This window comes from Halichoeres trimaculatus, unplaced genomic scaffold (assembly GCF_033239565.1).
Source record: "Halichoeres trimaculatus isolate MK-OKI-2021-1 unplaced genomic scaffold, fHalTri1.1 fHalTri1_scaffold_5, whole genome shotgun sequence".
NCBI classification, from domain to species: Eukaryota; Metazoa; Chordata; class Actinopteri; order Labriformes; family Labridae; genus Halichoeres; species Halichoeres trimaculatus.
In genome coordinates, this window is record NW_027437183.1 from 24,883,947 (window position 1) to 25,125,217 (window position 241,271).

The following is a 241,271-nucleotide window of genomic DNA, read 5'->3' on the forward strand; positions in this document are numbered from 1 at the left end:
TTGGCTGTTTACAGCTAAAAACAGAGCAGTCCTCTCTCTAGCAGTGGGGAAAAGAGTGGGTGGGGAGGAGGTTTGGGGATATCTGCTCAGGTGGACCAATCAGGTCAGACTTGCTCCTGATTGGTCAAAAAAGGGAATCGCTGACATCAGCAAATCCCCTAAATCCAAACAGCTCGTTTAAGGTCAGGACTTCACATTCACAAGCAATAGGAAGTACAGGTTTTGTCATTAAATATCACATTTTGTGGGCTGGGAGGAAAGCCAAAGACCCACAAATTTCACTAAAAGACTTAATAGAGTGATTTTTGCACAATATGGGACCTTAAAAGAAAGGACATCAGTGTCTGTAATCCTCATGGCTTTGCGGCAACGTTTTCCTCATACTGGGTGAGTCTGGTGCTGGAACAGGACATGGAAACACTGAAACGTCTGTCACTAGTTTGTGTAAGTGTGTGGGTGTTATAGCAGCATGTGTGTGTGTGTGCCTATCACTTATAAAACTCTGGCTGAATGTACAAAGTGACAGGTGAGCAGCACAACTGAACAACCTGGAGTTTTAAAAATGCTCCTGACTGTTTTTGTGCATGATGTAAAAAACATTAGACACAACATAAAAAAGATTCATGACAGTGAAAACAAAGTGCTACTTTATTAAAGCTGCTATAAGGGTCATTCATTGAAACGTCCATGGAAATCGCCTCCTCGTCGTAGCACGTTAGACACTGGAAGGCGGTGCCACCGAGCCCCCGCCTGTATGGGAATCTCTATTATTTCCAGCTGTGGATGGAAACTATTACTGAGTGCCTTCTCCCTGATGAGAGTGGGAGTGCACACACACTCACACACACATGCATAACACACGCCTACAGAGCAGCAGTCAAACATTCAGACCCACGCTGAATCATTGAGCAGAGATAAAAGACACCCTGTTGGTCTGAGACACAGAGAGAGAGAGGAGATCAGCAGAGGATCCCTCCTTCTCTTCATTCACTTCCTCCCTCCTTCTCCAGAGGATCACCTCACGGCTCAGACTGTAAGTACTACACAACTTCTGCTGCTTCAAACTCAGACGTTCGTTCTCTCCAATCAGAAGGCATTTCTGTGTCTATCCTGTTATCATTTCATTCTTCTTGTGCTTCTCCTCTACACTATCTGGTTTCATGTTTTCCTCCATCTCTCAGTTTATCTCCAGAAACCACACAGACAAACAAGACAGCGTGTTTATCACTGCTCTGTCATTGTTGTGACACGTTCTGTCGTTTGTCTCAGCACATGTTGAGCCACAGTTGAGCGGTTGTATGGAAAAGGGCGGTCTTTATCACAACAGATGCCAATCATTTTCAGAGGATGGTTGTGATCAAACCTCTGTCAGCGAGCAGACTCCTGTTTTGGCTTTGAGCCGTTGTTTTGGTCTGAAGTATCTGTTTGGAAATACATTTTATTTGTGTCTCTGTTTGTGTTCTTCATCAGACCTCTCAAAATAAGCGTCCTCGGGGGTCCAGTGATGGTTATGATGTGAGATGTTTGTTCTCAAGTTCAAACTCAGAACTCAGAAAAAACTTTGTTTACAGCTAAAATAAACTGATGTATTTGTGTTTGTCTCAGAGGAATTCCTACCTCAGAGCTAAACCTCCACCATGAATGACATATAAGGACTGTATAATGTCCAGAGCTCCTCGTATCTCCTCCTCTCTTAGAGCTCACCTGTGAAGTGATATATCTGCATTTGATTTATCGTGATTGTGCCATGTTTGAGACATGCTGTCTTGTATCCTGAGAAAGCCTGGGGCTGTAGTCATGAAATTATAGATTATATAACAGCTTTATGTCAGCGATTGTTCATTCACTGGAATCTTTGGCGGTTAGGATTTCAATGAGCCTCTGTACAGACATGCTAAAGGACAACAGTGTCACAAAGAAAGCTGTTTTTTCATCAGGGCTGTCAAAGGATTAACTTTCTCAAACTGTGATTGATTGCTGAGTTTTAATGCTAAATCATGATTTATTATGGAACAATTCTAACCAGTGTCTTGATGTGAAGAAATTTTGACTTTTAGTTTCATTATTTTCAATATTATGAGTGTTCTAGGTCAGCGGTTCTCATCTGGTCTTGCTTCAGGACCCACCATCCTTTAATGACATCAGTGACCTAAAATCTACATCTCATGTAGGCATTGACATACTGTCATTAGCACATAAAACAAACTTTGCAGCTCTTCTTCCACTCTAGAAAATTCCAGGTGGCAATAAGCATTATAAGGCATTAAGGCTCCTACTTTTAAAGATGGAGAATATATGGCACTCTACTGCAAAAAAGTACCTTTCAAAATAAAAGCAAGGATTTAAAAAAAAAACTTTTATTTATTTATTTATTTATTTATTTATTTATTTATTTACGCAGTTAGTTGCTGAGTTAGTCAGTTAGTTATTTTATGCAAAAGCCCACGACCCACTGGTCGAGAATCACTGTTCTAGGTCACTGTCGTCTGAAATGTCTGAAACCACAAACTCAGCATAAGAGACACTTTCAAAAAGCGTCCTCTTTGAATTTTAGAGTTCATTCATAGTTTTTGTCTAAGGAGGGAAGTGTCCAATGTGGAAAGAATTTTGATCACTTTGTCCCGTCCAGTCATCCCTGGTTAATGGGACAGCGTTTGCACTCTTCAGGAGTTCCACTTAAGTTGCCTCATCTGTTACAAACACGTCCTGCAGAGGTAAAATTATTGTCCTATTTGACTGGTCACAACATACCAACATACCAACGTAGGGATGTCCCTTAGATCAGAGTCTTAGACACAAATGATGGTCCAGTAGTCAGCTGCTATTCATTGAGCAAGTGCTGTTAACTCTGATTCAGCTTCATCCACAGGTCTGTGTGGATTCACACATTACAAATAATACTGCTGCTACTCTATCAGTTACCAAAGAAAAACATGCTGATAGTCAGTGGGTACTCTGTATTTTACTCTGTCTTGTTAAGCTGTTAAAGGTTATCCAAGATACAATTGAGGATATCGACTGGGTTTATTTACTTTATTTGGTTGGTATCTAAAATTGTTTTAACCTTGTCTTGATGCCAAGTGTTGAGTTCCATTAGAATTTTTGTAACAGTGCAATTTGTGGATGTTGAAAAAAAAAATAACATGATGAATATCAGGATTTGACCCAAAACAAGTACATGGGGCACCCACTCTACCAAATGAGCTCAAACAAGGCTCTAAAAGTGATCATCTGGATAGGAGACTGTCATTACAGGTGAATAAAATGCTCATTTAGACTTGAAGACCTGAATCAAAGAAAGTTTTGGTGCAATCCAGTCTGGCTATTATGTGTAAAAACAGCTTCCTATAAAGTTATACCTAAATAACGTAGTAAACTATGTCTGTCTCAAAGGTAGTGAGGTAGTGACGTCTTCTCAGCTCTAACAATGTTTCCTCTGACGCTGCCACTTGTGCAGCCTTGTGTTTGTTTTAGCTGAGATACCGACACAAACTGAACAAGGATACAGTGTGTAAAGAGGTGTCACATCTCGGGCCAAAACCTCACATCGCCTCTTGCGTGATTACCTCATTACACTGCAGAGTGACAGGGTGTCAGATAAGCTCACAGCGGGGTGAAAGTCTGCTGTTGGCAGGACACAGATAATGAAGGGTGCCTTTCTGCTCTGCCCTGCAGCTTTCTCTGCTCTGCCCTGCCTGGCCTGAAGGCCTCTGAAGGTTTAGCAGCTCAACTCTTTGGCAAAAACAGGCTTGCTAGGAGAGCGGGGCTCAGTAAACGGATCTCTGCACCCAGCTCTGCTTTGCCAAGCCAGACCACTGAATTATTAAGAAAGAGCTGAGTCCTTGGGTTTCAAGCCAGAACTGGCCTCACACAAACACACAGGCACGACCCTGTGCGACGCTTTTCTTTGCTCTGTGAAAGTTTATTGCCTTAGCCCAAAGTACGTATCAGTTTAACAGGTGACTGCATCTGTTAGCAGGTGACTTGCTCTACCTCTCACCTGCTTTGTGGACCTTGTCTCTTGGTTTATCTTTCTTTCTCACATTTATCTATTCAATTCTCAAACACAGGACGCAGAAGTCTAACATGCTGCTGAAAAAATAATAATAGATGGACATTTCAAGCTTGGTAGCCATCTGACTGGAGAGTAGAAAGTCATTTTCACATGATAAAACTGAGTTTATTCTAATGAAATTACACAAGTGTTGCAAACTTGTGATTGAAATTGTATTAAATTTATTAAAAATCTTTTATCTTACAAAGCCAGATACCTTATTTGATGACTTTAATCTTTTGTTTAAAAGGAATGAAAAATCTGCAGATGCTAATTTCTTTGAGTTAAAGCCAACATTTTCATGACAGCAAAGTTTTTTGTCTTTTATTATAATTATCTCATTTACATGCTGTAGACTCAAAGAGCACAAACCAGCCTCTTATCACGTTACATATTTCATGTTCAGAACTGTTTGTCTCTTTTGGCGAGACCTGCGGTCAGACTGGAAATCCTTGTTTTATTTGCTCTGGTATTTAATGAGGAAAAACAGAGCAGTGAACTTGAAAAATAGGCTTCATTCCTTTGTAAATGCTCATTTCTGTGGTTTGTACAACCATTAAAGAGGAATTTGAATGCTGTTGAAGTTATCTGAGGGCTCACAGCATCACCTGATTTGACTAGTTTGAACAGCGCTCAGTTTTCCTGCCATTATCTATGACGTATTACAGTAAAGCTAATCTTTATATGCTGTATGTGTGTGTTTTTGTGTTTGTCTTTATACACTTGTAAGGACCAAACGTTTTTTTTTAACAATATTTGCAAAGTCTAAGAAAAAAAAAAAAAACTGAGCTACTTTTTATTCTGAAGTAATACTTTAACAATCTAATCTTTCTGAGCCATTAAAGCCACGCTGGAAATGGTCGTCCCCACAAAGACCTTAAAAAGATGTTGTCCTCACAACATACTGAATACGTGTATGTGTGTGTGTGGGATCCTGTCAGACGTGGGCTACACAGAGCAGAGTAATGACTCTGAAACACTTCCAGAGCTACTGGAACAGAAACAGCTCCTTGTCGCTCTTCGTGCCTTTGGTGAGCCAGAGACCTGGCCTTTGCTCTCACACACACACACAGATATAAACACACACAAAAGCAGAGGGGGAGGCGTGGGTGAGATAAAGTTAAGGAGAGTTTGAAGGAGGGTGGGTGTCACAGAGTGACTGTTAAGGGTCTGGGAGGTGGAGGTGATGAACTATTTGTGGTTAACCCTGCGCTGTGAAATATCACCTTATCACAACAATGGGTCCGGCGAGCCAAGAGCAGGGTGCCTTTTGAAACAGGGGGCCGAATGAAGTGAGGGTTGTCATGGCGATGCCTGTCAACCGGGAAGTCCTCCTCAGTTAGAGGCAGGGCAGAGAGGGAGAGGAGGAGAGGGAAGGACAGAGAGCCCTGGCTGGCATTAGAGTGAGAGCGAGATCAGGGAGGGTGTGCAGTGTTGTTGACGTGCAGGCTAACAGAGCAGAGGTGTGAGTTCACTTGTGGGTGCTACTTTTTAAGGTGAGTACACTCTTCTTTCCCATGGGAGCACAGATTTAAATCACAGGGTGTGATCTTAAACATGGAGGGACTTAAGTCGTTCTTCTTCTTCTAAAGGTTGAGTAACCTGTCTGACAGCTCAGGCCTCCAGAGGATTAGTGCTGCAGAATTACCCAAGAGCAGCGTCTTAAAACAGTGATGCGTGCGTGGATCACCTGTAAACAAGTTGACCAATGTGGTGTGTGTAGTTTGGACACCTGTGGGAATAAAGACTGAGCTTTGGGGCATGAGAACGACAGAGAGGGAGAGGGAGGGAGGGAAGGAGGGCACAGTGGGTAGTGTTTTCCAACATGTCATGCCTCGTTGCTCTGCCCGGTGTGTTCACTGACACTCCAGAGAGTCAGAGGAAATCATTCCCACTGTCAGACCATCCCTTTTCAGCTTCCAAAAGCTGTAACAGTCTGAAATCAGGACGGTGCAGTCATCACTGGTGGCTCCCCTTACTGTCAGGGTGATTTCCACAGCCGGCTCTGATTCCCTTTGTGATATAACTGAGGGGTCCTGCTGCCAGACCTCATATCCACAGGCTGCTCTCAGCTTTGAAGATGTAGGGTGACAGGCGTGGGGTTGTGGGATATTTCTCTGCAGTTTGTGCGAGTGTTTTCTCATGCTTTGTCTCACAGTTTAACCTTTAAAAGTCAGTGAAAATAAGAGTTTGGAGGAATATGTGTTCCTTGTTGGAGTACATCTGATAAAACTCTTGGCCACAGAGAGAGAGAGGGGGTCCTTGATTTATCACCCTGCTGTTCCTCCTGGGAATGTATCCTCATTGACAAGAAGCACTCAGGCCAGAGGAGCACCATACAAGGAGGTGAAACACTTCCCTCCCTGATAAATGTGTGTATCCCCCAATAACCGCATATCATAAACTCACGGCTGCAGGACCTTGTATGGGCTGCTTCTGCACATCTGCTAAGATGCAAAAGGCCACATAGCTGCAGAGTGACTCATTTTTAATGTGTTTACAGAAAAAAATGCCTGCTTTATTTATTCACTAAACGTGCTTGTAATTTCCGTCAGTCAGACAACTTTTTTCAAGGCGGCATTTCTTTGGTTTTACGAGCCGATTATGTAACTTGTTGGTCAGCTGTAACACTGTGTACGTGAGACTGGATGATAAGACTTGTATCTTTTGTCTGTCATGTTGTTCTGACTGAATAAGGCATGGTTGTAAAAAGTAATCTGACTGGATGAGAGGTAATGGATTGGATCAAAAATGTGTCATGATAAAAAATAAAGTTAAAAATCAGATCAGTTCAGGTAATGTAATCTTTTTTTTTTTTTTTTTTTTTTTTACTAAAATAAAACCTCCAGTTTGTGTTGTTTAAAATAACTGGTTCAAAAAATATCTGAATTATCACCACCCCAGTTGAGAGGTTTCAACCTAGATTACAGGAATACAGGATGGGGTAAAATTGGAAGGGAATTCAAAACATTTTCAAAGCATTTTTGGTTCACTCTTGATTTGCTGAACCACTACCATGTGACACGGCCTAAACCAATAAAAAAGAAGTATTAATCTCAAAACATTCAATATTTTATCAGTTCACCCCAAGATCTTCCTTTGTGTTTGGGTTACGATGCCCCCTGTGGACAAAGTATAGACAGCTCATTTGAAGCGTTGGTAACCTTTCAAAGTGTACACCTGAGAAGAGTTAATCCACTTCTGATTCTGAGAAGTTAGCACAACTTTCTAGCTGTGGACAGCAAAAGTGTTGACTCCAATATTTGGATCATTGTGATCAAGATAAAACCTTTGAACAAAAGGGCCTCTGCACTGCATGAGATGATGAAAATCTCTGTAATCTTGGGGCTAGCATAGCAGTTGAGGTCACGCCCCATGAGGTTCAGGGGGGGCGTGGCCTCTTTCCTGTGTGTCATACCCCACTTTCACTATGTCTTTCTCTAACCGCAATCCTGTCCTCTGATTTAAGGCAGAAAATCTTTAAAAATGAATAAAAATTTAAAAATGATTAAATAAAAATCAGTGTTAGCTTGTTAAAGAATGTACAATAAGAAGGTTTTCGATCAACTATATTCAAGTTAACAGTAAATTCAAGCTAAAGTTCCACGGTTTGCAAATTTTGAACTTTCATTTTGATGGCTTGTTAGAGCCTAAAATGTAACAATGATCCTAAATTTAATTAAAAATTGGAATGAAGCCTGAAATGTAGAAACTGATCAATAATTTAACAAAGTTGCTGAGCCCGAAATGTTATAAAAAATATTGTCAAGTTGTCACATTTTTGACAAAAAGTCATTACATTTTGGATTGTGTTACATTTTTTGTGTAATATTTCAGGTCGTTGGTCCATTATGTGTTGTTGTTACATTTCAGGCTCTAACAAGGCTTTCCTGGTAATGTCTGTAAACAGGATTTAGATCCGTGCATGAAGCAAACCGTGTGCTGAAGTTCCCACCTTAAGGAGTCAATGATTAACTTTCCACTCGGCAGCGTCTGCACAGAGAACAACACTCGTGCTAATGAATGAAGATCCATTCACTTCTGACGCCTTTATTTGTTTTATGTAAAGTCGGGAGCGCTCGTCATTGTCCCTGACACATCCTCCATCTTCACTTGTTGTATAGACAAAGTGACCACAAATCACTGGGTCACTGATGGTGCACTCACACACCACAGAAGTTCATGGGTCACCGCTGGGACAGTTGTTCATTAGGCTGTGTGTGTATGTGTGTGTGTGTGTGTGTGTGTGTGTGTGTGTGTGTGTGTGTGTGTGTGTGTGGTCACCTTGACAGCCTTGTATTAAGGTGAACAATGCAAGAAACTCTGCATGAGGTGGAGGAGGAGGTCACCAGAGGTCAAGGGATTCTCAGAAAGACCTGGGTGAATCTTTTTTTGGAAGAATGTTAGATGCAGGAAATTTGATGTATAATGAGTGAGCAATACTGACCTCACAGGAAATTCACTTATGAAGCTCGCCTTGCCTAAATAAGAGCTGTGATGTGAATGACTGAGTCTTTTTTTCTCTTTCTGTAGTACTCTCACTATTGTGTTACTCTTGTGTTGGCCAGCTGCGGAAACCTCCCATAGTATTTGACAGGAATCACAGGGGTGTGGTGAGTTCACTGACCTCATATCTGCTGAGCAGGTCTGCTCTGCCTCAGCAGCTTCAGATAAAAGTCTGGTTCCTCATCCGCTCCTTGAGTGTCAGAAAAAAAAGGAAACGAGAGGAGATAAACCTTGGTGCTTTGCAAATGTAGCTTGTTTTTTCATCCCAAAGATGTCAGTGGAAATGTTTGACTTCTGTTTTGAGTATCAGTTTACAGAGTCTAATAACATCTGGTCTGATGCGTCCAGAGACCGGATAAGTTTCCTGGGGGCAGAGGAAGAAATTTCCATACTCAAATCCCCCGACTCTCATTTCGAATGTCCTCAGTTAGCCTGCAACTAAATAAATGTGAGCATGGGTCAAAAGCCTCGAGAGATACTCTGCAATTTCCCTAAACTGAAAGTTAAAATATTGATGATTTGAAAGTCTAAAACAAGACATGAGGTCAGCTTCAGCTGAGCTGCACATGGGCCTTTTACGGGCTGTGTTTTTCCTGATCCTGTGGAGATAATGAACCTTTCACCTGGCAGGGGTTTAACTTGTAAAAATGTGGACTGTTGAGTTCATACATTTTAAACAGACAGCATAATAAGGCACTCACACACTACCAGGCTCCGTGTGCAGCTAACGTCTGCCTCCTCTGCAGGGTCTCAGTCATTTTGTAAGAATGCACAGAGAGGGAACCCAGAGAGAGCCAGACCTCTGCACAGGGATTTTCTTCAACAGATATCAACACTCGTTCTTCCTTTTTAGGAAGGATCGTGTTTGCTGCTCTCAAAGAGGGAATGCATGCAACTCTGGGGAATTTCTCTGTCGGGTTGAACTCCCTAAGAGAAATGAGACACACAGGCTCTGTTATGACATGAGCTTACTCATCAGGATGCTGGATGGATGAGGCTTTTTCAGTATGAGGATGTCTGAGAGCAGAGAACATGAGCTTTGTTAAAAAAAATAAAACATAGTCAAAACAAAGGGTAAGGCTTGAGATTGAACATCTAAAGATGAATCAGAATTATATCACTATATTTACACAGAAGCAACAGTTCAGTCCAACAAAGATGGCTTTAAATTGTCCCTCTGGTACCCCTGTAGTAGCTTTAGATGATTTCCGTCTGAATGTTTTTGTTTTGGTTGCGGTCTTTTTAAGGCTCCTTACTCCACAAACCCTCTGGCCTCTGATTGGCCAGCTCTCTGGAGGCCTGTCAAGGGCAGACTTATGTGCAGACCTTGGTGTTTGAGGCCTGCCCCCCCAAAGTGTCATGAAACAGTATCAGACTCTAATGCAATGGCTTTGTCTTGTGAAGATCTTGTGCAATTGTTTTAAGAAATGACTGCTTTAAACAGTTTACAGACAGATTTAGTTTTTTTTTTTTAAATAAAATACAAATATATAATGATTCAAGAATCACAAAAAGTATTTATTTATATTCATGTTGAAAAAATATGGCAAAAAATAATACCCCCTCTTTAAAGTTTGAACTCACCTTGGGTTATAATTCAATTAAAGAAAAACTATACTTTTTTACCTACAGAATGCCTTCCTGAAATTTTCTTGAAAATTTCAGGAGCTTTGACCCACGGACATGTGATGAGCACGACACAGATCTGTGGAGTCATCTATGTTGTAAATGGGCAGAGGGGAGCTGAGTCTCTTTGGTAGGGCAAGAAATTGGGAGCATGCTGCTGGAGTCCCACTGCGATGCTTGAAATGTGACGACAGATGAGGAATGTAGACTGACGTTGTGATGATAGTTTCCCCTGTATGTACAAATGATATGTGTGAACAAATGGGTGTACATCTTTCGATGTCCGCTATGTTCTCTCTCTTGGAAATATGTTTTCCTTCTTCAACCTCACGGTCAATTTTCAGGGATACTTCCTGCTGAGTTCTTCTGACAACTGCTCACAACAAGTCCATGGAGTTTTGTGCAAATCTGATCACAATTTTAGATACAGACTGCAGAGCAAAATGGGCCTAAAAGATCTGCTATTTTATATTTATATATATATATATATATATATATATATATATATATATATATATATATATATATATATATATATATATATATAAAAATATATATATATATATATATATATATATATATATATATATATATATATAGAGAGAGAGAGAGAGAGAGAGAGAGAGAGAGAGAGAGAGAGATACAAACACACAAGTATTACACCATAGCAGGATTATTGTTGTATACAATAAGACATGATGACACTAGAGCTTTGTTATTGCTCTGTCAAGGGCTAAAGCCTGTGAAAAGGGTCTGAGGTCTTTGGTATTTATGAGAGATGATGAAAGCTTAGTTAAACTTGATATGTTTTTCCATCCTGACATGGCATTTAATCAATGAAATCTTCAAAGCTATGTTGTAACTATTGTTAAACACATGACAACATGTTGTGGCGAGCCAGCAACTCCAAGTCACAGCTGGTTTCCAGGTGTAAGAACAGATAGGCTCATGTTGTCTGCTGGAGATAGCTAGTAGTAGCATCTGTGGCTCAAGCTCCACCTTGTTTATGTCTGTGAGTGAGGCTCTCTGAAGCACTCATGTAGGTCTGACACTATTGCTCTCCCTACTCCACAGAACAATAACTGAGCCTGGTAAATAAGTTCACATATACAGCTATCGTTAAGGAGGCAGGGAGTCGGATTCAAATAGATTCTCTTGAGATGCATTATGGGAAAAATAGGATCCAGTGCTTGGTCTCATGTCCCAAAAGTAATCAAATAATGAAGTCAGATTTCTGTGGCTTCAACTTTTCTTTCAACATGTCTGATATGAGTCTGTCAACTTTCTGGGCGTCTCCTGTCTCAGTTTAAATCCTAGTTTTATAAGGACATTTATTTTTAGGGGAGACCGGGATAGTTGTAGCATTTTTGACATTTCTGTCTCTAACTTTGAGCTCTTTCAACCTAGTGTCTCACCAATGGGGGTATGGCACTCCTGGGGTGCAAGCTTCATGGGCCCACTGATGACATGTCATCACTAAACCCATTTTTTTGAATATTACAACATACTCCGAGCAAGTTTGATACACTTGTCCCTTTATGCATTAGCGATGAGCTAGCTTGGCTTACAACTAATAGCTAAAACATGACCACAATCTATCTGAAAGAAGCCAAAAAGACACATGATCAACATGATGTGTGTTTGATGAGTTCAGCTGGGTGATCACAAAAGTAATGTGAGGGGGGAAAAAACAACCTTATTACCTCAAAATGATGTTTTCCCTCACAAATTTATCTTCAGGGTACTACTTCTTCACATATGGACTAAGGACTAAAAATGTGCTTGTTCAGAGTGCATCAGGTGAATACTTACTTGTTCCTGATTGGAGCAATTGTTCCAACTGTCCTGTCTTCCCTAGTCTTAAAGAAACCAAACCAATGTTGAAGTATGTTAGGACACTGAGGTGGACTGAAGTAATCGATACCTGATTGGACGCCATGTCTCCTTGTCCAGATGTCTGCACCCTGATGTGTTAATTGTAATAGTTTGAATGCCAAAGCTCTACTCTTCCAGTTACCTCATCATGAGTGTAATAGGACCTCCAAAGTGAATGGCAGCCTGCTGAGAGAAGATCTGGTGTAAAGACGACCCAGCCTGTCAAACACATTGTAAAAAGGATTACTTTAAGCTGGTGTTTGTGAGCGTACCTTGTTTGCAGTGTTTCCTCATGTCAGACGGATAATGAACTGGCTGTGATTGCTCGGGGCTGTAATAGGTCATCCATCATGCCTGAGCTGTAATGGTATTGTTGATGACACAATCCCATATTTTTCCTCTTATGTAATGCAGTTTATTAGAGGACGGTGACTCAGATTGAGTGTCATCATTGTCTGGAAGCAGGAACACTGATTCTATCACTGCTTTCTGTTCACCCAGTGCACATAGTGAGTTCAGTTTCCTCGGTCCTCACCACAATGATTAGAGACTCTAATGTTTAGCTGAAAATGCCAGACGGAAAACTCATCAGGACGATTGTGTTGGACATCTCCGCCTGTAGTAACCTGGTCCGTTATTACTTTCTTACCAAGCTGTAGAGCCACAGTCCAAACCACAACAGAAATGATAACCTAATCCTAAATCTTCCTGATTGTTTTGCAGGCATGTTTTTCTTAGCTAAAACAACACACATTGTGGCCCAAGTCTTTCAAACTCAGAATGGAGGCAGGGTCTAACGCTTCAAGATGCAGGGCTCCAACAGCAGCTGTGGTTTCCATGCTAACTCAGTCATTATAAGCCATTTAGCCACTGTAAATGAGAGCTGCCTGCCTCATACAGGAGCGGAAACAGTCCCCCTCCTCTTCCTCCCCATGTCTTTGATGTCAAACAGCAGGCCTAATCTGTCTTCTGAGGTGCAATTGATTAGTGGCTGGTCTTCACTTTCAGTCGCAGACCTCCTCCATCATACACACCCATTAAAGCTTGGACCATTGCAGAACTGTATCACTGGTAAAGGTGGAGGGGGCATGTGAGTCACACTTGTTGTTTTGGGTGGGTTTTTCCTCCTTGGAAACAAGTGAGTGACACTGACTTTCCCTCTTTTAATGGGATGGGATCATGCAGCTGCTGTCAAGTCTGCTGCGGATGTAAAATGTGATTTATGGCCTGTGTGGGACCCCACACGACAAATCCCGAAAAGTTTGAATTAAAAGATTTAGACTGGAGAATAAGAGACAGAATTGTGCATAGTGCTGATTGTTTAGCCACAGTTAGACACATTTGTTCTGTTTCACATGGAGGATTTCAGACTTTGGGTCTGTGCTCTACATCCTGGTTTGAAGCTCTATTTATGGCTCTGTCGGAAAAAAAGGTGATGTCATGTTTTCAGCCCTTTCTGCGGTTCCAGTTGTGGGATTATTACCAACACAGAGGCAAAAGTAGAGGCTGGATTTTTGAGTTTGAATCTTAATACTGTTATTTTTGGATTTACTTTTAGAAAGTGACAAGGGCAGCAGGTTTACTTTCATATGAAAATGTCTCTACAGATACTTTTGATGCTGGGAACACAAATCTGACGTCTGCGACACCAGGACTACAGCAGACCACATGCAGTCTCAGGTAAAGTCATTTACAATCATATTAAAGATCCTATTAGCAGTTTTTGGTCTTTCATGAAATGACAACTGATGCTTCCTCATGACCAACAAAAGCTGAGAAAAAAAAATGTTTGCATTCAAGTTTTAATGCCAGAAAAATTCTGCTTACACACATGTAGGATGAATTAACAGAGATAACAGCTGACACAAACCAAACGTTCACAGAAGCAAAAATCAGACAGATGAGTTAAATCCAGAGATAACTGTTTAGCATTAGCACTTAGCACAGGGTCTTTCCCATGACCCCTGGCTTCCACATTAAGGGGACCTAAGCACCTGATTCACACACAGAAGAGCTGGACTCGCAATCCTGGGTAGGGGGGAGTAAAAAAGATCACCATGGAGACCACAAGACCACTGCTAACCCTGTTGGACTTTGAGGTCGACATCCTTGGCCCCTTCCCCACCTCTTGGCCCCAGCTCCGCCCCCCCTGGCTGCAGAACAGGCAGACCGGCTGAATGGGGAGTTAATGGGCTCATAATGGTCCTCTCCTGTTTCAGAGCCCCCTCCATGCACCTTGAATGAGGCCTTTCTGCAGTTGTGGCAAGAGAGATGATGAAGTGGGAGGAAAATCACATCCCACTGCTCCTGCTTTAAATAAATTAGGGGCCTTTTCATCAGAGACCCCCTCCCTACTGAGGCCAGTTATTCTCTGGAGAATAGCAGGGCAGCTAACAAGTTCACATGACCTCCCCCTAGAGAGCAGTGTTTACGCAGGCCGACAGGACGACATGACGGGAGCAAAGTGCACACATTGTTTTTGTTCATCCATATTTCTCATTTCCTCCGTGTTCAGCACCGCACGGAACAGGTCGGGGATCAAAATGGCTCGGGGATTATCCTCTCCAGGGAGCCTGAAGTTTCCTCTGATCAGCAGCAGATCCTGACGTCTCCAGAGTTGACCCATGAAGTGGTCATCTCACCTGGGCTGCCCACACCTCCTCTCAGCCCTTTTCGCTCTACAGGGCTGCCATACACAGAGATGAAGGTATGCACAGTGACAGCCAGCAGGCTGGGTTTGTTACAGGGCTGAGGCAGAGGAGGAGTTTAGAAAACAAGTGCTCCTCCTTGTGGAAGAATGAGGAATCACAGGCTTTAAAGAGGTGTTTGGAAGTATCTGTTTCAGGTGATGATGTATGATTGTTCTTTTCTCAAGGTGACTGACGTGAATGGAAGTGGACCAACACCTCTGAGCTTTGGATCTTACTATGGCCCCTCTCAAACTCCAGGTAAGTTCACAGTCGTTTTATAATTAAATCTTAAAAAGATTCAATTTTTTTTAATTAATTGCTCTTCTTCGTGCCTTTTAATCGTGTTTTAATTATGTTTTTTTTTTTTTTAATCTTTTTTTTGTTGAATTTTACATGGAGTGTTTCTTGTGTCTCATGCTGGTCATGTAATTCATTTTAATTTGATTATTTAATTTCTCTGTACAGAACTTTGTGCGAGTGTATGCTTTTTAAGGGCTTAACAAATAAATTTGGATTAGATTGGATTGGATTGGATAAAAATGAAACAACAATGAAAAAGGTGCAAAAAGACAAAGAAAGACAAAGAAAAAAGAGAGGGAGCAAAGAACAACAACAAAAAAAATCCCCCTGAAAAGGTAAAATTGAAGTCAGAGAAGTAGTTAAAAGCTGAAGCAGTCTTCAAAAGTTGTCTCTGTAAATGTGTTTTATTGGGTAAGTGCCAGAAGATTAAATAAAAGTGTGAAAAATCTTTGAAATCGAAGCATTTGAATGAATGCATGTGGTGAACTGAAGAGAATGACAACGTTTAATGAAATAAACAAAAATCAGCTCATGCATGTAATTTATGAGGCTTCAGCTCATGTATGAGCATCTGTGTTAAAGGTTTAGGGGAGCTAATAATTATTATAGCAAGAATCCCCCAGATGTGTCTCTGTTCCCCTCCGCTCCATCAAGGCACCAGATCAGTCAGGTTTCCAGTCCAGTCAATAGCTGTGTCTCAAGTCACTCACTCCCATAAGTAAACTTACATGAAGCACACTGCGTTTAATCTTCAATTATCAATTATCACCCTGGTAGGTTGGAGCTTATACTCGACAATCCTACTTTTGATGGATACCAGAGCTGTGATGCATAAATTCACAATTAGGGCAGATCGAGCAGGACAGGAAGTCGTGCATGGAAACTGCCAAAAAACACAAACTGAGATTCAGAAGAAAACACAAGTGTCAAAAACAGATCATACAACCATGACTACAACCATACACGGACATAATGAGCTCAGCAAGCCAGGAGCCAACAGGTTTGAGGTTTTACAGTCAAACTTGAGTGAGGAAAAGCAAAGTGCTGGACTGACCGAGCATCTGGTGTGAGTTGACGAAAGAAGTTGACATGTGACAGAGTGGAGTGAGAGTGAATATTTTGACCATAAAGGTGTAAAAACGCCAAGAAAACATTCAAACTAGAGCATAATTATTACACAAGCTGGTGCTACAGCTCCTGCTAGTGGTTGGTGTCTGCACTACAATTTAGGCTCAGCATGTGACAAGCATCTGGGGTCAGTTGTAACCAAAATATTGAAAAAAGGTTAAATTAACCCACTACAAGCCTGGGTCAGGATGTTTAATTAAGCCCATCCTTGTATGGAGCCAGCACTTTGATTCTCAGCAGTTCCAGTAAAATAACGAACATTTTTTGGATGAAGTTTACCAAAACAAAACTTGCGACAGTATTTCAAATGCTGGTCAGTGTGTAATACTAGAGCAAGTACACAGTTGCCGTCAGTTATTTTGTCACCTCTTAGTGAAATTAAAATGGTTGTTTTTGTTTTATAGTGACGTAAGAGATTAAACTAAAATTTGGTCTAATTTGTGATGCATGTGTTATTTTTTTTAGTACATTCGTGTCAGACAACCGCATTTAATAAAAGCAGTAAATCATTAATGATTCTGTATGACTGTGTTGTCTATTAGCAGGAAGACTATCCAATGGCATCCAAAGCTCTTCCACGTTACCCCGCAGCTGGACCCCCAGCAGAGAGGAGCGGCTCATCAAGTTCTCAGGAATCGGCCCTGTGGATGAAACTGGGATGCCCATCGCCTCCAGATCAGTAAGACAACGTCACTGAAAGACTTCTTTCACCTTACAGAGCCTGTGCCTTACACTGATGTGAGTTGACGTTTTGATCTTCTCGCTACACCCAGTGAGCTGTTCTCACAAAGATCTGTTTACCTCCTGCACCCTGCCCTCTTTTTCTTTAACCAGAGTGTGAACAAACCCAGGGACTGGTACAAGAGCATGTTCAGACAGATCCACAAGAAGCCAGAGGGTAAGCACGCTCCTCCTCCTCCTCCTCTCCTTACAAACACACAGCAGCAGAGAGAATTCCTCTGTCAGCGTAAGGTACCTCTGAGGTGATCCAGCAAACAGATTATTGCAGGGGGAAAATAAGACATGATGAAAGAGCCCTTAAGTCTTATGTCATGTCTACTTAATAGCTCTGACTATAATCCAGCCTCTTATCTCAGCCCCTCAATCCTAAATCTAGCTCCTTATTTGTCTCCATCACGTGTTGCGTAATAGGCAAACATTCCCTGTTATTTGAGTTGTTAATGACACCGTCAGAGACAGCAGGTTTCAGTGGATTGTTCTGGATCCGTTTTATTTTCTTGAAATACCTGAAATTCTTTGCGAGTGATGTGACTTCTTAGGAGATGTTTCACAGCTATGTAATTTCCTGAGGTGCTGATAATAATCTACAGAGGAACAAAGACAGGGTTTTAATGGTTCTGAGGAATCCTACATTTAGTTACAGTAACATGAATAATACTATAATGTCAATTCAATAAAGCAATTTGATAACTTCTGGATTATTATCCATGATCTGTTAACATAGTGGAAGGAAGCAATTCTTAACAGTCTTTCTTCTTTCTTTCTTTCTTTCTTTCTTTCTTTCTTTCTTTCTTTCTTTCTTTTTTTCTTTTAAACCTGATGATATCAGTATGTGAATCCACAGTTGTTTCTTTAAAGCTATTGTTAGAAGTTTTGTACGTTAAGAAACAGATGAATTATAATAACATCCCTTTAAGACTAACATAAGTAAACCAGACTATCAGCAATAAGAATACGATTTGTAAAAGCACATTTTGAAGTCTGTATCAGACAGTTTAAAGTTGGTAGGATGATTTTTGTCAGCAAATCATACTTACACATATGCGGGACAAGAGAAGACAAGGGATAAAGCTTTGTGGGGTCCCTGGGTTCAACACAAAATATATGTATTACTGTGACTTTTTAAAAAAAGAAAAGAAATAAGAAAAAGGACAAAAATGTCTAAAATTGCCACAACAAAACCAGTGCAAACTATATAGAAAATAATACTTCAACCCACACATACAACAAGAAAGATTTAGTGTTTTCTTAAAAAAAAAAAAAAAAAAAAAAAAGGATACATCAGTGATAAAGTCTGACAGTTTGTCTGTTGTGTTTTTCGTTTACCAGAGCTAGAGGAGGATTCAGAGCGGTGGTCATCTGAACGTAAGTTATTTTACCAACCTCTACACTACTCTCCTGTCCAGTTACATAACCAGACTGTACCTAAGACTGATCTACTCTGACCTGTAGGACTCCAGTTATCCGCCAACACAGAAGAAAATAATGAAGCAGACAAGAATCTGTTCAGACTGACACCCTACGGAGCTCTGCCCGACTGGTGAGTTGTGTTTGATGTTTCTGTTTCAGGGTCAGGAGGGTTACTTTGATTACACCAGCCTGCACACATCCAGCTGCCAGGCACATACAGGCAGATTTATGATTTATCACTTTTACACCTCTAGGCCATTTAATAAAGTCGTGAATCAACACGAGCTGCATTTTTTTCCACTTTGGTAAGAAGATTAATGTAACAGACATTTATCGTGAACATACACACACAGTGAGGAAGGTACGCGTTTTGCTTCAAGCAGAGTCTCACCTCTGTGTTATCTTATAAAGTTACTACAGCAGGCACCCAGTTAGCTTGTTTTAGCACAAGTAGTGAAAACAGGGTAAATGAGTTTGATTATGCCTCAAATATCTAATACACAAGATTAAAGGTGTAAATTAATGAGTTTGACAGTTTATACTTACCTGAGCTGTTTCCTTCTGTCTTCACCAAACAAAATTAAGCTAGCAGTAATTTTCTGGCTTTCTGGATCGATTTTTTCCGTCTTTTCAGTTAAAATGTACATATTTTCTAATTTTATATAAAGTTTTGAGAGCTTCTGAGCAGTCAACTGTCTGTTTTTCATGCTTGGAGAAGCTAGCTGTAGTGTTGTGTTTATTAGCATAAGTTAATCAGTGACAGTTAGCTTAGTTTAAACGAAGCTAGCTGTCTCTAGCTTTATTTGTAGGCAGTTTGGCTTTAAACTTTATAATCTTACTCTCTACAAATACAGTTGATTCTTAGGGTAAATGTAAAATGTAATAAGCCTTGAAGTGTATTTTTGTTTCACAATTTTGGTGAGTTTTTGGACAGCACTGGCTGCCCTTACAAAAAAGAAGCATACTTCAAGTTCATTTTATTAAGTATTCTGAAGTAGAGGTAAAGTGTATTTTTTACAGCAAATGTACTAATATTAATACATTAGTAGTTTATTTACCAGTGTATTTTTTCAATACTTATTGGGACTAAATTGGCCCATTATAGTTTAAAAAAGTATACTATGAGTATTTTTTTAGGTTAAAAGAGGTAAACTTCGAGTACACTACTAGTTTGTATTCAAGTTTTATCGTGTACTGCAAGTATACTACAACGAAACTCACACATATACTTTAAATTTACTAGTTATATACTTCTAGCACACTTTTCAGTCTATGAAAGTTTACTGTGAAGTGTACTGCTGGTACGCTTTAAGTCCACTAATTATATGATAGTAGTCTACTTTTAGTTCATAAAAGTATACTTAGAGAATACTAAAAGTATGTTGTCAAGTTAAGAGTAGTAAACTTTGAGTACACAGCTAGGTCATATTAAAGTTTTATTTGGTACTGCAACAATACTACAAGTATTCTGCAAGTATACAATTTATAAACTTCCAAACTACTTTGTAGTCTATGAAACTGCACTCTTAAGTATACTTCAAGTCTCAATATAGTAGAAAAAAAAAAAAAATCAATACGCTGCTAGTTTAAAAGTTTTTAAACTGTAAGTATACTCTGAAGTTCTTCTTAAGTGAATTTAACATCATACTTATATTTGAGGGTTTTTTTAATTGTTTTCAAACCTAAAAATAAAAGAATAGAATAAGCACAGAATAGAAGAGGCACAGCTACAACCCAAATTCACTTGAACGTTAGGCATGTAAGTTTGAGTACTTACTATACTTTTCCTTTGTATGTCTTGATCAAAAGGTTAAGTATATGCCAAATACACAGACTTTTCCTTATACTTCTTAGTTAAAGCCAAGTATACTTAGACTTCCTTTATACTTTTAACTATAGGCTAAGTATACTTAGACTTTTAAATATACTTTTAAGTATAACCTAAGTATGCTTACGCATTACTTTGTTAAGTATACCTGGGATAAGTACATCGAAAGTAAACTGAAAGTGTACTGTCTTGAAAATAAGTATACTAATATCATACTTTAATAAACTTCTTTTTTGTAAGGGTGCTGTCCCTCATATGCAGTAAAAGAAGCTAGCTATAAACATGCCAGCTCAATGTATGCTGTATAAAATAAAATTTAATTAACTGTAGTTTCATTTCATTTAGTAGCCTAGTAAAAGCCAGGTAAAAAACAAAATAAGAAAAAATCAAATAAGACCAGACATTAATTCTTGATAGGAAAGTTCATCTTCAATACATGGCAAAGGTAGGCAGATAAAAAGTTAATGTTTTTCTCTTGCCTTGATTATGTCATCAGATAAGCTTTGCAGCTGATGTCTGAAGTGAATACCAACCCAAACTGCAGGCCAAGAGCAGCCCAGGGAAAACTTGTGGCACAGACAAGTTAGGATTTGTTGCTACAGGCTCTCACAATGAAACCATGATTAAGTTGCTGTCCGTGGTGTCTGTGTCTGTGTGCTTTGTGTGTGTGTGCTGGGGTGTTGTGTTTCAGGAGTGAGGATGTAGATAAGCTATCAGACCCAGGAAAGCAGCAGCCTCAACCCAAAAGCATATTCGACTTTGAGCCTGGAAAGAGCAGCACTTCAGAGAGCCACAGCCAGGTACGAGCTCACAACGACACAAAACTAGGCTGTGATTTCACTCTGATACCTGCAGAAATAAATGTTCCTGCAGGATTCTTTAACCTCCACATTCGACCAGTACTGCTGTCGGCTCTAATCTCTGGGATTCCTCGTGTTGTCTTGCACTGTTTTCCCATAGCAGGTCTTAAGAACAGGTTTGAGGATAGGCACCTTTTCTTCGAGGATTAGCATCATGTTTCACCTTCTCACGCGAGGACACTTATGAATGTGGTCTTTCTGCTGCTTCCCACCACAATTGCTCACTTTTCTCTCATTCAGAGGATCCAGAAAGGCTTCGAGCTTTTATATATTACCCTTTTCAGACAAGAAAAGGCAGGATTTAACTGTTTGTGTTGGTGTTTAACAGAGATTCAATGATTTACAAGCCTGTGTAGCTGACACTTGACTCCTGTTTATTTATCCCAGGGGCTGTGATTTATTGTCTTGTGTATTACTTACTTTCCAGCAGCTTTTATAACAGAGTGTGCAGTCGTTTGTATGTGTCTCTGTGTTTAAAAGCCCCTGGTGTGTTACGTGGTGTCGCCTCTAAGTTGTTTTCATTTTCAGCGGCTCTTGTAACAATGTCCCAGATCTGGTGCAAATTGTGTCTTATGTCTGCGCCTGTAAAGAAAAGGAATCTTTGTTTCCACTCCCCCATGGGAGCAGAGGTGTCTTGTGATCCGTATTATGGTCTTAACCTCTTGTGGTGTTTAATGGCTCACAGCATGCAGACTTATTTTATTTCCTCTACATGACAGCAGCCTATGTTGGATCCTCTAGACGGAGTTTGGAAAAGCAGCACATAGACCATATCAGGTGCTCTGCTTCCTCTCAGTGACAGTACAGTCTGGGATTGTAGTGAGGAAGACTCCCAGCTGAGGGGACGGATTTGGCGTTCACAGAGACACTTCCAGCCAAGGTTACACAGACAAAAATGCAAAAAGGGACAGGGTGCCTGAGGTTCCCACAAGCAGCGCCTTATAAAGCAATGCTGGATAGAATCAGCTGTTTGTGAGGTGTTTTGTTTCTGTAAGGAGAAGTTGAAAGCAGCATTACTGGCTAATGCAATCAGTTGCTCTAATATGGATGAAAGAAACATCCAGAGATGAAAGAGACATCCAGCCTGTGTCCAGCTTCTGTTTGACAAGCTGTTGTTGTAGTATTGATAACATGAACAAAATCAACATGAAGGCTATAAAACAAACTTTAGTTGTGTGTTTCTTTCCTTCACCAGGCTCATTTACCACAGAAGAAACAACCTGAGAAACCAAAGTCTTCGATCGAGGTAAGCTACCCTGACATTTTTTCATTCCTTACCCCTTTCACATCACTGAGGTCAAGAAAACAAGCAGTACTAATGGACACCGTTAGTTCCAAAAGTCAAGTTTTTAGTCCACTGTTTTAATTTTGCCCTTCATACTCCACCGCGGCTCAACCTCAGGCCAGTCTGGTCTCTGAGCTGAGCCAGTTTGAGGCCGAGCTTGACTCGGACATCCAGGGTCTGGAGAGGAAACTTTCCCAGAAGAAGCAGCATCGAGGCCGGGGTGAGGTACTGAGCCCCCGTCTTGACTGTGTCTGCCCAAGCATCCCCCCCCCTCCCTTCCTCTTCACAGAGACGTAGCAGAATCCTCACCCACCCTCACCCTTTCACCTTTACTGAAATCTGAGTGAGAACCCCCCCTGCTTGCTAGCTTTAACCTCGAATGTTCCTCTGTGAGGTAGATGAAGTCCTGGAATCTTCCACCTGCATGGCACTTTGGATTGATCTGTTGTTATACACCTGCCTGCAAACTCCTCCCCCACACCAGGAAATGCTCATTTTGCTGTAAAAAAAAAAAAAAAAAGTTTTGTGATCATTTTTCTCCAAATCAGTTTTTTTGATTATGCTGATGTGCAGTCCCACAGTGCTTGTGTCACCTGAATAACATCCTGTGAAATATGTGATTGAGTCTCCTCTCCTGCCTGGTTCTTGTGTTAAATCTGCTTCATCTCCTATGATTTGTCTGAAATCACTGACAGCTCAGACAGACCGTGAGTGGTGCTGTTGTTTGTTTTGTAGCCTGAGGAGGATAGGACCCTGGGGATTTCTTGCTCCTTTGGGAGTGGTCAGCACCTCCACTTTGTCTGAGTTGTTGTGAGATTTCCTCTGAGCTGTGAGATACAGTGAGCTGCAGGGAGCAAACTGTGTGTAACTGCTCACTCTGCTTTCAGGAGGCCAGGAGCAGGGAAACAGTGAGTGCTGCAAGGACTGGGACTACAAATTACAGGTCAGTGACTACAAAGAGAGCAATGAGGGACATGAAATGAAAGATGGCAATTTTTACTGACCATACAAGTTCGATTTACACTCGTAGATGATTTGCTGCAAGAATTTTCAAAGTGATATTCCTAACAATTAGAATATCCCTCAAACATACTAATTCACTGAAAATAGATGGTTTCTAGCCTTTAATAACTTCTACGACAAATCTGTTGCACTGTTTTCTTTTCATAACAGCGATCTTGTTGTTCAGCAGGACTTAAAGTGACCTGATGTGTGGACCGCAGAGGTTAATGTAGGGTCAGTCATCACGTAACAGACCTCCTCTGAGCCCAACACCCAGCCTCTTAATCCACTTTTATCTTGCTTCATCAAGTGGGAGTAACTTTACGACATTTCTTCCTGCTGTCGTTTTTTTTCATTCAGTAAAATGCAGTGCTGTGATTGGACAGCACAGCCATTAAAACTCTGCATGGTACCTTTTCTGAATCCCACTCAGGTCACTCTCTGTTAGGAAGCTGTTGAACTTTAACAAGCTGAGGTCCAGGCTGCGTTCCACATTTCTCATCGTGTGTGTCACTCTCTCCAGCAGGATAGGAGGATTCTCACCGTTGTTTGCTAAGCTGAGTTCACAGGTTTTGACCTTTCCTGGCAGGGTGGGATGAGGGGCTTTCTTTTAAAGAGCCTGTTGCTAAGGACGGGTGGAATCAAACAGCAAAATAGACTTTTTTTCTCACTACAGCTTCCTGTTATGTCGACTAGCTGTTATATGTACTCCAGCTGTAACTGCTGGAATACGACCAACTCTGACTGGAAATATGCAAATGAGTTCAGAGGAAGTAGACAGATTTTTCTGGATAATTGTAGCTTTAAACTTTATCAAAACCAGATTTTCAGCTCAAGGATAACACCATGAGGTATGCAGTCATGATCGGTTTGTCCATTTAGTGGTCACATTAACTGTCTCATCACTGTCTGGTGTTTGAAGCACTTACAAGCTGCTGTGTCCGGATGTGTTGCACTGTAAATCTGCAGGAAAAAGCCACATATACACACATAAACAAGGGCCAAAGCATTGTTTGCATTACACAGTGTGTGTTTTATAGTCTTTTGATGTCATTAGAGCAGTAATGTTCAACCTGTGAGCTGTGCCCCCCCGGTGAGCTGTGCCCCCCCGGTGGGCTGCGAAGGTATTGCGAGTGGGTCACCAAATAATTTCCTAAATAGTATGTTTTTTGTGAGGGTGTGTGTATGTTAACCTTGGAGAGCAGACGGACCTGCCTGATTCAGTTTCTGAACTCCTGCAGGTCCATCTTGCCAGGCTCCAATGACCAACGATTTCACTCGGCTAAATTCAAACCGGCCCAATCAGGGAAGAGAGGCGGGAGCTGTGGGAGCAGACGTGACGTCAGCAGACTTTCGTACTTGTCAGCGTTCCTTTGATTCTTAAGTTAAATTTATAAAAACGGAAGCTGTCGTCTAACGCCTTTTTCACAGCTGTTTCACGTGATTCAGTAGTTGTTCATCTATTGTTTCTGATGCATCGGCTCACATAAGCTACGTCATACCGTGGCTCGATGTGGATTGGTCCGTGGTGAGTGTGTTAATCAGAACGGTCGTCCAATCACCAGCTGCTGATTTTTTTTAAAGTCCCGCCTCTGAAAACAAATCGGAAGAGCTGCTACCCAGATGGACTTGTGAAATATTTCCGTGGCGGATATATGAAACTGTTCGTCTGGCGTGTCAGGTTATGCGTGTGTACCGGGTGCGGGAATATACTGCCCTATCAGCTGTCCAACAAAATTCGAGACTCTTCAAAAAGACACAGGGCTCGCTTTTTCTGAACTTAACTTGAGGTTAAACCATAGACTGTATAATTAATGGACTTAGTCTCCCGAGTTGTCACTCGTCTGTTCACTGAAATGGACTTTTGAAACAAATCGGCTATAGCGACCATATTAGAGATGACGGGGGGCTTCAAGTACAGCCATAGGGCGCTCGTCAATCACATGGGCTGAGCTGTGCCTCTGATTGGTTGAGCTTGGGATCGTAATATCCTTTAAACTATCGATAGATAGAAAAAAATTCCTTCCCGTTCAGTGTGTGCCGACAGTGGAATTAGTGACTCAGACAGGAGACGTTTTTTGAACCAGGCTGTAAATAGGTTAATTTCTGCTTTGTAAACATTTTTTGTGGCTTGGTGTGTATGCGACTTTTGGTACTTCCGGTCCCCAAGTGGACACTCGAGAAACAGCAGATTTTAACACTTCCACATTGTCTCTTTTTCTTAGACTGGAGGTTGCCTCTTCTGTTGAACAAATCACTGTAAAACTGAGAAATTAATAAGAAACAAATTAGTACAAAGCACTAACTACCCATGTGAATGTAAAAAGTTATAATAACAAAATAAAAGAAACTTCTGTTGAAATGTGCATTTACTGACAGACAATAGGACTCACGAAAAGACACATTATTAATTCACGTGAAGTACTCTGTGTAGCATTCTCTGAAGAGAAGCAAACACAAGACCAAGCAAGCAGACACGTCAAAGATTGCCTATTGAAAGGAGAGCGTTAAGAGTGCTCACTAACACACTACTTGTGAAAACCAAAACGAATAAAGAGTGGTCACTCTGACACTTTTTCTGAACCAAACTGAAAAATGCTTCAAAGTTGGCACAGGGAGTGTATTTATAAAAAAATAAAAATATAAAGCACAATCTTTTAATTGTTAAAACTCAGTTATGTCTAAAATGTCCAACTTTTTAGCTTTGAACTTTTATATGACCATACCACTCTGCAATGGGACAGCATATCAGAATTCAGTCCTTTATGGTCAATCTTAAATTTAAAAAAGTGCTCTGAGAATTAACTGTACAGCCTCTGTAATTATGGGATCAGAGGTGGGCTGCTAAATTTTTGAGACTTTAAAGTGGGCTCTGAGTTGGAAAAGGTTGGGAACCACTGCTTTAGGGACGATTATGCCTGGTCATGAGGCACTGTGAAGAAATTAAAGTGTGTAAATGAATAAAAAAGAGCAATGTAAGAGTGAGAACAGCCTGTGCAACAAATGTGAAAGAGGGTAGGATAGTGTATACACACTTTTGTGTCTAACCTACTCATCTACTGCTCTGTTCATACATTTCATGGCTATTATGGATAAGGAAATAACATGTATACTTTCTTGTTTTCAGCAGTCCAGCTCCGAAGCAGCCTGTCCATCACTTTACTGGCACCTCACCCTCCACCTTTGCTCCCACATATGGTAAGCATGGATTTCCTGCACCTACAGCACAAATGAACTTAATGTATTTCCCCCCATTTTCCTCTGTCTCCATCAGTAACCTCTCTATAAGCTGATTGTGCTTCCCACTGAGAATAAATCTGCTCTCGGTGAGCAGGCTGCTCATTGAGTCAGCCTTGGTACTTTTGATGGTAGCTGTTAGTAATCTAATATATTCTGAAGGTCTCATGATTCTCTTTCATTCAGCTCTGGTATTTCATTTCAAAAGAGGCTGCCGGTGTGAACATGGAGAGCTTTCACAGCTTTTTTTTTCCTCCAGCGGGATCAGCTGGAGATGGGTGGGGAGGAAGCCCACAAAAAAAGGAAGTGGAGCTCGGAAGACCTGATTAAAGATTAGCTTCATCCAATTGTTTTCCTGGAAATTAGTGCAGCGAGCCAGCACGAAACACTTAAAGACACTTTTTATGTTCAGGCTTTAATTGCTTTTTCCATTGCACACAAAAAAACATGCTGAACAAAAGAGTGCATGTTTCAGACTCCATACAAATTGTTTTGCCTTTTCTTTCTTTCACAGTAGAACGTCTTTCGCCTGCAAATGAAACCATGGAGCTCCCGCCTAAGAAAGAAGAGAAAAAGGTACGTTTCTTTGACTCTTTTTACCTAATAAGGCTGCAAAATTGTTTCCCAACCCATTTTGTAATGTGGTTTTGAGTGCTGGCATGTTTCTTTAGTTGTCTAAGTTCATTTGGAATCACATAATAGCTGAATCTGTGCAAAATCTCCTCAAAACTGAATGGCATGTTGGTTTTTCCCCAGATGAAAGCAGCACGTGCCAAGTTTAACTTCCAGGCTCAGTCCCCAAAGTGAGTTACGGTGTGAGCTAATATAATAAATATGCCATTCCTTTGCTTGAGTTCTAACAATTCAACAAGTTACATTAATGTACTTTTTAACATCATTCTGAAACATTGGAAACATGTGTCTTCATTATCAGCTCAGCTTTCTCTACCTGTCTAAATTATCCTACTTTTCCTTTTCTCCAGGGAGCTAACGCTGCAGAAAGGTGACATTGTGTACATCCACAGGCAGGTGGATGCAAACTGGTTTGAAGGAGAACATCATGGTAGAGCTGGGATTTTCCCCACAACCTATGTGGAGGTAAATTCCTCCTTTGTCTGATATTTGATGCTCTTTCTTTCTACATTTTTGCTCCTTGTTTCACAATATTTCATATTGCTTCAAAACTTTGGTTTTTGTCCTTCACAGATCCTGCCTCCCACGGAGAAGCCGACACCGATTAAGTCTCCTACTTTACAGGTTTTAGACTACGGAGAAGCTGTGGCATTGTTCAACTTCAACGCTGACTTACCTGTTGAGCTTTCTTTTCGTAAAGTGAGTGCTGAGTGTGGTTGGTTCCTCTTTTATTTTTTTTAGCTAACATACACTTAGTTTTTTGTTTCGAAAATGCATCAGTTTGTTGTCTGGTACCACACCCCTGTCTAAAAACTGTCTAAGAAGCAACCAGCAGCTGGTCGGTTTAGCTTAGCACGAAGGTAAAAAAAAAATAAAATAAAATAAAAAAGGTATCAAAAGGCAGAAAAAGTTTACTAAGGTATGTTGATGTTAACACATATACAAATCCAAGCTACAAAAAAATAAAAAACTTGAACAAAAGACTCTTGAGATATGAGTTAAGAGATAGAACAATTAGTTAATAAGATCATACTAAAAAAGAAAGAAATTTCTCTGTTAAGACCCATTTAAGTTCCCCTTACGTGCAAAAACGTGTCTGTCGTTTTCAGACGGTTACCTACCATTAATGCTCTCATACTTCCATGTGCCATTTACGTTGGTATTGCTGTCAACCAATACATCCACCAGGGGGCAGCCCAGAGTCAAAGGTTTATGACAACAGCAAACTCAAAAAACAAACACAGTGACAGTGGAGGAGGTATTGCTAATGTACCGCTTGCATAAAAGACAGAAACAGAGGCAGCGTGTGAGAGGTGGTTGTTGGTGAAGCAGTTAAGTCCCGAAACATAAAGTTCTGGAAACGTGCAGAAACACGGACAACATGAACACAAAGCACAGGCAGTAAGTTCTGTGCGCATCAGGATTGGTATCTATCGTTGAGCATAAATGGGCCTTTAAAGTTACTTAGAAACATTAAAACAGATTATAATCACGAACTTTAGAGTGTGACAACCGCAATATTACTTTTTTATTTATTTAATTTATTTTATTTTTTAGTTGTTTTATTTATATGTATTTATTTATTATTATTATTATTATTATTATTATTATTATTATTATTATTATTATTATTTTCCTTGCATATGATTGATTTTATCTTTTATTTATTTATTTATTCTTTATTTATTGTTATTAGTATTATTTTTATATATATTTATATATTATTTATTTATGTATTATCTTATTTTAGTGTTTCTAGTTTGTTTTTGTTTTTTGTTTTTTTTTATATTCATGTTTATGTTGTTTAAGAGAAAATGTTTGTTCTTTTATTTAACGTATTCACCCTGTTTTTCTGTTGAAAATTAATAAAAACATTGTTCAAAAAAAAAGTAAAAAAAACAGATTATAATCCCTATTTGCTGTTTGTATGCAGTTAAAAGAAGTTCACACACTCCTCATATTGTTTCAGGAGAACTAACAAATAACGTCTTAATAACATTTATTAATCTCTGTAACAATAACTGTTGAGCTTTACTTTCTCATTTTTCCTCTTCAGGGTGAGGTCATCAATATCACCCGGCGTGTTGACGAGAAGTGGTTAGAGGGACGGATCACAGGGACCAGCCGAAGCGGCATCTTTCCAGCCAGCTACGTCCAGGTCAACAAGATGCCCCGCACCAAATACTCCACAGACGACTACTCACCTGGCCCCTTGTCTCCTGTTTCCCCTGGACCCCAGAGTCCAGGACGTCCTCTCCACTCACCCTGCCCTCGCTCACCACTCTCCCCCTTCACCCCCACCTCCCTGAGCCCCAAACCCGGTCACTCCCCACAAAACCCGTCCTCACCTGTACCTTTCAGCGTCCCAGCTTCACAGTCACGCTCCCCTACCCAGACACCTGTATCCAAAGAACCAGCCAATCGGTGGCCTCACAGCACCTCCAAAACTGTTTCACCCACCAACCTGAACAGCCACTGGGCAGGGACACACTCCGCTAACCCCAGCTCCAACAATCGTGTGGTTTCACCGTCCAGTCAGGCGTCAGCAACTGCACACAAAGCTGGAGCGTCCACAGCCAACACCCCCAGATACACTGACCCTGCTCAGGTCTGCTCTCACTTCCTGTCTGCTCTGTCCTCACTGTGCAGACACTGTTTGTGTAGAGAGGAGGGTCATTCATCATTCTTGATTTCATAACGTCTGACATGAGGTTTTCCTTCTCCTCCAGGGTGCAATACCAAACCAGTCTGCTCCACACGTCAACTCCCTGCCACACACAGCAGCGCCAAACAGCCCCGGATCTGTGGCGCAGCACCAACCGTACGTCTGAGTGTTTTGATTTGTTCACATTGCTGCAGTGCAGACAAAGATTTGGTAAACCTGTGGCTCAGACTGTTTGTTATTCTGTTTTAGATATAAAGCTGTTTACAACTACAAACCACAGAATTCAGACGAGCTGGAGCTCAGAGAAGGAGACATTGTTCAAGTGATGGAGAAATGTGATGACGGCTGGTTTGTAGGTAAGATATAAATAATTTATTTCACAATTATGCTTTATTTATCTTTGCTGCAGATGGTTCTATAAAGTGTTTTTTCTTTCTGTGGTGAAATCATGATCCAAAACACTTATTGTGTCTGTTAAAAGGATGTTATATCAATCTCAATTATTTTCATACTTTAAGGTGGTGATTTACTTTTTTTTCCACACTTATCAAAACATTCAGGTAGCCCACTGTCCTTCATTACAATTACATCTAGTTACTTTCTGAGAGCTAGCTACTGATAATAAATCAGAATTCACAAAGTTTTGTGATGAGTCTAGTTTAATATTTTTCATAACTACAGAGTGGTACATTACCTCATCACTCTGACTCCTCCAAAAAGTTTCCAGAAAAGAGAAACAAAGTGTATAATGGAAGCGCATCTCCATCTTTATCACACTGGATGAGGCCTCATGGGAAATGCATTTTTAATCCTTGAAAAAGCTCCACTTTCATCTTCAGAGGTCTCCAGAAACAACACATAAACATGAAAACTCCTCATTGTGTCTTGAAAGGATCCATGATTTTGAAGTGTATCCTGAAAGTGAAGTTTAGAGTCTTAATGACCATCCCAGACTGCACAGCATAAAACAATTATTTTACAACATTTCATCCAACAAAACAACATTTTTGAGGTGACAAAAGTATTTCCTTTTGCTTGTGGCGATACCTCAACATTCAGCTGTGTTAGTCCCCCCTCTGGTGGACACCATGCTTCATTGCAGATGCAGTTTTTTTTTAGTTTAAGCATCTCTACGTCTGATTGGTTGTCCCTGCATTATATGAAGTGTGGTCTTTTCTCTTCTGCAGGTACGTCAGAACGGACTCGTGCTTTTGGAACGTTTCCAGGGAATTACGTGGCACCAGTTTGACCTCCTCACTTCCTGCCTGCCCACAAACACCTGGACTCACAAGAGACCAAACAGTCACTTAAAATCACTCCAACAGACCCTGCACTGACACCGCAGCATTTCCTCATCACGTCCACCCACTACACTCTGAAGTGAATTAGCCAGATAGCATGTTCATGGGTGAAGGCAGGGACATGGAAGTGGTTTTTCACCTCACCTCCCTGCATGAAAGCATGAGTGTGCGTCTTCCACTGAGAGCTGTGGAGAGTGTTTTCACACACACCACATTAAAGGAAGGAATGAATGCTGATGATACTGTTTCAGATGCAAAGAATGGGCTGTTTTGTTCCACAACTGTTTGCAGATGTTGGAAATTTGCATTCCTTCCCAGTGAACCGCTCAAATCCTAAGTGATACAGTGTGATCCTTTATTCGTTTTTTTTTTTTTTTTTTTACCACCACAAAACCACTGCTGACAGTTTTTGAATTAAAATGGCACATTTTTTCCTGGCATTTCAATGGATTAACATTTTCTTCAACTATCTTCCTCAGATTTTCTTTCAGATCTGTGAAAATACTCCAGACAAGTTTGAGGAGGCAACATGAACATCTGTAGAAATGTGCTGAAAGTGAAGCACATTGAGGGCTCAAACATGTCAGGTTAAGTTTACTGCCTTTTATTAGACTATACAGAAAAGGAGCAAAAGTAATGAATGCATGTCGTGTTTTTTAAAGCTTTTTTTTTTTGATTATTTGTCCCGTTAAAGCCATGAAGTGAAACGCCAAAGGTGAAAGAAAATGTCCTGCTGTATTATAAAATGCTTTGATCTGATTTTACAACTTCTGTCAATCTGATCTGATAAATGTCTCAACGGCCAATATTCAGTATCTGAATCATGTTTGAAAGTATTTGAAGTTCTGCTGTATGTGCCAAATTAAACATTTTTGTGCAATCTGATCTTTAAAATCCTCCACTGAACAAAAACACCTGACTTTATATCAGCTATATTTGCTACTACTGCTTTAACCATGTTTTCTCTGTGCACCTGATTAACACTTTAACAGTATTTCTAAAACCACTGAAATGTTTTTCTGCTTTAGTTCAGCTCTTATCAGCTGTGGCATTTCTAAGTCTGATAATGAAACTCCTATCATGAAGTCTTCATGCAATTTCATAGTATATATCTACGTTTTCGCTGTAAAAATGAATCGTAGTAGACATAGGAGATGATTGTACAGATTGTAACCTTTTAAAATTGAAAGTATAATATATATTTGCTTACAAAACAATGTATCTTATGTATGGTACGCATTTTTTTAAAGCAATTAAACTTTACAGAGTGAGTCTGAGGGAGTTGTGTGTTCCTGTCTTCTTTTGTTGAATGCTTTTCAGATTTTATGTCAGTAAGCAGGGTGATAATATCTTCGGTTTGACTTCAGCTGACTGGTATTTTCTCTGAATCTGGCAAATTTTCACACTTATAAAAATGGTTCGTAACAATTAAATGAATAAAATAAAACACAATCTTATGGAAACCAATATATATATATTTTAAATTCTAAACAAATGTAAAAATTAAATCTTTTTTATCAGTTTAAAAAAGAAGAAGAAATGTATAAGTTTTAGACACATTACAACTTTAACTGAAGGTTTCAGACTGTTTTCCAATTTCATCCTTTATTATGTAGGCCTGCCACTCAAAACTTTAAGCAAAAAAAAATCAAAGAACCAAGATACAAGTCTTTTTTTTAGATTATTTTAGTAAATTTTCAAATTTTCTATTATAGTGAAGACAATACATTTTTTCAAGATGTTGTTATTCTTTGAGATGCATAATTAGCTCCTCTTTCTATACATCTGAAACAATCTGTTACAACAGCCCTACACGACACTTGATGATAAATAGTTTTTCTCGAGCCTTTTCTAACGTATCTATTGCTACACAGGAAAGGTACAGTACTAAATAACATTACATGTGTTGATTATCTATCTATTTACAAACCTGAAGGGCAGGGTGTTATTAAAAACCTCTCTGAACATATTTTAGTCCAGTGAAACACAAGCATGTTCAGTTCAGGAGCAGTTTTCTAAAATATGAATGTATATGGTTATACATATCTACTAGAATATATTAAACTTTACAGGTATAGTTTGTAAAGCAGAAACAAGTAACGTAGAGTTTAGGTTTGTCACACAAATGTTTCAATGATCCAGTGTTTAAAATTTGAAACAAACAATTTTTCATCATCTTATATTTGACGTCACATGGTGGATAAAACACACCTGCTATTATTCCACTCAGCCATGTTTCTTTTTCAAAACCCACACAACAAGAAAATCTATTAAAAGAAGATTAGTCAGAAGAGATGCAGTGAGTCACTAAAGTCATTGATGTCATGGGAGTGTCAGGACAACATTTTGTAATTTTCCTTCATTGTGAAATCTCATGTTGTTTTAAGAGGTTGATCCGGTCACGTGAAAAGTCAGCAGGTCTTAATTTAAGGTAAAGGTTCAGAAACTCTGAAACATGAGCCTTTTATGATATTCTACATTATTTGGAGGGAGAAACTCTTCCAGGGCTTTTTTAAAGAAGAGATCAATTCATAAACAATGAAGCAGTTGATCTCTCTAGTCTTTTGTCCTTAAGTGGAATAATTTGTTGTATTTGTTTTGGATAATTTAAATCTAATTGGTTTAGCTCTGTTTTTTATACATACTTTATTCATTACAAGGCATACAAGTTGTGGATGTGTCTGCATACAGTCAGAGGAATTAACATTATTGAGAGGGAGAGAAGAAAAAGACAATGTTTTTATGCCAGGCCCAGGAGGAAGAAGACAAAATTTACATAAAGTTTTTTTTTTTTTTTTTTTTTTTTTTTTTTTTAAACATATTAAGGGCTGTTACAGTTTTGATCTGATTTTAAGATAATTCAACTGAATGGATGTTTATCTGAGCTCATTACTGAATGTTATGAAGTTTTTTTTCCTGTAGATTTACATTCATGGGTATTTCGAATTGTGCCTTTATTTAAAAAAAAAGAAACAACAAATTTTTCTTTGTATGTTAATCTATGCCAAACTTCCAGGTAAATAAAATCTGTGGATGAGCTGGCTCTCACAGCTCTTCCTCGCGCTGCCAGGAGGTGGCGCGCGCACCTAAAACCCCATGCAGCTCGTGCTGGGATAAATGGCTCAATTATCGCCGCTGCACCCTCTTCTTCTCCTCCCTCCTCCCCCTCTCTGATGCATGCGACACGCCCCGTGCTGCTGGCTCTGTCAAAAGCTTTTATTTTGGTAATAGCACATGGCAGCGCGAGCCCATTTCAGTGATAGCAGTGCGCGCGAAGCCGCAGGTAGTGTCCATCCGTGACCCTAAACACACCTGAAACAACAAGAGAAAGGACTAACAGCTCCTAAATATCGCTTAAGTGTTTCTGTTCTGGTGGACAGGGGTCGAAAACAGCTTTTTGGGCAGTTTTTGGTCAGTGAAGTGTTACCTGCTGACTCCTGGGTGTGTGCTCCGCGCTCTGTCGAGGAGAGATTAAACAGGTGAAGACACCTTAAACCAACCTGCACTAACCTTGGTAAGTAAAAAAGTTTTTATACAGTGTTTCCACGTGCATGAACTGACTTTGTTGACTGATAAAGAAGTTAGTTGGAGCTGATAAATCTATCTCAGCTCTTGTGGTTTAGTATGTTTGTTTATCTGCGGAGTAAAGCACATTCTTTTAGCTCTTTGATTTTTGTTAAATCTCATTGTCATATTTGTGTTTGAAACTGGTCTGTTGAGTTGTTTTATGGCAGTTTATGTGATTTATTAAAGGTTTATTGTTGTCTCTAAACCCTGGAGACTCCTAACTGTTCATAAACTGTGTGGGAACGTCAGAGAAAGCTGTTGGGCTTTGTTAGATTATGATTGATGCCAAGTATGTGAGCAGTTAAAGAGTGCAGCTCCCACATATAAGCTGTTTTGGCTAATGGTGCGTGGACCAGTGGAAATTGAAAGTCAGACTAACTGAGTAGAGACTTTCAGCCCACACAGAGAGACGGTTTCCACCCTGACAGTGTATCTGCAGTGAGGAGGGCAGGTATTTTGCACATTAAAGCAGTCAAGGTGATTTGTGGAGGGGCTGGACCAGGTGCGACCTCAGGAAGTGTTCAGTGTTTCTGTGGCCGGGCTGTTATCTTCTCTCCTCCCCTTGTTAAGGGTGATGACTGTAAATTAGCAGGTCTGTTTGAGTTCAGGTTCAAACCAGCTCTCCAGTAACTCTGACCTCGTCTGGGGTGTCTAGACATGATCTTTCCTCTGCTCTTCTCAAACCAAATGCTCATTCATAAATAGATGTGGCTCGTGAGCTCAGCAGGTGGGAAAGCACTTAAAGGTGTTTCTCAGAGTTTATGTAACCAGAACAGTCCCAGTGTACCCCCCCACCGCCTGCTGTTTGTGTACCTTTCCCATTGTGACCGGGCCTTTCATGTGCCGACTCCCAACCCTCCTCTCACTTGATATTGTGTTTATTTCCTGACTGTTTTCCTCTTTTTTGACAGGGAACACTTTGCCGTTCCTCAGTACAAACCATCAAGGAGCCAAAAACACACCACTGTAATTTAGGAAAGAGTGAAGTGGTTATCTTTTTAAGAAAACAGGGAAAAAGCCAGAGTCGTAACTTTCCAAGTCAGGGCTGGAATTTTTTTTGTTTGTTTTACACTTGCACTGAGGTTTTCACTGAAGAACATTTCAGCCTAGCTTTGCAAAATACCGCTGTTTCTTTTTAGCTCAGTGCCTAAAACAGGCAGCTGTGATGAGCATGTGCACGGTTACACAGGAAGTCAGCAGGTCTGTTTTGTCTGAATGATGAAAGTGGGTTTTTGGCTCTTTTTTTAGAAGCCTGCTTTTCAGATTTAGCTAAAGCAGAGGCGTCACACAAGATGCTTCTGTTTACTTCTTTCACGATGAGTTTGTTACGTTGAAGAAGTGTCAAACTGAAGAGAAAGTTGTTCCTGACCATCTTGTTTCTCTAAGGACAGAGTTGCGTGAGTGTGGATGTCATGAACAAAGTGCAGATCAGTATCTTTTTGTAAGGAGGAGTGAACGGTGCAGACACAGAGGATGTGGTTAGCGGCTCTGATTTGAGCAGCACAGTGCACTTAGTGTTGGTGCAGGGAAATGGGTGAAGCTGGTACCACAGAGTTCTTGTCTTCTTTCAAAACTTACCACCAGCTCACAGCGGTAACACTGCTGCAAAGTGGGGAAGTAGAAATCGAGACAGTATCGTGTTAAGCACGATACCACTCAAAGCACCTTTTGACACCATGTTCATGCACTGATAGAGGAGGCTGCTACGTGAGGTGCCTTTCAGTGTTAGTTAATCCTTACACACTGCTGGCACAGCTGACAGAAGGAAGTTTTGGTGCCTGGAGTTTTCAATCTATAGACAGCAAGATCCTCCAACCTTTGTGATTGACAGAAACCTGCCGCTACCTCTGAGCTAACTGAAAGAAAGATTATCTAACAGTTAGTGTGGCATGTGGAGATGCAAATTTCACTCTGAAAATCAGAAAAACCATGGCTAGCTTTGGATAGCCCTATATTATCTGTTAGCATAAAGAATGTCCCAACCGGCATTTTTTTTTCCCAATAACAATCTGATTTTTTAGTATGAAATATCTGCTGATCCCGACTCCCAATCGATACAAAGAGATACACTTTGATAAAGAGGTAAGAAAGTGAAGCAACACAGCACACTGATTTTTGTTTTCTATTTGTAATGAATTTAAAAAAAATTTAGCTTAAGTATGTCTTGAGGTTATTAATTCTGTCAAATTCAGCCCACTATCTCTTGATTTTTACCCTTTAACTATTTAAATGTTGATTTTACCCCAAATGCAGGACAAACGTGTTGTCAAACTGATCACATCATGTTTAGATCTTGTCACATGTCGCCACTAGGGATTGGTACCTGTCACATTTGAAACAATACGATACTGATGCCCTGTACCTGTGACTTGGTACTGGTGCTCAAGGGTACAAGTTTTTGGAACTTTTGTCAATAATAATTTATTTAATGATAAAATCTCAGAGTTTTTTCAATTTAACATATTTATTTCTCAGTTCATAAAGTTGCAATGCTGTGTTCAAGTCCAGTATGGAAAATCGCCTACTCTTCCACTCCCTCACAGTCACAAGGATGTGTTTAGGTATCGAAACATAGTACTGTTTAATTATATGTGACTTGGTACTCTGGCACACTAGACGGACAGTTTAATATATCCGCCACAGAAATATTTCACTAGTCCATCTGGGTAGCAGCTCTTCCGATTTGTTTTTTGGAGGCGGGACCTTCAAAAAAAATCAGCAGCTGGTGACTGGACCGTTCTGATTGACACTCTCGCCACTGACCAATCCGCATCAAGCCACGGTATGACGTAGTTTATGTTTGCTGCTGCTGAGAAACAATAGATGAAGAACTCCAGGAACATGAGAAACAGCTGTGATAATGGCGTTGGACAACTGCTGCCATTTTTGTAAAGTTAACTTTAGAATCAAAGGAACGAAAGTCTGCTGACGTCACGTCTTCTCGTCACTTACCCTGCTCCCACAGCTCTCGCCTCTCTTCCCTGATTGGGCCGGATGGAATTTAGCCGAGTGAAATCGTTGGTCATTGGAGCCTGGCAAGATGGATGTGCAGGATTTCAGAAACTGAATCAGGCAGGTCCGTCTGCTCTGCAAGGTTAACGGTACTCAATCAGTTCTACAGACAGAATTTGGTCAGTACCTATAAAAGTACCTAATTCAGTAGTAATCAGGATTTTTTGTTTGAAAATATTAAAATTGGTATTCTTTGTCAAAAAAAGATTTTCTTTTCAAATTCAAATTCTTCATTTCAGTCATTTTTTATCAACTAGATTGGAAAAACATTACCACTGTCTCCAGCAGAGGGTGAAATGTTTCTCTCTGACTCATGCGATGTGCATTTTATGGGAAAATATGGCAACATATTTATTGTTCAATACCTTGCAATGCTGTGTTCATGTCCAGCCTGGAAAATCGCCTATTCTTCCACTCCCTCACAGTTACAAAGATGGGTTTAGGTACCTAAGCATGATGCCTCTCAATTTCACATGAATCAGTACCCGGCACTTTTGACAGAATTTGGTGGGTACCTATAAAAGTACCTAACTTGGTCCCTAATCAGCACCCCAAAAATCGTAATAGAATTGAATTGCCAGAATAGCATATTGTCTCAGCCTTATCTGGTACCCATCCCTAGTGGTCACAGACTGTACCGTTCAGCTGCAGTGAGGCAGGATGTGAAACCAAGTGTCTGAACGGCAGGATGCACTGTGTGGAGACAGCACACCTTCTTCACAGAGGTCTTTGGACGTTCTTTGTCTCTGGATATTAATCCATTCTTCTAAAGTCCTCAAACAGTGCTGCAGTCTGTCCTCGGTTAGTGAACTACACTGTGAGTTGTTTTAGGAAGTCTTGGTCGTGTTGAACACCAAAAGGTCATGGTGCACAATCTACACCTGCCCTCTGTAATAAAGAAAAGTGTTGTTGCTGTGCCACATCAGTGAACCAAACCTTTTATTATTCTCTCGTCAACTTTACCTGGCTGGGAAAACTCAGAGCGATCTGTTACACTGAGGCATTAGTGTTTGACGGCAGATTGTGCTCAGGTAACATAAATGATGGATTGAGAGGATTGGCTAAAATGCAGATCACTGATCAGTTAGTAAATGCCAAATTCCACCCTGATCTGAAACTATGGATTGGACATCCCTTGTCAGCATCATGTGTTTGTTATTGTGTCTCAGTATTTGGTCATAGTATCAGTCAGACTGAGGTCTAACCGTTTGGTATCAGAGAAACTCTGGCAGTTCAGCAGGTTAATGGGTGAGGTGACAGGATGTAGGTGTGAGGTCTGATAATCTTTTGTGATCAGCGGCAACCCGTTCAGTGACACAGAGTGTGAGCTGAAACACACAGAGACACTTCCTAACGCTGGTGTAAACTGCTTTTAAAAACCCAAACTGCTTTATTTAGTTTTTTACTGGTTTAACTTCTCAAGTCTGTTTATTCTGAAGAGGAGTCGGCCTCAGAGGATACTCTGTGTGTGTGTAAGCGTGGAGATAATTTACCTGACTCTATCCTGAGGTTTCTTAAGGCTTTACTTTTTGTTTGCAGATTTCACACTCAGATAATATTAATATTAGTCAGGATAGTAAAATGTTGTGATCTTATATTTTATCACGCCTCATGGTGCTTTATATCAGTCGTAGGACTGTGTCGCAGCACGTCAAAGCCTTCAGGTGCAGCATCAATGTTTTCTCACTAAGTAGGGAGTAACCTCAAAAATGACAGGTATGCCTCCATCCATAATTATCTTGTTGACACATAAGCGATTAGTGATGTATGTAATGATACAGAACCTATTAGCCAACGCCTTTTTTGACATCATGTGTTGTTGTTTGATATTTTCTCATCTCCCTGGTGACTGCAGCCGCGTCTGACCATGTGGGTGTGATTTGGAGAATGCTGTGAATTTTATTTCACTGTACTCAATCCAGGGAGAGGCCTGCTGCTGCCGCCGCATTCTTCTCCTTTTTACTCAGAGGGTGTGTGTCCAGGTAGGTGCCGACCTGTCAGGGCGCTGCGTGACACACAGGGCAGAGTCACACTGCATCACTTGCTGAGAGCAGCGGAAAGTTCACAGTGGTGTGTGGCCAGCAGCGAGAGACCTGACAGGTGTGATTCACGCCAGGAATATTCCCCCCACAGCCACAACAGTGATCTGAGAGCATGTGTGTGTGTGCATCAAAGCGTCCAGCTGAATGTTTTTAAGCCTGTTTCACTCATCAGCCATTCTTTCAGTGTTAGCACGTAGCACCACGCTCCGTGCTTGTTCACTCCAGTCCAGTGGATGTTGGCCCAGAGTTCAAGGAGAAGACAAACACTCTCAGTCCTGATCTGCAGTCGTTCAGGGACAAAGTGAAGAGCTGCTGCTCAGGTGTGGCTGCCAAACATCATATTGCACAAAGGTTTAGTCAGCTCCCCACTTAGCTCATTTCATTCCCTTACTCTGCAGGTCATGTGGCAGAAACGTGTCTCACCAAATGCTTCATTCCTTTCAATAAATGTGGTGTTAATTCTTCGGATTAGTTCTTTTAACAGATGAAGGGTGAAGGATTTTCTGTGATGCACACACTTATTGTTCGTCCGTCACACTCTGTTCTCACCTCATGGCTTTTTTCAGTCTACAATCTGAACCTAACCGTCGACACGTGAATTGGTTGCTATAGTTGTGTTGTGAGGACATGATCAGAGTTAATGACTCATAAGAGGTGAGTCATCATAGTATTTGACACACTCCAGCAAATTACACACACAAAGACACACAAACAGGCTTGTGTTAGCAGGTTTTAGTCATTGAGTTTAAAGTACTTCTCAGTAGATTACATGCTAAATTAAAGATTGTACATAGAATAGAATAGAATAGAATAGAATAAAACTTTATTGTCATTGTAACAAGTACAACAAAATTGAAGTCACAGCAGCATTCAAGAAAACAAAAGTAAGAAAGTGTATAGAAAGTGCAAAAAGGTCCAAGAAAACAGATGATGACAGCTTGTCCATCATTCTCCAGTTCAGCCAGCCTCCACCTCCACAGGGTCCAGGACTGAGCTTCTTCAGTCATGCTCCATCTCTGTCTCCTAGCTTCGTTCGCATGATGCTACTCTGCCCTCTGGTATTCCCTCTGTTGCTGGGTTAGCACAGCTAGCTCGTCCATTTTATTGGAGGTAGATCTTACGTTCCCAATAACAATGGATGGAAGGACAGGTCCATGTCGTCACTTCTTAGCAGCACATTGTCCTCACCTGCTTCTCCTCACCTTGTGGGAAGACATCAGGCCTTACACCAGTTAGCATTGATATGCTACAGGCTGCTAACAGCTGAGTTAATATGTAAACAATGCAGCCATGGTTACATGTAGGATCTCACGACAAACAGAGGAGAAAAAGTAGTAAAAATATCACTGAAGCCACAAAAAGTTTGGTGTGGACAGCCAAGTTCACCGCCTCTGACCACGACTGAGGAGCTCTAAGTCTTGTGGTAAACGCAGATGAAAAGCTGCTTTACATTCATTTGATGCTGCATAAACACAGTGAATCTTTAATTCACTTTCATTTTATAGTATAAATAAGCAACACAAACTGTTTACAGAAATGTCAGCATAGCATCATATATTCTCTATCATTTATGTTTAGCTTCTGAATTTCAATCAATATACCATAAATTTTGACACAGATGTAATCAATCCTTTTTGTTTTCACCGTGAACCCAACATGTGTTATTGAGAACCTTTCCTAATGAAACCCCTCCGGCTGTCTGCGTGTTGGAGCAGCGAGTCTTGAGTCTTGTCTTGGGAAAGGCCTGTTCTTCACCTTCATACCTCCACTTTCTCTCCTGCCTGTAGGGACGATCTCTTACTGATGTGACAAGTGCAAAAAGGCCTCCAACCTTCAGAGTATCTACATGAAAGACTTCAGTCTCCTCACAGAGAGCAGAAAATATCAGAGAAGAATCTGATACACAGCCTGAACTTTACTCTCCAATACCTCTTCTTTGAGACATTGAGTGACATGATCAGCACTCAGAGCACCAGCACTGAAAACGTATTTGTTCAACATCCCAAATCTTGACAGTTTGTGTTAAAGAGGTAATTTCTGATCATTTATCAGTTTATGTTTTAATATTTGATTCAGTGACATTCACTGAAGTCCATCTTGTGCTGGTAAACACAACCAGAAACAAACAATATCTCTCTAAAGACCCTGAAACCATGACAAGAGAAGCTAAAAGAGAAGCAAAAACATTAATAAACTAAATATGTTCCTCTTTTATCAAAGCCGGAGAGTTTCAGATCATTCACCTCAACAGCTCAGCCTTTAATTTGTACCCAATCAAATCACATCTTTCATGCAGTAATGAATGAACCTGTCTGGGATTTAGATGCTGCCTCTTGTAGCCTGTCAAACTCGACATGTTACTTGATGTTGGTATGTGCTGGAGGAATGCACAGAAGTCATGAACCTGTCCATTGTGTCAGAAGTGAGAGTGTTCCTCTACACCTACTTTACCTGTTCCCATCTCCTCCAGCTCTCCTCCGGCTGGGCGGCGGATGCTGAACAGTGAGCCATAGAAATTACAGCATGACTGGAATTCTTCTCTTTGTGTTGGGTGTGCTCAATTGTGATCTCAAATCGGCGTGGCAGCAAGAAGTCACCAGAAATCAGCAGCTTCCCATCAGGGCTTTTATCCTCCGTGGGGCAGGTTTCATCGATGTGTTATCAGCAGCGGTTTGTTTGCAAAGTAGCCTTCAAACCTTTTCATCGGCTAATTAAGCTCAGACCGTGGGTGCCACTTCCCCTCACCGGCACAATGTGCTGTTTGTCAGCTCTGCCGCCTACTTTCACTCTGACATTATCCTCCACTAATGTTTTCACGATGTGAACGCTGAACGTTCACGCAGAGGACGAGCGGGGTGCCTGTGTGATAATGGGTGCTGTTTTAGAGACGCTGCAGAGGCTCATGTAACTAATTGACGCCCCCAAAGGCTGGGAAAGTTGGGGCGGCTGCTCCCTGTCATTATCACAACTGCACTCACTTCTGGAGGCCACAGCAATTCAGAGAGCCTAATGATGGTGAGCCCAGTAACCCTGCTAATTGGCTCAGACTGGTAATGAGTAAGTGGGCCTGCACTGCATGTCCCAAACACTCGAGGAATGTGGGGCTGATTAAATGGGCTGCTGTTTGGAGGGACTGAGGGAGGGTGATGTCTCAGATCCACTTTAAGCTTTGCTTGCTTTTCATACTTCAAGATCATCTGATAACTGTATTATGCAATGATATTAATCTTTGACTTTTATTGCTTTATTTACTGGCATGAGATCATAATTTACATTCCACTGCTGGCCACAGATTGCTGCTCTGTCTTCACTTCTGATGGTAAACTTTGAACTGGGATCAACAGATATTAACCAGTGATTATCTGACGCACACAAAGCGCTGAGAGGTGTTAAACATGGCAGGGCTGTAATTACATCAGAACTAAAGACATAGCTTCTCTGATTGATAATCTTACAGTATGTGTCTGCATTACTTTATCTCCAAGGCAAGAAATGATTAAAAAAATCAGAAATCTAAACAAATGTGAAGATCAGTGGAATAAATGTGTAACACTTACAGAAAACAACACATAACTATCAGGTGTAAGTTCAGCTTAAACTTTGGCATGTTGGTGAAAGTCAAGGCTATGTTTACGTTATGAGTGAAGCAGTCTCATGTCAAAATGTTTGGGTGTGGGCATAATTTTCCAAGAAGCAGTCTGTATTTAAGAGAGGTCTCACAGTCTGCACGCACCTATATGTTACAATTTACACACATGACTGTGACATTTCTGTCTGTGTGTTACATGTGCAGGCGTTGATGTGTTAACAAACCTTTTAATTCAAAGCCCATTACCAGCTGCCACAGAGCCCTGAGTGTCTACATGCTGTCTAAAAACAGACCCTGTGGTAGTATGTCTATAAACATTAGCTTAACTCTTCTCCTCAATAAAATAGGACCAATTTTTTAAAGATGATTTTAAATGCTTTTTACCCCCTATTGACATAAAAAAAGCAAAATATTTAAGAATGTATTTAACAGGCTTTTCTTTATTTGAAACACTAGTGTTAGGTTTTACAGTCCTTTAAAATCTACAGACCTAAAGTGTTGAAGGGACATTATCATCATCTCCACATTTGTCTTCAACAACTGCCGCTCTAAAAATATGAGGCAATGCAGTGAAGTGCTAAAATCTGAAGTTCATTGAGTGTCTCCTAAGTGAAGTCATTTTTACAGCCGTTATAAACATGTTTACAGCCTGGTACAAAAAAATGTCTCCTGTCTCTGAATCACTCATATCTCTATTGGTCCACACTGTACGGGGGTAAACATTTTTCTAACTCAGCAGTTTAGGAGATATTAAGATAAGTTTGCCCAATCAGAATTAGCTGATTGACAGGCAGGTGTCCGATTATTTGAGTATGGTGCCTTGCTAAAAGGCACCTCAGCGATGCTCAGGAAATTATGTTTGTACTTCTCCAGAAATCAGCCCAATCGCCATTTTTAGTCCATGCTGGGACTTGAACCAGCAATCCTCTGGTTACAAAGCCAAGTTCCATATAGCATTACCGGCTGAATAGGAACTTGAACCTGGACCCTCAGATTAAAGTCTGATGTGCTGCCAATTGAGCTATCCAGGCTGTCCTATAGCTCCTAGGCTCAAAACCCACCTCATTTCCAATATGGCGCCCCGTCGACGATTTACGTTACAGAAACAGACAGGTGACTACGTCTATTCATTATACAGTCTATATCAAGTACATTTACAGCGACATATATGATAGTAGGGATTGGAATCGAAAACCGGTTCCTGTTAAGAATCGATAAGAAATGTTTCAATCCATCAATACCGTTAGCCTTTGTGCTTAACAATTCTTTGCATTGTGCCGGAGCCGCCAGGCTTTACGTCGACCAGTCTGCTGCAGCTATCTTAGCTGACATAACGTTTCCCAAGAAAACTCTGATTCAGGATTTTCAGCTTAGAGTTTTACTGAAGGACTGACTTCATAAAGAAATGTACATTACTCTCTCTCAGGAGATTCATATTCAGTGCATTTTAAATGGTATAAATCACCTTATTTGCCAAAATAACAACATAGCGCAAGCTTGATGCTAACGTATATGGGAAACTGCACTATTATGCTAGCAGTTAGCATACATCAGTATATTTCAACTTTCATCACAGAAACATGTCACATCAACTCTTTGAAAAAAATACTGAGAATTTCAAATGTCAAAAGCTAACAGGCTAATGAAAGGCTCATGGCTGACTTCATAACTACGGAAAGCTTCCAAACAATTTAAACCATTGCTATAACCACTTTGAGACACTAGATGGCCTACTTGAATCATTAACTTATTACAACACAGTACATCAACGTCACATTGCGTGCAATTTTTGCCTGTTTCTGTATAATTATGTCCAGAAATATCCAGACTCAGGGACAAATTACATTTTTATCACTTACAGTATAAACTCAATTAAATGTTGTTGACACAGAAAACCTGTAAAGCTACTTTTTGTACCAAGAAAATTCACAACAGGAATTGATAAGGGAATCGATAAAGAATCAGATCGTTAAGCAGAATGAATAAATGCACCGGTATTGACAAAATCTTATCAACTCCCATCCCTGTATGATAACAAGACAAACACCAACAACTCAAACAGTGACACTGACAGCAGCTTTAACACAAGCACCAACATTTCCAAGAACGCTAAGTAAAAACTCTGGAAACCCTAACAATGATACACTGAAAAACTTTCGACAAACCCCACGGAAGAAAAACACAAACAACAGTAACACAGATATCAACAAAGTTAGCAACAACGCTTAGAATAGCAATTGCAGTCAAAATAACACTAAGAACTACAGTAATGGTTATAATAACAGTAAGAAGTAAACAACACTTACAGCAACATCTACATTATAAAAAGGACTTACAACCACACTTCTAACAAATATTCCATCAACAAAACGGGAACTGTCAGAACACTAACAAAGCTTTAAACTCATCTTGCAGCATTCACTGTAACAACATCAATAACTATCTCTCAAAATAAGACACACAGTATGAATAATACCTGTGATACTATTAACAAACACAGAAATGACAACATCACCAATAATCATTATACTTCATGACATATTTTAAAAGTTTAACACACAGCAGAAGTAAGACATCTGCATCTGTTATATTTATATTAAGTCGTCAAGCTATGCAGACTTGTGGTGACTAAAAATTAGATATTCAAAAAAAAACAGGCAGTAAACTGCCAAGTTATCATTCAGATGAAGGGATTTGTGATTTATGTGAAATAGTCTAAAACCTGCAGAATGATTGACTTTTATTAAAATGCCATTCCTGAAAATATGTCTACCAAAGAAATCAAATCACCAACTTCATATGGTTTTGATGCATGTTGGTGTCTCCAATGACCTGATTTAAAAGATTTACAGTCTCAAGATTCACAAATTTAGAACAGCCTTTGTGGAAAGTGAAATCCGTAAATTTTCATGCCAGCTAAACCATACAAGCTCAAAATACCCTGAAGGAGCAGCGCTACGAAACACTGAAGCAGTTTATTTATGCAGCTCCTTCATATAAACATGACTTTAAAGGCATCCAAACGACATGTCGTGCATCATTCACCACTTGTATACTATGGAGATATACATTACGCTCGATGCTCACAGCAAAACACAACAGAGCACACATTGTGCTTTTAGGACTTTTGTTTTTGTTTGTTTCACTTGTCTCCATTTGGGTTTAATGAAACTCTTTGAAGGCGCTGTAGTAATGTCGGTCATGTGTCTTTGGTTCAAATTCTTCCCATTCTTTTTTGATGTGGTTACACAATCCACGTCAAGGGGTCTTAGGCCAGTGGAGGAGAAGCTTTGCCGAAGATGAAAGGCGACTTTGGCAAATGTTCATTATCTTCACCTGCTGATCTGGTATTAATCCTTCGCTGCGGGAACACGTGACTCTGATTCAGATATGAACATGTTGGATTTCCACATAATATCCACACTAATGTGAACTTTCTCTCTGTTTTTCAGGGTTTCGACAAAGAAAGTGTGTTGGACGGATACCCAAATGGCGCTGACAGTGAACCTAATCGGCCCGTCACCGTGGGGCTTCAGGATATACGGAGGGAGGGATTTCAAGAAGGCCATAACTGTGTCTAAGGTACTCATCAAATCTCTTCAAACCTTATCAAACCATATCCTCTGTTTTTGTGAAAACTTAGCCTGCGATGGCATGTCACGCAAAGTCAACTTCCCCCTCACTGCATCTCTCTTCTTGTCTTTGTTTTTGTCCGTCGGCTGTTTCATACCTATTTCCTTAACTACTGAACCCGTCAGAGAAGAATGGAAGCAGATTACATTAGAAGGAAACCACTGATTACAGTAACAGTGGAAGCTGAGGTGGGAGTTGAGGGGTTCCTGATCTCACAGTGCAGTGTGTGTGAGTGTGTGTGAGTTAGGGTTTGTTTTCTTTGTGCTTATGTGCATGTACTCCCACGTGCATCAGTGTAATAGCACTTTGAGCACATGTTTTTGTTGTTACAGACCAAGTTTTTTGGAGTCATTGTTTAAAAAGTGAAAGATAGAAAAGAAAAAGTGGAAACCTTCCCGCGGTGAGCAGACAGCGCAGTAAACACCACCAGGAAAACTTGCCCAGATTAACTTCTGCATACCAGAGACACCCAGCTCTGCCCGCCGCACATCCTGCTACTACATCATCGTCTCACTCAGCCTGGATGTTTCCAGAGTCATACCCAGGAGCTCCTCAAAGCCATGAATAAAAAATTATGACTCAGCCATGGCAGGGCACCCATGCTTCACATCGACTTCAAAAGCACTTACTGTTTGCACCCTCTTAACATCTTGAGCTAGAAAAACAACTTTCCTTCCTGATTGATAGTCTCCTGCTCTGATTTTGTTACTGCGCCCAGTAAACAGCACCAGCGTGTTTGCTTGTCTCAAATATCAAACGGATCCTCTGAAGTGACAGAGATTCCTGCAGAGAGGGAGAAACTTCACCGCTGAGATCAGTTTGTAAAGCCCAGAGTGAGAAACGCCTCGTCTCATCCCCCCTCAGCCACAGGGTTGGACCATCTGAAGTGCTTGGTGCTTGGCAGAGACACAACATGGATGCCCTCCTTCTTTTATTCTTGTTGTTCTCGAAGATAACTGGCCTCTGATTCACTTGGGCACAAGCCTTGGAGAAGAGCCCCCAACTGCTCGCTGTGTTTATGTGAAACCAGGCGTGTCCTGATCAGAAAAGGCACACACCATTGTGGGTCACCACAGCAACGCTTAATTGCCTCTGGAGTGGACCCACAGACATGGCACCTCTGCCCTCAGGCCTGCCAAAACAGACACACAATCAGTCCTCTGGCATTCTGTTTGCATCCATTTATATCCTCTATTTTGACTCCTATCTCCTGCTCTGTTTTCATGTTTTGCTTTACATTCTTTCTTTTATTGCTCTTTTCTGTTTTGGATTATGAGGCGAAAAATGTTTGTGGCAAATGTCGGTCCTCTCTCAGAAGTTTACCCAGCATCACCCTCAGGATTGTGCCCTTTGTTTTTAGTATGCCTGTGTGTCTGGATGAACATGCTGAAGCTGACAGTGGCGGCTAAAGCGTTGTGTCTCGGCCCATTACTGTGGAATTCCCTCTGATGTGAGTGTGTAGCATTGGCTTTGACGTGGAGTACGGCTGGATGCAAAGGTCAGCCTCAGTCAAACCATCGAGCAGTGTCACACTGATGACTTGTCCCTCAGGGTGTCATGAATCTGTCTGCTGCTGACCAACACTTCCTCGTTCCATGTGTGTGAAGTGCTTCAGCGTCTGTTGGTATTCACTCTTGACGATTATGAGTTATTATGAGAGACAATTACTTCAGGAGTGCGGCAGTGTGAAGCAATTGTCTGCACCTTGTTTGGATGTCAGCCACTGACAAATTATCTGCACTGCCATGAGAAACCGAGCTGTCCACGCTTGCCACATAGATGACACTTAGTAAAAGTTATGTTCAGAGCACGACCCTGAGGCCAGTAGGACCTAACTGAGGCTCATTCATCTGTCTGACAGGTCAACGGGGGCAGCAAAGCAGAGAAAGCTGCCCTGCAACCTGGTGACATTATCTTGGAGATCAATGGTGAAAACACGGCTGACATGCTCAACGTGGAGGCGCAGAACAAGATCAAGAACTCCAAGACTCAGCTGCAGCTGCTGGTGGAGAGGTAACCTACTATACAAAGTATATCTTGTATCCTTGATTGTATCATTAAAAAGTGCATATACAAACATACGAAAGTCACGTTCATGTGCAGTGAAGTTGCTGCAGCTTCTAAACTTCTAAAATGTCCCAGATATTTACTTCCTGCAGAGAGTGCAGCAGCTTCCAGCTTTCTTTTACACTGTTTTTAACTTTATCATGTGAGCACTGTACAAACAACACCAGTGATTGTAATCAGGGGAAATGCCAGCATGTATGAGAGCTGCACTGTTCCCTTCCCTCGTCCCCCTTAATAAACTGTGTTTTGAGATTTGCCAAGACTGCGTTTGGATGAACGCGAGCTGGCTCCTGAAAGAAGGTTATTTTAAGCCATGGCTGCTCTTGGCTGGCATTTTGATTAAAGGTCCTCCCTAAATTCTCATTTCTTGTCACTACTAGCCTATCTCTTTTTTTCAAGCCTTGTTTTTTATGCAAACAGACTCTCACACACCAGCGTGTACATACACACTCTCTCACGCACGTGCACTTTCACATATTTCCTCCTTGGATGTCCTAGGTCCATGTGAGTGAATTTTTCCCTTCTGACCTCATGTCTCCAACCAAGCCAGAAACAACACCAGTGCTCCTTCCCCGCACAGGACAATGCCACACTGCCATGTCTCTGATCCCACTCTGTGTAAACTCCCCACGGTTTAAAAAAAGCCCAAAAACTTCTGTCTCAGTCCTCTATCTGAGTTTACTTTACATCCATCACATGATTGACAATTGGGATTCTCATGAGTTCATGTTTAATTTGTTCTTGTTTAGTTGAGTTTGCTCCTTTTTTCCAGCTCCACATCTGGTTAGTGGGCACTGCCAGTCTGCACACAGACCGTGCTGCCCAGCAGAAGAAAAGCTTGCATCAGCTCCTCTTCAGAGTCGAGGAGCGTTGTTTGAGGCGTGTCTCCTGCAGCACACAGTAGTAGCAGTTTTATTTTAGTGCAACCAGCATTTGAAAACTGTTTATTTTGATATGACAAAGCAACCACACCATCACTGGCCTCTTTTTTTCCTCTTTTGCATCTCAGTCTGGATTTTTTTGCAGCTTTTGTTTGGACCCAGTTGTTCACTGATGCCTTGCCTGTGATGTAACACGGATTACTAAAGTGTTTGTCTCTCTGTGTGATCCCGTCCCTCCCTCTAATAAAGTAACTAGCACTGTTAAGCAATACATTTTTTATAAACAGCAATTAATCACTAAATTTAATGAATTATGATTTAGTGCATTTAATATTATGTCCAAAGTTCGTTTGTTATGCAGTTTAAAACTGTTTAAAACATTCGCACATTTTACAAATTTAACTTTGATTGTTCTCTTGTATTTTTTGTGAAACTGTATCAAGCTGCTGTTGATAAACAGTGAAGTAATGACTGGTCACAGCACGCCAACCTGGATGACCTGCTGTAAGTTGTCCTCCATTTAGCAGGTGCTGCAGTCGACGCCTTCAATTTAGTTTAAGACATCTCCCTGGCAATTTGCACATTCCAGTGCTCTGATGGTTTTTGTGATGCTGACATCAGTATGATTAGCTGCACCTGTACGCTTCGTTCATAAGTGTAGCCCAAATTTAAAGTGATATTTAAATTCTGTTTAAAACAAAGTGCATATTACTTATGAGAACAGGTCAGTCAATGAGTTTTTTAAACAGGGGATATTTTGCTTTTTCTTATTTTAACATAGAAATAAAGTAACATTGATGCATTTTCATAACAAACCTGTGAAAATTTTCAAACTGCTCATTATTGCTCACAAATCCCTGAATCTGTCTTTAAACTGCTCACAAGACCTTCAAGTTGTTGAAGTTATGAGGTCATCACATGAGGACCTCCTAATTGGTTAATGACTTATTTGAGGGGCGGGCCTCAAACACCAAGGTCTACCCTGACAGGCTTCCAGAGAGCTGACCAATCAGAGGGAAGGGGGTTTGTGGAGTGGGGAGCCTTAAAGAGACATAAGCTTAAACAAAGTGTTTCAAACAGTGGCTGAAGCAAGAGTTTTGTACGACACCTGAGTGAGGAAAAACATGTTTCTTTAGTCATGAAAAGCTACAACAGGGGCCTCAGAGGGACAGTATAATACTTTAAAAAAGGACATTATCCCCTCTTTAAAGTGAAATCTCTTATTATGCCTTCCTGCATTTTATTATGTTAATAATTCAAAAACTTAGGCTAATAAAGCGATGTCTGTCCTTGTCATGTGAAGGTATTAAAGCTTGATAAGTATTAACACTTTTTTTATTGTTAGAAACTGTAAGCTTTGAGCTCTCTGGTCAGTGTTTTAGTTTTCAGTGTGTATAGGTAAAGTTTATTTGGAGAGTCTGCCCTCAGGTGTGTTTACTCGAGTCGTCTTGTTGACAGCCTGAAATCGCATGTTTGCGTCCCTGTGGTATAAAACCCCACTTAGGCTGTCACCAGAAGAAAAAATATTTGTCATTAACAGAGACAATGAAACTGGTCTGTACGCTAACCTAAAATACCCCTCACTGACCTCGTCATCCGGTGCTGGACACACGGTAGAAAGTGGAAGTGTGAAATGCAAGAAGTGCATTTTTACGCTGTGTTCTTCTTTATTTATTACTTTGTCAGGGCTGCAAACATCAGTGTCTCTCCTGTGGGAAGAAATGTCTTACAGCCCCTGTATCAGTTTTAGTCTTCCTGCCATCTCTTTCTTGTGCACTGTACAGGGAGCGCAGGCCACGAGAGGTGTGTTTCTGGGTGATTTACCACAGGCATCCAGGCCTTCCTGTGTGCCTCATTACCCCGGGCTGAGCTGAAAGCCAGTCAGCCTCTGGCCCTGCAGCTGGGTGGGGGGGCATGATGTGTTTGCATTGGCGCCTATACTGCCCATATTCCCCATGTTCCCCATCCAAGTCCAGTGATGGAGTCACTCACAGAATATGTTTCCTATTTCAGAAAGTCAAACAAAAGTGACTGGAAAGACGAGATCCATCGAGGGGATGTTTGAAAGGGGACAAAATGTGCTTTAGTCTTTTAGTCTTTGTCTGCAGAAATCTGAAGGATTCATGGGAACAAACTGATGCATGCTGGCCAGGACAGTTTAAAAGAGATGTCAAAAACTGATTCTCAGCAGAGGAGTACTCTGAATTATGACCTTTCAGGAAATGTATCGTTTTTCCTTCACTCAGCATTTTTCTTGCTAGTTCCTGAATGAATTTCAAACTTTGAGAACATGGACTTTTCCAGTTATTTGGACCAATTTAAAGAAAGAAACTGATTAGCATGACCCGGGGAATTCAATTTTTCCTTTTTTTCCTTTTTTTTTTAAGTTTCAGCTCTGTTTGGATCAGACTTTTTCTCTACCCTGGAGTAAAAATGTGATTATTCAGATATCACTGCTGACATTAAGTTGACCTCTGTTGGTTTCTCTCTTTGCAGACCTGAGCCTGCTGGACCCGGACAGACCAACGGCATCAGCACCCCTGAGCAGCTCACTGGACGCTTCCAGGTCAGTGCTGCAGCTCTGCTTAAATTACTCCGATCACTGGAAATTAAGTTACAAATTGATGTCTTGAACTTTTTCGTAATGATCTGCCTGATTTATTTGGAAAATGTGCGTTTGACTCCTCAGTTTATGCTCCTTCATCTCTACATGTTCATGCACTTCACATCTGTTTTATACATACGGGCTCATTGTCAAGATGGACGCTGTACAAGTGGTGTTTCTATTTTTATTGAGAGCATGATGAGTCCCACATCAGCGACTCTAACACACTGTGATGCTGAATACAGAGTCTGTAAAACTGTTTATGGCTAAAATCCAGTTATCCCTACATGCACGAGGAGACATCCTCACAGGTCTCCATTACACCAGTAGATGAATACTTTCAGTCTTTGTGTCATCGAAAGTCAGCAGCAAAGACCACGTTTGGTTTAGTCAGTACCTGTGCTGTAATGTTTACTCTGATGATATCTTTTTTAAACAGTTTTTATTGAGTTTTCAATTAGATACATAACCGGACATTTGTTTGCAGCATATTGGAATGAAGTGAATGTTGTCCAGATGTTGCACATAAATATTGGATTTGTATTTGTTGTAAACTTAAATGTATCTGATAATTTGTGCTAGAGATTTCTGTACAGTTTTGATTGAATAATTAACATCCCCACGTGGTATCTTTTGAAGGAGGCAGTAATCGTGAGTCGAGATGAGAATCAGAACTACAGAGAGTACATCTCCAGCCCTGCGTCGCTGTCACCAGGACCTTATTCACCGAATCCTCCAGCCAGTCCTGACGGAAAGAGAGAGAGACTGACTCCCACCAACAAGAGGTATCTTATATTACCAAAGAAATACAAAAATTACAAAGTGGATCTGGATTTTGTGGCATTTGTCATGAATTTCAGTTACAATAGTCTGCTACATCACATAATTTATGACACACAAGTTTTTAAGACGGATACCAATCCAATTCAATCCACTTTATTTATATAGCACATTAAAAAAACATTAAAGTTTAAAGTCCTGCACAGTTAAAATAACATATAAGAACATCAATAAAAGAAATAGAATCAACATAGAAACAAATAAGAGTCATAAATTAAAAAAAAACAAAGGGGTTAAGACCATAAAAGACATAAAGAGACACGGATCACACAGCTCTCATGCTGAATAAAAAGCCAAAGAATAAAAGTGAGTTTTAAGATGTGATTTAAAAGTCGTTAGAGTAGGGATGTTTTAATTTTGATTGGCAGATCATTCCACAACTTGGGAGCCACCACCAAAAAGGCTCCATCACCTCGGGTCTTTAAACGGGTTTTTGGGACCACGAGAAAGTGATCAGCAGACCTCAGGGACTGAGAGGGAGTGTAAATATTTAAAAGGTCAGAGATGTACTGAGGTGCTGATCCTTGAAAAGATTTAAAAACAAACAATAAAGTTTTAAAATGAATCCTAAAATGAACGGGAAGCCAATGGAGAGACTCCAGGGTCGGGGGTGATGTGTTCATGCTTTCGTGCTCCTGTTAAAAGACGAGCAGCTGCATTTTAGATAAATGTAAGCGCGCAAGGGAAGCCTGATTTACACCAACGTACAGAGCATTACAGTAGTCTAGTCGTGTAGAAATAAAGTTTGAATTACCCGCTCAAAGTTATTAAAAGATGAAACCGATTTAATTTTGGATAAAAGCCTGAGGTGATAAAAACTGGATTTTACAACTGAATGTATTTGTTGATCCAATTTAAAATCATACCATCTTCACCTTATTGCTCAGTAATGTGAGAAATACTCAGGACCTCAAAATATTTAGAAATATGTTATAAAAATAAATAAAACAGAAAAAAATAAGCAGAATGTCTCAACTACATTTTTTTTGTTATATTTGAAGTTGTTGGGCTAACACTGTACCCTCTGTAACTAAAGGAAAGGATTAACCCGTCTGCAGTCAAACTCATTCGATCTGGTTACATGTAAATAACATCTGGGACAATCAGACTGAAACTTTAGATTTAAAGGAATTCTTCCAGCATGAACAGGGTCTAAGATAAAGTCTAAAGACATTTCAGAGTCCGACATTTCACCTGGACAGCCGAGTCTTTTACAGGAACCCGTCCATTCACTGCTCAAACAGGCTTAAACGGGACAAAAGGTTGCAACAAGTGCTCTCTTGACTCCACAACAGACCCACAGTCAATAGGTTTGGGAATAACAGACAGAAAGTGGAGCCATGGGATTGTACTGTAGTAACAAAGGATATGCACAGGATATCACATTCCAGCGTTTGCATTCAGGTCGACAAAAGACAGAATGTGGAACGTTCACCGCGCTGCCTCTGTGAGCGTTCGTCTGACTCTCCCGACAACTTTTACTGGGTCGTAGGTCGACCCCAAATTTAAAGACTCATCTGGACTGATGGAACGGCTTGTTTGTAAATGAAATGCTAAAAAGTCTTTTTACTATCATTAATGATTATTTAACTGAACAAAACCAACAAAAATCTGTTGTCAGTTTAACTGTGCTAGAAAATTTTCAGTTTCTTTTTCTTTATAGTCTTCTTTAAGGTTAAAGTTTACTGGTGAACATGCAGAACTATATCATTAAAAATGAATCAGACATGGAAAATATAATGTAAAATGGGATGGGAAAGTTTACAGTCAATAAATACAACATCAGAGCTGCAACTAAGTATTTCTGCTCGTGTGTTTTGATTCTTTCATTTGTTTTTACAATTACACCAAGAACAAAAATGCTGATCAAAGTTTTGTCCCTGTATTATTCTCTACCAGCAGGAATAATTTTATTTTGACGGGGATTCAGAATCCAGGAAATTTCACAGGTGTAGAGGTTTAATCAATGCTTTAACTGATTAATAGATTTTAAAAGTATGTTAAAATTTGCAGCTTAATGAGAACCTATTTTGTCTTTGCTCCTCTGACTGGGCTCACACTGCTTTTAGTCAAATGATTAATGAAGAAAATGACCTGACAGAGATGATTTTTTATGCTGATTAAACAGATATCAGAAAACTTTGAGTACTTAAATAAATGACAATATAAATCTGTTGTTTTCATGTGACAGCGTCCAGATGCGTTCATGGTCCCCAGAGGAGAAGAGGCTGTCCAGACCAGTTTCACAGGTTGGTTTCTATTGTTTCCTTATAGTTATCCTTTAGAAGCAAGTTTCCAGCTCCCCAGGCTCTTTCTTTGATAATAACTGAGTGGATTACTATCTGTACTGCAGAAGAAAAGTAGATGACAACACATTGTAAAATACCTTTAACAGGGCACTGGGTGAGTCCATTGTTTGTAAAGTCTGCACCATAAACAGCAGCTGAGTCGCAGAGTGCACTCACTCACTTATCTCTAAACTTCCAGGTCTTATTCAGTTATACATTCGAGGCAAAGCATAAACCTGAGGGTATCTTAAAATATCTTTAATGTGACAGGGTAATGGGTTCTTAGTGAATAAAGAATCTTCATCTCCTCCTAGGGATGGGTGCCGAATTGGGTACTTTTATAGGTACCAACGACTGATTCACATAAAATCAAATGGTGACATGTTTCGGTACCTTAACGCATCCTTGCAACTGTGAGGGAGTGAAAGAGCAGGCGATGCTGGACATGAACACAGCATTGCAAGTTTGTATATTGAGGAGTGAATGTGTTGAATTAAAAAGCTTTGAGATTTTATTAATAAACAAATTAATTAGGGCTGTCACTTTAACATTTTGATAAGATTAATTAATTACACCGAAAATTAATACGTAAAAAAAATTCACACAAGATTAACTCATTGGCTCCCAGCCATTTTTAGGGCATCTTTAATGATCTTTCAAGACCCAAATATTATCGTTTTCTATGACTATGTAAACACCAGAACTACACAAGAAGAGTGGACTCTCTTCTTTAATGTCTCTCTTTCTGTTTTTGATCCAAAAAACAGACAAAATGTACTTTTTTTAATCACGTTCATCTTGGGTGTTTCCATCCTTTGATCCTCTCCATGATCTCCGTCGATAACGCTGCTCTTTCTCTCTGAACTGCTGCGACACATCCTGACATCCTATCATTTCACATCTTCTCATATCAATGCTGATCTCTTATCCACACAGTAGTTTATGAGCATGATTTTGATTGACAAGCTCCACCAGACCCCGCCTCCCCCTTCTGTAAAACATAATTTACTTCAGCTCAGCCTGGGGTATCTAGACACAGTAAACGGTTGCACAACGTCAATGGCAGTGAACACGGACATTTTAACAGTGGCCAGTTGATAAAAATGTGAATTGAGAAATCTTCTCTTCTTCATGTATTCATTTAATTAGTCATGCACTACAAGTTTGTAATCTCCTAGAATTCAAATTCCTTATATGTGAGATTAAAATGCGATTAATTCGATTAATTAATTACAAATCCTGTAATTAAATAGATTATTTTTTTTAATCGCCTGACAGTACTAAATTTAATATTTATTACCACATTAACACACAAAAGTACCGAAAATTTGTGCCGTTGAGTACTGACACTGATTGCCAGGCACTGGGCATCGGTACCGTATTGTTTCAAACGTGAAAGGTACCCATCACTATCTCCTCCAGCTGTCTGGTGGAGCTGCTGTGAATTAATGACTTGTACCTGTGGTGGTTTAATGATGATTAGACACACACGGCACATATGCTGGTTTATAATTCAGAGGTTGTCATTCACTTGGTCAGAGAGTAAGTCTAACAACAACTTATCATCCGCCTCAAACGTCTGCCAGAAGCTTTGCAGACCCCACAGTAATGTTCTCAGCCTTCACACTACAGGCTGTGTCAAGAGAGGTGGTCTGACATTTTTACAGTAGGGAGTGTATAAACTTCAAAGGTCAGCCATCAAAAATATCTGACATTCAGCTGAACAGCAACAGTCTGCAGCAGTTTCATTCAGAGCCGTCTCAAAGAAAAAATGATTTCCGTTTGTCCAAACAATGACCCTAACCTTTGCTTATCTTAATAGAGACTCATTTGTCTTTGTAAGCTGTAAAATATGGTCTGTTGTAAAACCCAGACTGGGGGTTATCATGAGACTGTAGCTAAAATATGCTCTGCTTATTTACCATTCCAACAACAAAACCAAAAAGGGTAACAAGGGTGTCTGGAAAGACTTCAGTGACTTAGGGAGAAAATGTTGTGGGAAAGTTCGTCACCAGCTATTCCAGCTATGTCTTGAGCGTGGGTCCCACTGAAGATACAACATGTGAGATGATGGAGCAGGAAAAAACATACGAGACCTTTTGTGATGGCACGAGGAATCCTAGCTGTATTTATAACTCTGGACGTTACACAAAGTTAGAAAAATATGCAGAGGTTTGAACTTCAAAACATTTGAGCATTCCTTCAGAGAGGCAGCTGGCTCCGAGGGTCCATTTTTAACATTTCTCTCCCAGTTTGGGATTCTTTGTGTTGTTTACATGTTGAATGAAAATCAGATGCAATGTCAGTCACAGCAGAATCCAGCCTCTGAGAGAAGTTTTCATCTCTCTCACTGCTTGAAGGTTGGACGATAAACCAAAGACGGATTGTTTAATCTGCACATTTGTGTCAGTATTTTATCAAATAATGTGCTCTAGTCATGAAATCTGGTGCAAGACAAATAAAGTCTTCAGGAATGTTTATGCAGAGTCACTCCTAATAACTGATTTGATGTGACTGCAAAGCCGCACGGCACGTTGTCTCCTTCCAAGTTGTTTTAGGGCAGGGAGGGTGTGTAGGAAGTCTGTGTGCAGACATGAATCAGCTCTCAGACCGGCTCACTCTTCAGGCACATTCTGCTGACATGAGTGTGATATGTGGTGTTCATTTGGAGGATGGACGCCTGGGGCAGACAACTGGACGAACAGGAGATGATGGAGTTGTCTAGCCTCGAATAGTTATTAACTTTTTTTAGTGGGCGGGAATCCTTATGGCTAAAAAAGACATCTTGGTAAATTACTGCTTGGTTTGACACTTCTTCAGGGGAACCCTGCTGATGTTTTAAGAGGGGATTGCTTTACCTGCAAAAAAACGCTTTGTAATCTTCTGAGGCTTCTTAAAATCTTCAGATGAGTTCATCAGTGTTATTTTGAGCTGAAGGGATAAGTTTAGGGTTGTTAAAAAAAACTTTGGTACCCTTTTAAGACACTGGTGGCATTTAGCAGAACAAATGAGTTAAAACAAAGAATATATTTTTTACCATTCCTCATTGCCACAACTCTAAAGAAGCAAAGGATGGACCAACTGGTAACATGTCCAAAAAGCTTCATGTGGCCTGTCACTGTGTAATGTAGTAAATGTTTGAAATAATATAGTTGAGCAAACCTCTATAAATCAGCCGACAGACAAGTCACAACAACACCATGCGACTCTTCTGTTGGAAGTTTGTAGTCTAAACGTATCAAACTGTCTAACTGAAGTAACATACTTGTTTTGTATTTAGTGAGTGTCTGCAGAAAATGCACAGGTAGGAGACTGAAGAAGAAAAGTTCACATTCCTGCTCAAACCTCCAGGAATGTGCTGGATTTCTTTTAAAGTGCTAAAGCCTTACTTCATCCTGCCAGCTGTGTCTCTGAGTGCTCCGTCTTCCTTCACACCTGCAGCTTTTATACAGCAGAGAAAACTCTCACTCAGAGGTTGGAAGAAATCGAGACTTTGTAACGACCCTATGGCATCCCTTACAAGCACACACATATCATTTGGTGTCTGATTCAGGCAAAAAGTTGGGGAGAGAGACATAAATATGTTTTCTTTAAGTACAGCCCTATAAAATGTTTGTTGGGATGTAACTCTGCTAACATGTCCTGGTTGTAAAATTGTGGCATTTTGAGTGAAGTTTGGTAGACAAGAGCACACACCAAGCTGTCCTGATCTGCACTGAAAACACTGAAATCAAATGCCAATATAACTGCCTCTTGTGTCAAGTTGGGGTGTCCCAATCAGATATTGATATTGGGTATCAGTCTGATAACAGAAAAAAAACTTAGTATCAGGTTGTATCAGATTGTGACGGATTGTATCTAAGCAGCCTCTGCTCCAGCACTTCTATCCATCGTACCGAGCCCATGTGATCACAATAACAGTGTGTGCTAAGGCCCCGTTTACACGACGACGTTTCATCTGAAAATGAAGTGAAAGAAATCTGCGTTAACACGGAAATGCTGATGGACTGAAAATGCTGTAGTAAGCATGCCAAGCCTGTAGGTGGTGCTATAACTGTCTTGTCCAGAAGCCACTTTTGGGAGATCTCCACCGAAGTAGAGTTGAGCTGATCATCTGGTGTATTGGGGAATACTAAGTTAAAAAGTGAAGCAAAAGTTGCACATTTTGTTGAAAGACAGTCAGCAGATACAGCAGATTGAGCAGCACAACACGGTAGTTCACGAGGATCGTAACAACGGTACTGTTGTCCTGTTGAATGTGCGCGCAAGGTGGAGTGTGAAGTCAAAAACGGCGGCTTACTGTTTACACGGCAACAGTGTTTGGAGCGTTTCAGAAAAATCCCACTCTGGAGGCCGTTTTCAAAAGTTTGCGTCTAAGGTCGGCTGAAACGCCGTTTCCGTGTAAACGCGAGGCTGAAACGCAACAAAACTTTTGCATTTCACCCTAAAACCGTTGTCGTGTGAACGGCCCCTAAGTTGCAAACAAAGTAGCAAGGAGTAGGAGTGATGTCAGTATTTTTCATCAAAGTCCAAAAAAAATTGTTGCAGCTAAGTGCAAAACCTGTTATGCACAAGTTTCTCATGGTGAACATAGACTGTATAAAAAATGGACGTAGTCTCCCCGACGTCTGTTTCTGAAACAGACAATGAAAGCACATCTGCTATAGCGGCCATATTGGTAGTGGCGAGGGCTTTGCGTACAGCTATAGGGCACCTGTTGGTCAGGTGACCCTGAGCTGTGCTTCTAATTGGGCGAGCTCTAGATCTTAATATCATCTGATTTCTAGTTTCTAGTTGGATAAACCCCCCCGTACAGTGGGTGCCGATAGTAAAATAAGCGACTCAGATCAAAGTTTTTTGAACCAGACTGTAAATAGGTTAATTTCTGCTCTGAAAACAGCTTGTTTTGGCTTGGTGAGTATGTGACTTCTGGTACTTTTGGAGCCAGCCTCAAGTGGACACTTGAGAAACAGCAGATTTTAGCGCTTCCGCATTGTCTCATATTCTTAGACTGGAGGTTGCCTCTTGGTGGTGAAACAAAACTAGGGAGTTTTAATAGGACCAACGTCATTAAGTTTGAGTAATAACACTTTATCAAGCCTTTGTAAATCTTCCACACTACCAAATAAGTGATAAAAGTATGTATGATCTCTGATATGGGTATCTTATTGGAAGTGAAATTGTTGTATTGGGACACCCTTAGTTTCTTTTGTAAAATCTTATCAGACTCTGTATGAGCCACAGTTACCTGACAAGTCCAGAAAAGAATACTGAATTCAAGATATTAAAAGACCAGTATGACACCTGACACCTTTTTCTTACCCCATTGGCAGATTTTATTTTACTTATAGAAATTCAGACTTTATTTTTGTCTCCATCTTGAAATTATAGCATTTTCAGAACTCGTCTGGTTGAATGTGGCCATCACTGAGTCTGTTTGGATGTTTTTTGCAAAAAAAATTTCAACACTTAATAGTTTTTGCGGTGTTTGAATTATTGTGTTTAATATTTTTTCAAGTGGATATCACAGAGTTCATGTGTTTTTAATTTATCAGGAAGCTTTCTTTGTTTTGCTATGTTTTGTTTTCATGAGAGTGAAAAATCAAAAGACTTTCTCAGTTGCTTAAATCAAGTTTGAGCAAATTCTCAGATTAACTCTTTACCCTTCTTTAAGCCTACTAATGTTTCATTTTAGGGTTTATCATTGTGTCATATCTCAGAGCAGTCACTGTGAGCCTCTGTCAGAAACAGATTTGGGTGTTTACAGCATCAATCCAAACCACATTCACAAACCCACTCTGGAGTTACAGTGGAGCTGTGGCAGAAAACCATCGTGGGGCAAACTTCTGTATTGGCCGACCAGAAAAACACACGAGAGCTGTGTTGTGGTTTGGAGCTCAATCAGCGAGCCCTTAAGAATGACCATACGTCTGTCATGGCTGCTCACAGTCTGCCCAAGACGGCATCGCATGTTTGTGGTCTTCATGGAGTCGCCTGTTCTCGTTACTGTTAAAACTTGAACCTTTTCTCTCATTTTTTTTTTTTTGTTGGAATCCATATCGACTCGTATCCTCTGGGAGAAATAACATTCCTCTTTCTGCTCCTGTTCCAGTATAAACTTGGCCCTCTTCTGGCTTTTTATGACCGCTCATTTTGTATCTTTGAATTAATATCAAGTTGTATGATTTGTAAAGGCTGCAATTTGAGATGCTTAATCACTGCCTTTTCCACCCTTTTTTAAATGTTCCTGGTTTTAAAGCTGATTTGGATTGCCGGCTCTACTGTCTATGCCTGACGTCCACAGTGTTTACCATTATCCAGCCTGGTGGATGAGAATTCTGGGTTTTGGCTGACCCCGTCCTCCCAGGCATGGCTACCCTGGTTTTAAAGTGGTGACGAGCCTCCCGCCGCAGAGCTGTGATTAGTGAGTGGAGTTCTTTCAGAGTGCTCGGTGGGGAAAAGGCTGGGAAGAGGCCTGCTCTGGGCACACTGTGCATTATGCTGCTCAGGCTGGCAGGAGCACACTGAGTGCTAAGATGTGGAGCCCCCATGACAAGGGCCTCTGTCCTGTCTGAGAGGTGCAGAGCTCTGCTGTATCAGGTGATCACCCTCTTTGAAAAGCTCCTAAAAGGCTTTTCCACCCCTGTTTTGGCTCCTTCAGTGAGGAGAGTGGGATGCGCAACAGGATCCCCCATTTTCTAGGGTGTTGGATGTCCTGAGAAAAAGCCTGCATACAATAGTTTCTGTGATTGCAGAGGCTGTGGAAGGCTGGTGCTGCTTTTCCCCTCAAGTCACAAGGCCTGTCGTTGTGTGATGAGAGCTAGAGGAGACGGGCCGGGGTGGAGCGGAGCATACACCAGGGAGCCTGCTGACATTCCCAAACTGTACTTAAGCAATCACAGCGCTTTGCTCAGCCAAGAAGCTGCAGAAAACGCAGATATTTCCTTTGCCCCTTGTCATTGGGACCAAAAACAGAACACACATTGATGATAACACGCTAAATTTAAATTGCATGTTAAAAAAATGACAAATGACTGTCAGGCAGAAAGTTGACTTGAAATGTTCTTTATTCTTTGAGAGTGCGGTCAAAGAGATTTTCTTTTGTTTGCAGTTAGTGCAAACATTTGCTGGTCTAAATTTTTTTACCATACCAAACTTGACTTCCCCCCTGATGTTAGAGTCTCTGCACTGACCTTTATATCTTCCATGGCATAAACATTTGACCACATGATGGAGGAAGCTGTACTGAACATCTTGATCCAACTCTAAAGGGTAGTGGACTGAATCAAAGGAAAGTGACATTTTTAACAAAACATGTGTGTTTAGGTTTTTGTAGGAAGCTTTTGTCCTGCTGAACACTACAAAAAACTGAAATCTTATCAAGTGTTTTTGTCTTTTTTTAAGTTAAAACTGTATTATTATTCTCGATATGAGCCACTTTCAACTTATCAATCCAGAAAAATGTCTTGTTTCAAGTTATCAGAGTACAAAAATGAGGTTTGAATCGCTTGTAACCAGTAAAAAATCTGCCAATGGAACAAGAAAAAATTGCTTGAAAATTTCCTTGAGACTAGAATAATGTCTTAACACAAGGAACTTTTCTTTTGTTCCATTCGCAGATTTTTTTACTGGTTACAAGCAATTCAGACCTCATTTTTGTCCTTAAATAACTTTAAACAAGACATTTTTCTGGATTGGTCATGTGAATTTGGCTCATATTGAGTTGAGTTGAATTTTCTACTGAAAATAAGACAAAAACACTTGATAAGATTTCAGTTTTTGCAGTGAAGTCACAGCCGCTCAGCTTACACCGACCTCTGATCTGAAGAGAAAAGTGCTAAATGCAAAAAAAAAAAAAAAAAAGCCTGAAGATTCAAAATGCATCACTGTTTTGTCATGCCTTGATGCATTTGTCTTTGTGAACAGATTTTAATATCTTCTAGCTAGCCCCATACCCATACCAAGAGGAGAAAAAGCATCCTCGTTTCCTGGCAGCCAAGCATGAGATAGTATCTGGGCTACCGTCATGATTCAGAGCATCTGTTTATATCATCATGAAACGACCACAACGAGATCACTGTTGCGATGAGCAGGGCCAAACCCAAAATGCTTTGACCCGTCACTCGGCCATTAGGACCGGGCTCCGTGTCTGCGTTTGCAGTTGCTGCACTTTGAGGTTCCTGAGGGTTTCCTTAGTGGGCTGCCTGGTCCTGGCTTGGAGAGCTTGTCTTCTTTTTATAGATACATATATATACACGCACACATATATAACTTAAGATGTCCAGCTTGTTGTGCCAGATTTGAAGTAGTGGCCTTGGCAGACTGACGTGTGTCTCTAAGCTTTTCATTCAGAGCAGGCAGGCGAAGCATCCCACTGTACGTCCTCCTTCCTATAAACGCCTGTGTCCATCGTTCTCCTGCATGCCAGCTGCTGGCTCTGTCCTGCCTATTCTGGGGGTTGTGGTGGACTGGAGTGCAAAGCTGCGGCCATCACACTGGAGCAGAAATGGATACTTGGCATGGAGGAATAGAACTTGAGGTTAATGTTTTTAAATGAGTCACATGTTAAATTTTGAACTGCATGCACGCCTGCTAGAAGATTGAATCATCAGAGAGGGTTTATCTTTAGATCTGGAGACTTTCGAGTGGTGTGCCAGGTTAGAGCCCCCACTTGAAGCTGCTCCTTCTCCACCTTTAAATGCATTTCTTCTCTACGTTTTGGTGCGTGTCTTCCTTGACGTTGATGGCTTGGAATGATGTTCTATTTCAGGTCTGACATGAGTGGGGCTGTTGTTTGGTTTGGCTAGCCGGCTCAGCGCTGGGCCAGGCCAGTGGCAGGGGAGCGGTGCTGGCTGTGGCCACTGTGGAGGGATGTTTTCTTCTTCTCTCTCTCTGCACACTGGGCTCTGTGACTGGGCAGTGTGAGGGCTTTTCATGTGGACCCGTAGCCGTTGGGCTCGGGGTCCATTGTGGCCTCTGCCTGGGGAGCATGCCTCTCCTCATCCCTCCTGATTGATCAGCTCGTCTGTTTTTCTTTCCCCTGGAGTGGAAAAGCAAACTGGGGCACTTTTGATTCCCCGTGCTTTCCAGACCCCCAGGCGCACTCATGGGGACACTCTGCCCTGAAATTTTTATGGGGAAACGCTGGCTGGGAGAGATGGGTCTTTTTACTGGTTGGTGCTGTTTACGAAGGCAGTTCAGCGGTATGTCAACATTCCTAAAGTTGTTGTTAAGGGAACGACGTGTATAACTGCCCCTCAGTGTATTCATGCCAGCAAAAATAGACATGTCAGCATATATTCCCCAGTTTTACACCAGACATCACCTTCCTTTAAGAGTAACCATTACAATGGCTGTGTTTGTGGCTCATAAATCATAACTGTAAAGCCGGTAAAAAGACATCTTCTGTTAACACTGAGGAGTAACTCTGCTCCACTGACACCATAAAATGCAGGCTCTTCTGACAATTTGGATTTATGATTTAGCCATTCACGGAAATTCCTGCAGAAATATGAGCGAAAGGCTGTCCTACACCTTTATGTATTGAGTTATAAGTCAGGGTGCCATGTTTTACAGTAGAGAAACTGTACCTCTGTGTGAAACCAGAGAGACACATACCAGATGGTCTAATCGCTGTCAGGCTCATTTACCAGCAGAGCTCTGTCACCTCTATGGAGGGATTTTCTCTGATGAGCTGTTAAACGCGGCTCCACAGTGAGACCTCCCTCCTCATGATGACAGTGTTGTTTCTCACACTTTGTTAAACTTTTTCTGCTATTGTCCCTTTTTGATACATGTATAAAAAGAGGCTTCCACATGACCATAAATGAAAGTCCAGCAATTTTTGTCCGACCAAAATGAACTCCAGATGTCTAATGGGCTTGATATGCTGCTCCAGTTGGAGCCTTGTGGGGAATTTAATAGGGATGAAAAATGTGTTGCGTTTAGCACCCTTTGTATATAAATAAACGCTTAGCCTCACATTCATTCCTTGTGTTTCTGACTATTGGTGGCTGTGTGTGTGTGTGTGTGTGTGTGTGTGTGTGTGTGTGTGTGTGTGTGTGTGTGTGGGGACTGCCTCCCTCAGACCACCTACAGTACATTTTGATCACATGAGACGGCTTTGGCTGGACACAGGGCTCTCAAAGAATCCACTCTGGCATTACTGTTCACACACAATCAGGTTTATTTAGTATGTGATGAGTTTTGGGAGTTGTTGGCGTTACACTGAAAAAAAAAACATTGCTTCTTCAATTTTTCAAAGAACCAATACAACAACTCATCAGTGTATCAATTCGTCAGTTTGCTCTGATTTTGAATCGAAACTGAAAGCAAGAATTGTTCGTATAATTGGCACAAAGTTGCATAAAAATGCAGCTCTCATTCTGCTGACGGTAAAAGTCTTGCATGGATTAAATTACAGTTTACTCACAGTCATCCCGTTGTCTTCGTCTCTGTGCTGCTCATTTGGTCTCTAATCTTGTACATATGGTTTATATCTGGAGCAGTTTGATGGTGTGTGGCCATGCTGGATGAATGGAGGGGGAGGTATTAGCTTTGGCATCATGACGATCTGTCACTTTATTCCATCTTATTGAATGCTGTGCTCTGTAATCCCGAGCCAAGTATTTATATGTCGAAAGCATTAAAGAGGATTGAGAAGATTGAGCTCGGCTTCTGGAGCTTACAGAAATGACTGCAGCATGAACTGGGTATTGTATGTCCAAAGTCACTGTTTGACTTAAAGTTGCACTAAACATGCTCTGAAGTTAAAAGTGTAGATTTTCCTCACAGCTTGGATTTATTCAGTTTTGCATTTAATAAAATAAAGTTCATTGGCTTATTGTGTGTAGGATAGTCGGTAGAAGTTGTCAATTTGCACCCATCATCCCATAATAAATTGATGAATAAGCCAATCAATCATCTAGTTTAACCAAGGGGCAACATCTGGTTTAGAAAAATGAAGTCTATGTGGAAGTCCTGAAAGTTGCTGTTCATCGAGAATCCACTTGAGGCTGGCTCCAGAAAGACCGGAAACCACGTACACACTAAGCCATAAAAACAGACCTTTACAGCATTAAAATACCTTTTTACAGCCTTGTTTAAAAAAAAAAGAAGCTTGGGTCTGACTGTAATTTCGCTATTGGGACATGCTGTACGGGCAGTTTGGGAGATATTAGCATTGTTTGATTCTCCAATCAGAGACACAGCTCAGCTTACGACTGACAGGTGCCCGATGGCTGTTATAGAAAAGAAGCTCAAAGCCCAACGTGGCTGTGTCTGTGGATTGGCTTTATTTTACGGTATCAGGAACAGACTGGTGACATCTCAGAGACAACGTCCATGTTTATACAGTCTATGAGTTTACCATGAGATGTGATACTTTGGTGGTTGCTAGCCAGAGTCGCTTATTTCTTTTTACTTTATAAGTGAATAAAGCATTCAATCCAAACACACCTGCCCATAGCTCACCTGCAGTTATAACAAAGGGAAAGTAAACGCAAGCTGAGACTAAGCAGAATATACCACCATGTGTTGTGGCAACTAGAGATGTTCCAAAGCAACTGATTCCTTTTTTTTAACAGAAGATTTGAATACTGAACGCATACGTAGTATAAAGGTAAGAAAACACTGGTAAGTGTGACCAAACACAGGATCTCAAAGTTTGTCAGATGCAGAGTAAACAATGGCAAACTGGTTTGAGTGTGGCTATTGTTTGCTGGGCTAGCACCACTAGCCTATGGTTATCCTTGTGGGTTACTGTTAACACGCCTGCGGTGTTTACAATTTACTCCATTGAGTAGTTTTATGTCCATGCAACCTGAAACAGCCTATATATAACTTTATCTCTATTTACTGAAACAAAGTACTGTCGCATCACAAGCTTTCATCTGTGCATGGTTACATATGGGTGGTAGAGCATGGTAGCTTTATGGCTGTAGCCATTAACCAGAGAACAGGTAGTGAATGGCTGTGCTACAGCCTACATGCTACAGCCTATATGCTAAGTTGTATGATATGTGTAAGAAGTTCTCGCAAAAGGCCTCGCTTAGTGACCTGATAATCTGACTCACTTTTGGGGCCAGCCTCAAGTGGCCTTTTTGTTCAACTGTAGTTTTTGGTGCCGCCTTGTTTTTTTGAAGCCTTTGAGGTCGTTGCCTGGTCTGTTCATAATTTCAATCATTATTTTTCGATGAAGACCTTCAATGAAGCTGCTGTGGCGGGATATGAAGCAATAACAAAAGGTCAAGAATGTTAATGGGGTGAGTTTTGATATAAAACGATGCACTACGTTCAGTCTTATGTTGTGTTTCATTCTTTCACAGAACATGGAGGCAGTAATACACCCTCACTCAGACGAAATTACAGGGCAGTGTTCATCAGTGACAGTGGATAACAAGCGGGTTAGCGTCCGCCTTGGGTCTTTGCTCAGGACCTCCACCAACGCACACTGCAGGATAGGAAACACTGCACACAGCTCTGATTATTACCTAGTCCAGGATGTCTGCTTCCCCCCCCCCCTCATTGTAGTGCAGCAGTCCTGTCTGTGGTGGAGACGGTGAATGAGCAGTTGGAGCACTTTCTTACTGCAGCACTCAGCTTCCTTAAAGAAAAAAAGCTCCTCTGGGCACTGCCCCTGTGTGCTGCTGGCCTTTAGCCTATAATTGAAGCTGCAGGGTGGTAATGATGATGATGACGATGATGATGCAGAGCGGCTTGCTCGGAGCCAGATTGAAGGCTTCTCCACTGTCACTGTCTTCGCCTTCTCCCATGGGCCTTGATCTGAAAAGTCGGCGCTCTTCTCACTTCACCATACCCTGCTTGTTTGTGCCTTGAAGTGGCCAATCATAAACCGAGGCTTGCTTTCAGTTTGAAGTGATTCTCTTTCATTTTTTAAAGTCGGGCTGAAATTTCTCCCACCATCCCTGAGCCTTTACTCAAACATAAACCACTCACGCACGGTCTTTCATTCACTTTATTCAGACCTCAAAATTTAAGTTTAGTCTTCCAAAAGTGCTTTTAAGAGTCTTAAGGCTTGACTTGAAAATAAATTATTAATATCAATGCTAAACATAACGCTACCACTGAGAAATCCTGTTGGAAACTGTGGTGTAGACTATTTGGAAACACAAGTTTGCAAAACTTTTGAACGTCTGAGACATTTGCTCACAATGGTCTGTCAGGTCACACCTGTTGACACCAAACCAAAGCGCTCCAAAAGCGGCACATTTCATGTTTGGGTTGTTACTTGTTGGAATATTGAGTTGATTGTCAGTAATGTCACATTTTGCTGACACAGAGGGATGAACTGTGTCTCTTCCCTAACACATGCTGGGAAGGACTCCAGCCCTACTTGTGCCTGCCAGGGATAAAGCTGGTATAGAAAACGGATGGGTGGATGATGAGTCAAATAAACAGCAAGCACCAACCCAACCTTCCACGACCAGTTTGCCATCTTTGCAGCAGATGTCTAATCTAGGCAGAAGGGAACAGGAAGATTGAAATTTCGGTTTTAAAATTCCCTGAAAGCTCAAGACTAGATTTTCACGATTAAAGAGAAACATATATCCATCAGTGAATCCAAGTAATCAAAATAACTTTCTGCTTTCATAAGTCAAAGGTCTGTTTTATCAAGACTGTGAAGGCTTTGTTAAACCTCATCGCACAAAATAAGTCTAAATTCCTACTGAGCCTGGCTCACTTAAAACTCATCATTTGATGCATTCAACCTTTTCAACTTTTGCAGAAAGTGTTCAGATTTCCAGCAGTATTGTTGCATCCACCAGCCAGCTCAGTATTCCAGTGACTTGCCTTAATGATCCTCGGTTTGTTGACTATGAGCTCCTAATTACAGTACAGTGCATCTTTAATCAGAGCTTCCTCCTCTCTGCAGCCACAGGAACCTGGAAGAATCTGCCAAAGACTTTCTCCAGTGGTCTCATGCTCCCTGCCTAGACAAAATAATAGGCCTTCCTCCACCCGCCCGTGCCCCTCCCTGAGTTTGTTGATCGTGAGACAGAGGGGCAGCGTTGGCAGAGCCGTGGTACAGTTTACATTGCAGCTCTGAGACTAGCCGTGTGTCATGGTTTGATGTCTAACAATAAAGCAGGATGATTTTAGAACAAAGATGTTTGGGGAGCCCAGTTTCAGGCCGTTGCCAGCTGTGCCATGGTAACAGCTATAAAGGGCTGGCATCGTAGACTGCAGGAAGAATGATCGTGATGGATGACCAGCTCTGGTGGTGCAGACAAAGTTTTTTGAACTCTCTAAGGTCAGCCTTGTGTCACAGAGGAGCTCCTGTGTTTATCTCCTTTTGTTTCCTTTTCTTCATTGCATTCCTCTTTAGTCATATAGATCTGAGTTGTAACTCTCTGCCCGTCAGGGAGCATGAAGATCCACATCCAGTAGCCAGACGCTTACATAACATCGGCTTTGTTCGCATTAGAGTAGATTGATATGCACATACTGTGTGGCTACACTGGCTCCTCATGACAGAATCCCTAAAGCATGCATGTCTGTCAGGTATATGCCCCTCAGACAATTTCACAGCAGGAGAGAGCAGAGGCGCTCTGATAATATGGAATATGTGATCCCATTGGCCTGCAGTTATTATGCCAGGTTTATCCTGGGAGGAATAGCAGCAAGACATCCCGATGATTACTTCTGGTAAAGGCTTCCTGGCACGCACCACTAATCTGCCCACTCACTGAGGAGAGAGGAGGAAAATTGGACTGAATTGAGAACAGAGGCATTGTTCAAAGAGTTGCCGAATTGGAAGCGGGTGCTGGCACTGGACGCACGAACCTCTAACTCCGCCGGTGCCACTGTGTCAGCATCCAGCTCCAGCATCAGCTTCAGCTGGACTCTCACTTGTGCCTTGGTTCAAAAAAACTGGGTGGAGATGATTCCTCTCTGGATGGAGCCTGTGTGACACAGATGCCAGCTGGTGTCAGTTGAGGGGGGAAAAAGTCGGTGAGCCTTATTGTGAAACTCTGTGGGCTTTCTGTGCACAGTCAAAGTTTTCCTGGACTGTGCACAGACTTAAAATGGAGTAATGACTCTGTTTCCCAGGCACATCGGGGAGTTGTGAAACAGTTTGAAGACTGCTTCTTAAAAACAAACAGTCATTTTCTAAGTTTGCATATTGAGCAGGGCAGTGCTCTCTGTGGTCAGTGAGTGGTCAGTCACAGAGGAGCACATGCTTAAACACCAGACAGTGTTGTGGTGCACAACAATTTGTTTGTTGAGATTCCTGACAGTAAAAGTGTCTGTGTTGAGTTATGTGGTGTGCAGACTTGGTCCAGGTGTGCTGAAGGTTTAGTGCAAACACGTGCATGAAGTCTGCTCCAAGTAGCGGCAAACCAAACTCTCTGATGACACAATCAAAGTTCAGGAAGGTAGACTTTGTTCATAAAGTGCGGCGGCTGCCTTTCATTTCTCAAGATACCAGCAACATTTAAAAAAAAAAAAAAAATCATTGACACATCTGCTGAGTTCTGAGCTCTGGAGTTTCTCACAGATATGTGGCGCCCTCTGCTGTTTAAAGATGAAAACTTAACTGTCTGAATCACAGTTTGGCTTGTGCAGAAAGTATTCAGTCTCACTCAAAGACATATCTTCTCTGATTTCATGATGTGGGACGGTGTTTATAACCTCCATCAATAATTATGAGATTAAAACTGCATCTGGAACTGATGGAAGTACACGCCGGCTTTTTCCCACCAGACCAGCTCTGTAGTCAGTGCCAGACATCTGTTGCTATGCTATCTATCACCTTTCAGCTGACGGCTGAAATACAGCGCTGATAGAACGAGTAATCGAGATAAAACATGTTGATTCAAACTGCTGTGATCATTGAGGAATGATCGACCTGACTCATGTAATAGAAACTTTGTTTATCTCAGAGCACAGGGCGTCACACTCAATCCATCATAAATCTTTTTTTTTATATCACGCTCCAAACTGCACAACAGGTTTCAGTCAGACGGCGCTGAATGTGATAGGTCTACAGTGTCCTCTCTGTGCTGTCTCCACACATGGAGCTCATCCATCCTGACGAACCTCTCCTGTTTTGATCTTGACTGAATATATCCTACATGTCAGTCCGTCAGACATGCTTTGTTCCAGGTTGTCATGCAGCACAGTCTGCTCAGATTTAGAGCTTCCTGAAACTAGGACTCTACATTTGTTCAGTGCCAATATGTGAAGCACTAATCCAGAAATACTGCAGCTGAATTCCTGCCTCCGCACTGAACACAGCTCTTTGTGTGACTTTTTTACAGTAACATTGCATCATGGTCTAAGAACTTGCACGCTTTCTCAATAGATTCCTCAGCTCTGTTTCAGCTGCTGCAGGGGGTTTCATGTTGGTTCACTCTATCCTGTTGTGTCCTCTTTCCTCTTAGGAGTTCTCGCCTTCAGACTACAGGAGTAACTCTGTGTCCAGCAGAACCCCGACTCCACCAGGACGCTACTCACCTCAGAGCCCCACTGAGCGCGATGTGCCCATGTCCCCTCGTCGCAGGTAAACACCAGTTCATTGATGCACTTCAAAACACCAAATGAAAAAGTGACTGACAGCTTTGAATCTTCTAATCCAGTCAGGATCAAAATCTGTTTTTAATCGGTCAGGTGTGTGTGAATGTGAGTCTCTTCTTGCACAGACACAAGTACGTAGGGCAGGGGGCGCTATTTTGGCACCTAGATTAAATATTCAGGCCACATGGTTTTACTTCATGAACTTTATCTGTAGGCATTACAATAACACAATCAGTTATCAATCCTGTGTCTTATGGTTACCATAAAACACTGAGGGGCAAATTCACCAAGAATGTATTGTTCCAGATAATGCCACCAAGAATCGTAGCTTGGTACACAGCCTTTTATGAAACAAAGCTTAATTGTTTTTTTTGTTTTTTTTTGGTAATAAAGAGACACACGGGAATCACCCAGAAGAGAAATTGCTGGATGTCTTCTATGGTTGCTCTTTGTTTGCCATGTCGTCTTTTTCTTCTTTGTTGGATTTATTAGCGAGGTACACTGTGTCACATTATTACATAGCTGACACAGCTATTGGCATCTGGCTTAAACGCTGCCTACTAGGAGGGGGCACAGTTGGCCATGGAAACGTAAACAGGATCAGGCTTTACCGATCCAACCCGTACCAGACTGTACTGATCCAAACTGGACTGCTTGGTGGAAATGGGGCTTTATTTTCCCCCTGCTTTAGACTCCCTCTCAGGGTCAAATTCACAATGCAGATTTCTCTAATAATATTCATTCGTTTGAAAAGAAAAAACTCCAAAAGATTCTGCTTCTCTGTGATTGCTCCATGATTGCTCTAGTTAACTCTGTGATCTCATCCTGATGGAGCTAAACTCTATCTACAGATATAAAATGAGTTGGATGAAGGGGGGAGTCTCTCATTGTTTATCTAGTAATATTAACAGCCATAATGTTCATATTGAATCACTGTTTTGGTCACTGAAACCTTAAAGCTATTAGCAGACGGTGAATATTTCACTCTAGCTGTGCAGGGCTGTTCCCACCAGTATCAGTGAATTCTGTGTTATTTACAACAAGGTCCACTGGAATAGAAAAGGGTCTGTTTCACTCAGAATGAATGTGTATTGGCTCATCTAAATGCATGCAAACAACACTGGTGCACAGTGACACTGTTTGGCCTGCAGAATGTGGAACATTTAACCCTTTGCATGTGCTTTGGCTCATTTTGTGCTTCAAAACTTATCGGGTGTGAAAGTTGCTTGGTCCTTTAGTCAGTCTGCCCCTGGGGGCAAATTTGATCACAACTTTAGGATCCAGCAGCTTTTTAATCAACTTTAGAAAAATCTGCTTTTGATGGAATTCGGTTTATTGGTCAATTGGGAAATAAGGTTTTTAAGACACTCAAAATACAGAACAACACATCATACATTTTTTAAATGTTTAAGTAAAAAAACAAAACTTTTTTTTTTATTATTATTATTTTTATTTAGCTTACAAAAAACATTAATATTCTCTTCAAGAATTAAAATTTGCATTTTTTTTCGGCTACAATATTTGTTACTTGACAGTGTTATAAATTATGATGACCTAGTACATATTTCATATTCCAGATCTTAGTATCCAGAATATTGCCAGGATTTGGATCGTACCTTTACATTTGTCAGAAATTATCATGACCTGATCTTGTATTCTTTTGCTAAACAATCTGACCATTTAATGTAGAGTTATATACACATATGGTGAAAACGGGCCCTACCTCACAATGATAAAGAATCCTTTAAAAAAATCCTGGATCCAGACGGTGATTTGGATCACCTCCAAAATTTAATCACGTCTTCCTTATCCCATTTTGAACATTTCCTGAAAGTTTCATCAAGATCTGTTGGTTAATTTTTGAGTTATATTGATCACAGATAGTTAGACAAACTCTCCCAAAAACATAACCTCTTTGGCAGAGGTAATTATGTCCTCTTAAACAAACTAAAGCATGATAAGTAGACAGCTGTTCAGCGTCATCTGTGGGCAAATACAGCTGTTTCCTGATAATTAAAGATTTGTAGTAAGCATGATGTTAGCTCACAGTTATGTCTCATTTAAAAGAAACATTAAAAACTTTCAGAATTAGCTCCTGACACCTGTTGTTATTTCCTGTGAATGTATATTTTTATGACCTTTTAACAGGCGTGAGGAGACCCTGAACATGTAGTTGTCTCCTGTGCTCAGTCACACACTTTTTAACACAGACTTGTCACCTTTGCTCAGCTGAGCAGCTGCTGAAGTTGTTTTCCAGCTGTGCGCCGAGCTGACCGTTCTCTAATGAATCTTGAGCCTTTGGGAAAAACTATCTCCTGTCAGCCACCTGCACTGCAGTTAGCTTTTCCTGTCCGCTCCCTCTGATGAGGTGCTGCAGCTGTATTTTGACTCATTCATAGTGTGCAGGTGCTGCCTTCACTTTGACTCACTTATGCTGTCTGTGCCAGCAGAAAATCTTCTTTCAGTGTCTTCATGATCCTTTGTGTGCTGTGTCTCAGCTGGAGAACTGCTGGTGTTTTCACAGCGCAGGATGGTTGACTTTGACCCTCGTGCCCCTCGGGTAACCGGGGCCAGAGATATGACGTGTCAGCCACAGCAGTCAAACCAAAACGCTTGTGTTCCCAAAAAACGGTCTGATTTAACTCCCCCTGATCGGCCCCCCGTCTGCAGCCCCCAGCCTGCTCACAAAGCCTCTCCCTGCTGCTCCCAGCCAATCACACACTCAGTGACACCCACGCTCCCTCCCCTTTGTGTCGCATGGCCAATGAGTTTGAGCCTGGAGGCACACCTTTCGGTCGAACTCTTGTTTGTCTGTCTGCTCTGGTTCGGGTAGAGGTGTGTGTTCTGCATCCGCATGTCTGTGCCTCTTCTCCTTCTCTATGTGAGTTTGAGCTGCAGAGTCAGAGAAACAGGGACAGTAACGGGAAAAAACAGTTGAGCTCTCTTTCTTTGTTCCCTCTTTCTCTCTTTGAGGTGAGTCTTGTCATTTTGACTTTTGTCACTTGTTTTTCTCTCGTCTGGAAACATAAGTTCCTTACTCCTCTGCACTGCTTTGACAAATGTGTGTGTAACTTCGCCTTGTAATCCTGGACATGTTATGGCTACATTCATGTGCTTTGACTAGATGATAATCTTGGTTCCCCTAAGCTGAGTCTGACTTCAGAAAGCAGCACACACTGGTTGTATGGATGGGAGAAGATTTTAAAAAGCAGAAAACAGAGAGGAGGAACCTTCTTTTGTGAAATCTTTGCTCTTTCAGCAGGAGTCTGCACACACTGCCTGTTCAGATCACTGTTCCCTCTCACCCTCTCCTCTGTTATTTGTTTCCCTCCCGTTTGACCTCGACTTTCCATTTGTTTTGAGATTGCAATTTCAGCAGGGTCGGGGAGTGAAGCGGAGAAGGGGGAAATGGACCGAGGGTGGAGCTGAGCATGTGGAGAACTTGGAGGGTGTTCTTTAGAGGTCTGGTTTCAATTTGAACCACGCTCCGGGATGCAGAGGAAAAAAGTCTGAGCGTTTGCTTTAGCCGCGTATTTGTTGTCTTGTCTGTTTGCTATCTCTTGTTCCAGCCATGATTGTTTAGCAAAAGGCCTAAACCCTCGGCTGCAAAACATGTATAAAACCATAAAAACAGGCATGATTGTTCCATGTTAAACCTTCATGATCATTTTCCTCATCAGGTTGGATTTAAAAGTACAGTGAGTGTCCATGATTTTTTGCAAGGTTTAAGTCCTGCAGTGATCCAAAACCCTCCTCTAACTTAAGTCTTTCATAAGGAACAGCTAAATGTTTTGGCTGACCGAGTCTGTCACCTGACCTCAGCCAGCTGAGCATGTGTTTCCCAGACCTGAGAGCAAAACCCTTCAATGTGCACGACTCGAATCACCAAGGAAGAACGCCAGCATGTAGGGATATTTGGGGTTTATAAAAACTGCAGACTGCAAAGCATAAAAACAAGTGGTGGGACTTGATTAAAAAATTAATCAAATTAATTAGGCCATTTGTAATTAATTAATCGTAATTAATCGCATTTTAATCACATCAATATCCAACATCAGAAGCAACACTTTTCAATTCAAACAGATTTTGGTAGAACACTAAATCATTGAATATTCTCATACACAAGTTTAAACAAAAAAATCTTGTTTATTTTGTTCAGAAGATGTTTTTCTGTAGACACTACTTTCAAGTACATACATCAGCTGTTGTGTGGTAAATAGTGCTGTCAGGGGATTAAAAAATAGTTTAATTAATTACGTATTTGTAATTAATTGATCTAATTGACGCGTTAAAGTTACAGCCCTAATAAAAACGCATCTCCATGTTGTTGTGTTGGAGGCTTGGGTCGTTGTCTCAGAGCACATCCTCTGCATCACAGGTGTTGGTTAGAGAGTAAATATTTGGGCAGATTTGTTACAAGTGCCGACTGATGGGACAGTCGTTCAGGTTAAGTTGCCTGAGACGGGCTGACAGAGAGGCTACAGGTGGAAAGAATCAAACCACACCTGGCCTGTGTATTGTGTACCAACCGGTTCCTGCTGACAGCAAACACTCTCCAGCTCCCTGCAGATGAATACGCAGAAACACACTTTGTGCTGTGCATTATTTGATCCTGAATCTGTCACGCACAGTGGGGAAGGATCTGTTTCCAACATCACATTAAGTGTGGAAGAAGTAGTAAAAATAAAATCTCTCCTTCACACCAGGGGTAAAGAATTTGCTTGTAAAATGAGCTACTGTTCTTTCTTCTAATGTCTTAATGAGCTGACAGCGTGAACTACCTGAAGGTGAAAGCTTCCCGTCTCCACCCTCCTCCTCCTCCTCAGGAAACACCCACAAGATGAAAGTTAGAAGTTGTTTTGTGGATGTTCATACAAATAAGGTTTAACCTAATAGCTCTGCCCTACAAATTCTCCCTCAGAGGCTCCACAGTTCCTGTTTTCTGTGTTTTTTTTTACCTTAAGGCTGTTTTTTAAGTCCGATCAGTCTCTCTGGTAAGAGGATATGCCAGAGTCTGTTGATCTGTACATGTGATTAAACCATGTTTTGGCCTCTTGCCTGTGGTGAGCAATCTAGACGTCATGGTCAAAGGTCAAAGCCTCAGAGGCAGCTGCTGCCCTCTCCTTCATTTCCTCTGGATTTAGTTGAACCAGACTCACGAGTCTTTCATAAACGTACACTTCCTCCTGAACGCATCACCAGGAGATCAGCGTAGCATTTCTGAAAGTGTGACAACTTGTGGTCTCTTCCCTCTACAGCAGTTCAAGCTCTGAGTTTGCCATGCAGAGATTCGACAAGGAGTCAGAGGTGTACAAGATGATCCAGGAGAACAAGGAGTCACGCACAGCGCCTCGTCAGTCTAACACCTTCAAAATGCTGCAGGAGGTCCTGGAGGCTGATGAGAAGGGTAAGAGTCAAAAAACAGTGTGCACAGTTTAAAGGAGGAGTAACTACTGCCTTTTCCCACATGCAGCTGTCAAAAGTCTCTATTTCAAACACGATCTGGAAAAACTCTTAAAGATTAAAGTGATGCTTTCATTGATAACCACTCAGCTCTTATATTAACTAGAAAATCAATCATTATCAAGCTGTTTCATTTGATTTGTATACATTTTTTTTAGATTTATGCTGTGGGTTTATACCTTTGACCCCTCACACGGATGGTTTACCTTTAATCATCCCTGGTGTATTGTGCAGAGCAAACCAGTGTCAGATCTGTCCATCTGGTCCTCACCTGTGCTGGGTGTGAATAGCTCCCCGCTGAGCCCTTCATGTTATGAACAGCACATCATAGAAACTATCTGTCTTCCTCTTGCCCCCTTTGGTTTGATAAACGTCAGGGTAAATTAATCCAGATTGTGATCAAATTCTTTCATGACGTGGTAATGACCAATGTGTGCAAACCCATGACATTAAGCGTGTCCCGTGGGTGATGAGCTGTGATCACAAACACAAACATGCTCCACTGATAGACAAACATGGTACTGATGTGATGAACAGAGAAGTGCAGACCTGTTGGAACAGCACAGTGAGCAGCTGTGTTCATTTGGTGTGTATTTGTGTGTGTGTGTGTGTGTGTGTGTGTGTGTGTGTGTGTGTGTGTGTGTGTGTGTGTGTGTGTGTGTGTGTGTGTGTGTGTGCTCCAGAGGCAGCCCTGCGGTTCCCTGGGAAACTCTCTCCAAACCCCCCCCAAACGAGCCCGGCAGTGGGAGGAATCCGGAAAAACCACACCTGTGAGAAGTGTGGCACCAGCATTCTGTAAGTCCGCCGTCGCCTGCAGTGACACGTTCACTGGATCAACAGAGGTGTGTCAGTTCAGTTCAGTGAGGGTTCGGCCTGCAGGGGAAGATGTTCCTCCAGCATCCAGCAGACCTGTGTCAGCCTCAACTGTAGATATAACTATTATTGATCACTCTCAGTCCAAACTTACAGTTGGTTAAACTCACCATGCATTCATAAATAAATGTGCTGGAAAGACCTGCCTCACTCATTGGTATTTAAGTTTAATCACAGATATTTTTTATTCTAGTATTACTGATTTAATAAAAAATGCATTTGCATATTTTCCTTTGTCTTCCATGAAAAAACAGATATTAATTAGCATTTCTTTATTAAAACCAAGGTGTTGCTTAATCTATCACACAGAAATGCTTCTTGGAACAATAAGTGAGGAAAGGACCCCTGATTGTTTTTGATTGGCTTGAACAGTGAGTGAGCAATGAAGACCTGTAACTGTGAAGCTAGCTAACCTGAGTTATAATAACAATTATATTAAAAATAATTATAATAATGCATTACATACACTCAAGACACTGTTTAAGTAATTAAAAAAATATAGAAAGCAACAGAATAATAATAAAAAAGAATAGCGTAGGCCCCTTGTGTCATAAATGTCAGAAAACTTTTTTTATCCAACAAAAATTTGGCTACACCCTGCAATGTAGAAAGAGTAATTAGTATTATTTACAAGGCTCAGATAGTAGGGCTGGGATGATAGGCTGTTCTCCTGATTTGATTCTTTTACGATTTTTGGGACGCCGATTCCATTTAAATCATGATTCTTCGATATTTCTGATTTTTGGGATATTGTGGTTTGCTTTTTTTAACACCAGACCAAGTGAAAAGTTAACTGATGATGATGATCATGTCTACAAAGTATATCAGGAGTAGGTATGGGCATTGCTAAGATTTTATTTATATCAATTCTCTTATCAACTGTTTTTTTTCAAGTGAATAAATATGCAATTGGTCACTGGATCTGGAAATCTCCCGGCGTAAATATAAATGAATAAGTAAAAATTGCACGTCATATGATGGTGATGTACAGTTTTGTAATATGTTATTGACTCAAGTAAGCCATCTACTGTCTTGAAGTGGTTATAGCGTTAATTTAAGTTGTTTAGAACCTTGCTGTAGCTATGAAACCAACCATGAGCCTAACTTTTCTTTCACTTGCTTGAAAGTATTTTGACATTTGGAGTTCTCAGAATTGTTTAAAAAGAGTAACTGTGACATGCCTCTGTGATGAAAGTTGAAATTCTACTCTGAAGCCACAGTTATACCGATGTTTGCTAACCGCTAGCATATCAAAGGTCAAAGGTCAAAGGTTTCTTTATTTATACCTTGCGGTAAATTTGGTTTGCAGGCAGGAACTCAGCAGTCCAGACAAAACACACAGATAAACAACAATACAACAATCAAGTACAATACGAAACAAAAAATGCAATGTATCAATGCAATTTATCGTTTACATTAGCATCAAGCTAGAGCTATTTTGTTAATATTGTTTTTGGTAAATAAGGAGATTTTTAACATGTTGAATGTATTGAATAGAAATCTCCTGTGAGAGAGTGATGTAGATTCCTTTGTGTCTTCAGTTTGTCAGTAAAACTTTAAGCTAGAAATCCTTGGACAGGGATTTCTTGGGAAGCTTTACCTAACTGCTAAACTAAGAAAGCTGCAGACTAGTCACATAAGGTCCTGTAGCTCTGGCATAGTGTTAAGAATGGATAAGAGAATCATTAAGCACAAAGGTTGTCGATGGATTGAAACATTTCTTATCAATTCTCAACAGGAACCAGTTTTTCGATTCCCAACCCTAATCGGGAGCCATATTTTTCCCAAAAATTCATGACATCTGAGTCAGATTTAGGATTTCCAGGAAATCCAAATACTCCGATACATCTATTTTTTTACTTCTACCCCTAAAAAGTATGATGGAGATAGTGTCTGAAATCATCCTTCTATATCTATCTCTTCACTAAATGGAGAGCATGTGAGTGGGTGTTTTTTTTATATGTATATTTGTGCAAAGTGTCAGTTGTAAAAGACTGTTAGACTAAGTATCTTTCTAATGCGTATTTCTGGTTTCAAGGTGCTGCAGAACAAAACAATGAGTTTGCACCTGTTAAACTCTATGTGTGATGTTTTGATACCAGGGGCTGCTATGTTTCAATTTTTATTCTCTGTGAGGATTTTTTTGGTAAAATACATTCCAAATATTTTTTTTTAAAATGGCTCCATGATGAGGTCAACCACATATTGGAGAAAAACTCTACTTTCAAGATAAACTAATTACAGTTTTAGTGTTGCGTATTTAGGAACTAGAAATGCAAACTAGCTGAGGCTGTAGATATTGTATTGTGTAATATTTCAGAAAATGTTAGGATACCGTGAAAATTTTAAGCCAAACTAAACTGAGATGATTCTCCGTGATGACTGGAGCTCTTAACTTGTTCTCATTGGAGATGAGGAAATAACTTCTCTTCTTGATGGAGTTTATCTTAACCGTCTGACCACATCCATGTCTCCACAGCACGCTGGCTGTACGCATCACAGATGATATCTACCGCCACCCAGAGTGCTACACCTGTACAGATTGCGGCCTTAACCTCAGGATGAGAGGTCACTTCTGGTTTGGAGACGAGATGTACTGTGAGAAGCACGCCAATCACAGGCACCAAAACCAAGTGAACAACCCTCAAGCCACCGTGTCCCCCCGCTATTAGGTCCGCCTGCCCCACCTGCTCTGCTCTGGATGTAGAGTGCTGCGTGTCTACCTGGAGCTCCACCTCTTCTGACTCAGTTACAGACCTTTATAACGGGAGTGGAGGTGGACACTGGTCAACAACACAGCACAGGATATGCTTTTGTGATCACATTTAACCACATTTTGCAATACAATGATCCACTCCCTTGCTTTTCCTCCATTTTTATGAGAATTGGGGCTTTTTTTCTAGATAACCAAACTGCCACGGTCTCTTTAGGTCTGTTCTTAGCTCTAATGATGCACAGCTACTGTGGGCTCCAGCCACATTACATTAACACACGGCCAGTTTTATAAACTCAAACGTTTTAGACAAACTCATCAGGAGCATCTCTCTGACTCTGAGGATCTGGACTCTCAGCTGAACCTCCTGCTGACACAAAGGGACCAAAATCTCACCCACACCGCATGCCAACTTCAAGATGTACTGTACACCAATAGTGCTGTGTGGGTTCATGCTTTCACTTGCAGGAGTGCAGTGGCTTCTGCTCAACTTTCCTCTGTGTGAGACTGTGTGTGTGTGTTTGTGAGTGTGTGTGTGAGTATGTGAGAGAAAGACAAGGAAGGTCTGAGGTGTTACAGACACAAAGCAGTTTGTGATTTTTTTGCTAGAGTCAGGCCAAAAGCCCGCAAGTGTTTTCTATATTTCTTTTGTAAGAAGAATTTATGAGTAGAAATGATGAAAAAAAAAAACATATTTACTGGCTTGTTTTGCTGTTTTGTTTCTTATGAGGGATTATAGATTCATATAATAGACAAATATTTTGATGTTTTGTGATTGAACTGTATTCTATGATATAGAGCATTTAGAGAGCATGATGTATGCACAGAACATTTAGTGTGGAAAGAGTTGATGGTGATATTACACTTGTCAAGTTACAGCAGTACTCAGAGATACACTATGTTTCCATTTCATGTGGCACTTAATAAAATCGCACAACCTGAGCTTCCTCACTGATGATGATGATGATGATGATGCCTTATCATGCGTTATTTAAACAAAGTGAGAGCTTAACTTACTTTTTTTTTCTTCTTTTTCCCTTGATTTTATGACAGATCACTTTCCATCATCCGGCTCTGACTGTAGTTATCTTCTTATTAACAGGTTTTGTTAGATGATGTTTCATTTATAAAGTTTTAACTGCCAACAGTAACTCTAGTTTGAGATGCACCAGTGGGTGTGGTTTATAAAGGGGGTCTATGGGGATTATCAGTCTACGTCATCATAAAGCTACGCACGCATCTTGGCTGCAGAAGCCGCGTTTAGCTCCATTCATTCAGACAAATTAGCGCTTTTTAAACACTAAATTCAACCTGTTCACAGCATTAAAATGTACGGTTATTCTGTGGTCAGTTTTTAGAAACGATACTACACAACAGAGGCAACGTCTATCAAGTTTTGACCGTCAGAGAACAACTGGTGTTCTGGAGTTAATAGCGGCCATGCTAACTGAAGACTCTCGACCAACGGTATAAGTGATTAACGGCTGAGAGTCACCAGTTGACAGGGTCACACTTTACACTGAAACACCAGCAACGAATGTGGTTAAAAAATTAACTCTGGACATAGTTTCTGGTTCTTTTATCATGAACTGGGTCTCAGACTCTGCAGTCTGTGTGCTCTTTTGGTTTGGGAGGAATTCTTAATCATTGACACACGTTTACGTCCTGGTCTGTCACGGTTAGGCTAAGTGTCCGTGGATATTAGCATCCAGTGACAGTTGTGTGTTTAAATTAAACCTGCTGAAAGCAATATCTTTGATTAATCTTGTAGTGATGGTGGACACTGGAGCTAAACTTGCAAAAAGGAATAGAAGAGCAGAGGAAAGATTTACAGGAGAGTAAAAAATCATGAGTTAAAGGCTAAAACTGAGGCTAAACTTTTGTAATGTTTATTCCAACCCACATGTAGCAGTTGCACTAAAGTGGTCTGTTAGCACTAAATACAATACAGCTGGCTTCTCAACTACAGTACAATCTGAGTTTACAAAATTCGCTTGTTGACATTTTTCAAACAATAGTGTTATGTAACTGTTAATAAAAACATTACCTTGTTGCTTTTCTTGAACAAAGAAAGGTAGTGTAAAAAAGATCTGATCTCCATTTATCTGCTCCAAAACAAACACAGGCCTTATCAAGAGTCACATCCTCACAACAGTTGGTGCAAGTGCTCATGGGAAACGGAGTCTTTATCCAAGAAATACACACGCTTTCCCAGGTAGGCCTCACAGTCCTTAAAATGATGATTTATATGATGAAGATTTACTGAATGTCTTGCTTGTGTCTGTTCTGGTAACATAGCTAACTAAGCACATGAAAGACCTCAGAGCGATTACACACAGCCCAATATTCCAGCAACATCTCACCCTGATATTTTACTTTAAGACCAGTTTTACAGTGAGTAACTAATCTGATTCTTGTTCAAACTCCCAGCTCACCATTCACTCCTCCAGACTGCTAATAAATGGGGCGCGGACATATCCCTGTTCTGGGAGGACAGGTTTGTCAAGTAGGGTGTCACTAAAGTTTGACAGAACAGCAGCACAGAAATGCAGCTTTCCTCAGGATGGGTTATCACTTAAGTCACTCTGTGGGAACTTTGGAGGTTGAACTTGAATAAAACAAAGATTGATTTGGGTTTTCTAAGCATACTTTTAGTATTTTCACTAAGAAAGGTTGTAACAAAGCAAAAAGAAAAACTTGGAAGGATGTTTTAAGAATATGTCAATTCACTCTGCTTACCAGAAGAGGGCAGCATTGGTTCAGATTCAGATACACCTGAGCCTTTTGGAAAAACTGGGTGAAAAATGCTTACTTAAAGGTATAAAAATGAATGAATACATCAATATTTTCAGAACATGTTGTATTCAAATATTAGATTTTGTTTCAGTATTATTCCAAAGACTAAAACAAGACAATGTTGGCATAAGGTTCTCATTTAGTTCCAGATACAGATGTCTGCAAACTATGAATTATGTACAAAAAAAATTTGTATAAGCATGCAGAAATATATTGAGTTTTTTTTAATTAATGATCAAACTTTAACTTGTTCAAAAATGGGCAATGATAACATCATAAGGCTGATGCTTTATAAATAAGCTGTCCATAGTGTATTAAATGCTACTGTTCCCAGGTCTGCCGCCAGTTATAACTCTTAATGATGGACAAAGGTATTTAGTGCCAAAATATGGCTCCACATTATGATTTGATAACCTCATAAACTGCTGAACCAGCAGCTTTAATGCCCCCATAAACCCTTAATGAAAACCATTCATGCAGGAAGTGGAAAGACTGGTTAGCCTGACAGACGGGGCGGGGCGTGTGTGTGCTGCACGTCACACCACTAGATGTCATGGCCTCCTCAAGAGAGGACTGACAGCCTTGGAGAAGGTCTGCTGTTTGCTCCCCGGCTTTCTTTTGTTTATTCTCTGGCAGAAGCTTGAAGTATGCCTCAATCTGAGCCGTCAGTCGCTCTGGTTCACATCCCTGATTGCATGGAGAGAGAAAAAAAACATATTGTTTCGAGGCATGACCATAGGAACATGTCCATTCATCATTCACCTCATGTATGGTCTGTCTCATATCTCAAAAGCTTGCTTAACTTCCTCCAAACTGTCCCTGAAGACATTATCTCAGCTCTCCTTGTTGAGCCTGGGAGCTGCTCTGCGTTCCACCTTTCCTCTCCGACGTTCTCCCATTTCTCAACACCCCACCTGGAATGGAGTCCAGATGTGGAGCATGGAGACGGAGAGATTGCTTTGCTTTGCTATAAGGAGCAAGGGAGGGCTGGAGAGAAAATGTTGGAACGACATTAAAGTTTGTCTGGATGCCATTAAGTACAATTTGATGTAATGTGCAGTTTGGGACGTGACATTTTAAATGGAAACTGTGCTCACCAGATGAGAGAGATTTGGGCTTTTTAGAGTCAGAGGGGGGTGTTGTACTTGAAGCTTTATTTAACAGCTTGGATAAACAGCCCTCTGTTTCAGGCGCCCGCCCGCTCCTTGTGCTTTATTTCAGTAATCACACAGGCTTTCCAGAGTACAGTATCATATACAGGAATAACAAACCGGGGTCCACCGTGCGGGTCAGAGCACAGTGCACCATTATACTGGAGGCCGTGCTCGCATGACTGAGGTGCCTGCAGTCTGGATTTGTCAGCGAATACATGTCAAGCCCAATTGCAGAAGGTTTCTGTTCAAAAGCTTTCCTGCTTCACCTTCTCATATTTTCAAACTCTCTCCAGATTTGAATCGCTGGACTCACCGTCCTCCTGGGTCTCTTGGATATCAAACAGTATTTTGAAAAGAGAAATGTATTTCAGGAACTTTCCACACACAAAGGCAAAACTGTGAAAAGCAGACCTTGAGGAAGTTTATGATCCTGTGTAGTTTTTGGAACCAAGGCTGAATTCTTTCGGGAGGAAACTTCATATTTATTTTAAAACACTCATTCTTTCAACATAAGACTTGAGTCATTAGAATGGTTTTCTTGCAGAGTATCTCTAAATCTAAGAGTTTAATCAAGATGCTGGAGCCCTGCCAGTCCATAGATCTATTTTAAAACAATCACAACTAAAGTATGCATAAAAACAACACTCACTTTCACTCTGACTGTCTGTCTCCAGTTCTCATCAGTGTTCACCAGATCAGTTGAAACTCTGGCTGCAATTACAGCTGAGCTCCTGTGGCAATCCCATACAGTATTTATTGGCAGCTTTATGTTGTCAGTGACCTCCAAGTAGATGTAAAATAAATGCTTTTTGGTGTAGAAAAACAGGCACTAACTCACCTCTAATATGTGCTACGTCTACAAAAAGACAGCCGAGTCTCATTTCACTTTCTGCTGCATTTTATTTTCTTACTGTTGACCTCCACTGTGACTCTTTCTGCAACAACAATACAGAGATTTGCTGAAGTGTATCTGAAAAACTTTTTGCTTCCTCTCCTTCCTGCTGCTTGAATGAAAGTCCTTTGATCGACTCTCTCTCACACACAATACACCAGAGACTCCCAGCATCCATTCATAACTTTAATTTGAAACCAAGACCTTCCTGCTTGCTACGGTCTGGATGGATGCAGACATTTCTAATCAATCCACTGCTTTTCAAACATCAGTGGCCTGTGTTATAACCTCATAAAGTGCATGTTTTCTTCTTCTAAGGACTATTATCTTTCTGTTTTACCTGAAGGTCACTAAAAGGTTTAGAAGTGGTCTCTCAAAATCTTGAATATGCATTTGACTTAATATGCAATTCCCTAAAATTTACCCAAAAGTTGGGAATACGTTATCAGGAATAGGTCTGCAACATTTGTGTTCTGTAGTCTCAGAAACCTTAACTTAACCTCCTGAGTTGTGTGATGAAGGTGTGCATGCTGCCTTCAGGTGCGTCCCCACTCTGCTTTCATGGAAAAACCTCTGTCTCTGTCCAAGCTGAATGCGCTAGGACCGCGGGGACCAGTGCGCAGGCGCAGACGGAACAGGCGCACTTGGGGTTGTAACTAAGTGAGTTTGAGTGTGACAGAGGCAAGCAGGCAAAAACCGCTAGATTTGGGGAATTACACAGGAGCCGATCTAGATCAGCACACGTCTCGTCGGAAGTTTTTAACCACGTTTGAACGTGTTCAGCGTTTCTCTGGAGGAGTATCCAAGGACACCCTCAGGATCCGGGAGAGGCGCGGAGGAAAACTTTCAAAAGAACAGCGGTACAACTGAGAAAAGTTTGAGTTACACTTTTTTTCCTCAACTTTTTCTAATAGATGACAGCGAGTCTGTGGCTGTGACTTCTTGGTGTCCCACTAACCTCTGGATTAACTCTCGGAGAGGAAGATAGCGGTAATCTGGACACTCCCAAGTCTCCTAACAGTGATGTAAACCTCTCGAGGTAATTAATGCGGACACCAACTTTTTGAAGACAGAAAGTTGCGCATGTGTGTAGGTGTGTAAGGCGTCAGGATGGACGCACACTTCCTTTGAATTCATATTGAGCAGTGTGAGCTGTGCGCCCGGGCTGCCTTGACATAACGGGACAGTGCTTGAAAATCAGGGCTGCTGATTTTTTTTTTTTTAATGACGGAGTGAGTGGACCGTCAACTTAACCAACTCTTTCAAGATCCACAGTAAGGTAACTCATATTCCTCTCGTCCCCCTCACCCACCCCGCCTTGAGAGCTTCATGCTGGAGATATGGGATGACTGGAGGCGGGGGTGCAGCTGAGGTGAGCTCCAGCCGAAGGACAATGTTTGCGCCCAGCGTTGGCATCCCTCCGCTGCCGGGGCGTCTGGTACTGATGCTGCTCCTGCTGTGCGCCTCCAAGCCCGGGCTCTCCACGGCCTGTCCCGGGCTGCTTTCCTCCACCAGTGGCTGCAGCTGCACGGATGAGCGAGGGAAAACGCACGGCGTCCAGGGCCAGGCTGTGGGGAGGAGGGTCAGCTGCAACAAGGAGGAGCTGAGTGAACCTCCGGATGGCAGCCTGCTGCCCAACAGGACCGTCACCCTGTGAGTGTGAACACTCTGACAAGTTCATTACAAGCTCTAAACTGTAGTATGATCAGCATGCTGGGGTCACAGGATGATGCCTCCAGTTCATATATTTTTCTATAGCAATGATTCGTTCAAACCTCATTTCTGAGGATTTGTAGTGTTTTTGTTTTAATGTCTGGAAATGAACTGGCTTCCTTTTTCTTAGCTTTGGTGAAATATTAAAACTGTGTTCATGTATTTATGGACACATGAGTGATGTTACGTGTCCCTTAAGGCCCACACACCCATGCCTCTGAACCCATGACCTCAGGTTTAACTGTATTGAGGCCTAGCTGCAGTAATAAGGCTTATTAGGTCAGAAGTTTACATCTTGATCTAGTTTAACTCTGCAGCGGAGGGCTGAGCATCGCCTCTCTGTCAAGCATTTAGGGAAGATCAGCGAGAGGGCAGGCTGACTGTAACACCCATCAAGGCCCTGCCTCTTTGACACGTCTGTCACTTAGAGTTTGACTCAGACTACTCCTTCTCTCCACACCAACACCCTGTTAACATAGTGTGTCTGACTCGGCTCTGTGGAACCAGAGTTAACAGAAACACATTTTATTTTGTGTATTTTATATCAGAAAACACCCAGAGCATTTGGTGGGAATTAGACAGAAACAGTTCTTGGCTTGGTTTGGTATTTTTTAATTAAGAAAAAGTTATTTGTGTGGTATCTTTGGACTGAACTTGTAAGGCCCACACTGTGCGCCAAAACACACTATCTCTTAAGATGGATGCACCACTAATCTATCAGTGACACATATTTCTGGGGTGTAATGTTGTCGAAAGCTTTTTTTCCCACAGCTGCTCAGACTTTCTGTAGACGCTCCTTATTCCCACAGTGCGTTACCGTCTCTGTTCTCTGACCCAGTGGGGGAAATGTTAGCTACACATGGGCACGATGTTAAAAAACAGGTTGGGCTGCCTCTCTGCAGCGAGCATGTGAGGTAAAGTGAGGGGATTTATGCCCCAGGAGAGCTGAAACAAGCCAGCAGTCCATTTATAGGCCCTTATGTTTCTTGCTTAATAAAGGAAGGATAAACATCTGGAGAACACATTTCTGGAAACCAGAGGGGGGAACAGAGTTGGGTGGCAGTGGTCGAGGTGATTGAAGATAATCTTCCGTCTTTGCGTCTACTAATTTGGGTTGAGCTGTTTTTGAGCGCATGTCTAAGCATTCTGCGACACATTTATGACGCTGTGTACGCAGAGCAAACATTTCCGCCCTCTTTACCTTTAGCTCTGGTGTCTGGAAAGTTCATTTTCCCCAAGACTGGTTTGGTTCCTCAAGCGCCCTACTCCAGTCCTTGCTCATGACATTAACTCCAGATGTGGAATGTGAGAACTTGTGTTGATATTCGTGTTATTCCTGACATTCCTCAGCCCTGCTCACAGACTACAGACTGTATCCCAGGTGCAGCAGGGGAGCCTTGTCTGTGCCTTACGCCGCCTGAGTCCCTCCCTCGTCGGACGGCCTGACAGCCGGCTGCCCGTGCCGCCCTCTCTTTCCTGGAGGAATCTCTTCTCCATGCTGAGCGGGCGAAGGCTGGAGGACACCAGGCTTGGGGCTTCCGGGGCCGGCTGCTATGTGTAATGCACAACAGCTGGCCCCCGTGAAACATTCCAGCTGAGGCCCCTCAGCCTCATGGGAAATCCCAACGGGGATTTGTTTATTAAAACTATTAGTTGGCTGTTTGTTGTTCCTGCCAGCCGTAAAGAAGCAACCAGTCAGCCTGACATTATCACCTCCTCCCTTGGCTTTCAAAGCCTGAGCTGCTCTGTGATAACAGATTTTACATTTATCCATTTATCTGAACACGCGCTTATCGCTGCTTTAAAACGCATCCTGCTACTCTCAGCCATCCGCCATCTTTTATCCCACTTTCCCTCTTTTTCTTTATCTCCAGCTCCCTGTTTCTCTCCCCTTCCCACCCCCTTCTATCATGAGTTCATCCACACGCAGTAACTCTCAACCTAAATATTTAGCCGTCCTGGTAGGAAACTGCCATGTCTAAACTCCTTCCAGATGTGAGCCTGTGCAGCCTTGTGTTTAGGCCTAATTATGCACGGCTGCAGAGGAGCTGGAGCACTGCGAGAGGAAGAGGAGCGGAAGGGGAGAGAAAGGGAAATAGATAAGAGTGTGAAACAGAAATAAAGTGCTGTTGTTGAAGGGGAAAGTGGGGAAAATGAGGAAAGTTGAGCGTGAGGAGGAGCAGAAGAAGAGGGGAACAAAGAGGGTGAGCAGAGAGGGAGAGGATGGAGGAGGGAGAGGAGAAGCTTGGCAGGCGGTTCAGAGGGATGTGCCCCTGGAGACTGAAAACTCCCCAGCCCCTGACTAACAGATCTTCGACACTGGGGTGAAAGGGAGGAGGAGAAGACCTCCTTGATGCATCAGCATTGCTCCAAGTCTCTGTTATTATCAGTCTCCTCTGTATGAAAGAGGAACTTCTGTTATTTTGACAGTGAAAAGAGTCCAAGCATGCTGATGGATGTATAGCATGCACACTTGTGGTATAGAAAAAGAGCAGCACCTCCTCTGTGTGCTGGCAGCTGTGCTTGTTTTAATGTTTTAATGGAGAACAGACAAATGAGGAGCGCGTACAGTGGCAGGCTATGTGTGAAATGTGCTGGTGCTTCATAGCTTGTGGTTTCCACCCGGTTCTAAACTCTGCTCCTCCCTCGGCGTATTTTGCTGTCATCGTCCTCAGTGACTGATGGCTTCTGCTCAGCTGGTGCCAGCTTGGGCACACATGCTCAGGGTGGGGGGTCAGGGTGCCCGTCCTTGGCCTGATGCCCCCTAACACAAGACAGCTGCAGTACACCACAGCTGTTGTCTGCACAGTTGCACTTGAGCCCAATTTATCAGTGTTGCCGGCTGGCATTCAGAAGATAGAGATAAAAATATTACTTTCGTGGTAGTAAAATTTGTTTCTAGCGCGAAAGGTCAGGGATGTTAAAGTAACAGTTTATCCTTTGGCATGTGTGGCTAAACAATGGCCTTGTTCTTATTAAGGCAACACTAAGTGGGTCGAGTGACTGTTTAGCTAAAGTCACAGACAAAGACTGACACCACTCCATAAGTCATACATGCACTGCAAACTATTTGGCACTTGCAAAGATTTAAATACTTTTATTGAGACATGTTAAATAAATAACCTTGTTTAAAAATATTTTACTTTTTATTTTTAAGTTTATGGTTTGATATCAAATTGAGCCTGAAAATGTCTTTTTTCATCTCTTTTCTGTCCCAATTAGTCAGGGGAATGGCTAAATGGCTAGGACTTGTACAAACACATCTAGAAACAATGTGGAAGAAACACCATACAGAGCAAAACACAACTACTGATACAGTGAAACATCCTAAGACCCATTTTATATGCAATAATATACGCCAATGTCATATTTTTAGCATGAACACATTTTCTTTAAAACTTAAAGCCACCTAAATCATGGCTTTCTAATACAGATATTTTGAAATCTAGATCAGTGATATTTTTCTCATCTTTTGGCATTCATGTTGGAAAATTAAGAATACAAAAAAAAAGAATTTAGATTTTTTGCCTGTATTCAGTATACTTTATTTTTGGGGCACCTATTAACTGTTTTAATGTAAAAAAGAGTGCATTTCTTTTTGTTGTAAACTTGGGAAAACTTATAAAGGTCCATTTGTTTCTAGATTTAATTTTTTATTTGAGTTTTTTTTAATCATCAGATTTTGTGCTTTAATCTAATACTTTCAGCAGTGCAAAGGGGTATTTTTCCTGACCAAATGTTGTACTGATGCCTTAAACCAACCTTCTCTTTCACCTGGTTTGTGTTGGTGTACACTCAAGCTGGTTTACTAACCACAGATGACATAAGGATAAAGAAAATCCCTGTCTAAGACCTGACAGTAAGAAACAGTCACAAGATTTTAAATATTTAGTAAAATACATTAAAAATAACTAAATTTGATAATACATCGGAGGAGTAAGGTCATTAGATGTTTATTCTTCCTAAGTGCCTTGGTACCTGCTGTGTTAGTTGTTGCTGTGTGGAGTTGTTGCGTTAACCTAGCTTACAGACCTGGGAAACAGTAAGCTAACACAGTCCAAGGCTAACTCAGGACACGTCACACTGGCTTTGGCACGCTTCGGAGAGGTGCTGGCTGGGCACGGTTTACTTCATGCACGAGCACAAGCACGCGGACAGCGCGTGTGATCCATGACGTATGATCACCGCGAGCGCATCTCTCGACAATCATTTTAAACGAAGCGGGGTGATACAGGGCTGTGTCGGGCCAAAACGACCTACTATGAGTTTAAACGTCCCCAAAAGTAATAGCAGTGCTCTCTGTGTCTCATTGTGCTGACTCCGATGAGATCGCGCTTCATATACAGACGCTTCTCGATGACGTAGGCGCGGCATGCGCATGTGTGATACCCGCTAAAGCCTGGTTCATAAAGGGGTAGCGCGTGACCGCTGGCCGTACTCTCCAGCTGGGAAACAGCGCTGCGGGGGCCAATCGTGTTTAAGCACGGCACGGTTTGGATCAGTGTGACCACGCCCTCAGCCTGCTTTTAGGCAAACATTAACCTCATTAGATGTTCTTTCATCATGTTACACTGAAAAACGTGAGTTCTTGCCCTTATTACATTTTTTTAAATTAGCTAGGCTAAGGTGAGCAGTCACTAGCTTGTCAGCCAATGGACAGAGATTGTTTTCTGCATCACTGAAGTGCATGGGGGGTTGTAACTAAGTGAGTTACACTGCACGAAGTGTCGTGAATAACTGAAAACATGATAATTTGTGCCAACATGTGATTTAAAGAGCAAAAATATATTACCTCATGTTTCCTCAGTTCAGCTTTATGTGGTTTTTGTGTTTGTTGAAAGCAGAAACTGTGTTAAGAGACAGAGACAGTTAAAGCTAGCAGCAGAGAAGGTTTAAAGAAATGAAACTCTCCTTGATACTTAAAAGTATAACTTGACTGAAACATCTGATTTACATCCTCAGCAGTAGTTTAACACTTTGGGTATTGCTTACCCTCCTGTTACTCTTATACAGGACATATCTTGTTTTCTGTTGTTTTAAGTAATGTGTTTAGCTAAGCTTATTAGCTCATGTAAGCAGCATTTACCAGAGTGAAGTAAAAGAGGTGTCAGCCTTCACACTTCTCACTTCTTAAGAAGATGTTTTTTATTCATATTTAGGTGACTAAAAACAGATGAGCAGTATGGTGAAGCTTTATTCTAGCTTTAAAGTTTGTCGAAATAATCCTGTGACACTACAAATGAAAGCAGTCTGTCACTGGAAATGTTTGGGAGTTTTATGCGCTTATTTAAGACATCCTGCCATGAGCTTTTGGTGGGGTGGAGAGCCTTGTTTTTACAGTTAACCCCACATTTGTCTGGTTTCTCTTTATCTAATTAAAACAGTCTGTCACAGTTCAGAGCTTTTGATGAGTCCCCGGCGTGTCCGTTCACTCAAAGTCAACTCAGCCCCTCAGAGGTTATCTCCTGGCTACAGTATTAATCTGCGTCTTATAACCACCATTTTACCTCCTGAGTCACAGCGTAGGTTTCTTACTTGTGGCCCACGTGTGGACTGCAACCAAAAGGGCTTGCAGATGTGTTGGTGGTTTGTGTCGCGTCTATGAGTCATTGTGCTTTGAGACGGCAGTATGAAGTATCTTGAAGAGTGGAGTTATCATTGAGGAGGGTTTTAATAGCACAGCGAGTGCTGGTCCCCAGGCATTCCTGCAGCGAGAGGGTTTATTTATGTGGGGAAAGGTGTTGAGAGAAGGGGGAGTGGGCTCCCTTCCACACATGTTAGATGGGGCAGTGGTCAGCAGTAAATCAAAAAAGCAAACAAAAAGTCTGACACTGGATACCCAGCCTCAGCACCTGCCAATGCCACACAACCCCTCGGTTTATTGTGGCCTTACAGGTCAAAGTTACAGCAGTGAAACAGGACAAATCCACTCTCCTACTGCGCTGCTCTGTAGCTGCCAGCCTGTGTGAATGATAAATGTGTATTTCACTTATCGCCTCATTGTGTTTGATGATTAAAACGTTGCAGTATTTCAAAATCTGGCAGAAACAGAGAGCTATGTTGTCATAGTAATCTCATACTCCCGAGTGGCTTTTTGTTATTTTAGTTTTTCCTTTCGCCGCTCTCTCTTCTTATCTTACTCCAAAAAATGCTTGACTTTGACTTTTCTCTGCCAGTGCTAACTTCCCTCTCCCCGTGTCCGACCACAGCGGCCCCCAAAGTTCCTGCTCGGGGTCGACAGCACATGGATACAGACGGAGATAATGGATGTGTATAGTGGGAATGCCTGTGGCTGCTGTGTGTTAGTGTTTCTGATCCGCTTTCTCTTGAGAACAGACGATGACAAAAGAACAAGTCATGCAGTGGGTTTTAAGAATTCACTGATGTAGTTTGAGGGCTTTTTTATTGCACCAAGGTGAAACAGATCTTCCCCAAGTATATACCTTTGATAACTCATCTATGCCTTTCAATATGAAGATAAACAAACAGCTGACCAAAGGGCAGGACATTATTCAAAATATGACAATAAAATGAGATTTTGAAGCCCCAGTGAGGAGTTGATCTGGTCATGTAACGGCCTGAAATTAACACAGATGTCTTTTTATGATCTAGTGTAGCAACAAGACGGCAAATTTCACGGAAGGATACATGACCAGTTAGTTAGGTCCAGATAAATGTTTATATTTCCGAAGACTTAATGCACTTAAAAATATTTTATATAGCGTACTCTTAAACTATGGTATTACTTCTTGATTCTAGCTCTTGTAGGAAGAGAAAATAGCCTTTGAATCTGGTCGATTACAGTCTGTGTCTTACTGAGGCAGAGGAGACAACTTGTATGTATCTAACCTGTATCTAATGTCCTTAGTGGTCACATAGAGCTCATACAACCCCACTTCAAAAAAAACTGAACTGTCCCTTTAAGGGTGAAGTCTGCAGAATTTTCTTAAAAAATAAAATGTCAACTTTTACAGGAATAGTCCTGCTCAATCCTGCTTGGTTACCTCAGCCAATTACAGCATGCCCAGTGTGAAGGTGACTTTGTGTGTTGCCTAGCGAGTGGAAGATAGTGGATAGTGGATAGTGGACGAGAAAAAAAAACACAGCCAAGGCAAAACAAAACTCATATAAAGCTTTCCTAATTGGGGGAAGCTGGGTATGACTTTCCCTCACTTTCGAAGACTTAGAGAGCAGCATGGGATGAAGAGCGACACAAGTTGGCTTTCTGCTAACCAGGTGTGTGCTAACATGCTAAGTCAAGTGCACAGCTTTCAAGTCTCACCTGTATAGAAACACGATGCTACGGGTGGTTGCTGGGCTAGTGATTGTGTTCACGAAGCACGGTTGGAGGCTGTGGGTGTGACTCTACCTGAAAAATAGGAAAAGGGACCTTATGTATGCTGAAATTTAAAATCTGTAGGATTCAAGGATTACCATGCACACAAACAGCAGCTTCAAAATCAACACCAAAGCCTCCACCCTGCAGTGAGCAAACTGTCCTGAGAGGCCATCTGAAGACAGCAGCAGTGACTTGTTATTCAACTTCATTATGTTTGAAGCACTTTTCTGTTTCTGTGGTCTGTGCTAGTATTCTTAGTTAACAGTATGAATGTCAAAACAAAGGAGATCTACAGACAATTAAATATATAAAAAAGGACAACTTAAAGTATAAAAAATTTTACTTAAAGATGCATTTAAACTGTCAAATATGGGAATTAATCTTCAGCCTGAAAAACTGTGATGTTTATTTTTTAATTCTTTATGTTGCAGTAAGATTCAATATGCTTTTATTTTATATTCTATATTATTTAAATGCTTCAATATTCAGTAAGAAGTACAAATACAAAAAACAATTAGAGTTTCCTTTGACAATTTTTAAATATTTATCTCCATACCCATGTTGTATGCCACCTCATGTTTTTGAGCAATAAAACAACCCAAGTGTCAGACTTAAAAGTTAAAGGAGCTGGCTTTGAGCTGCTGCTGCTGCCTGCTTTGGATGCTGTTTGGTTGTTGTTTTGTCAACTCGAATAACACACACAGTGCCCCCAACTGGCCAGGAGGTTAATCGAATCAGAGGATTTGCAGCATCAATATTGAATTGGTCGGGAAAATATTGCGATGCTTTGATTAATCAGTATTTTTTCTCATCTCCATTCAACACCATTTGTTGCAATTAGTGCCACAAGTGTTTATAACTGTCGGTTATTTTCACTGTTTTTGAACATTAGCTCTTGCAAATATAAAACATTTAGAACATGTCTGAGCCATAGACTATATGATACATGGACGTAGTCTCTGTGACATTGCCCATTTCTGTCTGATACAGAGTTTTGAAGCCTGTTGTCCAAAGGGGGTAATGCTGAACCCAACCTACCTTTATTCAGGTTTGGGTGAGGCAAAGAGGCAGGCCTTTACCCTCTGTGCAGACAGCTTCAGGGCGTCCACCTGACAGTCCAGTCAACCTTTAAAGGGCTTTTTTTGTCAAGGATTAAAACATGTTGAGTTTTGCTGTAATATCTGTTTTTTTGTCTTGGGGTGTTTGTGGTTTCATGTTTTTCTGCAGCCGACCTTGTGTGGAATCTCAGGGGCTGTTTACACGAAAAAGGTTTTGGGGTGAAACGCAAAAGTATTGTTGCGTTTCGACCTCACACTTTAACAGAAACTGCGTTTTTGGGCGGCCTAAAATGCAAACTTTTGAAAACCGCCTCCAGAGTGGATTTTTTCTGAAACGCTGCTGACAGCCTTGCCTTGTAAACAGTAAACCTGCGTTTTCAGAGGACACGCTCCACTTCGCGCAAGCGCATACAACAGTACCATTGTTACTATTGTTGTGGACTACTGTGTTGTGCTTGTGCTGCTCAATCTACTGACTGTCTTTTAACAAACTGAGCATCTGTTGCACCACTTCTGTACTTAGTATTCGTCAATGCACTAGATGATCGACTCAGCTCTACTTCAGTGGAGATCTACCAAAAGCGTCTCCTGGACAAGACAACTGTAGCGCCGACTACAGGCCTGGCATGCTTACTACAACATTTACAGTAAACACAGTTTTTTTTTCCACTGGGTTTTAGCGTTTTCAGATGAAACATTGTTTGGTAAATGGGAACTCAAAGAACCACAGTTTTTAGCTCTTCTGCATAGGCTTCATATTTTAAGACTGAAAGTTGCTGCTTGGTCTGAACTTACCATGGCCCTTTGGCCAGCACTGTATTTGACGTTATTCACGTTGTCATCGAAGACTTGTGGGGAAAAAGGGCTTTTGAAGTTAGTTGATGGTAGAAATGTGATATTCCAGAGTAAATTAATTGAACCACAGCTAACTTACTGTTCTGAATTCAATGAGCAGAGACATTTTTCATGTCATTTGTACTTCAAAATGCTTTAGTCCCGGTTTGAATCTTTTATGATTTTTGGGGTGACGATTAGGGTTGGGTACCTTTCACATTTGAAACGATACGGTACTGATCCCCGTTACCTGGCAATCGGTACCGGTACTCATCGGTACCAATTTTCTTTACTTTTTTGTATTCATGTGGTAAAAAATATAAATTTGTTTAATCATAAGAAATATACATTTTTTCAATTAAACATATTTGTTCTTTAATATATAACCTTGCAATGCCGTGTTCATGTCCGGCATGTAAAATCGCCTACTCTTCCGCTCCCTCACAGTCACAAGGATGCATTTAGGTACCTAAACATGGTACCTTTTGATTTCACATGAATCGATACCTGATACTTTTAACAGAATTCGGTCGGTACCCATCCCTAGTGACGATTTTATTTAAATTGTGATTCTTTGATATTTCAGATTTTGCAACTTTTTAGTTTGCTTTTTTAACACCAGACCAAGTAAAAAAGTTTAATGACAATGATGCTGATGTCCACAAACTATATCAGGAGCCATGATTTCCCCCCAAAATACACATCATATATGAGTCAATTTCTAAAATTTATTCAGGCAATCTGACATCTCAACTTTTCCCCACCCAGCTTATGAACAAACACTAAAAAGAAGAATTTAAATTTGAGAAAAAAAATGTTTGTAAAAAACAAACAAACAAACAAACAAACACTATTTAAAATTGTTTAACAAAAAAATCCTAAAGTACAATACATCAAATTTTTTCTCTCACCCCTAATTTCCGGTGGTGTTTTCTGCCTTGATTTTGATATGAAATCTTTTGGCAATTTTGTGTAGCATGAGCAGTTTCATGTAGTATTTGTGGATTTCTGTTTGGTCTTTAAAAGTACATTATATTTTCTTCCCATCGCGAGGGCTGCTAAACAAATGCACTACTTGAGTTTGAGAAATTTCCATGAGGAACTATTTTGTTTCATATTGTAGTATGTCAGTATACGGCAGCTAAACATAAAGATGTATTATCATGTTCATATGGACAAATTCTGAGTTCTTCTTTGGTTTCTGTGTTTTAAGGCTTTAAACAATCAAAAATGGATGTCAGCAGTGAGCAGACGTCACATTTTTCAGTCTGTAGTTGATCAAAAAAGATCATGTCCACTTCTTTTTTCCTCTTTTCATTTCTCTCTCACTGCTCCAAACCATCTCAATGCGTACTATGCTATTACTGTAACATAAAACCACATAATATTAAAAACATGTCAACTGGATTCTTCTTTCCATCGCTCCTTCTGTAAATACGAGCTGGTTTACACCCACAATTAAAGGCACCGAGGCATGATGAAATAAAACTGGAGGCTTTATTAAATTCTCAGTTGATGGAATAAACCACTATTTAAAGATACAGTATGACCGTGCATTCCTGCAGCTGAAATCCAATCACTCTCTGGAAAGCATGTTGGTCTACCATGGTGTAATAGCACATACTTCATGATTATTCAATACATTCTTGTGTCAAAGCTAATTGATGCAGAGTAATTAGGATGGGGGTGATGTAAACACTGATTGTGATACTCTGTGGTCACACAGAAAAGAGAAAAGAACAACAAAACAAAGACACAACCTTCCCTCCAAAGAAACGGTGAGAGTATCTGGAGCAGAAAGATTTTAGTCGACTCTTTGTAAAAGCAGCCTGATTTTTCCCAGCAGTCTTTGCTCAGGAGCAGAAAACAGAGGCTGGTTATGAGACAGAACAATGAGACAATGTTAGCCAGGCATCCACCACATTCCTGTCTCCGTCTGAAAAGACTAAATTCACTAAATTGCCTCATTAAAAGTGTAAAAACACTTTAGACGGCGATTAAACTGACTATTGTGTTCCTGCTCTGCGGCCGTAAACTTTCCAATTTGGTTTGTCTTGACTTGTCTTTGACTCCAAATATTATAATAAGTAATTGCAGCTTCACAGCGAGGCGACAGGGTTTGAACTTGTGATCTCGGGCTGTTAATATTTATCGCAGCTACTTGTTTACATCTTTAAAGTCCAGCTTCAGTAAACAGTGCATCGACAGCACAAGAAGCACACTTCAGGGACGGTTCCTGTGAGCCAAACTCGATGAATTGTCTAATAAGACGTCCTCTGAGTGGGGGACCTTCCTCTCCAGAGTGGGGATTGTGTATGCGTGTGTGTATGTGTTAGTCTGTTTGCCTGTGCACACATATGGGAAGGGCGTGCACGGCCGCAGCTCTCAAAATAGTCTGCAGTCCTCCTCTCTCTAATTAGAGACATTTCAAAAACCCAGATTTTAATTTTAGACTGCGAGCTTTCGGACCACTTATGCACACACACATCGGGTTAAACATACACACTTCCCGTATAAATAAATCTGATAGGTCACACACTTGTGCATCTAAATCTGCACACACACGGAGCCACAAACCACAAAGCCGTACTACCAGGCGCAGGCGGGTAACCCAAGCACAATGCAGTATGCTCTATAATAAGTGGTTGCACATATCAAATGCAGGAGCGCTCTCTCCGTACGGAGCCTCGAGGCAGGAAAGTATGATAATAAAGTTGAGAAACACAAGATGCTCCTCTTACTTTAAATCATCAGACTCGTTTATCACTCCAACATGTACGACAGGAATCTGTCCCAGCCTCTCATGTGGCTTTCTTTGCCCTCCTCGCACTGTTTGATGACTGAATTAGTCAATTAAAAAAAATGATTTCACAAAAATATTTGGCATGCAATTACATGGATGCTCCTTTCCATGACAGGGCAGTAAATGGAGCTTGAAGCTTGGCAGCGTTCCCTGGTGGCCACTCTGAGCCCCTCTTGAGGGTCGGGCACAATGGGCACATTCACATCTTGACATGCATTTGCTGCTAAAGTGCCTGTTGTGCTGGAGGGCATTTAGTCTCTCTGTTATATTCAGAGCTGTGACTCTGTGAGGACAGGACCAGGGTGCAGGGGGCTCCAGGGGACCACTGGCTTAGGTGGCTCTCCATCTTTTAACGACGAAAGGGTTAAGCTTTTTTGGACGGACGCAGGCGCTGAATAGTCAGCGCAGTCTGGAGGCCTCTTATGAAGTACTTATTGTAACAAAGATGACACAGCCAACTCCCAGCCTGAGAGATGGCTCTGCTTATGCCCCTCTTTTATCCCTCCTCCCTCCACCTTCCTCTTCTTGTCTCTGCAGAAGTGTCCATTAGTAAAGAGGGACGGAGAGATGAGAGTTTGGCTCAGCTGATGCAGCTTTTTGAAGCCTGTCACAAAAACCGACAGTCTGTATAAGCAGACCCTGTCAATGCAATCACATTTTACTGCTTTTATTCCAACAAATGAACTTTAATAATCATAATTTATCCTGCCCTGCACACCCTGAACGGTAGCAAATGTACCTAAATGTAATCAAAACATCTGCACCATATTCATTTTACAGGGTTGGCTGACCCGGTCTAGCCAATATGAAACTTTTACTGTTTTATTTTTTTTTTCCACAGCCCACTTACACACGTTTCCTGAATTACAATTTACTTTTCCCAAAACTATAAATGTGAAAAAGAAGCCACACTTAGTCTGGCCAAACCTCAGACATTGGAGACAAAATTAAACTCTTTATTCAAAACATGTTATCTTCCACCTAAATTAAACTGCAGATTACTTCCTGACTTTGGAGGACACACAGGAGCTGCCAAATACTGAAAAACCACACAAGTAAGTGAAAAACTGCTGTCATGAATCCAGACGGGCAATTTTAAACAAAAACGTGAGATTCCATAAATACTGGACCTAAATTATCAGGGCTTAAGGGGAGACAGGCGGCAGGAGAAGACAGCAAACAGACGACACACTGCAGTCTTATGATTTACGAACTACTTGATTTTCATCTCTTATTTCTTCTTGATGAACGTTCAGATTAAAACAGTCGCAATGAAAGCAACCAGGAACATTGTGTACTTCAATGAATACAGAGAACCAAGATCACCATAAAACACACCCAGTGAGAATCAATACCCGATCTATAACTAGGGATGTCCCGATTCGATCATGTGATCGAGATCGGGGCATTTTTTTAACAATCAGAGATCGGGAAGAGGGAATAGGAAAAGCCTGGGGTCTTAGTTCTTGTTTTTGATTAAAATGTGTATAATAGCCCATCATCATTCATTTTAAAATAGAACTTTATTTGTCATTTTAACAAGTACAACGAAATTGCAAACAAGAAATTGCAACCTTATTGTCACACACATACAAGGTAATCTTGTGGTGCACCACTGAGAAGCTTTGTTTTTATTTTGTTGATCCAATGCTGCACTAAGTGGAGAAAAAAAGCTATATCTATGTTGGCTAGAATGATACCTTCATTTAAATAAAATAAAAAAAAACTCAAAGGGCATCTTGTAGGAGTTTTTTTTTCTTTTCTTTTTTCCTAATGCATTGCTGAAAGATCGGATCGGGAAATATCGGGATTGGCAGGTACTCAAAATAAAAAAATCGAAATCGGATCGGGAGCAAAAAAAAAGGTGATCGGGACATCATTAACTCATCATTATGAGCACAAATATTGTTAGCTTAAAAATGATCTTTCAGCTCAATAGCAAATGATGCTTTTTGTGTAAAAATTAAACATGTATTTTCATCTTTGTATGGTTTTTTACCATCATTAGATGGTATTTTACATTTCGCAACACTAAAAGCACAATCGTTAACAGAGCTATTGTAAAAGTCAGCAGCAGCGCCAGCTGTGCAGAAAAGTGTGAATAATGCACCCTGATGTGTTGAAAGTCAGCCTTTAATCACTGTGAATAAATCTATCACAGGTATGCACCATACCGGCAAGAGCACAGTTTGCACCAGTGACACACACTCAGCCATAGGACTACACACACACACACACACACACACACACACACACACACACACACACACACACACACACACACACACACACACACACACACACACACACACACAGTGACATGTCATGACCAGGAATTCTCAGCCGCTAATGAAAGTCCGCGCCAATTACTGCTGCGGGTATGTCCCTATAGGAGCTCCAGCACAGCAAGGGGCAGTGTGTACGTGCCTGTGTGTGTGTGTGTGTGTGTGTGTGTGTGTGTGTGTGTGTGTGTGTGTGTGTGTGTGTGTGTGTGTGTGTGTGTAAATGTACACAAATGACAAAAGTCATAGATTGCTTCATTAAATTAAATTAGGAGCAGATACGATGAATTAATTATCTGCAGAACATCAGTGTCATGCTCTATACAAAAGATTTTGTGGCATATTCTCTCACGGGTTAAAATGAAATTCAAAACTTTAAAGAGAGGGTATCATGCTTTCCAATATCTTAAACATGGATGTAAAGTAATGCTGGTTGTTCTAAACATTAAATTAGGCCTTGTTTACACAACGTTTCATCTGAAAACGCTAAAAAGCAGCGAAAATGCAGTGAAAAAAAATCTGTTTACACAGAAACGCAGAGAGACTGAAAACGCTGTACTAAGCATGCCAGGCCTGCAGGTGGTGCTATAACTGTCTTGTCCAGAAGCAGCTTCGTAGAGATCTCCACCGAAGTAGAGTTGAGCCGGTCATCTGGTGTATTGGGGAATACTAAGGTAAAAAGTGGAGCAACAGATTCACATTTTGTTGAAAGACAGTCAGCAGATACAGCAGATTTAGCAACACAAGCACAACATGGTAGTTTGTGACGATCATAACAACGGTACTGTTGTAATGTTATATGCGCTCGCACAAGGCGGAGTGTGATGTCAGCGTTTCCACTGAAAATGCCGGCTTACTGTTTACACAGCAATGGTGTCAGGAGTTTTTCAGATAAATCCCACTCTGGAGGCAGTTTTCAAAAGTTTGTGTTTAAGGTCGGCTGAAACGCAGTTTCCGTGTTAACGCGAGGCTGAAACGCAATGAAACTTTTGCATTTCACCCTAAAACCATTGTCGTGTAAACGGCCCCTTAGTTAAAATCCACTAGATGTAGATTTTTAACCACTTCTCGTCTATATGTCATAAAAAAAAACCTACATCTGACCTGTCAACTGATGTGGAGGGAGGCTTCAAACATCAAGGTCTACCCATAGCTCTGCCCAGGGAGCCTTAAAGAGACAGTAGCTTAAAGTAGCAGGCTGAAGTAAGGGTTTTCTAAATATACCAGCTTGAAAAAAATGGGGATGTTTTTTTAAAGCTGTGAATCACTTGAAGCTCCTACAGGGGTACCAGAGCAACAGAATAAAGCCTAAAATAAGTCACGATACCCCTCTTTAAAGAAGGTGAACACAAATATGCATTAACTCCTTAATGCTGCAGGTTAGAGTCAGGCAGATTTTTTAAAACATTGATCTCCAAACTTGGGAAAATGGGACATAATTTTTGTTCAGACTTAAGTTATCACTGCAAGAGTAGCTAATATGGTCCTGCTCAGTGTGAGTAGTAAGTTTTCAGAGACCAGGATGTAGCCACCCTGACTTCAGCTACTAGTTTGTAAACCGTTGTTTGAAGCCAAAGTCCAGCGTTAACGTATCAGAGTTACACAGATGTATTGTATGGGATGAAACAACAGCTCATGTATTAGACACAAAGTGTTGAGAGAGCTGGTCTAACGTGGCCAACTCACAGGTTGCAGGGACGTCAGCAACTTGGAGCTGCACTCACACCAGCTCTGTGCTCTTGGATTGCAGGACAGGATGTTGCTCCACTTTCCTCTCTCACAGATGTTTGGGGTCCAGTAGCTCCTGGGGCTGCGCTCACATCTGGTGATCTGGTGATCATTATCCCCGTGCTCTCACGACCAGCCTGAGACGCACACTGAAGGTTTTTGTCATGACTCAGGATGACAACAGGTACAGTGCCACAGAGTCAACAGTCAGATGTGAAATGTGCCAGACTCTTTAAAGCAGACAGATGTGAGATTTGTGGTCAGATTAGCCCAGATGTTGAGGATTATTCACTGTTGTAAAGCAAGGTTTGGACCAATCAGAATCAAGTATTGAACAACAATAGGCTTCAACTCCCCAAGTTAGCTCGACAATGGTACCTCAAGTCCTGCAGTTGTATTTTTTCTGATATCCTAGAATGAGATTTGATGCCTCTGAAAATAGGTCATTGCCATTTGGCCGCGAGATTTCGACCGTTGTGACGGCATGAGGTACCTTTCTTTTTATTGGAGTAATCTGATAAAGCAGCTCCTCCTCTGTGATGTCAGTTAGTCACACAACCGCCACCGAGGGATACACCCACCAAGAGCCCAGTATAAATAAAGCTCCCTACTAGCTCTGGCTAACTTGACTGAGTGCTGGATGCAGGGACTCTGCTCTGCTTAACAGTTCGGCTTTACATGGTGAATTAGCAGTTAAAACACTGTAGTTTTAGCAGACGTCGTAATACTTGTGAGACTGTGATATTTGCATGCTTGTTCTGACATGCACTGTGAACCTGGACCACAATAATGCTGCGGTAATAACATAGTGATGAACTGATGGTAGAGGCGATCTTTAGACTACACTTTCAGCATGATGGATAAAACAGACAGAGAAAAGTGAAGGAGCAGGATGGAGCCCTGTTATAGAAATAGTTTATTGGTGAAGTCTGCCTATATTTCCACGTATAAACTATACATGTTACAGTACCGGTTTGACTCACCACACTGAAGCGTCCTGAGATGATTTGTGTCGAGGTGGATTTTCTTCCTCCTGAGCTGCAGAACCGTCCGGGTCTGACTCGGGGTCTAATACAAAAGGACGTATCCTACACTCTGCCATTTTATTAGTGCTATCAATGCCTTACGGTGAAGTTTTGGCAAACAGCAAACTCGCTCGGTCTGCTCCATTCAATGTGGCGATTTTGTAAATACTGCCATGCTGCAAAAACCGTCCCCTGGCTCTACTCCCTCCGCCCCTCTGTTAGAACTGACCAATCAGAGCACAAAGGGCTGTGACGTTGCGAGGTTACTGGAGGTCATTCTTCAAACGGAGCGTTTCAACGAGATCTTCAGAATGGCCTAAACTGGGGATATTGAGAACGCTATTGTGGGGCAATGAAGGAACTAAATGACTTGTACTGAGGGCAGAAATGCTTGACAGGCATCCTAGTCTGGCATAGTGAGAAGGAGAAACAAGCATGATATGTCCCCTTTAATTTCACAACAGTGAGTTGTGTTAATCTGAGAGGCTTTGTATTTTATTGTGCTGTACTGTGTTGGCTGTATTATGCATATGATAATGAAAGTGTCTTTCTTTATATCCAGCCGTTGTCAAAAAGTTTATTTCCCCCAATTTGCCAAATCATGCCTCCAACTCAACCAGAATTTTTAGTGACACAGAGAAATGATCCTCGTATCCTTTTTATAGACACAATCTAGTTCATAAAGGACTTTGAACTGAGCCCGCTCCATGTCTTTGAGGTTAGTCGTCAGTCTTATGTCATTTGGGTTTGGATCCATTAAGCGTGGCGCTTGGACCGAGTCAGCAACCTCAGAAAAACCTGCTAACAGCCAAATTAAGTAAAACAGTTTTTAATCCATCTTTTGGTTCAACCGCAATATTTCTGTTGATCCACCACGTCTGTCCTCATTACTCAGAGTTCAGTGTGTGTGACGTGTATACAGAAAGATGATGCCATGTTCACTCAGCTCTCCTTTGTGAACTGCCAGCACGCCATACTTTAAATTCAACCCTGGCAAGCTGAAGCAAATGGAAAGCAAAGAGGGAAAATGCAGTAAAACACATGGATGGTTTTGTATAGAGTGTTCTCAGCTGTAACATACACAGTTAAAGTGCTCACACAGTGAAGCGCTGTAAGTGTAAAAGTGGATAATCGTGTTGCTTTGAGCAGAATTTAATTACCTCCATGGAAAATTCCCACAAGGCGAAATTATTACTTCTTTCTTTATTTATACATTATAAATTTAAGCACTGCTGTGACACAAACCAGTGTGTGCATCATGGAGTCAGCGTGCTAATTAAAGCAGGCTTAATTCAATAATGACGCTCTGAGACTCTGATTGAAAATCGCTCTCATTATCTGGCTCCTGTTGGTCTCCGCATTAGGACGGGATTTATGGCACGTTACCAATCTCTTTCAAGGGTTCTTGTCTTTCACCTCGCGTGTGGTCCTCGAGGGTAAGAGACCTTTGCAGAGTTAAATGATGTTTACACAGAGGCCTGTTGGGTTGTTTTGACTCCCTTTATCAGGCTGAACCTGTGTTTCTCACTCTGCTTTGGGAGTGTTGGATAAACTCAAAGTGACCAACATCCAGACACGCTGCAGCAGGAGCTTCAGGTGGATGCTGCTGAACTGTGCTGTGTTCAAAATAAAGGAAATATGACTTAGAGTCATTGATTATAAAAAGTAATGAGAGCAGGCAGCTTAGCCTGCAGATGAAATCTTATTAAATCTAAATCCCTTCCTAAGACTCTTTTTCTGTTTGTGGTTTGCTGTAGAGGCCTGCAGCTACACAGAGCTCACTGTCTAAGTCCAGGGTACATAAATATTTAGAGGGCACCACGGGCCAATCAGAATCAGCGCTCTTCTCTCAAATGCATCTCAATCATGTCCCCGACTGAAGGCCAAACCAGAATGGAGCATTTCCTGTCAACTCTTTCCATTCATAGTAAAAAAGATTTCAGTGTGTCTAAGAGGAAGGCAGGATGAGAGTGCAAATATATTGACACCAAACACTCAGTGGTAACAGACTGCAAACAGGACATCCTGTTGAGTTTGAGTTTATAGCGTCCAAGAAGGATGTGTTTTCTCTCGCTGTTCCTCTGCACCAAGTTGTGATCTGGAAAAGCTGAAAGGACTCTGTTCACAACACTGCGAGCTTTCAGCTCCGGCACAGAGACGAGTCCTCTGTGGGATGATTGGCTGACAATGCCTCCAAACCAAAAGCAGCTGTAGGAAGCATGCATAGGTACACACACATACACAAGTGTACACACACACACACACACACACACACACACACACACACACACACACACACACACACACACACACACACACACACACACACACACACATTAGACCCTCTGACAGTCCTGAGGCAGTATCTTACACAGAGAGAAGACGAGCAGAAGTAAATCAGTGAGCAAATAGGATTTGCGACATGCTGTCATGCCCCTGTGTGGCCCTCAAAGGCTTTGTGGGTTTAGGAAGCAAATTGAGCAAACCAACAAAGTGAGTGGCATGGTGCAGGGAGGAGCTGCTGCGGTTTACTAGACAAGACTCTTTATATTCTTTCTACTTCTTCACACTCAGTCACGCATCGAGGAAACCCTGAACTATCAGTGAACTAGCACTTGCTGAGGGACATTAAACACAGTGGAAGTAGGCATCCTTTGTAGCTTATTAACCCAGTGATACATGGAAAATACAGTCTTTTAATTCTATATAACTTCGATCATGTTGATGTTGTTTGTTTACATCTGATAAAACAAATTGAACATCCATCATTTCATGTTTGAACTCAAATAGACACATAGTCATCTCTGCTAGTGACATGTTTTAGATTTCTCATTGAATCATAGAATATAAACCTACACTGAGTTATGCTTTAGACAAAGAAAGCTGGTGTTTTAAGAAGCAATATGAAGCTTCTTTTTTCTTAACTCTGAAAATATGATGTGATGTCATTTATGGTGTTAAAATGTTATCAACTAGAAAAGGATCATGGGAAAATCGGCAGATAAAAAATGGAGAACCAGTATATTTACAGCAGAATGCAGAATAGCAAAATAGAATAGAATAGAATAGAATAGAACTTTATTGTCATTGTAACAAGTACAACAAAATTGAAGTCACAGCAGCAATCAAGAAAACAAAAGTAAGAAAGTGTATAGAAAATGCAAAAGGTCCATAAGAAAATAGATGATGACAGCTTGTCCATCATTGTCCAGTTCAGCCAGCGTCCACCTCCACAGGGTCCAGGACTGAGCTTCTTCAGTCATGCTCCATCTCTGTCTCCTGGATCCTGTCTGCTCACAGCAGGTGAAGCTCTTCCAATGTGGCGTTTGTGTCTGATGTTAGCTCAGTTAGCCATGTCTGTAAATAGCATGATGCTAGTCTGCCCTCTGGAATTCCCTCTGTTGCTGGGTTAGCACAGCTAGCTTGTTCATTTTATTGGAGATAAATCTTACGTTCCCAATAACGATGGATGGAAGGACAGGTCCATGTCGTCACTTCTTAGTTCACACCTGAGAACCAGCACGCTGTCCTCACCTTCTTCTCCTCACCTTGTGGGAAGACATCAGGCCTTGCACCAGTTAGCATTGACATGCTACAGGCTGCTTACAGCTGAGTTCACATGTAAACAATGCAGCCATGGTTACATGTAGGATCTCCAGACAAACACAGGAGAAAAAGTAGTAAAAATATCACTGAAGCCACAAAAAGTTTGGTGTCCATGACCAACAAATGAGCCATACAAAGTAATGATCCACTCCAAATACAAGGATTACGAAAAAGAGACAAAAAATAACAAGAAACTGACAAAGAAGAGGGAGCTGCTGCAAAAGGCAGCCATAGCCATCAGGGTGGTGCTTAGCCAAATGGACTTGAAGGAAACCGTGTACAATTCATGATGGCATCCACACTGACCAGACTGCCTGCAGTGTCCGCAGACATTATTCTGTAATTTTTTAACAGGCCGTGAATCAGCCCCTCTGAGCAGACAACCAATCTGTTAGTCTACACTTGTTATGAATAAAGTCTGCCTTTGGATTTGATGTTTCTGTGGATGAACTTTTTGGTCGAGAGGAATCTTTCACATCATAAATTCAACAATTTTTCCACAGTTTGAGCCATTTTATGTTCAGTCATTGCAGTTGTGCCCCATTTTTTCTTACAGGATTACCTTTTGGCAGACCTGAGAGCTATTTTACTTTTATATTCTGCTACTATTCATCTTTGAGTTTTAACCTTTTTTTTACAGAGACCAAAAGTTATTCAGAAATATGTTGTAGAGCTCAATTAAATAAATTCGACCTATTATGGAAATTGTGGTCTGTAATTACAGCAATCGAGTAAATGGTTTGAAAATGTTTGCAAAAATGAGCCGTTTGGATGCATGTGTAGTGCTGGGATAGCCACTTTGAAATTGTTTGAACAATATTTACATCACAAATATGACAAGTTGTGAGTTCTTCGCTCAGACTGACAGAGGCTGACTTCTTCAGACACCTGCTTTGATACATGAAATGTTTTTCAGATTTTAAGCTGACACAAAGGTTTTCTTGTGTCTTGTCATGTCAGACAACTCCTGAATAAAACAGAAGGTTATCGTAAAGTTGGTAGTTACATGTATGTGCATGTTTCACAGCTGTTTCCCTGACCCTGTTTAACCCCTCTGTCATGTGTACTCCACACATGAGCAGGGCTGGTGTCTGTGTTTCTGTTTGACCTGCCTCTTTCCATATGACCCCCTGCTTTTTGATCTTCATGTAAATGAATTAGATGAAATGGCTGAATGGGACTCTGGAGCCCGACATGTGGCCTTGTTTTTTTTTCAAACATGGATTAGAGATGGATTCAATTAGCCTGTGTGATTTCTCAAAGGCTTTTGTGGTCTGAAAGGGTTAAGTGGATGAGAGATACCATCCATAGTCTGGACTTGGTTAACACACTGTCAGTGCACTGACTGTTTAGTGCTCTTGAAAGCAGATTAACTCAATCTGCCATCTGATCTGTCACTTAAAACGAGGGGAGAGAAGCCACTCGTGTACAGAAAGGCCTCAGTGAGAGGATGTCAGGCCTCATAGCAGACTGGACGCCTGTAATTAAGAAGCTTCTCTTAACCTTTGTGTACTGCACTGATGAAGGATGCACCGTCGTCTGCCTCAGCTGTCACCTGCCTCCACACACTGCTGCGTCTGTCTGCAGGAAGTGCTCTCTCCACAACCTCTGACCTCTGAAACCGGGTTCTGAATAAACAGCTAATTGGCTGGGTTTCCTGTTTAGCCTGATGGGAACGTGGACTATTTCTGTCTGTTTACAGAGCTCTGCCTTGCTCTCTCTCAGAGTTGTACTCTCTGTATTGTTTAGGGAAAGAACAATGTCCTTCACTACGATTCTGCTCCAAACATCAGGCTTTTGCAGGATTATACAGTAGTGAGCGGCCTCTGCAGCTCCCCCCCAGGTTCCTGGAAATCTGCCCCTTTTGTTGTCTGTGGGAGGGTTTCAGTTAAGTCATTTGTGGTTTTTGTTTATTTGTAAAAGTAACCTTTCAAGTCCTGTTGCACAAAGTAGCAAAGATAATTGAAATATCATGTGTGGAAATATCTTAACATGAGATGAACGAGAATTTCTTTGATAGGATGACACATGCGAACCCAATTTTTATTCCAAACATGCACACAAATAAACACATCTGTGCAGGTTTTAAGCAAGGAAATGAGCAAATCATATATTTTTCTGTCATGGAAATAGTTGCACAGTGAAGATCCAAACACACAGAGACTCAGGGACACCAAACCAAACATGTGCACAGCTCCCTTACAAGTAGTTAAGTTACTGCATGGTAAGCAGACTCAAATAGGCATTATCTGAATCTAAACTGTCTGTGTTGAATTAAATGGCTTGCTTCTTTGCCAGATGTGACTTTCTCCTCTCATATCTGTATTGAATTATTCAGGCAGTTCCGGATCTTCTGCAGCTTTCATCTCAGGTCTGCATCCAGTTATGAGAGAGGTACTGTGCCCAGAGTGAAGGGAGAGACCTTAAGGTCCTGGAGTCATGGGTTCAAATCCAGGCTAAACCCTGAGACCCGGACTCTACGCTCATCTGACAATAACTTTAAAAAACGTCTTGACTCAATGACTCAGATTTATTTACACTGTTGATTTGTTGACATGATGCAGTTTTTCCAAAGCAAGAAATGAACCTCTGATCTTGGACGATGTTTTTCAGGCTTTACTGAAAAGTGCATTTTTACTGAACAGCCAAAAATATCAGATAATGTTAAATGAGAGGTGAATCAGCTGGTTTCAGTGTCATCATCTGTGAAGTAGATGACCAGTTTAAATTCATATCTCTGGTTTCTGATTGTAGAAGATGATTGTTGCGAGACGTTGAAGGAGGAGAAACTGATTTCTTTTCTGTTACCTTTATATTTTGTGGCTTTCTGAACAAACATCTCTGTCCTCATTGTGTTAATGCTGGTGAAATAAGTGAAACAAACAAGCCAGATTTCTCTCTGTCTACAGACCGTGGATATTTGAATCTGCTTATTAACTAAGTTGGAAGGTGCAGAGCTGAAGGCGGTATTTTTATTGATGTGGCAGGAAACAGGGGGGTGGGGTAGGGTGGAGGGACTGCTGCTACTGCTGAATCTGTAAATTTCACAGAGCGTTTGCAGTCCGCTCCCACTTTTAAAGACGCTCACACAGCTCCACTCTCTCGATTAAGAACATACTTGATGTTGCCCACAGCCCATTAAGCACCATGTGGTAGCAGCAAGGATGATGTGAAGCTGAAGGGTGGGTTAATGATGGCGAGCTGTCGCCAGAGCGTGGCCTCAAACCTGCTGCACCGTGAGCTCCTGCTGAGGGGACGTGGGTCTGTTGAGTCACAGCTCTGATCGCAGCTTTGTAGAAACACTGACTCTTGTCTCCTCATATTAAAGTCCTTCACAGAAAACCGAAGGGATAAAAACGGGATATACGGTATTAAAAGGGTTAACCTTGACACAAGATGCATGGGTTTTAAATATTATGAGGAAAAATTAAATCAGATTCAAACTCTACTTTTGTCATATTAGCCTAAATTTAACCCAAATTACACAATCCAATTACTGCTTCCTCAAACCAAAGCTTTGTGCCTTGTACTTAACCAGCCATCCATCATGATCTACCTCGTCATTTGCAAGATATAATAAAACTACGCCACTTCCTCCAAAGACATCTCAACTGATGTAAAAAGGGTGTTTTTCAGGAAGAGCCATACACTTCCTGTACAGTTGTGATTTAAGAGAATTGTGATTGTGGAGGGACAAACAACGATGATGCCAAAAGAAAGAGCAAGAGTCTGTATTTGCTTCTATAGCATTAACAGATAACTTTCTAAATCAGGGTCAGTAAAATAGTCAGGATACTTCAGCTGTCAGCAGAACTGCAGCACTGGCACAAATTTATAAAGCAGATTCATTTAACATCATTAAGACACAATGACGCACTGCTTCTGTAGGCTAGGAGCTGCTAGCTTTTGCAAGTTAACATTAGCAAAAGGCATACAGACTGTAATCTTTCACCTAATCTTAGCATGTTTAATGTGACTCTGTAATGTGAACAATTTGAATTAGAAGAGACATCTTTAAGGCAAACAATAGACAAGTGCAAAAACAAATCTATAAGCCTAGTTTACTTAAAACCTTACAGAGTCAGAGTTTAGGAGGGGTTTTAGTTTTCTGTCCAATAGCTTCAGCACACCCACCTATCTGTGAACTAAATTCTATTTATGCAAACTAATGTGTATCTTTCAAGGTAGGGTGTGAAGGAATTTTTGTCACTTGTTAGTTCACATGACATTAAAACTGGGCTCCTCCTCCCTGGCTCAGTGCCAGCAGCAGCACACACCCGCAGCCTCTTGACAGTTGCTACGTGAACACATTCACTAGCCCTGAGCTGCTCTCCAAGTGCTCGCAAGTGTGAAGAGTGAAAGTTGAGCCACGCTTCACCTCATTTAGGAAAAATCATTATCTGTTTGGCATTTCGTCTCACTTTGGTTGGGTTTTTCTTTCTCCGCGCTACGTCCACTAGCGTAGCTTCCCAAGATTGCTTCTTAAACTCATAAAGTCACTTGCTCACTGGCTGCGCTGTCATTGGCTGAGGTAACCCCGCTTACTCTCCCAGAAATCTCCCTAAGCAACCAAAACATCAACCTACAGGCTGAGGAAAGGTTAAGGTAGACACAGAAACTGACACACATGTATAGAGGCAGAAATGTCAATTGAGCAGGATTATTCCTGTAAAAGTTAACATTTTATTTTTTAGCAAAATCCTGCTGACCCTACCTTTAAAGGAGCTAAAATGTATTTGAACCATCCTGTTAACATGTCAAATGTATTTCTTCTGGTGTTTTTTTATGGGGCCTAACAGGAATCTTTTTACTTATATAGGCCAAGCTAAGCTAAGCTACGCTAAGCACACAAAGGCTTTTACAAAAGACGGTCAGTAAGGATCACCCCACACCAAAAAATCTAAACAACAACAACAAAAAAGCACCATTCTTTGTCTTAAAGTTCATTGTAGAGTCTGTGGCCCTTTAGAAGTGTTACTGGGAATAACAATTTCCCATGATACCTGTCAGGCGAACTCACTTTCAGTTTGTTCTCTGGTTGGATAAGAGTCCAGCAAGGAAGGGGCTAATTAACATAGCCTGTGCCACCATTCGTTTGATGTGGAGAGACATCCTTTTGATGTTAAAATGTATGCGAAATGGTTATCAAGATTACAGTTTCCGTCCTAATCTTGATGTCCTATCCCGTCTTTTAGCATTAATTGGAAACATCTTGAGCTAACATTTCTGGTCAGGCTAATCTCCTGACCGCGCTGCAAGTGGACCTTTCAGTTGGCTCTCATCTTTTCCTTGTGATCTTAACAATCTGCATTTGATCTGACCTGCACCCATCCTTAGCACTGAAGCTGATGTCCAGCATAGTAATTGGGCATAGCTGATGTTGTATGTATCATCATTTGCTTCATTTTGTTGCTCCTGAAATGTTTCTAAAATGCTGTGGTGTTTCTTTCTTTAGGATACTGAGTCACAACAAGATCAGAGTCCTAAAAAATGGATCCTTCAGTGGACTTTTTTCTTTGGAGAAACTGTGAGTAGTTATCCTAACTTATCATTTTGGTTTTACTCTGTTATGATTATTTAAATGCATGATGTATGCATTCCTGTCCTGTTATTCTAGCTCACCTTTGAGCATCAGTATAGAAACACAGACTGGATATCGCTGGGATCTGAGTAACACTGTGTACCTCTATTGAGTAATGGGCTTTGGTCCAGCAGGGAGGATGATACACTCAGACTGGCTATCACAGAATTATGTTGAAGAGTTCACATAATTACACTTCAGCCCTGTATTATCAGTTAAGCCTTACACCACTGGACAAGATAAGAAAGATCTCTGGAAGGAGGTGCTTGTTGGCAGCTTCGCCTGTGCTCTCCAGTCAGAGCAGATTTTCATAGTAGCAGTGTTATCTCTCTAAATGGAGTGTTAGACAGGTGATAGACAAGATTATATAGAGGGGAATAAAATTTAATGGCTATTCCTGAATGATATGGTGGTGCCCTGACATTCATTTAGCAGCACTTTAAAATGAAATCTAAGAGATTTTTGTAACTCAACAGCTAAAGGATTGACTGCTATGACAGCTGGCACAACCATTGTCCCCTAGAGGATGAATCATAATAAGGATGATTTATGAGAACCCATCAGTCCTATATGCACATTAAAGGAGTTGTAAAGAGTTTCTAAGTGATCTTCAAAAACGTCTCCCTTCTAGATACATGTCTGATTGTAATCCAAATGAATGGCAGGATATAACCAAGATTCACTAACATTATACATTATGGACACGTCTCCCAGCTGTCAGTAGCACTACATATGGATGGCGACTGAACTGCTGTACAAACAGATAAAGTTTGCTTGATGTCATATTTCAAACAGGGTGTCCACCGGGTCTTAAAAAGTATTAAAAGTTGATAAATCAACTGTGGGAAAATTAAGGCCTTTAAAAAGTATTAAAAAGTCTTAATCATAATGTTATGAGGTATTAAATTTCACTGATATTCAAGCTTTGACTCCAAAAGTATCCATGGATATTTATTTTCCTCCTTGCGAATGTTATAAACTTATCTGACACGCCAGACAGACAGTTCCATATATCCACCATGGAAATAGTCCATCTGATTTGGAAATGTTTTTAGGGTCTGAATCTTCAAAAATAACCACACCTGGTGATTGGACGATCTTTCTGCTCGTCACACTCATCACAGACCAGCGTGAGGATCTAGAAAAAGCTTTAGCGTCTCAAAATATTTCACTCCAGATCACAAGAGTTTCTCAAGCCTCCTGAGAAAATTTCTCTGACTTTTGATGACCTGGGATTTTAGATTCTTACGATTTATAGAAAGCTTCCTCTGATCTCAGTTGTTTTGGAACAAATTTTCTTTGTTCAAATCACCTTTTTACTGGAAACAACGCAATGAGATAAGGTATTTATCAATACAGTTACGTAGCGCTGTTGTTTGAGACATGACAACAAGCAGAGTTGTAATTTTGTGAGGCGCGGGCTATATATATCGCTTGCAGCCCAACATATCCGTAGGCTAATGTGACAACAAACTCAGTTTGTACAGTAGTTTAGTAGCCATCCGTATGTATTTTATGCAAGTTGGCCTCAAATAACTGTTATTTGTTGTGGGAATAGGAATGTCAATTAACCTGCCTTTAGTTTCATTTATTCTTTCAAGCTTACCTAAGGGCGTTGTATCGGGTAAAAAGTTGTCTTGAACATAGAAAAATTGTTCCAAAACAAACACACACCAGGTTAAAGGTCACATCTTTATGACAGTGTGCATGAGATGCCAGACTAGAAGGTGGCGAGGCAGTCCAATTAAAACAGACCCTCTTCATAGCATCTATAATTTTTTATTTTGTCTCAAATGTATTTTTCCCATTTTTATATTAATCTATAGTTAGTGGTAGTTAGCTAATGTTAGCCAGGATGGTAAATTTGGTAAGCATCAACACATTTGTATCAGTATTGTTGCTAGCATGCTAATGTTAGTCTGTATGGGGTCCAAACAAGTCTCTGTCACTTTTGACTGATATCACGTTTAAATGTTATCAAACGAGATATTGATTGCTAGCAGCATGTTGTGAAAGTTAAGCATGAAATACTTTCTGGTCAACAAAATAATAGCACTTAAAGTCAAAACTAGCTTTTAGCACCTTCTGGCTACAGCCCCTGACTCTTTCAATGTTCAGATGTGAGAATTACATCTAGTGTGTGTTTTTCCCACCAGAAGGTGTTCAGTTTTACAGAGCATGCCAGTAAAGCTTTATTAGCATCCTGGTAGCTTACAACCCATATGGGGCGGCTTCAGTCTGGATACTGTAGGCAGATACACATACTTATTTTGTCGGAGAGGGGGAGATGGGTATTTTGAAGGTATATTGGTTCCACATGCCACTCCTAGCTGCCACCCATGAAGCTAACAAGCGTTTAAAAATGCCAAAAGAGAGAATATATGGTAATTTGCTGCAGTTGTTAGCTTGTTAGTAGCTACCTGCTGGAGCTGACACCAGATGAGCCGCTCGAGAACAAAGGCTAAATTTGCTGAATTGCTCTTTGTATGTCTGGTATGTGAACACCCTGGGTGGATAATTCTATCATCCCCGGTTCTCACCTGAACTTTTTTGTTTCTTAGAGTCTCACTGAGCTTTTTACAAGAAGACATCAAACTAAGAGCCTGTGAATAAAACTATTATGAAGAGAACAAAGCTAAAGTAGATCTCTAGGTTAAAGTTTTTGATGTAAAATGACCCGCTGTTGCTTGTTTTTCTAAGTGCGGACAAGGCCCCCTGTAGCGCCGTGGGGTCGGTGGGTCGGGTAACCTGAGCTCACCCACTAACTTGCCCTTGTAGCTGGAGCAGTGATAAAACTAGCAGGGGGCAATAGGGTGGAGCTTTTCAAGAGTTTCATAACCAAAAGACCTGGGAAAAACAGAAAAAGTAGACAACACACACACACACACACACACACACACAGAGTAATTCGCTCCACACACACACACAGAGGGATGTGGGCGTCTGTTGTAAGGACGGGACATAACGTAAATCATCCAGACCTCATTTCACTCCTCTGCCTCAACCTCTGCTGGCTCTCTGACACACAGCGGTGGAGGTCTGCTCGCTCATTCTGACGTCTCCAACCTTTAATTGAGCCTTACACAGCTTATAATTACATCTGAGCTCATGGTTAAATTCCTGTCTGATGTAAAAAAAAAAAAGCAAATTGAAATTCACAGTGAAGGAAGAGTTTGAAGGGAGTGAAAACAGAATTGAGTTTACAAGTAAAGTTTTGGAGTTTTTGCCTCTGTTGCGATGTGATTTCAGTTTTGCTCTGTCTCGTCAGCCCACCATTGCTCTCCAGGTCCTCTCATTGTTTCCAGTGTGTCGTCTACATGTGCTTGTCATTTGCAGCAGTAGTGAGCAGTTACTCATATTCTGTGGTCAGCGCTATAATCAAAGGCCGGCCCACTAGGGCTGAGTAAACACACATCAGGGAATTACACTGCATTTCTTCCCCTATGTGCTGAGGATAAACACTGCTCCCTGGCTGCACACACTCTCACTCCTTGTCCGTTAGTCGGTCCGTCGTCCTGCCTGTGCTCTGTTACTCTCAGTGTGTTTCCTAGTATAGGGACCTTTGCGTCTTGTCTCGCCACTTCCAGGTCTGGTAACTCTCTCAGCAGACACACACTCACACCCTCAGACATCTCTTTAGTGCTGAATGTAGTCTGATCTGCTGTTGTTTGGGGAGAATACGGCTCCCACCCTCCTCCTGGCCTGAGCCAGACAGTGCAGAGATCTACACAGTTAGCCCTTTCATTGGGACAAACCTCCTCAAAGCCACTGTTGCCTTCATAACCTGCCAAACCACCCAAGTGCAGAGGAGCAATTTAGCCTTGTTTGTTTTGCCCTCTTACTGGACTACTGTGTTTTTGCAGCCCGTTTAAACAGGCTTTGCCCTCCAACAGCTACATTTAGATCTTGGAATCGCTCACTTTGCTCCAGCTCTTTGGGGTTGGAACACCAGCTGAATCATACCTGGCTTAATGCAAAAGGAGACACCTTCAAGCACAGCGTTAGGCCTTGGATCTTAGACTGGTGCACCTATTTGAGTACCTCCACCTCTGTTCTTGCCCTTTCTGATGGGAGTGGACGCTGGCAGCCCCGCTAACGAGCCAGGACCTTTATGAGTTGTGGACAGATCCCAGCAGCCTGTCCTGTGCTGATTTGAGGCGAGGTAATGAGAATAATGAGCAAAGAGGGCTGAGGCAGTCTGGCTCTTGTCCAACTGGGCCCCACTGCACCATGGGACACGGGACAGGCAGGCAGGCAAGCAGGCAAGCAGGGCACAAGGGGCCCTCATTACCAGGTCTGCTCACCCTACAGGGAGAGAGGGAGCGTGGAGCAGAGAGGGGAGAGCAGAGGGCGGTGATGCTGATGGATGAGGGAGCAGCGGGGGCTCGCAGTGGACAGGTCTGAAGGCAGGAGTGAGGCTTGTGGTTTGAGGCTCAAGGTGTTGGCAGGGTGATAGACTTTGTCAACAAGAGGGCCTGAAATGATCCCTACAGTACCTGGGACATGAGAGCTGTGCCTCTGATACGGCATCAAATAAGGTTTTGCGTTCAGGTGTATGCTCGTCAATGCAATGATACAATACTCTAATCAACGAGCATCCAGAAGTCAACAGGTCCTCTCTGTTAAAGTGTGTCCTGACCTGGACAAATAACAGTATCGACCCATCAAAGTGAATATGAGCAAACTGTGTTTTTCCAGCACAAGTATGCACCATTGACTAAAAAATAATAATGGCATCTTCTTCAGCTCAATGTGAGGTCACCAAAAAAACTGCTCCCCCTGGTGACTGGCTGCAGTAAAGGTCAACAAATTCGGCTCCCCAGTCAGTCCAGATGAGCTGTGGTTAAACTTAAAGGTGCCATATTATGCAAAAATCACTTTAAGTCTTTCAGTGAAATTTGTGGGTCTTTGGCTTTTCTCCCAGCCCACAAACTGTGATCTTAAACGACAAAACCTGTATTTAGTAGTGCTTGTGAATGTAAAATCCTGACCGAAAATGACCTGTTTGGATTTTGGGGATTTGCCGATGTCAGCGATTCCCTTTTTTGACCAATCAGGAGCAAGTCTGACCTGATTGGTCCACCGGAGCAGATACCCCCGAACCCCCTCCTCGCCCACTCCCCTCCCCACTGCTGAAGAGAAATCTCTCGAGCAGCGGGGAGGAGACTGCTAAAGTTGAAGCGCCATCACTACTCTGTTTTTGGCTGTAAACAGTCAGATAGTTTCATGCAAAAGCTTCTCATCTCGCGAGAAGACAAGACTAAGTGGCTAGAGGTCATTTATCAAGGAAATGTGCCAGCTACACTCAGTAAAAATGTGCATGTGTGTGCTAGTCACTTCACGGCCGACTGCTTTTCCAACTTTGGACAGTACAACAGAGGGCTAGCGAATAGACTGGTCCTGAATCCAGGCACATTACCAACCATCCACCAACAAACCACGGACCCTGGAAATGTGAGTATTTTAAATGCTGTGTGCTGTGGAGCAGATGTAAGAGCTTTTCCTCAGTGTCCCCCCTGTCTCTGTGTTAGCTTCGGGATGCTAACTTTAGCTGCGGTCAGCCTGTTGTTTTAGCCTGTAATGTTACAGTAAACAAGCTTTGCTGTTTTCTAAACATTGTGCACTCGGAGCTCGTGGCGCTGCTCTCAGTGACATGTAAGAGCAGGGCGGTATCAGTGGTGGCTCATTTACATATGAAGGCCACGCCCACTAAATCAGAGCGTTCTGAACAGAGGGGCTATGAGAGCCTGGAAACAATGCTGCTGTGCTTGATTTATTGGCTTTTTGGACCAAAACATGTTACTACCATTTAATGAAGACATCAATGATCCATATTAAACTGCAGAAAAGGAGCAGAATATGGGACCTTTAAAAAATAAATAGAAATGTTTCTCGCACCCATTTGCTGTGGTGATATGAAGATATTATTGGGCTGTATTATGTTCAAATCCTCTTTTGTTCAGAAAAGTTTCTGTTTTTTAACTTATAAGACGTTAAAATGAGGTTTTACGTTAAGTTTAACTATGGTTGACAGTTGCTGTCCATGTGTAGCAAATAAGTATATTACTTAATTAGTAAAGTACATCAGGAGGGAGGGCAAAAAAAAAGATTAGACTCTTGAAAGAAAAAAAAAGTTTATCTTTGTCACCCTCTTTGTTACAAAGCACAATCAAGCCTTGCTTAAGAGAAGGCTGTGTGCCACAAGGGGTAATACAGCAGCTGTCGCACAGTAAGTGACGATTCTTTCGACCAATCAAGGGACTGCAGTGTTGAAGCTCCACCTTTGGGGTCAGATCGGTTTAGTCTGGCACCCCAACTGAAGGGAATCTGTACAATTATAAATGATGGAGCCACGTTGTCCATTCTACATACAGTCTATGTCATGCCCCTACTTGCTGCACAAGCATTGATGGTTAAACAGGTTAAAACACTAAAAGAAAAAACTATCCAAAAGAGGTAGCAGAACATGTCTGCATGTATGAATCACCTCTTTGTCTCACTAAATACAAACAGTGTGCAATGCAAAATCATCCTTAAAATCTTCCTTTAAGAGCAGGACTTTTGGAGCTTCTTGTGCTTCACAACCTGTTCCTAATAACTCACACAGGGCGAGAGAATGTGAACATGTTTAGGAAAATGTCTGCGTGATAGAAAACGTATATACTATCATCACATTATGGTTGAGAAAGCCAAGGCCAATTCATTACTTTTTGACCTGATAATATCTGTTTTGCAAAACACCAGGGGGGAAACAGACCACTCAGCTTTTGCCTGAGCCTCAATGAAACCAACCTTGAAAACGCCGCTGCCATTCTGAGCAGCTGGGGTTAGGAAATAGTCCAACTTAAACAACTTTACCATCTGACACAGGGGAAATGGAGCCGAGATGGCTAAAGATGGTATGATGGCTGCTGAGAGGGAGAAAGAGGGAAAGAGAGGAAGAAGGAGGGAGGGGGAATGAAGGAAAGCACTCTCCTGCAGTTTGTCTTAAATAAATCTGAGGTTGTTTTTCTTGGTGGGAGATTAACAATATTTCCACACAGGCTAAGCAATTTACTCTGAGCAGAGGGAACAAAGCAGAGGTGGGCAGCACTTTAGCATGTAAAAACAGTGGAGAGATGTTAGCATGGCAAGGAGCCCTCCAGTCTAGACCAGTCTGGGTACAACAGGGCTCAGATTGTAGCAGCCAGCTGTGGAGGTTACAAACTGTAGAAAAAAATATCATTTGTGTTTGTATTTCTCCCTGCACACGCCATCGAGCGGCCCCCAGTTAGGGTCATCTAATGAGAGAGCATGACATGAAGGGGTGGAGCGGGTGAGGAAGGGGTTAAGCGTGCTGGAGAGTGGAAACAGAAAGGGGGGTGCTGCAGGAGTTGATAGACTCCAGATGTGTCTTTCAGATAAACTGAAGGAACGGGGTGTGTTTGTATTGCAAGCCTAGCTCAGTCATGGCTCTGGGGGTTTATTGAAACAGCGAGTGAGCCCCCTCATAAGCCCATTACCAAATCGTACGCTTTATATGCTGGTAACTCTCACTCGCACACCCATTCTGCAAACTTGATATGGTTTCAATGGTGGAGGAACTTGAGCTTTCTCCGGAGCTACTTCCCCCCACTTCCGTCTGTGTGTCTCTACTTTATTTTTGCATCTCCCCTCTTTTTTCCCAGCTCTCTGGGTCTCTTTCTGTTCCTCCCCCTTCCCCACTCTCGACATGCTGTAGTCCACCTACTGGCTGAAATCTCAATCACGGACATGACGCTCACTATTCACTGATAATTTGAATGAAAGGCGTTTGTCGCAGTTTCCTTCCCACTTGTGCTGTTGTTACTGCTGCTTCAGTCCTACGACTCTGTTACTTCTGCTAACTTCTCAGTAAAGATGTCCATGTGACATCTGAGACTTCTGGAGCTTGTAAAACAAATGTCTGTGCAGTAAAACTATAACATTAGACATACTGTCAGGAGCAGTGATGGTAAAATGGGGGTAAAAAAGCAAGTTTATGTATTCTATGTGTCTATCCTTTAGGAGCCTGTTAAGTCTTACCTTGACCCTCTCTGCACTGCACATTGATATCATAAAGTTCACTACATCATCTGATACTTAGGGATGTTCAATACCACTTTTTTCAGACAGATACCAGTACCAGAACTCCTTAAGTACTCACTGATACTGAGCATTAGTACCACTAGTACTTTTGATACATAAAAATTCTAACAGTGACAGATCATTTTGAACAAATACAGCACACTCACTCTGCCATCAACTCCAACAAAAAACACAAACAACTTTCTCTGAGTTTACAATTTATATTTAAAATTATCAACAAAAGTGCAAAATAAAACTGTCAGTTTCAGTAATTTTCTGAAACAAATTGAGTGCAAAATAAAACAGTTTAACGTTCAATTTCTCTGGTTCAGTCATGTTGTCTAAACAGTTCTCGACCATAGACTGTATATAGAGTGAACAGCGTGGCTCCGCCAGTTACCATTTTACAGTTTTTAAGCCAAAATTCCCCCGTCACAGGCACAGCCATTGGTAGCAGTTGTGCAGCCAGTCTGGTCAGCAGAGGCGATGAGGGATTCTGGGAGAATCTGAGTAGAGCCGGGTGACAAAAATATTTTTTTTTTTGTCTTTCGCGAGTCTAATCACTTCTTGACTCTACCTCCCAACAAATTTTACAGCCCCCGAAATAAATACCCAAGAAGCAGCTGTCAATCATAGTTGAACGTGACGTAAAACCTCCTTTTATAACTAAAAAAAAAGGGAATTTTCAGAAAAAATGCAAAAAAAAAAAATACTAGACAGCTAAATGATATCTTCAAATCACCACATCAATCGGATGTGAGAAACATTTCTACCTGATGTATTAATTTTTTGAACACAGCCCATCTGGAATGACTGGAGAGCTGGATTTTTTTACCTATACTGCAGCCAGCCACCAGGGGGAGCAGTTTATGTGGCGACCTTACTTCGAACCGAGCAAGACGATGTCCTTTTTTTTTCACAGTCTATGTTACCGACACACATTTGCTGTTGTGTCAAAATGCAACAAGGTGCACCAACTACTGGTGAGGAGGACTTCCTCAACGTAAGATTTCTTTGCCTGGAGTACTGGATGAAATAAGGGGGGGAAAGGGGATGCTAATGTATCTCCCATTAAAAGAAACAGAGATACAAAAACAAGCATCACCAGCTTCGCTTTAAAAGCCCGACCTAAAGTCAGTGATAGTCTATTTTTCCTCCTGCAAACTACAGGAACACATAACTAGCACAGGAGATTTTACACTCCAGATAAAAGGTTTATTGCTATTTCTGTTCAAGTCTGTGCAGCTTGATCCAAGGTTAATAATGTCATGAGCAGATCTTTGGACTCTGTTTGTTTAAATCATCGTGCAGTAACAGGAGTCATTGATCAGGAGGGGGCTGTAAAAGTTTGAATGGAAACATCTCTAACATGTTTCCAGTTATGATCCAGTTTGAAGCCGTTTTATTAAAACAACAGTAAGAAATGTCCTTCGTAAGCTTCATGGCTGCAGTACAGCAGCTCCACAGGAGAACATGAACAAAAGCTTGATTAGGTATATCCAATCTGAGAGGAACCAGCAAAAAATAAAGACAATAATCTGGGGAAGGGGCAGCAAAGCAGGAAATTAGAAGAAAAACAAGAGCTCTGCAGATCCCGGTTTCCTGTTTTGGGGGGAAAGGCAGAAGTACGTTAGGGGCCGGTGTTACAGAGCCCCCATTGTGAGCAAGTGTGTTGAGGAGTAGGGAGGTGGGGTCTGCGGGGCCATACACAGGGACGATTCTGCTCAGCACTGAATCCCCTAACCCACCTGCCCCTCCCTACAGGGGAAAGCTAGCTTGTAAAAAAAGGAGAAAAAGGAAACTGTAAAAATAAACGAGCAAGGGCCTCTGCTAGAGACGCCAAACCAGACAGGAAATGACACGCGGCACAAAAATGGTCTCCAGTGACCTGTCAGGAACCAAGGTGCCAGCAGCCCCCCTTTGCTTTCTGTCTCCAACAAGCTTTCATCCATCTGTGGACTTAAATGTTTGTTTTTTGTCTTCAGGCAGTTTCTTATACTGCTCCGCATCAAGAGACAAATCAGAGTGAGTTGGCCCCGTAATGCCACGTCTTTCCATTAAGAAATTCCAGGAACAGGAAATTCTTGATTCCAGTCTGGCGATAATGAGTGGCCATTCCCCAGCTTCAGTCATTTTCCCAGCTCCCTCTGGGGCCAAGGCCTAAACAATGTCAGTGGAGCACTCCAGACCTGGCCGCTGTGCTCCTGATAATGGAGCACTCCACGTCTGGAGCGCTGTACAGACCATGTCTTCATTATTACCCTCACGCCGCCCTATGAGCACGTCGCTCCTCTCCACCCTGCATGGGGCCCAGGTGCTCATCCCCTGGACCCGCAGAGAAATGACTCTCTAGAATGGCAGCTCAGCAGCCCCATTGATCAGGAGGAGGTTTTTCTGAGGAGAAAAGACGTTCTTAATGGCAGCTGCTGGTGTTAGGCCCCTGTGGCAGCAGACAATGGCCCCTCCTGGTCAAGGAGTGAGCTTGAGTCTGTCACACAGGCTCCGTGTGGCGAATGGGATAAAGCAGAGCTCTCTCAAGGTTGCAAAGACAAAACAATGATGTGTCACCTTCAATGTAGCTTTTTAAAAAAGTACTCTCTGCTCCTGAAGAAAATAAAAAGCCATAGCTACAAGTTGCAGCTTCTAACCTTTGTGTCTGTGATATTTCCACACTCATGCCCTCTTTGAAGAATTTCTCATCTCGGCTCTGATCCTCTGGCTCGGTGACAGCTGTTGTCATCAGTGCGAAGGCCGCTGAGCTGTGAAGCTGTTGTCAGGCAGGGCGCTGTCTCCTCCAGGGGGCACACACACAAGTCATCGCCTGAGTGTGAGGCCTGCTGTTCAAACTGAAGGTTTGCAGTAAAGCTGCAAATAAATCTGAGGGTTGGAGGAAGTGGGAAAGCAAGGGGCAGCAGTGGGGAGTGAGCCGCGGGTACAGTTATAGACAATATCTGATGTTTGGGCTGAATGCTGACCTCATGTCCTGATGACTTCATGTGGTGAGCGCTTCACATTCCCCAGGTTGGTGATAAGAGAGTGTATCAGTGTATGTAATGGACTGCAGATACTCCTCAGGTCGCACAGCACTGTGCCCTCTAAGGCAGGCTGTGGAGGAGCACAGAGGAAATACAGATGGTGTATTTTTATATCTGACTGATGATAGTTTTTTTTACTCTGAGAAAAAAAGTTAGAATTTAAGCTGCTGGTAACAAATACCTCTTCGTTGTGCATCAGGGGAGTGTTTCAGGTTTGAAGGTTTTTTTTGTTTTTCTTTAATGAATCGTGCTCAAGCACGGCACACTGGCCAAATGAACTGGACTTTAGGGTTGAAGTGTGCTTAAGCACGGTACAGTTTGACGGAGTGACCAAACCCTTAGGGAGCGGTCACACTGGCCATCCAAACCGTGCCATGCTTAAACACGATTACCCCCCCCCCCCCCCGCAGCGCTTATGGTAAGTCGTTTTGGCCCGACACAGCCCTCTAACACCCCCGCTTTGTTTAAAATGATTGTCGAGAGATGCGCTCGTGGCGATAATAGATCGCACAAGCTGTCGATGTGCTTGTGCTCGTGCATGAAGTAAACCGTGCCGAAGCCCACCTCTCCGAAGCGTGCCAAAGCACGGCACAGTTGCGGTCACACTGGCCTTTCCAAACGCGCTTTAGGGCTGAAGCATGCTTAGGCACGGCACGGTTTGGATGGCCGGTGTTACCACATCCTTAGAAACTCCTCACAGACCCTTTATGTCCTTAATGAAAGCAAAAAATATCTCAAGCACAACAGACAAGGTACAGAAAACAGACTTCTAAGAGCATGCATGCAGGTGGCTGTGTTAGAGCCACACAACAGCAAAAAGTTCTCAAACTGACTTGCACATAGCCTTATATTTGATGTTTCTGTTCTTTAATACAAAACTGCTTTAAAGTTACTCCTGTTTTTTTTAGGTTTTTTTTTTGCTTTTATACTTTCTGGAAGTGATGCAGCATTAACGCTTTTAACACTTATGATAAGCAAATATTGCGCCTTGAACTGATGTCACTAACTGATATGTATATGTTGTGTAACATCAATTTCATGCTAGTGTAATAAAACATTTAACAGAGAGGGTTTTTCTGGTTGGACTGTATAAGTCGCTTGTTTAACACACTCTGACATGACAGAATAGATAAACTGTGTGGTTTATTTTTATGGTCGAATGTCAAAGAAAAAACTTCAGCCGTGTGGAGGTATCAGACCATCTCTGTGAAAGATCGGTGTCATGCGGTTTATGAGACGTGTTACAGTGATAACTCAAGTGGAAAGACTAAAGTTTGATACATCAAATTTCCTAGCTCATTTGAAAACAGAATTATTAGAATTTAGTATAAAAGGAACGTTAAGATTAGCTGACTTAGTTATCTTTCTATTGGCAGTAGTTTTGGTTTTCACTCTAATTTTCACTACCAGGGGCTTTTCTGTTTCAAACATGTTAGAGGGCACATTATTGTGTTCAGGACAGCAGAGACAGAGCTTCTGATCTGATAAATGCTTTTCCTGATCAGGAACTTGTGTTTCCAGAGGTTCTTAAAGGACTGTCTCAACCCACAATATTCTAGAGGAGGTCAGTGTTACACAGCAAATTCACGTGTGTTTGAGTGTGAAAAGGACAGACAGGAGGGAGGGAGGGTCATTGGAGAGAGGAAATGGTGGGCAGTGCCTCGCCTTTCATCGCTTCACTAATGAGGCCTACGACACAGACTAGAAACAGCAGCATTGTTCTCCCCCTCGCCCTGTTCAGCAAGTCCTACACAGCTACTGATGCACAGAAACACATGTAGCTACAGTCAGAGCGACACGAAAGATACAACGATTAGCACAGATATTATCACAGGCCCATTTTTGTCATTTTCTCACACGCAAAGACATTTTTTATTTGCAGGATGATTTTATGTTCATGCAACAAAGCTCTTTTTCAAACTGCTTGTCAGTCAGAATCAGAGAGGCTGAAAAAATCTCCACCATCTTAAAAACCTGTGAAGTTGTTGCAAAGTGTTTCAGCTAACAAGCTGGCACACAATCAAAGATCTCCACTGAGCAGTCCAAAACTGTCTGCTTTGAGACAAACACAACAGACCTCAGCCCTTTGGTCTCAGGCCAGAGACTTCTGCTCCATCATTATAACCTGTCTCCTGTCTATAATCCAGATATGAGAGATGGCTCAGCCAGAGCTTGGACCAACAGCAAAACCCCTGATCTCTGACTCTATCTCAGCCATACCGCATAGTGAAGTTTTTTTTTTCAGGGAAGCAGTTTTCTAAAATGTTTTTCCTGCCCTAGTTTGATCAAAATAGCTCATCTCTTGGAAAGAGAACAGCACAATGGTTGAGGAGATGCCTGAGGTTGAGCATGGTGTGAGGCAACGCGGTGGAGAGCAGCGGTGATGGATAATCTTTGAGGCAGAAAGGACAAAAAAATTCCCTGAGGTCTGCCTACCACAGTGACATCTTGGGTTGAAGTAAAACAGACAAAAATGAAGGCAGGGAGATGCTGCTTTTGTGCTCCTGTGAGGAAATCTTTTTCTGTGGAAGGTCCTATGGGAGAAGGCGTTTCTGTGCTGCATGAATACAGATACCATTCTCACCCACATCAGCCATGTCCTACTGATAATCATCTCCTGACCTTTTTAAACCCTCTTTTCCCGTTTGGCTATTAAAAAACGTCTTGTTTCCAAGATTTAATGCAGATGGAGAGGAGCATCTGGCTGAAGAGTGTGACAAATGGATGTGTTTGTGTGTGTGTGTGTGTGTGTGTGTGTTGAAAGGGAAGAGGGTGGAAAAGGAGCTGGATTAAAGTTCAATCTTCAAAGGAGCTATAGAAATTAATATTTATGGCTTTTAAGATTATCATTGGATGAATCATATAAAAAACTAACATAATGACGAAACTTTTTCTGGACAGTTTGGTTTACACTAATATTTTTCTTTGGTTCAAAATTTACATCTTGCTAGCCTCAAACCCAGGTGGCTGATGGGATAAGATTTCCTATCTGCGCTCAGAAAAACCCTGCTGTGTCCCTGTGGATGAGCCAGGCTTAAAGAAATATGTCTCCTTTCCTTTCAGCCCTCAGTGCTGAGGACGCATCATCCACAGACCTCTCTCATGTCTGAGCACGAGGCTACGGCTAGCAGCTGGTTAGCTTAGATCGGCATGACAAATGAAAGCGGGAATAACAGCTAGCTTTGCTTACTTTTGATGAATACACCATATGTTCCAGTATTTATCCCAACACAAATCACAGATTATCAGCGCCAATATTCAGCATTTTGAGGCATCAGCCTTGACTGACGATAAGAAACACTTTGAAACTGAAAAGGCGCCTCTTGGCCTGCAGGTACTACTTTGTCTCAGCATTATCCCACACACAGTACCATCTGATTGGTTACATGCAGAGCCATGGCCCTGATAACAGCCAGTCAGCAGTAGAAGCTGTGCAGGCCTCTTTGCTGTGCAAAATGTTTTTCTGAGTGGAGAAGCTCTGGAAATCAGATTTATGTTTTGAAGGCAAGTTTACATCCAGTTTTTTTAAGTTTTCGTTTAACGTTATTAAGCATGGTGCTGAGCCTGGAAGCTGTTTCATAAACATTTGAACAAAGATAAGTGTTGGAGTGATTCGAAATTTTGACGACAATATTTTTACAGGGTGTCCGCCAGGTCTTAAAAAGTATTAAAAGTTGATAAATCAATTGTGGGTAAATTAAGGCCCTTAAAAAGTATTAAAAAGTCCTAATTCTAATGTTATGAGGTATTAAATTTTATTTGTATTCAAGCTTTGACTCCAAACGTATCCATGAATATTTATTTCCCTCCTTGTGTCTTTTACAAACTAACCTGACACGCCAGACATACAGTTCCATATATCCGCCACAGAAATAGTCCATCTGTTTCAAAAATGTTTTCAGGGTCTGAATCTTCAAAAATAACCACACCTGGTGGTTGGACAATCATTCTGCTTGCCACACTCATCACAGACCAGCATGAGGATCTGGACAAAGCTTTTGCGTCTCAAAATATTTCACTCTAGATCATAAGAGTTTCTCAAGCCTCCTGAAAACATTTCTCGGACTTTTGATGACCTGGGATTTTGGATTCTTACGATTTAGAGAAAGCTTCCCCTGATCTCAGTTGTTTTGGAACAAATTTTCTTTGTTCAAATCACCTTTTTACTGGATACTACGCGATGAGATAAGGTATTCATCAATACAGTTATGTAGCACTGTTGTTTGAGACGTGACAACAAGCAAAGTTGTAATTTTGTGAGGCGCGGGCTATACGTAGCGCTAGCAGCCCAACATATCCGTAGGCTAATGTGACAACAAACTCAGTTCGTACAGTAGTTTAGTTGCCATCCATATGCATTTTATGCAAGTTGGCCTTAAATAACTGTTACTTGTTGTGGTAACGGGAATGTCAATTAACCTGCCTTTAGTTTCATTTATACTTTCAAGCTTTATTCCTTCTCAGCTTATCTAATTTATATTAAAATGAAAACTACAATCATCAAAGATCGGTTGCTAATAGCAGCTTAAAGTTGCAGTAAGGTCTGAAGACTCTTTGAAAGGTTTTTTAAAAAGTCCTAAAAAGGTATTGAATTTAACCTCAGGATTTCAGCATATACCCTGTTTTACTTTTACTTCAAATGAATATCAGCTCCAAATATTGGTTATCGGCCTACAACTAATATTTGTTATCGGTATCATCCCTGAGAGAAACAACTCAATCTCTACTGCAGACTAATCCTTCAAAGTGTAATTTGCTTATCAGTAAACTGAAAGGTAGGGTCTGCAGGAATTTTCTGCTACTTATCTGCCAACACAACATTTAAACTGGGCTCCTCCTCCTTGGATCAGTGCCACCGGCCACAGCCTCCAACTGTGTGAACACGTTCACTAGCCAAGCAACCCCCTGTAGCATTGCATTTCTATGTGGTAAACTCAAGAGCCAAGCACCAGATTTGACATGTTAGCACAAGCTTATCACTGGTATTTGACACATACCTGGTTAGCAGAAAGCCAACTCGCATCACTCTTCGTCCCTTGTGCTCTCCAAGTTCCTGAAAGTGAGTGAAAATCAAGCCAAGCTTCACTCTCGTTTAGGGATAATCTTAGCCTGTTTACTGTAGCTGCTCTAATAAGCTTCCACTCGCAATCATCAACATGCAAAGTCACTTGCGCACTGGGCGCGCTGTGATGGCTAAAGAAACCACGCTTACTGTCCGCTCAGAAACGTCCCAACACAACCAGAACATCAACATACAGGCAGAGGAGGGGGTTGGAGCAGACACAGACACTGACACACAAGGAGCGGCCCGTAGGAGATGATTGAGCAGGATTATTTATATAAAAGTTGAATTTTTTTTAAGGAAATCCTGCAGTCTCTACCTTTAAAAAACATTGTTCAGTTCGTTTCATTATGTTAGTTTTATCAGAGCAGGGCTGGTGGGTAAGCTATGTTAGCTTAATGTTAGCTTAGCAACAATTATTTAAAAAAAAGATGAAGTCAGGAATAACATTCTCTTCTTACTCTCTATAAGTGGAAACAAACAACCCTGTGTCTGAAAATGTAAGACTATTTACCTAAGACATGTGGACATTATTTTCTCATTGACCTAATAGTTTCTGTCTCCACAGGGACCTCAAGCACAACTTAATCAGCACCATCATGCCCGGAGCCTTCCAGGGCCTGTCTGAGCTTCGGAAACTGTAAGTAGACATTAGCATGAACCACATTCTTTTGGTGTTAACAGCAGCAAACATATTAATAAAGCCAAGCATGGAAATAGTGAATTTTGTATTGTGGTCTGAGAATAAATGATGGATCCAGGGTGGTTTGCCCTAGCAGCTATGTGAACAGACCAGCAGCACATCCTTTCACATTTATCTTGAGAGGATTCTGTTTTGGCTGCTCATGTTAGATGTTATATTGAGCTCCTGGTGTTTCTGGGACAATAAAGGCCTCCTTTAAGAGAGCAGTGTTTATGCCGATCTTTGCGGGAGCCTTGAGATGTCATCTTTCGGGCTCCGCTCCACCACTGGTGAAACCTCAGGGCCAGGCAGAGGCTGCTCACCGACGCTGGATGTGACAGGACGGCTGTTTGCAGCCACTTGCTGCTGGCTCATTGTGTTTTCGGACTCTGACGTCTGGTTGTGGCGTGGGTCAGACTTAGTCGTCTGTGCTGCCCCGCGTGACTCCCCATCCCTCCTCCCCCTTCTTGTGTTTTCCCTGCGAGGTCTGGGGCTTCTCAAAACAAACAGGGGGAGATAAACACATGCTCTGGACGGCTCTCTGCTGGGTAATGTCAGAGGAGCAACAGAGCAGATCCCTCTCTGGCTGCGGCTATACATCACACTCAGAGGTGGACGGCAGAACAGGGGCCCTGTGTTTACCCCTTTGCTGATAAAACCTTCACTGGCGTCCCATTGAGGAGAGATAAGGGAAAGTGTTGGGGACTGTGGTCATGCTTATTTAGATGTTTAACTATCTAGGCTTTCCTTCACGGAAAACAAGGAAGACAAAGAAAAACCTTTATCACTAGTTTATCATGTACAAGAGATTTGGTCCAGTTTATCCTGAATGTTGGACGCTGAGTGGTTTCCCAAAAACAACACGGGCACTGAAAGAGTAATGATATCACTACTTGAAACAGAAATGGGTTCTCTTGTTTCAGAAATATCCATCACATTCCTTTGTTTTTTTCCCTTTCAGTGACCTCTCCAACAACCGCATTGGCTGCCTGACTGCTGACATGTTCCAGGGGTTGACCAACCTCACGAAACTGTAAGAAAAAGATAAATAGGTGTACCAAGTTTTGTACATTTCACAATAAGTGGGAAAGCTATTAAGTTAACTTTTTTTGGACATTGTGTGCTGCTAGAAACCTCTCTGGCAACATCATATCCACCCTGGATCCAGGGGTGTTTCAGGAGCTGCCGTCTCTCAAGCTCGTGTGAGTATTGGACACAGTCGGCGCTCCGACTCCACACACTGGCTCAGCATACCATTCCATATCTGAATAAAACAATAAATATTCAAGACAAAGATAACATTTCTTTTCTGCTCCTGTTTATTTATACCTCTGGTTACTAACTGTGTTTCACAATAACGGTCAAGAAAGCTAAATAAGCATTGAGAATTTATTTGAGGAGTATTTATTTGAATTAGGACACATTCATCTTTGTGGTGCATGGAGATGAAACACATATTTAAACACAGGCTATCATAAATCAGTAGTCTGAACTGTTTAAAAACAATTTTAAACCAACAAAAGTTCATTCTTTTGGAGAACTGCTTGTTCTTGCAAATTACAGTACTCTTTTTTTATGAGTGAAAAAAATATTGACAGTATTAGTGGGATCTGTAAGTCTTTTCTCACGTAATTAAAGGCCATCTTTCTCCACAGGAACTTCAACTCTGAATACCTGTCGTGTGACTGCGGCCTCCGGTGGGTTCCTGGTTTCTTCCGCAGCACTTCTGCCCGGTTAGGAGAGGAAACTCTGTGTGCCTATCCAAGAAGCCTGAAGGGAAAACCCCTGCGAGGACTGAGGGAGAGCCAGCTGAGCTGTGGTGAGAACTGTGCGAGAATGGGACACATGAATGAGGCGGTTCACCGCTTTGTTGCAGAGACCGTTGACTTGTGGATGACAAAGACAGTGCACTCATTACCGTGTTCAGAATCATTCATATTTCCGAGATTCAGTAAACCAGCAGTGCCGAAACAGATCCAAAAAAGCAGCTAGGCAGAAACATGCTTCTAAAAGTGTCATGGAGTTATGCTGACGAGTTATCCTGTGGGTTGAATTTACCAATTTGCTTCTGCCTGCATTTAATCTGCTCTGAAGCTGCAGACTCATAAGAGCTTCTGTGGAAATATTCAGCTGAGGTTGAGTAATGAGTGTGGAGGAGTAATAACTCATCATGACTTTTCTCATCTGTGCCCTTTCCTTCGCCATGCTGCTCAGATGGTCCTCTAGAGCTGCACACCCTGTCACTGCTTCCATCGCAGCGTCAGGTGGTGTTTAAAGGCGACCGCCTGCCTTTCCACTGCACCGCCGCCATGGTGGACAAGATCACCACATTACACTGGCGTCACAATGGTCAGTTGGTGACCTCTGACCCTGAGATGGGTGTCCAGCTGGAGAGCAATGTGTTGCATGACTGCACTTTTATTACCAGGTACATGATGGCAATCAAACCTTTTATTTATCATTTATAAACATTAAGACGAATATTCAACTGCTTCACACTCACATTTGAGTAGGTGTTGGTTTTGTGTTTTAATGAATGTCTCTGCTCTCTCTTTCCAGTGAGCTTATGCTGTTCAACGTACGCGCGGAGGCCAGAGGAGAGTGGGAGTGTGTGGTTTCCACAGGGCGGGGCAACATCTCTCGCAGTGTTGAAATACTGGTGCTGGAGAACAACGCCTCCTTCTGTCCAGAGGATAAAGTTGTCAACAATCGTGGGGAGTTCAGGTTGGTATCGGTTTAAGTGAGTATGATTGAGACCTGAAGATGCAAATAGTCCTCTTCTCATTCAGTTTTTGAATCCTCAGGTGGCCGAGGACTTTGGCAGGGATCACCTCTCATCAGTACTGCCTACAGATGCGATACTCTTCTGTGTCTATGGAGGGAGGTATTGAGCAGAAAAAGGCCTCCAGACTCTGTGATGAAAATGGAAAGTGGCGGGAAGCTAACTATTCAGACTGTCACTACACTAATGGCATCACCCGGGTCCTGCACACTTTCATCCTGGTAAAAACAACACCACAATCTTTCCTCATGTTTAATTGTGTGTGTAGTAGTGCTGCACGATTTGGGGAAAAGGTGTGATTGGCGATTAGGTGGACAATATTGCGATTGCGATTGTGCTTGCGATTTAATTAAAAAAAAGTTGTGTCATGAGTCTACAGACTTGCTTGGTTATCATGGAAAAAATCAAGAAAAAAGCAGAGATGGATTACTGAGGATTTTAATTGTGTAATAATTCTCAAAATATCCAAACTTACTGTTTACTAACAACAATGTACAGCACAACAGTACTGTTTTGTTTGTATTCAAAATAGCACATTTATGCCACTTTTGCTTTGCACGTTTTGAAAATTACATCTTTTTGCTGTGTCATTCAACCGGTGACCAAAATAACACCAAATAACAGAGGTAGAGTTTCTTTTCGCCTTGAGCGCCTCACTTACTTTTTTGTGCTCCATCTTGTCTGATTAAACTGCTGTACCAGGGGGGCAGGTAGTCACATGACCAGTTGAAACAGTGACTGATTAGTCATCTCACGCTCGCTCTCTTACTCAGTCACACACACACACACACAGACACACACATCACTCACACAAACACGCTCATTTTTTAAAAATAATTGCACAATCGCACCTCTTTTGCGATTACGTAATTGCATGTGCTGACATTGCGAATGCGATAATCTTGCAGCACTAGTGTGTAGTTTTATCAGGATCACACCTTCCCCTTCATTGATTTTTGCTTTTGCTCTCCAGAGGCCGATCAACGTGTCCAATGCTGTGACTCTGGCACATCAGGTGCGCACATACACCCTGGAGGCTGCAGGCTTCACTGACTCAGTGGACGTGTTGTATGTGGCCCAAATGATGGAGAAGTTTATGGAATATGTCAAGCAGCTGAGAGAGGTGAGACAGAGAAGAGTAAACATTTAAAAACAGTGTGTATGGTGTTTTCTCCTGCCTTCACTCTGAGTTTTGTGTGTTTTTATTCAAGCTGTCAGAGGTGTTGGTGGAGATGGGCAGTAACTTGATGCAGGTGGATGATCAGCTCCTTGCCCTGGCACAAAGAGAGAAGAGGGCTTGCAGCTCAATAGTTTACTCTCTAGAGACCCTGGCCTGGCCTCAGCTACATAGTCATGCTCAGGACTTCTCAATGGTACAAACTATTGACTTGATCTGTGTTTGTTAACATCTTTTTCTGTTGTTCCCTAACCCAATGAAAAGAATGATGTAGTTATTTATATGATGTTGTAGATTTAGGTGGACTTTGTATTGTAGCAGATCTACGACTTAAAGGGTAGTTTTCTTTTTGGAAATGAACTAATGTTTGAATGTCGCCTGTATTTAATCACACAGGTGTCGAGGAACATAGTGATGGAAGCCCACTTTATTCGCCCTGCCCACTTCACAGGCATAACCTGCACTGCCTATCAGCGTCGGGATGTTTCATCAAGCAGCATGGGGGCAGAAATGGCAGAGCCCGCTCATGAGCAGCAGCTCCGGTTTCGCTGCAGCACCGGCTCTCATAACACCTCCCTCAACAGCTTCCCTCTAAAGGTAAGACATGAGCAGCCCCATCATCTCTGTCTCAACAGAAACACATTTCTGGGTTTTTCCTTATGTGTCTGTTTTTCTACAGAATTCAGTCGCCCTGGCTTCAGTGACCCTCCCAGTGACTCTGTTCCCTCCTGATGCTCCTGCAGACTGTAAGCTGCAGTTTGTAGCCTTCAGAACCGGCAGCTTCTTCCCTCTGTTAGGGAACTCAAGCAATAGCGGAGAGCACTCACGCAGACGCAGCGTTAACACTCCTGTCATCTTTGTTGGCCTTGGTAAGGAATGATCTCAGGTCTGATTGTAAAACCTCGGTCTCTCACCTCTGAAAAATGTTCTGTAATGGGCCTAGAAGGACGAGTAGCACACCTGGGGCTTTTTGTTGTACTTGTCCTTGTTGAAGAAATGCCTCAGTACAAATAACTAAGAAGACAGTTTTCCTACCAGCAGCAGGAATCATTGAGTCTTAAGAATTTTTCATTTGAAGTAAAAGTCTGAAAGACTGTACATTATGTGTTTTCTTTGAGCAACATTTAACTGAACATAGAAACACTGTGAGTTGCAGAACCTTGGCATGCAGTGTTAAAGCCCATGGTACAAACAGAGAATGTAGAAAACAGAACCATGACATATTTTTCAATTAGATGCACAGTAAACATTTTAGTCACAGTATTTAGTAGAGCATTTCTTGAAATCCTCCCACTGTTTGTGACAGATGGCTGTAGTATGTGGAACCACTCTGAGCCCATCTGGGTGTCGCTGCGCCACTTGTCCCCCGGTTCTGATGCTGTGGCCGCCCAGTGGAGCCTGAAAGCGCTGGAGAAACAGGGAAGCTGGAGCCAGGAGGGCTGTCAGCTGGTCCACAGTGACAGCAGCACCTCAACCATGCGCTGCTCTCTGCTCAGCAACTATGCTGTGCTGCAGGTTTGACAGCTTTCCCATTAAACTCATCGTCTAAAAAGCCATCAAGGATCTAAAAGGTTGACCAAGGTCTCTGTTTTTCTTTTCTAGGAGGTGCCAGACTTCCCCAACTCTTCACCCATCTCTGTGAGGGTGCTCCACCCGGTGGTGTATGCCAGCACTGCACTGCTCCTCCTCTGCCTCTTCACCATCATCATCACGCACATACTGCATCACAGGTACTGAAGTGGAAGTGCACAAAGGGGCTTTTTGCAGCACCTTTCTATACCTGTTTCATCCCTCATTGTGTTGCTCTGTGCCCTCTGCAGCACCATTCATATATCAAGAAAGAGCTGGCACACTTTACTGAATACCTGCTTCCACATTGCCATGACAACCGCCATCTATGCAGGAGGCATAAGCTTAACCAGCTACCCAGTGGTTTGCCAAGCTGTAAGTCCTTATCCCACACCATGTGCTCATGTTGATGTGTGGAGTATAAACCTGCGGTCTAATCAAAGTGCACCATGTGACAGGTGGGCATCGCCCTGCATTACTCCTCTCTGTCAACCCTGCTGTGGATCGGAGTCAGTGCCAGGGTCCTCTACAAAGAGGCTGTGTGGAGAACGCCGCGGCAAACTGAAGGAGAGCCTCCTGCTCCTCCTACTCAGCGACCTATGCTCAGGTCAGTGAGCACAACACACCTTCTCTCACTTCTGCACTGGGAGATTGTTGTTAGCTGTCAATCTGAAATATGTTGCGGACAGATGTGGGTGTTCTTCTGCGTGACCACCCAGACTGCACGGCATCAAAGTGGGCCATTGTGCCCCACCACCAAAGTCCCTCTGTTATAAAGGAAAACTTGGAGGGACATGACAGAGTATTGCGTTGAGGCACAAAAATGCTGCAAGCCAGTATGGACCAAGAAAGAAGGAGGCAAGGAATGTATGAAACCAATATAGCAGAGGCAGGGGGGGTCATCATAAATCTGAGCAGGGTAGTTGAAGGGGGGCACTGTCTTTCCAAATCTTCCCCTTCTATTTTTCCTCCCCCTGCTCCTGTGATTCTGAAGCTGTGGTCATACACTGTGCTGCTGACCTCACTGGCCTCCTCACCATCCCTTTGTTGCCTACTCGGCCTCATGGGAAGGCTGAGTAGGCAATAAATCAGACTTCTGGAGCCCGTACTGACCCTTGTAACACTCTTCCTGCTAAGGGAGTGAAGGATCTCACAGATTGTAGACAGACTGAGAGACATACAAACCCAAAGAGGAAAATAACACCTCCGTGCACTTTTTAAAAAAAAACATCACTGGAGCCAAAGGTCAAACACCATCATGTAGAACAAAGAAGAGTTTCTTTTCTTTTTAAATCTGCTGCTGGGAAATGTGTTTACCATGTTTCTTTTGTTTTTCAAGGTTTTATCTGATAGCTGGTGGAGTTCCTCTTATCATTTGTGGGATCACTGCAGCTGTCAATGTCAACAACTACGGAGACAACAGCCCTTAGTGAGTACCTCCTCTTTAAGTCTTCAACCATCTGAACTCTTGACTTTGTCTTTGTTTGGTGAAGTGAATACCTCTGTGTGATAAGTTGATAAGTCCAATTCACAGACACCCCCTTGTTTTGCTCTGACTCTGACTTTTTTTCTGCTTCTTGCAGCTGCTGGCTGTTGTGGCGCCCCAGTCTAGGGTCTTTCTTTGTCCCTGCTGGCCTGGTGGTGTTGGTGACCTGGATCTATTTCCTGTGCACAGGGATCCGCCTGAGGCACAGGGTAGCCAAAGAATGCACAGGAACCACCCTGTCCACCCCTGTGACTGAAAGCCAGCCTGCGCTGGCAGGAAGCACCAGCCTCCTCTCCACAGACTCAGTGGTGGGGCCCATAAATCCTGTTGTTGCCCCAGAGGACCAGTACTCCCTAAAGACGCAGTTCTTGGTGCTGGTAGCAACTCACTTCCTGTTTGTGGTTCTGTGGTGTTGTGGAGCTATGGCGATGTGGCTGACAGGACGCACCAGCTTGTTGTTCAGCTGTCTGTATGGGATAGCTGCTACAGTTCTGGGGGTGTTTCTTGTGGTGCATCACTGCTTCAGACGTCTGGATGTGCAAGCGTCATGGCTCGCATGTTGTCCGGGTTATCATCCCTCCCAACCTATGTCTACCTACACACACACCTGCACCACTGGGAGTGGAGTGCAGACCTCTGAGCAGGGATCACAGCTTTTTATTAACTGCCATCCACCTGCTGAATCTCATAACTCCTCGTCAGCTCGGTCATCGTCCACACCAAGTGGAATCAGCAGTGTGGGTCCCGGGCCCTGCAAGCTCACCAATCTTCTGCAGGTGTCACAAGACAATCCAAACAACACAACCCGTCCTTCTGCAGGCAACAACACCAGCACCAGTACAGACAACAACATCCCCAAGCCGACAAACAATGTCTTACCCACCATTAACTCTGCAGCCCCTGTGCACCCCCAGAGGCGAAAAGTGGGGAGCAGAACTAAACAAGGGAGTGGCCAGTATCACCATCGAGGTGAGGGCAGGGGTCACTATCGACTTAAAGCTCTGAGAACTGCAGGGGGAGGGGGCAGCCTGGGAGCTTTGGGACCCTCTGGCTTAGACCACCTCAGTTCTTCACATGCTGTTTACAAACAGGCCACAAGTGAAAATGGTAGCATACACCACAGCCTTTCAGAGACCCAGACCAGCCCGCTGACCAATGGGAAGCGTGTTGGGGAATCAGTGGCAACAAGCCCCTCTGAGGGTAGTGATGGGGGCAGCAGTGGGAGCCGCAAACCTTTCCCGCTGCTGCCCTCTATGGCCAGCAGAGCGGCCATGCACGGTGCTCAGAGACGATGTGCAAGCAGAGACAATTTGAAACTTGCAGCTGCAGCAGAGCGAGAAACAAAGCGCTGCTCTTACCCTTTGAACAGTGTAACCACCACTGTGCCAGGGGCTGCAGCCCCAAACGGCACCTTGAAAAAGTCTGTGCTGGAGCTGGAGCAGGACATGAGTGGCACAGACCAATCACAGAGCTCTGTTGGGATGAAGAGTGGTTTGTGGAAAAGTGAAACCACAGTGTAACCCATACTTATATGTGAACTTCTATGCATGACCTTAATGGACTCTTTAAATGACTGGGTTATGTCGTAATGGTTTCTTGATTATTATAATTAAATAATTTAAGATGTAAAATCGTGGAGGCATCCAGGACCCTAAAGTGGTACTTTTGCCTCTGTGACATTGTAAAAGCTTGATGTGAAAAAAAATAACAAGGCAGGTTTTTTATTGTCATTTTCAAACACTAGATACTCATTTATTTTATTCATTTTGCAAAAAAATGTACAATATATCTCTGAATAAGCATATGAGGTTGATTTTGGATGTCTGTTGAAAGCTTTACTTTTGTATTAGCAGTTTTGTTTCTATGCATATCAACCATAGCTTGAAATGGTAAGTGAGATGGTCCATTTGAAGAGTTCAACTTTATGCAGTTACCCTGTAGACAACTTTCCACCTTTAAATTTGCCTTATGTAATTGTTTGAGTGTGCTGATGTTTGCTTTTGTTTGTTCTGTGTATGTGTGGGTGTGTCCTTTGTGTGTGTGTGTGTGTGTGTGTGTGTGTGTGTGTGTGTGTGTGTGTGTGTGTGTGTGTGTGTGTGTGTGTGTGTGTGTGTGTGTGTGTGTGTGTGTGTGTGTTTGTGTTTGTGTGTGTATTTGTCACATGTATGCAAATACATTTGGAGTGTTTTTACTTCATTGTGGCTGTACAAAGCCCAGAGTGGATTAAAGAAGCTATGTGAGACTTGTGGAAACACAAGTGATCAGTGAATCAGTTTTTATGTTTTCTGCATGGCACTGAAAGAACCCATTTCATCAAACAAGTTAAGAAAGAATGTAAGAATGACAAAAGAGACAAAAACAACCAAGCAGTCATTTGATCCAGTCCTTGCAAATTACTCCCCCCTCCTGGTTGATGGTGGAACTGATGGGTCTTTTTAGGGATCTCAAAAATGTTGCAAGTCAAATAAAAGCCACAGGTAACAAGAATAAACTCATTTCAACAATACTGACTTAACAGCATGAAACCCTCTCTCAAAAATTTATTTGATGTTAATTATTTTGTTTAAGACAAATAATACAAATTCTGCTTTCATTATCATTCCATCCATAGCCATAGAGATCAGACTTCCTTTTATGGACAATTATATACACATGCAATTTAGGAAATAACGTTAACAGGAAATTGTGTTTGCAGTTCATTGTCATGGCTCTTTCCATTGTTCTTCAAGAGGAAGTCTTGATGAAACCCAGAGAAATACAAACTGTGTACTGTAACTCTGTGCTTTTTTAATACCTTCAGTCTGTTGTGCCAGCAGCTGATGTTTCCTGTGGGCACTGTTTGGGCTTCTTGAAATGCTCCAAATATTGTGTATTTAGGATGTAAAACTGAAAAGATTTATGAACAGTTCTCCATAATCTATGGAACTTCTAATTGAAAAGAAATATAAACACTGAGATATACCTTTCTTCATCATAAGTGAATTTCAAGATTGTTATGATCAGGGGCTTCATATATCCAATGATGGTACTGTTCTCAGAGGAAATCCAGCTTCATCTTAATTGTAATTTGAGAAACCAGGGGTTTATTTATAGAATTCAGATGTTGGTGCGATCCCAATGACATTTAAAGACATTTAAAAAATAATTTACAAACTGTTTAAAACTGCTCTAATGTGAACCAAAAACCCTTCCCCTGCTATGTGCTTTTGAAATGATTTACATTTCTGGCTATGAACAAAATTTCAAATACTTAAGTATTTGAAATTTTCACATTGAATTGTACGTGTTTCATATCACACAAGCCTACACACCCATGAAAGCATCTGAATATGAAACTGTTGTGAACCAGACCTCAGTATTAACCAACTACTAATATAACAAGTTTCAAATGAATTATATGATGGGGGTCATGTTCACTTAGACATTCAGCATTCTTACATGCACTTAACATATTTTCATCTGCCTCTATCTGAAGTCATGGTTTATTTAGAGTACTTGATACAACATCTCATGAGATATTTACTTCTGGAATATCAGCTTCATGCATTGGTGCGATATTATTTTAAATCATATCTTTACTTGAGTTAAATACACTTTTAGGGAACCTAAAGTGTTTTGCAACTTGTGACTCCACACAGAGGATGAATGAGATGAAATTTCGGTTTCTAGTTAAGGCCAATAGAGCACCACTGACCCCAGTTTAGCATTGATTATTATCTCATCTATGCCTTCAGTGACTTTTGCCCCGGTAAACTGATTCCTGACCAGTGACTGTCAGTGCTGCTTAACGGTCCACACCAGCTCAACGCCTTCCCTTTCACTGTCCAATCAATGAGCAGTGTTTTTTAACTGACAGAGATTTGAGCCAATCACAGAGCGCTATGTAGAGTATGGGTTGGAACTGGAAACATCAGGGAAGTAAATTGTTTTACTAAGCGGAGCCAAGGCAATGGGAATCTTCTGAAGCTCTTCAAAGGACTTTGTCTCAACGTACCTTTATTTTGGTCGGTTTATAGGGCTAGAAGTCGCTTCGTTATTTTTTTCCGAGTTGAATCCTATTTTAAGTGTTGATAGAGGCCTGAAGTCATCGTAACGAAGAGGAGGGAGAAGCATTACGACATCAACCTGAGCTTCCTGAACAGAAGTCGGACAAGGTAGTCTGAACCACCAACCGCAGAGGCCGCCGGAGAAGGACAAAAACAAGAGAGAGGTTAACCAAAAGCCGAAACACAGTCAGCTGTTTGATAGCGACAACTAGGGTAAACTTTTGGGTACGCTTTACGGACTTTCGCCATGTCTCTGGCTAATCAGAGCCAGCAGTGGTTTCCTACGAGTGTCCAGGTAACGGTTCATCAGGCTCGTAACCTCCGCGCAAAGGGCAAGAATGGCACCAACGACGCCTACGCCATCATACAAATGGCCAAAGACAAGTTCTCGACCTCCGTGGCTGAGAAATGTGTGGCTCCTGTGTGGAAAGAGGAGGCTTCCTTTGACCTGCCACTCTTCCACCCAGGAAACGCTGAACGCTGTACCCTGTATATCATAGTGATGCACCGGGCTCATGTGGGGCTTGATAAGTTTCTGGGTCAGGCTGTGGTGAACCTACTGGACCTACATGGGGACAAATCCCGCAAAAAGACAGAGTAAGTACACCGATATGTAGGCCACATTCAGAATCACTCAGAGCACCCACAGGGTGTTTTGCAGAATGCTGCGAGTTCAGTCTTTTCCTCTTTGAGGTTATATGTTGGACTTTACATCCACTCTAACTCAGGCCAGAGTTTAGCATCATATATCTGAGTTTCTTCACAGTCTTGAATTATGATTCAATACTGCTTGGAAGCATCTGTAAACTTTAAGAGGATGAAAACATGTCTCCCACATGCTCAGCATCAGTCCAGCATCACTCACCTAAATGTGTGACTTTGAGCTGCATTATTATGGTGAAACCTGTTTGACCCTCCTCAGCACACCTGGGTGTTGATGGCTGTGAACCCCTGCTTGAGAACTGCCCGTTAGATTCATGTCACTGTCACTGACAGAGAAAGTATATCTTCAAATTGTTGAAGTATCTCAACTCTTTGGTAAAGTTTATATTTCAGGTTGAACTACCTTACACTCTAAGTCACAGTGACTTAAAGTTCACTTTACATGTAAAACTTTTAAAACACCTTAGGACAAAAATTAGCTTAGAGGAAACTTTCTTATTTACCTGTTCTAAAAGTTATTACATATACAATCTGGATTTTTTTTTTAAATGGTGGATTGGATCCCTTGTGTAATGTCTATACACTAACTGTAATGTCTTTACCATGATTGACCTATGACCTCAACTTAAACTCAGCAACAACAGTGCCTTCAATATAGATTTTTTTTTTGTGTAACTGTATTCAGTCAGGTCATACACAATATAGTTAAAAAGAAATCCCTGCATCCAAACTCTGAAAAGTTTTCAATCAGTCCTTAAATCAATCTTCATTAAATTAGTTGTTAGAAGTGAGGTTAACATGTGACTAAAATTCATGTTTACACAAATGAATCACACATTCTTTTCAGCTAATCTTTGTGTAAATAGCTTACCTCAACACAGAGTATTTTAGATAAGCCACTAAAGGGAAGTGAAAAAAAGAAGCTATTAACCTTGAAATGTTCACACAGAGCTAGAATCTCTTCCACTCCCTTCTTTTTATCAGCGTCAGAGACGAAAAACAGAAACTTTGAGGATTGTGGGAAAACAGACTTATCTCACACTATTGGATGAGTTGTCTCAACCTTAGCACAGGACTCACACCTTAACTTCATTAAAACAACAACAACACTGTGTCTCTACCAGCTTTGGAGCTGATGCCTATTGATGAATTATTTTCCCACATTGGTGATGTTAATCCAGTGTATAATGGACTACAACATGTCTGCCGTCACACCCAGCTGTGTTTAATGAGTCACAGTGACATGTGTTGGTTTTGAGTAGAATGGGTGTGACGCGGTGTACCAAGCACCAAAATAAAACACTGAAGTAGAATTCTATCTGTGTTTACACACCCTCTTATGTAAGTAGGATTTTTAGAATAAATAAAGCTTAAAGAACTGTTTTCCTCTACTGGTAAAAATGTCCTAAAGTGGCCTTTTTAAAAAAATGACCTTCTCAGGGCTTGCTCCACGCAGCCTGAAAAGCTCAGTATGACCTCATTAACTTCTTTATTGCCCCATCATATCTGAAATGTTATCTTGTGTTTGCTCAGGACATTTTTACTGTACTTTTTAATGGCAAAGTTCATTCCTTTCATTCTCTTATCCACTCCTGAATGCCAGCTCCCTCCTTATTGTCCCCCGGCCTCCTCCTCCCTCTGCCCCCTTCAGGACCCAGTTATCAGGCTGGGTATTGGATGTTGCTGTTGCGGCATTCAAGCGTGGGGTATTGGATAACAATCCTGGAGGCTAGAGGAGCTGATGCAAGCTGTGACATTGAGAACTTTGTTTTCCTGCTGAAAGGGGGCTCTGCTGTTGCTCTTACTCAGAAAAGCTGCTTTAAGATGAATCTGAGTTTATTTCCCAGCTCAACACAATAGAGACAATTTACTGTCAGAGTGAAACAGACATTTTATAAGAGTACCTATAGACTATTTACTATTAAAGAAATCCTTGTTTTTAATTAACACTGAAGTGGTTATAAGAGTTTTATTGGAGTGCAAACTTTAAAAGAGGAATTTCTAAGTGCTTTACCTGTTGTGGACTATTTGTATGGTTGCTAGGAAAATATTTCTCTTATAACTGATCAATTTACTGCTTATTTGAAGATATCTGTTTAGTCTAAAAATGACAGAAAATTTTAAAATTAACTTTCTTCAATGTCTCAGTTTCCTGAAACCATTGGTGACATTTGAAAGCCCAAAGATCCTCCTTAAACATTTTACATGAGCCTTAAAAATATACTCTGACTCTACTGTATAAATATTAGGAAAAGCCTTTTTTAGGCCTGCATATTTGGTTACAGTCTTTAGTTCCAGCTGTTAAGCCAGCGTGAGTAAGACTCAGTGTGTCGAGATACCTGAGCCATTATATTTTGTAAACAAAAAGCCCAGCCATGAAACTGACACTGGATAGCTGCCATCATAACACCCTCTGTCTCTTTTTTCTCTCTCTTTCATATTTTGCATCAATGGTTCTTGAAAATCTTTGAAAAAGCTGTAAAAAAACGAGTACCACTTCTGAGTGAGTGGGTTTTGTGGACGGTGAATACTTCACAGCACATAGCTGCTTTCACATATTCTGTCTTCCTCTCAGGATAAATACACACTCACTCGTTAATCATTACACCTGAGACTAGAGGAGTGCCCTTGACGGTTAACTGAGGGAACCTGCCCAGCAGGACCAATGACAGCAGGGCACGGCTCTTTAATTCTGCACCAACAGAACACAACGTGTACACCCTGAACGCATTCTGTTCAAATGCTTTGTCTTTGTGCAGTTAAGTGAGCTGCAAGACAAGAAGAACCAGCGTTGTCTTTGTGTCTTATAAGGGTTGATGTCTGTGTTGTTGAGCTCAGCCTTAAGTTAGTGATTGTTTGACTTGGCAGGCATGGCTGGCTTTAGGGAGGGAAATGAGGAATGTTTGAATTAGGCCCAGACTAGCTCTCATTACATCACGGTGAACAGATCCTCCCGAATGTTTGAAAGTGTTTGAGGAATGTTGGTTCACTCCCATGCTTCTTTTCCTGACTTGTTATCCTCTAGAGAGTCTGTCTGCATGTCTGCGCTGTGTGGGACTCTCTTATGGTTAACGAAAGTACACTTCAGTGTAGATAACAGACAGGTTAATGACACAGTATGTTTGGTGTTAAAAGTCAGAGCCAGATATCATTACTGTGTCTCAGATTGGTTCTAAAATATTAGACTTTGCTTTTGTAGAGCCATGATTTAATGCCACAAAATGCTTTGATATGAAATTAACGCAGATTTTTCTAAAGCTCATTGCACATATTTCTCAACACAGAATTACTCTTACAAAACTTCTCACATTTAGAAAACTAAGTCGGTGTCTGTAGATGTTTTGAAACGGTGATGCATTCAGTGGCCACATCTATATTGTAACTTAAAAACTTAATCACTATCCAAAGAAGTAGTAGTGTTTATGTTTATCTGTGTGATTATTAAGCTTTAAAAACTAATTCGCATTCATCAAGATCCTAAAATTCCTTAGGCACATCAAACACTTATTCCTCCAACCAGGACGGTACACGTACAGTGTGTGTTTGTGTCTTTTTGCGAGCCTTGTGCAGGGCTGATTTAAGGCTTCACGGCTCCTTTCTAGCCACAGAAGTGATTTACATCCCATCCCAAGATGATGTCACGTTTTTTTCCACCTCACTGTCCATTCCTCAATCCTATTAGAGGATTCTTTCTTCACAGAGGTGGGAATTTTATGACAGTCACTTGTCACATGAATGGAAGCCCTTGCTTGGCACAGGAATGTTGGATCTCTGGAAATATCAGCAGGAGATTCTCGTGAGAGGATGAATCCCTTTGGGAATTGCAGTTGTTATGTGTTATAGTGATCAAATTCTGCAGAAAATCACAGGGTGAACTTGCAAAGTTGTATTCATATCTGTGTCCCTAATGTACATAGATTTAACAGAAATATTTTGCTCATTTTGCACTTGAAGCATTTCTGTGACATATTCTCTCATGTCACATGTAAGTGAAGAGTGGATCTGTTTCTGTCACAGTGGAACTTTGTTTGGAGGTGAGTAAACAACACTTAGTACAAAAAGAATAATAGAGAGGAATATGTTTTGCAGATCCACCCACCCTCATGTTGTTTTGTGTCATTATAATGTGTGACTAAGTGTTACTATTTGGAGACAAGTGTTGTCAGTGTCAGTACTTGATCCTGAGGTGTGTCAGTTTTGTTTTGGTAGCAGTGGTGTTCTTTAGATGCTACAGTAAGTGTTGTGCTGTCTGAACAGGGCCTGAAAAAGTGAACCCTGGTCACCTCAGTGTGTCTGAAAAATGAGTAAGTGGAACAGTTGTAGAGCTCTGCCGGGGGAACAAAAGAGTTCAAAAGGGGAAAAGCTTGTCATAATGGGCACTTCTGCTGCAGTATTAGTCCTGCTAATAATAGCAAGGCTTTAGTTCAAGCAGGAAGCGTCTGCATGTAATGGCTCTAATTGGCTGTTTTGGCTTTGGTTTTAGAAAGGACTCTCCAGAACACTCCCACTTTTCCCTTGCAGACAATAAGAGCTGATCCTGTTCGACAGAGAGGACATGAGGGGGCAGCCAAACAAAGCTGTGATTGTTTGGGTTTATCTGCGGTCGCAGAGCTCCAAACAGGAACTGGAACAAGCTGTGTGCTGGTTAATGACACCTGTCAGTCTCAGGTTTAACAAGACAGACTATTAACAGGGCTGAGTATTTACAGTCAGAGCCATTACAGACTATTATACAGGAATTCTGTGTAGCATGTAGTTGTTTTTTTAATATTAAACTTGTAGGTAACCCCACCCACTGTGTAACTCTTTATTAACATGGTAGGGCTAACCCCAAAAACTCCAAGATATAAATAGGACTTGGTTATTATCATGTAGCAGTTAAAAGTTAACTTTGTGTGGACCCTGACTTCAGTTTGAATTGAAGGGCCTGCTGGATCAGTCGTCATTCTATGACAATCTCTACATAAATTTCAATTTTCTTTTTAATTTATTGAAAAATGCATTCATTGAAGGAGTACTACAAACTAGGGGGTAAAGGTCATCAGTTAAACAAAGCTAACAGTGATGTCTTTGTATCGCTCTCTCAGTTAGCCAGACTGTTTGACCTCAAAAGATATTCAAATCATGATAATGTATAATCTAACAGTTATGCTGCTAATACTTGTGAGAGGAAAGAAAGAAGGTTCATGTTTTCTTTTTGACACTTTTTGCATTTTAATGTTTACCCCCCTTATGCAGAAGTTCCCAAACTTTTAGGACCTCAACCCCCAAAATAATGGTGCAGGAGACCAGTGACCTCTGCACCATTTGACTGATTGGTTGAAAATTAGACTACCTATGTGCAGACATTTCTGGAAGTCCTAACTTGACCTGCTGCTCTGATCTTGAGGGTCTTGTGGCACCAAAGAAATGTGGAAAACAGATCAGACACTTTATTTGCATGATTTTGGATTAGTTTTTACAGTAAAGGATGAAACATGCAGATGTAAATTGCATTTGATTTTGGAAGTTTTTTTTTTCTGCAAAACTCTTAAATCGCATTTGAGCAAAAGGAAATTGTATATCTTCAACTTAATCCTCATTATTGTCCTCCTGCGTGTCATACACCTTGTGTCCCCTGGGGTCAAAACCACCCCATCTGGTGACAGTAAAAAAAAAAAAAATCATTCCTGTTTTACACCTTAAGTCTTATTTCAGTCCAACTCATTACCATGATTTATTTTCCCCCTTTTTGCGTTTAGGGTCAATAGACCTCATATACAAAAGGGAATACTCTGTTTTTGGATGGCAAAGGGTTTCCATGGGGTCAAAGTGGCCCCAGGAAAACAGAAGGGTCCTTATCACAAATAAATTATGACATTTTGTTCTATGCTCTACACATAATCAATTTTTCGCTTGTCTGTATGTTGTCAAAAATATAAAAGTTTTTCACTATTCTGCTCTTAAAATAAAGCAGATCAGAAAAAGTTAAGTATTAAGGGTTTAACTTTCACAGGAGAAGGAAATGGTAGCAGTTTGATATCTCTACTTGGTATATTGAAGACAGTTTATCCAAAAAATGGTATTAATATAAAACTCTAAGGTGTAACGTACAAGAAATCTCAATAAAATTATATGAATGACTTCCCTCTAAAGAAAATAACTTAATCATCTGGATCATGTTTTCTTTTATTTGCAGTTGGTACAAGCTGGTTGACAAAACTGGAAAAGAGGACAAGGCGCGGGGAGAGGTGCTGCTGGACATCGTATTTATGAGAAACAACATGTCAGCCAGCATGTTTGACCTCTCTATGCAGGACAAACCACGCTCCCGCATCTCCAAACTGAAGGACAAAGTCCGAGGGAAGAAAAAGGATGGCTTCTCTGACTCTGCTTCAGCTATTGTTCCCTCGGTCAGCCAGGTCCTCACCGACAGTGAAGGAGAGCCGGATGCACAGTCACTCAATCAGTTCCCGGGAACCAAAAAGAAATCAAAGCTGAAAACACTCTTTGGACCCAAATCAAACCTGCAGCGCAACATCTCACAGTCCATGTCCACGCTGGGGGCTCTTCCAGAGAAGAATTCATCTCTCACTGGCAGCCGCTCATCTGGGCTGAATGTAGACTCTCCTGAAGGTAACTTTACCCCCCCTCACACCAGGCACTCTGCTCTGCGTGCATTGTATGTTTACAGTTCTGTGTTTCCTTCGCAGCACTGTACAGGTTAAATAATGGTGTTTTGCATGACAACAATTTTGATATGCTTCACTGTTTCTCCTCCCTCAGGAAAAAAGAAATTCAAATTCCTGGGACACAAGCGATCTGGCAGCTCTGACAGCAAGGTCTCACAGGGTCCTTTCTCCTTACTGGGTCGCAACAAACAGAGCAACAGTGACCTGAACAACCTGTGCATCAACGGCAGCCATGTTTACACAGAGGAAGAGTCAAAGAGTGGATCTACTCTCAGTCTGAACAGCTCAGGCCCAGGATCTGTGGAGGACGTCCGCAAACACAGCTCTGAGGTCTCCGTAGACACCTTTAGGAGTGTTCCAGTTCCTTCTCCACTGGTAGAGTCCACAGACAGGTCAATGTTGGAGCAACAGCACCATCTAGAGGAGGAGGAGAGGAGACAGGCAGAGGAAAAGCGCATAGCAGAGGCAAAAAGGCAGGAGGAAGAGGAGAAGTACAGGGCAGCTGCCAAGAGACTTCAGGAAGAAGAAGAGCAGAGAATAAAGGAAGAACAGGAGAGGAAGAGGCGCTTCCTCGAGGATGAAGCCAGGCGGAAGAAACAAGAGGAAGAGGAAGAGAGGAGAAAACAAGAGGAAGAGCTCAAAATGCGCGAAGCCACAGAAAGACAGCGGTTTGAGGAAGAGCGACGTAAAGCTGAGGAGCAGAAACGTCAGGAAGAAGCCTCCATGAGCGACCGACTGTCCTCTCTGTTTGGAATCATCAAAAAGAAGGAGGAGAAGAAGGAGGAAGCTCCAGTAGCCATCAAAGAGGAGCTGCCACCAACCCCTCTGTCCAACTCAAAGGAGCCTGATCTAACAGCCTCCCACCGTTCCTCTAACCCGTTTGAGGACATCTCCCTCCGCTCAGATCCACGAGGCAGCAGCAATGAAAGCCCAGCTGATCAGCAGAAATCCAGCTTTAACCCACAACCCCCCTCTGCTGTGGGCTTCCTCAACCGCAGTGCTAAAGTGTCTGCAGTCAAACCAAGGTGGGTTTCTTCTCCTTTAATTATCACTCTCACAACATTTGCTCCACACTTACTGAATAATTCACTGCTGTAGTCTAAAACTATTTGCACACTGTTTTTAGACTTGCTTGGCTGTAATTTGCCTGCTGCCCACTATGGGTTTAGAGGAGAAACTGCACTCCGTGTCTGCGTATCAAAAACAGGCTTTACAGAAAATGCAGAGGAAAGGGTTGCTCTTTGTTTTCTGTGTCATCCGTGTACAAACAAAAGGCACGAGACACACAAGATGTTCAAGAGATGCTCCTCATTGGGTGTCACCTTCCACCGTGTCTGCTGAAACTGAAACTTTGGAATTTTACAACTTTCTCTCCTGTTTCTGTTCATTCTGACACCAACATGTGACAGCCTCGAATTACAAAAACTTCAAATTCAACACAACGGTCATTGATGGTCCGGTCAGACCGGTTTGGCGCCTGTGCAGACGGGAGTCTGGGTGGGGCTTATGCTTGCGAGGATGTTGTGGAACAGGTCGTGTGCTGAGCAGGGCTCATAAGGAGTGACTGTGCTGTGTTGTTTCTTTCCTTGAGGACTTCTTTGGTGATCGGCATTGGTTTTGGGGATTTTTTAATCATTAATTTTGACTTTTTTCTTGTGTTTGCATCATAATGGTAAGAGGCTTGTACTTACTGTTGTCACTGATGTTACAGTCTGTGATTTTCAAGATTGTTGAAAAAAAGCAGATCAGGTGTTTAAAATCAATTCATCTTTTTATTTTCATATTTCTTACATTTTGATTTGATGATAATTTAATAATTAAGATGTTAAAGCATTTAAGCAGGAATGTAACCTTGTCATCGTGTCACGTTTGAGAGTCACATGTGGGCGGACCAAAGCTAAATTTAGAGCCAGTAACTGTCGCACATGTGATTTTAGGATGTGTCCTCTTTAGGTTGATGTTAATCCAGCTTTAAGAAGTTCAGGTTTGTTTTAGTTGTGAAGTTAGGTACAAGTTAAAGCCTCCATGTTTTATGTTGTAGCTATGATTTTAACAGTTTATGATGACATATGTGATTCAAGTTAATTGGTGATGGGTTGTGCATTGATGGAAATGACCTCAGATGATGGTCATACTGATCTATAGGCATCTGTTTTCACTCTCTGGCAGATCGACTCAGTCTGTGGAGTCTGAACCCGCTGACTCCCAATCCCCCAGTCAGTCCCCAACCCCCCTAGAGCCCCCCTCTAGTGCCGCATCAAACAGTTTGTCCAACCTCCACTTGTCTTTGGCTCAATCCAATTTAAGTAAAAGCCCATCCAGCTCTCCTTGTGGCAGCTCAGAGGATTTGTCCTCTGTGGGATCTTCTTCATCCACCATGGCGGAAAAGAAGAAAAGAGCCCCTCTGCCACCCTCTCATCCAGCACTTGTAGGAAATCACCATCCGGTCAGAGAGCTCCAGAATCCTGCGTACGTTGATGTAGACGTGCCTCAGCTAGAAAACAAACCACCTCTACCACTTCCTGATTATGAGACCCTTTTCCCTCAAAGGAGACACGGAGTGCAAGGCTATGCCAAATGGGACAGCATAATTGCCGAGGTCAACCTGAGAAGCAGAGACCCTTTACCTGAACTTATTGGCCCAGAGATGAGTGTAGATGGCCCAGAAGAACCTGAATCCCTTCGTAGGTCTTCGTACACACAGGAGAGTCCTGCTCTGACTTATTATCAACCACATGCTCAGGAGACCAAACCTGTGTCTTCAAAAAAAGTAGCAGCCCCACCGCCCCCTAAGTCCGTGGCACCTGCACCCCCTCGATCTGTCGCAGATTTCAACCAAGGACTAAGCCAGAAAACTGCTCTCCAGCCTCCCGTGAGATCCAGTCCATCTCCACTTCCAGGACCTGCAACCACTGATGTCTTAAGCAGAGAAAATCCCACAGTGAAGCCTCGAGATGATGGGAGGAGGGTGTTGCGCCCATCAGCTGCAGCATTGAATTCAACCAGACCAACCAGCCAAACAGACACAGACTCAACGCCAATAGATGATCAAAGACAAACCCAAGTTGTAGCTAACAAAGAGCCACCCACAGCCAAACCCAGACAGAAAGCTAATGGTAATGACCCAACAAGGCAAAACGATCCTGATTTAGCACCAAGAATTTTTGACCAGCATCTGAGCAGTGATGTCCAAAGAAGCTTTGATGGTCAACCAGACAGGAGCTCCAAGGACAGCTTTGTCGGATTTGACCCATTTCCTAGTGCTGAGCTTCTCTCCAAAGATCCATGGGCACAGCCAAAGCAGAACAAAGAAGATCTGTTTGCAGGCAGTGTCAAAAAAGACTCAAAACTGGAAGATCAAGGTATGACAGCAGAGGATCTTGATAACATTTTCAGAAAAGAAAAGCCAGCAGATCCATTCGCTAGTTTAAATGGCAGCAGTTCAAAAGGGGGAAAAGATGACGTCAGTCCTGCTTTTCTGAGAAGGAACTCCAGCAGAAGAAAACAGCCTCCACAGCCCACATCTTATTTGGATGACAACAAGTCTAAATCTCTGCAAGACCCCACACACAAAGAAGAAACAAACGCATCAGCGAATGGAGGCCTCTCTTCAAAGGATGAGTCGGTCACACCAAAGCTCCAAGCTGATGTAAAAACACCGAGCTCTCATTACAGGGGAGAGGATGCATTTGGAGACGAACCTTTTAACCCAGCCTCCTCACACCCCCTCCCTGTTGTAATTGAGGAGCCAGCGTCTCAGACAGGAGGTGTCTCTGGGGGCAAAGCACCAGTGAGAGCGTGGGTCTCTCCCTCTGAGGTTCAGCCTGTCAGTGCTCAGAATAGCAATGGAGGTGGGCTAGCCTTGTCTGCACGCAGGTGAGATTGAACAGGCTGCTTACAGAGTATACATTTGTGGACTGTTTATGTAGACTTTGCATATGGAGAAAGGGCTGCGGCTGCTGTTGAATCGGGAGGTAGATGGTGGTGTTGGTATTAACCCTGGGTGTGACTTCTTTGGAAGCTTGTGATTTCTTGGAAACCTGCTTTTTGAGTTGTATTCTGAACATGGCTTTTGGATCACGGTGGGCTAACTTGGAAAATTTGTCAAGCAGGAGACAAAATGTTTTTATGTCTCTCTGCTGCTTCTCATACATATATAATCATTCTCTTTAAGGTGTCTGTGCATATTGCTGTTCATGTAGGGCTCCCTTTGAGAATTTTATGATGATGTATGCTCTTTTCTTATAGGCCTCATCCCGTGAAGCCCATGAGCTCCTCAGACAGCCAGAATCCCTTCGGCAGCCCAGCTGTGAAAGAGATGAGGGCTCGTGACGGTACACCGGGGAAGATTCAGGTAGAAGACCTGTTTACATGCCACATCACAGCACGTTGTTCATATTTTCTTATAAGATGATTTATGAGACACATAATGTGACATTTCCCTACCACCCTCTCTCATGAGGGACATTTTCCCTCTCAGATTTAACCTTTGTATCTGGCTGTTGAATAATTCCTGCCACAGATGGCAGCTTCAGAGTGAATGAGTACGTTCGTCTATTTGTCAGCTGACTAAAGTAATGTCAGCAGAATTTGGTGTCTGGCATTGAAAAGAGCAGAGAATACGTTCCCTTTAAAAGGTCAACCAACATTTTTTTCCCACTTAGCATTTTTTTCCTGAGTTGCACACAGTGAATCAAAAATCAGTCCTTTAAAGAAGTCTTTGTGCTGTGAATAGCTAATGGAAATATGAAGTCAGGGTAAGAGGTGAAATCATTTTCTTGCCTTTTTTCTCAAAGATAAAAAGTCTTCTAGCATCTACAGAAAGCTCTCCCCTAAGTATTTTCCTTTGAAACTAACAAAAAGGCCTGAAGAGATGGATATGTACTGAATTCCACCCGCCTGTATGTTCTCATGAGGATATACTTATTGTATTCCTAGGTTGGAGACTCTGGAGAAAGCGGACCGTACACCCAACTGACACAGGAGGAGCTGATCACAATGGTGGTGAAGCAGCAGACCGACTTGTCCAGGAAGGACGCTAAGATCGTAGAGCTGGAGGAGTACATCGACAACCTGCTGGTCCGCGTCATCGAGGAGAAACCAACAATCCTTCAGTCACTTAACTCAAAGCCAGTGTGAGGGAGGACCGTCCCACTTCAGCACAATGGTACTGGTGTCACTGTGTGTTGAGAGATCTATAAAGGTCTTAGAGCAAAAGCACTTTTTCTTATCTTCAGAGTCATGTTGTTTGGAGTGAGCAGAGGAAGATTTGGTGATTACTTCAAAACAAGCAATACACAAGCAGGTGAATGTATTTGTTCTGACACTATGGTACTGGATTTTTTTTTTTTTCTTTTTAAGGTTATGCAAAGATGTTTTTATCTTCTCAATGTGTATACCGTTTTTGTTAAACTTGGGTTTGGCTTTATTTAATTAACCAATGATGTAGAGGAAATATTTGTTATTTAAAACCATTAGCAGGCCTTTCTCACCTTTAACATAGTAACTTATTTCTGTGTGACACACGATCACTTACACAGCCTTAAAAACTGTTCTGAATTCATGCATCATGTAATAAAAATAATTCTCTTTTATATAATCTATTGCAATAAATTGATGGATTACCTTGTACAGCGTGTCTGCAGGCTTTAACTATTTAACTATGACCTCATGAGCTGAGGCAAACTTAAAGTCCTTTATCCAAGTGCACAGTGACTTTTCCCTCCCTTTTTAAAGTCTTATTTTTCATGTTCCTTCTGCAGCTTAAAAGCTGGCATGTATTACTTTGAATGACTAATTCTCCCACAATAGTTGAATGTCAACCGGTCCTCCACTCCTGTTCCCTTTCCAGCTGTGCCTATTCCATGAAACAGGTGTTCTTTAGAAAACCAGCAATAGAAAATGCAAGCAGCTACTATGTACTGTACATAACTTGATTTGCACAGTAGAAACTGTTTCTCTTCCATGGTATCTATTTGCAGCTTGTGCACATACTTTGAAATGTTATGCAGGTAAAGCAAACTTTTGTAATCATAATGAAAAATTGTTTGATCCCCTGTAATTTTGTGTTGTCTTTATAAAATGAAACTAAGAGATAATCAATGATTGATGATAATCAATGATTGATGATAATCAACGAATGAATAATAGACTGTTAGTCTTTACCAACCAGCCTTGTGTTTGTATTTAAGCTACACTAATGAGTGAACACAGCATCCATGCCTTTCTATCACACTATTGTTTTATGTCTTGAACATGTCTCTCCAGAATGTACATACCTGTGCCTTCCTAACCTTTTCCATGACTTTTCTGTCTGATCTACTGAATGTACAGTCGTTGGCTACCTCTCTTCTTTTTTCTGGAAAGAGCACTCGCAGAAAGTGCAGCCTGATGTTGTGTGTTTTTATTCCACTACTATTGATGAAAAACAACAGAAAGAAGTGATGCTGAGCAAAAATGCTGTTTATTTGAAATAAAGACACTAACTGTACAACCAGTTTGTTGTACCAGCTTTTTTTTTTTTTTTTTTTACAATAATTGTATGCCTCCACTGAAGAAAACTGAACCAACAGCGACAAATAACATATTGTCCGTTTCATTTCAAGCTGTGTTACACAAACTTTGCTCTTTGCTGTAAAAACAAGCACAGTTTGCCATGGGAACACAAATACCATGTTTTGTTTTAGACGCAAAGACGCTACAGACACATTGTAAATGGGATCATCTACTTTCACAAATGAGATAAGAGGTAGGAGTGTTCTGACACAGAAATCCAAAGGAACATAAAACTAAAGAAGGAGCCACATAACAAACACAGAGAGCACAGGCCTGGCATGTTTTTCTGTTTCCTCTAACAACTACCTGTTTTAAAACATCTGTGAGGCTCACAGTTACACTGCATGACATGATCACTCATTATTCTCAGCAGGGGTACTGTCGTTTTTCCCAATCAATCCACTTGGCATCTTGCCTGCTGCTGTACCGACTACAGCAAACAGTTACCAACATTTTCAATTCTCCACCGGCTGAGTAACAGTGTCTGGCAAATTGAAACATTTCTTTTTTCCTCGCTTTTGAAAATTGAAAGAGTTCTTTTCAAACTTAACAGAGAACTCCAGCAGATCAGCAGATCAAAGTTTGATTACTAGTTCTGCAGTCTGCTGCAGTCTGCCGCTGCTGCTTAATGATAGAAAGCAGAAAAAAAACCTTTTTGTTGTGATATAGTTTTTATAGTTTTTTTTTTTTTTTTTTGGGGGGGGGGGGGGGGGGGGGGGGGGGTCAAAAAATGTCTGGTAACCGATTAATCAGCTGAATAATTTGAAAAAATAAAAATAAATTATATATATATATATATATATATATATATATATATATATATATATATATATATATATATATATATATATATATATATATATATATATAAAATAACATTCATTTAAGAATACAGGCAGAACATTGCACTATTTTACAATTCTTTGTCAACTTTATGTCAGACAACTCATTGCAATGGTTTGAGTTGTCTGAAACCTTCAGCTTGCCGTAGTTTATCTTCCTGCTTGGAAAACACTTGCCTATTAGTATTTCCAAATATGGAGTTCTCAGTATTGTTTATAAAGAGTAAATGTGATATGTTTCTTGAAATTTCAAGTTCTGCACAAAGTTTTATCCATCTATGCTAACATTAGCATACCAATGCAGTTTCCCTCATATGTTAGCATCAAGCAGAGCTGCATTGAATAAGAATCCCTTTAAGAGAGTAATGTGCATTTCCCTGTTTGTTCAGTTCCACAGACAGGGAGTAACTTAAGCTAGGTTAGCACAACTTTAGCAGTGTAGCATAAATAAAAAGCATGATCTATGCAATGCAGCATGCGTCACTTATTTTGACAAAGAGAGTTAAACTGACACAGGAGACATGTTGAGTCACTATAAATTTTACAGCTTTGTTATAAATTTACCCGCTAGCCGGTAAGCTCCTAATGTTGCCTGGCTGTAGCTCACTCCTGTACGTTACTGAGAAGAAAGAAGTGGAGAATGAGGATTGAATGGACTCAGACACTTAGCATCATTTTCTGTCTTATGAGCAAAACTTTACAGTAATAGAGGATGTGGAATAAACAGATAGATCTGGTCTTTCTGCTGCTGATGAAATCATTTTTTGTTTGGTGTTGAAACAAAAACCAGAACTTCACAGTGCACGGTAAGAGTACTCTATAAGGTCTTCGTGAACAACAGTATTTTTGTCTTCAGGCTTCAAACTGATAGTATCAACAATGTGGTTTCTTTGAGTCAAAGCTCAATGAGCTGTTTTTGTTCTTAAAGCTTTTAAAGCTTTTATTTTTGTTTGTTGATTTTTTTTGCTCTGTAATCATAAACTCCAGTCTGCCGTCTAGTTCTTGTTTTTAACTGACAAATAGTAGAGCTTCAGAGGAACTGCCATGCTGAGGAGCAGAGTTATATTTCACAGTCACTTCAGTGTGTAATTATCTTCCACGCTCCACGTCCTGCTGCTCTCTCTTTGTGCATCTTCTTTTTTTTTTTTCAAATTAAATATGAGACAGGTGGAGGGAGCTACAGAGAGAGGGAGAGAGTGATGGCAGTGTCTCTGTACTTCGTTCAAAAGGTGCTTGTGTCAGATCACTCAGTCTGGTTCTTTAACCCCCTACTACTAGGAATTGTGCAGAGGCAGGGCTGGAGAAGCAGAGATCCTGATGTGACATTGTATCGAGTGGTGTTGGGAAAAACATAACGTAACAAACAAAACAACACAAAAACATAGATCTAAGTAGCATAACTGAAAGGGACTGTTTATCCTCAGTGACCTAATGTCATATAAATATCAAAGCAGTTATATATTCTCTCTTAGCTGCTATTCTAAGACAAAGTTTGGATTTAATATTGTGACCAATATTGTTTGTGCTCCCTCCAAGTTGGGAATATCTGAAGATTCATCAAATCATTAATCTGTGATAAAAAGCCAAAGCTTTAGGGGCTGTGTCCATTAAAGCCTTTAATTTTAATGCTTTTCAAATTGAATCCTGCTCAGCATCTTAGGCCCCAAAACCCCCAAAGCAGCAGCTGATGTCTGTACCACCTCTCTGCTTTTGAGTGTCGCTTCTTGTTCATCAGCCAATCAAACACAAGAAGAGGCGGGACTTCTGAGATCAAGCTTGTCACCACAGTGGCTGAGGTTCATACAGACAAGAAAATAACCACACCCACTTTTTTCCCAGGTCAAGAGCTCCAGCACACTCTGAAACATGATCTCAACCTTTTGTTTTTAATGAAAGGTGATTGAGTGAAGGTAAATTGGAGCATGCAGAGCATTATAAAACAGACCTAATGGGAGGCATAAGTAGAAGTGCCACCGGACAACTTTGTAACCTAGCAACAGCAAAGAGCTGATGACAAGCACCCTGAAATTGAGGTCAGGCTTTAGGGACATCAAGCATTAAAGGACACAAGACCTTACCACAACATTCACAAATATCACTGCTGTAAGGCTTACTCCAGAGATCCTGCATTAAAAAGCTCTAACTTTAATGGAAGGTGCTTCTGAGATTTATTGGTTCCTGTCCTAAGAAAGCAGAGTCCCTCAGAAGTCCCTGGTCCAGAGACAAATCTTGTGTTGTTAACACAGCTTGACAAACCTACACCTCTCTATTTCTGTATGAACATCAGCAGAATGACAGGAGTGTAAACACAAAGAAGTAGACAAACCAAGACAACACAGCTTCACAGAACCACGCTGGCTGTGGCGCAATTGTTGGCGGAGATTCCGATGCGACGGCGGCATGTGAACATTTTACGCAACTCGGCACGAAAGCGGTCATGCAGCCAGGCATAGAGGAATGGATTACAGCAGGAGGAGCTCATTGCACACAGGTGACAGAGCAGCTGAATGAGCAGGAAGTAGCGTTTATCAATGAGGTCAATGTCAATGTCTCGCAGAACGTTGAACACACTGATGGGCATCCAGCACACACCAAACGCCGCCACCACCAGGCTCACCAGCCGGAAGGTCTTGCGTTTTCTCATGCGCTGGGCCTCAGCCTGGCTCTGGGTGTGGTGTCCGGGAACGACACAGTTCCTCAGTTTGACAGAGATGCACAGGTAGGAGATGCAGAGCGCTGACAGGGGCAGGACATACGTGATGAAGAGGGTGCTGTACGCATAGGCCAGACGCTCCCTCTCCTGACCCATCCAGAACTCCTCACAGATGGTGAAGCCCTCAGTCTTAAACTCCACATGATAGGTGTGAGCCACGGCGGGGGCCACCAGACCACAGGACAGCAGCCAGATCCCAGACAGGAGGTAAGTGCACGCCAAGACAGAGATCCGCTTTTTCAGAGGATGAACCGTGGCATAGTATCTACACAGGAACAGGAAGTGTCAGCTTCATCAGATAATACTGTATGTGTGTATCAAACTGTTTCTAATGATGAGAAGAGGGCAAACTAGAGACGATTGTACAGGAAAAAAATGACAGCACCTTTAAGGCATTGCTTGCCAACAATGGTCACCAACAGAGAACACAACTGTTGGGTGCCACAAATAATTAAGCCAGTGAATAAAGCCAATGCTAAATAGACAGCAGCCAACAAAAAAGGATGCTTTTAGTTACAGAAAAATCTAATTCAGCTCTGCCATTGCATGCAAGGTTGAAGCACAAAGCTCGGTATTCAGACATGAATCCTTAGAGTCTTGCAAAAACACTTTGGTAGTCTAATTAGAACCTATACGTTCTTTATCCGGCCTGCATCACACTGAGAAAAACTGAAAGGGCTCGGTGTAAAGAGCTGAGGAAGATCTACTTTGCAGCCTTCTGAACCCTCTTTTCATAAAGTTATACAATGCTAAAGTTTCTTTTGACGCCCTGTGAAAGGAGAAAATTAGTTAACAGCTGTTATGTCTGATAAATCTGAACATCAGTGCAGCACATGTAACCAGAGTTATTCACTATGATGGTGGTTGCTCAGCAGAATTCCTAAGGCGGTCAGTCAATCAAGTGTTTGCATCACATCATTATTTGCTCATCAACACCTACCTGTCCACTCCAATAGCAGTGAGAGTGAAGACCGACACGTACACGGTCACAGGCTGAATCAGGTACACCAGGTAGCACATGAAGCGGCCGAACACCCACCCATGAGGGTTGAAGGCATATGCCAGCGTGAAGGGCACACACGTGGCGCACATTAGCATGTCCGAGAAGGCCAGATTCCCGATGAAGAAGTTGGTAACGTTGTGCATCTTGCGGGTGCGACAGATGACGTAAAGGAGCAGGTAGTTACCGAAGACGCCCACCAGAGCCACAAGGGTGTAGCAGGGGATGATGAGCAGCTTGAAGGACTGGAGCAGCTCCACGCCGACAAACTGAGGGCTGCTGCGCTTGGAGGAGCCGTTCTGCAGAGCCACCTCAAAGACCTGATCGCTGTTGTTCATGTTCAGCTCGTTCAGAACCACGCAGGGAGGGGTGAGCTCAGCTTGCCAGCCACTGCCTGTACCCTCCATGTCCTGGTGGCTGATATCAACCTGGAAAAACCATGGAAAAAATTATCAGACCACCTTTGTTTTCTTCAATTTCTTGTTCATTTTAGTGTCTGGTACCACTAAAGGTATATTACCTGAAGAATAAAAATGAACATGACAAAAATACCTAATATTTTATGCTCTATTTGACATGCTTAAGCTTAGGCTATATAAGAGGCCATTTCATATTATAAGAAGCACTGCACATGCAAAGGCTAAGAGTGCTTTCCTGCTTACATTCAAGCTGTAGCACATCTCAGAAGTTGTCAGCTCTCACATGACGCCTAAAGCAAAACAATTATTCAAAGCCACATGGGCAGTTATCCTGGCACTGCTAGAAATTGGCATGAGTGGGAGACAGGTAGCCATTAAAGTGAAGGTCTCTCAGACAGCCCTTTATTATGCAGAGAAAAAGCAAGCTGAACAGGGTACTCCCAAATTTCTAGCTGGTAGAGGCAGAAAACCCCTCGAAAACTTTCTACCCCTCGAGATGAGTGTGCACTGATCCGTTCCTGTGTCAGGAATCGTCGTCAGACCCCCGGGAACCTTAAAAATGAGTGGGCACTGTCGAGAAGTGCCACTCATTCAGCAAGGATGGTTTGAAACCGACTTTTTGAAGCTGATCTGAAGTGGCACAGGGCATGGAAGAAGCCCTTCATGAACGAGAGGCAGAGGAAAGCCTGGTTACACTGAGCTAGAGATCACAAGGATTGAAGGAGTGTCAGCTACACTAGACTATACTGTATGTGTGTACCAAACTGTTTCTAATAATGAGAAGCAGGCAAACTAGAGATTGTAAGAGGGACAAATGACAGCACCTTTAAGACATTGCTTGCCAACAATGGTCACCAACAGAGAACGCATCTGTTGGGTGCCACAAATAATTAAGCCAGTGAATAAAGCCAATGCTAAACAGACAGCAGCCAACAAAAAATGATGCTTTTAGCAACAGAAAAATCTATGGAAGGCGCCCTTCATGAACAAGAGGCAGAGGAAAATCTGGTTACTCTGTGCTTGATGTCACAAGGATTGAACTGTTGATGATTGGGAGAAGGTGCTTTTCAGTGATGAATCCAATTTGAGTTGATGTCCAACTTAAAAGCTTGGGGGACCAGACTGTCTTGCCCCCACAGTAAAACATGGGGTTGTTTCAGTGTGGGTGGAACTGGACAAATGCAGTTGTGTGAAGAGTGAATGAACCAGGTCGCGCACTGGGCTAGTCTTGAAAACAGTCATTTCCATCAGCTGGGAAACTCATTTCTGCTCAAATAACTGGATTTTTCAACAAAACAATGCCCCTTGTCACAAGGCAAGATCATTTAAAGCCTGGATGGAGAACCAGAACATTCAAACCTAGCTAACTCGATCACCAGATCTTGATCCAATCGAAAACCTGTGGAACATCATCAAACTCAAAATGGAGAGCCACAAGCCCAAAAGATCAGATCTGTTTGATTTTTTTTGCAGCAGGGATGGACTGCTGTGACAGCACAACAGTGTCAGAAGCTGGTGGAGATGCATGGCTGCAGTCATCAAAACACCGGTTATGCAATCAAGTGCTAACTTCTGTGTGTTTTATGTGACTAAAACAGACAGAAATAAAAGCATGGAAAGCCTGAAAGCACTGTTTTTGACTGTACAATGCCTTTGCTGGTAAAGTAAGATGACTTAAGTGATTTTGGTTATTAAGAAAACCACAGAAAATGGCAAGGTATCAGCCCTTGAATCAAGCTCTTGGGAGCTATTTTTGTAATGATTATATTTGTATAAACAAATGGGCCGTATGTTGTTCCAGACATCAAATGAACAAGAAATTGAAGATAATTTTTTTCCATGACTGTATGTGTTTAGAAACATGCGTCACTCCCTAATCAACACCTATATACAAACCCAGCATAGCTAATGAACATATGTCACCAACCATGCTTTCCACTCTAATAAGTTTCTTGGTGACTGATCACACAGTTTCAACAAGAATGCTTTACTTGTAATGAATTCACTCTATTTATATAGCAGTATGAATCAGATCTACTCTGTTCTTATCTGTCTGCACACAGTTCATGTTTGCGCCACTGGAGGTGTTGGATCAATCTAATTCAATTCAGTCAGTTCAATTTCTATACTTAGCCCAATGGAGGCAGCATCCTCAATGCTGAATACAGTAGCTGTATAACATCATACTAAGTGAAATTAAAAGCTGACACAGCAATGACAAATCCACTCAGTGGGAACGCTTTTTGAACGCTTTTTTTGCACTTTGAATGTACTTTTCAGATTTGATGGTGAATGTAGAAACCTGCTAAAATATTCATGTAGAAATTAAATACATCTAAAAGGGTATTTTTTCTGAGAGGTGTTGATCAGTAAGAACACAGTAATAGAAAATAATCTCATTGAAAAAACACCTGCTAGAAATCAGGATAACCAAAAAATCTGCAATCTGCTCCAGATTCAACCACAATGTCCATTAATGTTTCAGTCCTTTTGAGTTATGCCTTAGCTACCAGTCCAAGAGTATGACACCAATATGGAAGAGTTAAAAAAAATGAATTCAAACACACACACACACACACACACACACACACACACACACACACACACACACACACACACACACACACACACACACACACACCAAGCTAAAACCGATGATTTTTACAGCAGAAATAAATGTGAATGCAGCCTGGTTCTTGGGTCCAAATGGCTCATTCCTTCTCAGCACACACTCTACAGGGGGATGAGGTTTTTTTCATAACCTATTATTTCAGTTATTTAACGAATGAGTTAGCTAGAGGGGCATTATTTGCTATTACCAAGCAGCAACTTCTGTTTAAAGAATTAAGACAGTGCTGAAGTTCTAAGAACTGCTGTTTCTTGAGTGTCTACTTGAGGCTGGCTTCAGAAGTACCAGAAGTCACACACACACACCAAGCCAAAAAAAAAGCCATTTTCACTGCAGAAATTAATCTATTTACAGCCTGGTACAAAACACATCTCCCATCTGAATTGCTAATTTCGCTATTGGCACATTTTCAAGGTTTTTTTTTTTTTTTTTTTTTTTTAACCCAGTAGTGTAGAAGATCCTCCTTTCCCATCCCACATGTGCAAGTCTTGGAGTTTTGTTATATTGGTTCATGATGTGCTTATGTGCTGGGGTGTTTGTTCCTAACCCCACACTGTGCCCCCTCTACAGAAGTCTAGTCTCGTTTTTGCTTTTCCCCCCCTCTCCTGCCCTCTTGTGTTTCAGCTGTTTTTCACATCTAATTAAACGGGGCGCTGTGCATGCTGGTGCCCCCCAGTCCTACCACCTACCCCTCCTGTCCCCTTTATATGTCACTGTCTTTTTATGTTTCTTGGATGGGATGAAACTGAAATGAAATTTTGTTGCTCTGAAACATGTGCAATGGCAAGTAAAGTGTTCTTGATTCTTGAGAAGATATAAAGATCATGAGTTTTCCCAATCAGAGTCACAGCTCAGCTCACATGACTGACAGCTGTCGTGTAGCTGTTAGAAAGGAGCTCATGTCACTTCCAATATGGCCACTCCAGCTGATTTGCTTTAAAAAAAAATTTTTTTGGAAACAAACCAGTGATGTTGCAAACACTACATCCATTAATTATACAGTCTGTGGTTATAAACCTTCTCAGGTTAGGTAATGTGTGTAATGCTGGCCACCACTGCAAAAGTTTGTGCTCCAATTCGGCCACCCCTGTTCAAACAGTCTAGCTTCGCCACTGCTCTGGATGTCAGTTGATTAAACCCTTATCACCCAGAGGAACTGGAATATGGGGCTTGGAATAAATAAAAAGTTGATCAAACTTCCTTGCCTTCCGAAGCCGTCTAATATATATATATTTTTTAGACCAATGTCGTCCATCACTGCGGTATAAATGGTGAATATTGTGAATTTTTTGACAAGATCTTACATCTCAACGGGATGGTAAATCGGGGATTTTTCGCTGACGAGTCGAAATCTAACACTAAGAGATTTGTCTTAAAATCGCAGAACTACTGACTGACAGCTCCGAGTCACAGTTTCTGATGTTTTCGTCAGGGAGTGATCACAAATGTGTCCTTCAGTCCGAGCAGGTGTCTAAAATAAACTGGTTATATCACCACTGTATTCCTTCTGCCGTGGACACCTGAGACTCTGACCGCTTGGTTACACACCCATCACTCAAGGTATAAGGACAGTTCTCACAGCGTCTGCAGACGCTGAATATAATCGGATGAAAACTGCAGATGTATGAAAAGACACACCAAGGACACATGTGGAAAAAGCTTAAATCATCATTACTCCAGTGTAATCATTAAAAAAACAACAACTTTGCAGAAAAATATTTGCAAAAATGTTTACAATCAGATCTGATACATCTGTTTGCGTCTCTACATTTGCTGCACCAAGATTCTGAAAATATCTGAAAATATTAAAGACTGTTTATTCATCCACCGAGAAATCCTCTTAAATTTCAGTCCCTGAATAGTGAAGGAGTCACACACTCACCGCGCCTTGATGAATCTTCAGTGTCCAGACACAGAATGCGCGCTCAGAGCAGATCCAGCGCGGAGTCCCGTGCGCCTCTGGAGAGTTACGTGCCGCTCACACACATTTACGCAGGAGTGCATCCGCGTGTCCAGCCGCTCCTCGGCGCTGTGGTATTTCAATTATACCCCCGCAGAGTATTGATTTTCAGAGTAATAACTTCTGTTACCACTGAGTTGAAGCTTCAGGAGATTGTTGCCAGACAATCAACAGGTGCGGTCGAACTAACGCGCGCGGTTTGTGCTTTCATCTTGTTACTTGAATAACGAGTGAAGGAGCTCCGGACGCACGAGAATCGCTGGAGAACAGTTTCACCTGCTGTTTTAAATTAAGAAATATATCATATCTTCTCTCGCATACTATAACGCTCCCTGCAGCTTTTCATACAGCAGGATACAGAGGAACAATAAAAATGTCGTTTCTGCTATTTCGTGCATTTGTTAATGCGCAAAGGTCAAACTGCTGCCCTCCTCTCTGTAATGCGTCAGAGGTCAGTCCCTCAGTGTCTCTCATGTTTGATCTGTCTGACAAATATTTAGAGAGAGGAGAGAGGTCCAGGCTGATAACAGGCGAGGTGATGTGATGTCTGGGTGTTGGGTTGCCTTTGTCAAGCGCGCAGTGTGGATGCTGTTTTTCACTGGAGCAAACTGACTCCCAGCTCCCTTACTCCAGCATGAAAGTAGAGCACACAGCTGTGGCCACGTGCAGCCTAACGAGCATTGATTCTGCGTGAACAGCCCAGTATGCTGCAGCTGAATGGGAGATGCTGATGAGACCTTGATGGCAGAGGTTCTGCTCAGAGTGGTGGAAGCTCTGGGTCGGTCATCTGAAGCTTCAAAGCCTTTCTTGTAATCAATTGAGGGTTAATGGCTTTCTCTCCTCTTCCAACATGCAGCCAGTCTTAGCTCTGCAGGATCTGTTTTTGACTGTGAGCCACAGACTGTAGCTGGGGTTATTCTCTGGAAAGTTCAGCATTGAAAAATACAAAAAAAAAAAAAAAAAAAAAAAAAAAGTTGGGCCAAAATTGAAAAATGATTGTTTGTTCCCACTTGTTTTGCAAGAGTGTTTCATTTGTGTCTCTAAATATACAGCTCAGACTGAACAGCAGGGGAGCCAACTTCTCTTTGAAAGCTTGGATGAGTGAGGAGAACAAAAGAGTCTTATTCTGATGCAGAGGTAGTTCAAACCATAAAGTCATAGATCACACAGGCCAGAAAAGACTTTGACAAACTGTATCATTATCTAACAGGCAGTTTAATCTGTCCCTGAGTTTTAAACACAGCAGACATCTTTTTTTTTTTTTTTTTTCGTTCAATCAAAATCAGGCACTTAAGCTGAGGTTGCATCTAAACGAGTTTGCTCCTTTGTCCTCTGTGGTTCTGAAATGTGTCTGGCTCTACTGGTGTTTTAGAGGAGACTGTCGTGTGGAACACTCTAATTATTTTGTGCAGCACAGAGAAAAATATCTTTTGTTGAAACAGAGGAACAGCATTTTCTCACTCAGTGGCACTGCTGCAGACAACCACATTTATTTGTTTAGTCTGTGTAAACATGTTTACTGTGTTTTCCTATGAGGCTCTAAGAAGTGTTGAATTTCAGAAAGGAGATGCACAATGATAGATGTCTGCACTAATGATGTCACCAGGGCGCATGACCTCCAAGTTCTGCATGAACTTATGCAAGCTTTAGATTTTAGCACTTCTGCATAGGCTTCTTATTTTGTGGACGATAATTTTTACACCATTTTTGTTCATTATAGTCTTTATGTAAAGTTGAAAATGAATACATTACCTCATTACTGCATCCTGCAAAAAGTTATCCAAGGAACTTAGTGTTTAAAGAAAAAACGGAAATTAGAATCCGCAACAAGTGCACTCATGCTTGTTGTCAAGAGATGCTGGTGTTCATGGAAAATGAAGTCTCCTTTCTTGAAAAGTCTGTCCATACAGTGGGGAAAACAAGTATTGAACGCGTCAAACATCAACTGGGCAAGAGCAAATTGATGGTCCAATTACAAAGGTTGTTTTTTCACCAAGCAGTTAAATACAACACACCTCATGATGGGTAAAGGCAAAGAGCTCTCTGAAGACATTCACAACCTGATTGTTGCTCAGCATCAGGATGGAACTGGTTACAGACTTCTATCAAAGCACCTGAATATTCCAGTCAGCACCGTCAGGGCCATTATTAACAAGTGGAAGAAGCACCACCTTACCATCAACAGGCCATGCGCAGGAGCTCCTCTCAACCAGGGAGTCAGAAAGATAGTCAGAAGAGTACTCAACGAGCCAAGGACCACCCTGAAAGTGCTCCAGAAAGACTTGGAGGCAGCAGGTACAATTGTTACAGAGAAAACAATAGGCAATGCACTCCACTGCCATGGCCTCTATGAACGCTCAGCCTGCAAGACTCCATTCCTCAAGAAAAGGCATGCTGAAGCTGGTTTAAAGTTTGTTAAACAGCATCTTGACAAGCCTGTAGAATACTGGGAGAACGTTGTCTGGTCAGATGAGACCAAAATTGAACTTTTGGGCTGTCATACTACAAACCATGTTTGGAGGAGAAATGGCACTGCACATCACCCAAAAAATACTGAACCAACAGTGAAGTTTGGAGGTGGAAGCATCATGGCATGGGGTTGTTTCTCATCTCATGGTGTTGGCAAACTTCATATAATTAACAGAGCAATGAATGGAGCCATTGATGGGGAAATTCTTGATATGAATCTGCTGCCATCCACCAGGATGATGAAGATGAGACGTGTCTGGACCTTCCAGCAGGACAACGATCCAAAGCACACGGCAAAGTTGACTCTCAAATGGTTTAAAAAAAAAGAAAATCAATGTGTTAAAATGGCCTAGTCAATCACCTGACTTAAATCCAAATGAACATTTGTGGAAAGAACTAAAGAAAAGGGTTCACCAGAGGGCACCGAAGAATATTCAAGATTTAAAGACAATCTGTGCAGAGGAATGGGCCAAAATCACACCTGAGCAGTGTGGGCCATTAGTTAAAACATACAAGAAGCGTCTGGAAGCTGTCATCGCAAACAAAGGCTTCTGCACTAAGTATAAGATGAGTCTCAGTTAGTGTGTTCAATACTTTTCTCCTGTGTTATCGCACTTAATTCCACATAATCATTATTTATGGACCTGAAAAAGGTTGACATGTTCAATACTTATTTTCCCCACTGTATGTGTTATATCCCAAGATTCTTTTCACCCGCATCCAAAATGGTTCCATGTCAATCCTGCCCAGACCTGATATAACGCCCCGCTGTAGGCCTAAGTCTCCCTCTTTCCCTCCAAACCTCAGTAGGCAGACAGAGGAAGCAGATGTGTGTGAATCTGGACAATATGAACTTTAATTTGACCTAAAACAGACATGCACTGAATCATTGAGATTGTTCAGTTCTGATAAAATGTTTGTTTACTCTTAGAAATTACCTGACCAAATATAAGTTCTTTAGATTTACCAGATGGATCAGTGCATTAATTAAGGTGAAGGACACTTGTTGATGATTATTTCTCCAAACAGTCCGATGATTTGTAAAATTTCCTTCATACTTTGTTAAGATAAAATCATCTGAATTTATCCACTAAACCTGCCCAGATCTTACTCCAATAAAACCTATGGAAATGGTGTTGAAATGTGCACATCATCATCATATGTTCAATGTACCAAGGCCCATCCCTGGAGTATAGGGTTTTTCACTATGGGTCACCAGAATCAACAAACTTCTCACTAAGCTAATCAAATGTGGGTTTAAAAAACAAAAAAACACTGGATGTGACTCTTGATTGTTTTTTTAAAAAAAACAAAGAGCAGCTGCTTTGTGAGTTTATCCAAGGGCAGAAAAGTCAGTAGTTTTACAAGGTAACAGAAAATAACAGAGAGATCCTTACAAAGATCTCTCTCCAAAATGTCAAGCCAGTGAACAAATACTTCATACTAAGCTTTTGTCAGGGTAACTGTTCAACACTTAGGCAGAGTTGAGGCTGATTGCACCTTGCTGTGTCAAAGCTTTTGTCTAAAATGTGTGAACAAGAACACCTCGACTTGACTTTGAACAGAGAAGTGCAACCTTTCGGAGAGTTTGATGGACAAAATAGCCGTAAGACACAGAGCGATACGTGAACTGCACACAATAATTTGTGGTCACAAACTGTAACCCACTCGCTTTCCTGTGTGTGTTTCCGACAAGCTCTTGTCTGAAAGGCTGTTCAGACGCAGCATCGCTGGCATTTAAAGCTACCTCTAAGTGTCAGATGGTTCCCAGTATTCTGGGAGCACTTGCCTGAAGGTTGAACAGTAAGGAGTCATTTTGATTTTGCAGACAGTCATACACTGAAGTGGAAAAAGTCAGGTGCACAGTCCTCGAGATAACCGAGAAGAGATAGGGGAGGAATGGAAATCTGTTTTCTGGTTTAATCGCTCATCCTGCATCCGTAGTACATTTTGACACAGCCCATTCAAATGACTCATGTCAGTCTGATAGATACACCCTGCTGCTTTCATGAAAGCTAGCTCTTGACATCCTGATCCTTCAGATTGAAAAGACAGATAGTGTGAGGCATCTGTTCACTCCTACCAGCATTTTTCTTCTTCCTTTTTTAAACTTTCACGTTATTTCAAGTAGGTCTGACCTCCAGAAACTGCTGCACTCAAATACGGGTTACAGTTGTGTTTTGTAAATACGAAAGGTCACTGATGAGCCAAAAGGATGTCATGTAAACTCTGATGGCCTTTGATACTTAAAAAAAATCCTAGCAAATCTGAGAATGACTCAGCTGTTTTAATCACATCTGCAAAAAATGCACTGCTGAAAAAATAAAGGAACCACATAATCATAACAATGTAACTCTAGGTTAATCACACTTCTAGGAGATCAATCTGTCCAATAAGGAGGCAACATGGGTTCTGTTTCAGTTTCACCTGCTGTTGTGCAAATGGAACAGACAAGAGGTGGGAATGAGAGGAAATTAGTGAAACAACCTCCTCAAAGGAATGATTCTGCAGGTGGTGGCCTCAGACCATTTCCTTTTCCACATCTTTTCTGGCTGATTTTTGGTCACTTTTGCAATTTGCCAGTGCCCTAACTACCATCAAATTTAAATTTAGTCTTAGTCTTTTAAATAACACACCATTTGGTTTTATTCATAATTAAGTCTTCTAAAACCTTGAAGTCTTAGACAATAAATACCACAAGAATGTCAGTCTTAGTCTAGTTTTAGTCGACCAAATATTATCAGATTTTAGTCAAATATAATGTAAACAACTTAACTGTTGTGAAAACATCCTGCAAACAGTGTGAAGTTCTGTAAACTTTTATTTCTCCTCTTGTGTAACCGCTGCTGCTGCTGAGGGGCTGTAGAGAAGACTTTTAAGTGTTACAGGGCAACTCCGGTTTTTTGACACCTGGACCTTATTTATAGGTGTGTGCATGCTCATACACTCACTCAGACAAACATTATGCAGCTCGGAGTCCTTCAGAAGTTATTTAGATCCAGCTGATTTTAGCTGCACTTAGCGGGGGCCACGGCAAGGGAGCTTCAGCGCGGGACATAATCTCTGCAAAATCGCTTATTTCAGCTATATTTTTTCACACAAAAACACCGCTAAATAAGGCTCTAGTTCTCATCGTGTCTTTTCGTCCTGGCAGACTACCTGCATTTGTTTATATCTGGCACGTCGCGCGCGCGGACTGATACACTGAGCAGCGAGCGCCCCATAGCCAGCTGTGGCTCTGCAGCGGAGGTAGTGCCGTTTTACGACACGAAAGTAACACGCTGAAAATTCTCTAAATAAAGTGTGAATGCAGACCCATATCAGATTTTTCCGGTGGGAGTCCGTTTATTTGTGTTTTTGGTCTAGTAAAAATTGGTCCCGTCTGAGTGCAGAGGAAACCGGCAGAGGAGCAGGGAGGGGGTGTTTAGTGCGAGCGCTCTGGGCTTCTGCTGCACAAAAACACTGCTGTAGGGGTAATTTCTGCCCTAAACCTTGTGATAGGACCCAACTTGTTCCATACCAGAGTATCACTTTAAGAGGACAACAACTCAGCAGCAGGAAGAGGAGGCCCTCAAATAATGACCTCAAGCAGGCCACTAATGTGCATGTTTTAGCTCAAATTGTGAAGGTGGTATGAGGCCCTTAGTAACCATAAGTGGGGCCTGTGCTCACATCCCAACACCATGTAGGCTGAATGGCGTTTGCTGGAGAACACCAGGATTGTCAGATCTGCCACTGGCACCCTGTGCCCTTCTCAGAAGAGAGCTGGTTGCCATGGAGAATGTTCTGCTGCCTGTAACATCCCCCAGCATGACTGGTTTGGCAGAGGGTCAGTGTTGTTTTGGGCAGGGACTCCATGGGCTGGCCAGAGGTATTCTGACTGCCATTGGGTACTGGAATGAGATCCTCAGTCCCATTGTTAGACCACATGCTTGTGTAGTAGGCCATGGGTTCCTTCTGATGCAGGACAATGCTAGACTTCATGTGGCTGGAGTGTGACAGCAGATCCTGCATGATGAAGAGATTGATGCTATGGACTGACCTGCCTGTTCCACAGACCTGAACAGCTTAACACCTCCGGGACACCATGTCTCAATCCATCCACTGACGCCACATCACTACACAGACCAGGAGTGCATGAGTTGATTGATGCACTGATCCAGGTCTGGGAGGAGATCCCATTGGCAAACATAATAATACAGGCACGTGAAGGCCATACATGCTGCTGGGCCTCATTTATCTTGAGGGATGTCCACAGAAGTTGGATCATGATCTGGTTTTTCCACTTTCATTTTGATTCTGAATCCAGACCTTCAGAGGGTACGGCTTTTGATGTCCATTGGTGATGTTTATGTTATTGTTTCCTCAACCCATTCCACTGTGACATGAATACAAATTTTTAACTGGAATATTTCATTCACCGAGCTCCAGGTTGTATTGTTTCATTTTTCCCTTTTTTTATTTATTTATTTATTAGCTGTACAGTTTGGGGGCTGGAAATCACTCAAACACTCGTTGAAAATAACGCACAGATGACATATCCAGTGTCTAAACTGAAGGATTTTGCTTCTTTCTTTAGATAAATGCTAATGTAAAGTCAAAGCACTGAAAATAAATCCCTACTTCTTTGGTTTACAGGTCAGTAACATGGGTGTAAATTGGTTTTCCAGACAAGTGTTGCCAAAGTTCACACCAAAAATGAGTTAACTCCAACTGGAGTACGTGCAGATTTAGAAGAAAAAAAAAGCTAGTTCATGTTCAATGGTTTAAATCCCAAGTTGGAACAGATCATATTCTTATTTTTTAGCCGTATCCAAATGCTTTCTTATTCAGTAAAGCCTTCATTGCTTCCATCTCTCAGCTTCATTTATTGGTATTTCCTTAACTGAATTATTATTGTTCTTTACGATAGAATGAAAAGCTAATACTAAGTTTAAATTTTAAGAAAAGCACAAATTCTCTATGTTGTTTAATTTATTTACCACTCAGTGTGGGTTTTAATAACTTGCAAACCTCCCGGTTTTAATTACGTTAACGTTTTGAGCATTTTCTCAGCTCGTTTCAGAAATGGATGTGTATTTGCGTTATGTGACAGACTAAGGTCACAGACTTCAAAGTAGCTGCTTGAATTAAATAGACTGAAAGAGGATCGTTTAGTTGAGAGAAAGAGAAAAAAACAGCTTTATGCAATTTCCTGTAAGTATGCAAAGGACAATCTTTGAGCACATTTTTAAAATCAGCAGCATGTTGTGAGCCCTGGCAGGAGAGCAACATGAGCTTTGAAAATACAGAATAACATATTATATTCATATCATATTATTATATAAATGTCGCTAACAGAAATGATAAATGTACTTATGGATCATCAAAGGCAGACCCACAATAACGCACTAACATTAGGGCCAGTCAAGAGAAGGAAAAATCAAAATTTCAGGAATGAGTATTTCAGGGCTCATAATGTTATGGATTTCTCACATAGCTCAGTAAATCACCTGGTGGAGGAAACGTGTCTGGAATAACTGCTCTGCTTCCAGCTGGTCATGACTCACAGGAACAGAGTTTGATTATCTGTTAGTTTTGATCAGTGGCATGATAGCTGAGGAGGCACATCAACCGCCCCTATCGACCTTCATCGTTTTGTCTGTCTGTCTGTGCCCAGTTTCACAGTTTACAGCAAGTAGACTAGAGTTAAACAGTAGTTTCTTACAGAAGAAGTATCCATTAACAAAATCTAACTCTGATTTGACAGCCATCAACAGGATACCCAAACAGCTATTTGGCTCTTTGATTACAGACTTTTACTTTCAGATAAAGTCTGTTATTTGCTCTGCGTGACATCAGCTCCATTTGAAATGCAAAAATAAACAATAGTGATTTGAGTTAATAACTGTATTTGGGTATCCTTTTGAGCTTCAAACACTGAAAAGCTTTGAAGGACAGTTTTTGATGTAACTATCATTAAGCTTTCACTTCACAGCAAAAAAAAAAACTACTGACCCTTAAATAAAGGGTGTGTAAATGAGTGAGCTGCAAACATCAGAGGAGTCTGCTTTGTCGCATGATGTTCTGACCTTTATGTGTGTGTCCTCGACAAAAGCTCTGTGACCTGTAGCTTGATCAAACAGTCGCCCAGGTTTTACCTCTTAAATTCCTTTTTAAAGTTATTTTTTTGAGCTTTTATGCCTTTAATCAGAGAGCATAGGGTTGTGGTCAGAGCAGGAAACAGGGCGAGAGTGGGCGAGGAAGTTGCCACGGGGTGAGCTTTGCTTCATGGGGCAAATAACCCAGACCACTAGGGTATACCAGCGCCCAATCTGTAAGGTTCAAAACCAGAAAAAGTGCTTTCAAAGTTTCATTCCATCAGCATCAGTTCAGTCACTGTATGTTTGAAAGAGGTATTCATCATTCCATGTGAAAAAGAGGATTCAGCCTTAACCCAAGCTTGGTTCACTTAATATGAGTGGCAAAAGGGAAAAAAAAATTTCATCGTGTCCAACATGCCCTTGATTTCGTTATTTAGCAATTTTTATTCAGTCTTCCATGAGGTCCCACTGATTGTTCTGTGGTCAGGATGTTAACTGGCTAAACAGTATGCGCTTCATTACCTGTATTTACATAGTTAGATAGTACTCTTTGGTTTTAAATTTGGTATCTATGCAGTGTAATTTGTTGCTTATCTCAAAGACTCCTGAAAATGCTGATGTGAACTTGAGGGTTTAGTGATCGTCTCAACCCCCTTTACTTATTTACAGGCTGAGTTAGTTCAGTTTCCATGGTAATAACTGTACTGAGGCTGTTCTCTTAACGTATGTGCGCAGAAATACAAGAATATATATAAAGCACAAGAACACTTGAGAGAAAATTATTCTTACACACGTGCACATTAGGATGCTCAAATGAAAATCAAAGAACTCAGAATTTGAGGCTCAGCCTATAATTTAGATTATAAATAATACCCAGTATTAAGCCGAGGCCACAAGAATGAAAAAAAATCAGCACACCACCTCCATTAAATGCCTTGCAGCAACCTGTTTTTCTGTGCTAAAGAGCATCAAAATTGCCACGTCTCCCAAATGAAAACAGGGCTCCTAAATAGATAAAGTTCATTGCATAAAAGCTGCACATTTTTTCCTAAAAAAATAAAAGTTTGCTGTGATAAATAAGAAAAGAAGACGAAATGAAAACTGTTGGTCCATTACGCCCACACGTAGATGCCTAATCTAATACAAGGCTGTGAGACTCATTGATGTGTCAAGCTCAGAATGCGTTTTGGTGAAATAAATTCCCAGCACTGACTCTTTGTTGCAGATGAAAGGGTGCATAAGACTTTCTTTAAACTGTGTGACAATAAATCTCCAAAATATTCAAGTGCAAATACAGTTCTAATCATAAAAAGAGCCACTCTGTGTGAAGTACCAAGCCTCAACATCAAGTGTTTTTTTTTTCATGAAAAATAAAAGTGAATAAAAATACAAGTTGTCCTCTAACCTGAGAAGGAAAATGAATGTGATAACCGTCACATCCCAAAACCAGGAAAGAAAAGCATCAAGCCTGTGTGGGAAAACATGGTGGGATCAAACAAAGATATATTACACAATGTTACAGCTAAGGTTGTTTATTAGATGACCCTAGAAGACTTACACAGACAGATAGGACGTGCTATGTGCACAACATGTGTTTTCATAACATGTGACATTTATATGGTCTGCTTACATGAGCTTTATGGCTTTCTGATGGATGAAGATCATTCATGTTTTCGAAAGGCATGCAATGTAGTGTACTGTATATCTGCTCATCCAAGGCGTATCTTCAGAAAATTTAGCTTTACAACATCAATATGGAATATATTCCTCTTATGAAAGATACTACTGCTAACTGAAAAAGGAGAGAAAGGTATTTATAGATACAAAAAGGCAAGCAGAAACAAAGACAAAGTAGCTACGGACCAGGATTGATTCAAACACAAAAAGACCTTTGTACAGTGTTATCCCTTATAAAAAGAACTGTTAGTTGTGTCACCTAAAGAGTGGGTCTTCTGCTTTCCCATATTCTAAACCTGGATGTTTATACTAAAAGTGTGCTCATTTCAAAACCACTACATATTTATATGTTATAAAAACCCCAGAATCTGTCTTAAAACTGCTCATAAAGTTGTGCTTTGAAAATATTGTAAGATCTCTTAACAACACTTGCTGAAATGATGAGGTCATCACATAAGGATACCCTAACTGGGTCATGACACGTTGGAGGAGCGGGCCTCAAACACCAAAGTCTGTCATAGTTTCATACTCAACAGGCAACAAGAGGGCTGCCCAATCAGAGGGAAGGGGGTTAGTGGAGCAGGGAGCCTTAAAGAGATGGCAGCTAACATGAAGTACTACAGACAGAAGCTGGAATTCAGTTTTCTAAAACACAAGTGTGAGAAAGGTGAAGACCTGCTAATGTTTTATTATTAACGATGACCATGTATCAAGACAAGATCAGGAGTCTTAACCGATCTGAACCACATATTTATATTTATAACACACAAGTCCAATACCCCATCTTTAAAACTGGTTAAGACAGACGGTTTATGATTACATTTGCTGAGTCAAATAGTCAACATAAAAATATTTATATTAGATTTTTCAGCACAGCATTTTATATGTATTATTAGAAACAAAAATGTAACTTTCACTCATCCATCTGGGTAATTTGAGAGAGATCAAAAAGACATATGCTCTGTTCTCACAAAGAGCAATACAAAGTGAAGTACAATGAGTTTTGAAAATCTCTATTTCAACATAATATGTATACATTGGAAATTCATGTCCCTGCGTATTAAACTCAGTCTCAGTTCTGAATGATGCCCACTATTTCACGCTGTGTCTCTCGTATCCATGTGCACTACAAGACAGCAGGGGTAATTTAAAAGACATTAAACATAACCACTTATTTCTGCTGAGAGTCATATAAGAAGTCTATATTTGTACACAGAATATGAAAACACAACAACAGCCTGGACTCAGTCACAATCATTAAAAGTTGGACCTTTGTCCAAGTCAACAGCATTATAAAAAGCCTCATTAGAAATCTACATTTTGTCTGCATATTTATCAGGATTGCACTTGCACTAGCTGCCACAGTAATAACAGTACAGAGTTTCAAAGTGACACATGAGGGCCTTGGATGGGCTGAGAGGACTGTTGGATGCTGAAACCACATCTTGATCAAAAGCCACACGGTCAAAGTGAACTGCTCACAGCCAGGTGGATTGACTCGGCTATGTAGTCTAAGTTACGGCCGTTGATTGCACTCACATTTAGACAGCCACTGGGGAGCAGGTATATGTGTCTCCTGTTTGACAAAAACTCCAACTGCTGCCCTAAAATAGACACAAAAAAAACAATGGTAATCAGGTTGAAATATGATAACAATATGGGCCTATTTAATTTCTAAAAAAGAATAATGTATTTAAATGTTTTGCCCTCTTTTGATGTTTTTCATTATGCCTGTCTAATAATTATGAAGAATATTCTCAATAAATAAGTATTTAGATATACTGGAAAAGTGTCTTCCATCCCTTTAAATAAATATAAGAGCACTAAAACATGCACTCTTCAACCACAGACATCCTAGACTGTATGAGAAGATGGATGACACAGCAGCTTGAATGAAGAGATATTTTTTATAGCTCCCCCTGTTGACTAGCTGCTGTACAGGTAATTGAGCCCACACCTCAACCTAATCCAGGAGTGGCCAACGTGTGCTGATCAATCTAAAATATTGATATATTCATGCCTACATTGGGATCAGTATTGATCAATACTTGGGTGATGAGATTGATACTTAAGTTTCGGTTTCTCATCTCTACATACTCTTAATTGCTCATGTGCTCATAGCTATCTAGATAGAAAGGTGGAAATATATTACTTTTCATTTTATGTGATTTTGTTTGTGTGTGAGGAATTGTGTCTGTGAGACCAAGTGTGTGATGTGGCTCTTTGTTGCACCATGGTAACTTGTGTGGCTCTTAGTCTCTGACTGGTTGGCCACCCCTGACCTTATCAAATGGCCTATGGGTTATAGAAGGAAAGTACACGTAATGCATCATGGAAAGCAGTTTTTTTCTTTCAATAAAATTTTCCTCATGACAGTCACCGTTATATTGATTGATTTGGCAGTGTTCATGTTTTCAGTGAAGTTTAGAATTAGAAATCTGATGTCAAAAAGGGGGGAGCTTTCTCTGTTTTTCTGTCAACTCTGTTGCCAAAGGTGGGCCTATAGTATTTACAGGATTAGCATAATGGAGGGAGAAAAAGGTTACAACCACTTGCACAAGGATAATTTTTACTTAGTCCACCATCATAAGTATGAAGACAGCAGAGCTTTAACAGTGTTTCAGCTTGAGAACGAGCCCGCTGATAAATGGCTTTCAGCAGTACGCATCCTTCTCTAACAGCTTTATATCATCATTAAATACTTACTAATGGGGATATTATGAAACTGAAATGTATATCAAACCAAACTAAGATGCATTTCCAAGGATTCTTCTGTGTTTCAACAGCTGCTACAAACTCTGTTTTCACTGACATGTTCAGATAAAAGTCTTCAGGGTCACTCTTTAAACTGTAACACTGGGAGCTGACAGAGACACATGATCAGGCTCCAAGGAGACGATTGTTCAGGAGCTAATAAGCCAAGTCAAAGTCAAAGATGGGGCCATTTTCAGGAGTAGATTTATGCCCCAGACCTTAATTTCTACCCTGGTCCTGACAGTAAAAATGCACGTAGTTCCTGGGGTAAAGCGTTAGTTCCTGGGGATGGTTCCTATGTTTGAAATGCAGCTTGTGTAAAGTGGTATTTTGACTTCACTTCTTACAACCGAAAGAAATGAAGGTGCACCACCCATTTCTATATGCATTCACTGATGATCACAGATTCAATTTCAAGACATGTTATTGTGGCAAAATAAACCAAACACTTTTCTCAACAACATCTAAAGGTTCAAACAGAGCCAGACTCAATAATCTCTAGCATAGTACCTTCAATTCCAGTCATCAAAGTACTGTTCAGTAAAAGGCTCATTCTATGGGACACAGCCCATGAGGAATCACAACCTGGTGTGGACCTTAGGATTATTTGCCCTGTATTTTGCTCTCTCCCAACAAAGCGTGAGTTTAGTCGTGTTTAGCTCACCATTCAATCCAGTACAGCAGTATAGTCCACCTTGTTGTGTCAGGTGGTCCCAGGAACCTGGAGTTCCCAAAAGCCTCAGCCTTTGCCTCAGAATTTCTCTGATCAGCTTACACCTCTCCACAAGGTGCTTCACTTCTCCCTGCCTGCAAGCACACAGAAAGAAAAACATAAACGTAGAAAATGAACATCTTTTTCACACCTATCTGCTAATGAGACTGCAAGTTTAACATCCTATTATCATGAACAATCACTGATACTTTGGGGATGCTGCTGCCTCTGGAGCCACATTCTTCACAGATCAGATTGTTCTGAGAGCAGAGCGTGACTTACCATTCAACAACATGGGCTGGATTACTGAGCACAGTCGCAACGACACGTGCTCCTGTATCAGATGGCTGTGCCCAGAGTGACCTGACTAACTTGTCAGCTTGAGACTGCACAGATAAGAGGAGGGAGTTCTGCTTCAGGACGCAGACAAGGTGTCCCACAGCCTCACCTGGTTAGGAGAAAACATGGTGGTATAAAAAAAAAAGACGTTCCAGTTGTGGCAACATACAGAGTAATGCTCACACAAAATTCTGCTTTGAAAGCTGAGATGAAAAGAGGCACTTCTGAATCACGAAATGGAATACACCACCCAGCTCTTGCTAAATGAACACATGTTCTGCCTCACAATAAGATAACTGATTTTCATATAAAACCTACTAGATAGTGAAATTTGCAGGCCACAGAAAGCGTGACAGTCACTCCAAAGCTACAATGATCATGAATTTTGGGTAAGAATGGGTAAAACATGAATACAAAGTACCCTTCTCTGCCATTTCACTGTTCAGAGGGAAATGAAAATGGAATTCAAATTGACTTGCAGTGTTTTTTATTACTAGAACAGCAGTCTGGAAGGCATTTTGCATCGATTCAACACCATATCTAACAGTTTCATTTTTAAGAAAGGACCCATTGGACAATTGAAGTCCCTTTTCTTGAAATCATTTTCTCACCGTACAGTCCAAAGCAATGGGAGACTGACTGAGCACAAAGGAGCTCCATTCCCTGTGATGCACAGTACTGCACAGGCCAGGCATCTCGCTCTAAATCACCATGACAAAGGCCCTGCACAGGCAGCAACAGGAAAGGGAAAAGCCGACGCCTCTGTTGGGATGGATTCAAGAGAGCAAATGATGATCACAGTGGGAGTGAGGAGCAACTTGTCTTACGTAAATACTCAAAAATGCTGACAAAGCACAAGCTTAAACATCATTTACCATCAAAAGCTCTGTGACTGAAACCCACTGACTCTGAGAGAGATCAGCTCCTGTTGGGCAGTGGGCAGAAGCTGACAGAACAACAACACTGTGCTCTGGAGCATCCTCCAGATCCTCCAGAAGCTTCTCCAAACAAATGACTCGTTTCTTATCATCCCAGTAACGATACGGACGGATGTCTTGGACCCCTGCTGCCCTGAAGATATCAGCTAATGAGTCTGCAAGGAGGGAAAAGACAAAGCATCATAACTCCAAAGAAGATGTAACTTTTTAAAAAGAAATGTACAATTACTTTGTCACCTGATAACAGGCTTTCAATACAAAGTTCTGCAAATACTATGTGTTTAATGTTAAATATTGTTAGTACACTATGCTGTTCATCCAAGCAGATACTTTTTTATTTATCAAATTAACTTTAACTGGGGAAGAAATTGCTTCTGGTGAACTTTACCCTCTCCAATCAAAAAAAAAAAACGTCAAAATTGCTCCACTGGCACACAGCACCTTGTCCACCCCCATACAAGAGTTCAGGCAGTCAAACTTAAACAGGCAAATAAGAATATAACAGTATATCACGCCTCACAGTCAGTAATTAGTTTTTATTGAATCAAACCTCAGTATGTGAAGGCCTCGCATGACAAATGTGAAACATCTAAAGCACTTTTTAAATAAGACATCTCATCTTTCAAGGCCAATATAGATTTTCATTAAACTTTTATGGCCTTCACTCTTGACTGTTGTGGGCTGTGGCTCTCTGACAGAATCAATGCAACGCTCGCTTGAAGGAGTTATGACTTAACTGTCGATACCTTTGCATTAGAAAACCTTTCATGAGGTATCCTTTTTATGTCATCGTCTATGACTCTAGAGTTTTTTTTCAGTAGAGATAAAAGCAGCAGATGATCAACATCGGAATATGTGCAGAAGTCAACTCTGCACACAGTCCTTTGTACTTTTTGACTATGCCTTTACTTATACCATTATCGGTCTTATTGATTTATTGAATTTTACTTCAGTCTGACTTTTAATTGTGTGAGGTCAGCCTGAATTCTTAGTGTTTTTCAAGCCAAGGTAACTTATGACAAACATACGGCTGAAAGACCCTGTTTTTCTTATTAACTTGCATGTTCTTTGTTTAGTGTGCTTTCCCCAAGTTTGTTACATGATCTATCATCCATTATCCCTAACAGACTGGTGGACAATCATACAACCCTGAATTTTCTAATTCATCTGGAGGCTTTCAAGCTTTCAAGTTTGGTCTTCACAGCTCCTCCTCCTTCACACTGAGCACCAGCTCCCTCAGGGTTGTTTCATATGCACTCATGACTACACCCCCATCTAGCTCTACAAAAAGTTTTCTAAGTCTGCAGACGACGCCTCACTGGTCAGTCTCATTTCTGGAGGTGATGAGCCAAAAAGAATAACCCAGGGGAACAGACATCCAGGACACAAACTGTTTGCTCTTCTGCTCTCTTGGAGCCACTTTTGAAGCTTCAAAAGAAGAACAAATAGACTTGAAAACAGTTTCCTTCCTCCGGCGGTCAGAACTTTGCATACAACTGCTTAATGTTTTTCCACACCAAAATCTGATGCTGGTTAACTGTGTCAAATAAACTACTATTGTTCTTTTTTTTTTGTTTAATATAATTTTCTGGTGCTCTTAATGTTTGGCACTGTTATTTAGAGTTAGCATCTTTTCATTGTGTTGTACTGTGAACAATGACAGTGATAGCATTCTACTCTATATGCTCTAATTTATCCATTATCTCATTTTCCTCCTCCAGGGTATATGCTAAAATCCTGAGGTTGATTTCAATACCTTTTTAAGACTTTTTCAAAAACCTTTAAAAAAGTTTTAAGACTTAATCGCAACTTTCAGTTGTTGTTGGCATCCACTTTCTAACAGTTGTAGTTTACATTTTTACAGAAATGATGTAAGCTAAGGAGGAATAAAGCTTGAAAGACCAAATGAAACTAAAGGCAGGTTTATCCACACTCCCACAACAAGATACAGCAGTTATTCAAGGCCAACTTGCTGAAGAAAATGAGAAATTATTTAATCATTTTTAAAATTTAGGACATGTGCCGGAGATTGTGTGATTTGCTCTAATGCTGTATTTAATTTCTCTTTATGAAACTAGAAATGACGTTAATTTATAGCTGGTGTTTATACCGCTCACAATCCTTATTGTTGTATTTTATTGTAACTAGAGTCTTTATGTATTTTTTTATGTTATTCTTTTTTCTTTTTGTATTTTTATACTGACTCCATTAATTTCTGCTGTTAACACAACAATTTTCCAGTTTGGGATCAATAAAGTAACTCTATTCTTTTCTATTCTCTTCTATTTTAGAACTTTATCGGCTGAATGTTTAACGTCCCAATCAGGGGACAGTTGCATTTTTTGGGTCAAAGCTTGAATACCTATGAAACTTAATACCTCATAAAACCACAATTAAGACTTTTTAATACTTTTAAGGCCCTTAATTTTCCCAAAATTGATTTATCAACTTTTAATACTTTTTAAGACCCCGCGGACACCCTGTCCTCTCTCCTAGGTTTGCAGGGGCTGGAGCTTATTGCAGCTTTCATTAGGCATTGTAAAGTTAAAGAAGGGAGCATATATAATCATACATGTATTTAACCAACACACTTGAAATCAGTTCTCAAAAGACAAGGTTTGGCTGTATTTACCATCACAAGGTGAAGAGAGGTAGACTGGTCCAGACCAATCAGCACTGACAAGCCAGTGTCTAAAAAGTTCAGCCCCAAGACGCACAGCAGCAGTAAATCCAGGAGTCTGTACACTTAAAACCTATAACACATTTCAGAAAACACAAAGAGTTCAGTTTTAATATGACTGATTTTGAGACTATTCACCTTTTATCTGGGTTGTCTGCTATTCAGCTGTTGCGATGTACTGGTGTCAAAAACTGTACTAGAAACACTATATATCTGCATTATACCTCCTGTCAGTGCCAATGTAAAGTGATTACCCGGTTTTCTACAACAGCCCGACAGCTCTTTCCAAACGTGACCTCCGTGACTTGCTGGGTGAATCCCGTCAGACCGAGAGACGGTGGATACTCAGGGCAAATAGTGGGATCACCGCAGAACTGTTGCTTTATTTTTCCAACAAGATGCAGCTCAAAAGTCTTCCCTTCCTCACTGTAATACTCTGTAAAAAAAAAAAAAAAGGAGACTTTCTAAAAATAAAAAGTAGCCTTTGTAAATATATACTGAAATCAACAAGATATCAAAGTAAATGGGATAGAAAATAATTGTCACAAGAAAGAGAGATTCTGAGAAAGAACAAAAAAAGGATCACAGCATCTGACTTTACTGCTGCACAGATGATAACTCTTTGGTCCCCGAGCTGTATGTTGAAACACCTAGGTATGTATATATATATATATATATATATATATATATATATATATATATATATATATATATATATATTTATATATATATATATATATATATATATATATATATATATATATATATATATATATATATATATATATATATATATGTATGTATGTATGTATATATATATATATAATATCACAGCTCAGCAGTTTGACTTGTGCACAAGTTTCATTGATAGTGATACGAAAGGAGTTACTGCTGTGAGTATTTGGTAATTATGTAGGCTAAAGAAAAAAGGTGGCTAAGCTTCAGTAATTTTGTATTTTTGTCCAAGGTTTTTTTTTTTGTACCTTTAAAATTTGTGCAGAAGGGTTTTCTCTGTTGGTTTTCTCAGTAGGACATGAAAATTGTAGGCTAAAAGAATTTTCTCAGGTGTTTTAAGTGTGTGTTAAAAAAAAACTAGCTTAGTGGCGTTTAGACAACAAACATGACGTCATTTTAATTAATTAGGCGGGAAAGTCTATATCCGTCTCCCCGCAAACTCCCATGTCAATCTGAAACTTGAGAACTACACGGATTGAACGCTGCTGACTCACCTTTCCCTGCCAGGTACAGCTTCCTGTTGTGAGTGTCTGTCTTGAAAGAGGACAGCAGTCTTGCTTCAGGAGTCACCGCTGCGCCCTGTGTGTCGGTAAGCACCGAGTTACTACACGTAGCGTCTCCATTTTGTTCGACCCCTGTTTCATTAAGGCAGCTGCCGGGTCGGCTCATCTTGAACCAAGGCAGGTAAATCGGCCCGCGAGCTGCTAGCCTATTGTTTACCACCTGTTGCCATGATACGGCACGTATCTGGCCACTGTCACCCTGGCAACGATGATGGATGAGTTTGTCACAACCTAATTTGAGGGTCTGGTTAGTTTTCTTCCGCCACTGTAGAGGGTTATCATCAAATAAGCTAGCGGCTGTGTGGAAATGAAAGGGGGCTGCTGTGGGGACATGGAAACAAGCTGTGTGTGTGTGTGTGTGTGTGTGTGTGTGTGTGTGTGTGTGTGTGTGTGTGTGTGTGTGTGTGTGTGTGTGTGTGTGTCAGTTCAAGCTTTTAACACCGAAAACAAATCAGTTCAAGAGGACTTCTGGCGCTCAAATCATTTGTTTTGATAATGCCCCACAAATTGTACAGATTCATTGGTCTTGACAGCAGCTAAAGAGGTTGCGATTAATCAGGCTGTCTTGTGTGTTCAATTAGTGTGAAAAACACATGACCTGGAGGCCATTTTTCATAATTTTAGACAGGAAATCTCGTTTCAACTCACTCAGAGGCGTCATCTTTATCAAGAATCAGGTCTCATGAGGTCTCATCAGGTCTCATTGAGAAATCAAGCTGTAGGAATGGGAATTAATTAGGAAGAGTGCTGCTGTTGAACACCCTCAAATCAGACATAGTAAAAACCAAAGACTTGTAAAATGCTTTTTATAATTTTGTTCTTGTGTTTGACTGGTAGTGGGAATTTATGATGCTTGTAATCTGGCTTGCAGCAGGTGAGAGTATTGAATCAGAACACAATGAGGTCATTTGAGATGTTAGAATAGAATAGACGGCACTTTATTAATCCCCAAAGGGTAATTCAGAGTCACATCAGCTAACAAGAAAGTATAGAGTGCAAATTATTCAAGAATGTACGGATAAGTCAACTAGACAAAAAAAAAAAAAACAGATTGTTCATCAGCTTTTTATGTTGCTCAATCCATTTTTATCCACAGACCGTACTGAAAACCCTCAACGTAACTTCACAATCATCTCTGTGCTGTTTGCACACTTGACTTAATAGATTTGTTAAACTTATATATGAAAGTGTTTGTTTTTGAAAAATAATCTAAAATCAGGATCAGTCGTTAATTACTTATTTTTAATAACACCTGCTATTTAATGACATTGAAAACTAGTTACTATGCTGTAAAAGTGGCATCATAATACAGACTGACTTTCCCTTAGCACCCCCACTCCTGTCCAGCACCACTGATTTTTCCTTTTATAATCCAGATTTACAAAAATGAGGCAGATATGTCCCTACGCAAGTGCAAAAGAGACTTACGGTTCCCTCTCAGTGAAAGTCTCATCAAAGTAAAACACCATGAATGATGCTGCGAAAGGCATCTTAGAAAAGGAGTTTTTCTTCTGGGCAGAAAATGTAAAAAGCAGAGCCTTAAAAAAAGCAGGATGAAGGTTATGAAGCTGTTATACAGAAGAGAAAATATGGTAGCCAGGCTGTTTGGCTCAATCTAATGAGGCTGGTAGTCACAAATAAGTGCACTAGATGGCAGTAGATTGCCAAACCAGGCAGTCAGGATGTCAATTAGGTGAAAGGGGTAATTTGGGAACAGGCTCCCAGAGGCTTTTTCTTAGTCTTGATTCAAAGTTTGTCAGAAAAGTAAAAGTGGAATTAGAGGGTTATATCATTTCATGACAGGGCCTAATAGTCTGTGGTAGTGAGACAGGATATCAGCAGGCGTATTTGTAGCTTTGCCCTCCTGTGATGGATTCTTCTCCAGGTGAATATTAATGTCAGGACAGAACAGAGAGCTGAAAAAGTGTTTTTGTGTCACTCAGACAACAAAACATTCACCTTTGACTTTGTGTACTGTATTCCCCCCTCCCTCTCACAGGACAGGAGCTTCAGTTAAATATCTGTGTGATATCAGGTTATCTGTGTTTGCCCAGCTGTCTGTGGGAATAAGGCAGCGTCACAGTTGGAAAACAAATAGAAACAGAAAAGCCTCTGTTAACGCTGCCTGTCAAAGCTGGTGAGTGTCACGGAAAAAGACTTTCCTTGATTTTTTTCTTTAAGGTTTTATAGGTGAGGAGGATGCAGTGGAAGGTCGAGTTTTCCATGTCACCAGGCCAAAGCTACAGCTACTTATCAAAATGAAGCTTTATTGACCCAATTGAATTGAAGGAATCCTAATTGAAGGTCTGAGGTTTGAGCTTGGCATTACATGACCTTTTTTAGTGTCTTTTTGTGTCACGCTCTACTTCCTCCATCGCCTTCATCCTTTCTGCATGTGGTGAATGTTTCGCATTTGTTCAACCACATATGTAAAACTGCATATGTAAAACCAAGTAGTCTCTTATTTACATTCCTTTGGATGCTCTTCTCCCCCTGTGTATATTCTCTGACCACATAGCCCCATCTTACCTTGTGTGGTGACTTCTTTCTTTTCCCAAAAAGATGTGTTGACTTTATACAGTCAAATCGGATTTAGAAAAAAAACAACAGTAATAGGAATCAGCAGACAGGATCACGGAGTCCACTCAGACTTGGCATTGCTTTTGGTTGGAGCTTGTTTCAGTTGTCACAAAGCCTGCTTGGCAGTGTTCAAACCTAACGCTGGGTTAGGTTTGTTTTCTAATGTCCTGCATTCAGCTCGTGGTTTATTTGCTAAAGCTTTAAATTACTCCCATAAGATAAGGACAGTGTTGTGTGAGCTCAAACAGTTACAGTGCCTGATGTTTAAGGAGACTGAATTTAATTGTCCGAGGACCTCACATCAAAATATTTTTATTTTACCCTGCTCTGCGTTCATGAAAGAGTTCTCAGTTGCCACCTATACATGGACTCAAATATTCTGCTTGCTTTCAGTTTATTTGCTTGAATGGAAAGAATTTGACCTTTGTAAACACCTCATTCCAAAGGAAAAGTGCCAATCCGAATGGACATTTAAACGGTTTCACAGGGGTGGAATATTTCTTTCCCCAAACCGATTCAGGTATCATGTATCCACTCAAATAGAAAGTTGTCAAGGTACGTTCTTTCAGCGCATGCTCAGATATGACGTAAGACGCAACTTTGTTTACGTTTGTTTGCACATGCCCTGTTGACTATTCTGTTTGATTATAGTGGCACATGTAGACCAGAGATTGGAATATTCCTTTCCATGTATATTATTGTTTTCGGAAAAGTCTTTCAGAAAGATTCCATTCGGAAAGACGAAAAACTCCTCATGTAACCGTGGCTAGTGTCGGGGTCTGGACCCCTCAAGCGATCCTCTGTTAAATCTGTTGGATCACGAGATGAATACCAAGTTGTAAAGCTGCCTTCAAATTATACTTTTTGAAGTTTTCTTCTCTTGTCCATTGGACAGACATGATACTGAACGTGATCAACTGCTCTTCCCTATCATTCTATCATTTTTTACTTTGTCAGTATATTATTTGAAGGGGAAGACCGGGAGAGCAGCAACTTTTCAGAACTAGAAAAAGGATTGTGGAGCATCACGGTCACTTCAGCACCCTGTCAAGTATCAAAATTTTAACCAATGCAGACGACTGAGTCTGCTGTGATGATGGGGTGATCACCTTCAGGGATTAACTATAACTTTAACAAATTCTTTCTTGTCTTTATACAACACTACTCCTATGGATTTGTGAGGTTTTCTTCTTTGGACTATAACCATTTGTTTTTGTGAATTTATCACTTTGAAATCCAATTTTGTTAATCTTAATGTGAACATAATGCCCTCGTTGTGAAGTAATGTAGCAGTAAACCTTGGTGCTTTTTTAAAGTTACTTTATGGGGGGGAGTTGTCTTTAATTGGAAAGATGGGGACAGTGGACAGAGTAGGAAATAAGGCGCGAATGGGGTGCAACAGCTGGGAAGGAAGCCACAGGCTGGATTTGAACCCTGGCCATCCACATGAGAGCAAACCTCATGGGGCATGATCTAGACTACCACGCCATCTGCACTCCAACCCTGATGCTCTTACGTTGGGCTGTGTACAATGTCGATAAACACTAGTAAAGACAGAGTTTCAAATTTCTAACCGACTTCAGTAAAGTCCTTCCTTCGTCACAACACCCATGTTGAGTTTGCACACAGAGCACACATGGTCCATGTTACACAGTTTTATTGATTCTTTATTTCCTAATGCAACAGATGACATCATGTAAGAAATAATGGACAACAATGCAGTTCAGAATAACAGAATAATGAAAGGCATGGAGGGGATGCCCCCCAGTTTGGACATTGTTTTAATGACTCTTTATGTCTCCTTTTTGTTTTTTTAAATCATTACCATGACCCTTTTCCTCTTTTGCTACAAAATACCAGGGTGTTTACCAGTGACAGAAGAGTTTGCTAAATCTTGAACTTTGATTTTTACTGATGATTTAACTCAGACCCTCTAGGATTCTGCAAAGTGATTCTGGCGTATTCAACTGTATGTAACTGAATGTGATGACTGTGACCCCCTGAGAATTAAAAAACACAAGGGAAAAAAAAACTGGTGTTACAAGAACCAATATTTTAAAAGTCAAAAAAGTGTATTTGATGGCATGCAGGTGAGGAGCTAAGAAGCTGCAGAGATTGGTGAAGGATGCACTTTATAAAAAAGGTGAGGGTTTTGTTGAATTAGCATTAATTGTCTGAAATTGTCACTAATCATCACAATTTCCTGGAGGGACTGTATAATTGTTGACAGGAATTTAGTTGAGGTTTCCTGTTTTACGATATAAACAGCCAGCCAATCAGGAATGAACACTTCTTTGGTCATGGTATGAGTGAGTAGACTGGAGGAAGGCGCGAGTCAAGGTCAAACAGGGATCTTTGGATCATGCTAAAAACCTTGAATAAAAGCTATCCTTTAGGTTAGCTCATATTAAAACTCTTTGCCATGAACATTTCCATATCTTATCTGAACAATGAAGAAAGCTTTGTCACTTATAAGTTAGACAATGTTTGGATTTTGCCACAGATTTGATGTGTGTCATAAATAGATAACTTACCAGACATTAAAAGTCAGTTTCAAACTGAAGGCCACGCACACTGTGACCAAAGTTTTGCTGGAATGCTCCAAACCTTATTTTAAGTATTATCCTATCTGTGCATGCTGAGTCTTCAAACAGTTTGTAGACGACATCAATATGTTGAACCCTGACCTCTGACAGGATCGTATTGCAGCGATTGTGGCTCTTCAAAAGTGACAATCACAGTGTTTCAGCACAGATCAACCCAGCTGTCTGCTTGTGTCTCCTGTGTCATCCTCTTGTGGGTGTTTGCTGCAGCAGTGGTGGATCACTTCATTAGATAGTCAGTGCTGTTTGGTCCCAGACTTTGCAGGCATCATCGTAACATGTGGAGGATGATGTTTCTTTCAGTAGGTCAGAATTTTACAGCTCATCCGTCTTTCTCCTGCAATGTGAAGCTGATAAGAGAAAGAGAAAACCCATGAGTACTCCTCACATTACCGAGTGTATTCAACAGAAAATACAGATCCATAGTACTTTTTTATCCTCTCATCTTCTCCTAGGCTGATAACAGCCCTCTCATCATAGCCCTTATTATACCTTTGACCTGATGTGCCGCTATGTGAAATGTGAGTTGCTACGCTTTCATTTTATTTCCCATCTGATAAAGCCACAAGTTGACAGCAACAGTGTATCTTTGAGGCAATTTGATTATTGGTCGTTTTTTTCAGAAAACATCATCAATCATCGCTGCATCTGTTCCCTTTTTATCCACCGTTTTGCTTTAACCCAAACATATGCAAATAAGTCCCAGTCTATTTTTGCCCTGGCATACTTTATTCCCCTTGACAGAGCAGGAATTCTGATGCTATCACCTCCAGCGTGCATGTCTCCACAGGAAGACATAAACCACCTGAACCTGTAAGCCTCACAGAAAAGTGAATGCATGTGGGAGAAAAATATGCAGGAAACCATTAACAATGTGGCTTTAACAGAACTCCCAACGTGCTGTAAAGACTTTTTTACAGTTGGTACAGTAAATCACGAGAGGCTTTGGTCTGTTTTACGCGTGTCGGATGGTGAAGAGTCATTTAAGTTGATGCAGTTGAATGATTAATGGAAAAGACCTCCAGGAATAATACTGCGTTGTACATTCTATTAAATCTGATACTCACTCATGATTTATAGTTTATTTTAAATCACAAAACGAGGACATAGTTTGCGTACATTTGTAGTTTCCAGTGAAGAATTTCAGTTGATAAAAGAAAAGGAGACCTCATCCATCATTTGAATTTCAGAGAAAAATTCATGACATGATTTGATTACGCTGCCGGTTTATTAGATTGTACGCCTAATTAGAGCTAACAGCCCGAGACTTCAGGTCTTGTGTGAGTAAAATGTTGCATTATGACAGTTGTGATGTCTAATTGTGTTTTAAAGCCATATAGTGGTTGAGAAGCTTTAAATCTGGCAGCTGTAAGACTGTATTATGATAGTTTACTGATTTTTCAGTCTTTATTTCAGTCTGTTGAACAACTGAATGGAGCTTAAGTATGAGTAAGGGGTGGAAAATCACTGATTTATTAATTCGTGAAGTTATGCTGTTTGGTGTTCATAGCTAGCTGATGTTAGCAATAAACTGTTGGCAGCTACCCTCACACTGTCTATGATCCTCTGACTGTGCTCTACTGGCTGATCCAAGGTCTAGATTCAAGACGAAGGGTAATAGAGTTTTCTCGAGAGCCCTTAGACTTGGTAACGACCTGCCAGAGGAGCTCAGACTTGTACAATCAGTCCCCTGTTTTATTTTACTACTGAAGGCCTATTTTTTATTTTTTTATTTTTTTTTACAAAAAAAACTAAGTAAAACTAATTTTACTTTGATTTTCTTGGTTTTACTTCTCTTGATTTATTTCATTACTTGGCTGCTTGTCTTATTTGTTTTTATTTTTTTTTACTGTCTGCAGTTCATTTTTATCTATTTATTGTGAAGTAGGTTGTTACTTGTGTTGGAAATTGCTATATAAATAAAGTATTATTTATTCATGTATGTATATTATTATTATTATTATTATTATTATTATTATTATTATTATTATTATTATTATTGATGATGTTCAGTACCACTTTTTATGTAGACCGATACCAGTACGAGTACTCCCTATTGAGTACTCACCGATACTGAGCACTGATGCTACTAGTAGTTTTGATACATAAAATTTAAATTCACAGTGACAGATCATTTTGATCAAAGACAGCACAGTCACTCTGCCAGTAAGTCCAAATAAAACACTGAGGTGGGAATTTTTTTGATAAATATTAAACAAAAAATAATAAAAGTGCACAATAAAACTAGCAACTGTCAGAGTTAAAGTATTTTTAAAGTAAACTGTGCAAAATAAAACAGTTTAACAGATAACTCTCCCTGGTTCATTCATGTTGTCTGAACAGGACCTGGCGCACATTTGCTGTGGTGTTGAACCGCAGCAATTAGCAGCAACTAGTGGTGAGGAGGACTTGCACGACGAAAGATTTTCTTGCCTAGAGTATCTGCTACTGGTATCTGCAGCCTTCACGAGTACCGATACCTTAAAAAAGGCTGGTATCGGCCCGATACCGATACCTGGTAGCAGTACTCATTTATCCCTAATTATTATCTGAAATGTTCAGTTAAAAGAGTTGACTGTTGCAGACAGTTTGCAGCACCCACTCAAAAAGCTTTGCCCTTAATAATGGACAACTTTAGAGTGGCAGTAAGCAACCCGAACATTTCCAAACCTACTACCTCCACCTCTGTTATCTCACATCCCTCTCCTGAGCCCCCTGCCCTGCCTCCAAATGAAGACCGAACATGTACGCCAACTATTCTCTCTGCAAATGGTCTAATGCACTCAGACAGCTCTGATAGGCTCAGAGGACAGGAGGAGGGACAGCTGATCAGTCAGTCATGCTGCACATTTACTTTGCTGTCAGCGCTATAGAGGCAGGAGAGAGTGAGAGAAGAGTGACAGGAGTGAGAGCTGTCAGTGCAAGTCTTGTGGATGCTAGATTAATCAGGTTCTCACAAAGTTGCAGTCATTGGTTTGTTGTATGTAAGCTAACCTGGACTGGAAGGTTTTTCATTATATAAATGAATAAAGCCCAAGAGGCAGAAATTTACAGGGCTGTGAGTTTCTGCCCTGTACTAAATTTTAAGATGCTAATATGGAGCCTGATGGGTTTTGACTTGCTTTTGGTACCAGCCTCTGGTGGCCACTTGAGGAACTGCAGTTTCTATAACCTCTGCATTCACCCAAGTGGCTGCCTCTGGTCTAAAAATATGATGCTAAGTAGGGCTGGGTGATTATGGTAAAAATAAGAATCCCGATTATTTTAAGTGATATTGAAATCACAATTAATATACACAATTATTCATTTATTCAAAAACTTCAGTACTGATTTAAACACAACTTTAAAGAACCAGCGAGTGGCACATACAGTATTATTGATACACATAAGTCACACACACTCGCTGTGGCTGCACATGGAACATAGAAGAGCTATGAAGCACAGGAACTTGCATACATCTACACTGTGTGGCACATTAATAGTTTTTCTTCAATTATATTGTTTTTTATGATTGTCAGATGGCAAAATTGAAATCACGATAAAATCCCATTTATTGTCCAGCCCTAATGCTAAGGTGCTAAAAACTGTTATTCTCTAGACTCTGCTTGAGGCTGGCTGCAGAAACACTGGAACACTGAATTTCACAGCAAAAGTCAAAATGTTTACAGTCTGGTTTAAAAAATGGTCTGGGTAATTGGACCAGAGTCCTGCACGGGTCCAATTTTCAAGATCCACCCCAACCCAGGGACGTACAAACCCACACCCGAACCACAAACCCGCGCATCAGCCTGATTAGTACCGCAACCCGATCCGACCCGTTGAAACAGGACCCGCAGCCCGACCCTTAACCTTATTAGGAGTAATCATTTTGGGTCACATTGTCTGAAAATTGAACGATATTTCGCCATAGTTCAGATGCCAGTGAGTAAACAACGCACCTGAAAGAAGCAACTCTTCCAATAAAAGCCTGACTTCAGCTCCATCATCAACCCTCTGTGATCTTCTCACATACAAATGTAAAATTACTCGTTTTTTTTTCTTTAATGCTTTTAAACTTTTAATCTCTTAAAAAGACCTTTACACGTGTAATAGACTTACTTTCTGTCCAGACTTAAGCGACGCTCAGCAGGTATGAGCCGTGATCATGTCACAACCATGGATGTATTATAGGAACTGGATAGCGTGGCTATATGGTCACAGCCTTACAACCAGCTTACAACTTACGTTTTTATTTTATTGTATTTATTATTATTTTATATTAATTTTGATGTGTCAAACTAAAACCCGCGACCCGACCCGCATGTTGTTTTTTCCAACCAGATCTGAACCCGGAAAAAAAAAGTTTTTAGAAACACCCCTAAATCAGCTGTTTTTGCGTGTACCCGATGGGTACCCGATGGGTACCCGACCCAGTGCAGGACTCTGAATTGGAGTTCAAAACTCTCATCAGACACAAGTGGGTGATGTTATAGACACTATATCTGTGTAGTATCTAGTCTATGGTTTTGATTAGCTTTTGGAACCAGCACCCAGTGGCCACTCTGGGAACTGAAACTTTTCAACCTCTTCATATAACTTGTATTTATGTTCCTGAGGTTATTGTTTGATGGTGACATACCAAGAAATGTCTCTAACCAATAACATTTTCGAACACCTACTGCTGTTGTTAAGCACACACATAATACTTCATGTCAGAGTTGTGTTGGGTTGTTTTTAACTTCTGTTGTACATAGATAAAGCTTTCCTGACTTTTTTCTGTCCAGCCTTATCAATTTGGTCTCAAACAGTTGTCAGGTGTTTTCCAAACTCCCAGATGCCTCCATTTAAAGAGCGTGCTGCAGTGTGATTGTTGCTGATAGCAGGCAGGCTTGAAAAGGGAGAGTGGAGGTTTTCCACAGGTCAATACCACCATGTTTTGCTTTACCCTGCTCCTTGTTTCATGCTGCCTTGTGCCTGATTCACCCTAAGCTGACTAAATGCACATTATAACTGAAAGAAGCTAACAAAATAGATCAGAGCACACCAGCCTTTCTAAAAATACATCATACTATCTAAATATGTGCCAAATGAAATGCTCAGGCTGCTTGGGGTTACAATGAGGTGTGAGCTATCTCACATTAGGAGCTTGATGAAGTAAAGAGCTTGTCAATCACACTCCAGCTTTAGTTCTTATTTTCCACGACTAAGGTAGCGCAGTACATGATGAACGAGAAAGGTCTACACATCTCTGACATTAGCTTTCCACATTTATTCAGCAATAACACAGAGTCTGTTATTAAGCTCTTGGAGGGAACAGCACTCTTGGGTGGGAAACACAATTATATCCAATGACACAGTTTATTCCTGTAACACCTCCGTCCCAGAGATGCCCGCTGTTTAAACACCGTGTTCTTTTAGGTTTGCCCTTATGGGATGTCAAACAACACGTCTGACGTATTTACGCCATCAGTTAGACGAATGAGTCACTAACGGTGAATTTGGTGAGTCAGTATTTACACTACGAATGGTATACTCCACCATCAGTCTGTGTTTTATGTTGTTAGTGATTGCTCCCTGTAGCTCAGCTGAAAGTTCACACGCTGAGAACGTGAACATGTACCCGGATATGTTATTGAAATAAAGGCGTTTTAATGCTGTGAGCAGGTTTTATTTGGATTAAGCCAACAAGAAAAAGTCCATAAAATCCTCTCCAGACAGTAAGTCAGAGAGATCCTGCATGGCTAGTCACGCATCAGATGTTCCTGTAGAGAGAAATCCATACCAATCCCTCTGCCATGTTTTTGTTTTCTTTTTCGTATAGCTACTGCTCTTCATCCTTCTATAGTGTCTTTAGGAATGCATTCTGTGAGCATATGCTGCCTTTTTTATCACTTTACATAGACTTTTTTTTTTCTCCGTTTTTGAGCAGCGTGTCAACAAGAATCTCCCACGTTTGTTTTTAAGATGCACAAGCTTCAAATAACAAATGACACATTCCCTAAAGATGATGCTCTCTATAACTACAGGATGGCTCAGTGCTCTCACATCCCTGTATTGTTGTGTAGAATATAGATGTTTGACTCTATTTTAGTTAAATTTGATTGTTTTCAATCGTTGACACCAATGATGATACAAAACTGAATGCACTACCTCACATATTTGCTCCTACTTCAACTTTTGATGACCAAATTATTAGGGATGCACGATATTATCGGCACAATATCGGTATCGGCTGATAAAAGCTTAAAAACACGTTTATCGGTATCTGCAGATATGAAAATTTCTGCTGATAGGCACAGCCGATAAGGTGCTATTCAGTTAGGATTATTATTATTTTCCATCTGAAAAATAAGCTCCTTAAATAAAATGTAGCACTTCATTTATTTGCACTGCAGAGCTCTGTGTCTGTCACCAGGTTGTTACAGTAGCTCTAAAATAATCAAATGCAACTTGGTTATGTTTAAAAATGCATTGTACATCTAAAGTTCATGTGATCTAAAGAAATTATTTTTCTGTATTTCAACACTGAATGTCTTGAGTTTGAAAAAATAATACATTTCTTATTTATGGTAAAATCAAATGTTTTTTGTCTTGTTTTATGTGTGTTTCTTAAACAAATAAGACCGTCACAATAAGAGTAACATATAAATTCCAGTACAGGATAGACTTAGCTTTCTTTACAGTCACAAAAACAAACAAACTTGAGATTATTGGTATCGGTATCGGCCGAAAGGGGTCTCGATATATCGGCATATCGGCAAAAATCCAATATCGTGCATCCCTACAAATTCTGTTTCAATCAGTCACTGTGAAAGATAGCTCTGAAGCACATTTATCCAGAAGATCTGTGAAAAAGTACATGTGACGGAGCAAAGTGCATACGTGACACAGGCTGGAGGCTGCAGTGGATGTTGATAAGGGCAGCAGTGATATGCCTGCATGTACTTCTGTGAAAACAAAGTTACTATTGATGATGGTCGTTTGGCACAATGTGAGGCTGTGCAGACACTTTTCCCAGGTAGTTACTCAGAGCAGTGGCTGTGACCCCTTTTTGTTCCTGCTGTTTTGATCGCAGGGTTTAAAGTATGCTGCTTAATTGGTTTGTTGTTCTCAGTGAATAGATGTTTAGTGCTGTCAGAGTTCAGAGGCTCTTTCAGGTGCCACTCTTGGGATTTTAACAACAGCTACCCACTAAGCAGCTCAGTCTCCTGAGACCTGAAACATCTTATTTTCTGTAAAACCTGAGCAGTGGCTCTGCCAGAGTCACTCCCAAACAGCTGGTCTCACTTATGATTGTAATCCAGTTCATATCAGCATAGCAGGGTGAGTCTGCTGAGCCTTTCCTCTGGGGCTGATTTACAACACAACACTCCAGGCTCCTTTTAAGGAAGACTTTTATATACACCCCTAAATGCTTCACCTTTCACTGTCCCATTGATTTTGTCTGTTAAAATACCACCAAGAGGATGTCATTTAGCAGCGTACTAAGTGATATATCAAGTATAAACTAAATATTTGAAACCAAACTTCCTGCTGTAAGAAAAAAGGATCACTTCTGGGTATTCACACGGTGTTGGGAGGGCGGCTGTGTGAGACTTTTCCTGCTTGTCTAATGAAATTTAAGTGAAAGGTAAATTAAAATTCAACTCAAGAGTTCAGATTGAATTTTCAGTATTAATTTAAAAAAGAATGAGGTACACACATCCTTATTTTTTTAAATCAATATTAGCTTGAAAACTTCACTTTTGTTAAAATGATAATGATGATACAAGAGGAGGGTTCCTGTTAATTTTACCCTGAATTAAATAATGTTTTTCTTGTTGAAACAATTTTCACCTGAACAATGATAAATTCAAATCAAAAGCAAATACTGTGAAAAGTAAAGACATAATCCCTAGCAAATTAATTTCAACAAACAATCAGTATTAGACTTAAGATTAGACCCTAATACACCCACTGAATATTCAATAATAATCATTAGGTTGGGTCTTCCCAGGCTCTGTTCTGTATCTACAATCAATTTGTTCCTGACTGTGACAATGACCTAAATGTTAAGCTGGCCAGTCCCACTTAACCTCCTTTAAGAGGATGCTCTCATTGGCTGTCAGAGCAGTAAACAGCCTCTCAGTTTAGAGGAAAGTCTTGTGCGTGAGTGATAAAGATTTATCAGCTGCAGGGGGTGTTGGGCAGGGCACACAGAGGCCCACTGAGGCACAGAGACACATTAATATCTAGAAATGTGCTGAGTGGTTCCCAGAAACAGGCTTTGACACAGCACACAGTGGTTTTACAGAAAGCACAGTCATATCTTTTAACTGTTCAACATAAAAGCTTGTCATAAAAGTTTTTCTGTACGATGAAATATTAATGAGTTTTCATTTTTGTGGGAAACTCTCCAAACACAGCTTCATTGACTGTTCTGTGGAACATTACACCACGTGAAATAATAGACTGATAACAGGTGAACATACAGAATAGAACAGAAGTAACTGATAAAAGTCAAAGCTTTTTTTTTTCTAAAAATTTTAACTTAAAGATGTTGTGTAGATTACCTTTAAGTATTTATTTTGGAATAGTAGGAGCAGATGTTAAAGTTTCTTAATCAAGTGTTTTTGTGTTATTCCTAACAACAATTGTCTTACCAAAAATAATATGAGCCTCATTCAATGACAAGACCAGAAAAATGTCTTATTTCAAGACATAAAAAGACAAAATGATACCTAAATTGTTAGCTGAATCGTAGGAAGTACAAATATCTACCAGGGTTGTAAGACAATATTGCTCTCAATTAAAGAAACTAAACAAGTAAACTTAAGCTGCCCTTTAAGCAATTCAAGCCTCATTTTTTACTTGAATACCTTGAAATAAGACACTTCTGGACTTGTCAGGTAAAGTGGCTCATATAAAGTCTGTTGAGACATTTTCTACTATAAATAAAACAAAAACATGTTTGAATTTTTGCAGTGCTCAGCTGATATTCACATTGTCTTGTTCATGTCTTTAATATAGATATACTGTGTACTCAGCAGGATAAGATGCCAGATGCCAAAAATATGGAATGATATACTGAGTTAACCTAAACAGGGTTAGAGTTACGCCATAGTTAAGATCAAATAATAAAAAAATACTTGTAAAATGTTAAAAAATAATTAGAAAATTGAAAATTTGCCAAGGTCTTTGAACCTTCAAAGCTACATTTTGTGTTTTAATTATTCATAATCATAATCTCATTTTTATAAGGCATATCCAGTTTTCTGATAGCTTTCTTATTATCGTACCTATGTTTTTTTTTCTTTTTAAACATACCATTAGCTGTGTGTTTTTAGAGACTTGTGCATTAATCTAAAGGTCTTAAAACTCAGTGAAAGATCAGTCAGTAACGAAAGTCGCTTCACCTTGAAAATTATTTAAAAGTCTTTACACCTCTGCTTAACAGAGCAAATGATCTGTTCATATGTCAGATAGGCGGCAGACGCTCTTCTTACTTTGATTAATGACAAACAAAGATCTCATAGAAAGATAATTACAGGTGAGACCACCAATCAACTCAGTTCCAAAGATATTTGTTCTGGAGACTTGGTTTCAGCTATTAATGAGTTTACCATGTAAAAAAATGACATTGTTTAGAAAAAGTAAGTTATAGATACTTACAATGTGGTTTCTGGTTCTGATAAGTCGCTGAACTGTGCGCTGCCATTGGACTGCAGAGGACCGGATGAAACCTCCTCACTTCTGCTGCTTCCCTGAGTGCTATTCAGGCTCTCGTTGCCCTCCATCATACTTGTTGGAGTTTTCTGAAAAGAGCCGGCTGTGCCTGAATCAGCCTGCCATTGAAAGCAGGAGCAGCGAGTCCTCAGCTCTTTGTAGAAAGAGTTTAACTGGAGGGCGGACAGCCACGGGCAGCCCAACAGGTTCTTGAAAGCCGTACGAAACTCTGGACTCCTGCAGTAGATGATGGGGTTGAGGCCAGAGTTGATGTATCCCAGCCAGTTTAAGAGTCTGAAGATCCTCTCTGAGGGGACCGTTTTGTCAAAGGCATTGATGATGTTGGCGACAAAAAAAGGAAGCCAGCACACGGTGAAGGTCCCCATGATGATACCCAGAGTTTTGAGGGCCTTGTGCTCTTTGACAAGCATGAGCCGCGACGGCCTTCGCTTGGAGCCCTTTCTCCGCTCTACGTTGTTGCAGTTGTTGGACCCTATGCATGCTGTCGGCAGGATGTTGTTGAGGTGCGGGGAATTTTGTATTCTCCCTGTCAGACACTCATGCTGGAAACGCTTTCGGTTCTTATCTATGAGTTGTACCTGCCGCGTGGCTATTAAGAAGACTTGAGCATACACAAATATCATTATGAGCAGGGGAATGTAAAACGAAACAGTGGAAGATATTATTGCGAAGGCCCTGTTGGTCACAAAGTCACAGCATTTAGGGTCATCATAGCAACTCTTTGCCGCTACGTCCTCCTCATCACGCCAGTACCCCTTCATAATTGGTACAAAGGAAATTAGAGCGGACACGACCCAAACTAAACAAACTATTACTCTTGAACGCCGCTTATTGAGGAGGACCTTGTGTCGGAGCGGCCTTGTAATTGCTATATACCGATCCACGGCTATGACACAAAGGGTCTCGATGCTCGCCGTCACACACAGGACGTCCACTGAAGTCCAAATATCACAGCACGTTCCACTGAGCTGCCAGTTTCCCGTCATCACTATTGTGGCCCCAAGAGGCACCACCAGGACCCCCATGATGAGGTCAGCGCACGCCAGCGACATAATGAAAATGTTTGTCGTGGTTTGTAGCAGTGAAGTTCGCGTTACAGCAATGATGATCAACAGGTTTCCTACCACTATGGTCAGAATGATGGGGACCAGTATAACCAGGCTCCAGGGTCCCAGTGCAGGGTGGTAGGGTGCTGTTGATGAGTTCGACACATTCGAATCGCTCAGGTAGCCTTCCATTATTCACCTGCTCAACTCAACACAAGGTAAACAGAGGTGGGTTTGTAAAGTCTGAGTCAACAAAGGTAAAAATTCTAATAAGCATCATAACTGTGTGCAAATAGTAAGTTAATATTCATTCTTCACTCCTCTGACATTTCACATCCCAGGAAGTTTTTGGTAAGTTTTCGAAAGGGAAACTTCCTCTCCATGTTTCAGAGACGTGGTTGTTGTTTCTGGACGTTCTTCCAGAGTAGCCATGATTTCCAAAATATAGTATCCAAACTGTCCAAAAAGCCAAAAGAATGTTAGTTCACAGAGTTACAGAACTCTCAAGACTCCAGGAAATTGTGGTTAAAATAAAAACAAAAACAAAAAGTTTCCCAGAAGAACTCTCAGCTTTGTCCATTTTGAGTCGTCCACTGGGATCAGAGTAGTTTACAGTGTTTTCACCCAGTCCTGCATGAGCTACAATGCCACAGCTGGACTGTTGAAGATCAAGCAACAGTGACACTGCTGCAAGAACCACCAGAGAGCACCAGAGGGGCTGCCCCCTCTTTCTCTCTCCCTCTCTCTTTCTCTCTTGTTCAGGTCGCCCAAGATTGTATTGGCTGTAATCACACCCTGGCTGGAGGCGGAGGGGAGGAGTCAAAAAGTGTGCCTGTGTGTTAAAGCCGTATAGGGATCAGTACCCTAATAGAGCCACACACACACACACACACACACACACACACACACACACACACACACACACACACACACACACACACACACACACACACACACACACACACACACACACTTGCATAAATCTGTAGGCAAAGATACTGAACAAGAGCAAGTCTAGTGCGTAACGTCATATCTCTGCCATAGCATGACACACTGTTTTGTTTTTAAGTTTAAACATATGTGATGACCTTCAGCTCTTTGTTCTTGTGTCAGTGAAGTTGTGTTGGCTGTAGCAGGGACACTAAACTTGTTAAAACTTGAACTGTCTGTCACCTGACTGTGACAAGCTGGTCTCACAACCAGCTTCTGTTGTCATTGTGAATTTTCACCATTTATCTCAACACAAGCTTTTCAAGAAACACCAAAAATCATTCTGCCAAGTTTAGCTCTTTAACTGTAATTATGCCTTATTATCTGCCCCGAATGCTAAGAGTCCAAAGGTCTCCTAAGGTTTGTTTGTGATACTGTTTGTGGTCCACTTTGCAGACCACAAGGCACGCGGCACCCCTGACTGTAAGGAACAGGAAACAAGTGCCCTTCCTCTGACTCAAAGTGGTAAAAGAAAATAATTGATAGTTATCTCAGTGTTACTCGAGCTTGTGCACTGAAGAAGAACAATCAGGCGAATGCCTTGGATGCGATCAACTTCAGATATTCAGAGCTCGGCAGCGATGCTGGGCTCTCTTGTCACTGGGCAGGTCCTTCTTTGGTCTGATCGACTCCACAACTGCAGCTGTGATTACTCTGCTTTTATTCTCACCTTATAGTTCACCCCTACTTACTGTGACCTTAGAAAGGGAAACCTTGTTGGTACTTACAAGCCTCACATGATGATTTAAAGGCTTATGTCCCAAACTCTAATTCATAACCTAATATTTATTGTTTTACATGAGTACTCAGGCTGTAGTAATGTGCAGGTATTGACGATATCCGTCTCTAATGTTGCTCCCCCCGATTGTGGAGCAGTCTTCCTCTGCACATTAGAGAGGCTCCTTCACTGTCCACTCTTAAAAACCGTCTTAAACACATTTTTATTCTTTGGCTTTTGACCTCAGCGAGACTTAGTTTCTTTGCCTAGTCTTATTCCCTTTTATCTGCTTTTATTAGCTTTTAATTGTTTTTCTGTGTTTTCCTTTATGTGTCTGTTTTTATCCTTTTAATTTAATCTACCTGTACAGCACTTTGTTTACAACTGTGGTTGTTTTTAAAAGTGCTTTATAAATAAAGTTGGTATGGTATGGTATATCCATCTGAAAATAAGAACTTATTGTTGCGTTATAATTAACTTACTCAGTTTTTATGGGTATTAATGGTTGTTCTGCTGGTTACCACCCACCAGAAAAAAACAGACAGCAGAATAAGCCTCAGTCACCAGCTAGCTAGGTAGTCTACACAGCAGTTGTTGGCTACTACTGCAGCGCAGGGCTGGGCATTTCCAGCCAAAATAAGATTTGACAGTTACTAACATCTAACCTACATTTAGGCCGCCCTTTGTAACTATTTGATGCAGTTAATGTTCTGGTTTCTCCTTTTATTAAATGAGATTAGTAAACAGCTCAGCCACACTCTACAGCCACCCTGTGGCAGGAATACCATATTACAACCAGGCATGGGTAAAAACCACGAAAAATAGTAGTTTTACAATGAGTCAAAATTTCTGATGATTATTATGTTAAAAAAAATATTGTTTTGTTGAGTTTTTTTTTTTTTTTGTAAATTATAAGTGATGCATTACTCCACTCTTGTCTTGTCTTTCCTTACTTTGTACGTTTGTGTTTTTCCCCAAGTTTCTATGAATATTGCCATAGTGTTTTTTTTTTTTTCTCGTCATGCTCTTTGCCAAGTTAAAGTCTGGTAGTTTACTTAAAGGTAGGGTCTGCAGGAATTTTCGTTACTTGTTAGTAGACATGCACTGATCAGTTCCCTGGCTGACCGATCTGTGTCAATTTCTTAATTTTGGGGGATTGGTTATCAGAGATCAGCGATCAGCCCATCCCTACATATGAAACTGATCTTATATACCTCCAGGAAGGTCTAACAGCCAGCCAATGTTGCTTTTTACTTTAAGACCTAAAACTCAGGACACTTTATTGGTTGTTTAAGTGAAAACATAAAGATTTTATTGTTTCAAAGGTACTGTTCAATGATTTTTAATAAAATAAGATTGTAAAATTGAAGGCATATGCTGTCAGTTATATTGGCGTTGGTCCAAATTGTATCGGTAAGTCAGGCTTTTTAAAGATTCGTGATCAGTAAATGGCCACAAAATTGTGATTGGTGCACCCCTACTTGTTAGTGGATACAAATTCAAACTGGGCCAGAGCATGTGAGCAGAATGGAGCAGTGAGAATTTCCGCTCTTCGCTACCCGAGGTGCCCACCCCCATATCTCCATGCTTTAAGTCCCACCATGCTGCTCCGCCCATGACTGCTCAGCGCTCAACCAAGATTACTTTTACGCCACACATTCGCTTTGCGCTCGCTTCAAAAATATGTGCATTCATACTTTACTCGTCTTTAACTGAAGCCCTAGACCCCAAATAGATGGGAGGTAAAAAGATATTTGTACTCTGATACTGCTCCTAAATGGAAACCCACATTTAAAAAAAAAGCTTGATCTGTTAAGCGTTTGTTTTACTTTGGATTTGTTTTTCTTTCTCTGTGTTATGTCCACTTTTGTAGCCACTCTGAATGGCTTCTTCCACTCACCAAACAACATGCAAAGTCACTTGCACACTGGGCGTGCTGTGATTGGCTGAGGTAACCATGCTTCCTCTCCGCCCAGAAACGTCCCGACACAACCAAAACATCAACATACAGGCTGAGGAGAGGGTTCAAGACACAGGCACTGGCACATATAGAGAAGTGACGACTGAGCAGGATTATTCCTGTGAAAGTTGACGTTTTGTTTTTTAGGAAAACCCTGCAGGCCCACCTTTGATTAGTTCTATCAATGTTTTCATGCCACCAAGTTAGCATCCAAATGTGCTCTTCAGTATTTCTTCTTTAAGCCTTGCTGTGAGTTTCAGCCTATTGTTTTCCAGCTCGGCCCCCAACTTTACTTTTTTGGCTCAGTCCCATCACTCCTCTGTGCTTTCACATCTCAAACAAACAGCTGTTATAAGTCTCTGCTCACATACCGACCATTTCTTATTTCTGGATAAAAGCGAGAAGTAAAAGTAAGAATCAGACTTAATTGCACCATGTTGTCCAAAGTATAACTCAGGATCGATGATAAAGTGATGTGTGAATAGCAACTGTTTGCAATCATGTTGCATTCATACATCTTGTATTACATATTTTAACGTTCAGATTCAGCACTGAAAGCTTTTTCAAACTTCTGTCGGCACATAATAATTTATCACTCAAATAGTTTTGAGGAGAGCTTGACAGTCACACAATGTCTCCCTTCCCTTCCGCCTCCTTAACGTTAACATTTTTTTCTTTTTCTGTCTGCATCACTTTTGTCACTCATCGTGCAGGAAGTTATGGAGCTGTGAGTGCATTTATAAAGGGGAAGAAGCGGGCGAAAGCAAAACACAGACGTCTCTTTAGAGCTGATGACCAGGAGGCCCCATCTGACGGCATTTGTGCTGATGAAGGTCACTGCGGTGCAGCTGACAGCTTGATGGATGGTCATTTGTCATTGCGTGAGAAGATGCCATTGGTGGATCTGGACCTGGTCCTAGTCTTGTCAAGCGTGACAGCTGGCACAAGCTGGGTTGTTGATACTAAAATCAGCTCTGACAGCTTTCTCACAATCAGAGCCATGTAATTGTTTCATGATTATACAGAGCATGCAGTGAATTTTATTACTTAATACAACACTTATATCAAAAGCTTTTTACTTTATTTTAAAGAACTGAAAAGACTTGAATTTGTTGTTGATTGTCGATAGAGTTCAGGATTCTTCTGTTATGTAATGTACCCATTTGGATCACATGGGGGAAATCTCGCCAAGACATCAGCACTATCATGTTTCACTATGTGCCAATGTTTGATAAACAAACCCTCTGCTGAACCTGAGCTCATCATGGACCATGTGTCATTTCTAGCGAGGAAAGATGGCATGACATGGACCATTCTTTGAGTCGAGCCCAAAAGGAACTAAATGCTAGTTTTATTGCCCACTAAAGCTCCTGCATGTATAATTATTCACAACATACCTCAGCTCAGTTTGATATTGATCTGTACCAGCTCAATCATATCACAAAGTGACACGTTGGATCAGACCTTGTAGCTGTGTGGGAGATTTAAATATACACAAAATGCTTGGGATATAAATAATTAGCAAAACAAGTGACACCCACCTTCTCCACAAGAGTCTCTAGCAAAAGAAAGGGGTCTGTAAACCAACTGAAAAAGTACCTGTAAACAACTAGGGATGGGTACCTTTTACATTTGAAACGATACGGTACCTATGCCCGGTACTTGGCAATCGGTACCTGTAATCAACGATACCAACTCTTGATACTTCTTTGTGTTTATATGGTAAAAAATGTACATTTTATTTTTGAAATAAAATCTCAAAGTTTTTCAATTTAACATATTTACTCTTCAATATATAACCTTGCAATGCTGTGTTCATGTCCAGCATGAAAAATCCCCTACTCTTCCACTCTCTTACAGTCACAAAGATGCATTTAGGTACCTAAACATGGTACCTTTTGATTTTACGTGAATTGGAACCCGGTACTTTTGACTGAATTCGGTCAATACCTATAAAAGTACCTAAGTCGGTGCCCATCCCTATAAACAACTAAAGACGTTATGCAATGGTAAGTCTCACAAATGTATTTAATGCGACTTTAAAAACGCATATACATATTCCTTAACTTTATAATTTGCTGTGGACAAACATTTGGCTGCTCACCTTCTTGGCCAAAAACATACCTCTCCCCCTGCAGCACCATTCCCTCACTGGAGAGTATGGCTTGTGGTCACACTACTCAAAATTTAAGGCAGACTTAAAGTGATACTCCGGGATGGAACAAGTTGGGTCCTATCACAAGGTTTAGGGCATCGTGTCGTAAAACAGCGCTGCAGAGCCACAGCTGGCTACGAGGCGCTCACCGCTTAGTGTATCAGTCCGCGCGCACGGCGTGCCAGATATAAACAAACGCAGGTAGTCTGCCAGGACAAAGAGACATGATGAGGACTAGAGCCTTATTTAGCGGTGTTTTTGTGTGAAAGTAACGCGCTGAAAATTCTCTAAATAAAGCGTGAATACAGACCGATATCATACTTTTTTGGTGGGAGTCCGTTTATTTGTGTTTTTGGTCAAGTAAAATAGGTCCCTGTCTGAGTGCAGAGGAAACCTGCGGAGGAGCAGGGAGGGGGTGTTTAGTGCGTTCGCTCTGGGCTTCTGCTGCACAAAAACACTGCTGTAGGGGTAATTTCTGCCCTAAACCTTGTGATAGGACCCAACTTGTTCCATCCCGGAGTATCACTTTAAGGCACATGCATGGCCTGCCTACGTCATCATCAAGCATCTGTTTACACAAAGTGCGATCTCATCAGTCGGTACAATGAGGAAAAAATGTTGTTTTGGCCCTCTAACACCCCTGCTGTTGTTTAAAATGATTGTCAAGAGGAGCAGTCGCAGCAAACTTCCATCATAGATCATACCTAGATGAAGTGAAGCCCAACGCTCTGAAGCTCTGTGCCAAAGTAAAGAAGTTAACTGTGCTCAAGCGCGGCTTGATCGTGGTCCCACTGGCAGAACAAACCGGACTTTAGGGTTAAAATGTACTTAAGCACAATATGGTTTGCCATTGTGAGCGCGCCCTTAAAGTCTGCAAAACAGTTTGGGATTTGTGGGGTTCAAGATTTCAGGCTATACATCATCAGCTCAGTCGTAAGCCTGTAGAAAGCCTGTTTATTACACACTGACATCCCACATAAAGTTTATCATGGGAATGTTTCCCTCCTCTCCATGGAAACCTTAAAGACGATCTGCTCCAATCAGCATGCATTAAAAAAATACGTCTGGTATTTCCCTGCTAACAGCATATAGGCAAGGCATGATGCGTGGCAGCCATCTGGGCTTTACAAGCTTACATTTCAACTCACATCGCAATCCATCTGGTCCGTACCAACCCTCCCATGCTTGGAAAAGTGCATGCAGTCTTTCCTGAATACACTTGATAAAGCCTGGGGGTGTAAATCATGTCAACATCGGAGTTTGCTCAGTATATCTTTTTAAGATGTGGACTTTTTAATCCTCAAGATAGTGTTTGCATCTTCAAAAGTGCTGCCCATTACTTTTCCAGGAGGAGACAAAAGATAAGTTTAATGTGTTCTTCCTGTCAAATAAAAGCTGAAAAGAGGCCGGCAGCAGGATTACTATCTAACAATGCCAAGGGATCAAACTGTTCCCATTTTATTAACGTGTGTATGATTTCATTTTCAGGACTCTAGGAAAGGACTGAAAAGATTAAAAAAAGTATCATCAGTGTATCAAAAGTGTCATTTTAGTTGAAATCTGTTTCATACCACATTTAACTGCAGATTTAGTTGGTGCAACTTTTCTGTACAATTTTAGAAACCCCTCATGTGAGTTTGTTTTGTGTTTTAACAGGAAATTCTACATTAGCTGGAGCAGCTAATCATGACCAGAGGGTGTGGCTGCAAGTCCAAAACAGAAAACCTTCAGAAAGCTAATACTGCCTCAGCCTTAGCCTGTAAAGGACACCTAACACAGTTTAATGATAGACCTGATGTGGGGACCGGCTTCCCAGAAAAGTCAGTAAAAAATGAATGCCCCCAGAACATTTCCTCTTTACGTGTGAATCCTGTGAGTGTTTGAGCCTGGAAGTAGTTCCTGTGCCAGCAAAATATGAAGCACGACACTGTGTGTTGAGATGACTTGGTTTGTTTAATGACCGAGCCGCTCAGACCACCACAACCATCATGTCGTGGGTAAATCATACTCATTATGCTCTGAGTGGAACCACATGCTGAGTGTCTGCTGGGGACTGCAAACAGGAAATACTGTGAGTTTAAGACATTAATGTTTCTTCATAGACTCTCAGGAGAGACAGCTGAAATCACTGTCAGACCACAACTGGTGTCATCAAACTGAACATTTCTCTAAATGCAAAGACATGCTTCAACCCCAAGCTTGGGTTTATTTAGCTAATCCTCTTCCTCTTAATCCTTTTTTATATACAAAACAACTACTGATGCACATAATTGGATGCAGAAGCAAAAAATAAAGGAATAATGTATGTTTTCTTTTAATGATGATAAAACTGAGAGGATTCTGAGCTCTTGAAGTTGACAGGCAGTATGAAGTTACAGTGACTTCGCTCAGCTCAGCACTGCTCTCCTCACACCTGAAAACAGCAAAGCTTTATTTTATACTTTTTCTGCAAAAATTAGGCGAATAAATGCCAGCAGATAAATGTAATATTACTGGACAGGGCTCATTGAGTCATTATGTTAATAATGATTATAGAATAGAATAGAATAGAATAGAATAGAATAGAATAGAATAGAATAGAATAGAATAGAAAAGAATAGAATAGAACTTTATGTCACTGTAACGAGTACAACAAAATTGAAGTCACAGCAGCAATAAGCAAGTGTATAGAAAGTGCAAAAAGGTCTATAAGAAAATAGATGATGACAGCTTGTCCTTCATTCTCCAGTTCAGCCAGCCTCCACCTCCACAGGGTCCAGGACTGAGCTTCTTCAGTCATGCTCCATCTCTGTCTCCTGAATCCTGTCTGCTCACAGCAGGTGAAGCTCTTCTAACATGGGGTTGGTGTCTGGTGTTAGCTCTGTTAGCCATGTCTGTGAATAGCATGATGCTACTCTGCCCTCTGGTATTCCCTCTGTTGCTGGGTTAGCACAGCTAGCTCATCCATCTTATTGGAGATAGATCTTATGTTACCAATAACAATGGATGGAAGGACAGGTCCATGTTGTCACTTCTTAGCTCACACCTGAGAACCAGCACGTCCTCCTCACCTCCTTCTTCTCACCCTGTGAGAAGACATCAGGCGTTACACCAGTTAGCATTGACATGCTACAGACTGCTAACAGCTGAGTTCACATGTAAACAATGCAGCCATGGTTACATGTAGGATCTCCAGACAAACACAGGAGAAAAAGTAGTAAAACTATCACTGAAGCCACAAAAAGTTTGGTGTCCGTGACCAACAAATGAGCCATACAAAGTAATGACCCACTCCAAATACAAAGATTACGAAAAAGAGACGAAAAAATTACAAGAAATGGACAAAGAAGAGAGAGCTCTCAGGCACTATGCGCATTTAATACACATTCTGTGGTTTATACACATTACACTTAGAAAAAAAAAACAAGCTAGCTTGCTGTAGCTTAATTATATGGACAAGGGCATGTTAAGTGTCTCCCAATGAACCCCTGGCCAAGGAGCAACAAGCAAAATATTTAGCTAGCTAGCTTGCTAACTAGCTAACTAGGGGCTAACCATCCCCCCCAAAATTTCAAAGCTCCTGTTAAAGGCATACTTACATTAAACTCATTGTAACTGTAACTAGTATATAGTCATTAAAGTAAGAAAACATGTTGGTTTGTTTGATGTTGGAAGGACTGCACTTAGTATTGGCTAAGCAGGCAAAGGGGTCCGAGGAGTTTTTATTAAAAAATTGACCTCTTGATCTGACACTGAATGGGTCACAGTGCAGATCATTAATCTGTTCATTGATAAATGAATTTGCTTTAATACACCAATGCAAACTTTAAGTTAAGTGTTTACTAGAAACACATGATTGCATTTTTCAAATAAAGTTTGGAGTTAAGTTTGCCGTAACATTTAGGTGTAAGCTATTTGTGAGTTAAAAATATGGTCATATCGTGTTAGCAGGCTCCATTTTATGTCCTGAGTCCTGTGAAAATTAGCCCACAGGCTTTCATGGAGCAATAAAACAACATCATATGAACAATTTACACGGTGGTAGTTTGAGAAATATTCAAACTTAACAGGCTTATAGTTTCTTAAATGAAGGAAATAGTGTATTTTCAGCTTGTTTCAGCTTTAGTTTTCCTACCAGCTAAACTCTGATGAGGGTCACAGCAAAGAGCTTTTTCTCATCCTTGATTTTTTTTTTTAAACTTAGCTTTGATAACTTTCCCCCAGCAGTTATTTTCTATATCTGAAATAGCTGTAAACTTTATGTAAGGATCATTCATTAAACACATTTCCTCCATCAGTGTGAGGAAGAGGTTCGTGACTCCATGTCAGAAATCTCTCCACAGCAGAATGAGAACACAGTGTCTCTCCTCATGGGCACCGTGTTAATTAAATGTCCCTTCAATGTGGAGGAAGCATTGCTTGTGTTTTCTTTGGGAGGAGTATGCATACATGACCAAGCTTCTAATGAGCCTGATCTACTTCCAGCACAACACACATGCAGAGATCACATGCTACAGGCAGCTGGTTTCAAAGCAAAGCTCCATCACGACACATTATGAACAGTAACCTTGGTGGTGTTTCACTTTTATAAAACGCTAGAATAGAAATAAATGAACCCTTCGACGAGGAGGAGCAGGTCGATACCAAGCTGTAAATCCTCAGGATTGTTGCTGATGGCCATTACAGCATGATATTAAAAATCCATACAGCCACAAGGTCTGCCAGTGTTGCTCAAAGGCAAACAGTAAATTTGAGTCAGAGGTTGACGTTGGCTTTATCCCTTAATGAAAGAAGTGGTTTGCTTCTGATCATCCTCTGCATCACTGTCACTGTGAGGAAGGGTGCAGGCGCCGGAGGGGCTCTGGTTCAGCTCCTCTTTGCTCCTGGGGGGATTGATGACTGCAGCTAGCGTCAGCAGCATTTTGTTCCTCTGAGGCTCTCCTGAGTTTCTTTGACATTAATCATCGTAATTACTCATTAGCACCTGTGATCTCACTGAATTATTGATGGCAGTCGAAGTGAGACTCAGCAGTAGGTGTGATCCCTGGTCAGGTAAACATGCCAAAAAAGCTTTTTCACACATGGTATCAGGATGGCTGGAGTCATGTCTTGTCAACAGAGAAATGTCAGACCAAACAACTCACAGTTAATGAAGCACAGAAAAGCAAAATAGGGGTATGAGATTAGCCAGACACAAACATGGGAAGGCAGACTTCAGAAATTACTGAAAAGAAAACACAGCATGTGTTATCATGAGCCTCTTATGCGACTGTTGGTGTGATCTTTATACTCCTGCGGTTTTCATCACAGGGTTAGTGGTTTGAGATCTCAAAGACCAACAATTCATCTTTTGTCATTGCTTTTTATCCTGACATATAACAGCATTTGTAGACAGGTGCATGGGGATATTTCTCTCAGATAACTGTCTTTTATAATAAAAAAAAAAATGGACATCACTAAATATTTTATCCAAGCTATACTTTTAATTTGTTCATTTATGATCTATGATATTAATTTGGTATATTTGAGAATGGCCCTAACTTAAATTTTCTTCAATTTTTTGTGATGCTACTCAATTTCTTACATGTCACTTAAACTTAATATTGTTGCACAGATAAATACTGATTAGCCATCATGAAATATGAGGAAACTAAAACTGTTTTTTTTTCCTGTACTGAGGAGGATTAGGCCCACTTTTTAATAGTCATATTATTATGATTATGATTATTATGTGAAAAATTCAGAATTCCAAAATTACAGTCAGAATTGTGACTTTTTTCTCCAGATTTTGAGAAAATCAAAGCATCAGAAAAAAGTCAAAACTTTTAGAAAAAAAAATCCAAATTATGATTATAATCTCAGAATTAAAATTAAAAAGTGGACCACACTTTTTCTTTTTTTTTTTTTCAGAAATAAAAAGGTCAGAAAGTCGGACCAATCTCTCAGGCTTTAAGGGGCCGTTTACACGACAACGGTTTTGTTGCGTTTTAGCCTCGCGTTTACATGGAAACAGTGTTTTAGCCGACCCGAAACACAAACTTTTGAAAACAGCCTCCAGAGTGAGATTTTTCTGATACCCAGCTGACACCGTTGCCGTGTAAACAGTAAGCCGGCGTTTTCAGTGGAAACGATGATGTCACACTCCGCTCCATGCTTTTGCATACAACAGGACAACAATACCGTTGTTACAATCGTGGCGAACTACCGTGTTGTGCTTGTGCTGCTCAATCTGCTGTATCTGCTGACAGTCTTTTGACCAAATGTGCATCTGTTGCTCCACTCTTGAACTTAATATTCCCCAATTCACCAGACGACCTGCTCAACTCTACTTCCGTGGAGATCTCCCAAAAACGGCTTCTGGACAAGACAGTTATAGCACCACCTACAGGCCTGGCATGCTTACTACAGCGTTTTCAGTCCGTCAGCGTTTCCGTGTAAACGCAGATTTTTTTCACTGTGCTTTAGCGTTTTCAGATGAAATGTTGTCGTGGTAACGGGGTGTTAATCTCAGAAAAATAATCGTACAATATCTAAATCTGTACCTCTTCCGTAGCTCTTTATCTAAAAGATGGATTGTGAAGATTTGTGGAGCATAATGTTGACTGTGACTCTACATGTCCTAATGAGCATTTTTTTAAACCTCATATATCGGGAAAGCCTTAAGAAAGATCAAAGCTGACACTGTTTTCTCTTGTTCCATGCAATTACAGTACTGGGCAGTGAATCCTTGAGGATTCATATAATACAGGTGATGATAAAAGCCTCCACAAAGCCATATGACTGTCTTGTATCTCCAGTGCAGAGGGTAAAGGCAGCACCCATTAGTCCAATATCAGAGCTGGAAATAAGTTGGATTGAACCAATCAAAGCACATACTGCACCAGAGGTGAAGCACACCCAGGTCATAACAAGGGCGACACGCACAGAGGAGCGGTCTCTGTTCTGACCAATTTAAGCTTCACATTTCATGTGTTGCTTTGAAATCTAAAAGGCCTTTCTGCACAGATATTTTCAGACTGGTGTTGCTTGAACACACATCCTATGAATGCAACACTAACTTCATGTCCCTTCATTACAGCGCTCCCACTGTCAGTCTGTGCATTGTTAGTTGATGGCTTTTAACAGATTTGACTTTACAAGCATCATGTTCAAGATGGCACAATTGGAACAGTCCTAAGAACCACCTTGTGCGTCAGTCTTCCTTATTTTTTTTTTTCAAACTTAAGACAAAGGGCAGTTTTATGTAAAATCAAGACCAAATATATATTGTTTCTGTTTCAGTCTGTTTATACCACTTTTCTCAGGGGTGTTTAAATTCTTCTAAGAAGCTGCCTTTGTACCCGTCTGCAGCAGTAAAGTGATATCTTCATTACAAAAATGTGTGTGATAAGTGCAACATTGTAGAGTTTACCTGGAGTAACATATTGACAAACTCAAAAACACATTTGAAAACAGCAACAATGGACGGAAAATAAATAAATGCTTATTTCTCAGAATAGTGACGATCCAGTGTACGTGAGCAGTCTGAGCCCTGCTCAGTACAAACAAGCTGTTCCACCTATTTTCTGTGGCTGCATCAACTCCACCACAGAGTAATTAAAACAGAGAAGTCCGTTTATCAGCAGTAAGATTTTTTTATTTTTACTAAGGGCATAAACAATCCTAAGTTGGGTGCTCAAAGCCTCTTTTGACCTCCTGGAGACTAAATGTTTCCACTAACTTGTCATGAACGTTCACTGAGTTTGAAGGCAGGCCATTGTATCTCGCTTTGCCCTACACCACCCACATTAAGTGGCCTCATTAGAGATCAAGTCATTTATTGTGCTTAAAAGTCAGACTGAAAGCTTTCTGAAATCTTTCTGAGATCATTCTGATTTTTGTTGCCACGGTATGTCTGATGAAGCCACAGATGATGTGACCTGTGACCTCAACTTTCTTCTTTACAGGTAATCTGCTGTAACCCACCTGAGCAAACAGATGAAACAAACTGCACCCACTCGCACCAGTACACACAGATGTTTGTTCTGTGGGAAAATGAGGGGACATTACCCCCATTTCTTTTGACCCATAATCTCTGACCTGAGTCTGAACCAGTATCTTTTAACCTATATACTCACGCTAACCCACTTCACATACATTCCTACAGGTTTGTTCCTACAACAAAGACATACGGACTTACATACATCAGAACAAAAGCAGTATGTGTGTAAACATTTCCTTGTACAGATGACTGGGCATGTATGAGAAAACCACAATAGAGAGATAGGGGATCACCATCTCACGTGTGTGGGGGAGGGCTGGAACTGAACTGTGCTATATTTTTTCTTGTTTCCAAAGACAATTTTATATGTCATCACAACAAAGAGACCATTTTTTTAAAATCGTGATAGAGTTAGACCAAGATTTAAGCAATCTAGTGAGGCCTACAAAAAATACCGACAAGTGTTCAAAATCTACCAGCTGAGACTAACTCTCAGAGCAAACGTCAGCAAAAGCTCAAAGGGACGAGGAAAACACACGGGAAAGAGCAGAGATGCTCTGAAAAAAGGGCAGGGAAGGTAAATTAGAAAGCATCAACCAATGGCACCTGCGTCTTTACCATGAGCTTATAGGGACCCCACTTGATCTGAAAATGAGATCATGATTGACACCATGAGAGATGACAACCTCAGCCTGTTGTATCAGACCATCAGTCCCAGCCACTGACTAAACATCACAGTGTGAGTCAAAAAATAAGAAATAGGAAGTGTCCTTCGTCAAAGAGGTATGTGTAGTTTACATAAAAACAGTTTTGGGATTAAATGCAATATTCGGCCTGTCAGAAACTGTGTTTTAGCCAGCCTCAAACGGATACTTTTGAAGAAGTGGAATTTTTCTGAAACGCCGCTGCCACAGTTACCGTGTAAACAGCAAGCCCATGTTTTCAGTGGAAACGCTGGCGTCACGCTCCGCTTTAGGCGTTTGGGCGTTTGGGCGTTGGTGTTTCCTTGTGGTAACCAAGAGGCAACCTCCAGTCTAAGAATATGAGACAATGCGGAAATGCTAAAATCTGCTGTTTCTCGAGTGTCCACTTGAGGCTGGCTCCGGAAGTGCTTAAAGTCACACACACACCAAGCAAAAAAAAGCTGTTTTCACAGCAGAAATTAACCTATTTACAGCCTGGTTCAAAAACGTCTCCTGTCTGAGTCGCTAATTTACTATCAGCACATACTGTAAGGGAGGCGAATTTTTTTCTAACTTGGTCGTCCAGAGGATATTAAGATCGCAAGCTCACCCAATCAGAGGCACAGCTCAGGGTCACGTGACCAACAGGCACCCTATAGCTGCACACAAAGCCCTTGCCACTACCAATATGGCTGCGATAGCCGATGTACTTTATTTTCCGTTTCAAAAACAGATTGGTGACGTCGGGGAGACTATGTCTATGTTCTATACAGTCCATGGTGACAACTTAGACTGCTATGCGTGAACCGGACAACGACCACAGTAACAATGGCAGACTACCGTGTTGTGTTGGTGCTGCTAAATCTGGTGACTACAGGGGTTTGTCTCTACAGTTATATAGCTGACTACAGGCCTGGCATGCATACTTCAGTGTTTCAGTCCCTCTGTGTTTCCGTTTAAATCCTTTTTTTTTTTTTCCAACTGCGTTTTGTGTTGTGTTTTCAGGTGAAAATGTTGTTGTGGACTTTATAGGTGATGTGGTGAAGAGGAACAGCAGCCATCAAAACAAGAACAGGTGCGTGTCAACACTTCTTTGACTTAAGTGGCCCAAATGGAGAATCAACTTTTATGGCGATGGCAGAAGTATGTCTGCACAAAACAATGAGAAGCATTCCTTTAGCATTTCTATCTCCAATTATTGCATCTCAAGATTCATTACCTAGATGACTGAGGACCATGAAATTATAGTATGATGTAGTCTTTCAGCTTTAATGTGTGTTCAGAGCCTCTGCATTTCTGTGATGTGGTGGTTCTTATCTAACATATGTATCTGGAAATTATCAACTCATGAACTGCAACTTAAACATCATTTACATCTGTGTCCACGTCTCTCTCCTGTACTGACCATAGAACAGCATGACTTATGAATCTGAGGGCTATGCATTATTAGGCCTCAACCATCTGTGGTATATGAAGCATATGTTTTCAGGAATTTGTTAATTCATTCCTTTAAAATGACCGCTACTCTGTTGTTTTGTTTTGCTCCTAAAGCTCATGTTTGGTTTGTGTTCATTTCCCTTATGTATCCTTCTAAGGCATTACATTTTGAGCTGTAATTGCTTTACCCTCAGACTATCAGCACCTCATCCAACAGTGCAATATTACAGCTGAAACATGTTCCTACCAGCAGTCCTAAGACCCTGCTGACACTGTTTCATGCCACGTTCAAGGTTTTTTTTTTTTTTTTTTTTTTTGAACCCTGTTGGGTTGTATAAAAAAAGCTGAATAGTTTCCTCTGAGTCATTTTGTGTTAGATGTCCAGGTTGAGTATGTACTAGCTGTAACATTGTCATCTATTTCTGCTCATGAATCATTCAAAAAAAAAAAAAAAAAATCAAGTTCTTGTGTGAATAAGTTGCTTATTTCTCTCTCTGAGCTCACAGTGTCCTCCTGATTGGCTGGAGTTGCAAGTGCTCACAGTTAAAGCCATTTTCAAAGAAAGTGAGTGAGTGGGAAAGCAATTACCAATGGGCACACAGTGTGACTACATCTTTAAGACTTTGTGAGAGGGCACAGCCCCTGGCGCCATGTGGAGCATATTGTAACAAGGCCTAACATGCTGATGGGAGATAAAGCTGGGAAAAGGAAATGTAGAGGAAGGGGAACTGGATCGTGTAATCTTCTACTGAATGATCCCTCATTGAGAATGCCAACATGCTGTATGAGATCTACTTGATTTTCTGGATTTTGCTTTTAGATTAAATAAATAATCAGTTAAACCTCTCTAGAAGCGTCAAGACAGGTTCCCTATTTGCTCTGTTGGTGATCCCAAGAGGTTTAAGAGATAAAAGGACAAGAGGCTAGCAGGGGAAAGGCGGCATCTGTCTCCTTTTGTTCTTAAATTCCTGCGCTGCACGCAAGTCCCTAGACATGCTCACCTCGTTGCTGCCAGCCAGACTAAGACCAGAAAGACACACCTCAAACCTACTACACCACATGACCTGTTTACCTGTTTGTCCACAAGAATCTGGACTGGCCACTTTATGCTTCAGTTGCACTGGGGAGACAGAGCCAAAGAGCGCGCTAAAAGATAACCGTGAATGTCAGAACGCGTGGGTGGAGGAGGGAGGATAGGTAGGAGAGGTTTAGGACCTGAGACAGCAGAGCGACTCGAATGGCATGACAATACAAGTGCGCACCCTTCGATAGCATCTCTTCAGCCGGCTTCCTTTTGCTTTGGAACATTGCTGGCATTGCTAATGGTATATGTAGGCAGCCAACGAGCTTAGACCTGTTCCTCTGACTTTTAAAATAGACCAGCCAGTCCCTGTGTTTGGTTTTTCTCTACAGCAAGGCCAGCCGAGTACCAGCGTAAGAATGCAAACAGGACATCTCATTGCTCAGGGGAAAACAATCCTCATTATGTGGAGGGGAAAAAAAACAACACGGCTAAAGAAACATGCTTCGTTATCCTCAGACATCAGAGATACAGTCCAGTCAGGGAGCCAAATGCAGTAAATGCTGTCTAAGAAAAAACAAAATAACAACAAAAACTTTGCTGGCAACGCTTTTTAGGCAAGCACTCCCACACTTCAGTGAAACCAGATGAAGTGCAGAATGCGGAAGATTCTATACCCAGTTATACCAGGAAATCAACCCTCTGTTTGCTGCAGTTTGCTTAAGATTGATGAAAAAGTGCAGCTCCACATGTCACTTATTTCAAGTCAGTCAGCCAAGCTGGCTTAATGCAAACTGTGTCAACAAGGTCAGCCAAAGGGTAGAGAAGTGGGCGATGAAACCATGATTACACCGTGTTGATTACAGACTAGAGCAGAGTCCTAATAGAATTACATGTCATTGAGACTTTGATTGCTCCTGTAATTATCCGCTTATCAGCAGCAGGCTAATCGTGCTGTGCTCAGGTGCGTAGGACTACTTTAATGCCCCAGTGTGCATTTCTCTTTGGCTGTTGAGAATCAAAAGATTGTTATGTATGATACTGAATGAAACAGAAATGTTAATCTGATCTCTTAGATTCTTCATCAGGCAGCACTCTCTGTTCTGACAAAATGACAACCCAGAGCTCTTTGATTAATGGGCTTCACTTGAGTTTGATAGGGACTGCAGTCACACGGATGAGGACTAGCAAAAGTTAATCTGGTTCTGGAAACATGAGACATGTTATTTTCAAATAAGCCAGCCTCGTGAAGATCTTGAAGAGCTACATCATTTATGTATTTTGCATTAAATAAACTATAACACAGATTTCACAAAGTTTAAAAAGTGACACCTTACAGTGCCCTCATATGTTTTCATGATTAGAGGTAGAGTTCGCAGGATTTCCACAAAAAATAAATGTCAACTTTTACAGGAATAATCCTGCTCGATTATATTCTACAGGCCTCTTTATGTGCATGTTAGTGTCTGTGTCTGCCTCAACCCCCCTCCTCAGCCTGTATGTTGATGTTTTGGTTGTGTTAGGACATTTCATCTTGGCGGAGATTATACGTTGGCTACCTCAGCCAAGCATAGCACACACGTGACTTTGCGTTTCATCAATAGCTAGTGGAAGAGGTTATCCTGGGCAGCTACAATAGAAAAACACAACCAAATTGAAATGAGACACCAAACAAATTAAGCTTTCTACTAAACAAGGATGAAGCCTGACATTACTTCCAATCGCTTTCAGGCACTTAAACAGCAGCACAGGATAAAAAGAGACGCGACTTGGCTTAATGCTAACCAGGTATGTGTCAAACAACGCAGTCATTGGCTCTTGCTAACATGCCAAGTCAGATGCACGGCTCTCCAGTCTTTCCTACGGAGAAAGGAGATGCTACAGGTGGTTGCCGGGCTAGTGAGTCTGTTCATGTTTTCAAGGTTGGAGGCTGTGGGTGTGCTGCTGCTGGCACTGAGCCAAGAAGGAGGAGCCCAGTTGGAATGTTGTGTTTACTAAAAAGTAACAAAAACTCCTGCAGACCCTGCCTTTATGCAAACTACCAGATTCTAACAGAGATGAAGAGGGCAACAGAGATGAAATTTTTCATTCATCCAGTAACCCATTTATTTACGAACCTGCCAGATATTGAGTAACATCTGGATCATAGACTGAATAGAATATGGACAGTCTCTGCTTTAAAGTCTGTTTTTTGGCTTGGTGTGTACATGGTTTCCGGATTTTGCCCCTTGATCTGGATTTTGAATCAGGTAGTCATTGTCAGTTCAAAGGTCACTACCTTTGTCCTTGTTTTGGTCATGATCACTTTGCAGGGCTAATACCTGTTGTATCAAAGTAACCTTGAAACCCACTGACAGCGCCGTTACATCCCCCTGCTCGTTGATACTGTCTCACCCCATAAAACTTCTATTAGTACCTTGAGTGCTGGACCAGCAGTGGTATGACTGCTGATCCTTCAAGCACATACCTCTGTGACATTTATGTGAAGGCTAGATGTTCAGGCAAAAAATATAGCATCTTGAACTTTCAACGGTAAACTCAACTGACCACTCAAAGCACTCTCACACTGCCAGTCACATTCACCCATTTACCCTCTGATGGCTGATATAATAAGAGCCTATCAGTAGCTAATCTCATTCAAACACTTAGCAGAACAACAGAGGGAGAAATCTAGGTTTCAGTATGTTTTGTATGTATCTGCAGGAACTTAGCTCGAATATTAGAATACGATTTTCCTCTATTTGCACTGGCATTGTTAAAGGTCCCATATTTTGCAAAAATCACTTTTAGTCTTTAAGTGAAATTTGTGGGTCTTTGCGCTTCTCCCAGCCCAAAAAAATGTTATATTTAATGATAAAACCTGTACTTAGTAGTGCTTGTGAATGTAAAATCCTGACCTTAAACGAGCTGTTTGGAATTTCTGGGATTTGCCGACATCAACGATTCCCTTTTTTGACCAATCAGGAGCAAGTCTGACCTGATTGGTCCACCGGAGCAGATACCCCCGAACCCTATCTGCGCCCACTCCTCTTCTCGCTGCTGGAGAGCAAGTCATCACTGCTCTGTTTTTGGCTGTAAACAGCCACATAGTTCTATGAACAAGCTTCCCATCTCAGAAGAAGACAAGACGAAGTGGCTAGAGTTCATTTATCAAGGAAATGTTCCAGCTACACTCAGTAAAACTGTGCATGTGTGTGCTAGTCACTTTACGGCCAACTGCTTTTCCAACTTTGGACAGTACAACAGAGGGCTAGCCAATAGACTGGTCCTGAATCCAGGCGCATTACCAACCAGAGCGGTGGCTCATTTACATATGAAGGTCACGCCCACTAAATCAGAGCGTTCTGAACAGAGGGGCTATGAGAGCCTGGAAACAATGCTGCTGTGCTTGATTTGTTGGCTTTTTGGACCAAAACATGTTACTACCATTTCATGAAGACATCAATGATCCATATTAAACTGCAGAAAAAGAGCAGAATATGGGACCTTTGAAATGTGACTTTTGAATAACTTCAGCGGGAACGGAGTTGATTTTGAGAGGCTAAGGCTAAGATCAGGCTTTCGCTCGCAGGTGTCTGGTTGTCAACACCCATGAAGAAAGTCATCGTTAACTACATGACTTATTGCGTTACTGCAGATTTCACTCAGCCCTTTTTGCTCTTCACAAAGACTGCTTTCATGCAAACAGACTACACATGTTTAAATGCATGTAGACTACTTCATTTGAACGGACATCTGAACACCTTAATCCCGTTGCCTACCTGTTCCTTGTATTTTTTGCAGAACCCGTCAAAAGAGATTAGCTACATGGTGATCCATGAGGATTTATCAGGGTGGATTTGAAAAATGTCTTTTTTAATTGATTTCAGCTGCTTCCCAAACAGACATGGATGAAACACATGCCGACTAAGTTAAACAGTGATGTTTCTGGTTTGCAGAACCAAAGACATGTACATACTCAAATGCATCATTTTATTTGGAAGTGTAGCTCTCTTATAAACATTTGATATCTTTTTTGGGGGTGACTTAGAAACATTATCTAACTCAGCTTTGCATGAAGCACAGTTTCAGTATGTTGAGCCTGTTAACCCTCCTTCAGTGTGTCTCCCTGTCCCTCACTGACCATGTAAGACATCTACACCTGACATTGAAGCTGCAGTTTGAATATGAAGAAATGACAGAGAAAGAAAGAGCAGCAGAGCCAAGTCAAATGGTCACCTAATGACTCAGGGGAAATGGTTTCCTGAGATATGAAAACAACTGTTCTGTTTTGTGACTCCTACATTAACTCATACTATCAGCTCTGAAAATAGTTTCATGTTTACATTTTTTTCATGTAATTGTGGATCAAACACTGAAAAATCAAGAGATTTTTCTTTTCAGTGTTTATGCCACCAGCGTTTTGCATTCCTGCCATTAGAGACTTATCCTGTTATCCCCCATTTAGTGCTGTTGTTTTTGAAACCTTCCATGAGAAAACTGTTTTGGTTGTCGAATGGCCTTTAAAGGACAGACTGGAGCTCAATTAACCTAATGGGTGTTATTCAAGACCTGAGAAATAATAGTGACAACCATGAGGACAACAACAGGGCAGATTATTGCTGCCAGGTTTCACACTGTGAGTCACAACCCATGTAATGTTCCTGACAAAACTAACATTTGTGATTTTAAAAGTCTTATTTGCATTTAGGTTGTTTAACTATTGCATTACCAGCCGTAAGTCTCTGGTTTAAAAACTGTCAATGTTCATAAATCCTCTTGTTTGTTCTCCTTTTATTTCTAACATTGCAACAGCCAACTCTATGACACAGAATTTAGTATGTAGTCTCATTTAGTTGTGACAGCTTCACACAAACTGAGTGACAAACTTTTCTGCTCGAGTATCAGTTTAAGAAGTTACAGTTACAGTTTAAAACACACAGACCCTCATTTTATTGGTGTCTGGAGTTATCAGACTCTGTATGCATGCTAATGACTTTTTATTTCCATCCAAAACTGTGAACAGACTGTTCAGATCACAGCAACTTCAGTCTCTCAGTGTGACCCAGTAACAAAAAAACAGCAGGAGGAGCAGTGCTGCCCCTGCCTGCTGGCAAAGCCACATAGCAAAGGCTTTTCTTGAGTGGGTCGAGTTTAGTGTGGGGTTTCTTCCTGCCTCCTCTTTTAGTTTTTCCAATGAGAGATCCCTGATTTTTGCTATCACTGTAGAAAACAGGGTTAAAATGAGTATGTAAAACAATTTTCATGGACTGCTTGTACTTGGCATTAAAAGTAGACAACATCATACATTCTTATGTTGGATATACATCACTTCAGGTGAGTGGTTATGTTCCAGTTTAACTTGTGGACTGTATATAGACGGACCGTCATTATCGGGAGCCATACTGGAAATGTAACTATGAACTTAACTTAGCTGTTCAGATTAGCTGTGCCTCTGATTGGGAAAACTCATACACATCTGAATATCTTCAACTTGTTGCGTTCTAAATAAAATAAATAAATAAATAAAATGACCCCATGCAGTGTGTAATGGCATAGAAATAAGTTTTCAGACTGAAGTGTTGTTTTTTTTTTTTTTTTTTTTTTTTAACAATTTGAAAACTCAACCTTCCTGTAGGTGGTTTGTTTGTTGTTTATGGTACTTACAGAGGTAGCCTTTAGCGGAAACTTATCAAATTCCAAATCCAGCCATAGACTGTAAAAAAATGGACGTCCGCTTGCTTGGCTCGAAGTGAGGTCTCCACAAAAACTGCTCCCCCTGGTGGCTGGCTGCTGTATAGGTTAAAAAATCCAGCTTTCCAGTCATTCCAGATGGGCTGTGGTCAAACTTTAAGAATGAATACACCTCGTAGAAATGTTTCTCACGTCTGATTGTTGTGGTGATTTGAAGATATTATTTGGCTGTTTTGTATTCAAGTCTCCTTTTTTCTGAGACGTTTCGTTTTCATTTGTTATACTAGGTTAAAAACGAGGCTTTACGTCACACTTAACGATGATTAACAGCTGCCATTCTCATGTATTTTTTTCGGGGATTGTTAAATATGTCGGGAGGTAGAGTCAAGAAGTGATTAGACTCTTAAAGAAAAAATAGTTGTTTTTTTTGTCACCAGCTCCGCTCAGATTCTCCCAGAATCCCTCACAGTCTCTGCTGCGCAGACTCTGGCTGCACAACTGCTACAATAGCTGCACCTGTGATGGGGTATTTTGGCTTTTAAGCCTGCAAACTTCTTGATCTTGCGACTCCAGCTGCCTGTCAGTCATGCAGCTAGTTGGACTGAACATGCAGCCGGTGTGAGTTGACAAATGCAGCCAACATGCAATGTAACGGAGTCTGACTACAGACATGTCAAGTTGTATTTGAGGCATAATAGCAAACTGTGTGATGCCTTCCATTTGAATGTACCTGTGTATGTTTAGCTTATAAAGTATTATGGCAGTGTGGCCTTAAACCAGAGAAACAGTCCCAGCTAATGGTGAATGGCAGTACTACAGCTTAGGTACAGTTTTCGACTTGCTTTGACAATCAAATATATGACTAATGCTTTGAACAGATCGGCCTGTCATTAAGGATAACACGTTTTAGTTGTTTAGTCAACTAACTCAACGCCTGGTAACTGGTGAAATGTGTTCAAAAACTACGCAGAGATAAGGTGGCTGTTTGGAACTTGACCTAAAATAAAAAAAAAAGTAAGAAAAGATAACTAAGATAAAAAAAAAAACAGGTAACAATTATTATTTTGAACTGAAGATAGGTTGTTTTTCCTCTTCTCCTAAATCCTGAGCGCTCAGGCCAGAACAGCCTCAGGTCAGAGACTGATCTGTGTGGAAGATCTCATGAGCATCCATGCACAGTGTTGTCCATTACCTTCAATGCTGTGCATGTTTGTATTCTAGCTCTTCCGTGTAACTGGATGCATATGTCTGTGTTGCCAAAGCGCAGCTGCAAAATCCTATATGCAATGTTTGTTGTCCCACTGTGTGCCAAGTCAGATATGTCTATAGGGGCAGCTTAATGAAGGATGTAAGAGGTGAGAGTAAAATGTGAATTCACTGACCTCTTCTCCCACAGTGTGTTGACATAAAGCAAAAAAAATAAAGGATACACAGAAGAAAGCAAAGCTTGTTACTTCTCCTGAAAGTGGAGTATTTTTGCTCTGATGAATTTCCCACAGAGAGAAATTATGCCAAGAGTGTGAAGTGTAAACTTAATAAAGTTATCTAATTACCCCATCTATTGTCACAAGCCTCTTAGCTGTATTAGAGTGCACAGCAGGGTACATGCTGATGTTTTAGAGAAAGTGCATTAGAAAAGATGAGTTCAGCAAGAGTTAAGACCACATATAAAGTTCATTTAGTGTGCCTCAGTGATTTCTTATGCATTTTTGGAACACCCACAGCTCTTCCTGTGAGGAGAGATAATGAGATCTACAGAGAGCCATGAGAAACCAACAGAGGTTTTATTCTAGAGGCTGAGTGTCTTAAACAGATACAACTGAATGAAATTATCTCAGTGTGTGGATCTAAAGGCGGAGTTTGCAAACTAACAACCAAACAGTCATCATTCTGTGAAATTTTGTCATTGAAGAACAGAAAAGCTTCTCACATCTTTAGAGTAGTGTGTGTTAAATCAAAACTCCCTCTTTTACTCTGTCTTTAAAGCTCACAGATTGTCTTTTAAATAAATTCCTGGTTTATCTCAGAGTAAAATCATGCTTCCCTCTTGAGTTAGTTTCCTGGGTTGTTGCCTGTTTGGTTTTCTCCAGCTTTTTTAAAACATGAAGGAACCAGGATCATCCAGATCCAGGATAGTGCACATGGACTAAAGATAATCAAATGCTTTATTGTTAAGCAGAGTGTCAGTTGTATGCAGCATGTGCCAAATATTTTTGGTGCTTCAATTTCATTGGAGTTTATTTGGCCTACATTGTCTGTGTGCCTAAGCCAGACAGCATAGTTTCTGTCTGCAGCAGAATACCTGCATTTTTACATTCTTTTACAGATGTGATGTTAATCTCTCTGGAGATTGCACCCTGTCTCTGTTTCTATCATCCATCAAAAAAAAGATATGTTTTAGGACATTTACTGATTATTACAGCCTGTTCAGAGATCTCCCTGCACAGTGCATCAAACAGTGTGTTCATTTGAAACAGGTGCACACTCTCAGGCTGCTCATTGACGATCTCCAGGAACACAGTGAACACAGCGAATCGAGTTTCCTCTCCAGGCTTTTTTTAACCTTCAGTACATTGGTGCTACAGAGGAAATTTCCAGCGCTGCTTGTCAGCCTGTTGAATGAATGGTGTCGCCGTGTGTGCTGTGTAAACCCGGCTTCCATCAGTGGTCCCTTAAAGCGGGGAGTGCCCAGATGGTTTGATTACAACTGACCACACTTTGACCCCAAAGTTGTTTAACGACAGCCTCACAGCTCCAGGAATAAAAGGAAGTATTTCAAGGTGCATGAAAGCCACATTAAAGGTGACTGATTGTTTTTCACTGCGTGTGTATCACTTTTCTGTTCCTCAAGGGGTTAGATGAGAGATGAGACCAACAAGCTGCTCAGCTCGGGATTGTGATTCTCAGGCTTTTCTTTGAGAAGAGATCCTGAGATAAAAATGGTTTCTTCAACACATCAAGCACTTCCCTCCAATCCCCTGATTTCTGATTGGCCACTTAGCAAACAATGATCGTCTCTCTTCCATTTTTGAGCTTTATTTTTAAAAGCAGTTTGTAGTTCCTGTGTTTTTTCCATATCCTAGCTACACGGTAGTTGTTGACACTGTCATGAGGGATTTAATGTGCAGTCGATTCCTAAGTGTGTTTCAGGCATAGACTGTATATAGAGTGGACAGCGTGGCTCTGCCATTTATCATCGTACGGTTTTGAAGCCAAAGGAGAATCTGAGTGGAGATGGGTGACAAAATTTTTTTTTTTCTTTTTTCGAGAGCGTAATCACTTTTTGACTCTACCTCTCAACATATTTTACAATCCCCGAAAAAAATACATGAGAACAGCAGCTGTCAATCATTAAATGTGACGTAAAGCCTTGTTTTTAACCTCGTATAACTAATGAAAATGAAACTTTTCAGAAAAAAAAGAGGACTTGAATATAAGACAGCCAAATGATATCTTCAGATCACCACAACAATCAGACGTGAGAAACATTTCTACGAGGTGTATTGATTTTTTAAAGTTTGACCACAGCCCATCTGGACTGGCTGGAAAGCCAGATTTTCTAACCTATACTGCAGCCAGCCACCAGGGGGAGCAGTTTTTGTGGAGAACTCACTTCGAGCCGAGCAAGCGGACTTCCATTTTTTTTACAGTCTATGGTTTCAGGTTACGTGTGTAGGCTTTTGTGTAGGTGTGTAGGACTAAGGACCTCAGGCTGAAACATAAAGTCATGACAGAACCAGGCTTATGGCTGCAGGCAGCATTGGTGCTGTTGCACTGCAGCACCATCTCCTTTTTTTTTTACTCTGACCTTTGTGACCGTAGTTTTTGAGTCCCCTCCAAGGGGCAACATCAGGTTTTAAAAAATGAGGCCTATGCAGAAGTGCAAAACATTGCTGTTGGTCAAAAATCCGCTTGAGGCTGGCTGCAGAAAGAAACAACTTACAGACCAAGCCAAATCTGACTTTTACAGCATTAACAAACATATTTCTAGCCTGGTTCAGATAATGGCTTAGGTCTGAAACGTTAATTTCCCTATCGGCACACACTGGACAGAGGGTAAATTTTTTTTCTAATTTAGCAATAAAAGATACACTCTATGAGAGAGGCTCAAAGCCCACATTATATGTTATATATATGTTTTAAACAGTCCATGCCCCCCTCTCCAAAACTTACTAAAATAAACTAAAACTATAAAGAAAATGCCCTTAGTTTTTGTCTTTGTCAATTTCATGCATAAATTCACTATTTTGGTATGGAACCATAAAGATTCAAAATTAAAAAAACAACAACAACATTTTACAATAAATACTATTTAGATAGATAACAGACAAATATACAATACGGCAATTAAATTGTAAAATATGGTAACATTATTAGATGTGTTTTAATATACGACAACATTTAATTATTATAATTAAATATTTTATACACATTATTTTAACAATTTTCACACTTTTTTTAAAATGATAAAATAATTAATTTATTTTCAGGGCTTTAATATAAAAAATGTAGTTTTCTAGAATGTGCTTTTTATTTCATAATGTTGTTTTTTAGCATAATGACTTGGTATAATAAAAAAAAGACTAAAGCTAATAAAAACTAAACTAAAATAGAAAACTTTCCATAAAAACTGAACTGGATCTGAAAGCAAAAATTGAAACCAAATAAAAAAACACTAAAGTAAAATGCAAAACTATGACAACCTTGGCGCACCACCACCCCGGTTGGACCGCCTAGAAGCTCAGGACGTGCCCACAGCAGATAGAGAACATGTTGTGCTCTTTACGACTGAGTGAGCAGAAATATTCTTTGATCATGGGACAGAGAACCTGCCTTGAAAAATAAAACAGCTGTAGCTTTCAGTGTGTGGTCTGAGAATGAGCCTCTCCCTTTAACTCTGTATTGTTTTTACTCTCACTGTATGTGTCAACTCTCTGGGCTTTAGGGAGTGACCTACGTCTGTGGGACGGTATGTCACTTCAGTGAGGCGCCGTTTGTAAATCCAGACACGTTACGTCACACTATCAGATTCCTTATGGCATTTGTTCTACATCAGATCAACCTGAATTTTACCTTTGACCTTTGTCCTTGAACATTCTCCTGTTTTCCAGTTTGTTTGTTTTCATCCCAGCCCTAATCACAAAAAAAGAGTCAGCAACAGAGAAAATGTGAGCTGTTTGAGCATCATGACTCACCGTGGTGCCATGTGCTTATCAGTGCATGAATTCTGAAACTCAAAAAATATGATGAATGTCTGATTTCTGTGATTTCAGCGATGCAATAAGAAACCTCATTGGTTTAAATGGATCCCTGGGAGAACAGGTTTGTTTGTTGAAGCTTTCACTCAGTTTCACTTTGATAGTGTTGATAGTGTGTGTACAGGGGGCTTTTATGGTGAATTAAGACCCCACAAAAGCTGAACAAACAGTGCTGCATTTTTGAAACTGGTGTAATCAGCAATCCAGGAGACGACACAGTCTGTTTTTACTGGACTGGACAACTGGAAGTGAAGACTTTTTCTGACGATTAGGAGAAATTAAGAGTTGTGATACATGAGACAATGTAGAAAAGAAAGAATAGGAAAAAAGTCTGGATTTCTTCATGCTAGCAGAACTATACACACACACACACACACACACACACACAAAGGCACAGGCCAGTGCAAGATATGGGAACTTTACATGGGAATCCTCGTTACAAATACATTCTTTAAAGACATTTTCCCTTGAGACAAAAGGTATATGTTTAAAATGAGAAAACAAGAGATAGTTGCATAAACCTTTATATTTATAATGACAGTGTCTCGGGGGGTTATTTTGGGGCCTGGATGGAGCTTTTTTAAAGTCACTGTGAATCTCCACATTGACATTCCAGTCTTGTTCTCAGGCCCTCATGCTGCTCTCCACATTGACATTTGCTTGGGTCAATCCCGGCCACTTAAATCCAGACCTGCTATTCACTGTTCCAGCATTAAGACAATAGTACAGTAATAATTGAATAGAAGCTCTACATTTGTTTAACAACATGCTATAAAAATAACTTAGAAACAGTACCAAAAAGCTAAGTGAGACTGAAATGTACCCAAGCTGTGCTTTAAAATGATGTGTTTGTAGTTTCAGTGTCTGGGGAGCAGATCATGAGGCTGTTTTATACTCCTCTGTGCTCTCCAGTGTGACCTTTTGCACTCTCTGTCATGCAATAAATAAATAAAGTGTGCCCCCATTTTTCACATTGCAAACTTTTGCACAGCTGTGTCCAGGAGAGACAGCCAGGGAATCAGCTTGGATCATTTACTCTGCAGCTTGACTCTGCCCTTCACCTACACACAACTATCCAGGCTGCTGTTTAGTGAAAAGTGAAAAGTGAAAATTGAAAGCGATGCTCTGTAAACTGTAGGGCAAGGAGAAAAGAAGAATGATGTATCGTGGTATCATTTTGTATATAACCCTTTTTTTTTTCTTTACAAATCTAAGTCCTTCATTTGGTCTTTGTAGAAATGCTGGGTTGAAAAAAAGTTGGGATGTCAGATCCCCTGAATAAATCCTAAAAACGGACTCACATGTGGTGTTCATTGTTTGGTAAAGTATGACTCCTGATATAGTCTGTAGACATAGTTATTATCATTAAACTTTTGCACATGATTTGGTGTTCAAAAAGTAAACTAAAAATTGCAAAAATCTGAGATATTGAAGAATCGTAATTTATATTGAATCAACACTCCAAGAATCCTGCAAGAATTGAATCAAGAGAACCATATCGTTACAGCCCTTGTAAACAGATTACTGGTCACTTAGTGTCTCTTTTTCTAAAAGAACCTGATCAGAGTTTGAGGGAATACTGACATGTTTAGAACTGTTTAGCTACTAAAGCTAATTCACTCAATTCATTGAAACATTGTTACTGCAAGCTAATGTTAGTTCGCTCATGCAACATGGCAAGAGTAGAATAGAATAGAACTTTATTGTCATTGTAATAAGTAAAACAAAATTGAAGTCACAGCAGCAATCAAGAAAACAAAACTAAGAAAGTGTACAGAAAGTGCAAAAAGTTCCATAAGAAAATAGATGATGACAGCATGTCCATCATTGTCCAGTTCAGCCAGCCTCCACCTCCACAGGGTCCAGGAGTGAGCTTCTTCAGTCATGCTCCATCTCTGTCTCCTGGATCCTGTCTGCTCACAGCAGGTGAAGCTCTTCCAATGTGACGTTGGTGTCTGATGTTAGCTCTGTTAGCCATGTCTGTGAATAGCATGATGCTACTCTGCCCTCTGGTATTCCCTCTGTTGCTGGTTAGCACAGCTAGCTCATCCATCTTATTGGAGATAGATCTTAAGTTCCCAATAACAATGGATGGAAGGACAGGTCCATGTTGTCACTTCTTAGCTCACACCTGAGAACCAGCACGTCGTCTTCACCTCCTTCTTCTCACCTTGAGGGAAGACATCAGGCCTTACACCAGTTAGCATTGACATGCTACAGGCTGCTAACAGCTGAGTTCACATGTAAACAATGCAACCATGGTTACATGTAGGATCTCCAGACAAACACAGGAGAAAAAGTAGTAAAAATATCACTGAAGCCACAAAAAGTTTGGTGAATTACAAGTAAGGGACAAAAAAGAGAGAGCTGCTGCAAAAGGCTGCCATATCCAACAGGGCAGTGCCTAGCAACTACTACTACTACTACTACTACTACTACTACTAACTACCAACTACTTCTACTGAGGCCTAGTTTACATGACGTTTCATCTGAAAACGCTGAAATGCAGTGAAAAAAATCTGTGTTTACATGGACACTGTGAGAGACTAAAAACGCTGTAGTAAGGCTTGTAGTTAGCGCTCTAACTGTTTTGTCCAGAAAACGCCAGTTTACTGTTTACACAGCAACAGTGCTGGAAGCTTTTCAGAAAATTCCACTTTTGAGGCCATTTTAAAAAGTTTGCATGTTGGGTCGGCTAAAGGCTGAAAAGCAAGCAGTACGCTTGCGCTTCACCCTAAAACCATTGTTGTGTTCACAGCCCCTGAGCCCCTTTCTGTATGGACACACTGATTTTGTATAAGGAATGTTTCAATCATTGAAAGAAATGCTGACCAGCCAAATGTTTTAGTCTTTTACTGTTTCATGTTTATATGAGGGTTAACGAGTACACGTGTCAGCTGTGTTGCTTCAGATCATCTTTACTTCACTTTCTTAATCTTTTTCGAGATTATTTTTTGGGCAGTTTTGCTTTAAAAAAAGCGATGACAGCTGAGAAAACACTGGGAAAGCAGGAGGGAGTGAGAGCGGGAGGGAGATTCATGCAGCAAAGTCCTGCTGTGAGTAGGGCTCATCTCCAAATGGTACACGCTCCACTCCAGAAGTGCTGTGATTTCACAATGTTTTTGCTATTAAACCATTACAGCCATATTCAGGCTGCTGTGTTTGTGTTTTAGACCCCACTGAGTGGTGTACTTCTCTGATTTTTGCAGTAATTCCCTATGTTGTGTAAGACATAGAGTGAGAGCTCTGTAACATAATGCTTCAGACCCGATGTGCTGTGCCTGTAATGGGGAGTCATTTAAGTATGATAAAGTCTCTGGAGAAAGCCCATTAATGGATTTGAGGTCACCACCAGGACCTGTGTGGGCAGCAACATATTGGCTCTGGGTGTCATGTCTTCCCTCATGATAACTCTCATGATGACAGGACATGTTGGACACCCCTGGTGACATTAGTAATTGGAGCACTGAGGACACAGAATTGCTCTGTTTAGGTTCTATTATCAGTAGCTCTGGAAAAAAAATGTTCATCATGTACTTCTTGCTGCTGAGGGAGGCCAATTTTCACCCTCAGTTATCCAACGTTAGCGCTGTGTTGATGTGTTATGTTGACCCAAAGGTTAGAGGCTGGCAGACACACTGGGATGAAATGGTTGTGGTATTATGCAGTGATGTGAACTTCTTAGTGCTCTGGCACCTGCTTGCTTTTGACACACAGCTCCTTTAATCTTTCTTCAGTCTGATAACAGTAGAGAGGGTTGAGCCAGGCTGGAATAACCCTGAAAAGGTCGTGTCCTATCAAGCTTCTTCTACTTCGAGTGTTTCTTTGAAGGGAAACTCATGGAAGAGGGTGAGGAAGGGGCAACAGCTGAAAAACTGACTTAACTAACCAAAGATCATCTATTATTTGATGGCTGCTCACAGGTTGTGGTGGTTGTGACTTTCATCAGAACTTTTTATCAAAGTCGGTGAGCGTTCTTACACATTTCCTCGTGACAGACCTTATGTTTCCTGATGATGAACATCGCTTAAATAAGAGAGTGAGAGAGCGTTTAGGGAGACGCACACTGACTTTCAAAGACTCAAGTTCAGCCAGACACTGAGGTAATGACTTTCCCACAACAACAGACTTTGTTTTTTGTTGGTAGATCACAATCATTAGTGCTTAGACATTACAATAACATTTTTTTAATGACAGCTAATGTTCGTATTATAAAGTATTATTCCAGTTGATTACACGTGGTCCCATTTTGTAGTTTCGGACATAGTTTCTCTCAGTCGTGGAACCATAGTCACCAAAGTAATCACTGCGATCTGGAACGAACAAACACTGCTATCAAAAAGTCTGATGTGATACAAAACATTGAGCCATCAGCTGATACAAGAGTTATGTTAAATAATACATAAACCTCCTAATTCAAAGATAAAATCCTGAATGTTGGTGATAACTCACCATTTCACAGGAAATCTATGCTTAGTCTCATAAATCCAGTTTGTACCAGGGCATTTTTTCTTGAATTTTTTTTATAGTGACTGCCCACACTTTAAATCTTATACTACAAGAGAACATCAAAATAAAGAAATTAGTAAAGAATGGGGTTTTTCTCCACACTAGACCTTCTGTGTTATTAAAAACCATTCCAGTCAATATAGGACTTTTTTTTTTTTTTTTAGGACTTTCTTTTTTAAGGTTTATTTGTGTTATTAACAACCATTCCAGTCATTATAGGAATTTTAGGACTTTCTTTATAAAAAATTTATTCAAAGCAAAACTGAAACACGTTTTGCAGCTAGGCAAAGTACTGAATCATTTTCTTTTGGTATATTGGTGTTTGTAAATAAATCAGAACGATGTTGTTTACATTTTATATGCATGCCTATGTCCATGCCTACAAAGATAAATATCTGCTCATGTACTAACCTTCAGTCCTAATCTGGCAAATTGGTAAAACAGTGAAGAATGCAAATTGGCTTAAATTAAAAGTACTTTTGTGTAGATATATATCCAAGTTTGTAGTTTAAATTATCACATCAACTGGTTAGAAAGCCAATGAATTAAAGTACAGTCTCAGAGGGAAAAAAAAGATTACTAGATTATGTAATTATAAAAATTACTTTTTTTGGCTTTGTGTGTGTGTGTGGCACACGTCACCCAGCTGTTAATCTTGCTTCTCTGGCTTCCAGTAGCAGCTTGAATCCAATTCAAAGCTCTTCCTCTTGCTTACAAAACATTGACAAGAATGGCTCCTTCCTACCTGGGGTCCCTCATCCAGGTCTACACTCTTTCTCGCCCACTACGCTCTACTTGTGAAAGACGCCTGGTGCTCCCGGCCCAGCGTGGCTCCAAATCTCAAGCCAGACTCTTCTCCTCTGTTGTGTCCAAAAGGTGGAATGAATTACCTAACTCTATACAATCCACAGAGTCCCTTTCTATTTTTAAGACATGTCTGAAAACTCATCTGTTCAGGGAACACTTTAGCACTTAAAACCTTCTCCTCCAGGTGTAGGATGAGTCAGTAGGTCTAAGACTCAGCTCTTGTGATTTTTAAAGCACTACTACTGAAAGTTGTTGGAGTTTGAAGTATACTGTTGCAGCAATGAATTGTGGTTTGTTGGCTTGTTGATTATCACAATTGACAATCTGATAAACTCATTGCGAAGAAGATGTGTTGCACTGCATGAGGCAAATGGTGGTCACGTCAGATACTGACTGGTATTGAGTCCCCAGACCCCCAATAAAGCAAAAAAGTTTGATTCTTATTGGAGTTTTGACCAATAAGAATCAAATATTCAACACAGCTGGGTAGCAACATAGTGCAACAACCTGAATCGTAACGTCTTTTTTATGCTGGAAACCTGTTGCTTTTTACCACAAAAGAGTCAGCTTATATGAAAATGTGCACAGAAAGGGTTCCTGCGATCAGACTCAAAGCAGGAGAAACCCTCCTCCTCAGCCTCCTCCTTCTGCTTGGCTCGTTTCTTCAACCTGGACGACCCTGCCTGACAAAGATCTGCACGTGACTTTGATTAACAGCTCAGATCCCTTAGACTCAAAGCCAGACCATAATGAAGCGAACAATTTTTCTAATGCCTCAGTGCTTCAGCCATCTGATCACTTAGACTGATCCTTCAGGTATAAAACTTTGTTAAACATAAAAATATAAAACTTGATTAATAAGAAACACTGATGTCTGTGAATAGCATGATGCTACTCTGCCCTCTCGTATCCCCTCTGTTGCTGGGTTAGCACAGCTAGCTCGTCCATCTTATTAGAGATAGATCTTACGTTCCGAATAACGATGAGTGGAAGGACAGGTCCATGTCCTCACTTCTTAGCTCACACCTGAGAACCAGCACGTCATCCTCACCTCCTTCTCCTCACCTTGTGGGAAGACATCAGGCCTTACACCAGTTAGCATTGACATGCTACAGGCTGCAAACAGCTGAGTTCACATGTAAACAATGCAGCCATGGTTACATGTAGGATCTCCAGACAAACACAGGAGAAAAAGTAGTAAAAATATCACTGAATCCACAAAAAGTTTGGTGTCCATGAGCAACAAATGAGCCATACAAAGTAATGATCCACTCCAAATACAAAGATTACAAAAAAAGAGATGAAAATATTACAAGAACAACATAACTTCTCTGTCCCATAAATTCATTAATTCTGTCCCAGTTAACAAACTTTATGGACTAGCTATAAGAAACTGATAAAACTGTTACACTGTAACACAAATTCGGCCAAAAAATAGTTAAAATTTATCACACTAAAAAAACAAACTGCATTTTCTTTTTTATGTGAAAAATTGAGGTCTTTAGCTGCATCTCATAAAGTGACATTTAAAAAAAAAAAATCTGACTCTACGTTGCGTAAATCATGCAGTTATACCAGTCTGAAATGGTCAATGAAATAAACATTATTTTTCAGGAACAGCAGCAGATCTGCCAATCTCCTGTCATCTCAGGAGATAAAACCAATGTTCTCTAATCATAACCCTGTGGTAGTTCCATCTTTTTATAGCATTCTCATTTCTCTTTGTTTGTTGATCTCCCTGTCTTACGTGCTGAAAAGGAGCGCCATGCTTTTTATAATCACTGTGAAATTTATGTGGTTCTCTGAAGCACACGTACCTGAATGGTTTTCTTTATTTTCTAAGAAGGACAAAACACAAAAAGTATATAATTGGTTTGGCTCAGAAAACTGTGATTAAAACCATGCATTTCATCTTAAAGGGTGAAATCACAACTGTCTGTCTACTCTCAGCACATGCTGTACAGTTTGTAGTCTCAGTCTCTATTTGAACATCTTAAAGTAAAAACAATATGTTCCTGATGTTTTGAAAGTTTCCTCTCAGCTATCTTGCTGTTGTTACTGCTGCCCTGTAGCCTCTGGAGAGCTTGAGGTCAAGCCTGTAGATTCATTAGTGTGGTTTTACAATGCACCAGGGGTTTTCTGTACATTCAATGAATGCTGTCAGCTGTACTTGGATGTGACAGTATCTGTCACTCACCGTAACAAGCTCTCGGAGTACTTTATATAGAAAGAGGTGTCAAAGCTTCAAGAAGCAAGAAGAAAAGGAAAATGTATCTATGTCTTTTTTTTAAAGATTTCATGGGTTTAATTTGATGTGACAGAGTAAACTTAAGTAATGTAATGGCAAAACAAGGACATTTTATTGGAAATAAACCAAATACAACTGATTAAATTATTTGTTTCCTTAACCATGCGCTAAAAAATGCATTTCTAGCTTCCAACAGCAAACCACAAACATCTGCTATTCATGACTGTATCAGTATCAGACCACATTCACTGGAGCTGCTGTGGGGAATTCTCAGGGTATGCACTAATTGAAAATGGTATTAGTATTATTAATGGTATGTTATTGTATGAGAAGCTTCATTAGACAGAAGTCCTTATTTTGACTGGTCCTCCCCAGGGGCAGTGATCTCAGGGTCGTTTTCATAAACCCAGAGGATCTTGGGGATGGTCTTCATTTTCTCATTGTGTTTCAGTCTGTTATCTCTTGATAACCAAAGGCTGGTGTCTGTCCCAGCTGTGGGGTGCACTCTGAACAGGTCATCAGCCTATCACGGGGCTAACAGGTAGAAATAGGGAACCATTCACATGCACTCACATCTCCAGACATCTCCAACCAGCCTGACGAGCATGTTTTTGGACTGTTGGGGGACCAAGAAAAATGCAGGAAAGCAAAAAGTACTGCTGTACTCATTGTGCTGTCCTCTCTAAATAAAGGCATAAAAAAGCCCACAAGGTAAAAACAGCTGCTCAGACGTGGAATCTAACCAGGAACCTTTTCGCTGTAAGACAACAGGCCTAATTCTTCAATCAGACATCAAAAACTGAACCAGATAACACAAACATATTGTTTGTGGTGCATTGAAACATTTCAAACAAGCTAAAAAAAGACAGTTGGCTTTCTCTTTTGACTTCTAAAAAAAATAAAACAATTAATTTCGCATTTCTTTGTATATATATTCATCCAGCTGAGATGTTGTCCCTGAAGTTGTTTTTGCTGTTAAGGAAGATTCACCATTAATGTGAGGTTTTGGATAATCAGACTTGAATCAATAAACACAGCAGGGTAAAGAATATTGACGTAAGGTGTTTTGAAACATCTCAAATTAATCCACTGACTAACCACGATTTGAAGCTTCAGTGTGCTGTGAAATGGAAAGAAAGGGGTCACCTGACATGAGCCCAGAAGTGATGGCTTTTTTTTATTTTTTTTTTGCAGCAATCACTCAACACAAACATAACGAGGTCATTTCCTCATTGCTGAAAAAGTCTTATCTTCAGAAACCAATGTCTGTGTTTACTAACAAAAGGAAGTATTCCTTCTTGGTGTACTGTGACCATAAATATTCAGAAAAAAAAAAAAAAAAAAAAAAGACAGGAGGGTAAGATGCTCCTCTCCTGTCTGTTAGCAGGACTCCACCCTTTAGTGAAGAAGAGAGAAGAGAGTTACATTCCTCAGGAAGTTTACCCATAGCCTCTTCCCTTCATCCATCGCTCTTCCTGCCTCATCTGAGCTTCACTGATCTCTATCGGCTGGGTGGGCCGATAACTGATGGTAATGAGGAGAGGAGACCCTGGGACATTTCGTAGTGTGAAACTTTTACACTCGCAGTGGACCTATACACTGATTACTGGAATCACATTAAGGTTTTTTGTCAGAGGGATGTCCTAAAATATTATTATTACGAGGGTATTCGTAAGTGTGTAGCCCTTACCTGGTTGAATTAACTGAGGCCCAATTAAAAACGACAACATTTCACCCCAAAACACAAATACAAAGTGAAAAAAATCAGCGTTTACATGGAAACACTAAGAGACAGAAATTGCTGTAGTAAGAATGCCAGGCCTGTAGTTGGCGCTATAACTTTCTTGTCTTGCCAAGAAGCGGCTTTTAGTATCTCTCCTGCAGTACAGTTGGGCTGATAATCTGGCGTATTGGTACTAAATATGGAAGCTGTGCAACAGATGCACATTTTGTTGAAAGACAATCAGCAGATTTAGCAGCACAAGCACAACATGGCAGTCTGCACCCATGGTAACGACAGAACTGTTGTACTGTTGTACGTGCATGCAGGCTATTTAAAAAAAAAAAATGTTTTAGGTCAGCTAAGACGCAGTTTCCTGTGAATAACAGGCTGAAACTTAACATTACTTTTGCGTTTCATCCTAAAACTGTTGCTGTAAAAATGGGCCCTGAGAGGTCACCAACTGGTTAGCTAAAAATAAAGACCAAGAAGTGAACAAAACTGCAGTACCTGAAGTGTCCAATTGGGGTGTCTCTGAAAGCACAGAAGACCCAACTGAGACTCGTGTTCCTACATGTTTGCAGCCTGGTACAGTTCACTGTTTTGGTCTGAAGAGCTCATTTCTCTTTGTTCACGCACACTGCAAAGAGAGGTACATGTTTTCATCACTTGTCTGTTTTGAAGATGATATGGACTGTTCTTGTACTTGCACAATCATGGGAGAGGCTGGATTGAGCATGATGCAGCTTTTTGCTCGGAAGCTTAAGTCTTACCTCTACTGCAACTTTATGCCCGATTCAAGGTTCACCAACAGTCAGATTTGTTATGACATGGTTTCATATGCAACCTTTAGAAACCAATGTGTGACTTCACTAAGAGGGATATATTTAAACTTCTGGGATACAAATTTTCTGCTGATACTTCTTGTCAAAATTACTATATGAAAAGAAGTAATTACAAAAGTACTTAAAGAGGCCAATGAAAGAGTGCTTCAACTGTAAAATATGGGGGAGGGGGGAACATGACAGCTTTGCAAAAGTTAGATTAAAACATACAGAGCTCCTCTTGGTAGTAGGAGCTCCCCCTTTCAAATGTAAACAGGTAAGAGATATGCCAAAGGATAGATATGTGCTTTTCTTCTGTATGGTTGAGAGATTTTTATATGTTTACGTACATTTTGTTCAGATGGATTTCAGTCTGCAGCCACAGAGTGTCTGACTCCATCCAAGGGTCATAGTTATGATATGATTTTCTGACAAATGCAGACGCTGCTGAGGCAGCTGCATTAACTCCCATCAGATAGCGCTCCCGACAGGTCGGCCGCTTGTCGCCTCTGCCGTCAACACTGTCATCGTGGCCAGCACACCTGCTGCTGCCGTAATCAGAGCACTAATCCAAAAGCTGCGGCTGCATTGTTTGTGGCTGACAGAAACATTGCCAGTCAACAAAGTGCTGTGACAAGAGGCACGTCCCAGTACAACAAATTCTACTGGTGCATCAAGTACTTTGTGCTTTTTGTGTCGTCCATGACACAAACATGTTCAGATCAGAGACAGCACTGCTTCATGCTTTCCTCTGCTGAATTCATGAATGTCCTCCTGATGGGTGTATGTGCATGATGGCCTGAATGTGAGTGTGATAGCACGACAGCTAGTTGCATCTTAGACGAGGTTTGAGTCAGGATTGGGAAGATGTCATGTTCAGAGTACAGATGGGAAAGAATCTCATTCAGAAAGTTAACCAAAAGCTTTATTTTCAAACTCAAACAAACTTTTTTTAAAGATAGATTTACAGATCTGGAATTCACTGTTTAAACATGAAATACTGACTTTAACATATTTGTTTTTAAATACTACACCACTTCTACACTTCTACCATTGTAACTCACCCTATGTGACACTTAACTCTGTAATAATGAGTGAATGTAAAATTACTGATATAAATTAATTAGACCTGTTGCCCATAGTCTTGTTTGCTGTTGTGGGGCACATATGGATCTACATCATAACCACTTAAAAACCCTTCCTTCTTAATGTGATAAGTTTTCTACAAGTCATTCCTGTAGTTTTTAACTGTTAAAACATCTCTTTTTCCATAGCGTCTGAAGTAAATTCAATTTTTTCAACCACCCATATGGAAGATTAGAAAAGGAATTGATTGTGTTGGCTGGCATTAAAGCATCATCGTATGAAGCGCACACACTCACCCCAGCCAAACTCAGAACACCAATAAACAATAGGCAAATCTATTTTCAATTTTCTGCAGAGTTTATTTTCTCTTAAATGAATTTCGTGAAGCTTTTGGGGAATATGAAGTGAGAAATGGGCGCATTCAGTAAAAACTTTCAACACACTGAAAAAGACCCCAGCTGTGTTGCGTGATGGTGGAATATTTTGAAATTGAGTTGAATAAATAGTTTTCCCTCCAGTGCCGGGTCTGCCGACTCTGATGAATTTAGCACATGGGGACTGAAGCAAAGAATAAAGAGACCCACTCTGTTTACAGTTTGGGATATAGGCAATATTCTGTGTCGTGAGCCAATATATGCACCAGGCTATGATATGAAGGAAATCTTATTGTTTTGTTTTCTTCTGATACTCATGATGCAGTGTTAGTCTTCATTAAATAGACTCAAAATGTGCCCGTTAAGCTTCCCTTCCACAGAAATAAACGCCATCAGACTTAAAAGAAACCTTGACTCACTAATTTCTGAAAAACTGATGCACGACGCAGAACTTAAAACTGTTCTTGAAGTTTTCCTTTGAACTTTTATGAATCATTAGAAATTACATGATTTTCTGCTTGTGATTGGGACATTTCTCCTTATCTCACGTGCGTGTTATCCATGTTGGGGGTGCCATTAAAAATCCTGTCACTATTATGGCAAAAAATACACTTATATTTGCTTCCCATTTCCAAATTAACTCGACATCAGATGACAATTAGAAACCATTTGTGACAGTCAGATGAGAGCAGCAGCCTGGGAGATGTCACCCTGAGAACTAAAATAAAGGTCATTTCAAGCGTAAAAAGGTCAATTGATGACATAACTACCTGAAGTTATGGAGATAAAGGTCAGGCTACAACACAGACGGTAAGTGCTTCATTTTCTGAAACATGCAAAGAAAAAAAAAGTCACTGCATTTATCCTTAATCGAGATGACTCAGTCACTGAAGTAGAAGTCACGGCACTTCGTTTTATCCTTGTTAGATTGGCAGTTTGTCAAAACTCAAACAAGTGCTATTTCATGCTAAAAACCACAAGGCATCAGGCAACAGAGAAAACTCTGCAGTCATGTTGTTTTGAAGGCTTATTTTGAATTATTTGAATCTTTAATGCTAATATGTCAAAGGGTTTGATAAGACCACACGTGCGTCCAGAGTTACAATCTGTCAATCAACAGTTTGCATGCTTTAGTATTTAACTGTTGCTAATGTATTTTTGACAATTAGATTGTGTGCTGCAGTTGCTTATGTCTTTAAATAAATTGATTCCTGCCCTCCCTACATGTCTCATAAAATCACCACCATCATAACCATTCTTTGCCACCACCGCCGCATGTTGTTGGACTGTGGGAGGAAGAACTCAGAGAGAACCCACGCATGAACAGGGAAAACATGCAAACTCCACACAGAAACACCCACCTTGACAAGCCAGGTGACATTGAACAGCTGACCTTCTTGCTGTAAAGGAAAAAGCACTCTTTCACTAGCATAAATTGATTTTGTCTTTAATATTTCAAAATATTAAAAACTGCTGCTCTGCTCAGTCACACACACACACACACACACACACACACACACACAC

The 241,271-nt window shown here is 41.1% G+C and overlaps 7 protein-coding genes across 18 annotated transcripts; 4 read left to right on the forward strand and 3 right to left on the reverse strand.

The window, feature by feature from the left end:
* Positions 1-848: 848 nt before the first annotated feature.
* On the forward strand, positions 849-32,413 carry sorbs3 (sorbin and SH3 domain containing 3). Of its 10 annotated transcripts, none has more exons than XM_074671276.1 (21): positions 849-1,033; positions 13,669-13,741; positions 14,577-14,768; positions 14,937-15,009; positions 16,722-16,858; positions 17,014-17,077; positions 18,250-18,285; positions 18,373-18,460; positions 20,850-20,958; positions 22,214-22,264; positions 22,421-22,528; positions 23,191-23,246; positions 26,433-26,503; positions 27,057-27,118; positions 27,299-27,345; positions 27,526-27,640; positions 27,749-27,874; positions 29,232-29,783; positions 29,905-29,996; positions 30,090-30,196; positions 31,028-32,413. In XM_074671276.1, exons 2-21 carry the CDS (start codon positions 13,730-13,732, stop codon positions 31,087-31,089), a joined length of 2,160 nt encoding a protein of 719 aa, XP_074527377.1. In that variant the 5' UTR covers positions 849-1,033; positions 13,669-13,729; the 3' UTR covers positions 31,090-32,413. The 10 variants fall into 10 exon arrangements, with proteins under 10 accessions (XP_074527377.1, XP_074527375.1, XP_074527382.1 ...); XM_074671274.1 differs by lacking the exon at positions 849-1,033 and adding an exon at positions 5,414-5,550; XM_074671281.1 differs by lacking the exon at positions 849-1,033 and adding an exon at positions 5,414-5,550 and having other exon boundaries at positions 31,621-32,413.
* Positions 32,414-34,350: 1,937 nt separating this feature from the next.
* pdlim2 (PDZ and LIM domain 2 (mystique)) lies at positions 34,351-82,224 on the forward strand. The gene is made up of 10 exons (XM_074669276.1): positions 34,351-34,655; positions 46,804-46,933; positions 48,846-48,997; positions 52,429-52,498; positions 53,177-53,322; positions 55,569-55,626; positions 72,072-72,190; positions 77,463-77,611; positions 78,351-78,462; positions 81,020-82,224. The coding sequence occupies exons 2-10, from the start codon at positions 46,841-46,843 to the stop codon at positions 81,210-81,212; spliced, it is 1,092 nt and encodes a 363-aa protein (XP_074525377.1). The 5' UTR covers positions 34,351-34,655; positions 46,804-46,840; the 3' UTR covers positions 81,213-82,224.
* Positions 82,225-87,355: 5,131 nt separating this feature from the next.
* On the forward strand, positions 87,356-140,482 carry adgra2 (adhesion G protein-coupled receptor A2). Of its 2 annotated transcripts, none has more exons than XM_074671231.1 (19): positions 87,356-87,748; positions 113,939-114,010; positions 130,815-130,886; positions 131,890-131,961; positions 132,059-132,130; positions 132,584-132,747; positions 133,143-133,356; positions 133,488-133,652; positions 133,733-133,931; positions 134,684-134,833; positions 134,922-135,083; positions 135,284-135,484; positions 135,567-135,756; positions 136,194-136,402; positions 136,490-136,617; positions 136,708-136,831; positions 136,915-137,063; positions 137,796-137,885; positions 138,040-140,482. In XM_074671231.1, exons 1-19 carry the CDS (start codon positions 87,441-87,443, stop codon positions 139,460-139,462), a joined length of 4,164 nt encoding a protein of 1,387 aa, XP_074527332.1. In that variant the 5' UTR covers positions 87,356-87,440; the 3' UTR covers positions 139,463-140,482. The 2 variants fall into 2 exon arrangements, with proteins under 2 accessions (XP_074527332.1, XP_074527334.1); XM_074671233.1 differs by lacking the exon at positions 87,356-87,748 and adding an exon at positions 92,249-92,388.
* A 1,367-nt stretch (positions 140,483-141,849) lies between these two features.
* Positions 141,850-155,814, forward strand: rab11fip1a (RAB11 family interacting protein 1 (class I) a). 2 transcript variants are annotated; one of them, XM_074670974.1, is made up of 6 exons: positions 141,850-142,585; positions 148,830-149,266; positions 149,417-150,347; positions 151,492-153,198; positions 153,571-153,676; positions 154,261-155,814. In XM_074670974.1, the coding sequence occupies exons 1-6, from the start codon at positions 142,236-142,238 to the stop codon at positions 154,459-154,461; spliced, it is 3,732 nt and encodes a 1,243-aa protein (XP_074527075.1). In that variant the 5' UTR covers positions 141,850-142,235; the 3' UTR covers positions 154,462-155,814. The 2 variants fall into 2 exon arrangements, with proteins under 2 accessions (XP_074527075.1, XP_074527074.1); XM_074670973.1 differs by lacking the exon at positions 151,492-153,198.
* Positions 155,815-156,762: 948 nt separating this feature from the next.
* Positions 156,763-165,651, reverse strand: prlhr2a (prolactin releasing hormone receptor 2a). Its single transcript, XM_074670695.1, has 3 exons — positions 165,363-165,651; positions 160,373-160,860; positions 156,763-159,697 (listed from the first exon to the last, which is right to left on the reverse strand). Exons 2-3 carry the CDS (start codon positions 160,837-160,839, stop codon positions 159,061-159,063), a joined length of 1,104 nt encoding a protein of 367 aa, XP_074526796.1. The 5' UTR covers positions 160,840-160,860; positions 165,363-165,651; the 3' UTR covers positions 156,763-159,060.
* A 9,894-nt stretch (positions 165,652-175,545) lies between these two features.
* Positions 175,546-184,662, reverse strand: got1l1 (glutamic-oxaloacetic transaminase 1 like 1). Its single transcript, XM_074670715.1, has 8 exons — positions 184,322-184,662; positions 183,347-183,528; positions 183,045-183,165; positions 180,350-180,567; positions 180,086-180,236; positions 179,418-179,583; positions 179,088-179,230; positions 175,546-177,273 (listed from the first exon to the last, which is right to left on the reverse strand). Exons 1-8 carry the CDS (start codon positions 184,494-184,496, stop codon positions 177,134-177,136), a joined length of 1,296 nt encoding a protein of 431 aa, XP_074526816.1. The 5' UTR covers positions 184,497-184,662; the 3' UTR covers positions 175,546-177,133.
* Positions 184,663-188,696: 4,034 nt separating this feature from the next.
* Positions 188,697-200,965, reverse strand: adrb3a (adrenoceptor beta 3a). The gene is made up of 2 exons (XM_074670630.1): positions 199,204-200,965; positions 188,697-189,923 (listed from the first exon to the last, which is right to left on the reverse strand). Exons 1-2 carry the CDS (start codon positions 200,514-200,516, stop codon positions 189,896-189,898), a joined length of 1,341 nt encoding a protein of 446 aa, XP_074526731.1. The 5' UTR covers positions 200,517-200,965; the 3' UTR covers positions 188,697-189,895.
* Between the last annotated feature and the right edge of the window lie 40,306 nt (positions 200,966-241,271).

Excerpts from the sequence above, each read along its gene's own strand:
- sorbs3 (XM_074671276.1), top strand. Across the intron at positions 22,265-22,420 it reads AACCAAAGTCTTCGATCGAG|GCCAGTCTGGTCTCTGAGCT; the intron begins GTAAGCTACCCT and ends GCTCAACCTCAG. Across the intron at positions 27,875-29,231 it reads TTGAGCTTTCTTTTCGTAAA|GGTGAGGTCATCAATATCAC; the intron begins GTGAGTGCTGAG and ends TTTCCTCTTCAG.
- pdlim2 (XM_074669276.1), top strand. The coding sequence starts at position 46,841 with ATGGCGCTGACAGTGAACCTAATCGGCCCGTCACCGTGGGGCTTCAGG. Across the intron at positions 53,323-55,568 it reads CTGACTCCCACCAACAAGAG|CGTCCAGATGCGTTCATGGT; the intron begins GTATCTTATATT and ends TTCATGTGACAG. Across the intron at positions 55,627-72,071 it reads TGTCCAGACCAGTTTCACAG|GAGTTCTCGCCTTCAGACTA; the intron begins GTTGGTTTCTAT and ends CTTTCCTCTTAG.
- adgra2 (XM_074671231.1), top strand. The coding sequence starts at position 87,441 with ATGACTGGAGGCGGGGGTGCAGCTGAGGTGAGCTCCAGCCGAAGGACA. Across the intron at positions 135,485-135,566 it reads TCAACAGCTTCCCTCTAAAG|AATTCAGTCGCCCTGGCTTC; the intron begins GTAAGACATGAG and ends GTTTTTCTACAG. Across the intron at positions 136,832-136,914 it reads ACCCAGTGGTTTGCCAAGCT|GTGGGCATCGCCCTGCATTA; the intron begins GTAAGTCCTTAT and ends ACCATGTGACAG.
- rab11fip1a (XM_074670974.1), top strand. The coding sequence starts at position 142,236 with ATGTCTCTGGCTAATCAGAGCCAGCAGTGGTTTCCTACGAGTGTCCAG. Across the intron at positions 149,267-149,416 it reads GAATGTAGACTCTCCTGAAG|GAAAAAAGAAATTCAAATTC; the intron begins GTAACTTTACCC and ends CTCCTCCCTCAG. Across the intron at positions 150,348-151,491 it reads GTGTCTGCAGTCAAACCAAG|ATCGACTCAGTCTGTGGAGT; the intron begins GTGGGTTTCTTC and ends ACTCTCTGGCAG.
- prlhr2a (XM_074670695.1), bottom strand. The coding sequence starts at position 160,839 with ATGGAGGGTACAGGCAGTGGCTGGCAAGCTGAGCTCACCCCTCCCTGC. Across the intron at positions 159,698-160,372 it reads ACTGCTATTGGAGTGGACAG|ATACTATGCCACGGTTCATC; the intron begins GTAGGTGTTGAT and ends GTTCCTGTGTAG.
- got1l1 (XM_074670715.1), bottom strand. The coding sequence starts at position 184,496 with ATGAGCCGACCCGGCAGCTGCCTTAATGAAACAGGGGTCGAACAAAAT. Across the intron at positions 183,166-183,346 it reads GGGCTGTTGTAGAAAACCGG|GTTTTAAGTGTACAGACTCC; the intron begins GTAATCACTTTA and ends AATGTGTTATAG. Across the intron at positions 179,584-180,085 it reads CCATTGCTTTGGACTGTACG|GTGAGGCTGTGGGACACCTT; the intron begins GTGAGAAAATGA and ends TCTCCTAACCAG.
- adrb3a (XM_074670630.1), bottom strand. The coding sequence starts at position 200,516 with ATGGAAGGCTACCTGAGCGATTCGAATGTGTCGAACTCATCAACAGCA. Across the intron at positions 189,924-199,203 it reads TCAGAACCAGAAACCACATT|CTTCACATTGCAGGAGAAAG; the intron begins GTAAGTATCTAT and ends TTCTCTTATCAG.